At 50.3% G+C, this 262981-nt stretch overlaps 5 protein-coding genes, 1 long non-coding RNA gene, 72 other non-coding genes and 2 pseudogenes across 100 annotated transcripts in view; 50 read left to right on the top strand and 30 right to left on the bottom strand.

Moving 5' to 3' along the window:
- Positions 1-4245: 4245 nt before the first annotated feature.
- On the bottom strand, positions 4246-4316 carry Trnag-gcc (transfer RNA glycine (anticodon GCC)). The gene has a single exon. It is a non-coding gene; the product is annotated as a tRNA-Gly (tRNA).
- An 864-nt stretch (positions 4317-5180) lies between these two features.
- Trnal-cag (transfer RNA leucine (anticodon CAG)) lies at positions 5181-5263 on the bottom strand. Its single transcript has one exon. It is a non-coding gene; the product is annotated as a tRNA-Leu (tRNA).
- Positions 5264-5839: 576 nt separating this feature from the next.
- On the top strand, positions 5840-5911 carry Trnad-guc (transfer RNA aspartic acid (anticodon GUC)). Its single transcript has one exon. It is a non-coding gene; the product is annotated as a tRNA-Asp (tRNA).
- Positions 5912-6377: 466 nt separating this feature from the next.
- On the top strand, positions 6378-6449 carry Trnag-ucc (transfer RNA glycine (anticodon UCC)). The gene has a single exon. It is a non-coding gene; the product is annotated as a tRNA-Gly (tRNA).
- A 431-nt stretch (positions 6450-6880) lies between these two features.
- On the top strand, positions 6881-6952 carry Trnae-cuc (transfer RNA glutamic acid (anticodon CUC)). The gene has a single exon. It is a non-coding gene; the product is annotated as a tRNA-Glu (tRNA).
- A 6207-nt stretch (positions 6953-13159) lies between these two features.
- Positions 13160-13230, bottom strand: Trnag-gcc (transfer RNA glycine (anticodon GCC)). Its single transcript has one exon. It is a non-coding gene; the product is annotated as a tRNA-Gly (tRNA).
- Positions 13231-14110: 880 nt separating this feature from the next.
- Trnal-cag (transfer RNA leucine (anticodon CAG)) lies at positions 14111-14193 on the bottom strand. The gene has a single exon. It is a non-coding gene; the product is annotated as a tRNA-Leu (tRNA).
- Positions 14194-14769: 576 nt separating this feature from the next.
- Positions 14770-14841, top strand: Trnad-guc (transfer RNA aspartic acid (anticodon GUC)). Its single transcript has one exon. It is a non-coding gene; the product is annotated as a tRNA-Asp (tRNA).
- Positions 14842-15307: 466 nt separating this feature from the next.
- Trnag-ucc (transfer RNA glycine (anticodon UCC)) lies at positions 15308-15379 on the top strand. Its single transcript has one exon. It is a non-coding gene; the product is annotated as a tRNA-Gly (tRNA).
- A 431-nt stretch (positions 15380-15810) lies between these two features.
- On the top strand, positions 15811-15882 carry Trnae-cuc (transfer RNA glutamic acid (anticodon CUC)). Its single transcript has one exon. It is a non-coding gene; the product is annotated as a tRNA-Glu (tRNA).
- Positions 15883-22169: 6287 nt separating this feature from the next.
- Trnag-gcc (transfer RNA glycine (anticodon GCC)) lies at positions 22170-22240 on the bottom strand. Its single transcript has one exon. It is a non-coding gene; the product is annotated as a tRNA-Gly (tRNA).
- An 880-nt stretch (positions 22241-23120) lies between these two features.
- Trnal-cag (transfer RNA leucine (anticodon CAG)) lies at positions 23121-23203 on the bottom strand. The gene has a single exon. It is a non-coding gene; the product is annotated as a tRNA-Leu (tRNA).
- Positions 23204-23779: 576 nt separating this feature from the next.
- Positions 23780-23851, top strand: Trnad-guc (transfer RNA aspartic acid (anticodon GUC)). The gene has a single exon. It is a non-coding gene; the product is annotated as a tRNA-Asp (tRNA).
- Positions 23852-24317: 466 nt separating this feature from the next.
- Positions 24318-24389, top strand: Trnag-ucc (transfer RNA glycine (anticodon UCC)). Its single transcript has one exon. It is a non-coding gene; the product is annotated as a tRNA-Gly (tRNA).
- A 431-nt stretch (positions 24390-24820) lies between these two features.
- On the top strand, positions 24821-24892 carry Trnae-cuc (transfer RNA glutamic acid (anticodon CUC)). The gene has a single exon. It is a non-coding gene; the product is annotated as a tRNA-Glu (tRNA).
- A 6374-nt stretch (positions 24893-31266) lies between these two features.
- Positions 31267-31337, bottom strand: Trnag-gcc (transfer RNA glycine (anticodon GCC)). Its single transcript has one exon. It is a non-coding gene; the product is annotated as a tRNA-Gly (tRNA).
- An 864-nt stretch (positions 31338-32201) lies between these two features.
- Trnal-cag (transfer RNA leucine (anticodon CAG)) lies at positions 32202-32284 on the bottom strand. The gene has a single exon. It is a non-coding gene; the product is annotated as a tRNA-Leu (tRNA).
- Positions 32285-32862: 578 nt separating this feature from the next.
- Trnad-guc (transfer RNA aspartic acid (anticodon GUC)) lies at positions 32863-32934 on the top strand. Its single transcript has one exon. It is a non-coding gene; the product is annotated as a tRNA-Asp (tRNA).
- A 466-nt stretch (positions 32935-33400) lies between these two features.
- Positions 33401-33472, top strand: Trnag-ucc (transfer RNA glycine (anticodon UCC)). Its single transcript has one exon. It is a non-coding gene; the product is annotated as a tRNA-Gly (tRNA).
- A 431-nt stretch (positions 33473-33903) lies between these two features.
- Trnae-cuc (transfer RNA glutamic acid (anticodon CUC)) lies at positions 33904-33975 on the top strand. The gene has a single exon. It is a non-coding gene; the product is annotated as a tRNA-Glu (tRNA).
- A 6291-nt stretch (positions 33976-40266) lies between these two features.
- Positions 40267-40337, bottom strand: Trnag-gcc (transfer RNA glycine (anticodon GCC)). Its single transcript has one exon. It is a non-coding gene; the product is annotated as a tRNA-Gly (tRNA).
- An 868-nt stretch (positions 40338-41205) lies between these two features.
- On the bottom strand, positions 41206-41288 carry Trnal-cag15 (transfer RNA leucine (anticodon CAG) 15). The gene has a single exon. It is a non-coding gene; the product is annotated as a tRNA-Leu (tRNA).
- A 576-nt stretch (positions 41289-41864) lies between these two features.
- Trnad-guc (transfer RNA aspartic acid (anticodon GUC)) lies at positions 41865-41936 on the top strand. The gene has a single exon. It is a non-coding gene; the product is annotated as a tRNA-Asp (tRNA).
- A 466-nt stretch (positions 41937-42402) lies between these two features.
- Trnag-ucc (transfer RNA glycine (anticodon UCC)) lies at positions 42403-42474 on the top strand. Its single transcript has one exon. It is a non-coding gene; the product is annotated as a tRNA-Gly (tRNA).
- Positions 42475-42905: 431 nt separating this feature from the next.
- Positions 42906-42977, top strand: Trnae-cuc7 (transfer RNA glutamic acid (anticodon CUC) 7). The gene has a single exon. It is a non-coding gene; the product is annotated as a tRNA-Glu (tRNA).
- A 6302-nt stretch (positions 42978-49279) lies between these two features.
- Trnag-gcc (transfer RNA glycine (anticodon GCC)) lies at positions 49280-49350 on the bottom strand. The gene has a single exon. It is a non-coding gene; the product is annotated as a tRNA-Gly (tRNA).
- Positions 49351-50230: 880 nt separating this feature from the next.
- Positions 50231-50313, bottom strand: Trnal-cag10 (transfer RNA leucine (anticodon CAG) 10). The gene has a single exon. It is a non-coding gene; the product is annotated as a tRNA-Leu (tRNA).
- Positions 50314-50889: 576 nt separating this feature from the next.
- Trnad-guc (transfer RNA aspartic acid (anticodon GUC)) lies at positions 50890-50961 on the top strand. Its single transcript has one exon. It is a non-coding gene; the product is annotated as a tRNA-Asp (tRNA).
- Positions 50962-51427: 466 nt separating this feature from the next.
- Positions 51428-51499, top strand: Trnag-ucc (transfer RNA glycine (anticodon UCC)). Its single transcript has one exon. It is a non-coding gene; the product is annotated as a tRNA-Gly (tRNA).
- Positions 51500-51930: 431 nt separating this feature from the next.
- On the top strand, positions 51931-52002 carry Trnae-cuc (transfer RNA glutamic acid (anticodon CUC)). Its single transcript has one exon. It is a non-coding gene; the product is annotated as a tRNA-Glu (tRNA).
- Positions 52003-58434: 6432 nt separating this feature from the next.
- Positions 58435-58505, bottom strand: Trnag-gcc (transfer RNA glycine (anticodon GCC)). Its single transcript has one exon. It is a non-coding gene; the product is annotated as a tRNA-Gly (tRNA).
- An 880-nt stretch (positions 58506-59385) lies between these two features.
- Trnal-cag11 (transfer RNA leucine (anticodon CAG) 11) lies at positions 59386-59468 on the bottom strand. Its single transcript has one exon. It is a non-coding gene; the product is annotated as a tRNA-Leu (tRNA).
- A 578-nt stretch (positions 59469-60046) lies between these two features.
- Positions 60047-60118, top strand: Trnad-guc14 (transfer RNA aspartic acid (anticodon GUC) 14). Its single transcript has one exon. It is a non-coding gene; the product is annotated as a tRNA-Asp (tRNA).
- Positions 60119-60584: 466 nt separating this feature from the next.
- Positions 60585-60656, top strand: Trnag-ucc10 (transfer RNA glycine (anticodon UCC) 10). The gene has a single exon. It is a non-coding gene; the product is annotated as a tRNA-Gly (tRNA).
- A 431-nt stretch (positions 60657-61087) lies between these two features.
- Trnae-cuc (transfer RNA glutamic acid (anticodon CUC)) lies at positions 61088-61159 on the top strand. The gene has a single exon. It is a non-coding gene; the product is annotated as a tRNA-Glu (tRNA).
- Positions 61160-66734: 5575 nt separating this feature from the next.
- LOC134481532 (low affinity immunoglobulin gamma Fc region receptor III) lies at positions 66735-75997 on the top strand. 6 transcript variants are annotated; one of them, XR_010057103.1, is made up of 5 exons: positions 66735-66926; positions 67719-67739; positions 68372-68629; positions 71526-71660; positions 73213-73399. XR_010057103.1 is itself a non-coding variant. In XM_063272715.1 (5 exons), exons 1-5 carry the CDS (start codon positions 66842-66844, stop codon positions 75494-75496), a joined length of 804 nt encoding a protein of 267 aa, XP_063128785.1. In that variant the 5' UTR covers positions 66749-66841; the 3' UTR covers positions 75497-75997. The 6 variants fall into 6 exon arrangements, 5 of the variants coding, with proteins under 5 accessions (XP_063128786.1, XP_063128789.1, XP_063128785.1 ...); XM_063272715.1 differs by lacking the exon at positions 71526-71660 and adding an exon at positions 75312-75997 and having other exon boundaries at positions 66749-66926; positions 73213-73467; XM_063272717.1 differs by lacking the exon at positions 71526-71660 and adding an exon at positions 74878-75997 and having other exon boundaries at positions 66788-66926; positions 73213-73467.
- A 5796-nt stretch (positions 75998-81793) lies between these two features.
- Positions 81794-81876, bottom strand: Trnal-cag (transfer RNA leucine (anticodon CAG)). The gene has a single exon. It is a non-coding gene; the product is annotated as a tRNA-Leu (tRNA).
- Positions 81877-82459: 583 nt separating this feature from the next.
- Positions 82460-82531, top strand: Trnad-guc (transfer RNA aspartic acid (anticodon GUC)). Its single transcript has one exon. It is a non-coding gene; the product is annotated as a tRNA-Asp (tRNA).
- Positions 82532-83481: 950 nt separating this feature from the next.
- On the top strand, positions 83482-83553 carry Trnae-cuc11 (transfer RNA glutamic acid (anticodon CUC) 11). The gene has a single exon. It is a non-coding gene; the product is annotated as a tRNA-Glu (tRNA).
- A 6170-nt stretch (positions 83554-89723) lies between these two features.
- On the bottom strand, positions 89724-89794 carry Trnag-gcc (transfer RNA glycine (anticodon GCC)). The gene has a single exon. It is a non-coding gene; the product is annotated as a tRNA-Gly (tRNA).
- An 877-nt stretch (positions 89795-90671) lies between these two features.
- Trnal-cag (transfer RNA leucine (anticodon CAG)) lies at positions 90672-90754 on the bottom strand. The gene has a single exon. It is a non-coding gene; the product is annotated as a tRNA-Leu (tRNA).
- Positions 90755-91329: 575 nt separating this feature from the next.
- Positions 91330-91401, top strand: Trnad-guc18 (transfer RNA aspartic acid (anticodon GUC) 18). The gene has a single exon. It is a non-coding gene; the product is annotated as a tRNA-Asp (tRNA).
- Positions 91402-91867: 466 nt separating this feature from the next.
- Trnag-ucc (transfer RNA glycine (anticodon UCC)) lies at positions 91868-91939 on the top strand. The gene has a single exon. It is a non-coding gene; the product is annotated as a tRNA-Gly (tRNA).
- Positions 91940-92378: 439 nt separating this feature from the next.
- On the top strand, positions 92379-92450 carry Trnae-cuc (transfer RNA glutamic acid (anticodon CUC)). The gene has a single exon. It is a non-coding gene; the product is annotated as a tRNA-Glu (tRNA).
- A 6218-nt stretch (positions 92451-98668) lies between these two features.
- Trnag-gcc12 (transfer RNA glycine (anticodon GCC) 12) lies at positions 98669-98739 on the bottom strand. Its single transcript has one exon. It is a non-coding gene; the product is annotated as a tRNA-Gly (tRNA).
- An 873-nt stretch (positions 98740-99612) lies between these two features.
- On the bottom strand, positions 99613-99695 carry Trnal-cag (transfer RNA leucine (anticodon CAG)). The gene has a single exon. It is a non-coding gene; the product is annotated as a tRNA-Leu (tRNA).
- A 575-nt stretch (positions 99696-100270) lies between these two features.
- Trnad-guc16 (transfer RNA aspartic acid (anticodon GUC) 16) lies at positions 100271-100342 on the top strand. The gene has a single exon. It is a non-coding gene; the product is annotated as a tRNA-Asp (tRNA).
- A 466-nt stretch (positions 100343-100808) lies between these two features.
- Trnag-ucc9 (transfer RNA glycine (anticodon UCC) 9) lies at positions 100809-100880 on the top strand. The gene has a single exon. It is a non-coding gene; the product is annotated as a tRNA-Gly (tRNA).
- Positions 100881-101319: 439 nt separating this feature from the next.
- On the top strand, positions 101320-101391 carry Trnae-cuc (transfer RNA glutamic acid (anticodon CUC)). Its single transcript has one exon. It is a non-coding gene; the product is annotated as a tRNA-Glu (tRNA).
- A 6222-nt stretch (positions 101392-107613) lies between these two features.
- Positions 107614-107684, bottom strand: Trnag-gcc (transfer RNA glycine (anticodon GCC)). The gene has a single exon. It is a non-coding gene; the product is annotated as a tRNA-Gly (tRNA).
- An 877-nt stretch (positions 107685-108561) lies between these two features.
- On the bottom strand, positions 108562-108644 carry Trnal-cag14 (transfer RNA leucine (anticodon CAG) 14). The gene has a single exon. It is a non-coding gene; the product is annotated as a tRNA-Leu (tRNA).
- A 575-nt stretch (positions 108645-109219) lies between these two features.
- Trnad-guc (transfer RNA aspartic acid (anticodon GUC)) lies at positions 109220-109291 on the top strand. The gene has a single exon. It is a non-coding gene; the product is annotated as a tRNA-Asp (tRNA).
- Positions 109292-109757: 466 nt separating this feature from the next.
- Trnag-ucc (transfer RNA glycine (anticodon UCC)) lies at positions 109758-109829 on the top strand. Its single transcript has one exon. It is a non-coding gene; the product is annotated as a tRNA-Gly (tRNA).
- Positions 109830-110268: 439 nt separating this feature from the next.
- On the top strand, positions 110269-110340 carry Trnae-cuc13 (transfer RNA glutamic acid (anticodon CUC) 13). The gene has a single exon. It is a non-coding gene; the product is annotated as a tRNA-Glu (tRNA).
- A 6247-nt stretch (positions 110341-116587) lies between these two features.
- Trnag-gcc6 (transfer RNA glycine (anticodon GCC) 6) lies at positions 116588-116658 on the bottom strand. Its single transcript has one exon. It is a non-coding gene; the product is annotated as a tRNA-Gly (tRNA).
- An 868-nt stretch (positions 116659-117526) lies between these two features.
- Positions 117527-117609, bottom strand: Trnal-cag12 (transfer RNA leucine (anticodon CAG) 12). Its single transcript has one exon. It is a non-coding gene; the product is annotated as a tRNA-Leu (tRNA).
- Positions 117610-118184: 575 nt separating this feature from the next.
- Positions 118185-118256, top strand: Trnad-guc15 (transfer RNA aspartic acid (anticodon GUC) 15). The gene has a single exon. It is a non-coding gene; the product is annotated as a tRNA-Asp (tRNA).
- Positions 118257-118722: 466 nt separating this feature from the next.
- Trnag-ucc8 (transfer RNA glycine (anticodon UCC) 8) lies at positions 118723-118794 on the top strand. The gene has a single exon. It is a non-coding gene; the product is annotated as a tRNA-Gly (tRNA).
- A 439-nt stretch (positions 118795-119233) lies between these two features.
- Positions 119234-119305, top strand: Trnae-cuc12 (transfer RNA glutamic acid (anticodon CUC) 12). The gene has a single exon. It is a non-coding gene; the product is annotated as a tRNA-Glu (tRNA).
- A 6227-nt stretch (positions 119306-125532) lies between these two features.
- Trnag-gcc14 (transfer RNA glycine (anticodon GCC) 14) lies at positions 125533-125603 on the bottom strand. Its single transcript has one exon. It is a non-coding gene; the product is annotated as a tRNA-Gly (tRNA).
- A 917-nt stretch (positions 125604-126520) lies between these two features.
- Trnal-cag2 (transfer RNA leucine (anticodon CAG) 2) lies at positions 126521-126603 on the bottom strand. Its single transcript has one exon. It is a non-coding gene; the product is annotated as a tRNA-Leu (tRNA).
- Positions 126604-127178: 575 nt separating this feature from the next.
- Positions 127179-127250, top strand: Trnad-guc (transfer RNA aspartic acid (anticodon GUC)). Its single transcript has one exon. It is a non-coding gene; the product is annotated as a tRNA-Asp (tRNA).
- Positions 127251-127716: 466 nt separating this feature from the next.
- Trnag-ucc (transfer RNA glycine (anticodon UCC)) lies at positions 127717-127788 on the top strand. The gene has a single exon. It is a non-coding gene; the product is annotated as a tRNA-Gly (tRNA).
- Positions 127789-128221: 433 nt separating this feature from the next.
- On the top strand, positions 128222-128293 carry Trnae-cuc (transfer RNA glutamic acid (anticodon CUC)). The gene has a single exon. It is a non-coding gene; the product is annotated as a tRNA-Glu (tRNA).
- A 1277-nt stretch (positions 128294-129570) lies between these two features.
- On the top strand, positions 129571-142961 carry Fcgr2a-ps1 (Fc gamma receptor 2A, pseudogene 1; annotated as a pseudogene). Its single transcript, XR_005492633.2, has 6 exons — positions 129571-129830; positions 134004-134129; positions 134911-134931; positions 135560-135817; positions 140388-140642; positions 142504-142961. The product of XR_005492633.2 is annotated as an Fc gamma receptor 2A, pseudogene 1 (transcript).
- A 5791-nt stretch (positions 142962-148752) lies between these two features.
- On the bottom strand, positions 148753-148835 carry Trnal-cag5 (transfer RNA leucine (anticodon CAG) 5). The gene has a single exon. It is a non-coding gene; the product is annotated as a tRNA-Leu (tRNA).
- Positions 148836-149417: 582 nt separating this feature from the next.
- On the top strand, positions 149418-149489 carry Trnad-guc11 (transfer RNA aspartic acid (anticodon GUC) 11). Its single transcript has one exon. It is a non-coding gene; the product is annotated as a tRNA-Asp (tRNA).
- Positions 149490-152386: 2897 nt separating this feature from the next.
- Positions 152387-162782, top strand: Fcgr2al1 (Fc gamma receptor 2A like 1). Of its 5 annotated transcripts, NM_001135992.1 has the most exons (6): positions 152387-152441; positions 153693-153818; positions 154613-154633; positions 155257-155514; positions 160017-160271; positions 162097-162782. In NM_001135992.1, the coding sequence occupies exons 2-6, from the start codon at positions 153734-153736 to the stop codon at positions 162279-162281; spliced, it is 804 nt and encodes a 267-aa protein (NP_001129464.1). In that variant the 5' UTR covers positions 152387-152441; positions 153693-153733; the 3' UTR covers positions 162282-162782. The 5 variants fall into 5 exon arrangements, with proteins under 5 accessions (NP_001129464.1, XP_038946905.1, XP_038946907.1 ...); XM_039090979.2 differs by lacking the exons at positions 152387-152441; positions 162097-162782 and adding an exon at positions 161682-162073 and having other exon boundaries at positions 153650-153818; XM_063272543.1 differs by lacking the exon at positions 152387-152441 and having other exon boundaries at positions 153662-153818.
- A 5346-nt stretch (positions 162783-168128) lies between these two features.
- Fcgr2a (Fc gamma receptor 2A) lies at positions 168129-184882 on the top strand. 9 transcript variants are annotated; one of them, XM_006250305.5, is made up of 6 exons: positions 168129-168407; positions 175665-175790; positions 176581-176601; positions 177228-177485; positions 182086-182340; positions 184190-184874. In XM_006250305.5, exons 2-6 carry the CDS (start codon positions 175706-175708, stop codon positions 184372-184374), a joined length of 804 nt encoding a protein of 267 aa, XP_006250367.1. In that variant the 5' UTR covers positions 168129-168407; positions 175665-175705; the 3' UTR covers positions 184375-184874. The 9 variants fall into 9 exon arrangements, with proteins under 9 accessions (XP_006250367.1, XP_038946198.1, XP_038946201.1 ...); XM_039090270.2 differs by lacking the exon at positions 168129-168407 and adding an exon at positions 169712-169963 and having other exon boundaries at positions 183740-184874; NM_001419015.1 differs by lacking the exon at positions 168129-168407 and adding an exon at positions 169713-169963 and having other exon boundaries at positions 184190-184882.
- On the bottom strand, positions 168571-168653 carry Trnal-cag4 (transfer RNA leucine (anticodon CAG) 4). Its single transcript has one exon. It is a non-coding gene; the product is annotated as a tRNA-Leu (tRNA).
- On the top strand, positions 169237-169308 carry Trnad-guc10 (transfer RNA aspartic acid (anticodon GUC) 10). Its single transcript has one exon. It is a non-coding gene; the product is annotated as a tRNA-Asp (tRNA).
- Positions 184883-190309: 5427 nt separating the features above from the next.
- On the bottom strand, positions 190310-190380 carry Trnag-gcc3 (transfer RNA glycine (anticodon GCC) 3). The gene has a single exon. It is a non-coding gene; the product is annotated as a tRNA-Gly (tRNA).
- Hspa6l-ps1 (heat shock protein family A (Hsp70) member 6 like, pseudogene 1) lies at positions 191346-192487 on the top strand (annotated as a pseudogene).
- Trnal-cag1 (transfer RNA leucine (anticodon CAG) 1) lies at positions 196594-196676 on the bottom strand. Its single transcript has one exon. It is a non-coding gene; the product is annotated as a tRNA-Leu (tRNA).
- Positions 196677-197200: 524 nt separating this feature from the next.
- Trnag-ucc4 (transfer RNA glycine (anticodon UCC) 4) lies at positions 197201-197272 on the top strand. The gene has a single exon. It is a non-coding gene; the product is annotated as a tRNA-Gly (tRNA).
- Positions 197273-198137: 865 nt separating this feature from the next.
- On the top strand, positions 198138-198209 carry Trnad-guc6 (transfer RNA aspartic acid (anticodon GUC) 6). The gene has a single exon. It is a non-coding gene; the product is annotated as a tRNA-Asp (tRNA).
- A 3179-nt stretch (positions 198210-201388) lies between these two features.
- Positions 201389-203009, top strand: LOC134481591 (uncharacterized). Its single transcript, XR_010057287.1, has 3 exons — positions 201389-201454; positions 202469-202577; positions 202875-203009. It is a non-coding gene; the product is annotated as an uncharacterized LOC134481591 (long non-coding RNA).
- On the top strand, positions 201594-201667 carry Trnan-guu12 (transfer RNA asparagine (anticodon GUU) 12). The gene has a single exon. It is a non-coding gene; the product is annotated as a tRNA-Asn (tRNA).
- A 2732-nt stretch (positions 203010-205741) lies between the features above and the next one.
- Fcgr3a (Fc gamma receptor 3A) lies at positions 205742-215762 on the bottom strand. The gene is made up of 5 exons (NM_207603.2): positions 215699-215762; positions 215169-215189; positions 214567-214821; positions 209402-209656; positions 205742-206320 (listed from the first exon to the last, which is right to left on the bottom strand). The coding sequence occupies exons 1-5, from the start codon at positions 215736-215738 to the stop codon at positions 206142-206144; spliced, it is 750 nt and encodes a 249-aa protein (NP_997486.2). The 5' UTR covers positions 215739-215762; the 3' UTR covers positions 205742-206141.
- A 42118-nt stretch (positions 215763-257880) lies between these two features.
- Positions 257881-262981, top strand: part of Fcgr2b (Fc gamma receptor 2B) — a 14621-nt gene continuing 9520 nt past the window's right edge. For 4 of the 5 annotated variants that reach the window (XM_006250235.3, XM_017598710.3, XM_039090504.2 and 1 more), the window contains exon 1: positions 257883-258065. In XM_006250235.3, the coding sequence (XP_006250297.1) occupies positions 257960-258065 (106 nt within the window). In that variant the 5' untranslated portion in view covers positions 257883-257959. Of the gene's footprint in view, positions 258066-262981 lie in introns of all 5 variants that reach the window. The other variant, NM_175756.3, reaches the window with a different exon arrangement.

The following is a 262981-nucleotide window of genomic DNA, read 5'->3' as shown; positions in this document are numbered from 1 at the left end:
ACAGGGCTGGGGGCTTTGGGATGCGGGGAACCTGTTTTAGCCTCCTCGGCAGAGGAAAAAGAAGAGATCCAACAAGTTTTGTGTGACGATGAATAAGTATGATGTTCTGGGGCTGGCAGTTGGAGGGAGGTTCAGTTCAGTTCGTTGAGGCGGGACATCTGTGCTGTCTGCAAAGCATATCCACATTCCTCTTGGAGCTGTGAAGAAAGCAGGAGCAGCAAGCCAGCCTGGAGGGAAAAGCCCACCACGGACAACTTCTGCATGGCTTCCTGCTTCTGGGCTCCTACTGGGGCTTCCCTCTGGGAGGGACTTAGGTGGCAGCCTTAAGGCGAGATCAACTCTTCTCTGTCCAAGTTGCTTTTAGCCACAGCGTCTGATCACAAGCTTACAAAGTCTAGCTCGGACTGAAATCGGTACCAGGAGTGGGGCATTACTGGGACAGACCTGATGAGCTACCTCTTTGGGGATCGTGGAGGGACTTTGACCTCTGGGCTGGAAAGGCTCCAAGTTGGAGGTCCCGAGCTCTCTGTGCTCTCCTGAGGGAGCTTGGAAGGGAGTCTTGAGAGCCATGCAGATGACCAGACTGAGGTGGTGCTCATGAGGTTGTTTTCATTTTCATCCCATCCCACACCCACTCAGAGGGCAGCTTGGGAGTCCCTGATAGACTCTGCTGGGGCCATTCGGTGTTCTGAGTTAAGAATCTGTGTTCCAGGTCAGCCCGGGCTGGAGAATCATCTGTGACTAATGAGCAGGAGACTGGATCCACCAAGGTGAGACCTCGCCTCAGCGTGGACAATCATTGATGTTGTTCAACTGGAGCTGAGAAAGTAGCCATGATTAACGAGACAGCAGCATGACCCGGGTGAAACCCTCTGGGAGTATTTCCTGAAGGTCAACATACAGATGCTGTGTTGCATAGGTGCCTAGACTGCATCTCACGCTAGTCAGGCATTTGAGAATGTGCAGGAGCCAGCCAGGCTGGGATGGATGGAACGCATGAAGGGAGGGATCACTGGGAGCAGGTGAGGAGCTGGGATGCTCGGCAGGACTGGAGTCCAGGAAGGGGAAGCTGATAGAGGACATTAGTGAAGGTGCAGGACCAGTTGGACTGGGAGCCCCAGTGACACAGAAAGGTGTAGTGACCATTTTGGAATCATGGATCTAAAACAACAACAACAAGAACCAAAAAATAAAAATAAAACAAACAAACCCAAAACAACAACAACAACAACAAAAAACAAAAACCCACCAGAGAGATCCCTTTCATGCCAGGTGTGGGGCTAAGGGGCTGCTGTCCATGATGTGCTCTTGCACCGGCAGGATTTGGCAGCTGCTGAAATATTGGGCGACTGTTAGGGCCCAAAGAGGCAGGGTGTGTTGTTGTTTGTTTGTTTCTGGAATCAAGGTTTATGAAATATTTTTGCACAATGGATTTGTCCAAGGAGGAGGGGGATGAGGATGAGGAGGAGGAGGAGGAAGAGGAGGAGGAGGAGGAGGAGGAGGAGGAAAAAGTGGAGGAAGGGGAGCAGCAATCCCAGCAGCAGGAGGAGGAAGAGGAGAGGGAGGAGGAGGAAGAGGAGAAGGGGGAGGAGGAGGAGAAGGAGGAGGAGGAGAAAGTGGAGGAAGGGGAGTAGCAGCAGCGGCAGGAGGAGGAGCAGAAAAAGGAGGAGGCGGAGGAGGAGGAAGAGGGGGAGAAGGAAGAGGAGGAGGAGGAAAATGAGGAAGCGGAGGAGGAGGAGTAGGTGGAGGAGGAGGAGCAGCAGGAAAACAAAGAGGAGGGAGAGGAGGTGGAGGAAGAGGGGGAGAAGGAAGAGGAGGAGGAAGAAGTGGAGGAGGCGGAGGAGGAGGAAGAGGAGGAAGAGCTGGAGGCAGAGGAGGAAGAGGACGAGGAGGAGGAGGACAATAGTGTCAGTCGTAGCAGAAGCAGTAGAAGTAGCAGTAACAACATGGAAATCCTGACAACCAATATTGAACTCTCCCAGAGAAATTGGCTCCCTCAATCAGCGGGAAGTAGTGTAAGTAGAACGTTGCCCTCCTGGCCAGGGTCTCATTCTGGGAACCTGTCCTTATCTCTTTAACCCCTTTTCTCTCTTCTCTAGTATGAGGGTGTTGAAAGGGTGGAAGAAAAACAGGGCAGAAGAAAGAAGAAGCCACAAAACAGGAGGGGGGCCGTGTCCCTGGGAGCAGCCCAGTCTTGGCTCCCCCCGTGTCAGGGGCAGAGGCACTAAAGAGAGCACAGCCTAGGCTGTGTCACCTTTGGAGGTGAGAGTCTTGGAGACATCCCTACCGAGGGACAACCGCTAAGGAGAGAAGCAGCCTGGCTTGGAGCCCACGGAGCCAAAGGATCCACAGCAGACAGACACACTGCCTATGCTCCAAGGGACCCTTGGAGCCTTTTGCAGCTCACAACAGAGCAAGCGAAAACAAGACGTGAGACTATGGGATTTGAGAATTAGACGTCGGTTTTGATTTGCTTTTAGTTTTGTGCCTGTACCCTGATTCTTCTTTGCTCCCCTCGTGTTTATCTCGAAAGGAAAAAAAAATGTTATTCAAGGAGCCAACAGTCTACACAGTTAAACTACTAGGGGTTTGAGGAGGCATTGGGGCTTTGACCTCGATAAGAGTCTCTGGGTGTTTTAAGGAGACGATCTTGAAGGTTTGAATGGTTATAGACTGTTGGACAAAGGTCGCGCATATTCATATGGTGAGGATCGCATTCAGATGAGCTCCTGGGGCAGAGCAGGAAAGAAAAGGTTCTGGCACAATGAGGGAACCGTTTGTGTGCCAGGTTGGAAGGGGCTCAACTGTGCTGGTCTGTTCTGGTCAAGTTGGCATAAACCAGCGCACATCTGGGAAGAGGGACTTTGAATCGGGGAGATTCCCTCCTCAGGTGCTGGGTATAGCCAAGTGTGGGGGATATGGTTGTCTGGATCCCCAAGTGACCAGCAGGAGAGTGGGGGTGGGGATGGGCTGGGATGGCTGAATGGTGCCAATCGCCAGGCAGGTGGTCCTGGGGTGGATAAGAGAATGAAGAGGCTGAACTCATGCACAGCTTCTGCATAAGTTCCTGCCTCTGGGTCCACCAACCACGAAGCCCTCAGATCCTTTACACCACACCACCCATACCAACACACCCCCTCCCGCCTCCAGTCCTCCCCACTTCTCCCAGGGTGGTACTCATGAGCTATAAGAAGAAATAAGCCATTCTCGCCCCAATTTACCTTCGGTCACAGAGGTTGATCACAACAAGAGCCAGCACAATTAAGTTTTGGTCCTGGTCTTTACTCAAAAATGGGTATAGGACCCTGGAGATGGGTCAAGCAGCCTGTTCCACCAAGCCCATCATCATCATCACCATTCCCACTGGCGGTGGCGGCGGCGGCGGCGGCGGCAGCAGCAGCAGCAGCAGCAGCAGGAGCTGCAGCAGCAGCAGCAGCAGCAGGAGCTGCAGCAGCAGCAGCAGCAGCAGCAGCAGCAGCAGCAGCAGCAGCAGCAGCAGCAGCAGCAGCATAACAACCATGGGTACACATCAGTATTGGTCACTGAGGGACCGTTCAGTGAGGGAGGGCTTAGCATGGAGGAACATGGAATCAACTGTGTGCCCTTGTGCCTCTGGAGTCCGTGTTATGCGTGCGTGCGCAGGCGAGTGTGTGTTTGTCCCTCTTTCTTTCGTTTCTCTCTGTGTGTGCTCTTTGTGTGTGCCTCTCTTCCTCTATGTCTCTCTCTTACTCTTCTCTCTGAATGAGGGAATCTAAGGGCATGGGCGCGCATGGGAGGGAGTATTCTGTGTCTGTCTTCCCTTCTTCCATATCTGTGTGTGTGTGTGTGTGTGTGTGAGAGAGAGAGAGAGAGAGAGAGAGAGAGAGAGAGAGAGAGAGAGAGAGAGAGAAAAGAGAGAGAGAACAGTTTCTCTGGGAAGAGACAGTCTCTCTCTCTCTCTCCCTCTCTGTGTTTCTGTGCACACGCACGGAGGCGCTTAGGCGCTTAGGCGCGGAGTGCATCGACTGAGCAGAGAGGGAGGAGTGTATGGGATGGCAAAGTGAGAGATGTGCACAGGTGAGTGTGTAGGTTGGAGGGCGCGGACAGTGGTGCTGTGGCACACTGAAGACACAGATAGGAGAAGTGAAGCGGTGTTTGGCAGCACTGTAGAGTTGACACACTGGAGTGTCCTGTGATTGATTGTCCCTGTGCGGCCCAGGGTGGGCGAAGGGAAGGTGCGCGTGAGGACCAAAAGGGACTGGACTCTGCATGGGCCGGGAATCGAACCCGGGCCTCCCGTGTGGCAGGCGAGAATTCTACCACTGAACCACCCATGCCCTGAACACACTTACTACCTGATGCTCTCACAGCCTGCCCTTGCTGCCACTCCAGGAACCCTAGCTCCGAATGCTGGCTGCCCGCCTGGATGGATGGATGGATGGATGGATGGATGGATGGATGGATGGAAGGATGGATGGATGGATGGATGGATCGATGCATGGATCGATGCATGGATCGATAGATCGATGGATAGATAGATGGATGGACCTTTGTTTGCGTGGATGCACGCAGGGACGGACAGACGGACGGACGGTCGGTCGGACGGTTCCATTGTTGTATATCTGGTTGTTCGGAAGGACTCATGGATGGAATGATGCATGGGTGGAAAGATGGATGGATCAGCGGTCAGGAGAGGCCAATTGGGTCAGACAGAGGGGACGAGGAGTGTCCAGGCCTCTAGCTGAGGTCGTGGGGTGTGTACCTCGCCTCGCCTGGAAGCCACTGACTGGCACGTATCTGGCGCGCTCCTACGCGCGCTCCTGGCGCGTGTCTGGTGTGTGCACACTCGTGGGAAGCGAGCGAGAGAGGAGAGCTTGTTGTAGTGCGGGCACAGGGTCCTTCGAGGAGGCCAGGGCTTCGGTGTGCTGGATTGAAACTCGGGGCCCCCAGAGGTTTGCTGTGGACAGAAGGCGCTGGCACCCGGCTGGCTGGTCACCCGGGTGCTCAGGTCCTATCTCCTACTCACTCGACCTTCTCCCACCCGACGCAACACGACCACCCCCCGCCCCCGCTCCCCAACGGCAGAGGTTGGTTGGTGTTGAGGGGAGGGCTCTCCTGCAGATGCAGGTCTGTGAGGGAAGGCTTCGGAGTCGGGTCTTTCGCGGTGGGATGGAGTGCGGTGGAGTGTCAAAAGGCAAGCTTGTCAGGAGTGGGATTCGAACCCACGCCTCCAGGGGAGACTGCGACCTGAACGCAGCGCCTTAGACCGCTCGGCCATCCTGACAGCAGGTCTGGGGCGTAGACCGCTCGCCTCGCAGGCGACCGGCGACTGGCGCCCAGGCGCGCGCAAGCGGGCTTCAGCGGACGGCGCGCCGGGGCAGGCGCCCGTCTGGCCTCGTCTGGCCGCGTCTGGGTGCTCGAGCTGCGGGCCTCGCCCGCCGAACTTTACCTTGCCAGAAGAGCACCGACGACGGGACGCTGCTAGGCGCCAGAGTACCTCCAGGTCCCGGGCCGGATCCCCGGCCTGCAGGCCCCCTGTCTGTCCCCACAGCACGCAGGGCGGCCCGGGTGTGTGGCACCAGCCTCTCGTCCTGACACGGCGAGTGTTGCCCGCAACCACTCGCACTCGGCACCGGTGGCTTAGAGGCCGGGTCTCCAGCCCGGCGGGGACAGGGGTCCGGCGACACGGTGGTCTGGCGGGGCTGCGGGTCGGGGTCCTGGTGTTGACGCCGGGTTTCGGGGTCTTTTGGGTTGCGGTGCAGTGCAGAGCAAGAGGTGGTCGTTGGGGGAGACGGACGCCTGTGGTTCTTCCCTGGCGTGGTAGACGGGCACGGAGTGCGTGTGTTTGTGGCTGTCGTCGTCCTCGTTAGTATAGTGGTGAGTATCCCCGCCTGTCACGCGGGAGACCGGGGTTCGATTCCCCGACGGGGAGACATGATGTCCTTTTTGGACACCTAGGTGGCCCGCGGGCGCTAGCCCTTCCACCCACGCCCCACGCGCAGACCCAGACCCACGTCAGCCCGCCGAGCCCCATAATCTCCAGCAAAGCCTCTCCGGAGCCCTCAAACCCCTTTTCTGCCGACTGCACCGGCGCCCAGGCCGCTCAGGGTGGCGGCCTGCCGGGAGCGGTCCCTGGCGCACTGGCCTGGGCTAGCGCGCCGTCTTGCAGCAGCCAGGAGACGGGAGCGCCCCATTGGAAAGGCGTGAACATGTGAGAGGCGCGCGTGGGAGGCCGAGGAAGAGCGCGGAGAGGAGGAGCCGTGGGTGTGTTCGTGGTTGGGGCGTCCCCCGTGCGTGCGTGCGGTGCGCAGGCAAGTAAGAGGTAGGCGGCGTCGAGGGCGCTGGGCGCCGTGTGGTGGCAGTCGGCGGCGACGTGGGGGTGTGGGTCCGGCTGTGCGGCGTTGGTGGTATAGTGGTGAGCATAGCTGCCTTCCAAGCAGTTGACCCGGGTTCGATTCCCGGCCAACGCAGCGTGCCCAACTTTTGCCAAGGTCCTCACCCAGGACGCGCCCACCCGGGCCCTGCCTGGCTCCGCCGAGCTGGGGCCCAGGCTCTACTGTAGGCAGGGAAGATCGGAAAGCGCCAGACCTTTTCAGGTAGTGGGCACCGGGAGGAGAAGCGGCAGGGGCAAGTTTCTAGTCCCCGAAGTCGCACCGTGATGGCTGTGGAAGCGGCAGAGGCCAGGGGGCAAGTGGCAGCCCAGCGCCAGGGCCAGGGCCAGGGCCAAGAGAGAATCGAGAACGCCAGCCTCCTAAGGCCTTAGCATGCATCAGGCGGCCGGGTATGAGGAGACGGGCAGGCGGGCAGGCCGGCAGGCAGGCAGCATGTCTGCCCTGGTGGCCGAGAGGGTGTGTGTCTGTCTGTTTCCAGGAGTTGATAGCCGTGAGCATGGGACCCACGCTCCCTGGTGGTCTAGTGGTTAGGATTCGGCGCTCTCACCGCCGCGGCCCGGGTTCGATTCCCGGTCAGGGAAGCCTCTCTTCTTAGTCCCTCCACTTCCCACCTCACCACCCTGACCCCTTTTGAGTGACCCTTTTGTTTGTACATGAGCTACACAGACCAAGACCACAACTCCACATCTCCCCTCCATATTTCTCTCTCTCTCTCTCTCTCTCTCTCTCTCTCTCTCTCTCTCTCTCTCTCTCTCCACCCCCTTTCCCTTTTCCTCTTTCTTTCCAGAAACCCATCACCCAGTACCACAGAACCGTCTTCTGCCTAAGAGTCTCCCTGGCTGCACCATGCCTACCTTAACATCCCGGACCAGCCTCTCTGACACCACACGCCAACTTTGCACTTCCCCAGCTCAGACTCCTTGCTTGCCCTGGAGCCCAGACCTCTCACCTGCCACCATCACAAGCCGAGCTTTCTCACACACCGCCCGGATCACAAACACTCGTCCACCGAGGGAATCTCAACACCACTCCATCTCCTGATCGCCTGCTCTTACCTCTCCAACAAACCCTCTGGCTAGCCCGCTCCTCCTGTCGCACCTACCTCGAATGCATAACCTGTATCACCTGATTGACACGCCTAGCGTGCATCGCGTGCATGACAGGGTGGTCCCAGTGAGCTTTCCGAAATAGTCACAAAGGAGCGTCCAGTTCAAACATCGGTAGCGAATTCTTTCATTTCACACACACACACACACACGCACACACACACACACACACGCACGCACGCACATTAGACTTATTTATATATGATGTATGTATAGATACAAACATGTATAAATATGTGTGATAGTATATACTGAAGAACACACATACACACATTTTTTTTTTGTTTGTTTTATGTTCTTGTAAAATCTTTAGGAGGTAGAAAATCTATAGGTGAATGGAATACGGTGCTGGTGCTGGGCTTGGCGGTGGTGGTGGCACCGAGAGGGGGATGTTTGCAGGATCGGAAGGGGTTCCTGTGGGCAGGTTTTATTGAGAACCAGATGCTCCCGGCAGAGCCAGAAGCACCTGGCTTGGTTCTCGCACCCAGCTTCCCAGGGACCGACAGTGGGCGTCGCGAGCCAGGATTTCCCAGAAAGCCCCCAAGGGCCGTTTAAGTCGAGCAGAGGCCGTGGCGGGCGGTCGTAATGCCACCGTTTCTCAGGACCCTTGTGTCGCCTGCTGCAGTGGCGGATGTGAATCAGTAAAGTAACGTTGGCACACCGGTAATCACTCCCTGCCCGGATCCCTCCGCCTTGACCCTGCCAGGCAGCGCGGAAACAGTGTCGGATTCTGAGCGCTGAGCTGGGGACTGAGCTCCACCTCAATGGCTAGCAGCCTTGTGAGAGTGCCAGCAGATCCTGGGGGCAGCCCAGACAATGCTTATCCGGACCGGACTCCAGCCCACTTCTGCCACCTGAAGGGCTCCGGTTCGTGGGCACCGGGAGGCACCAGAGTCTAAGGGCATCCGGGAAGGGACTGTTCGGCCGGTCCCCGGGCAGCCGCCGGGCGAGAGGAGGAGGCTGCGCCAAACAGACAGCAGGCAAGCCTTCGCCAGCAGGTGTCCCAACAGGGGCGTGGGGACGGGGTGAGGGTGGGTGTGGGAGTGGGGAGCTTGCGGATCGCAAAGATCCGCATGTGCCTCTGTTCTGCTTGGGCTTCGTCCAGAGGAGGATCACACTAGCATGCGCCTGCTGGCAAAGTCTGCGCGGTAGGGTCCGGACCAGTCAGCGATGGCTGGCTGCGGAGCAGCCCACTGAAGGTAGCGATGGTGTGGGTGTTGGGGTTGGGGTGTTGAAGTCAGGACCTGACACTCCCGCGCAGGTGTTCTGGCGTCCTGGAATTCCGGTGCACTCGTGATACCTAGAGTAAAACAAAAAAACAACAACGAAATCGTTGTTTTTCACTGTCTCTAGGGTAGGCATCGGTTGTTTTCAGCAAGTTCTTTGACGCTGAAGACATCCTTGTAGAAGACGGAGATGCTCTCCTCTCAACTATGTGGTTGTTTGGCCGAGGGGGCTTTGCAGCTTTGGCGCTACTTCTGGGGTCACAAGACGGTCCTGGAGCACCCAGAACCTTTGACATTCTCAAGTAGGTACTGCCAACAGTACACAGTTAGGAGGAAAGTTGCAGGGACCTGATGTTTTCCTTCATGAAATATGTACACAGGGCTGGGGGCTTTGGGATGCGGGGAACCTGTTTTAGCCTCCTCGGCAGAGGAAAAAGAAGAGATCCAACAAGTTTTGTGTGACGATGAATAAGTATGATGTTCTGGGGCTGGCAGTTGGAGGGAGGTTCAGTTCAGTTCGTTGAGGCGGGACATCTGTGCTGTCTGCAAAGCATATCCACATTCCTCTTGGAGCTGTGAAGAAAGCAGGAGCAGCAAGCCAGCCTGGAGTGAAAAGCCCACCACGGACAACTTCTGCATGGCTTCCTGCTTCTGGGCTCCTACTGGGGCTTCCCTCTGGGAGGGACTTAGGTGGCAGCCTTAAGGCGAGATCAACTCTTCTCTGTCCAAGTTGCTTTTAGCCACAGCGTCTGATCACAAGCTTACAAAGTCTAGCTCGGACTGAAATCGGTACCAGGAGTGGGGCATTACTGGGACAGACCTGATGAGCTACCTCTTTGGGGATCGTGGAGGGACTTTGACCTCTGGGCTGGAAAGGCTCCAAGTTGGAGGTCCCGAGCTCTCTGTGCTCTCCTGAGGGAGCTTGGAAGGGAGTCTTGAGAGCCATGCAGATGACCAGACTGAGGTGGTGCTCATGAGGTTGTTTTCATTTTCATCCCATCCCACACCCACTCAGAGGGCAGCTTGGGAGTCCCTGATAGACTCTGCTGGGGCCATTCGGTGTTCTGAGTTAAGAATCTGTGTTCCAGGTCAGCCCGGGCTGGAGAATCATCTGTGACTAATGAGCAGGAGACTGGATCCACCAAGGTGAGACCTCGCCTCAGCGTGGACAATCATTGATGTTGTTCAACTGGAGCTGAGAAAGTAGCCATGATTAACGAGACAGCAGCATGACCCGGGTGAAACCCTCTGGGAGTATTTCCTGAAGGTCAACATACAGATGCTGTGTTGCATAGGTGCCTAGACTGCATCTCACGCTAGTCAGGCATTTGAGAATGTGCAGGAGCCAGCCAGGCTGGGATGGATGGAACGCATGAAGGGAGGGATCACTGGGAGCAGGTGAGGAGCTGGGATGCTCGGCAGGACTGGAGTCCAGGAAGGGGAAGCTGATAGAGGACATTAGTGAAGGTGCAGGACCAGTTGGACTGGGAGCCCCAGTGACACAGAAAGGTGTAGTGACCATTTTGGAATTATGGATCTAAAACAACAACAACAAGAACCAAAAAAAAAAAATAAAACAAACAAACCCAAAACAACAACAACAACAACAACAACAAAAAACAAAAACCCACCAGAGAGATCCCTTTCATGCCAGGTGTGGGGCTAAGGGGCTGCTGTCCATGATGTGCTCTTGCACCGGCAGGATTTTGGCAGCTGCTGAAATATTGGGCGACTGCTAGGGCCCAAAGAGGCAGGGTGTGTTGTTGTTTGTTTGTTTCTGGAATCAAGGTTTATGAAATATTTTTGCACAATGGATTTGTCCAAGGAGGAGGGGGATGAGGATGAGGATGAGGTGGGGGAGGAGGAGGAGGAGGAGAAGGAGGAGGAGGAGGAAGAGGAGAAAGTGGAGGAAGGGGAGCAGCAGCAGCAGCAGCAGGAGGAGGAGAAAAAGGAGGAGGAGGAGGACCAGCAGTAAAAGCAAGAGAGGGAGAGGAGGAGGAGAAAGAGGGGGAGAAGGAAGAGGAGGAGGAAAATGAGGAAGCGGAGGAGGAGTAGGTGGAGGAGGAGGAGCAGCAGGAAAACAAAGAGGAGGGAGAGGAGGTGGAGGAAGAGGGGGAGAAGGAAGAGGAGGAGGAGGAAGTGGACGAGGCGGAGGAGGAGGAAGAGGAGGAAGAGCTGGAGGCAGAGGAGGAGGAGGACAATAGTGTCAGTCGTAGCAGAAGCAGTAGAAGTAGCAGTAACAACATGGAAATCCTGACAACCAATATAGAACTCTCCCAGAGAAATTGGCTCCCTCAATCAGCGGGAAGTAGTGTAAGTAGAACGTTGCCCTCCTGGCCAGGGTCTCATTCTGGGAACCTGTCCTTATCTCTTTAACCCCTTTTCTCTCTTCTCTAGTATGAGGGTGTTGAAAGGGTGGAAGAAAAACAGGGCAGAAGAAAGAAGAAGCCACAAAACAGGAGGGGGGCCGTGTCCCTGGGAGCAGCCCAGGCTTGGCTCCCCCCGTGTCAGGGGCAGAGGCCCTAAAGAGAGCACAGCCTAGGCTGTGTCACCTTTGGAGGTGAGAGTCTTGGAGACGTCCCTACCGAGGGACAACCGCTAAGGAGAGAAGCAGCCTGGCTTGGAGCCCACGGAGCCAAAGGATCCACAGCAGACAGACACACTGCCTATGCTCCAAGGGACCCTTGGAGCCTTTTGCAGCTCACAACAGAGCAAGCGAAAACAAGACGTGAGACTATGGGATTTGAGAATTAGACGTCGGTTTTGATTTGCTTTTAGTTTTGTGCCTGTACCCTGATTCTTCTTTGCTCCCCTCGTGTTTATCTCGAAAGGAAAAAAAAATGTTATTCAAGGAGCCAACAGTCTACACAGTTAAACTACTAGGGGTTTGAGGAGGCATTGGGGCTTTGACCTCGATAAGAGTCTCTGGGTGTTTTAAGGAGACGATCTTGAAGGTTTGAATGGTTATAGACTGTTGGACAAAGGTCGCGCATATTCATATGGTGAGGATCGCATTCAGATGAGCTCCTGGGGCAGAGCAGGAAAGAAAAGGTTCTGGCTCAATGAGGGAACCGTTTGTGTGCCAGGTTGGAAGGGGCTCAACTGTGCTGGTCTGTTCTGGTCAAGTTGGCATAAACCAGCGCACATCTGGGAAGAGGGACTTTGAATCGGGGAGATTCCCTCCTCAGGTGCTGGGTATAGCCAAGTGTGGGGGATATGGTTGTCTGGATCCCCAAGTGACCAGCAGGAGAGTGGGGGTGGGGATGGGCTGGGATGGCTGAATGGTGCCAATCGCCAGGCAGGTGGTCCTGGGGTGGATAAGAGAATGAAGAGGCTGAACTCATGCACAGCTTCTGCATAAGTTCCTGCCTCTGGGTCCACCAACCACGAAGCCCTCAGATCCTTTACACCACACCACCCATACCAACAAACCCCCTCCCGCCTCCAGTCCTCCCCACTTCTCCCAGGGTGCTACTCATGAGCTATAAGAAGAAATAAGCCATTCTCGCCCCAATTTACCTTCGGTCACAGAGGTTGATCACAACAAGAGCCAGCACAATTAAGTTTTGGTCCTGGTCTTTACTCAAAAATGGGTATAGGACCCTGGAGATGGGTCAAGCAGCCTGTTCCACCAAGCCCATCATCATCATCACCATTCCCACTGGCGGTGGCGGCGGCGGCGGCAGCAGCAGCAGCAGCAGCAGCAGCAGCAGCAGCAGCATAACAACCATGGGTACACATCAGTATTGGTCACTGAGGGACCGTTCAGTGAGGGAGGGCTTAGCATGGAGGAACATGGAATCAACTGTGTGGCCTTGTGCCTCTGGAGTCCGTGTTATGCGTGCGTGCGCAGGCGAGTGTGTGTTTGTCCCTCTTTCTTTCGTTTCTCTCTGTGTGTGCTCTTTGTGTGTGCCTCTCTTCCTCTATGTCTCTCTCTTACTCTTCTCTCTGAATGAGGGAATCTAAGGGCATGGGCGCGCATGGGAGGGAGTATTCTGTGTCTGTCTTCCCTTCTTCCATATCTGTGTGTGTGTGTGTGTTTGTGTGTGTGTGTGGGTGAGAGAGAGAGAGAGAGAGAGAGAGAGAGAGAGAGAGAGAGAGAAGAGAGAGAGAACAGTTTCTCTGGGAAGAGACAGTCTCTCTCTCTCTCTCCCTCTCTGTGTTTCTGTGCACACGCACGGAGGCGCTTAGGCGCTTAGGCGCGGAGTGCATCGACTGAGCAGAGAGGGAGGAGTGTATGGGATGGCAAAGTGAGAGATGTGCACAGGTGAGTGTGTAGGTTGGAGGGCGCGGACAGTGGTGCTGTGGCACACTGAAGACACAGATAGGAGAAGTGAAGCGGTGTTTGGCAGCACTGTAGAGTTGACACACTGGAGTGTCCTGTGATTGATTGTCCCTGTGCGGCCCAGGGTGGGCGAAGGGAAGGTGCGCGTGAGGACCAAAAGGGACTGGACTCTGCATGGGCCGGGAATCGAACCCGGGCCTCCCGCGTGGCAGGCGAGAATTCTACCACTGAACCACCCATGCCCTGAACACACTTACTACCTGATGCTCTCACAGCCTGCCCTTGCTGCCACTCCAGGAACCCTAGCTCCGAATGCTGGCTGCCCGCCTGGATGGATGGATGGATGGATGGATGGATGGATGGATGGATGGATGGAAGGATGGATGGATGGATGGATGGATCGATGCATGGATCGATGCATGGATCGATAGATCGATGGATAGATAGATGGATGGACCTTTGTTTGCGTGGATGCACGCAGGGACGGACAGACGGACGGACGGTCGGTCGGACGGTTCCATTGTTGTATATCTGGTTGTTCGGAAGGACTCATGGATGGAATGATGCATGGGTGGAAAGATGGATGGATCAGCGGTCAGGAGAGGCCAATTGGGTCAGACAGAGGGGACGAGGAGTGTCCAGGCCTCTAGCTGAGGTCGTGGGGTGTGTACCTCGCCTCGCCTGGAAGCCACTGACTGGCACGTATCTGGCGCGCTCCTACGCGCGCTCCTGGCGCGTGTCTGGTGTGTGCACACTCGTGGGAAGCGAGCGAGCGAGCGAGCGAGCGAGGAGAGCTTGTTGTAGTGCGGGCACATGGTCCTTCGAGGAGGCCAGGGCTTCGGTGTGCTGGATTGAAACTCGGGGCCCCCAGAGGTTTGCTGTGGACAGAAGGCGCTGGCACCCGGCTGGCTGGTCACCCGGGTGCTCAGGTCCTATCTCCTACTCACTCGACCTTCTCCCACCCGACGCAACACGACCACCCCCCGCCCCCGCTCCCCAACGGCAGAGGTTGGTTGGTGTTGAGGGGAGGGCTCTCCTGCAGATGCAGGTCTGTGAGGGAAGGCTTCGGAGTCGGGTCTTTCGCGGTGGGATGGAGTGCGGTGGAGTGTCAAAAGGCAAGCTTGTCAGGAGTGGGATTCGAACCCACGCCTCCAGGGGAGACTGCGACCTGAACGCAGCGCCTTAGACCGCTCGGCCATCCTGACAGCAGGTCTGGGGCGTAGACCGCTCGCCTCGCAGGCGACCGGCGACCGGCGCCCAGGCGCGCGCAAGCGGGCTTCAGCGGACGGCGCGCCGGGGCAGGCGCCCGTCTGGCCTCGTCTGGCCGCGTCTGGGTGCTCGAGCTGCGGGCCTCGCCCGCCGAACTTTACCTTGCCAGAAGAGCACCGACGACGGGACGCTGCTAGGCGCCAGAGTACCTCCAGGTCCCGGGCCGGATCCCCGGCCTGCAGGCCCCCTGTCTGTCCCCACAGCACGCAGGGCGGCCCGGGTGTGTGGCACCAGCCTCTCGTCCTGACACGGCGAGTGTTGCCCGCAACCACTCGCACTCGGCACCGGTGGCTTAGAGGCCGGGTCTCCAGCCCGGCGGGGACAGGGGTCCGGCGACACGGTGGTCTGGCGGGGCTGCGGGTCGGGGTCCTGGTGTTGACGCCGGGTTTCGGGGTCTTTTGGGTTGCGGTGCAGTGCAGAGCAAGAGGTGGTCGTTGGGGGAGACGGACGCCTGTGGTTCTTCCCTGGCGTGGTAGACGGGCACGGAGTGCGTGTGTTTGTGGCTGTCGTCGTCCTCGTTAGTATAGTGGTGAGTATCCCCGCCTGTCACGCGGGAGACCGGGGTTCGATTCCCCGACGGGGAGACATGATGTCCTTTTTGGACACCTAGGTGGCCCGCGGGCGCTAGCCCTTCCACCCACGCCCCACGCGCAGACCCAGACCCACGTCAGCCCGCCGAGCCCCATAATCTCCAGCAAAGCCTCTCCGGAGCCCTCAAACCCCTTTTCTGCCGACTGCACCGGCGCCCAGGCCGCTCAGGGTGGCGGCCTGCCGGGAGCGGTCCCTGGCGCACTGGCCTGGGCTAGCGCGCCGTCTTGCAGCAGCCAGGAGACGGGAGCGCCCCATTGGAAAGGCGTGAACATGTGAGAGGCGCGCGTGGGAGGCCGAGGAAGAGCGCGGAGAGGAGGAGCCGTGGGTGTGTTCGTGGTTGGGGCGTCCCCCGTGCGTGCGTGCGGTGCGCAGGCAAGTAAGAGGTAGGCGGCGTCGAGGGCGCTGGGCGCCGTGTGGTGGCAGTCGGCGGCGACGTGGGGGTGTGGGTCCGGCTGTGCGGCGTTGGTGGTATAGTGGTGAGCATAGCTGCCTTCCAAGCAGTTGACCCGGGTTCGATTCCCGGCCAACGCAGCGTGCCCAACTTTTGCCAAGGTCCTCACCCAGGACGCGCCCACCCGGGCCCTGCCTGGCTCCGCCGAGCTGGGGCCCAGGCTCTACTGTAGGCAGGGAAGATCGGAAAGCGCCAGACCTTTTCAGGTAGTGGGCACCGGGAGGAGAAGCGGCAGGGGCAAGTTTCTAGTCCCCGAAGTCGCACCGTGATGGCTGTGGAAGCGGCAGAGGCCAGGGGGCAAGTGGCAGCCCAGCGCCAGGGCCAGGGCCAGGGCCAAGAGAGAATCGAGAACGCCAGCCTCCTAAGGCCTTAGCATGCATCAGGCGGCCGGGTATGAGGAGACGGGCAGGCGGGCAGGCCGGCAGGCAGGCAGCATGTCTGCCCTGGTGGCCGAGAGGGTGTGTGTCTGTCTGTTTCCAGGAGTTGATAGCCGTGAGCATGGGACCCACGCTCCCTGGTGGTCTAGTGGTTAGGATTCGGCGCTCTCACCGCCGCGGCCCGGGTTCGATTCCCGGTCAGGGAAGCCTCTCTTCTTAGTCCCTCCACTTCCCACCTCACCACCCTGACCCCTTTTGAGTGACCCTTTTGTTTGTACATGAGCTACACAGACCAAGACCACAACTCCACATCTCCCCTCCATATTTCTCTCTCTCTCTCTCTCTCTCTCTCTCTCTCTCTCTCTCTCTCTCTCTCTCTCCACCCCCTTTCCCTTTTCCTCTTTCTTTCCAGAAACCCATCACCCAGTACCACAGAACCGTCTTCTGCCTAAGAGTCTCCCTGGCTGCACCATGCCTACCTTAACATCCCGGACCAGCCTCTCTGACACCACACGCCAACTTTGCACTTCCCCAGCTCAGACTCCTTGCTTGCCCTGGAGCCCAGACCTCTCACCTGCCACCATCACAAGCCGAGCTTTCTCACACACCGCCCGGATCACAAACACTCGTCCACCGAGGGAATCTCAACACCACTCCATCTCCTGATCGCCTGCTCTTACCTCTCCAACAAACCCTCTGGCTAGCCCGCTCCTCCTGTCGCACCTACCTCGAATGCATAACCTGTATCACCTGATTGACACGCCTAGCGTGCATCGCGTGCATGACAGGGTGGTCCCAGTGAGCTTTCCGAAATAGTCACAAAGGAGCGTCCAGTTCAAACATCGGTAGCGAATTCTTTCATTTCACACACACACACACACACGCACACACACACACACACACGCACGCACGCACATTAGACTTATTTATATATGATGTATGTATAGATACAAACATGTATAAATATGTGTGATAGTATATACTGAAGAACACACATACACACATTTTTTTTTTGTTTGTTTTATGTTCTTGTAAAATCTTTAGGAGGTAGAAAATCTATAGGTGAATGGAATACGGTGCTGGTGCTGGGCTTGGCGGTGGTGGTGGCACCGAGAGGGGGATGTTTGCAGGATCGGAAGGGGTTCCTGTGGGCAGGTTTTATTGAGAACCAGATGCTCCCGGCAGAGCCAGAAGCACCTGGCTTGGTTCTCGCACCCAGCTTCCCAGGGACCGACAGTGGGCGTCGCGAGCCAGGATTTCCCAGAAAGCCCCCAAGGGCCGTTTAAGTCGAGCAGAGGCCGTGGCGGGCGGTCGTAATGCCACCGTTTCTCAGGACCCTTGTGTCGCCTGCTGCAGTGGCGGATGTGAATCAGTAAAGTAACGTTGGCACACCGGTAATCACTCCCTGCCCGGATCCCTCCGCCTTGACCCTGCCAGGCAGCGCGGAAACAGTGTCGGATTCTGAGCGCTGAGCTGGGGACTGAGCTCCACCTCAATGGCTAGCAGCCTTGTGAGAGTGCCAGCAGATCCTGGGGGCAGCCCAGACAATGCTTATCCGGACCGGACTCCAGCCCACTTCTGCCACCTGAAGGGCTCCGGTTCGTGGGCACCGGGAGGCACCAGAGTCTAAGGGCATCCGGGAAGGGACTGTTCGGCCGGTCCCCGGGCAGCCGCCGGGCGAGAGGAGGAGGCTGCGCCAAACAGACAGCAGGCAAGCCTTCGCCAGCAGGTGTCCCAACAGGGGCGTGGGGACGGGGTGAGGGTGGGTGTGGGAGTGGGGAGCTTGCGGATCGCAAAGATCCGCATGTGCCTCTGTTCTGCTTGGGCTTCGTCCAGAGGAGGATCACACTAGCATGCGCCTGCTGGCAAAGTCTGCGCGGTAGGGTCCGGACCAGTCAGCGATGGCTGGCTGCGGAGCAGCCCACTGAAGGTAGCGATGGTGTGGGTGTTGGGGTTGGGGTGTTGAAGTCAGGACCTGACACTCCCGCGCAGGTGTTCTGGCGTCCTGGAATTCCGGTGCACTCGTGATACCTAGAGTAAAACAAAAAAACAACAACGAAATCGTTGTTTTTCACTGTCTCTAGGGTAGGCATCGGTTGTTTTCAGCAAGTTCTTTGACGCTGAAGACATCCTTGTAGAAGACGGAGATGCTCTCCTCTCAACTATGTGGTTGTTTGGCCGAGGGGGCTTTGCAGCTTTGGCGCTACTTCTGGGGTCACAAGACGGTCCTGGAGCACCCAGAACCTTTGGCATTCTCAAGTAGGTACTGCCAACAGTACACAGTTAGGAGGAAAGTTGCAGGGACCTGATGTTTTCCTTCATGAAATATGTACACAGGGCTGGGGGCTTTGGGATGCGGGGAACCTGTTTTAGCCTCCTCGGCAGAGGAAAAAGAAGAGATCCAACAAGTTTTGTGTGACGATGAATAAGTATGATGTTCTGGGGCTGGCAGTTGGAGGGAGGTTCAGTTCAGTTCGTTGAGGCGGGACATCTGTGCTGTCTGCAAAGCATATCCACATTCCTCTTGGAGCTGTGAAGAAAGCAGGAGCAGCAAGCCAGCCTGGAGGGAAAAGCCCACCACGGACAACTTCTGCATGGCTTCCTGCTTCTGGGCTCCTACTGGGGCTTCCCTCTGGGAGGGACTTAGGTGGCAGCCTTAAGGCGAGATCAACTCTTCTCTGTCCAAGTTGCTTTTAGCCACAGCGTCTGATCACAAGCTTACAAAGTCTAGCTCGGACTGAAATCGGTACCAGGAGTGGGGCATTACTGGGACAGACCTGATGAGCTACCTCTTTGGGGATCGTGGAGGGACTTTGACCTCTGGGCTGGAAAGGCTCCAAGTTGGAGGTCCCGAGCTCTCTGTGCTCTCCTGAGGGAGCTTGGAAGGGAGTCTTGAGAGCCATGCAGATGACCAGACTGAGGTGGTGCTCATGAGGTTGTTTTCATTTTCATCCCATCCCACACCCACTCAGAGGGCAGCTTGGGAGTCCCTGATAGACTCTGCTGGGGCCATTCGGTGTTCTGAGTTAAGAATCTGTGTTCCAGGTCAGCCCGGGCTGGAGAATCATCTGTGACTAATGAGCAGGAGACTGGATCCACCAAGGTGAGACCTCGCCTCAGCGTGGACAATCATTGATGTTGTTCAACTGGAGCTGAGAAAGTAGCCATGATTAACGAGACAGCAGCATGACCCGGGTGAAACCCTCTGGGAGTATTTCCTGAAGGTCAACATACAGATGCTGTGTTGCATAGGTGCCTAGACTGCATCTCACGCTAGTCAGGCATTTGAGAATGTGCAGGAGCCAGCCAGGCTGGGATGGATGGAACGCATGAAGGGAGGGATCACTGGGAGCAGGTGAGGAGCTGGGATGCTCGGCAGGACTGGAGTCCAGGAAGGGGAAGCTGATAGAGGACATTAGTGAAGGTGCAGGACCAGTTGGACTGGGAGCCCCAGTGACACAGAAAGGTGTAGTGACCATTTTGGAATCATGGATCTAAAACAACAACAACAAGAACCAAAAAATAAAAATAAAACAAACAAACCCAAAACAACAACAACAACAACAAAAAACAAAAACCCACCAGAGAGATCCCTTTCATGCCAGGTGTGGGGCTAAGGGGCTGCTGTCCATGATGTGCTCTTGCACCGGCAGGATTTGGCAGCTGCTGAAATATTGGGCGACTGTTAGGGCCCAAAGAGGCAGGGTGTGTTGTTGTTTGTTTGTTTCTGGAATCAAGGTTTATGAAATATTTTTGCACAATGGATTTGTCCAAGGAGGAGGGGGATGAGGATGAGGAGGAGGAGGAGGAAGAGGAGGAGGAGGAGGAGGAGGAGGAGGAGGAAAAAGTGGAGGAAGGGGAGCAGCAATCCCAGCAGCAGGAGGAGGAAGAGGAGAGGGAGGAGGAGGAAGAGGAGAAGGGGGAGGAGGAGGAGAAGGAGGAGGAGGAGAAAGTGGAGGAAGGGGAGTAGCAGCAGCGGCAGGAGGAGGAGCAGAAAAAGGAGGAGGCGGAGGAGGAGGAAGAGGGGGAGAAGGAAGAGGAGGAGGAGGAAAATGAGGAAGAGGAGGAGGAGGAGTAGGTGGAGGAGGAGGAGCAGCAGGAAAACAAAGAGGAGGGAGAGGAGGTGGAGGAAGAGGGGGAGAAGGAAGAGGAGGAGGAAGAAGTGGAGGAGGCGGAGGAGGAGGAAGAGGAGGAAGAGCTGGAGGCAGAGGAGGAAGAGGACGAGGAGGAGGAGGACAATAGTGTCAGTCGTAGCAGAAGCAGTAGAAGTAGCAGTAACAACATGGAAATCCTGACAACCAATATTGAACTCTCCCAGAGAAATTGGCTCCCTCAATCAGCGGGAAGTAGTGTAAGTAGAACGTTGCCCTCCTGGCCAGGGTCTCATTCTGGGAACCTGTCCTTATCTCTTTAACCCCTTTTCTCTCTTCTCTAGTATGAGGGTGTTGAAAGGGTGGAAGAAAAACAGGGCAGAAGAAAGAAGAAGCCACAAAACAGGAGGGGGGCCGTGTCCCTGGGAGCAGCCCAGGCTTGGCTCCCCCCGTGTCAGGGGCAGAGGCCCTAAAGAGAGCACAGCCTAGGCTGTGTCACCTTTGGAGGTGAGAGTCTTGGAGACGTCCCTACCGAGGGACAACCGCTAAGGAGAGAAGCAGCCTGGCTTGGAGCCCACGGAGCCAAAGGATCCACAGCAGACAGACACACTGCCTATGCTCCAAGGGACCCTTGGAGCCTTTTGCAGCTCACAACAGAGCAAGCGAAAACAAGACGTGAGACTATGGGATTTGAGAATTAGACGTCGGTTTTGATTTGCTTTTAGTTTTGTGCCTGTACCCTGATTCTTCTTTGCTCCCCTCGTGTTTATCTCGAAAGGAAAAAAAAATGTTATTCAAGGAGCCAACAGTCTACACAGTTAAACTACTAGGGGTTTGAGGAGGCATTGGGGCTTTGACCTCGATAAGAGTCTCTGGGTGTTTTAAGGAGACGATCTTGAAGGTTTGAATGGTTATAGACTGTTGGACAAAGGTCGCGCATATTCATATGGTGAGGATCGCATTCAGATGAGCTCCTGGGGCAGAGCAGGAAAGAAAAGGTTCTGGCTCAATGAGGGAACCGTTTGTGTGCCAGGTTGGAAGGGGCTCAACTGTGCTGGTCTGTTCTGGTCAAGTTGGCATAAACCAGCGCACATCTGGGAAGAGGGACTTTGAATCGGGGAGATTCCCTCCTCAGGTGCTGGGTATAGCCAAGTGTGGGGGATATGGTTGTCTGGATCCCCAAGTGACCAGCAGGAGAGTGGGGGTGGGGATGGGCTGGGATGGCTGAATGGTGCCAATCGCCAGGCAGGTGGTCCTGGGGTGGATAAGAGAATGAAGAGGCTGAACTCATGCACAGCTTCTGCATAAGTTCCTGCCTCTGGTCCACCAACCACGAAGCCCTCAGATCCTTTACACCACACCACCCATACCAACAAACCCCCTCCCGCCTCCAGTCCTCCCCACTTCTCCCAGGGTGCTACTCATGAGCTATAAGAAGAAATAAGCCATTCTCGCCCCAATTTACCTTCGGTCACAGAGGTTGATCACAACAAGAGCCAGCACAATTAAGTTTTGGTCCTGGTCTTTACTCAAAAATGGGTATAGGACCCTGGAGATGGGTCAAGCAGCCTGTTCCACCAAGCCCATCATCATCATCACCATTCCCACTGGCGGTGGCGGCGGCGGCGGCAGCAGCAGCAGCAGCAGCAGCAGCAGCAGCAGCAGCATAACAACCATGGGTACACATCAGTATTGGTCACTGAGGGACCGTTCAGTGAGGGAGGGCTTAGCATGGAGGAACATGGAATCAACTGTGTGCCCTTGTGCCTCTGGAGTCCGTGTTATGCGTGCGTGCGCAGGCGAGTGTGTGTTTGTCCCTCTTTCTTTCGTTTCTCTCTGTGTGTGCTCTTTGTGTGTGCCTCTCTTCCTCTATGTCTCTCTCTTACTCTTCTCTCTGAATGAGGGAATCTAAGGGCATGGGCGCGCATGGGAGGGAGTATTCTGTGTCTGTCTTCCCTTCTTCCATATCTGTGTGTGTGTGTGTGTGTGTGTGAGAGAGAGAGAGAGAGAGAGAGAGAGAGAGAGAGAGAGAGAGAGAGAGAGAGAAAAGAGAGAGAGAACAGTTTCTCTGGGAAGAGACAGTCTCTCTCTCTCTCTCCCTCTCTGTGTTTCTGTGCACACGCACGGAGGCGCTTAGGCGCTTAGGCGCGGAGTGCATCGACTGAGCAGAGAGGGAGGAGTGTATGGGATGGCAAAGTGAGAGATGTGCACAGGTGAGTGTGTAGGTTGGAGGGCGCGGACAGTGGTGCTGTGGCACACTGAAGACACAGATAGGAGAAGTGAAGCGGTGTTTGGCAGCACTGTAGAGTTGACACACTGGAGTGTCCTGTGATTGATTGTCCCTGTGCGGCCCAGGGTGGGCGAAGGGAAGGTGCGCGTGAGGACCAAAAGGGACTGGACTCTGCATGGGCCGGGAATCGAACCCGGGCCTCCCGCGTGGCAGGCGAGAATTCTACCACTGAACCACCCATGCCCTGAACACACTTACTACCTGATGCTCTCACAGCCTGCCCTTGCTGCCACTCCAGGAACCCTAGCTCCGAATGCTGGCTGCCCGCCTGGATGGATGGATGGATGGATGGATGGATGGATGGATGGATGGATGGAAGGATGGATGGATGGATGGATGGATCGATGCATGGATCGATGCATGGATCGATAGATCGATGGATAGATAGATGGATGGACCTTTGTTTGCGTGGATGCACGCAGGGACGGACAGACGGACGGACGGTCGGTCGGACGGTTCCATTGTTGTATATCTGGTTGTTCGGAAGGACTCATGGATGGAATGATGCATGGGTGGAAAGATGGATGGATCAGCGGTCAGGAGAGGCCAATTGGGTCAGACAGAGGGGACGAGGAGTGTCCAGGCCTCTAGCTGAGGTCGTGGGGTGTGTACCTCGCCTCGCCTGGAAGCCACTGACTGGCACGTATCTGGCGCGCTCCTACGCGCGCTCCTGGCGCGTGTCTGGTGTGTGCACACTCGTGGGAAGCGAGCGAGCGAGCGAGCGAGCGAGGAGAGCTTGTTGTAGTGCGGGCACATGGTCCTTCGAGGAGGCCAGGGCTTCGGTGTGCTGGATTGAAACTCGGGGCCCCCAGAGGTTTGCTGTGGACAGAAGGCGCTGGCACCCGGCTGGCTGGTCACCCGGGTGCTCAGGTCCTATCTCCTACTCACTCGACCTTCTCCCACCCGACGCAACACGACCACCCCCCGCCCCCGCTCCCCAACGGCAGAGGTTGGTTGGTGTTGAGGGGAGGGCTCTCCTGCAGATGCAGGTCTGTGAGGGAAGGCTTCGGAGTCGGGTCTTTCGCGGTGGGATGGAGTGCGGTGGAGTGTCAAAAGGCAAGCTTGTCAGGAGTGGGATTCGAACCCACGCCTCCAGGGGAGACTGCGACCTGAACGCAGCGCCTTAGACCGCTCGGCCATCCTGACAGCAGGTCTGGGGCGTAGACCGCTCGCCTCGCAGGCGACCGGCGACCGGCGCCCAGGCGCGCGCAAGCGGGCTTCAGCGGACGGCGCGCCGGGGCAGGCGCCCGTCTGGCCTCGTCTGGCCGCGTCTGGGTGCTCGAGCTGCGGGCCTCGCCCGCCGAACTTTACCTTGCCAGAAGAGCACCGACGACGGGACGCTGCTAGGCGCCAGAGTACCTCCAGGTCCCGGGCCGGATCCCCGGCCTGCAGGCCCCCTGTCTGTCCCCACAGCACGCAGGGCGGCCCGGGTGTGTGGCACCAGCCTCTCGTCCTGACACGGCGAGTGTTGCCCGCAACCACTCGCACTCGGCACCGGTGGCTTAGAGGCCGGGTCTCCAGCCCGGCGGGGACAGGGGTCCGGCGACACGGTGGTCTGGCGGGGCTGCGGGTCGGGGTCCTGGTGTTGACGCCGGGTTTCGGGGTCTTTTGGGTTGCGGTGCAGTGCAGAGCAAGAGGTGGTCGTTGGGGGAGACGGACGCCTGTGGTTCTTCCCTGGCGTGGTAGACGGGCACGGAGTGCGTGTGTTTGTGGCTGTCGTCGTCCTCGTTAGTATAGTGGTGAGTATCCCCGCCTGTCACGCGGGAGACCGGGGTTCGATTCCCCGACGGGGAGACATGATGTCCTTTTTGGACACCTAGGTGGCCCGCGGGCGCTAGCCCTTCCACCCACGCCCCACGCGCAGACCCAGACCCACGTCAGCCCGCCGAGCCCCATAATCTCCAGCAAAGCCTCTCCGGAGCCCTCAAACCCCTTTTCTGCCGACTGCACCGGCGCCCAGGCCGCTCAGGGTGGCGGCCTGCCGGGAGCGGTCCCTGGCGCACTGGCCTGGGCTAGCGCGCCGTCTTGCAGCAGCCAGGAGACGGGAGCGCCCCATTGGAAAGGCGTGAACATGTGAGAGGCGCGCGTGGGAGGCCGAGGAAGAGCGCGGAGAGGAGGAGCCGTGGGTGTGTTCGTGGTTGGGGCGTCCCCCGTGCGTGCGTGCGGTGCGCAGGCAAGTAAGAGGTAGGCGGCGTCGAGGGCGCTGGGCGCCGTGTGGTGGCAGTCGGCGGCGACGTGGGGGTGTGGGTCCGGCTGTGCGGCGTTGGTGGTATAGTGGTGAGCATAGCTGCCTTCCAAGCAGTTGACCCGGGTTCGATTCCCGGCCAACGCAGCGTGCCCAACTTTTGCCAAGGTCCTCACCCAGGACGCGCCCACCCGGGCCCTGCCTGGCTCCGCCGAGCTGGGGCCCAGGCTCTACTGTAGGCAGGGAAGATCGGAAAGCGCCAGACCTTTTCAGGTAGTGGGCACCGGGAGGAGAAGCGGCAGGGGCAAGTTTCTAGTCCCCGAAGTCGCACCGTGATGGCTGTGGAAGCGGCAGAGGCCAGGGGGCAAGTGGCAGCCCAGCGCCAGGGCCAGGGCCAGGGCCAAGAGAGAATCGAGAACGCCAGCCTCCTAAGGCCTTAGCATGCATCAGGCGGCCGGGTATGAGGAGACGGGCAGGCGGGCAGGCCGGCAGGCAGGCAGCATGTCTGCCCTGGTGGCCGAGAGGGTGTGTGTCTGTCTGTTTCCAGGAGTTGATAGCCTTGAGCATGGGACCCACGCTCCCTGGTGGTCTAGTGGTTAGGATTCGGCGCTCTCACCGCCGCGGCCCGGGTTCGATTCCCGGTCAGGGAAGCCTCTCTTCTTAGTCCCTCCACTTCCCACCTCACCACCCTGACCCCTTTTGAGTGACCCTTTTGTTTGTACATGAGCTAAACAGACCAAGACCACAACTCCACATCTCCCCTCCATATTTCTCTCTCTCTCTCTCTCTCTCTCTCTCTCTCTCTCTCTCTCTCTCTCTCTCTCTCCACCCCCTTTCCCTTTTCCTCTTTCTTTCCAGAAACCCATCACCCAGTACCACAGAACCGTCTTCTGCCTAAGAGTCTCCCTGGCTGCACCATGCCTACCTTAACATCCCGGACCAGCCTCTCTGACACCACACGCCAACTTTGCACTTCCCCAGCTCAGACTCCTTGCTTGCCCTGGAGCCCAGACCTCTCACCTGCCACCATCACAAGCCGAGCTTTCTCACACACCGCCCGGATCACAAACACTCGTCCACCGAGGGAATCTCAACACCACTCCATCTCCTGATCGCCTGCTCTTACCTCTCCAACAAACCCTCTGGCTAGCCCGCTCCTCCTGTCGCACCTACCTCGAATGCATAACCTGTATCACCTGATTGACACGCCTAGCGTGCATCGCGTGCATGACAGGGTGGTCCCAGTGAGCTTTCCGAAATAGTCACAAAGGAGCGTCCAGTTCAAACATCGGTAGCGAATTCTTTCATTTCACACACACACACACACACGCACACACACACACACACACGCACGCACGCACATTAGACTTATTTATATATGATGTATGTATAGATACAAACATGTATAAATATGTGTGATAGTATATACTGAAGAACACACATACACACATTTTTTTTTTGTTTGTTTTATGTTCTTGTAAAATCTTTAGGAGGTAGAAAATCTATAGGTGAATGGAATACGGTGCTGGTGCTGGGCTTGGCGGTGGTGGTGGCACCGAGAGGGGGATGTTTGCAGGATCGGAAGGGGTTCCTGTGGGCAGGTTTTATTGAGAACCAGATGCTCCCGGCAGAGCCAGAAGCACCTGGCTTGGTTCTCGCACCCAGCTTCCCAGGGACCGACAGTGGGCGTCGCGAGCCAGGATTTCCCAGAAAGCCCCCAAGGGCCGTTTAAGTCGAGCAGAGGCCGTGGCGGGCGGTCGTAATGCCACCGTTTCTCAGGACCCTTGTGTCGCCTGCTGCAGTGGCGGATGTGAATCAGTAAAGTAACGTTGGCACACCGGTAATCACTCCCTGCCCGGATCCCTCCGCCTTGACCCTGCCAGGCAGCGCGGAAACAGTGTCGGATTCTGAGCGCTGAGCTGGGGACTGAGCTCCACCTCAATGGCTAGCAGCCTTGTGAGAGTGCCAGCAGATCCTGGGGGCAGCCCAGACAATGCTTATCCGGACCGGACTCCAGCCCACTTCTGCCACCTGAAGGGCTCCGGTTCGTGGGCACCGGGAGGCACCAGAGTCTAAGGGCATCCGGGAAGGGACTGTTCGGCCGGTCCCCGGGCAGCCGCCGGGCGAGAGGAGGAGGCTGCGCCAAACAGACAGCAGGCAAGCCTTCGCCAGCAGGTGTCCCAACAGGGGCGTGGGGACGGGGTGAGGGTGGGTGTGGGAGTGGGGAGCTTGCGGATCGCAAAGATCCGCATGTGCCTCTGTTCTGCTTGGGCTTCGTCCAGAGGAGGATCACACTAGCATGCGCCTGCTGGCAAAGTCTGCGCGGTAGGGTCCGGACCAGTCAGCGATGGCTGGCTGCGGAGCAGCCCACTGAAGGTAGCGATGGTGTGGGTGTTGGGGTTGGGGTGTTGAAGTCAGGACCTGACACTCCCGCGCAGGTGTTCTGGCGTCCTGGAATTCCGGTGCACTCGTGATACCTAGAGTAAAACAAAAAAACAACAACGAAATCGTTGTTTTTCACTGTCTCTAGGGTAGGCATCGGTTGTTTTCAGCAAGTTCTTTGACGCTGAAGACATCCTTGTAGAAGACGGAGATGCTCTCCTCTCAACTATGTGGTTGTTTGGCCGAGGGGGCTTTGCAGCTTTGGCGCTACTTCTGGGGTCACAAGACGGTCCTGGAGCACCCAGAACCTTTGGCATTCTCAAGTAGGTACTGCCAACAGTACACAGTTAGGAGGAAAGTTGCAGGGACCTGATGTTTTCCTTCATGAAATATGTACACAGGGCTGGGGGCTTTGGGATGCGGGGAACCTGTTTTAGCCTCCTCGGCAGAGGAAAAAGAAGAGATCCAACAAGTTTTGTGTGACGATGAATAAGTATGATGTTCTGGGGCTGGCAGTTGGAGGGAGGTTCAGTTCAGTTCGTTGAGGCGGGACATCTGTGCTGTCTGCAAAGCATATCCACATTCCTCTTGGAGCTGTGAAGAAAGCAGGAGCAGCAAGCCAGCCTGGAGGGAAAAGCCCACCACGGACAACTTCTGCATGGCTTCCTGCTTCTGGGCTCCTACTGGGGCTTCCCTCTGGGAGGGACTTAGGTGGCAGCCTTAAGGCGAGATCAACTCTTCTCTGTCCAAGTTGCTTTTAGCCACAGCGTCTGATCACAAGCTTACAAAGTCTAGCTCGGACTGAAATCGGTACCAGGAGTGGGGCATTACTGGGACAGACCTGATGAGCTACCTCTTTGGGGATCGTGGAGGGACTTTGACCTCTGGGCTGGAAAGGCTCCAAGTTGGAGGTCCCGAGCTCTCTGTGCTCTCCTGAGGGAGCTTGGAAGGGAGTCTTGAGAGCCATGCAGATGACCAGACTGAGGTGGTGCTCATGAGGTTGTTTTCATTTTCATCCCATCCCACACCCACTCAGAGGGCAGCTTGGGAGTCCCTGATAGACTCTGCTGGGGCCATTCGGTGTTCTGAGTTAAGAATCTGTGTTCCAGGTCAGCCCGGGCTGGAGAATCATCTGTGACTAATGAGCAGGAGACTGGATCCACCAAGGTGAGACCTCGCCTCAGCGTGGACAATCATTGATGTTGTTCAACTGGAGCTGAGAAAGTAGCCATGATTAACGAGACAGCAGCATGACCCGGGTGAAACCCTCTGGGAGTATTTCCTGAAGGTCAACATACAGATGCTGTGTTGCATAGGTGCCTAGACTGCATCTCACGCTAGTCAGGCATTTGAGAATGTGCAGGAGCCAGCCAGGCTGGGATGGATGGAACGCATGAAGGGAGGGATCACTGGGAGCAGGTGAGGAGCTGGGATGCTCGGCAGGACTGGAGTCCAGGAAGGGGAAGCTGATAGAGGACATTAGTGAAGGTGCAGGACCAGTTGGACTGGGAGCCCCAGTGACACAGAAAGGTGTAGTGACCATTTTGGAATCATGGATCTAAAACAACAACAACAAGAACCAAAAAATAAAAATAAAACAAACAAACCCAAAACAACAACAACAACAACAAAAAACAAAAACCCACCAGAGAGATCCCTTTCATGCCAGGTGTGGGGCTAAGGGGCTGCTGTCCATGATGTGCTCTTGCACCGGCAGGATTTGGCAGCTGCTGAAATATTGGGCGACTGTTAGGGCCCAAAGAGGCAGGGTGTGTTGTTGTTTGTTTGTTTCTGGAATCAAGGTTTATGAAATATTTTTGCACAATGGATTTGTCCAAGGAGGAGGGGGATGAGGATGAGGAGGAGGAGGAGGAAGAGGAGGAGGAGGAGGAGGAGGAGGAGGAGGAAAAAGTGGAGGAAGGGGAGCAGCAATCCCAGCAGCAGGAGGAGGAAGAGGAGAGGGAGGAGGAGGAAGAGGAGAAGGGGGAGGAGGAGGAGAAGGAGGAGGAGGAGAAAGTGGAGGAAGGGGAGTAGCAGCAGCGGCAGGAGGAGGAGCAGAAAAAGGAGGAGGCGGAGGAGGAGGAAGAGGGGGAGAAGGAAGAGGAGGAGGAGGAAAATGAGGAAGAGGAGGAGGAGGAGTAGGTGGAGGAGGAGGAGCAGCAGGAAAACAAAGAGGAGGGAGAGGAGGTGGAGGAAGAGGGGGAGAAGGAAGAGGAGGAGGAAGAAGTGGAGGAGGCGGAGGAGGAGGAAGAGGAGGAAGAGCTGGAGGCAGAGGAGGAAGAGGACGAGGAGGAGGAGGACAATAGTGTCAGTCGTAGCAGAAGCAGTAGAAGTAGCAGTAACAACATGGAAATCCTGACAACCAATATTGAACTCTCCCAGAGAAATTGGCTCCCTCAATCAGCGGGAAGTAGTGTAAGTAGAACGTTGCCCTCCTGGCCAGGGTCTCATTCTGGGAACCTGTCCTTATCTCTTTAACCCCTTTTCTCTCTTCTCTAGTATGAGGGTGTTGAAAGGGTGGAAGAAAAACAGGGCAGAAGAAAGAAGAAGCCACAAAACAGGAGGGGGGCCGTGTCCCTGGGAGCAGCCCAGTCTTGGCTCCCCCCGTGTCAGGGGCAGAGGCACTAAAGAGAGCACAGCCTAGGCTGTGTCACCTTTGGAGGTGAGAGTCTTGGAGACATCCCTACCGAGGGACAACCGCTAAGGAGAGAAGCAGCCTGGCTTGGAGCCCACGGAGCCAAAGGATCCACAGCAGACAGACACACTGCCTATGCTCCAAGGGACCCTTGGAGCCTTTTGCAGCTCACAACAGAGCAAGCGAAAACAAGACGTGAGACTATGGGATTTGAGAATTAGACGTCGGTTTTGATTTGCTTTTAGTTTTGTGCCTGTACCCTGATTCTTCTTTGCTCCCCTCGTGTTTATCTCGAAAGGAAAAAAAAATGTTATTCAAGGAGCCAACAGTCTACACAGTTAAACTACTAGGGGTTTGAGGAGGCATTGGGGCTTTGACCTCGATAAGAGTCTCTGGGTGTTTTAAGGAGACGATCTTGAAGGTTTGAATGGTTATAGACTGTTGGACAAAGGTCGCGCATATTCATATGGTGAGGATCGCATTCAGATGAGCTCCTGGGGCAGAGCAGGAAAGAAAAGGTTCTGGCACAATGAGGGAACCGTTTGTGTGCCAGGTTGGAAGGGGCTCAACTGTGCTGGTCTGTTCTGGTCAAGTTGGCATAAACCAGCGCACATCTGGGAAGAGGGACTTTGAATCGGGGAGATTCCCTCCTCAGGTGCTGGGTATAGCCAAGTGTGGGGGATATGGTTGTCTGGATCCCCAAGTGACCAGCAGGAGAGTGGGGGTGGGGATGGGCTGGGATGGCTGAATGGTGCCAATCGCCAGGCAGGTGGTCCTGGGGTGGATAAGAGAATGAAGAGGCTGAACTCATGCACAGCTTCTGCATAAGTTCCTGCCTCTGGGTCCACCAACCACGAAGCCCTCAGATCCTTTACACCACACCACCCATACCAACACACCCCCTCCCGCCTCCAGTCCTCCCCACTTCTCCCAGGGTGGTACTCATGAGCTATAAGAAGAAATAAGCCATTCTCGCCCCAATTTACCTTCGGTCACAGAGGTTGATCACAACAAGAGCCAGCACAATTAAGTTTTGGTCCTGGTCTTTACTCAAAAATGGGTATAGGACCCTGGAGATGGGTCAAGCAGCCTGTTCCACCAAGCCCATCATCATCATCACCATTCCCACTGGCGGTGGCGGCGGCGGCGGCGGCGGCGGCGGCGGCGGCGGCAGCAGCAGCAGCAGCAGCAGGAGCTGCAGCAGCAGCAGCAGCAGCAGCAGGAGCTGCAGCAGCAGCAGCAGCAGCAGCAGCAGCAGCAGCAGCAGCAGCAGCAGCATAACAACCATGGGTACACATCAGTATTGGTCACTGAGGGACCGTTCAGTGAGGGAGGGCTTAGCATGGAGGAACATGGAATCAACTGTGTGCCCTTGTGCCTCTGGAGTCCGTGTTATGCGTGCGTGCGCAGGCGAGTGTGTGTTTGTCCCTCTTTCTTTCGTTTCTCTCTGTGTGTGCTCTTTGTGTGTGCCTCTCTTCCTCTATGTCTCTCTCTTACTCTTCTCTCTGAATGAGGGAATCTAAGGGCATGGGCGCGCATGGGAGGGAGTATTCTGTGTCTGTCTTCCCTTCTTCCATATCTGTGTGTGTGTGTGTGTGTGTGTGTGTGTGTGAGAGAGAGAGAGAGAGAGAGAGAGAGAGAGAGAGAGAGAGAAGAGAGAGAGAACAGTTTCTCTGGGAAGAGACAGTCTCTCTCTCTCTCTCCCTCTCTGTGTTTCTGTGCACACGCACGGAGGCGCTTAGGCGCTTAGGCGCGGAGTGCATCGACTGAGCAGAGAGGGAGGAGTGTATGGGATGGCAAAGTGAGAGATGTGCACAGGTGAGTGTGTAGGTTGGAGGGCGCGGACAGTGGTGCTGTGGCACACTGAAGACACAGATAGGAGAAGTGAAGCGGTGTTTGGCAGCACTGTAGAGTTGACACACTGGAGTGTCCTGTGATTGATTGTCCCTGTGCGGCCCAGGGTGGGCGAAGGGAAGGTGCGCGTGAGGACCAAAAGGGACTGGACTCTGCATGGGCCGGGAATCGAACCCGGGCCTCCCGCGTGGCAGGCGAGAATTCTACCACTGAACCACCCATGCCCTGAACACACTTACTACCTGATGCTCTCACAGCCTGCCCTTGCTGCCACTCCAGGAACCCTAGCTCCGAATGCTGGCTGCCCGCCTGGATGGATGGATGGATGGATGGATGGATGGATGGATGGATGGAAGGATGGATGGATGGATGGATGGATCGATGCATGGATCGATGCATGGATCGATAGATCGATGGATAGATAGATGGATGGACCTTTGTTTGCGTGGATGCACGCAGGGACGGACAGACGGACGGACGGTCGGTCGGACGGTTCCATTGTTGTATATCTGGTTGTTCGGAAGGACTCATGGATGGAATGATGCATGGGTGGAAAGATGGATGGATCAGCGGTCAGGAGAGGCCAATTGGGTCAGACAGAGGGGACGAGGAGTGTCCAGGCCTCTAGCTGAGGTCGTGGGGTGTGTACCTCGCCTCGCCTGGAAGCCACTGACTGGCACGTATCTGGCGCGCTCCTACGCGCGCTCCTGGCGCGTGTCTGGTGTGTGCACACTCGTGGGAAGCGAGCGAGCGAGGAGAGCTTGTTGTAGTGCGGGCACAGGGTCCTTCGAGGAGGCCAGGGCTTCGGTGTGCTGGATTGAAACTCGGGGCCCCCAGAGGTTTGCTGTGGACAGAAGGCGCTGGCACCCGGCTGGCTGGTCACCCGGGTGCTCAGGTCCTATCTCCTACTCACTCGACCTTCTCCCACCCGACGCAACACGACCACCCCCCGCCCCCGCTCCCCAACGGCAGAGGTTGGTTGGTGTTGAGGGGAGGGCTCTCCTGCAGATGCAGGTCTGTGAGGGAAGGCTTCGGAGTCGGGTCTTTCGCGGTGGGATGGAGTGCGGTGGAGTGTCAAAAGGCAAGCTTGTCAGGAGTGGGATTCGAACCCACGCCTCCAGGGGAGACTGCGACCTGAACGCAGCGCCTTAGACCGCTCGGCCATCCTGACAGCAGGTCTGGGGCGTAGACCGCTCGCCTCGCAGGCGACCGGCGACCGGCGCCCAGGCGCGCGCAAGCGGGCTTCAGCGGACGGCGCGCCGGGGCAGGCGCCCGTCTGGCCTCGTCTGGCCGCGTCTGGGTGCTCGAGCTGCGGGCCTCGCCCGCCGAACTTTATACCTTGCCAGAAGAGCACCGACGACGGGACGCTGCTAGGCGCCAGAGTACCTCCAGGTCCCGGGCCGGATCCCCGGCCTGCAGGCCCCCTGTCTGTCCCCACAGCACGCAGGGCGGCCCGGGTGTGTGGCACCAGCCTCTCGTCCTGACACGGCGAGTGTTGCCCGCAACCACTCGCACTCGGCACCGGTGGCTTAGAGGCCGGGTCTCCAGCCCGGCGGGGACAGGGGTCCGGCGACACGGTGGTCTGGCGGGGCTGCGGGTCGGGGTCCTGGTGTTGACGCCGGGTTTCGGGGTCTTTTGGGTTGCGGTGCAGTGCAGAGCAAGAGGTGGTCGTTGGGGGAGACGGACGCCTGTGGTTCTTCCCTGGCGTGGTAGACGGGCACGGAGTGCGTGTGTTTGTGGCTGTCGTCGTCCTCGTTAGTATAGTGGTGAGTATCCCCGCCTGTCACGCGGGAGACCGGGGTTCGATTCCCCGACGGGGAGACATGATGTCCTTTTTGGACACCTAGGTGGCCCGCGGGCGCTAGCCCTTCCACCCACGCCCCACGCGCAGACCCAGACCCACGTCAGCCCGCCGAGCCCCATAATCTCCAGCAAAGCCTCTCCGGAGCCCTCAAACCCCTTTTCTGCCGACTGCACCGGCGCCCAGGCCGCTCAGGGTGGCGGCCTGCCGGGAGCGGTCCCTGGCGCACTGGCCTGGGCTAGCGCGCCGTCTTGCAGCAGCCAGGAGACGGGAGCGCCCCATTGGAAAGGCGTGAACATGTGAGAGGCGCGCGTGGGAGGCCGAGGAAGAGCGCGGAGAGGAGGAGCCGTGGGTGTGTTCGTGGTTGGGGCGTCCCCCGTGCGTGCGTGCGGTGCGCAGGCAAGTAAGAGGTAGGCGGCGTCGAGGGCGCTGGGCGCCGTGTGGTGGCAGTCGGCGGCGACGTGGGGGTGTGGGTCCGGCTGTGCGGCGTTGGTGGTATAGAGGTGAGCATAGCTGCCTTCCAAGCAGTTGACCCGGGTTCGATTCCCGGCCAACGCAGCGTCCCCAACTTTTGCCAAGGTCCTCACCCAGGACGCGCCCACCCGGGCCCTGCCTGGCTCCGCCGAGCTGGGGCCCAGGCTCTACTGTAGGCAGGGAAGATCGGAAAGCGCCAGACCTTTTCAGGTAGTGGGCACCGGGAGGAGAAGCGGCAGGGGCAAGTTTCTAGTCCCCGAAGTCGCACCGTGATGGCTGTGGAAGCGGCAGAGGCCAGGGGGCAAGTGGCAGCCCAGCGCCAGGGCCAGGGCCAGGGCCAAGAGAGAATCGAGAACGCCAGCCTCCTAAGGCCTTAGCATGCATCAGGCGGCCGGGTATGAGGAGACGGGCAGGCGGGCAGGCCGGCAGGCAGGCAGCATGTCTGCCCTGGTGGCCGAGAGGGTGTGTGTCTGTCTGTTTCCAGGAGTTGATAGCCGTGAGCATGGGACCCACGCTCCCTGGTGGTCTAGTGGTTAGGATTCGGCGCTCTCACCGCCGCGGCCCGGGTTCGATTCCCGGTCAGGGAAGCCTCTCTTCTTAGTCCCTCCACTTCCCACCTCACCACCCTGACCCCTTTTGAGTGACCCTTTTGTTTGTACATGAGCTACACAGACCAAGACCACAACTCCACATCTCCCCTCCATATTTCTCTCTCTCTCTCTCTCTCTCTCTCTCTCTCTCTCTCTCTCTCTCTCACTCTCCCTCCACCCCCTTTCCCTTTTCCTCTTTCTTTCCAGAAACCCATCACCCAGTACCACAGAACCGTCTTCTGCCTAAGAGTCTCCCTGGCTGCACCATGCCTACCTTAACATCCCGGACCAGCCTCTCTGACACCACACGCCAACTTTGCACTTCCCCAGCTCAGACTCCTTGCTTGCCCTGGAGCCCAGACCTCTCACCTGCCACCATCACAAGCCGAGTTTTCTCACACACCGCCCGGATCACAAACACTCGTCCACCGAGGGAATCTCAACACCACTCCATCTCCTGATCGCCTGCTCTTACCTCTCCAACAAACCCTCTGGCTAGCCCGCTCCTCCTGTCGCACCTACCTCGAATGCATAACCTGTATCACCTGATTGACACGCCTAGCGTGCATCGCGTGCATGACAGGGTGGTCCCAGTGAGCTTTCCGAAATAGTCACAAAGGAGCGTCCAGTTCAAACATCGGTAGCGAATTCTTTCATTTCACACACACACACACACACGCACACACACACACACGCACACACACGCACGCACATTAGACTTGTTTATATATGATGTATGTATAGATACAAACATGTATAAATATGTGTGATAGTATATACTGAAGAACACACATACACACATTTTTTTTTGTTTGTTTTATGTTCTTGTAAAATCTTTAGGAGGTAGAAAATCTATAGGTGAATGGAATACGGTGCTGGTGCTGGGCTTGGCGGTGGTGGTGGCACCGAGAGGGGGATGTTTGCAGGATCGGAAGGGGTTCCTGTGGGCAGGTTTTATTGAGAACCAGATGCTCCCGGCAGAGCCAGAAGCACCTGGCTTGGTTCTCGCACCCAGCTTCCCAGGGACCGACAGTGGGCGTCGCGAGCCAGGGTTTCCCAGAAAGCCCCCAAGGGCGGTTTAAGTCGAGCAGAGGCCGTGGCGGGCGGTCGTAATGCCACCGTTTCTCAGGACCCTTGTGTCGCCTGCTGCAGTGGCGGATGTGAATCAGTAAAGTAACGTTGGCACACCGGTAATCACTCCCTGCCCGGATCCCTCCGCCTTGACCCTGCCAGGCAGCGCGGAAACAGTGTCGGATTCTGAGCGCTGAGCTGGGGACTGAGCTCCACCTCAATGGCTAGCAGCCTTGTGAGAGTGCCAGCAGATCCTGGGGGCAGCCCAGACAATGCTTATCCGGACCGGACTCCAGCCCACTTCTGCCACCTGAAGGGCTCCGGTTCGTGGGCACCGGGAGGCACCAGAGTCTAAGGGCATCCGGGAAGGGACTGTTCGGCCGGTCCCCGGGCAGCCGCCGGGCGAGAGGAGGAGGCTGCGCCAAACAGACAGCAGGCAAGCCTTCGCCAGCAGGTGTCCCAACAGGGGCGTGGGGACGGGGTGAGGGTGGGTGTGGGAGTGGGGAGCTTGCGGATCGCAAAGATCCGCATGTGCCTCTGTTCTGCTTGGGCTTCGTCCAGAGGAGGATCACACTAGCATGCGCCTGCTGGCAAAGTCTGCGCGGTAGGGTCCGGACCAGTCAGCGATGGCTGGCTGCGGAGCAGCCCACTGAAGGTAGCGATGGTGTGGGTGTTGGGGTTGGGGTGTTGAATTCAGGACCTGACACTCCCGCGCAGGTGTTCTGGCGTCCTGGAATTCCGGTGCACTCGTGATACCTAGAGTAAAACAAAAAAACAACAACGAAATCGTTGTTTTTCACTGTCTCTAGGGTAGGCATCGGTTGTTTTCAGCAAGTTCTTTGACGCTGAAGACATCCTTGTAGAAGACGGAGATGCTCTCCTCTCAACTATGTGGTTGTTTGGCCGAGGGGGCTTTGCAGCTTTGGCGCTACTTCTGGGGTCACAAGACGGTCCTGGAGCACCCAGAACCTTTGGCATTCTCAAGTAGGTACTGCCAACAGTACACAGTTAGGAGGAAAGTTGCAGGGACCTGATGTTTTCCTTCATGAAATATGTACACAGGGCTGGGGGCTTTGGGATGCGGGGAACCTGTTTTAGCCTCCTCGGCAGAGGAAAAAGAAGAGATCCAACAAGTTTTGTGTGACGATGAATAAGTATGATGTTCTGGGGCTGGCAGTTGGAGGGAGGTTCAGTTCAGTTCGTTGAGGCGGGACATCTGTGCTGTCTGCAAAGCATATCCACATTCCTCTTGGAGCTGTGAAGAAAGCAGGAGCAGCAAGCCAGCCTGGAGGGAAAAGCCCACCACGGACAACTTCTGCATGGCTTCCTGCTTCTGGGCTCCTACTGGGGCTTCCCTCTGGGAGGGACTTAGGTGGCAGCCTTAAGGCGAGATCAACTCTTCTCTGTCCAAGTTGCTTTTAGCCACAGCGTCTGATCACAAGCTTACAAAGTCTAGCTCGGACTGAAATCGGTACCAGGAGTGGGGCATTACTGGGACAGACCTGATGAGCTACCTCTTTGGGGATCGTGGAGGGACTTTGACCTCTGGGCTGGAAAGGCTCCAAGTTGGAGGTCCCGAGCTCTCTGTGCTCTCCTGAGGGAGCTTGGAAGGGAGTCTTGAGAGCCATGCAGATGACCAGACTGAGGTGGTGCTCATGAGGTTGTTTTCATTTTCATCCCATCCCACACCCACTCAGAGGGCAGCTTGGGAGTCCCTGATAGACTCTGCTGGGGCCATTCGGTGTTCTGAGTTAAGAATCTGTGTTCCAGGTCAGCCCGGGCTGGAGAATCATCTGTGACTAATGAGCAGGAGACTGGATCCACCAAGGTGAGACCTCGCCTCAGCGTGGACAATCATTGATGTTGTTCAACTGGAGCTGAGAAAGTAGCCATGATTAACGAGACAGCAGCATGACCCGGGTGAAACCCTCTGGGAGTATTTCCTGAAGGTCAACATACAGATGCTGTGTTGCATAGGTGCCTAGACTGCATCTCACGCTAGTCAGGCATTTGAGAATGTGCAGGAGCCAGCCAGGCTGGGATGGATGGAACGCATGAAGGGAGGGATCACTGGGAGCAGGTGAGGAGCTGGGATGCTCGGCAGGACTGGAGTCCAGGAAGGGGAAGCTGATAGAGGACATTAGTGAAGGTGCAGGACCAGTTGGACTGGGAGCCCCAGTGACACAGAAAGGTGTAGTGACCATTTTGGAATCATGGATCTAAAACAACAACAACAAGAACCAAAAAATAAAAATAAAACAAACAAACCCAAAACAACAACAACAACAACAAAAAACAAAAACCCACCAGAGAGATCCCTTTCATGCCAGGTGTGGGGCTAAGGGGCTGCTGTCCATGATGTGCTCTTGCACCGGCAGGATTTGGCAGCTGCTGAAATATTGGGCGACTGTTAGGGCCCAAAGAGGCAGGGTGTGTTGTTGTTTGTTTGTTTCTGGAATCAAGGTTTATGAAATATTTTTGCACAATGGATTTGTCCAAGGAGGAGGGGGATGAGGAGGAAGAGGAGGAGGAGGAAGAGGAGGAGGAGGAGGAGGAGGAAAAAGTGGAGGAAGGGGAGCAGCAATCCCAGCAGCAGGAGGAGGAAGAGGAGAGGGAGGAGGAGGAAGAGGAGAAGGGGGAGGAGGAGGAGAAGGAGGAGGAGGAGAAAGTGGAGGAAGGGGAGTAGCAGCAGCGGCAGGAGGAGGAGCAGAAAAAGGAGGAGGCGGAGGAGGAGGAAGAGGGGGAGAAGGAAGAGGAGGAGGAGGAAAATGAGGAAGAGGAGGAGGAGGAGTAGGTGGAGGAGGAGGAGCAGCAGGAAAACAAAGAGGAGGGAGAGGAGGTGGAGGAAGAGGGGGAGAAGGAAGAGGAGGAGGAAGAAGTGGAGGAGGCGGAGGAGGAGGAAGAGGAGGAAGAGCTGGAGGCAGAGGAGGAAGAGGACGAGGAGGAGGAGGACAATAGTGTCAGTCGTAGCAGAAGCAGTAGAAGTAGCAGTAACAACATGGAAATCCTGACAACCAATATTGAACTCTCCCAGAGAAATTGGCTCCCTCAATCAGCGGGAAGTAGTGTAAGTAGAACGTTGCCCTCCTGGCCAGGGTCTCATTCTGGGAACCTGTCCTTATCTCTTTAACCCCTTTTCTCTCTTCTCTAGTATGAGGGTGTTGAAAGGGTGGAAGAAAAACAGGGCAGAAGAAAGAAGAAGCCACAAAACAGGAGGGGGGCCGTGTCCCTGGGAGCAGCCCAGTCTTGGCTCCCCCCGTGTCAGGGGCAGAGGCACTAAAGAGAGCACAGCCTAGGCTGTGTCACCTTTGGAGGTGAGAGTCTTGGAGACATCCCTACCGAGGGACAACCGCTAAGGAGAGAAGCAGCCTGGCTTGGAGCCCACGGAGCCAAAGGATCCACAGCAGACAGACACACTGCCTATGCTCCAAGGGACCCTTGGAGCCTTTTGCAGTTCACAACAGAGCAAGCGAAAACAAGACGTGAGACTATGGGATTTGAGAATTAGACGTCGGTTTTGATTTGCTTTTAGTTTTGTGCCTGTACCCTGATTCTTCTTTGCTCCCCTCGTGTTTATCTCGAAAGGAAAAAAAAATGTTATTCAAGGAGCCAACAGTCTACACAGTTAAACTACTAGGGGTTTGAGGAGGGATTGGGGCTTTGACCTCGATAAGAGTCTCTGGGTGTTTTAAGGAGACGATCTTGAAGGTTTGAATGGTTATAGACTGTTGGACAAAGGTCGCGCATATTCATATGGTGAGGATCGCATTCAGATGAGCTCCTGGGGCAGAGCAGGAAAGAAAAGGTTCTGGCACAATGAGGGAACCGTTTGTGTGCCAGGTTGGAAGGGGCTCAACTGTGCTGGTCTGTTCTGGTCAAGTTGGCATAAACCAGCGCACATCTGGGAAGAGGGACTTTGAATCGGGGAGATTCCCTCCTCAGGTGCTGGGTATAGCCAAGTGTGGGGGATATGGTTGTCTGGATCCCCAAGTGACCAGCAGGAGAGTGGGGGTGGGGATGGGCTGGGATGGCTGAATGGTGCCAATCACCAGGCAGGTGGTCCTGGGGTGGATAAGAGAATGAAGAGGCTGAACTCATGCACAGCTTCTGCATAAGTTCCTGCCTCTGGGTCCACCAACCACGAAGCCCTCAGATCCTTTACACCACACCACCCATACCAACACACCCCCTCCCGCCTCCAGTCCTCCCCACTTCTCCCAGTGTGGTACTCATGAGCTATAAGAAGAAATAAGCCATTCTCGCCCCAATTTACCATCGGTCACAGAGGTTGATCACAACAAGAGCCAGCACAATTAAGTTTTGGTCCTGGTCTTTACTCAAAAATGGGTATAGGACCCTGGAGATGGGTCAAGCAGCCTGTTCCACCAAGCCCATCATCATCATCACCATTCCCACTGGTGGTGGCGGCGGCGGCGGCGGCGGCAGCAGCAGCAGCAGCAGCAGCAGCAGCAGCAGCAGCAGCATAACAACCATGGGTACACATCAGTATTGGTCACTGAGGGACCGTTCAGTGAGGGAGGGCTTAGCATGGAGGAACATGGAATCAACTGTGTGCCCTTGTGCCTCTGGAGTCCGTGTTATGCGTGCGTGCGCAGGCGAGTGTGTGTTTGTCCCTCTTTCTTTCGTTTCTCTCTGTGTGTGCTCTTTGTGTGTGCCTCTCTTCCTCTATGTCTCTCTCTTACTCTTCTCTCTGAATGAGGGAATCTAAGGGCATGGGCGCGCATGGGAGGGAGTATTCTGTGTCTGTCTTCCCTTCTTCCATATCTGTGTGTGTGTGTGTGTGTGTGTGAGAGAGAGAGAGAGAGAGAGAGAGAGAGAGAGAGAGAGAGAGAGAGAGAGAAAAGAGAGAGAGAACAGTTTCTCTGGGAAGAGACAGTCTCTCTCTCTCTCTCCCTCTCTGTGTTTCTGTGCACACGCACGGAGGCGCTTAGGCGCTTAGGCGCGGAGTGCATCGACTGAGCAGAGAGGGAGGAGTGTATGGGATGGCAAAGTGAGAGATGTGCACAGGTGAGTGTGTAGGTTGGAGGGCGCGGACAGTGGTGCTGTGGCACACTGAAGACACAGATAGGAGAAGTGAAGCGGTGTTTGGCAGCACTGTAGAGTTGACACACTGGAGTGTCCTGTGATTGATTGTCCCTGTGCGGCCCAGGGTGGGCGAAGGGAAGGTGCGCGTGAGGACCAAAAGGGACTGGACTCTGCATGGGCCGGGAATCGAACCCGGGCCTCCCGCGTGGCAGGCGAGAATTCTACCACTGAACCACCCATGCCCTGAACACACTTACTACCTGATGCTCTCACAGCCTGCCCTTGCTGCCACTCCAGGAACCCTAGCTCCGAATGCTGGCTGCCCGCCTGGATGGATGGATGGATGGATGGATGGATGGATGGATGGATGGATGGAAGGATGGATGGATGGATGGATGGATCGATGCATGGATCGATGCATGGATCGATAGATCGATGGATAGATAGATGGATGGACCTTTGTTTGCGTGGATGCACGCAGGGACGGACAGACGGACGGACGGTCGGTCGGACGGTTCCATTGTTGTATATCTGGTTGTTCGGAAGGACTCATGGATGGAATGATGCATGGGTGGAAAGATGGATGGATCAGCGGTCAGGAGAGGCCAATTGGGTCAGACAGAGGGGACGAGGAGTGTCCAGGCCTCTAGCTGAGGTCGTGGGGTGTGTACCTCGCCTCGCCTGGAAGCCACTGACTGGCACGTATCTGGCGCGCTCCTACGCGCGCTCCTGGCGCGTGTCTGGTGTGTGCACACTCGTGGGAAGCGAGCGAGCGAGGAGAGCTTGTTGTAGTGCGGGCACAGGGTCCTTCGAGGAGGCCAGGGCTTCGGTGTGCTGGATTGAAACTCGGGGCCCCCAGAGGTTTGCTGTGGACAGAAGGCGCTGGCACCCGGCTGGCTGGTCACCCGGGTGCTCAGGTCCTATCTCCTACTCACTCGACCTTCTCCCACCCGACGCAACACGACCACCCCCCGCCCCCGCTCCCCAACGGCAGAGGTTGGTTGGTGTTGAGGGGAGGGCTCTCCTGCAGATGCAGGTCTGTGAGGGAAGGCTTCGGAGTCGGGTCTTTCGCGGTGGGATGGAGTGCGGTGGAGTGTCAAAAGGCAAGCTTGTCAGGAGTGGGATTCGAACCCACGCCTCCAGGGGAGACTGCGACCTGAACGCAGCGCCTTAGACCGCTCGGCCATCCTGACAGCAGGTCTGGGGCGTAGACCGCTCGCCTCGCAGGCGACCGGCGACCGGCGCCCAGGCGCGCGCAAGCGGGCTTCAGCGGACGGCGCGCCGGGGCAGGCGCCCGTCTGGCCTCGTCTGGCCGCGTCTGGGTGCTCGAGCTGCGGGCCTCGCCCGCCGAACTTTACCTTGCCAGAAGAGCACCGACGACGGGACGCTGCTAGGCGCCAGAGTACCTCCAGGTCCCGGGCCGGATCCCCGGCCTGCAGGCCCCCTGTCTGTCCCCACAGCACGCAGGGCGGCCCGGGTGTGTGGCACCAGCCTCTCGTCCTGACACGGCGAGTGTTGCCCGCAACCACTCGCACTCGGCACCGGTGGCTTAGAGGCCGGGTCTCCAGCCCGGCGGGGACAGGGGTCCGGCGACACGGTGGTCTGGCGGGGCTGCGGGTCGGGGTCCTGGTGTTGACGCCGGGTTTCGGGGTCTTTTGGGTTGCGGTGCAGTGCAGAGCAAGAGGTGGTCGTTGGGGGAGACGGACGCCTGTGGTTCTTCCCTGGCGTGGTAGACGGGCACGGAGTGCGTGTGTTTGTGGCTGTCGTCGTCCTCGTTAGTATAGTGGTGAGTATCCCCGCCTGTCACGCGGGAGACCGGGGTTCGATTCCCCGACGGGGAGACATGATGTCCTTTTTGGACACCTAGGTGGCCCGCGGGCGCTAGCCCTTCCACCCACGCCCCACGCGCAGACCCAGACCCACGTCAGCCCGCCGAGCCCCATAATCTCCAGCAAAGCCTCTCCGGAGCCCTCAAACCCCTTTTCTGCCGACTGCACCGGCGCCCAGGCCGCTCAGGGTGGCGGCCTGCCGGGAGCGGTCCCTGGCGCACTGGCCTGGGCTAGCGCGCCGTCTTGCAGCAGCCAGGAGACGGGAGCGCCCCATTGGAAAGGCGTGAACATGTGAGAGGCGCGCGTGGGAGGCCGAGGAAGAGCGCGGAGAGGAGGAGCCGTGGGTGTGTTCGTGGTTGGGGCGTCCCCCGTGCGTGCGTGCGGTGCGCAGGCAAGTAAGAGGTAGGCGGCGTCGAGGGCGCTGGGCGCCGTGTGGTGGCAGTCGGCGGCGACGTGGGGGTGTGGGTCCGGCTGTGCGGCGTTGGTGGTATAGTGGTGAGCATAGCTGCCTTCCAAGCAGTTGACCCGGGTTCGATTCCCGGCCAACGCAGCGTGCCCAACTTTTGCCAAGGTCCTCACCCAGGACGCGCCCACCCGGGCCCTGCCTGGCTCCGCCGAGCTGGGGCCCAGGCTCTACTGTAGGCAGGGAAGATCGGAAAGCGCCAGACCTTTTCAGGTAGTGGGCACCGGGAGGAGAAGCGGCAGGGGCAAGTTTCTAGTCCCCGAAGTCGCACCGTGATGGCTGTGGAAGCGGCAGAGGCCAGGGGGCAAGTGGCAGCCCAGCGCCAGGGCCAGGGCCAGGGCCAAGAGAGAATCGAGAACGCCAGCCTCCTAAGGCCTTAGCATGCATCAGGCGGCCGGGTATGAGGAGACGGGCAGGCGGGCAGGCCGGCAGGCAGGCAGCATGTCTGCCCTGGTGGCCGAGAGGGTGTGTGTCTGTCTGTTTCCAGGAGTTGATAGCCGTGAGCATGGGACCCACGCTCCCTGGTGGTCTAGTGGTTAGGATTCGGCGCTCTCACCGCCGCGGCCCGGGTTCGATTCCCGGTCAGGGAAGCCTCTCTTCTTAGTCCCTCCACTTCCCACCTCACCACCCTGACCCCTTTTGAGTGACCCTTTTGTTTGTACATGAGCTACACAGACCAAGACCACAACTCCACATCTCCCCTCCATATTTCTCTCTCTCTCTCTCTCTCTCTCTCTCTCTCTCTCTCTCTCTCTCTCTCTCTCTCTCACTCTCCCTCCACCCCCTTTCCCTTTTCCTCTTTCTTTCCAGAAACCCATCACCCAGTACCACAGAACCGTCTTCTGCCTAAGAGTCTCCCTGGCTGCACCATGCCTACCTTAACATCCCGGACCAGCCTCTCTGACACCACACGCCAACTTTGCACTTCCCCAGCTCAGACTCCTTGCTTGCCCTGGAGCCCAGACCTCTCACCTGCCACCATCACAAGCCGAGTTTTCTCACACACCGCCCGGATCACAAACACTCGTCCACCGAGGGAATCTCAACACCACTCCATCTCCTGATCGCCTGCTCTTACCTCTCCAACAAACCCTCTGGCTAGCCCGCTCCTCCTGTCGCACCTACCTCGAATGCATAACCTGTATCACCTGATTGACACGCCTAGCGTGCATCGCCTGCATGACAGGGTGGTCCCAGTGAGCTTTCCGAAATAGTCACAAAGGAGCGTCCAGTTCAAACATCGGTAGCGAATTCTTTCATTTCACACACACACACACACACGCACACACACACACACGCACACACACGCACGCACATTAGACTTGTTTATATATGATGTATGTATAGATACAAACATGTATAAATATGTGTGATAGTATATACTGAAGAACACACATACACACATTTTTTTTTGTTTGTTTTATGTTCTTGTAAAATCTTTAGGAGGTAGAAAATCTATAGGTGAATGGAATACGGTGCTGGTGCTGGGCTTGGCGGTGGTGGTGGCACCGAGAGGGGGATGTTTGCAGGATCGGAAGGGGTTCCTGTGGGCAGGTTTTATTGAGAACCAGATGCTCCCGGCAGAGCCAGAAGCACCTGGCTTGGTTCTCGCACCCAGCTTCCCAGGGACCGACAGTGGGCGTCGCGAGCCAGGGTTTCCCAGAAAGCCCCCAAGGGCGGTTTAAGTCGAGCAGAGGCCGTGGCGGGCGGTCGTAATGCCACCGTTTCTCAGGACCCTTGTGTCGCCTGCTGCAGTGGCGGATGTGAATCAGTAAAGTAACGTTGGCACACCGGTAATCACTCCCTGCCCGGATCCCTCCGCCTTGACCCTGCCAGGCAGCGCGGAAACAGTGTCGGATTCTGAGCGCTGAGCTGGGGACTGAGCTCCACCTCAATGGCTAGCAGCCTTGTGAGAGTGCCAGCAGATCCTGGGGGCAGCCCAGACAATGCTTATCCGGACCGGACTCCAGCCCACTTCTGCCACCTGAAGGGCTCCGGTTCGTGGGCACCGGGAGGCACCAGAGTCTAAGGGCATCCGGGAAGGGACTGTTCGGCCGGTCCCCGGGCAGCCGCCGGGCGAGAGGAGGAGGCTGCGCCAAACAGACAGCAGGCAAGCCTTCGCCAGCAGGTGTCCCAACAGGGGCGTGGGGACGGGGTGAGGGTGGGTGTGGGAGTGGGGAGCTTGCGGATCGCAAAGATCCGCATGTGCCTCTGTTCTGCTTGGGCTTCGTCCAGAGGAGGATCACACTAGCATGCGCCTGCTGGCAAAGTCTGCGCGGTAGGGTCCGGACCAGTCAGCGATGGCTGGCTGCGGAGCAGCCCACTGAAGGTAGCGATGGTGTGGGTGTTGGGGTTGGGGTGTTGAAGTCAGGACCTGACACTCCCGCGCAGGTGTTCTGGCGTCCTGGAATTCCGGTGCACTCGTGATACCTAGAGTAAAACAAAAAAACAACAACGAAATCGTTGTTTTTCACTGTCTCTAGGGTAGGCATCGGTTGTTTTCAGCAAGTTCTTTGACGCTGAAGACATCCTTGTAGAAGACGGAGATGCTCTCCTCTCAACTATGTGGTTGTTTGGCCGAGGGGGCTTTGCAGCTTTGGCGCTACTTCTGGGGTCACAAGACGGTCCTGGAGCACCCAGAACCTTTGGCATTCTCAAGTAGGTACTGCCAACAGTACACAGTTAGGAGGAAAGTTGCAGGGACCTGATGTTTTCCTTCATGAAATATGTACACAGGGCTGGGGGCTTTGGGATGCGGGGGAACCTGTTTTAGCCTCCTCGGCAGAGGAAAAAGAAGAGATCCAACAAGTTTTGTGTGACGATGAATAAGTATGATGTTCTGGGGCTGGCAGTTGGAGGGAGGTTCAGTTCAGTTCGTTGAGGCGGGACATCTGTGCTGTCTGCAAAGCATATCCACATTCCTCTTGGAGCTGTGAAGAAAGCAGGAGCAGCAAGCCAGCCTGGAGGGAAAAGCCCACCACGGACAACTTCTGCATGGCTTCCTGCTTCTGGGCTCCTACTGGGGCTTCCCTCTGGGAGGGACTTAGGTGGCAGCCTTAAGGCGAGATCAACTCTTCTCTGTCCAAGTTGCTTTTAGCCACAGCGTCTGATCACAAGCTTACAAAGTCTAGCTCGGACTGAAATCGGTACCAGGAGTGGGGCATTACTGGGACAGACCTGATGAGCTACCTCTTTGGGGATCGTGGAGGGACTTTGACCTCTGGGCTGGAAAGGCTCCAAGTTGGAGGTCCCGAGCTCTCTGTGCTCTCCTGAGGGAGCTTGGAAGGGAGTCTTGAGAGCCATGCAGATGACCAGACTGAGGTGGTGCTCATGAGGTTGTTTTCATTTTCATCCCATCCCACACCCACTCAGAGGGCAGCTTGGGAGTCCCTGATAGACTCTGCTGGGGCCATTCGGTGTTCTGAGTTAAGAATCTGTGTTCCAGGTCAGCCCGGGCTGGAGAATCATCTGTGACTAATGAGCAGGAGACTGGATCCACCAAGGTGAGACCTCGCCTCAGCGTGGACAATCATTGATGTTGTTCAACTGGAGCTGAGAAAGTAGCCATGATTAACGAGACAGCAGCATGACCCGGGTGAAACCCTCTGGGAGTATTTCCTGAAGGTCAACATATAGATGCTGTGTTGCATAGGTGCCTAGACTGCATCTCACCCTAGTCAGGCATTTGAGAATGTGCAGGAGCCAGCCAGGCTGGGATGGATGGAACGCATGAAGGGAGGGATCACTGGGAGCAGGTGAGGAGCTGGGATGCTCGGCAGGACTGGAGTCCAGGAAGGGGAAGCTGATAGAGGACATTAGTGAAGGTGCAGGACCAGTTGGACTGGGAGCCCCAGTGACACAGAAAGGTGTAGTGACCATTTTGGAATCATGGATCTAAAACAACAACAACAAGAACCAAAAAATAAAAATAAAACAAACAAACCCAAAACAACAACAACAACAACAAAAAACAAAAACCCACCAGAGAGATCCCTTTCATGCCAGGTGTGGGGCTAAGGGGCTGCTGTCCATGATGTGCTCTTGCACCGGCAAGATTTTGGCAGCTGCTGAAATATTGGGCGACTGTTAGGGCCCAAAGAGCAGGGTGTGTTGTTGTTTGTTTGTTTCTGGAATCAAGGTTTATGAAATATTTTTGCACAATGGATTTGTCCAAGGAGGAGGGGGATGAGGATGAGGAGGAGGAGGAGGAAGAGGAGGAGGAGGAGGAAGAGGAGGAGGAGGAGGAGGAGGAGGAGGAGGAAAAAGTGGAGGAAGGGGAGCAGCAATCCCAGCAGCAGGAGGAGGAAGAGGAGAGGGAGGAGGAGGAAGAGGAGAAGGGGGAGGAGGAGGAGAAGGAGGAGGAGGAGAAAGTGGAGGAAGGGGAGCAGCAGCAGCGGCAGGAGGAGGAGGAGAAAAAGGAGGAGGAGGAGGAGGAAGAGGGGGAGAAGGAAGAGGAGGAGGAGGAAAATGAGGAAGAGGAGGAGGAGGAGTAGGTGGAGGAGGAGGAGCAGCAGGAAAACAAAGAGGAGGGAGAGGAGGTGGAGGAAGAGGGGGAGAAGGAAGAGGAGGAGGAGGAAGTGGACGAGGCGGAGGAGGAGGAAGAGGAGGAAGAGCTGGAGGCAGAGGAGGAGGAGGACAATAGTGTCAGTCGTAGCAGAAGCAGTAGAAGTAGCAGTAACAACATGGAAATCCTGACAACCAATATTGAACTCTCCCAGAGAAATTGGCTCCCTCAATCAGCGGGAAGTAGTGTAAGTAGAACGTTGCCCTCCTGGCCAGGGTCTCATTCTGGGAACCTGTCCTTATCTCTTTAACCCCTTTTCTCTCTTCTCTAGTATGAGGGTGTTGAAAGGGTGGAAGAAAAACAGGGCAGAAGAAAGAAGAAGCCACAAAACAGGAGGGGGGCCGTGTCCCTGGGAGCAGCCCAGGCTTGGCTCCCCCCGTGTCAGGGGCAGAGGCCCTAAAGAGAGCACAGCCTAGGCTGTGTCACCTTTGGAGGTGAGAGTCTTTTAGACGTCCCTACCGAGGGACAACCGCTAAGGAGAGAAGCAGCCTGGCTTGGAGCCCACGGAGCCAAAGGATCCACAGCAGACAGACACACTGCCTATGCTCCAAGGGACCCTTGGAGCCTTTTGCAGCTCACAACAGAGCAAGCGAAAACAAGACGTGAGACTATGGGATTTGAGAATTAGACGTCGGTTTTGATTTGCTTTTAGTTTTGTGCCTGTACCCTGATTCTTCTTTGCTCCCCTCGTGTTTATCTCGAAAGGAAAAACAAATGTTATTCAAGGAGCCAACAGTCTACACAGTTAAACTACTAGGGGTTTGAGGAGGCATTGGGGCTTTGACCTCGATAAGAGTCTCTGGGTGTTTTAAGGAGACGATCTTGAAGGTTTGAATGGTTATAGACTGTTGGACAAAGGTCGCGCATATTCATATGGTGAGGATCGCATTCAGATGAGCTCCTGGGGCAGAGCAGGAAAGAAAAGGTTCTGGCTCAATGAGGGAACCGTTTGTGTGCCAGGTTGGAAGAGGCTCAACTGTGCTGGTCTGTTCTGGTCAAGTTGGCATAAACCAGCGCACATCTGGGAAGAGGGACTTTGAATCGGGGAGATTCCCTCCTCAGGTGCTGGGTATAGCCAAGTGTGGGGGATATGGTTGTCTGGATCCCCAAGTGACCAGCAGGAGAGTGGGGGTGGGGATGGGCTGGGATGGCTGAATGGTGCCAATCGCCAGGCAGGTGGTCCTGGGGTGGATAAGAGAATGAAGAGGCTGAACTCATGCACAGCTTCTGCATAAGTTCCTGCCTCTGGGTCCACCAACCACGAAGCCCTCAGATCCTTTACACCACACCACCCATACCAACACACCCCCTCCCGCCTCCAGTCCTCCCCACTTCTCCCAGGGTGGTACTCATGAGCTATAAGAAGAAATAAGCCATTCTCGCCCCAATTTACCTTCGGTCACAGAGGTTGATCACAACAAGAGCCAGCACAATTAAGTTTTGGTCCTGGTCTTTACTCAAAAATGGGTATAGGACCCTGGAGATGGGTCAAGCAGCCTGTTCCACCAAGCCCATCATCATCATCACCATTCCCACTGGCGGTGGCGGCAGCGGCAGCAGCAGCAGCAGCAGCAGCAGCAGCATAACAACCATGGGTACACATCAGTATTGGTCACTGAGGGACCGTTCAGTGAGGGAGGGCTTAGCATGGAGGAACATGGAATCAACTGTGTGGCCTTGTGCCTCTGGAGTCCGTGTTATGCGTGCGTGCGCAGGCGAGTGTGTGTTTGTCCCTCTTTCTTTCGTTTCTCTCTGTGTGTGCTCTTTGTGTGTGCCTCTCTTCCTCTATGTCTCTCTCTTACTCTTCTCTCTGAATGAGGGAATCTAAGGGCATGGGCGCGCATGGGAGGGAGTATTCTGTGTCTGTCTTCCCTTCTTCCATATCTGTGTGTGTGTGTGTGTTTGTGTGTGTGTGTGGGTGAGAGAGAGAGAGAGAGAGAGAGAGAGAGAGAGAGAGAGAGAGAGAGAGAAAAGAGAGAGAGAACAGTTTCTCTGGGAAGAGACAGTCTCTCTCTCTCTCTCTCCCTCTCTGTGTTTCTGTGCACATGCTCGGAGGCGCTTAGGCGCTTAGGCGCGGAGTGCATCGACTGAGCAGAGAGGGAGGAGTGTATGGGATGGCAAAGTGAGAGATGTGCACAGGTGAGTGTGTAGGTTGGAGGGCGCGGACAGTGGTGCTGTGGCACACTGAAGACACAGATAGGAGAAGTGAAGCGGTGTTTGGCAGCACTGTAGAGTTGACACACTGGAGTGTCCTGTGATTGATTGTCCCTGTGCGGCCCAGGGTGGGCGAAGGGAAGGTGCGCGTGAGGACCAAAAGGGACTGGACTCTGCATGGGCCGGGAATCGAACCCGGGCCTCCCGCGTGGCAGGCGAGAATTCTACCACTGAACCACCCATGCCCTGAACACACTTACTACCTGATGCTCTCACAGCCTGCCCTTGCTGCCACTCCAGGAACCCTAGCTCCGAATGCTGGCTGCCCGCCTGGATGGATGGATGGATGGATGGATGGATGGATGGATGGATGGATGGAAGGATGGATGGATGGATGGATGGATCGATGCATGGATCGATGCATGGATCGATAGATCGATGGATAGATAGATGGATGGACCTTTGTTTGCGTGGATGCACGCAGGGACGGACAGACGGACGGACGGTCGGTCGGACGGTTCCATTGTTGTATATCTGGTTGTTCGGAAGGACTCATGGATGGAATGATGCATGGGTGGAAAGATGGATGGATCAGCGGTCAGGAGAGGCCAATTGGGTCAGACAGAGGGGACGAGGAGTGTCCAGGCCTCTAGCTGAGGTCGTGGGGTGTGTACCTCGCCTCGCCTGGAAGCCACTGACTGGCACGTATCTGGCGCGCTCCTACGCGCGCTCCTGGCGCGTGTCTGGTGTGTGCACACTCGTGGGAAGCGAGCGAGCGAGCGAGCGAGCGAGGAGAGCTTGTTGTAGTGCGGGCACATGGTCCTTCGAGGAGGCCAGGGCTTCGGTGTGCTGGATTGAAACTCGGGGCCCCCAGAGGTTTGCTGTGGACAGAAGGCGCTGGCACCCGGCTGGCTGGTCACCCGGGTGCTCAGGTCCTATCTCCTACTCACTCGACCTTCTCCCACCCGACGCAACACGACCACCCCCCGCCCCCGCTCCCCAACGGCAGAGGTTGGTTGGTGTTGAGGGGAGGGCTCTCCTGCAGATGCAGGTCTGTGAGGGAAGGCTTCGGAGTCGGGTCTTTCGCGGTGGGATGGAGTGCGGTGGAGTGTCAAAAGGCAAGCTTGTCAGGAGTGGGATTCGAACCCACGCCTCCAGGGGAGACTGCGACCTGAACGCAGCGCCTTAGACCGCTCGGCCATCCTGACAGCAGGTCTGGGGCGTAGACCGCTCGCCTCGCAGGCGACCGGCGACCGGCGCCCAGGCGCGCGCAAGCGGGCTTCAGCGGACGGCGCGCCGGGGCAGGCGCCCGTCTGGCCTCGTCTGGCCGCGTCTGGGTGCTCGAGCTGCGGGCCTCGCCCGCCGAACTTTACCTTGCCAGAAGAGCACCGACGACGGGACGCTGCTAGGCGCCAGAGTACCTCCAGGTCCCGGGCCGGATCCCCGGCCTGCAGGCCCCCTGTCTGTCCCCACAGCACGCAGGGCGGCCCGGGTGTGTGGCACCAGCCTCTCGTCCTGACACGGCGAGTGTTGCCCGCAACCACTCGCACTCGGCACCGGTGGCTTAGAGGCCGGGTCTCCAGCCCGGCGGGGACAGGGGTCCGGCGACACGGTGGTCTGGCGGGGCTGCGGGTCGGGGTCCTGGTGTTGACGCCGGGTTTCGGGGTCTTTTGGGTTGCGGTGCAGTGCAGAGCAAGAGGTGGTCGTTGGGGGAGACGGACGCCTGTGGTTCTTCCCTGGCGTGGTAGACGGGCACGGAGTGCGTGTGTTTGTGGCTGTCGTCGTCCTCGTTAGTATAGTGGTGAGTATCCCCGCCTGTCACGCGGGAGACCGGGGTTCGATTCCCCGACGGGGAGACATGATGTCCTTTTTGGACACCTAGGTGGCCCGCGGGCGCTAGCCCTTCCACCCACGCCCCACGCGCAGACCCAGACCCACGTCAGCCCGCCGAGCCCCATAATCTCCAGCAAAGCCTCTCCGGAGCCCTCAAACCCCTTTTCTGCCGACTGCACCGGCGCCCAGGCCGCTCAGGGTGGCGGCCTGCCGGGAGCGGTCCCTGGCGCACTGGCCTGGGCTAGCGCGCCGTCTTGCAGCAGCCAGGAGACGGGAGCGCCCCATTGGAAAGGCGTGAACATGTGAGAGGCGCGCGTGGGAGGCCGAGGAAGAGCGCGGAGAGGAGGAGCCGTGGGTGTGTTCGTGGTTGGGGCGTCCCCCGTGCGTGCGTGCGGTGCGCAGGCAAGTAAGAGGTAGGCGGCGTCGAGGGCGCTGGGCGCCGTGTGGTGGCAGTCGGCGGCGACGTGGGGGTGTGGGTCCGGCTGTGCGGCGTTGGTGGTATAGTGGTGAGCATAGCTGCCTTCCAAGCAGTTGACCCGGGTTCGATTCCCGGCCAACGCAGCGTGCCCAACTTTTGCCAAGGTCCTCACCCAGGACGCGCCCACCCGGGCCCTGCCTGGCTCCGCCGAGCTGGGGCCCAGGCTCTACTGTAGGCAGGGAAGATCGGAAAGCGCCAGACCTTTTCAGGTAGTGGGCACCGGGAGGAGAAGCGGCAGGGGCAAGTTTCTAGTCCCCGAAGTCGCACCGTGATGGCTGTGGAAGCGGCAGAGGCCAGGGGGCAAGTGGCAGCCCAGCGCCAGGGCCAGGGCCAGGGCCAAGAGAGAATCGAGAACGCCAGCCTCCTAAGGCCTTAGCATGCATCAGGCGGCCGGGTATGAGGAGACGGGCAGGCGGGCAGGCCGGCAGGCAGGCAGCATGTCTGCCCTGGTGGCCGAGAGGGTGTGTGTCTGTCTGTTTCCAGGAGTTGATAGCCGTGAGCATGGGACCCACGCTCCCTGGTGGTCTAGTGGTTAGGATTCGGCGCTCTCACCGCCGCGGCCCGGGTTCGATTCCCGGTCAGGGAAGCCTCTCTTCTTAGTCCCTCCACTTCCCACCTCACCACCCTGACCCCTTTTGAGTGACCCTTTTGTTTGTACATGAGCTACACAGACCAAGACCACAACTCCACATCTCCCCTCCATATTTCTCTCTCTCTCTCTCTCTCTCTCTCTCTCTCTCTCTCTCTCTCTCTCTCTCTCACTCTCCCTCCACCCCCTTTCCCTTTTCCTCTTTCTTTCCAGAAACCCATCACCCAGTACCACAGAACCGTCTTCTGCCTAAGAGTCTCCCTGGCTGCACCATGCCTACCTTAACATCCCGGACCAGCCTCTCTGACACCACACGCCAACTTTGCACTTCCCCAGCTCAGACTCCTTGCTTGCCCTGGAGCCCAGACCTCTCACCTGCCACCATCACAAGCCGAGTTTTCTCACACACCGCCCGGATCACAAACACTCGTCCACCGAGGGAATCTCAACACCACTCCATCTCCTGATCGCCTGCTCTTACCTCTCCAACAAACCCTCTGGCTAGCCCGCTCCTCCTGTCGCACCTACCTCGAATGCATAACCTGTATCACCTGATTGACACGCCTAGCGTGCATCGCGTGCATGACAGGGTGGTCCCAGTGAGCTTTCCGAAATAGTCACAAAGGAGCGTCCAGTTCAAACATCGGTAGCGAATTCTTTCATTTCACACACACACACACACACGCACACACACACACACGCACACACACGCACGCACATTAGACTTGTTTATATATGATGTATGTATAGATACAAACATGTATAAATATGTGTGATAGTATATACTGAAGAACACACATACACACATTTTTTTTGTTTGTTTTATGTTCTTGTAAAATCTTTAGGAGGTAGAAAATCTATAGGTGAATGGAATACGGTGCTGGTGCTGGGCTTGGCGGTGGTGGTGGCACCGAGAGGGGGATGTTTGCAGGATCGGAAGGGGTTCCTGTGGGCAGGTTTTATTGAGAACCAGATGCTCCCGGCAGAGCCAGAAGCACCTGGCTTGGTTCTCGCACCCAGCTTCCCAGGGACCGACAGTGGGCGTCGCGAGCCAGGATTTCCCAGAAAGCCCCCAAGGGCCGTTTAAGTCGAGCAGAGGCCGTGGCGGGCGGTCGTAATGCCACCGTTTCTCAGGACCCTTGTGTCGCCTGCTGCAGTGGCGGATGTGAATCAGTAAAGTAACCTTGGCACACCGGTAATCACTCCCTGCCCGGATCCCTCCGCCTTGACCCTGCCAGGCAGCGCGGAAACAGTGTCGGATTCTGAGCGCTGAGCTGGGGACTGAGCTCCACCTCAATGGCTAGCAGCCTTGTGAGAGTGCCAGCAGATCCTGGGGACAGCCCAGACAATGCTTATCCGGACCGGACTCCAGCCCACTTCTGCCACCTGAAGGGCTCCGGTTCGTGGGCACCTGGAGGCACCAGAGTCTAAGGGCATCCGGGAAGGGACTGTTCGGCCGGTCCCCTGGCAGCCGCCGGGCGAGAGGAGGAGGCTGCGCCAAACAGACAGCAGGCAAGCCTTCGCCAGCAGGTGTCCCAACAGGGGCGTGGGGACGGGGTGAGGGTGGGTGTGGGAGTGGGGAGCTTGCGGATCGCAAAGATCCGCATGTGCCTCTGTTCTGCTTGGGCTTCGTCCAGAGGAGGATCACACTAGCATGCGCCTGCTGGCAAAGTCTGCGCGGTAGGGTCCGGACCAGTCAGCGATGGCTGGCTGCGGAGCAGCCCACTGAAGGTAGCGATGGTGTGGGTGTTGGGGTTGGGGTGTTGAAGTCAGGACCTGACACTCCCGCGCAGGTGTTCTGGCGTCCTGGAATTCCGGTGCACTCGTGATACCTAGAGTAAAACAAAAAAAAAAAAAAAAAAAAAAAACAACAACAACGAAATCGTTGTTTTTCACTGTCTCTAGGGTAGGCATCGGTTGTTTTCAGCAAGTTCTTTGACACTGAAGACATCCTTGTAGAAGATGGAGATGCTCTCCTCTCAACTATGTGGTTGTTTGGCCGAGGGGGCTTTGCAGCTTTGGCGCTACTTCTGGGGTCACAAGACGGTCCTGGAGCACCCAGAACCTTTGGCATTCTCAAGTAGGTACTGCCAACAGTACACAGTTAGGAGGAAAGTTGGAGGGACCTGATGTTTTCCTTCATGAAATATGTACACAGCGCTGGGGGCTTTGGGATGCGGGGAACCTGTTTTAGCCTCCTCGGCAGAGGAAAAAGAAGAGATCCAACAAGTTTTGTGTGACGATGAATAAGTATGATGTTCTGGGGCTGGCAGTTGGAGGGAGGTTCAGTTCAGTTCGTTGAGGCGGGACATCTGTGCTGTCTGCAAAGCATATCCACATTCCTCTTGGAACTGTGAAGAAAGCAGGAGCAGCAAGCCAGCCTGGAGGGAAAAGCCCACCACGGACAACTTCTGCATGGCTTCCTGCTTCTGGGCTCCTACTGGGGCTTCCCTCTGGGAGGGACTTAGGTGGCAGCCTTAAGGCGAGATCAACTCTTCTCTGTCCAAGTTGCTTTTAGCCACAGCGTCTGATCACAAGCTTACAAAGTCTAGCTCGGACTGAAATCGGTACCAGGAGTGGGGTATTACTGGGACAGACCTGATGAGCTACCTCTTTGGGGATCGTGGAGGGACTTTGACCTCTGGGCTGGAAAGGCTCCAAGTTGGAGGTCCCGAGCTCTCTGTGCTCTCCTGAGGGAGCTTGGAAGGGAGTCTTGAGAGCCATGCAGATGACCAGACTGAGGTGGTGCTCATGAGGTTGTTTTCATTTTCATCCCATCCCACACCCACTCAGAGGGCAGCTTGGGAGTCCCTGATAGACTCTGCTGGGGCCATTCGGTGTTCTGAGTTAAGAATCTGTGTTCCAGGTCAGCCCGGGCTGGAGAATCATCTGTGACTAATGAGCAGGAGACTGGATCCACCAAGGTGAGACCTCGCCTCAGCGTGGACAATCATTGATGTTGTTCAACTGGAGCTGAGAAAGTAGCCATGATTAACGAGACAGCAGCATGACCCGGGTGAAACCCTCTGGGAGTATTTCCTGAAGGTCAACATACAGATGCTGTGTTGCATAGGTGCCTAGACTGCATCTCACGCTAGTCAGGCATTTGAGAATGTGCAGGAGCCAGCCAGGCTGGGATGGATGGAACGCATGAAGGGAGGGATCACTGGGAGCAGGTGAGGAGCTGGGATGCTCGGCAGGACTGGAGTCCAGGAAGGGGAAGCTGATAGAGGACATTAGTGAAGGTGCAGGACCAGTTGGACTGGGAGCCCCAGTGACACAGAAAGGTGTAGTGACCATTTTGGAATCATGGATCTAAAACAACAACAACAAGAACCAAAAAAAAAATAAAACAAACAAACCCAAAACAACAACAACAACAACAACAAAAAACAAAAACCCTCCAGAGAGATCCCTTTCATGCCAGGTGTGGGGCTAAGGGGCTGCTGTCCATGATGTGCTCTTGCACCGGCAGGATTTTGGCAGCTGCTGAAATATTGGGCGACTGTTAGGGCCCAAAGAGCAGGGTGTGTTGTTGTTTGTTTGTTTCTGGAATCAAGGTTTATGAAATATTTTTGCACAATGGATTTGTCCAAGGAGGAGGGGGATGAGGATGAGGATGAGGAGGAGGAGGAGGAGGAGGAGGAGGAGGAGGAAAAAGTGGAGGAAGGGGAGCAGCAATCCCAGCAGCAGGAGGAGGAAGAGGAGAGGGAGGAGGAGGAAGAGGAGAAGGGGGAGGAGGAGGAGAAGGAGGAGGAGGAGAAAGTGGAGGAAGGGGAGCAGCAGCAGCGGCAGGAGGAGGAGGAGAAAAAGGAGGAGGAGGAGGAGGAGGAAGAGGGGGAGAAGGAAGAGGAGGAGGAGGAAAATGAGGAAGAGGAGGAGGAGGAGTAGGTGGAGGAGGAGGAGCAGCAGGAAAACAAAGAGGAGGGAGAGGAGGTGGAGGAAGAGGGGGAGAAGGAAGAGGAGGAGGAAGAAGTGGAGGAGGCGGAGGAGGAGGAAGAGGAGGAAGAGCTGGAGGCAGAGGAGGAAGAGGACGAGGAGGAGGAGGACAATAGTGTCAGTCGTAGCAGAAGCAGTAGAAGTAGCAGTAACAACATGGAAATCCTGACAACCAATATTGAACTGTCCCAGAGAAATTGGCTCCCTCAATCAGCGGGAAGTAGTGTAAGTAGAACGTTGCCCTCCTGGCCAGGGTCTCATTCTGGGAACCTGTCCTTATCTCTTTAACCCCTTTTCTCTCTTCTCTAGTATGAGGGTGTTGAAAGGGTGGAAGAAAAACAGGGCAGAAGAAAGAAGAAGCCACAAAACAGGAGGGGGGCCGTGTCCCTGGGAGCAGCCCAGGCTTGGCTCCCCCCGTGTCAGGGGCAGAGGCCCTAAAGAGAGCACAGCCTAGGCTGGGTCACCTTTGGAGGTGAGAGTCTTGGAGACATCCCTACCGAGGGACAACCGCTAAGGAGAGAAGCAGCCTGGCTTGGAGCCCACGGAGCCAAAGGATCCACAGCAGACAGACACACTGCCTATGCTCCAAGGGACCCTTGGAGCCTTTTGCAGCTCACAACAGAGCAAGCGAAAACAAGACGTGAGACTATGGGATTTGAGAATTAGACGTCGGTTTTGATTTGCTTTTAGTTTTGTGCCTGTACCCTGATTCTTCTTTGCTCCCCTCGTGTTTATCTCGAAAGGAAAAAAAATGTTATTCAAGGAGCCAACAGTCTACACAGTTAAACTACTAGGGGTTTGAGGAGGGATTGGGGCTTTGACCTCGATAAGAGTCTCTGGGTGTTTTAAGGAGACGATCTTGAAGGTTTGAATGGTTATAGACTGTTGGACAAAGGTCGCGCATATTCATATGGTGAGGATCGCATTCAGATGAGCTCCTGGGGCAGAGCAGGAAAGAAAAGGTTCTGGCACAATGAGGGAACCGTTTGTGTGCCAGGTTGGAAGGGGCTCAACTGTGCTGGTCTGTTCTGGTCAAGTTGGCATAAACCAGCGCACATCTGGGAAGAGGGACTTTGAATCGGGGAGATTCCCTCCTCAGGTGCTGGGTATAGCCAAGTGTGGGGGATATGGTTGTCTGGATCCCCAAGTGACCAGCAGGAGAGTGGGGGTGGGGATGGGCTGGGATGGCTGAATGGTGCCAATCGCCAGGCAGGTGGTCCTGGGGTGGATAAGAGAATGAAGAGGCTGAACTCATGCACAGCTTCTGCATAAGTTCCTGCCTCTGGGTCCACCAACCACGAAGCCCTCAGATCCTTTACACCACACCACCCATACCAACACACCCCCTCCCGCCTCCAGTCCTCCCCACTTCTCCCAGGGTGGTACTCATGAGCTATAAGAAGAAATAAGCCATTCTCGCCCCAATTTACCTTCGGTCACAGAGGTTGATCACAACAAGAGCCAGCACAATTAAGTTTTGGTCCTGGTCTTTACTCAAAAATGGGTATAGGACCCTGGAGATGGGTCAAGCAGCCTGTTCCACCAAGCCCATCATCATCATCACCATTCCCACTGGCGGTGGTGGCGGCGGCGGCGGCGGCAGCAGCAGCAGCAGCAGCAGGAGCTGCAGCAGGAGCAGCAGCAGCAGCAGCAGGAGCTGCAGCAGCAGCAGCAGCAGCAGCAGGAGCTGCAGCAGCAGCAGCAGCAGCAGCAGCAGCAGCAGCAGCAGCAGCAGCAGCAGCATAACAACCATGGGTACACATCAGTATTGGTCACTGAGGGACCGTTCAGTGAGGGAGGGCTTAGCATGGAGGAACATGGAATCAACTGTGTGCCCTTGTGCCTCTGGAGTCCGTGTTATGCGTGCGTGCGCAGGCGAGTGTGTGTTTGTCCCTCTTTCTTTCGTTTCTCTCTGTGTGTGCTCTTTGTGTGTGCCTCTCTTCCTCTATGTCTCTCTCTTACTCTTCTCTCTGAATGAGGGAATCTAAGGGCATGGGCGCGCATGGGAGGGAGTATTCTGTGTCTGTCTTCCCTTCTTCCATATCTGTGTGTGTGTGTGTGTGTGTGTGTGTGTGTGTGTGTGTGAGAGAGAGAGAGAGAGAGAGAGAGAGAGAGAGAGAGAGAGAGAGAGAGAAAAGAGAGAGAGAACAGTTTCTCTGGGAAGAGACAGTCTCTCTCTCTCTCTCCCTCTCTGTGTTTCTGTGCACACGCACGGAGGCGCTTAGGCGCTTAGGCGCGGAGTGCATCGACTGAGCAGAGAGGGAGGAGTGTATGGGATGGCAAAGTGAGAGATGTGCACAGGTGAGTGTGTAGGTTGGAGGGCGCGGACAGTGGTGCTGTGGCACACTGAAGACACAGATAGGAGAAGTGAAGCGGTGTTTGGCAGCACTGTAGAGTTGACACACTGGAGTGTCCTGTGATTGATTGTCCCTGTGCGGCCCAGGGTGGGCGAAGGGAAGGTGCGCGTGAGGACCAAAAGGGACTGGACTCTGCATGGGCCGGGAATCGAACCCGGGCCTCCCGCGTGGCAGGCGAGAATTCTACCACTGAACCACCCATGCCCTGAACACACTTACTACCTGATGCTCTCACAGCCTGCCCTTGCTGCCACTCCAGGAACCCTAGCTCCGAATGCTGGCTGCCCGCCTGGATGGATGGATGGATGGATGGATGGATGGATGGATGGATGGATGGATGGAAGGATGGATGGATGGATGGATCGATGCATGGATCGATAGATCGATGGATAGATAGATGGATGGACCTTTGTTTGCGTGGATGCACGCAGGGACGGACAGACGGACGGACGGTCGGTCGGACGGTTCCATTGTTGTATATCTGGTTGTTCGGAAGGACTCATGGATGGAATGATGCATGGGTGGAAAGATGGATGGATCAGCGGTCAGGAGAGGCCAATTGGGTCAGACAGAGGGGACGAGGAGTGTCCAGGCCTCTAGCTGAGGTCGTGGGGTGTGTACCTCGCCTCGCCTGGAAGCCACTGACTGGCACGTATCTGGCGCGCTCCTACGCGCGCTCCTGGCGCGTGTCTGGTGTGTGCACACTCGTGGGAAGCGAGCGAGCGAGCGAGCGAGCGAGCGAGCGAGCGAGGAGAGCTTGTTGTAGTGCGGGCACAGGGTCCTTCGAGGAGGCCAGGGCTTCGGTGTGCTGGATTGAAACTCGGGGCCCCCAGAGGTTTGCTGTGGACAGAAGGCGCTGGCACCCGGCTGGCTGGTCACCCGGGTGCTCAGGTCCTATCTCCTACTCACTCGACCTTCTCCCACCCGACGCAACACGACCACCCCCCGCCCCCGCTCCCCAACGGCAGAGGTTGGTTGGTGTTGAGGGGAGGGCTCTCCTGCAGATGCAGGTCTGTGAGGGAAGGCTTCGGAGTCGGGTCTTTCGCGGTGGGATGGAGTGCGGTGGAGTGTCAAAAGGCAAGCTTGTCAGGAGTGGGATTCGAACCCACGCCTCCAGGGGAGACTGCGACCTGAACGCAGCGCCTTAGACCGCTCGGCCATCCTGACAGCAGGTCTGGGGCGTAGACCGCTCGCCTCGCAGGCGACCGGCGACCGGCGCCCAGGCGCGCGCAAGCGGGCTTCAGCGGACGGCGCGCCGGGGCAGGCGCCCGTCTGGCCTCGTCTGGCCGCGTCTGGGTGCTCGAGCTGCGGGCCTCGCCCGCCGAACTTTATACCTTGCCAGAAGAGCACCGACGACGGGACGCTGCTAGGCGCCAGAGTACCTCCAGGTCCCGGGCCGGATCCCCGGCCTGCAGGCCCCCTGTCTGTCCCCACAGCACGCAGGGCGGCCCGGGTGTGTGGCACCAGCCTCTCGTCCTGACACGGCGAGTGTTGCCCGCAACCACTCGCACTCGGCACCGGTGGCTTAGAGGCCGGGTCTCCAGCCCGGCGGGGACAGGGGTCCGGCGACACGGTGGTCTGGCGGGGCTGCGGGTCGGGGTCCTGGTGTTGACGCCGGGTTTCGGGGTCTTTTGGGTTGCGGTGCAGTGCAGAGCAAGAGGTGGTCGTTGGGGGAGACGGACGCCTGTGGTTCTTCCCTGGCGTGGTAGACGGGCACGGAGTGCGTGTGTTTGTGGCTGTCGTCGTCCTCGTTAGTATAGTGGTGAGTATCCCCGCCTGTCACGCGGGAGACCGGGGTTCGATTCCCCGACGGGGAGACATGATGTCCTTTTTGGACACCTAGGTGGCCCGCGGGCGCTAGCCCTTCCACCCACGCCCCACGCGCAGACCCAGACCCACGTCAGCCCGCCGAGCCCCATAATCTCCAGCAAAGCCTCTCCGGAGCCCTCAAACCCCTTTTCTGCCGACTGCACCGGCGCCCAGGCCGCTCAGGGTGGCGGCCTGCCGGGAGCGGTCCCTGGCGCACTGGCCTGGGCTAGCGCGCCGTCTTGCAGCAGCCAGGAGACGGGAGCGCCCCATTGGAAAGGCGTGAACATGTGAGAGGCGCGCGTGGGAGGCCGAGGAAGAGCGCGGAGAGGAGGAGCCGTGGGTGTGTTCGTGGTTGGGGCGTCCCCCGTGCGTGCGTGCGGTGCGCAGGCAAGTAAGAGGTAGGCGGCGTCGAGGGCGCTGGGCGCCGTGTGGTGGCAGTCGGCGGCGACGTGGGGGTGTGGGTCCGGCTGTGCGGCGTTGGTGGTATAGTGGTGAGCATAGCTGCCTTCCAAGCAGTTGACCCGGGTTCGATTCCCGGCCAACGCAGCGTGCCCAACTTTTGCCAAGGTCCTCACCCAGGACGCGCCCACCCGGGCCCTGCCTGGCTCCGCCGAGCTGGGGCCCAGGCTCTACTGTAGGCAGGGAAGATCGGAAAGCGCCAGACCTTTTCAGGTAGTGGGCACCGGGAGGAGAAGCGGCAGGGGCAAGTTTCTAGTCCCCGAAGTCGCACCGTGATGGCTGTGGAAGCGGCAGAGGCCAGGGGGCAAGTGGCAGCCCAGCGCCAGGGCCAGGGCCAGGGCCAAGAGAGAATCGAGAACGCCAGCCTCCTAAGGCCTTAGCATGCATCAGGCGGCCGGGTATGAGGAGACGGGCAGGCGGGCAGGCCGGCAGGCAGGCAGCATGTCTGCCCTGGTGGCCGAGAGGGTGTGTGTCTGTCTGTTTCCAGGAGTTGATAGCCGTGAGCATGGGACCCACGCTCCCTGGTGGTCTAGTGGTTAGGATTCGGCGCTCTCACCGCCGCGGCCCGGGTTCGATTCCCGGTCAGGGAAGCCTCTCTTCTTAGTCCCTCCACTTCCCACCTCACCACCCTGACCCCTTTTGAGTGACCCTTTTGTTTGTACATGAGCTACACAGACCAAGACCACAACTCCACATCTCCCCTCCATATTTCTCTCTCTCTCTCTCTCTCTCTCTCTCTCTCTCTCTCTCTCTCTCTCTCTCACTCTCCCTCCACCCCCTTTCCCTTTTCCTCTTTCTTTCCAGAAACCCATCACCCAGTACCACAGAACCGTCTTCTGCCTAAGAGTCTCCCTGGCTGCACCATGCCTACCTTAACATCCCGGACCAGCCTCTCTGACACCACACGCCAACTTTGCACTTCCCCAGCTCAGACTCCTTGCTTGCCCTGGAGCCCAGACCTCTCACCTGCCACCATCACAAGCCGAGCTTTCTCACACACCGCCCGGATCACAAACACTCGTCCACCGAGGGAATCTCAACACCACTCCATCTCCTGATCGCCTGCTCTTACCTCTCCAACAAACCCTCTGGCTAGCCCGCTCCTCCTGTCGCACCTACCTCGAATGCATAACCTGTATCACCTGATTGACACGCCTAGCGTGCATCGCGTGCATGACAGGGTGGTCCCAGTGAGCTTTCCGAAATAGTCACAAAGGAGCGTCCAGTTCAAACATCGGTAGCGAATTCTTTCATTTCACACACACACACACACACACACACACACACACACACACACACACACACACACGCACGCACATTAGACTTGTTTATATATGATGTATGTATAGATACAAACATGTATAAATATGTGTGATAGTATATACTGAAGAACACACATACACACATTTTTTTTGTTTGTTTTATGTTCTTGTAAAATCTTTAGGAGGTAGAAAATCTATAGGTGAATGGAATACGGTGCTGGTGCTGGGCTTGGCGGTGGTGGTGGCACCGAGAGGGGGATGTTTGCAGGATCGGAAGGGGTTCCTGTGGGCAGGTTTTATTGAGAACCAGATGCTCCCGGCAGAGCCAGAAGCACCTGGCTTGGTTCTCGCACCCAGCTTCCCAGGGACCGACAGTGGGCGTCGCGAGCCAGGATTTCCCAGAAAGCCCCCAAGGGCCGTTTAAGTCGAGCAGAGGCCGTGGCGGGCGGTCGTAATGCCACCGTTTCTCAGGACCCTTGTGTCGCCTGCTGCACTGGCGGATGTGAGTCAGTAAAGTAATCTTGGCACACCGGTAATCACTCCCTGCCCGGATCCCTCCGCCTTGACCCTGCCAGGCAGCGCGAAACAGTGTCGGATTCTGAGCGCTGAGCTGGGGACTGAGCTCCACCTCAATGGCTAGCAGCCTTGTGAGAGTGCCAGCAGATCCTGGGGGCAGCCCAGACAATGCTTATCCGGACCGGACTCCAGCCCACTTCTGCCACCTGAAGGGCTCCGGTTCGTGGGCACCGGGAGGCACCAGAGTCTAAGGGCATCCGGGAAGGGACTGTTCGGCCGGTCCCCGGGCAGCCGCCGGGCGAGAGGGGGAGGCTGCGCCAAACAGACAGCAGGCAAGCCTTCGCCAGCAGGTGTCCCAACAGGGGCGTGGAGACCGGGTGAGGGTGGGTGTGGGAGTCGGGAGCTTGCGGATCGCAAAGATCGGCCTGTGCCTCTGTTCTGCTTGGGCTTCGTCCAGAGGAGGATCACACTAGCATGCGCCTGTTGGCGGAGTCTGTGCGGTAGGGTCCGGACCAGTCAGCGATGGCCACTGAATGTAGTGATGGTGTGGGTGTTGGGGTTGGGGTGTTGAAGTCAGGACCTGACACTCCTGCGCAGGTGTTCTGGCGTCCTGGAATTCCGGTGCACTCATGATACCTAGAGGAAACGTCACAACGAAATCGTTGTTTTTCACTGTTTCTAGGGTAGGCATCGGTTGTTTTCATCAAGTTCTTTGACTCTGAAGACATCCTTGTAGAAGACGGAGATGCTCTCCTCTCAACTATGTGGTTGTTCTGGCCGAGTAGCTGGCTGGCATGCTGGCAGTGTGCGTGCCTGGGTGGTGTAGAGGCAGTGTGTCTGTGTCCAGGAATCTGAAGCTGGGTCTGTTCTGTCCATGCTCCCTGGTGGTCTAGTTCTTAGGATTGGACATGGTTACTAGTCAAGCCAGTGTTCAGTTCCCGTTTATTTTAGCCATTCTTCCTTACTTTCATCTCCCACCTCTCTCCTCTCCCCTGTTCCCTTTTTTCCAAGCTCCACACACCAAGATCACAACTGGACTCTCTGCTCTGGGCGCTCTCTCTCTCTCTCTCTCTCTCTCTCTCTCTCTCTCTCTCTCTCTCCTTCTCTCTCTCTCCTTCTCTCTCTCTCCTCTCTCTCTCTCTCACACAGACGATATGTATACATATGTATACACCATATACATTTATACACTATATATATGAACCATTAAATCAAAGGTCAATATGAACTGGTGTGTTTAAAACAGCTTGAGTCAGAGCTCACCAACATTCAGCCCCTCCGGCACCTCATATGAACTCACTGTGGTTTTTGTGGCTGACACTGAAGAATGCTCCTAATACGCTAAAAGTTAACAACACTCATGCTCTGTTATCTCAATGTTCTGAATCTTCTCTGTTCACCACCCAGCTTCCTTACTCAATCCTTTACCTAGGAAGCCAACTCCTCTCTTCCTTGCCCTTTAAACTTTTTTTTTTTAAAGATTTATTTATTTATTATGAGTACACTGTAGCTGTCTTCAGACACACCAGAAGAGGGCATCAGATCTCATTACAGATGGTTGTGAGCCACCATGTGGTTGCTGGGATTTGAACTCAGGACCTCTGGAAGAGCAGTCAGTGCTCTTAACCGCTGAGCCATCTCTCCAGCACCCCCTTTAAACTTTTGAACCTGTTTTTCTTTCCTGTAAGAAGTTAACTTTGATAGCAGACTAGTGCCACAATTAGGTTTTTCCTTCTTGTGGACCTGGACATCTAGCATCATGATATGCGTTCAATAAACTATTCTTGCTTAACTAAGATGGTGTACTATGGTTGTGTGGCAAATTACTGAACCCCAACACTCTAGTTCCTAGGGATCTAACACTCTCTTGTGGACCTCCAGGTAACTGTAGTCACATGCATATACCCCCACACAGACACCTACATATAAATAATTTTAAAGTAAGTATTATGAAAACACCCAGTTTCTTAAGTTTCTACTCAGAGTTGCTTAGGCATAAATTGAACTTTTTAGCTTGGTTTTTCCTGCTTGTTCAGTTAGAGAATGGTATGTGGAGCCTATGGAAATTTGGTTTTCAGAGGAATAAAAGTGCGAGTAAGGGACTGATGCTTCTCATGTTGACTGACATAAAATGAGGAAAGATATAGCACTATACAGAGATGGAGAAATTCCAGAGAAGAAATGAGCACTGTTCTACAGAACACAGTAGTCATCAAGGGTTCCCTGTTGGTCGCTGTAAACTGGGATCAGGCATAAGCTATCAGTCCTGAGTTTGTTAACCTCAATTGACAAAGTTAAGGAGGTCCAGAAATCACCCCTGTTACTCCATACAAGCCATCTACTTTAATGCCTTAAGTCAGTTGCCATAGAAGTGCTGCGTGCTTTGAGGTTTTAGCCCAGGGCACAGGGATGAGCTTGCTTATTTCTTTGTGAGATTAGGAATTTTCTAAATCATTTTTTCCTCTACACATTTGATATATATGCAGTGGCCACCACCCTTGAAGTACTTAAAATTGAGTCTACATTGAAATATGTTCAAGGCAAAACAGTATGTCAGCTTTTGGAAATGAAATAGTGTGAAACACTGAAACGTTGTAAGAAAGGTTGTAAAGAAGTAATAATTCTGCAGTGGAGACTAGCTGAAACAGGACAAGAGGGATGTACAGTTCCAGGAAAGATTGCCAAACAACAGACCATAACCTACAGAAGGATTCTGTTACGTGACAACTATACATGCATGCTCAAGTTTCCTGACTTTTGTTATGTCTGTTCTATGAAACAGTCATGTAGATAGAGTGTCAGAACTGGGTCAAAATTATATATATATATATATATATATATATACACATATATATATATACACATATATATATATGTATAGTGTGTGTGTCTGTGTGTGTGTCTGTGTGTGAGTGTGTGTGTTGGGAATTGGTTCTAATGCTTTGTCTTAATTCAGCTCCCAAAAGCCTTGCTTTTAGACCTGAGGGTCCCTGCCTCCAGCTGACTTTGATTGGAAAAAAGAATTGCTGTATAATCAATGACTGGGCAGGGAGATGGAGGTGGGACTTTTAGATTGCATGGGTAAGGGACAGAGAGAGGGGAGGAAGAATAGAATGGCCATGACTCAGAGGAAGAGGGATCAGATTTAAGAGCTGCAGGAGAGAAATCATCCAGCAATGTAGGTGGAAAGGGAATGGGGGAGGGGGATGGAAGGGGGCTGCCCAGAATGTAACAGGGCAGCAAAGATTAAATATAGATTTAGAAGGTGTTAAGCCAGGGATACTAGAAGAGAATGTGTGCTAGCCACAGGGAGGTTTAGAAATGCCCATCCATTGAGCTAGTTAAAGCATATCAAAATCATGCTGGTGTGTGTGTGTGTGTGTGTGTGTGTGTGTGTGTGTGTTTGTGTGTGTGTGTGTGTGAGGCTGGCCATCAAATGTCAGTTCATGCCTTTACCTACTGAGCCATCTTGCCAGCTCTCATTCTCCTCGTTTGAATAGCATTTATGATATTATAATTTTCCTTTTTAAGATTTATTTATTTTAGTTATCAGACACTCCAGAAGAGGGCATCAGATCCAATTACAGAGAGTTGTGAGCCACCATGTGGTTGCTGGGATTTGAACTCAGGACCTCTGGAAAAGCAGTCAGTGCTCTTAACCACTGAGCCATCTCTCCAGCCCTACAATTTCTTTTTTAACAAATTTATTTCTTCTATTTAAAAACGTTGTTTTTGCTCTAGGCCTTACCAGAGGATTAAAGGCACATGCTTTTAATCCCAGTACTCAGTTGTCAGAGGCAGGCTGTGTGAGCTCAAGGGCAACCTGATCTGTATAGTGATTTCTCAGGACAGTCTGGGCTGCATAGAGAGACAATGTCTCAAATACCAAAACAACTCCCCCCCACCCCACGACTTCTTATGTATGTGGAGGGCAAGGTCAGACACTTGCATATAGGGTAGAGACCTTTTTGGACTTACTTCTTCAGATAATAATAATAATAATAATAATAATAATAATAGTAGTAGTCGTAGTAGTAGTAGTAGTGGTAGTAGTAGTAGCAGCAGCAGTAGTAGTCGTAGTAGTCAAATATTGTTTCTTTCAATTACCTGTTTAGAAGATCTGTTTATCTCACCTAGGTCAAAGTTCTTTAGCCGAAGTTGCCCTGAGGCTTTCTGCATTGGCCTGTGAGGCAGCCCAGGAATTTATGAAAGAGCATCAGATCAAGGCAGTAAATAGAGGCTTCCTCTGGTTTCTAGTGTTCTCCCCAGTTTCCTCACAACAACAGTAACTTGGGGTTTCCCCGAAGTATACAAGAAGGGGCTACGTGTAGAAGCTATGACTATCAAGCAGAGACCACATCTTGTTTAACTTGCTATTGTTAAGTTAGCAGAAACAGAGTCTGCTGACCCATGTGGTTAAGCAAGAGAGTCCATTTCCTTCCTCTTTTTGCAGTTCATCTCCTAGACCTCATCAGACTCTGACCCAGTTCTTGAATGACTTTGGAGACCCAGATGTTTCAGAATGCACATTCTGGAAGCCAATGGCTACTCCCACCACTGACAATGTTGCTGCTGTTTGGTGAGTAAGGATCATCCTGAAATACAATCCTTTCAGCCTCTCCTACTGTCTGGATTCTAGAGACCAGGGTAGTAAAGAGTGGGTCTGGTTTAGAAACCAGGGAGAGAGTTAAAAGGCAAGAGCCACAATGTCCGGCGGTACCTGATTGTAATCCTAGCACTTGTGTGTGGTGTCGACAGAAGAATCAGGAGTTCAAGGTCAGCTTCAACTGCAGTAAGTTCCAATTCCAGGCCAACCTAGCTTTGTGAGACCCTGTCAAAAAGAGGTTTTTAGAGCTGGGTGTGGTGATACATGTTTTAGTCTCAGCCCTTAGGAGACAGGCAAGTGGTTAGTCTGGTTGACATGGTGATACTGTAACTACAACAACAACATCAAAAGAGGATTCTAGGGGCTGGGGATTTAGCTCAGTGGTAGAGCGCTTACCTAGGAAGCGCAAGGCCCTGGGTTCGGTCCCCAGCTCTGAAAAAAAAGAACCAAAAAAAAAAAAAAAAAAAAAAGAGGATTCTAACTTCTTCTTCCTCTAGCGTTACTTAAAGGTCAGAATCTGGAGGTCCTTTTACGGTCTCTCAAAAGGCCATCTTGAGCCAAATATTCATACTTTGCAGCTGTGCCAAGCACTTGGCACTAAGTGAGAAAAATATTCGAGCTACATAAACTAAAAACAGATAAACTGGAAAGACTCATGAGGAGGCTCATGGGGAAGGGGCTGTAAGCTTATGAGGACTCCTAACACACAACTTTCATCTGCTGCTGTTCTACACTGACCCCCACCCTCTCTCTTCCTCTTTACAGCTTTTGCAGACAGGCAGACGGGTAAGTTTGTGTTTCCCTTGTTTACAAGGCGTTGCTATCTTACAACAGAACACTGTGTTTAATTTGTAAGGAAATGTCTGCTTTACCAAGCATCAGGCTTGGGTTCAGATTGAGCAGTTTTCTCACAATGGGCCCTGAAGTTTAATCCTTGGTAAGATTCCAACTGGATTCTCCAAACACCGAAGGGAAAGAGACCAGGGCAAGTATATGATTTTTAAAAATGGTTTAGAGATTGAACCTAGGACCTGAAGTGTGCTACACAAGTTTCTACCACTGAGTTACAAGCCTTTAACAATTTATTTTGAGGGGTTGGGGATAGCTCAGTGGTAGAGTGCTTGCCTAGCAAGTGCAAGGCCCTGGGTTCCGTCCCCAGCTCCGAAAAAAATAAAAGAGAAAAAAAAAAAAAAAACAGTTTACTTTGAATAGACTTGCTAAGTTGCCCGCAGTGGTCTTGAATTAATTATGTATCTCAGATCTTAAAAGCTCCGCCCTTCCCGTTGCTAGGTTATAGCTCTGAGTCATTATCCTCAGACCTTTATCTGGTCTATGATGTGGACTCTCTGGCCCCTTGTTCCCCTTTGGAATACACAGTCCCTCAAAATTGAGTTGTTCATATCTTCTCTCACTCACAGCAAATCTTCCGAAGGCTGTGGTGAAACGTGATCCCCCATGGATCCAGGTGCTCAAGGAAGACACTGTGACGCTGACGTGCGAAGGGACCCACAATCCTGGAAACTCTTCTACCCAGTGGTTCCACAACCAGAGCTCCACCTGGGGCCAGGTCCAAGCCAGCTACACGTTTAAGGCCACAGTCAATGACAGTGGAGAATACCGGTGCCGAATGGCGCACACCAGCCTCAGCGACCCCGTACATCTGGAAGTGATTTCTGGTTAGTAAAAGTTGGTCCGGGGAGCAGCTGTGATACCAGGTCTGGAGACTGCGTACAGAGCAAACATTTACAAGAAAAAGGATAGTGTGGTTTCTGGGAAACATCACGGAGAGCTTTTCTGAAAGACACATTTCCCTTTTCACTTACTCCGTATAGTCTTTCGTGGAAGAGGACGCCTGTGTTGGTCTCAATCTCAATTGAGCAAGAGGTTCGAGGCCACAGAAGGGCTGTTGTGAGAGAAGCTGAAGGAAGCCCCTGCTTCGTAAACATCAGCTCTGCCAGGGCATTGTGGGGGAAGCACAGAGACTCTAGGAAGGAAAGTCTCAAAGACTATAGGACAGGGGCAGACTCAACAAGCTAGAGGAGCAAGGAGTCGAGATCCCCAAGGGTGGAACTGAAATCTGGCAAGTGAGGCCAGAGATAAGTGAAAGGGAATTGAGTGAAACACGTGGAGCAGATAGGCTGTGTGACGACTTTTATCCCTAGACGAGATGAAAGCCTATAGTACTTCAAGGTTTCAAAACTTGAAATTAGTCTTACTTGATACATGGGATATATTTATGGAGGACAGCATGCAACCTTTTATTAAGTGTGCATATTGTTTAGTTCTTAAATTGGTTTAAGTTGGGCATACTCACCACCTCAAATATTTACTACTGCATCATAACATAAACACTGATGATTCTTATTATTATTATTTCTTATTATTTCTATTTTTTTTCTTTTTTTCTGAGCTGGGGACCGAACCCAGGGCCTTCCCTTTGCTAGGCAAGCGCTCTACCACTGAGCTAAATCCCCAACCCCTATTTCTATTTTTGTGTACATAGTCCAATGTCATTGTTCATAGATCCTCTACTACACAAAGCATTTCGAAATGTCTTGCTCCTATCTGACTGTAAATCAGCCTTCCCTACCCCACCCTTCCCTCTTCTCTTTCCAACCTCCGCTAACTTCCATTGTGGTCTCAACCTCTGTAAGATTGAGTATTTCCAATACTATAATATGTGTGATGTTGCACCCGTGTCTTTCTATAGCTGGCTTAGCTCACTTTAACAGAACGATTTTCAGTTCAATCCACATTTTTTTTTGCAAACGGGCTTCATTCTTTTTTTTTTTTTTTCCCTCATCCACCCTCCGGGGTTCAGTCTTGTGGCGAGGCAGCATTCCATTGTGGGGTAGTCTTAACTGACTGAGTCACATGATCTGATTCAGGTTTGTGTAAATAAGTGATGGTGTTCAGTTTAACAGCGTCTATGAAAATGACCTTGAACACTATTCCTATCCCACTCTAATATCTGAAAATAGGAGTTTAATAGTTTACCTCAGATATATCTTGGTACACAAGCCCTGAGGCTAATACATGTAAGTATGTAGTGTTTTAGATTCTCCCATTTAATACCAAAACAGATTAAAAAACAACAACAACAACAACAGCAACAACAGTATTTTAAGGATGGGTATGGTTACACATTCATTTAATCCCAGCATTCTGGAGGCATAAGGCAGGTGTGTCTCTGTAAGTTCTAGATCAACCAGGGCTACATAGTGAGAGTGTCTCGAAATAAAGCAAGATAAAATAAAATGGTTTTTTAAGGTTCCAGTGCTGGAGAGAGCTTGGAAGTATAGGCAGTTTCCATAGACAGCACTCTGAGAAATAAATATTGGATTAACTTCAAAAATCTGCCCAGTGAACACCATAGCTACTCATTTTCTTTCTTTACATCTTATTTGTCCTGAAACAGCCCATGGTTCTTGCTTGTCCTATGAAAATATAAAATTACAAATTACCCTTAGAGGCTGTAGGTAGCTGTCTCTTAGTTAGGGTTTTACTGCTGTGAACAGACACCATGACCAAGGCAAGTCCTATAAAGGACATTTAATTGGGGCTGGCTTACAGGTTCAGAGGTTCAGTCCCTTAACATCAAGGTGGGAGCATGGCAGTGTCCAGGCAGGCATGGTGCAGGAGGAGCTAAGAGTTCTACATCTTCATCTGAAGGCTGCTAGCAGAATGCTGACTTCCAGGCAGCTAGGACGAGGGTCTTAAAGCCCACACCTGCAGTGACACACTTACTCCACCAAGACCACACCTACTCCAACAGGGTAACACCCTCCAATAGTGACACTCCCTGGGCTGGGCATAAGCAAACCATCACAGTAGCCCTCGAGTTACTGCTCAGCCAGATGCCCACTTGCGGTGTAGCAGATAAACTAGTCTTCCTTTAAAAAAAAAAAAGACAGATGTGGTGGGGCATAGTGACAAATGCCTATAAGCCCAGCACTCAGAAGGCAGAGGCAAGTGGTGAGATCTCAGTGAATTCCAGGCCAGCCAAGGCTGCACAGTGAAACACTGTCCCCAAAACCAACAAGGTGCACACTCCCAAAGAACAAAACAAACACAAAACCAAGTAACCAAACAGAAGAGTGTAGAGCTGGCAAGATGGCTCTCTAGATAAAAGTGCTTTCCACACGGCCATGTAGACCTGAGTTCAATCTCTGGAACCTAGAGGTGGAAGGAGAGAACCAACTGACTTATACATTGACCTCTACATGCGTACTGTGGGGTGTGTGTGTGCATGATATGCATGTACCATACATGTGACTCCTACCATGTGACTCCTACCATCGATGAAGTATTGGAGATGGTTGTAGTATTTTTTGGTTTATTATGTATATAGCATTCTGCCTGCATGGACGCTTGAAGGCCAGAAGAGGGCACTAGAATCTTATTCTAGATGGTTATAAATCACCATGTGGTTGCTAGGAACTGAACTCAGGACCTCTGGAAGACCAGACAGTGCTCTTAACCTGTGAGTCATCTCTCCTGCCTCCCAGGATGTTCTGAATGAAGACAGGAAAATGATTGTAAGTTTTAAAACGTTCTGCCCTTTTTGTTCAGATTCAGAGGAGAACAGAGAATTTAAAAAGATCTTATTGAAAAAACCAGGTATGGTGACATGAACCTTTAATCCCAGCATTTGGGAGGCAGAAGCAGGTGGAGCTCTGGGAGTTGGAGTCCAGCCTGGCCTGCAGGGTGAGTAGGATACCAGGGCTACTATAACAAGACCTGACACATCTCAACCAAACCAAACCAAACCAAACCAGACCAAACCAAACCAAACCAAACCAAACCACCAAACAAAGAGCTCTTACCAGGCTTACAGGACATGATAGCTCACACCTGTATGTAATATTGACTGAGACAGGAAGCATGCTGGCAGCCATGGTTATGTAATGACTTCTTGGTCAGCCTGTGCTTCAATGTCACAAACTTCTACACTCCCCAAAAAGGTCAGACACTTCCGTTTTTTTTGTTGGTGGAAGATTCCACTCAGGGTGTGCTGTGCTCTCAAATGCTTATGTTCCAAGGTTGAGATATTGCAATCTTACCACCAAGGCATGGTATTAGGGGGTGGTCCTGGGAGGAGGTAACTAGGTTAGGAGAGTGGAGTCCGTAAGAGGAAGACCTACAAAAGTTCTGTAGGAATGACAATAAAACTCTCTTCTATAAACTAGGAAGTGAGCTCTCATTAGAGGTAACATTTCTGGCCTCTGGCTTTGGATTTATTTGAGAAGTGTGCATTGTTTATAATGCCACCGAGGTCCTGTTTTGAACATTTGTTTATTAGTATGAGAGTACCATGGAGCCCAGGTTCGAGGATAACCTAGAACTCTGCTCCTTCTGCTCTACCTGCCACATCCTGGGATTACAGACAGGCTCTACCACATCTGGCTTGGGTGCTTTGTCAAGGAAGCTGGAGCAGACTAGGACAGAGAACCTGGCCTGATTCAGGCTCTACTCAATCAAATACAGTTAAGGACTACTTACCTCACTTTCTAAGAGTTATTTGAAAAAAATCATATCATTAAACTAGTAATCCCAGACCATAAACACTTATTCTAATAATAAACCAAAAGTTCTATTCTATAACACCTATAGTTACTGAAGTTAATGCATGTCCTATATTAAGTATAGTGTTTTAAATCCATAAAACTGTTTTGAAATTGCTTTTAAGACCTCATAAATGTAATGGAATGTTTTTTCTGTGTGAGTCACGTGGACGTGTGGGATAGGCTGCTGCACAGGCCCTGGGTTTTTGTTGTTGTTGTTGCTGCTGCTGCTGTTGTTGTTGTTTTCTTTCGGAGATAGGGTTCATATGGGCCAGGCTTGCTATATACCTGAGGATGACCTTGCATTTCTGATTGTTCTGCCTCCACCTCTGAGGTGTTGTGATTTTACAACATTCCCTGTCCCTACGGATTAAACTCAGGCCCTCATGTTTGCATTCTGCTGAGAGAATGTGTGTTGGGTTTTTTTTTCTTTTTTTTTTTTCGAAGCTGGGGACCGAACCCAGGGCCTTGTGCTTCCTAGGCAAGCACTCTACCACTGAGCTAAATCCCCAACCCCTGCTTCTTCTTCTTTTTTTTTTTTTTTTTTTTTTTGAGACAGTTTCTCTGTGTAGCCCTGACCAGGGTGGCCTGGAACTCACAGAGTCTCTAGAGTTTGGGTAATAAAGTCGTGTGACACCATCGCCCAGCTACCCCTTTGTATCTTACTCTTGGTAAAGTGTCTTTCCATCTTTCAGACTGGCTGCTGCTCCAGACCCCTCAACTGGTGTTTGAGGAAGGGGAAACCATCACATTAAGGTGCCATAGCTGGAAGAACAAACAGCTGACTAAGGTCTTGTTGTTCCAGAATGGAAAACCTGTGAGGTATTATTATCAAAGCAGCAATTTTTCAATCCCCAAAGCCAACCACAGTCACAGTGGGAACTACTACTGCAAAGCATATCTAGGAAGGACAATGCATGTGTCCAAGCCTGTCACCATCACTGTCCAAGGTGAGCCACAATCCCTGGCTTTAAAATATGCTACTCTGTTTCAAAACACTCTGCTCCGTCTTGTGTCCTAACACTAGGATTCTGAGATGTATGGCCGTCTACTGACACCTTAGGTTCTAGTTTAGGGCAGCCACGTTGGCCTGAGAATCTTTCTCTACTCACAAGAAAAACATGACTCTGTTCTTGAGAAATTTTGCATTGTGAAATCCTAATTCTGCCTTTCAGAATTGCAACCTCTGTTGACTGGCTGGTATTGGTTAGTGAACACGTCTCAGTCACAGGACCAGAGGAGGTGGTGGGTAAAGAGCTACTGAAGTGGTTTATGGACTGCTAGTTCAAGGTTGCCCAAGGGATATTTTCCAGCCATGAGACTTGTCTGCAGGCATCTCGGAGTGAAAGGTTCTGAGCTCAAGCTGAGGTAGAATGCCATCTGCGTTCTGCTCCTCTCCTTTTGTACTCACAGTGCATTTTAAGGATTCCTGTTAATGCAGCCCTGTAACTCCAGTACTTGCAACGTTGAGGCAGGAGGATGATAATTAAGAGGTCAGTCTGGAGAGGAAGAGATGGCTTCCGTCAAAACTCTGACTGAAAATCCCTGTCTCAAATGGGATGTTTCACGTGGCAGTTGCCAAATCTCACTGTTGGGGTCCAGGAATCACCTCACAAACCACCCGAACACCGATCTCAATCAGATGGAGAGAGTTTATTGAGCATTTGCCCCAGGATTGATTGGCCACGGCTATGGTCCAGATTCAGGAACTGAACCATGACCCAGGTTAAGATGCCATAGGGATTTTAAGCCCCAACTCCACAAACATCTGCATCGGGGGATTTCCTTAGGAACATGTGCTTGTTTGTACATTTATCCTGTTTCTATCCGACTGTGGCGGGGGACTTGTCTTCTCTAATATTTATATTCTAACATGTCTACCAGGATGTCAGCCACCTACATACACGTCTCTTTCTGACAAAGAACGTCAATTCCCAGGAGTTCTTGGGAATTTAAACGTTACTTGACTACTACTCAACGTAGAAGTCTTAGTCCAAATAGTTTTTTGGTGCAGGTGTCTCTCTTACGTTGGGGTCCATCCCAAGAGCAGCTTATGAAAGCAAACACCATAAAAGCTTATACTCAGGTCCAGGTCCTTGCTTACTGTGTGTAACTACAGAAAGCAGTTCTACTGACTTCCATTGTGATTGGTTTCCAAGGGCACAGAACATGACAGTAGGTAATCAGTTCCGGCATTAGAAGTTTCCTAGTGACAGCAGAGACATATGAGAAAGTTTTCTTATAATGGAAGGCTAGACAGGTAACAGTTACCTAGGCCCTAACATTCAATCTAGGCCTTAATATTATACCTAGGCCCTAACACCCAGTGACCACAAAGTCTTTGTCTCCTATAATTTCAGACAGATATGGCCATGCCCTTTAGGAAATGCAGACTTAGCAACACATTGGAGAAGGCTGAGAGATGAAAAGTCCACTGAAAGCCAGGCCTGGTGGTGCACACCTTGAATCTCAGCACTCAGGAAGCAGATGCTGGCAGATCTCTGTGCGTTTGAGGTCAGCCTAGTCTACAAAGTGAGTCCAGGACAGCTCCAGAGCTCTGTTACATAGAGAAACTATGTCTCAAAAAACCAACCAACCAACCAACCAACCAACCAACCAACCAACCAACCAACGTCCTTTGGAGGCTTCCTGATTCATCTGCTCCTGTCCTTACTTTAAGTACTTGGTGTGAATCACGTTACAGAAGCTCTGCACTAGGGACCTCACTGTCCCTAATTTCTGAATTTCTGTCTTAATGGTTCATTCGTTCCAATTCTTCCTGCTTCCCTCCCAGGTTCAGCAACGGCATCCACCAGCTCTCTAGTGTGGTTCCATGCCGCTTTCTGCCTAGTGATGTGCCTCCTGTTTGCAGTGGACACCGGCCTGTATTTCTGTGTACGGAGAAATCTTCAAACCTCGGGGGAGGACTGGAGGAAATCCCTGTCAGTCGGAAAGTACAAGGCTCCACAGGACAAATGACATCCCATCGTATGGCTAAACAGCGGCAGCTTCTTTTCAGCCACACCGCCGCTTCATCTACAGCCTTCCTTTGAAAGCAACTTACCACCAGGCTGGATATTTGGTCCTGCAATCACAACTGCTAGGAGGCTGAGGCAGGAGGATCACCAAAGGCTGCCCGGGTTTTAGAGAAGAGAGAGTGCAAGTCTATCCTGGATAACCCAATAAGACCCTGGGTTTAGATGGCTTATCAGGAAAGAGCACCCATTGCTAAGCTCACAGACAAGACCACAGATTGATCCCTAAGGACACAGGGCAAAGGGAGAGAACAAATTCCTGAAAGTTGTCCTCTGACCTCCACACGTCCACCATGGCAGATGCACACAATAAACAAATTAAAATGTAATATATATATTTTAAACAAGAGGTGGGGAAAGGCTGGGGGTTGGTGGCACAGTTTTTATCCAGGACACATGATGCTCTGGATTTTGACCTCCTATAATAAAACAGAAATCAATCTGGGCCAAGGATCTCCTTTCTGTGACTTCTTTGTTCAAAATAGTGTAAAAGCTTTCCCTTGTACTTAGATGGAAATCTAGCAGCTTTGCAGTGTTCTGTAAGATGTTACCACATGATCTTACCTCTCTGATCTCATTTCCTTCTGCTTTTTTTGGCTCATTCTTTCTCACGTTTGCTCTTCCCAGAACACAGCAGCTCTACTTCTATAGACTGCATTTTCTGTCTCAGGCATGTTCTTGCCTGTAGGGACCCACATCCTGTTTCACTTGGCCTTTGTTTAAATATGACTTATTCCAACCAAAAAAACAAACAAACAAACAAACAAACAACCCCCCCCCATACTAAGGTTTGAGCCTCAGGGGCAGTGCTGCCAGGTGTCAGAGACCAATGGGGGCCGTTCAGACCACAAGGGTGAGCCCATGCCTCCACAGATGCAGGGCTGATGCTTTTCAGGACAATAGCTTAGCCATCTTGCAGCTCAGCTGCCTTCTCTCTCACAAGGGCCCGCACTTACTCTCCTTTTCTGCCCCTCGTAGAGCAACACAAAGTCCTCATCAGAAGCCAAGCAAATGTGGCCACGTGACCTCGGTATCTATAACTGTGAACTAAAGAACCCTCCCCACTCCTTTACTAAAGTACCTAGTCTCGTATGCTTTACAATAGCAACAGAAAACAGACTCCGACAACACCCTTCGGTTTTTACCCACGTGTTATCAGTAAGGGCTCTTTGATTATTCAGTAGTGTAAGCTTATTCCTCTACCACACTCCTAAATCTCCCAAGGTGGAAATTTCTGGTTTCTCTGGGGACTCAGTTGTATCATGTGATTTTTTTTTTTTTTTCTGGAGGCTGTCTTATGAGAGGATGTTTTGCTGAGAACAGACATGTGGTGTTTTCCTGGAAGCTGTCTGTGAAAGAGCATATGACCTTCCCTTGGAGTGGACTCTTGAGGGAGCTTGTGATGTCTAGAAAGACTATAAAGATAACACCACAGACAGTGAGAGGAGGCCTAGATTCGCCTTGCAACGCTTGACTGGTCTTCACTGGTCTTTGCTAGCGTGACTTACTGTGACTTAGCGTAGAGAGGAACAGACTTCCAATGTTCTGTAGACTACTGCGAACCTGGTGGAGATTTGTGGTTTCTTCTGGATTGAGTTGCTGCGACTGATGTGTGTTTGGTGTTTTTGATTGGACTGAGATTGCCGCTACTGACTCATTTTCGGGATCGCTCCAAAGAACTACTTCTAAACAGGTCCACATCTCCCACTTCCTACTAACCTTCTACCCTACCTTTGGTTGCTGTGGGGTAGAAGGAGGTTGAAGCATTTAAGAACCCTTATTAAAGTAGGTTTTGAAAAATGTAAGCCTACATTCCCCTAATTTATGTTTCTCTTTTTTTATGATTTTTAATTGCATTTTCTATTTACATTTTTAAATGTTATCCCATTTCCTGGTTTCCCCTTCTGAAACCCTCTATCCCACCCCCCCTCTTTTGTTTTTAATTGTCAATGTACTGTATGCATGATTGTTTAGTGTATGACTCCCCTCCCCCATCCATTAGGTTATGAGCCACAGGAGGGACTTTTTTGTTTGCCACCACATACTCAGACCCTTTAAGTATCATGACACGTGACGAAACACTTAATAAACATGTGTGCATTAAGTGCATTCCTTAATGTTTGAAATCAGAGATTATTAAGCTGCAAAGTCTTTATTAAAGGTGGTCCAGTTCAGTACCAGTGGCCCAAGCCTTTAATTCCAGCCCTCAGAAGGCAGAGGCAGGTGAATCTCTGAGAGTTCAAGGCCAGCCTGGTCTATATAGTGAATGTCAGGGCTACACAGAGAAACCCTATCTCAAAAAACAAAACAAAAACAAAGAAAACCAAAAAGCAAACCAAGCCAAAGAGCACCCCTCTCCCCCACCAAACAAACAAGCAAACGAACAAAAAAGGGTGGTCCAATCTCATTTTAAGACAAGTGTGCCTCAGATGAAATCACTTGATCAAGAACATATGTCTAGTTGGTGTGACAGACTTTTATAGTTTGGAGTCATGCTATAAAACATGGCTATAGGGGTTGGGGATTTAGCTCAGTGGTAGAGCGCTTGCCTAGCAAGCACAAGGCCCTAGGTTCGGTCCCCAGCTCCGGAAAACAAAACAAAACAAAACAAAACAAAACATGGCTATATTTTGTACTTAGTGTTGGATCATAGGTGTCCCTTCAGTTCACAGTGGTGGAGGACTTTAAGATACCCCATGGGTTATTATCTTTCTAGGAAGAAAACAGCTGATTATGGAGCAGGGGTTCTAGCATCTGTTTTTGCAAATTAGAAGTTTCAGCTGGTGCTGGAGGCACAGCCAGTAATGACTGCATTAGGCAGCTAGCCAGGCATTAACAGAACTGGAGGCCATGGGGAATGGACCCCTCTCCTAATCAATTTTGGACTTCACCCCTGGTTTACCCCATGAAGAGATGGAGGCATTAGAGCTTGGGTGAAGCCCATTAAGGGAAAGTAATTTCCTCCAGGTTAAAAAAAAAAAAAAAAGAGGCATTCAATTTCAAAAGCAATATTTTTCCTCTTCCTCCTCCTTTCTTTTGTTTTGTTTTGAGGTGGGTCTCTCTACATAGCCCTGACTGTCCTAGAATTCACTATGAAGACCAGGCTGGCCTAGTAACTCACAGAGATCCACCTGCCTCCGTCTCTCAAGTGCTGGGATTAAAGGCTGCACCACCATGCCAGGCCCTATCCCCCTTTCTATCTTCTCTTTAGATGTTGACCAGAGTCCCAAGTGTGCTTGCCCTTGATGCTTGTGTTGTTTCTTACTATTTTCTTGAGCACCCCCCCCCTCTCTCTCCTGCTTGTAGACTTCCGTTGCTGACCTCAAAAGGCATGCCTTTCTCTTCTCCCTCCTGGCAGCTTCTGGGATTTGCACTGGGCCCACTCTGTGATTTCCTCTCACATTCTAATAAAATGGTTCTGTGTCTCCTTATGAGTTTGTCTTTGGGTTCTTTTATTGACAAGACTGAGAACTTGCAAAAGGGAACTCCGATTCCCTGGTAATATGCTGAGAGCCCAGAAGTTAGTTAGACTCCCTTGTAGACAGACAGAAAGGCCCTGGCTAGGTAATAAAGGGGGCGAATTTCTCGAAGATGGCCAGCTTCTGCCTCACCCTCCTGTCTTGAGACAAAAGCCTGGCTGCTTAAAACAATGGCTTTGACTCTTGCCTTCTTGCTCTCTCTCCTCTCCTACTCCCCTATCTCCCTGTCACCTGCTCCCCTCCCGTGCCCTGAATAAACTCTATTCTATACTAAAAACAAACAACCAAACCAACTAAAACCAAACAAACAAACCCAATGTAGGCCTTTGTTTCACTCAGCAGCCCCCTGCTGATGGACTGGCTCAGCAAGTCCAAGGCCTATTTAGGACACATCACACAGTCTGACCAACCCTATGCAGGGAAGGAAAAACTCTTCAGGGGCTTAAAGCCCCTGCCCCAAGACTTGAGAAAAGACTGGACTTTCTGACTTCTGTAACATCCTCCCCCCACTCCTTAACACACACACACACACACACACACACACACACACACACACACACCCCACACAATACCACTAACATACACACACACACACACACATACCTGTGCTTTGCAGAGGCTCTCTCTCTCTATGTTCTCTGAAATAGGTCCGTGTCCTCACCTCCAGTAAATTCCTTTCCTAACTGGGGATCCTGCCTATGGTACTTGAGGTTTCTCCACTGTCACCTGCTGAGCTTCAGAATTTTATTGCCTTTTAATTCTTTAACTGGTTGAGAAAACTGCTTGATCAAGCCCCCTAGACTGTTTTAATTGGGGACACCCAAATTTGCATACCCTAGGGAGGAGGGGGTGTGGGGACGTGGGGGGAGACAGAGAGACAGAGAGAGACAGAGACAGAGAGACAGAGAGACAGAGAGACAGAGACAGAGAGACAGAGACAGAGACAGAGAGAGCTGGCCTGTATCCCAAGAGGATTGGGAGTTTTAAAAAAATAATCTTTTGGATTTTGATATAAGTTCAACATCAGGAAGTCAAAATGGGATGTTCTATATTAAAGAAAATGGAGCATGATAAAAAGACTCAATTTTCAAAACCTCAGACAGTGGGAAGTAATGCAGTCTCACTGCTTTATGAACCCACCTCAGCCTTAAGGACAAAGGTCATGACCCCTTTGTGGGGGTCAAAGGACCCTTTTACAGGGGTCGCATATCAGATATCCTGCATATCAGAGATTTAAGCTACGATTAATAAACGGTAGCAAAAGTACAGTTATGAAGTAGCAAAAAATAATTTTATGGTTGGGGGTCTCTGGGACCTGAGGAACTCTATTAAAGGGTCGCAGCATTGGAAGGTTGAGAACTACTGCTATGGGACCTATAATGGGCTGGTGCTACAGTAATTAATTCAGATAATACTATATCTGAATCACGGGGTCATTTGCACCCAAGAAAAAACAGGGTTACAGGAAAAACAAACAAACAAAAACAAAGACAAAGAAACAAAAAAACCCTCCACGAAGTCTTTCCAAAACGTTCTGGGGACGATGCTTCTTTGGGAGAGGAACTTTATAGGATTAGTCTCAAAAAACGGGCGTGAAAAGCGGGATCTTTCATGTGCCGCGCTTTCTTACGGGTTGGTCCCCCAGATTGTTGCCGAATTCTACACACCATTGTTTGACGTTCTTAGAGGTTAGCCGGTTAAAGAATAAAAATAAAATCGAAAGAACCCTGAGTTTTAGAGGAAGACTAGAAAAGAACAAGTACAAAAAAAACCCAAAAATCAAAAACCAAAACCAACCAACCAAACAAAAGATATACAGGACACACAATTTGAAAAAAGATACAGCGTGCATTGGCCGGGAATCCAAGCCGAGCCTCCAGCGTGGCAGGCGAGAATTCTACCACGGAACCACCCATGCCCTGAACACACTTACTACCTGATGCTCTCACAGCCTGCCCTTGCTGCCACTCCAGGAACCCTAGCTCCGAATGCTGGCTGCCCGCCTGGATGGATAGATGGATAGATGGATGGATGGATGGATGGATGGATGGATGGATGGACCGACCTTTGTTTGCGTGGATGCACGCAGGGACGGACGGACGGTCGGTCGGACAGTTCCATTGTTCGATATCTGGTTGTTCGGAAGGACTCATGGATGGAATGATGCATGGGTGGAAAGATGGATGGATCAGCGGTCAGGAGAGGCCAATTGGGTCACGCAGAGGGGAGGAGGAGTGTCCAGGCTTCTAGCTGAGGTCGTGGGGTGTGTACCTCGCCTCGCCTGGAAGCCACTGACTGGCACGTATCTGGCGCGCTCCTACGTGTGCGTGTCTGGTGTGTGAACACTCGTGGGAAGCGAGCGAGCGAGCGAGCGAGCGAGGAGAGCTTGTTGTAGTGCGGGCACAGGGTCCTTCGAGGAGGCGAGGGCTTCGGTGTGCTGGATTGAAACTCGGGGCCCCCAGAGGTTTGCTGTGGACAGAAGGCGCTGACACCCGGCTGGCTGGTCACCCGCGTGCTCAGGTCCTATCTCCTACTCACTCGACCTTCTCCCACCCGACGCAACACGACCACCCCCCGCCCCCGATCCCCAACGGCAGAGGTAGGTTGGTGTTGAGGGGAGGGCTCTCCTGCAGATCCAGGTCTGTGAGGGAAGGCTTCCGGGTCGAGGGGAGCGGAGGCTCTGGACAGATTGAGGAAGGATGAAGGAGATGCGGGGTCTTTCGCGGTGGGATGGAGTGCAGTGGAGTGTCAAAAGGCAAGCTTGTCAGGAGTGGGATTCGAACCCACGCCTCCAGGGGAGACTGCGACCTGAACGCAGCGCCTTAGACCGCTCGGCCATCCTGACAGCAGGTCTGGGGCGTAGACCGCTCGCCTCGCAGGCGACCGGCGACCGGCGACCGGCGCCCAGGCGCCCGCAAGCGGGCTTCAGCGGACGGCGCGCCGGGGTAGGCGCCCGTCTGGCCTGGTCTGGCCGCGTCTGCGTGCTCGAGCTGCGGGCCTCGCCCGCCGAACTTTACCTTGCCAGAAGAGCACCGACGACGGGACGCTGCTAGGCGCCAGAGTACCTCCAGGTCCCGGGCCGGATCCCCGGCCTGCAGGCCCCCTGTCTGTCCCCACAGCACGCAGGGCGGCCCGGGTGTGTGGCACCAGCCTCTCGTCCTGACACGGCGAGTGTTGCCCGCAACCACTCGCACTCGGCACCGGTGGCTTAGAGGCCGGGTCTCCAGCCCGGCGGGGACAGGGGTCCGGCGACACGGTGGTCTGGCGGGGCTGCGGGTCGGGGTCCTGGTGTTGACGCCGGGTTTCGGGGTCTTTTGGGTTGCGGTGCAGTGCAGAGCAAGAGGTGGTCGTTGGGGGAGACGGACGCCTGTGGTTCTTCCCTGGCGTGGTAGACGGGCACGGAGTGCGTGTGTTTGTGGCTGTCGTCGTCCTCGTTAGTATAGTGGTGAGTATCCCCGCCTGTCACGCGGGAGACCGGGGTTCGATTCCCCGACGGGGAGACATGATGTCCTTTTTGGACACCTAGGTGGCCCGCGGGCGCTAGCCCTTCCACCCACGCCCCACGCGCAGACCCAGACCCACGTCAGCCTGCCGAGCCCCATAGTCTACAGCAAAGCCTCTCCGGAGCACTCAAACCCCTTTTCTGCCGACTGCACCGGCGCCCAGGCCGCTCAGGGTGGCGGCCTGCCGGGAGCGGTCCCTGGCGCACTGGCCTGGGCTAGCGCGCCGTCTTGCAGCAGCCAGGAGACCGGAACGCCCCAGAGGAAAGGCCTGAACAGGTGAGAGGCGCGCGTGGGAGGCCGAGGAAGAGCGCGGAGAGGAGGAGCCGTGGGTGTGTTCGGGGTTGGGCGGTCCCCGGTGGGTGCGGGCGGTGCGCAGGCAAGTAAGTGGTAGGCGGCGTCGAGGGCGCTGGGCGCCGTGTGGTGGCAGTCGGCGGCGACGTGGGGGTGTGGGTCCGGCTGTGCGGCGTTGGTGGTATAGTGGTGCTGCCTTCCAAGCAGTTGACCCGGGTTCGATTCCCGGCCAACGCAGCGTGCCCAACTTTTGCCAAGGTCCTCACCCAGGACGCGCCGACCGGGACCCTGCGTGGCGCCGCGGAGCTTGGGCCCAGGCTCTACTGTAGGCAGGGAAGATCGGAAAGCGCCAGACCTTTTCAGGTAGTGGGCACCGGGTGGAGAAGCGGCAGGGGCAAGTTTCTAGTCCCCGAAGTCGCACGGTGCTGGCTGTGGAAGCGGCAGAGGCCAGGGGGCAAGTGGCAGCCCAGGGCCAGGGCCAGGAGAGAAGCGAGAACGCCAGCCTCCTAAGGCCTTAGCGTGCATCCGGCGGCCGGGTATGAGGAGACGGGCAGGCGGGCAGGCCGGCAGGCGGGCAGCCTGTCGGCCCTGGTGGCCGAGAGGGTGTGTGTCTGTCTGTTTCCAGGAGTTGATAGCCGTGAGCATGGGACCTACGCTCCCTGGTGGTCTAGTGGTTAGGATTCGGCGCTCTCACCGCCGCGGCCCGGGTTCGATTCCCGGTCAGGGAAGCCTCTCTTCTTAGTCCCTCCACTTCCCTCCTCACCCTGACCCCTTTTGAGTGACCCTTTTGTTTGTACATGAGCTACACAGACCAAGACCACAACTCCACATCTCCCCTCCATATTTCTCTCTCTCTCTCTCTCTCTCTCTCTCTCTCTCTCACTCTCCCTCCACCCCCTTTCCCTTTTCCTCTTTCTTTCCCGAACACATCACCCAGTACCACAGAACCGGCTTCTGCCTAAGAGTCTCCCTGGCTGCACCATGCCTACCTTAACATCCCGGACCAGCCTCTCTGACACCACACGCCAACTCTGCACTTCCCCAGCTCAGACTCCTTGCTTGCCCTGGAGCCCAGACCTCTCACCTGCCACCATCACAAGCCGAGCTTTCTCACACACCGCCCGGATCACAAACACTCGTCCACCGAGGGAATCTCAACACCACTCCATCTCCTGATCGCCTGCTCTTACCTCTCCAACAAACCCTCTGGCTAGCCCGCTCCTCCTGTCGCACCTACCTCGAATGCATAACCTGTATCACCTGATTGACACGCCTAGCGTGCATCGCGTGCATGACAGGGTGGTCCCAGTGAGCTTTCCGAAATAGTCACAAAGGAGCGTCCAGTTCAAACATCGGTAGCGAATTCTTTCATTTCACACACACACACACACACACACACACACACACACACACACACACGCACATTAGACTTGTTTATATATGATGTATGTATAGATACAAACATGTATAAATATGTGTGATAGTATATACTGAAGAACACACATACACACATTTTTTTTGTTTGTTTTATGTTCTTGTAAAATCTTTAGGAGGTAGAAAATCTATAGGTGAATGGAATACGGTGCTGGTGCTGGGCTTGGCGGTGGTGGTGGCAGGGAGAGGGGGATGTTTGCAGGATCGGAAGGGGTTCCCGTGGGCAGGTTTTATTGAGAACCAGATGCTCCCGGCAGAGCCAGAAGCACCTGGCTTGGTTCTCGCACCCAGCTTCCCAGGGACCGACAGTGGGCGTCGCGAGCCAGGATTTCCCAGAAAGCCCCCAAGGGCGGTTTAAGTCGAGCAGAGGCCGTGGCGGGCGGTCGTAATGCCACGGTTTCTCAGGACCCTTGTGTCGCCTGCTGCAGTGGCGGATGTGAGTCAGTAAAGTAACCTTGGCACACCGGTAATCACTCCCTGCCCGGATCCCTCCGCCTTGACCCTGCCAGGCAGCGCGGAAACAGTGTCGGATTCTGAGCGCTGAGCTGGGGACTGAGCTCCACCTCAATGGCTAGCAGCCTTGTGAGAGTGCCAGCAGATCCTGGGGACAGCCCAGACAATGCTTATCCGGACCGGACTCCAGCCCACTTCTGCCACCTGAAGGGTTCCGGTTCGTGGGCACCGGGAGGCACCAGAGTCTAAGGGCATCCGGGAAGGGACTGTTCGGCCGGTCCCCGGGCAGCCGCCGGGCGAGAGGAGGAGGCTGCGCCAAACAGACAGCAGGCAAGCCTTCGCCAGCAGGTGTCCCAACAGGGGCGGGGGGACGGGGTGAGGGTGGGTGTGGGAGTGGGGAGCTTGCGGATCGCAAAGATCGGCCTGTGCCTCTGTTCTGCTTGGGCTTCGTCCAGAGGAGGATCACACTAGCATGCGCCTGCTGGCAAAGTCTGCGCGGTAGGGTCCGGACCAGTCAGCGATGGCTGGCTGCGGAGCAGCCCACTGAAGGTAGCGATGGTGTGGGTGTTGGGGTTGGGGTGTTGAAGTCAGGACCTGACACTCCCGCGCAGGTCTTCTGGCGTCCTGGAATTCCGGTGCACTCGTGATACCTAGAGTAAAACAAAAAACAAAAAACAAAAAACAAAAAACAAAAAACAACAAAAAAAAAAAAACAACGAAATCGTTGTTTTTCACTGTCTCTAGGGTAGGCATCGGTTGTTTTCAGCAAGTTCTTTGACGCTGAAGACATCCTTGTAGAAGACGGAGATGCTCTCCTCTCAACTATGTGGTTGTTTGGCCGAGGGGGCTTTGCAGCTTTGGCGCTACTTCTGGGGTCACAAGACGGTCCTGGAGCACCCAGAACCTTTGGCATTCTCAAGTAGGTACTGCCAACAGTACACAGTTAGGAGGAAAGTTGCAGGGACCTGATGTTTTCCTTCATGAAATATGTACACAGGGCTGGGGGCTTTGGGATGCGGGGAACCTGTTTTAGCCTCCTCGGCAGAGGAAAAAGAAGTGATCCAACAAGTTTTGTGTGACGATGAATAAGTATGATGTTCTGGGGCTCGCAGTTGGAGGGAGGTTCAGTTCAGTTCGTTGAGGCGGGACGTCTGTGCTGTCTGCAAAGCATATCCACATTCCTCTTGGAGCTGTGAAGAAAGCAGGAGCAGCAAGCCAGCCTGGAGGGAAAAGCCCACCACGGACAACTTCTGCATGGCTTCCTGCTTCTGGGCTCCTACTGGGGCTTCCCTCTGGGAGGGACTTAGGTGGCAGCCTTAAGGCGAGATCAACTCTTCTCTGTCCAAGTTGCTTTTAGCCACAGCGTCTGATCACAAGCTTACAAAGTCTAGCTCGGACTGAAATCGGTACCAGGAGTGGGGTATTACTGGGACAGACCTGATGAGCTATCTCTTTGGGGATCGTGGAGGGACTTTGACCTCTGGGCTGGAAAGGCTCCAAGTTGGAGGTCCCGAGCTCTCTGTGCTCTCCTGAGGGAGCTTGGAAGGGAGTCTTGAGAGCCATGCAGATGACCAGACTGAGGTGGTGCTCATGAGGTTGTTTTCATTTTCATCCCATCCCACACCCACTCAGAGGGCAGCTTGGGAGTCCCTGATAGACTCTGCTGGGGCCATTCGGTGTTCTGAGTTAAGAATCTGTGTTCCAGGTCAGCCCGGGCTGGAGAATCATCTGTGACTAATGAGCAGGAGACTGGATCCACCAAGGTGAGACCTCGCCTCAGCGTGGACAATCATTGATGTTGTTCAACTGGAGCTGAGAAAGTAGCCATGATTAACGAGACAGCAGCATGACCCGGGTGAAACCCTCTGGGAGTATTTCCTGAAGGTCAACATACAGATGCTGTGTTGCATAGGTGCCTAGACTGCATCTCACGCTAGTCAGGCATTTGAGAATGTGCAGGAGCCAGCCAGGCTGGGATGGATGGAACGCATGAAGGGAGGGATCACTGGGAGCAGGTGAGGAGCTGGGATGCTCGGCAGGACTGGAGTCCAGGAAGGGGAAGCTGATAGAGGACATTAGTGAAGGTGCAGGACCAGTTGGACTGGGAGCCCCAGTGACACAGAAAGGTGTAGTGACCATTTTGGAATCATGGATCTAAAACAACAACAACAAGAACCAAAAAAAAAAAAACCAAACAAACAAACAAACCGAAAACAACAACAACAACAACAACAAGAAAAAACAAAAACCCACCAGAGAGATCCCTTTCATGCCAGGTGTGGGGCTAAGGGGCTGCTGTCCATGATGTGCTCTTGCACCGGCAGGATTTTGGCAGCTGCTGAAATATTGGGCGACTGTTAGGGCCCAAAGAGGCAGGGTGTGTTGTTGTTTGTTTGTTTCTGGAATCAAGGTTTATGAAATATTTTTGCACAATGGATTTGTCCAAGGAGGAGGGGGATGAGGATGAGGATGAGGATGAGGTGGAGGAGGAGGAGGAGGAGGACAAGGAGGAGGAAGAAGAGGAGAAAGTGGAGGAAGGGGAGCAGCAACCGCAGCAGCAGGAGGAGGAAGAGGAGAGGGAGGAGGAGGAGTAGGTGGAGGAGGAGGAGCAGCAGGAAAACAAAGAGGAGGAAGAGGAGGTGGAGGAAGAGGGGGAGAAGGAAGAGGAGGAGGAAGAAGTGGACGAGGAGGAGGAGGAGAAAGAGGAGGAAGAGCTGGAGGCAGAGGAGGAAGAGGACGAGGAGGAGGAGGACAATAGTGTCAGTCGTAGCAGAAGCAGTAGAAGTAGCAGTAACAACATGGAAATCCTGACAACCAATATTGAACTGTCCCAGAGAAATTGGCTCCCTCAATCAGCGGGAAGTAGTGTAAGTAGAACGTTGCCCTCCTGGCCAGGGTCTCATTCTGGGAACCTGTCCTTATCTCTTTAACCCCTTTTCTCTCTTCTCTAGTATGAGGGTGTTGAAAGGGTGGAAGAAAAACAGGGCAGAAGAAAGAAGAAGCCACAAAACAGGAGGGGGGCCGTGTCCCTGGGAGCAGCCCAGGCTTGGCTCCCCTCCCCCCCCCCCGTGTCAGGGGCAGAGGCCCTAAAGAGAGCACAGCCTAGGCTGTGTCACCTTTGGAGGTGAGAGTCTTGGAGACGTCCATACCGAGGGACAACCGCTAAGGAGAGAAGCAGCCTGGCTTGGAGCCCACGGAGCCAAAGGATCCACAGCAGACAGACACACTGCCTATGCTCCAAGGGACCCTTGGAGCCTTTTGCAGCTCACAACAGAGCAAGCGAAAACAAGACGTGAGACTATGGGATTTGAGAATTAGACGTCGGTTTTGATTTGCTTTTAGTTTTGTGCCTGTACCCTGATTCTTCTTTGCTCCCTCCGTGTTTATCTCGAAAGGAAAAAAAATGTTATTCAAGGAGCCAACAGTCTACACAGTTAAACTACTAGGGGTTTGAGGAGGGATTGGGGCTTTGACCTCGATAAGAGTCTCTGGGTGTTTTAAGGAGACGATCTTGAAGGTTTGAATGGTTATAGACTGTTGGACAAAGGTCGCGCATATTCATATGGTGAGGATCGCATTCAGATGAGCTCCTGGGGCAGAGCAGGAAAGAAAAGGTTCTGGCTCAATGAGGGAACCGTTTGTGTGCCAGGTTGGAAGGGGGTCAACTGTGCTGGTCTGTTCTGGTCAAGTTGGCATAAACCAGCGCACATCTGGGAAGAGGGACTTTGAATCGGGGAGATTCCCTCCTCAGGTGCTGGGTATAGTCAAGTTTGGGGGATATGGCTGTCTGGATCCCCAAGTGACCAGCAGGAGAGAGGGGGTGGGGATGGGCTGGGATGGCTGAATGGTGCCAATCGCCAGGCAGGTGGTCCTGGGGTGGATAAGAGAATGAAGAGGCTGAACTCATGCACAGCTTCTGCATAAGTTCCTCCAACCACGAAGCCCTCAGATCCTTCACACCACACCACCCATACCAACAAACCCCCTCCCGCCTCCAGTCCTCCCCACTTCTCCCAGGGTGGTACTCATGAGCTATAAGAAGAAATAAGCCATTCTCGCCCCAATTTACCTTCGGTCACAGAGGTTGATCACAACAAGAGCCAGCACAATTAAGTTTTGGTTCTGATCTTTACTCAAAAATGGGTATAGGACCCTGGAGATGGGTCAAGCAGCCTGTTCCACCAAGCCCATCATCATCATCACCATTCCCACTGGCGGTGGCGGCGGCAGCAGCAGCAGCAGCAGCAGCAGCAGCAGCAGCAGCAGCAGCATAACAACCATGGGTACACATCAGTATTGGTCACTGAGGGACCGTTCAGTGAGGGAGGGCTTAGCATGGAGGAACATGGAATCAACTGTGTGCCCTTGTGCCTCTGGAGTCCGTGTTATGCGTGCGTGCGCAGGCGAGTGTGTGTTTGTCCCTCTTTCTTTCGTTTCTCTCTGTGTGTGCTCTTTGTGTGTGCCTCTCTTCCTCTATGTCTCTCTCTTACTCTTCTCTCTGAATGAGGGAATCTAAGGGCATGGGCGCGCATGGGAGGGAGTATTCTGTGTCTGTCTTCCCTTCTTCCATATCTGTGTGTGTGTGTGTGTGTGTGTGTGTGTGTGTGTGTGAGAGAGAGAGAGAGAGAGAGAGAGAGAGAGAGAGAGAGAGAGAGAGAAAAGAGAGAGAGAACAGTTTCTCTGGGAAGAGACAGTCTCTCTCTCTCCCTCTCTGTGTTTCTGTGCACAGGCACGAAGGCGCTTAGGCGCTTAGGCGCGGAGTGCATCGACTGAGCAGAGAGGGAGGAGTGTATGGGATGGCAAAGTGAGAGATGTGCACAGGTGAGTGTGTAGGTTGGAGGGCGCGGGACAGTGGTGCTGTGGCACACTGAAGACACAGATAGGAGAAGTGAAGCGGTGTTTGGCAGCACTGTAGAGTTGACCCACTGGAGTGTCCTGTGATTGATTGTCCCTGTGCGGCCCAGGGTGGGCGAAGGGAAGGTGCGCGTGAGGACCAAAAGGGACTGGACTCTGCATGGGCCGGGAATCGAACCCGGACCTCCCGCGTGGCAGGCGAGAATTCTACCACTGAACCACCCATGCCCTGAACACACTTACTACCTGATGCTCTCACAGCCTGCCCTTGCTGCCACTCCAGGAACCCCAGCTCCAGAGTGCTGGCTGCCCGCCTGGATGGATGGATGGATGGATGGATGGAAGGATGGATGGATGGATGGATGGATGGATGCATGGATCGATGCATGGATCGATGCATGGATCGATGGATCGATGGATAGATACATGGATGGACCTTTGTTTGCGTGGATGCACGCAGGGACGGACAGACGGACGGACGGTCGGTCGGACGGTTCCATTGTTGGATATCTGGTTGTTCGGAAGGACTCATGGATGGAATGATGCATGGGTGGAAAGATGGATGGATCAGCGGTCAGGAGAGGCCAATTGGGTCAGACAGAGGGGACGAGGAGTGTCCAGGCCTCTAGCTGAGGTCGTGGGGTGTGTACCTCGCCTCGCCTGGAAGCCACTGACTGGCACGTATCTGGCGCGCTCCTACGCGCGCTCCTGGCGCGAGTCTGGTGTGTGCACACTCGTGGGAAGCGAGCGAGCGAGCGAGCGAGAGAGGAGAGCTTGTTGTAGTGCGGGCACAGGGTCCTTCGAGGAGGCCAGGGCTTCGGTGTGCTGGATTGAAACTCGGGGCCCCCAGAGGTTTGCTGTGGACAGAAGGCGCTGGCACCCGGCTGGCTGGTCACCCGGGTGCTCAGGTCCTATCTCCTACTCACTCGATCTTCTCCCACCCGACGCAACACGACCACCCCCCGCCCCCGCTCCCCAACGGCAGAGGTTGGTTGGTTGGTGTTGAGGGGAGGGCTCTCGTGCAGATCCAGGTCTGTGAGGGAAGGCTTCGGAGTCGGGTCTTTCGCGGTGGGATGGAGTGCGGTGGAGTGTCAAAAGGCAAGCTTGTCAGGAGTGGGATTCGAACCCACGCCTCCAGGGGAGACTGCGACCTGAACGCAGCGCCTTAGACCGCTCGGCCATCCTGACAGCAGGTCTGGGGCGTAGACCGCTCGCCTCGCAGGCGACCGGCGACCGGCGCCCAGGCGCGCGCAAGCGGGCTTCAGCGGACGGCGCGCCGGGGCAGGCGCCCGTCTGGCCTCGTCTGGCCGCGTCTGGGTGCTCGAGCTGCGGGCCTCGCCCGCCGAACTTTACCTTGCCAGAAGAGCACCGACGACGGGACGCTGCTAGGCGCCAGAGTACCTCCAGGTCCCGGGCCGGATCCCCGGCCTGCAGGCCCCCTGTCTGTCCCCACAGCACGCAGGGCGGCCCGGGTGTGTGGCACCAGCCTCTCGTCCTGACACGGCGAGTGTTGCCCGCAACCACTCGCACTCGGCACCGGTGGCTTAGAGGCCGGGTCTCCAGCCCGGCGGGGACAGGGGTCCGGCGACACGGTGGTCTGGCGGGGCTGCGGGTCGGGGTCCTGGTGTTGACGCCGGGTTTCGGGGTCTTTTGGGTTGCGGTGCAGTGCAGAGCAAGAGGTGGTCGTTGGGGGAGACGGACGCCTGTGGTTCTTCCCTGGCGTGGTAGACGGGCCGGAGTGCGTGTGTTTGTGGCTGTCGTCGTCCTCGTTAGTATAGTGGTGAGTATCCCCGCCTGTCACGCGGGAGACCGGGGTTCGATTCCCCGACGGGGAGACATGATGTCCTTTTTGGACATCTAGGTGGCCCGCGGGCGCTAGCCCTTCCACCCACGCCCCACGCGCAGACCCAGACCCACGTCAGCCCGCCGAGCCCCATAATCTCCAGCAAAGCCTCTCCGGAGCCCTCAAACCCCTTTTCTGCCGACTGCACCGGCGCCCAGGCCGCTCAGGGTGGCGGCCTGCCGGGAGCGGTCCCTGGCGCACTGGCCTGGGCTAGCGCGCCGTCTTGCAGCAGCCAGGAGACGGGAGCGCCCCATTGGAAAGGCGTGAACATGTGAGAGGCGCGCGTGGGAGGCCGAGGAAGAGCGCGGAGAGGAGGAGCCGTGGGTGTGTTCGTGGTTGGGGCGTCCCCCGTGCGTGCGTGCGGTGCGCAGGCAAGTAAGAGGTAGGCGGCGTCGAGGGCGCTGGGCGCCGTGTGGTGGCAGTCGGCGGCGACGTGGGGGTGTGGGTCCGGCTGTGCGGCGTTGGTGGTATAGTGGTGAGCATAGCTGCCTTCCAAGCAGTTGACCCGGGTTCGATTCCCGGCCAACGCAGCGTGCCCAACTTTTGCCAAGGTCCTCACCCAGGACGCGCCCACCCGGGCCCTGCCTGGCTGCGCCGAGCTTGGGCCCAGGCTCTACTGTAGGCAGGGAAGATCGGAAAGCGCCAGACCTTTTCAGGTAGTGGGCACCGGGAGGAGAAGCGGCAGGGGCAAGTTTCTAGTCCCCGAAGTCGCACCGTGATGGCTGTGGAAGCGGCAGAGGCCAGGGGGCAAGTGGCAGCCCAGCGCCAGGGCCAGGGCCAGGGCCAAGAGAGAATCGAGAACGCCAGCCTCCTAAGGCCTTAGCATGCATCAGGCGGCCGGGTATGAGGAGACGGGCAGGCGGGCAGGCGGGCAGGCCGGCAGGCAGGCAGCATGTCTGCCCTGGTGGCCGAAAGGGTGTGTGTCTGTCTGTTTCCAGGAGTTGATAGCCGTGAGCATGGGACCCACGCTCCCTGGTGGTCTAGTGGTTAGGATTCGGCGCTCTCACCGCCGCGGCCCGGGTTCGATTCCCGGTCAGGGAAGCCTCTCTTCTTAGTCCCTCCACTTCCCACCTCACCCTGACCCCTTTTGAGTGACCCTTTTGTTTGTACATGAGCTACACAGACCAAGACCACAACTCCACATCTCCCCTCCATATTTCTCTTTCTCTCTCTCTCTCTCTCTCTCTCTCTCTCTCTCTCTCTCTCTCTCTCTCTCTGTCTCACTCTCCCTCCACCCCCTTTCCCTTTTCCTCTTTCTTTCCAGAAACCCATCACCCAGTACCACAGAACTGGTACTTCTGCCTAAGAGTCTTGCCAGAAATGGTCTTCTGCCTAAGAGTCTCCCTGGCTGCACCATGCCTACCTTAACATCCCGGACCAGCCTCTCTGACACCACACGCCAACTTTGCACTTCCCCAGCTCAGACTCCTTGCTTGCCCTGGAGCCCAGACCTCTCACCTGCCACCATCACAAGCCGAGCTTTCTCACACACCGCCCGGATCACAAACACTCGTCCACCGAGGGAATCTCAACACCACTCCATCTCCTGATCGCCTGCTCTTACCTCTCCAACAAACCCTCTGGCTAGCCCGCTCCTCCTGTCGCACCTACCTCGAATGCATAACCTGTATCACCTGATTGACACGCCTAGCGTGCATCGCGTGCATGACAGGGTGGTCCCAGTGAGCTTTCCGAAATAGTCACAAAGGAGCGTCCAGTTCAAACATCGGTAGCGAATTCTTTCATTTCACACACACACACACACACACACACACACACACACACACGCACATTAGACTTGTTTATATATGATGTATGTATAGATACAAACATGTATACATATGTGTGATAGTATATACTGAAGAACACACATACACACATTTTTTTTGTTTGTTTTATGTTCTTGTAAACTCTTTAGGAGGTAGAAAATCTATAGGTGAATGGAATACGGTGCTGGTGCTGGGCTTGGCGGTGGTGGTGGCACGGAGAGGGGGATGTTTGCAGGATCGGAAGGGGTTCCTGTGGGCAGGTTTTATTGAGAACCAGATGCTCCCAGCAGAGCCAGAAGCACCTGGCTTGGTTCTCGCACCCAGCTTCCCAGGGACCGACAGTGGGCGTCGCGAGCCAGGATTTCCCAGAAAGCCCCCAAGGGCGGTTTAAGTCGAGCAGAGGCCGTGGCGGGCGGTCGTAATGCCACGGTTTCTCAGGACCCTTGTGTCGCCTGCTGCAGTGGCGGATGTGAGTCAGTAAAGTAACCTTGGCACACCGGTAATCACTCCCTGCCCGGATCCCTCCGCCTTGACCCTGCCAGGCAGCGCGGAAACAGTGTCGGATTCTGAGCGCTGAGCTGGGGACTGAGCTCCACCTCAATGGCTAGCAGCCTTGTGAGAGTGCCAGCAGATCCTGGGGACAGCCCAGACAATGCTTATCCGGACCGGACTCCAGCCCACTTCTGCCACCTGAAGGGTTCCGGTTCGTGGGCACCGGGAGGCACCAGAGTCTAAGGGCATCCGGGAAGGGACTGTTCGGCCGGTCCCCGGGCAGCCGCCGGGCGAGAGGAGGAGGCTGCGCCAAACAGACAGCAGGCAAGCCTTCGCCAGCAGGTGTCCCAACAGGGGCGGGGGGACGGGGTGAGGGTGGGTGTGGGAGTGGGGAGCTTGCGGATCGCAAAGATCGGCCTGTGCCTCTGTTCTGCTTGGGCTTCGTCCAGAGGAGGATCACACTAGCATGCGCCTGCTGGCAAAGTCTGCGCGGTAGGGTCCGGACCAGTCAGCGATGGCTGGCTGCGGAGCAGCCCACTGAAGGTAGCGATGGTGTGGGTGTTGGGGTTGGGGTGTTGAAGTCAGGACCTGACACTCCCGCGCAGGTCTTCTGGCGTCCTGGAATTCCGGTGCACTCGTGATACCTAGAGTAAAACAAAAAACAAAAAACAAAAAACAAAAAACAACAACAAAAAACAACAAAAAAAAAAAACAACGAAATCGTTGTTTTTCACTGTCTCTAGGGTAGGCATCGGTTGTTTTCAGCAAGTTCTTTGACGCTGAAGACATCCTTGTAGAAGACGGAGATGCTCTCCTCTCAACTATGTGGTTGTTTGGCCGAGGGGGCTTTGCAGCTTTGGCGCTACTTCTGGGGTCACAAGACGGTCCTGGAGCACCCAGAACCTTTGGCATTCTCAAGTAGGTACTGCCAACAGTACACAGTTAGGAGGAAAGTTGCAGGGACCTGATGTTTTCCTTCATGAAATATGTACACAGGGCTGGGGGCTTTGGGATGCGGGGAACCTGTTTTAGCCTCCTCGGCAGAGGAAAAAGAAGTGATCCAACAAGTTTTGTGTGACGATGAATAAGTATGATGTTCTGGGGCTCGCAGTTGGAGGGAGGTTCAGTTCAGTTCGTTGAGGCGGGACGTCTGTGCTGTCTGCAAAGCATATCCACATTCCTCTTGGAGCTGTGAAGAAAGCAGGAGCAGCAAGCCAGCCTGGAGGGAAAAGCCCACCACGGACAACTTCTGCATGGCTTCCTGCTTCTGGGCTCCTACTGGGGCTTCCCTCTGGGAGGGACTTAGGTGGCAGCCTTAAGGCGAGATCAACTCTTCTCTGTCCAAGTTGCTTTTAGCCACAGCGTCTGATCACAAGCTTACAAAGTCTAGCTCGGACTGAAATCGGTACCAGGAGTGGGGTATTACTGGGACAGACCTGATGAGCTATCTCTTTGGGGATCGTGGAGGGACTTTGACCTCTGGGCTGGAAAGGCTCCAAGTTGGAGGTCCCGAGCTCTTTGTGCTCTCCTGAGGGAGCTTGGAAGGGAGTCTTGAGAGCCATGCAGATGACCAGACTGAGGTGGTGCTCATGAGGTTGTTTTCATTTTCATCCCATCCCACACCCACTCAGAGGGCAGCTTGGGAGTCCCTGATAGACTCTGCTGGGGCCATTCGGTGTTCTGAGTTAAGAATCTGTGTTCCAGGTCAGCCCGGGCTGGAGAATCATCTGTGACTAATGAGCAGGAGACTGGATCCACCAAGGTGAGACCTCGCCTCAGCGTGGACAATCATTGATGTTGTTCAACTGGAGCTGAGAAAGTAGCCATGATTAACGAGACAGCAGCATGACCCGGGTGAAACCCTCTGGGAGTATTTCCTGAAGGTCAACATACAGATGCTGTGTTGCATAGGTGCCTAGACTGCATCTCACGCTAGTCAGGCATTTGAGAATGTGCAGGAGCCAGCCAGGCTGGGATGGATGGAACGCATGAAGGGAGGGATCACTGGGAGCAGGTGAGGAGCTGGGATGCTCGGCAGGACTGGAGTCCAGGAAGGGGAAGCTGATAGAGGACATTAGTGAAGGTGCAGGACCAGTTGGACTGGGAGCCCCAGTGACACAGAAAGGTGTAGTGACCACTTTGGAATCATGGATCTAAAACAACAACAACAAGAACCAAAAAAAAAAAACCAAACAAACAAACAAACCGAAAACAACAACAACAACAACAACAAGAAAAAACAAAAACCCACCAGAGAGATCCCTTTCATGCCAGGTGTGGGGCTAAGGGGCTGCTGTCCATGATGTGCTCTTGCACCGGCAGGATTTTGGCAGCTGCTGAAATATTGGGCGACTGTTAGGGCCCAAAGAGGCAGGGTGTGTTGTTGTTTGTTTGTTTCTGGAATCAAGGTTTATGAAATATTTTTGCACAATGGATTTGTCCAAGGAGGAGGGGGATGAGGATGAGGATGAGGATGAGGTGGAGGAGGAGGAGGAGGAGGACAAGGAGGAGGAGGAAGAGGAGAAAGTGGAGGAAGGGGAGCAGCAACCGCAGCAGCAGGAGGAGGAAGAGGAGAGGGAGGAGGAGGAGTAGGTGGAGGAGGAGGAGCAGCAGGAAAACAAAGAGGAGGAAGAGGAGGTGGAGGAAGAGGGGGAGAAGGAAGAGGAGGAGGAAGAAGTGGACGAGGCGGAGGAGGAGGAAGAGGAGGAAGAGCTGGAGTCAGAGGAGGAAGAGGACGAGGAGGAGGAGGACAATAGTGTCAGTCGTAGCAGAAGCAGTAGAAGTAGCAGTAACAACATGGAAATCCTGACAACCAATATTGAACTGTCCCAGAGAAATTGGCTCCCTCAATCAGCGGGAAGTAGTGTAAGTAGAACGTTGCCCTCCTGGCCAGGGTCTCATTCTGGGAACCTGTCCTTATCTCTTTAACCCCTTTTCTCTCTTCTCTAGTATGAGGGTGTTGAAAGGGTGGAAGAAAAACAGGGCAGAAGAAAGAAGAAGCCACAAAACAGGAGGGGGGCCGTGTCCCTGGGAGCAGCCCAGGCTTGGCTCCCCTCCCCCCCCCCCCGTGTCAGGGGCAGAGGCCCTAAAGAGAGCACAGCCTAGGCTGTGTCACCTTTGGAGGTGAGAGTCTTGGAGACGTCCATACCGAGGGACAGCCGCTAAGGAGAGAAGCAGCCTGGCTTGGAGCCCACGGAGCCAAAGGATCCACAGCAGACAGACACACTGCCTATGCTCCAAGGGACCCTTGGAGCCTTTTGCAGCTCACAACAGAGCAAGCGAAAACAAGACGTGAGACTATGGGATTTGAGAATTAGACGTCGGTTTTGATTTGCTTTTAGTTTTGTGCCTGTACCCTGATTCTTCTTTGCTCCCTCCGTGTTTATCTCGAAAGGAAAAAAAATGTTATTCAAGGAGCCAACAGTCTACACAGTTAAACTACTAGGGGTTTGAGGAGGGATTGGGGCTTTGACCTCGATAAGAGTCTCTGGGTGTTTTAAGGAGACGATCTTGAAGGTTTGAATGGTTATAGACTGTTGGACAAAGGTCGCGCATATTCATATGGTGAGGATCGCATTCAGATGAGCTCCTGGGGCAGAGCAGGAAAGAAAAGGTTCTGGCTCAATGAGGGAACCGTTTGTGTGCCAGGTTGGAAGGGGGTCAACTGTGCTGGTCTGTTCTGGTCAAGTTGGCATAAACCAGCGCACATCTGGGAAGAGGGACTTTGAATCGGGGAGATTCCCTCCTCAGGTGCTGGGTATAGTCAAGTTTGGGGGATATGGCTGTCTGGATACCCAAGTGACCAGCAGGAGAGAGGGGGTGGGGATGGGCTGGGATGGCTGAATGGTGCCAATCGCCAGGCAGGTGGTCCTGGGGTGGATAAGAGAATGAAGAGGCTGAACTCATGCACAGCTTCTGCATAAGTTCCTCCAACCACGAAGCCCTCAGATCCTTCACACCACACCACCCATACCAACAAACCCCCTCCCGCCTCCAGTCCTCCCCACTTCTCCCAGGGTGGTACTCATGAGCTATAAGAAGAAATAAGCCATTCTCGCCCCAATTTACCTTCGGTCACAGAGGTTGATCACAACAAGAGCCAGCACAATTAAGTTTTGGTTCTGATCTTTACTCAAAAATGGGTATAGGACCCTGGAGATGGGTCAAGCAGCCTGTTCCACCAAGCCCATCATCATCATCACCATTCCCACTGGCGGTGGCGGCGGCAGCAGCAGCAGCAGCAGCAGCAGCAGCAGCATAACAACCATGGGTACACATCAGTATTGGTCACTGAGGGACCGTTCAGTGAGGGAGGGCTTAGCATGGAGGAACATGGAATCAACTGTGTGCCCTTGTGCCTCTGGAGTCCGTGTTATGCGTGCGTGCGCAGGCGAGTGTGTGTTTGTCCCTCTTTCTTTCGTTTCTCTCTGTGTGTGCTCTTTGTGTGTGCCTCTCTTCCTCTATGTCTCTCTCTTACTCTTCTCTCTGAATGAGGGAATCTAAGGGCATGGGCGCGCATGGGAGGGAGTATTCTGTGTCTGTCTTCCCTTCTTCCATATCTGTGTGTGTGTGTGTGTGTGTGTGTGTGTGTGTGAGAGAGAGAGAGAGAGAGAGAGAGAGAGAGAGAGAGAGAGAGAGAGAGAGAAAAGAGAGAGAGAACAGTTTCTCTGGGAAGAGACAGTCTCTCTCTCTCCCTCTCTGTGTTTCTGTGCACAGGCACGAAGGCGCTTAGGCGCTTAGGCGCGGAGTGCATCGACTGAGCAGAGAGGGAGGAGTGTATGGGATGGCAAAGTGAGAGATGTGCACAGGTGAGTGTGTAGGTTGGAGGGCGCGGGACAGTGGTGCTGTGGCACACTGAAGACACAGATAGGAGAAGTGAAGCGGTGTTTGGCAGCACTGTAGAGTTGACACACTGGAGTGTCCTGTGATTGATTGTCCCTGTGCGGCCCAGGGTGGGCGAAGGGAAGGTGCGCGTGAGGACCAAAAGGGACTGGACTCTGCATGGGCCGGGAATCGAACCCGGGCCTCCCGCGTGGCAGGCGAGAATTCTACCACTGAACCACCCATGCCCTGAACACACTTACTACCTGATGCTCTCACAGCCTGCCCTTGCTGCCACTCCAGGAACCCCAGCTCCAGAGTGCTGGCTGCCCGCCTGGATGGATGGATGGATGGATGGATGGAAGGATGGATGGATGGATGGATGGATGGATGGATGGATGCATGGATCGATGCATGGATCGATGGATCGATGGATAGATACATGGATGGACCTTTGTTTGCGTGGATGCACGCAGGGACGGACAGACGGACGGACGGTCGGTCGGACGGTTCCATTGTTGGATATCTGGTTGTTCGGAAGGACTCATGGATGGAATGATGCATGGGTGGAAAGATGGATGGATCAGCGGTCAGGAGAGGCCAATTGGGTCAGACAGAGGGGACGAGGAGTGTCCAGGCCTCTAGCTGAGGTCGTGGGGTGTGTACCTCGCCTCGCCTGGAAGCCACTGACTGGCACGTATCTGGCGCGCTCCTACGCGCGCTCCTGGCGCGTGTCTGGTGTGTGCACACTCGTGGGAAGCGAGCGAGCGAGCGAGCGAGCGAGGAGAGCTTGTTGTAGTGCGGGCACAGGGTCCTTCGAGGAGGCCAGGGCTTCGGTGTGCTGGATTGAAACTCGGGGCCCCCAGAGGTTTGCTGTGGACAGAAGGCGCTGGCACCCGGCTGGCTGGTCACCCGGGTGCTCAGGTCCTATCTCCTACTCACTCGACCTTCTCCCACCCGACGCAGCACGACCACCCCCCGCCCCCGCTCCCCAACGGCAGAGGTTGGTTGGTTGGTGTTGAGGGGAGGGCTCTCGTGCAGATCCAGGTCTGTGAGGGAAGGCTTCGGAGTCGGGTCTTTCGCGGTGGGATGGAGTGCGGTGGAGTGTCAAAAGGCAAGCTTGTCAGGAGTGGGATTCGAACCCACGCCTCCAGGGGAGACTGCGACCTGAACGCAGCGCCTTAGACCGCTCGGCCATCCTGACAGCAGGTCTGGGGCGTAGACCGCTCGCCTCGCAGGCGACCGGCGACCGGCGCCCAGGCGCGCGCAAGCGGGCTTCAGCGGACGGCGCGCCGGGGCAGGCGCCCGTCTGGCCTCGTCTGGCCGCGTCTGGGTGCTCGAGCTGCGGGCCTCGCCCGCCGAACTTTACCTTGCCAGAAGAGCACCGACGACGGGACGCTGCTAGGCGCCAGAGTACCTCCAGGTCCCGGGCCGGATCCCCGGCCTGCAGGCCCCCTGTCTGTCCCCACAGCACGCAGGGCGGCCCGGGTGTGTGGCACCAGCCTCTCGTCCTGACACGGCGAGTGTTGCCCGCAACCACTCGCACTCGGCACCGGTGGCTTAGAGGCCGGGTCTCCAGCCCGGCGGGGACAGGGGTCCGGCGACACGGTGGTCTGGCGGGGCTGCGGGTCGGGGTCCTGGTGTTGACGCCGGGTTTCGGGGTCTTTTGGGTTGCGGTGCAGTGCAGAGCAAGAGGTGGTCGTTGGGGGAGACGGACGCCTGTGGTTCTTCCCTGGCGTGGTAGACGGGCCGGAGTGCGTGTGTTTGTGGCTGTCGTCGTCCTCGTTAGTATAGTGGTGAGTATCCCCGCCTGTCACGCGGGAGACCGGGGTTCGATTCCCCGACGGGGAGACATGATGTCCTTTTTGGACATCTAGGTGGCCCGCGGGCGCTAGCCCTTCCACCCACGCCCCACGCGCAGACCCAGACCCACGTCAGCCCGCCGAGCCCCATAATCTCCAGCAAAGCCTCTCCGGAGCCCTCAAACCCCTTTTCTGCCGACTGCACCGGCGCCCAGGCCGCTCAGGGTGGCGGCCTGCCGGGAGCGGTCCCTGGCGCACTGGCCTGGGCTAGCGCGCCGTCTTGCAGCAGCCAGGAGACGGGAGCGCCCCATTGGAAAGGCGTGAACATGTGAGAGGCGCGCGTGGGAGGCCGAGGAAGAGCGCGGAGAGGAGGAGCCGTGGGTGTGTTCGTGGTTGGGGCGTCCCCCGTGCGTGCGTGCGGTGCGCAGGCAAGTAAGAGGTAGGCGGCGTCGAGGGCGCTGGGCGCCGTGTGGTGGCAGTCGGCGGCGACGTGGGGGTGTGGGTCCGGCTGTGCGGCGTTGGTGGTATAGTGGTGAGCATAGCTGCCTTCCAAGCAGTTGACCCGGGTTCGATTCCCGGCCAACGCAGCGTGCCCAACTTTTGCCAAGGTCCTCACCCAGGACGCGCCCACCCGGGCCCTGCCTGGCTGCGCCGAGCTTGGGCCCAGGCTCTACTGTAGGCAGGGAAGATCGGAAAGCGCCAGACCTTTTCAGGTAGTGGGCACCGGGAGGAGAAGCGGCAGGGGCAAGTTTCTAGTCCCCGAAGTCGCACCGTGATGGCTGTGGAAGCGGCAGAGGCCAGGGGGCAAGTGGCAGCCCAGCGCCAGGGCCAGGGCCAGGGCCAAGAGAGAATCGAGAACGCCAGCCTCCTAAGGCCTTAGCATGCATCAGGCGGCCGGGTATGAGGAGACGGGCAGGCGGGCAGGCGGGCAGGCCGGCAGGCAGGCAGCATGTCTGCCCTGGTGGCCGAAAGGGTGTGTGTCTGTCTGTTTCCAGGAGTTGATAGCCGTGAGCATGGGACCCACGCTCCCTGGTGGTCTAGTGGTTAGGATTCGGCGCTCTCACCGCCGCGGCCCGGGTTCGATTCCCGGTCAGGGAAGCCTCTCTCCTTAGTCCCTCCACTTCCCACCTCACCCTGACCCCTTTTGAGTGACCCTTTTGTTTGTACATGAGCTACACAGACCAAGACCACAACTCCACATCTCCCCTCCATATTTCTCTCTCTCTCTCTCTCTCTCTCTCTCTCTCTCTCTCTCTCTCTCTCTCTCTCTCTCTGTCTCACTCTCCCTCCACCCCCTTTCCCTTTTCCTCTTTCTTTCCAGAAACCCATCACCCAGTACCACAGAACTGCTACTTCTGCCTAAGAGTCTTGCCAGAAATGGTCTTCTGCCTAAGAGTCTCCCTGGCTGCACCATGCCTACCTTAACATCCCGGACCAGCCTCTCTGACACCACACGCCAACTTTGCACTTCCCCAGCTCAGACTCCTTGCTTGCCCTGGAGCCCAGACCTCTCACCTGCCACCATCACAAGCCGAGCTTTCTCACACACCGCCCGGATCACAAACACTCGTCCACCGAGGGAATCTCAACACCACTCCATCTCCTGATCGCCTGCTCTTACCTCTCCAACAAACCCTCTGGCTAGCCCGCTCCTCCTGTCGCACCTACCTCGAATGCATAACCTGTATCACCTGATTGACACGCCTAGCGTGCATCGCGTGCATGACAGGGTGGTCCCAGTGAGCTTTCCGAAATAGTCACAAAGGAGCGTCCAGTTCAAACATCGGTAGCGAATTCTTTCATTTCACACACACACACACACACACACACACACACACACACACACGCACATTAGACTTGTTTATATATGATGTATGTATAGATACAAACATGTATACATATGTGTGATAGTATATACTGAAGAACACACATACACACATTTTTTTTGTTTGTTTTATGTTCTTGTAAACTCTTTAGGAGGTAGAAAATCTATAGGTGAATGGAATACGGTGCTGGTGCTGGGCTTGGCGGTGGTGGTGGCACGGAGAGGGGGATGTTTGCAGGATCGGAAGGGGTTCCTGTGGGCAGGTTTTATTGAGAACCAGATGCTCCCAGCAGAGCCAGAAGCACCTGGCTTGGTTCTCGCACCCAGCTTCCCAGGGACCGACAGTGGGCGTCGCGAGCCAGGATTTCCCAGAAAGCCCCCAAGGGCGGTTTAAGTCGAGCAGAGGCCGTGGCGGGCGGTCGTAATGCCACGGTTTCTCAGGACCCTTGTGTCGCCTGCTGCAGTGGCGGATGTGAGTCAGTAAAGTAACCTTGGCACACCGGTAATCACTCCCTGCCCGGATCCCTCCGCCTTGACCCTGCCAGGCAGCGCGGAAACAGTGTCGGATTCTGAGCGCTGAGCTGGGGACTGAGCTCCACCTCAATGGCTAGCAGCCTTGTGAGAGTGCCAGCAGATCCTGGGGACAGCCCAGACAATGCTTATCCGGACCGGACTCCAGCCCACTTCTGCCACCTGAAGGGTTCCGGTTCGTGGGCACCGGGAGGCACCAGAGTCTAAGGGCATCCGGGAAGGGACTGTTCGGCCGGTCCCCGGGCAGCCGCCGGGCGAGAGGAGGAGGCTGCGCCAAACAGACAGCAGGCAAGCCTTCGCCAGCAGGTGTCCCAACAGGGGCGGGGGGACGGGGTGAGGGTGGGTGTGGGAGTGGGGAGCTTGCGGATCGCAAAGATCGGCCTGTGCCTCTGTTCTGCTTGGGCTTCGTCCAGAGGAGGATCACACTAGCATGCGCCTGCTGGCAAAGTCTGCGCGGTAGGGTCCGGACCAGTCAGCGATGGCTGGCTGCGGAGCAGCCCACTGAAGGTAGCGATGGTGTGGGTGTTGGGGTTGGGGTGTTGAAGTCAGGACCTGACACTCCCGCGCAGGTCTTCTGGCGTCCTGGAATTCCGGTGCACTCGTGATACCTAGAGTAAAACAAAAAACAAAAAACAAAAAACAAAAAACAACAACAAAAAAAAAAACAACGAAATCGTTGTTTTTCACTGTCTCTAGGGTAGGCATCGGTTGTTTTCAGCAAGTTCTTTGACGCTGAAGACATCCTTGTAGAAGACGGAGATGCTCTCCTCTCAACTATGTGGTTGTTTGGCCGAGGGGGCTTTGCAGCTTTGGCGCTACTTCTGGGGTCACAAGACGGTCCTGGAGCACCCAGAACCTTTGGCATTCTCAAGTAGGTACTGCCAACAGTACACAGTTAGGAGGAAAGTTGCAGGGACCTGATGTTTTCCTTCATGAAATATGTACACAGGGCTGGGGGCTTTGGGATGCGGGGAACCTGTTTTAGCCTCCTCGGCAGAGGAAAAAGAAGTGATCCAACAAGTTTTGTGTGACGATGAATAAGTATGATGTTCTGGGGCTCGCAGTTGGAGGGAGGTTCAGTTCAGTTCGTTGAGGCGGGACGTCTGTGCTGTCTGCAAAGCATATCCACATTCCTCTTGGAGCTGTGAAGAAAGCAGGAGCAGCAAGCCAGCCTGGAGGGAAAAGCCCACCACGGACAACTTCTGCATGGCTTCCTGCTTCTGGGCTCCTACTGGGGCTTCCCTCTGGGAGGGACTTAGGTGGCAGCCTTAAGGCGAGATCAACTCTTCTCTGTCCAAGTTGCTTTTAGCCACAGCGTCTGATCACAAGCTTACAAAGTCTAGCTCGGACTGAAATCGGTACCAGGAGTGGGGTATTACTGGGACAGACCTGATGAGCTATCTCTTTGGGGATCGTGGAGGGACTTTGACCTCTGGGCTGGAAAGGCTCCAAGTTGGAGGTCCCGAGCTCTCTGTGCTCTCCTGAGGGAGCTTGGAAGGGAGTCTTGAGAGCCATGCAGATGACCAGACTGAGGTGGTGCTCATGAGGTTGTTTTCATTTTCATCCCATCCCACACCCACTCAGAGGGCAGCTTGGGAGTCCCTGATAGACTCTGCTGGGGCCATTCGGTGTTCTGAGTTAAGAATCTGTGTTCCAGGTCAGCCCGGGCTGGAGAATCATCTGTGACTAATGAGCAGGAGACTGGATCCACCAAGGTGAGACCTCGCCTCAGCGTGGACAATCATTGATGTTGTTCAACTGGAGCTGAGAAAGTAGCCATGATTAACGAGACAGCAGCATGACCCGGGTGAAACCCTCTGGGAGTATTTCCTGAAGGTCAACATACAGATGCTGTGTTGCATAGGTGCCTAGACTGCATCTCACGCTAGTCAGGCATTTGAGAATGTGCAGGAGCCAGCCAGGCTGGGATGGATGGAACGCATGAAGGGAGGGATCACTGGGAGCAGGTGAGGAGCTGGGATGCTCGGCAGGACTGGAGTCCAGGAAGGGGAAGCTGATAGAGGACATTAGTGAAGGTGCAGGACCAGTTGGACTGGGAGCCCCAGTGACACAGAAAGGTGTAGTGACCATTTTGGAATCATGGATCTAAAACAACAACAACAAGAACCAAAAAAAAAAAAAACCAAACAAACAAACAAACCGAAAACAACAACAACAACAACAACAAGAAAAAACAAAAACCCACCAGAGAGATCCCTTTCATGCCAGGTGTGGGGCTAAGGGGCTGCTGTCCATGATGTGCTCTTGCACCGGCAGGATTTTGGCAGCTGCTGAAATATTGGGCGACTGTTAGGGCCCAAAGAGGCAGGGTGTGTTGTTGTTTGTTTGTTTCTGGAATCAAGGTTTATGAAATATTTTTGCACAATGGATTTGTCCAAGGAGGAGGGGGATGAGGATGAGGATGAGGATGAGGTGGAGGAGGAGGAGGAGGAGGACAAGGAGGAGGAGGAAGAGGAGAAAGTGGAGGAAGGGGAGCAGCAACCGCAGCAGCAGGAGGAGGAAGAGGAGAGGGAGGAGGAGGAGTAGGTGGAGGAGGAGGAGCAGCAGGAAAACAAAGAGGAGGAAGAGGAGGTGGAGGAAGAGGGGGAGAAGGAAGAGGAGGAGGAAGAAGTGGACGAGGCGGAGGAGGAGGAAGAGGAGGAAGAGCTGGAGGCAGAGGAGGAAGAGGACGAGGAGGAGGAGGACAATAGTGTCAGTCGTAGCAGAAGCAGTAGAAGTAGCAGTAACAACATGGAAATCCTGACAACCAATATTGAACTGTCCCAGAGAAATTGGCTCCCTCAATCAGCGGGAAGTAGTGTAAGTAGAACGTTGCCCTCCTGGCCAGGGTCTCATTCTGGGAACCTGTCCTTATCTCTTTAACCCCTTTTCTCTCTTCTCTAGTATGAGGGTGTTGAAAGGGTGGAAGAAAAACAGGGCAGAAGAAAGAAGAAGCCACAAAACAGGAGGGGGGCCGTGTCCCTGGGAGCAGCCCAGGCTTGGCTCCCCTCCCCCCCCCCGTGTCAGGGGCAGAGGCCCTAAAGAGAGCACAGCCTAGGCTGTGTCACCTTTGGAGGTGAGAGTCTTGGAGACGTCCATACCGAGGGACAACCGCTAAGGAGAGAAGCAGCCTGGCTTGGAGCCCACGGAGCCAAAGGATCCACAGCAGACAGACACACTGCCTATGCTCCAAGGGACCCTTGGAGCCTTTTGCAGCTCACAACAGAGCAAGCGAAAACAAGACGTGAGACTATGGGATTTGAGAATTAGACGTCGGTTTTGATTTGCTTTTAGTTTTGTGCCTGTACCCTGATTCTTCTTTGCTCCCTCCGTGTTTATCTCGAAAGGAAAAAAAATGTTATTCAAGGAGCCAACAGTCTACACAGTTAAACTACTAGGGGTTTGAGGAGGGATTGGGGCTTTGACCTCGATAAGAGTCTCTGGGTGTTTTAAGGAGACGATCTTGAAGGTTTGAATGGTTATAGACTGTTGGACAAAGGTCGCGCATATTCATATGGTGAGGATCGCATTCAGATGAGCTCCTGGGGCAGAGCAGGAAAGAAAAGGTTCTGGCTCAATGAGGGAACCGTTTGTGTGCCAGGTTGGAAGGGGGTCAACTGTGCTGGTCTGTTCTGGTCAAGTTGGCATAAACCAGCGCACATCTGGGAAGAGGGACTTTGAATCGGGGAGATTCCCTCCTCAGGTGCTGGGTATAGTCAAGTTTGGGGGATATGGCTGTCTGGATCCCCAAGTGACCAGCAGGAGAGAGGGGGTGGGGATGGGCTGGGATGGCTGAATGGTGCCAATCGCCAGGCAGGTGGTCCTGGGGTGGATAAGAGAATGAAGAGGCTGAACTCATGCACAGCTTCTGCATAAGTTCCTCCAACCACGAAGCCCTCAGATCCTTCACACCACACCACCCATACCAACAAACCCCCTCCCGCCTCCAGTCCTCCCCACTTCTCCCAGGGTGGTACTCATGAGCTATAAGAAGAAATAAGCCATTCTCGCCCCAATTTACCTTCGGTCACAGAGGTTGATCACAACAAGAGCCAGCACAATTAAGTTTTGGTTCTGGTCTTTACTCAAAAATGGGTATAGGACCCTGGAGATGGGTCAAGCAGCCTGTTCCACCAAGCCCATCATCATCATCATCATTCCCACTGGCGGTGGCGGCGGCAGCAGCAGCAGCAGCAGCAGCAGCAGCAGCAGCAGCAGCAGCAGCAGCAGCAGCAGCATAACAACCATGGGTACACATCAGTATTGGTCACTGAGGGACCGTTCAGTGAGGGAGGGCTTAGCATGGAGGAACATGGAATCAACTGTGTGCCCTTGTGCCTCTGGAGTCCGTGTTATGCGTGCGTGCGCAGGCGAGTGTGTGTTTGTCCCTCTTTCTTTCGTTTCTCTCTGTGTGTGCTCTTTGTGTGTGCCTCTCTTCCTCTATGTCTCTCTCTTACTCTTCTCTCTGAATGAGGGAATCTAAGGGCATGGGCGCGCATGGGAGGGAGTATTCTGTGTCTGTCTTCCCTTCTTCCATATCTGTGTGTGTGTGTGTGTGTGTGTGTGTGTGTGTGTGTGAGAGAGAGAGAGAGAGAGAGAGAGAGAGAGAGAAAAGAGAGAGAGAACAGTTTCTCTGGGAAGAGACAGTCTCTCTCTCTCCCTCTCTGTGTTTCTGTGCACAGGCACGAAGGCGCTTAGGCGCTTAGGCGCGGAGTGCATCGACTGAGCAGAGAGGGAGGAGTGTATGGGATGGCAAAGTGAGAGATGTGCACAGGTGAGTGTGTAGGTTGGAGGGCGCGGGACAGTGGTGCTGTGGCACACTGAAGACACAGATAGGAGAAGTGAAGCGGTGTTTGGCAGCACTGTAGAGTTGACCCACTGGAGTGTCCTGTGATTGATTGTCCCTGTGCGGCCCAGGGTGGGCGAAGGGAAGGTGCGCGTGAGGACCAAAAGGGACTGGACTCTGCATGGGCCGGGAATCGAACCCGGGCCTCCCGCGTGGCAGGCGAGAATTCTACCACTGAACCACCCATGCCCTGAACACACTTACTACCTGATGCTCTCACAGCCTGCCCTTGCTGCCACTCCAGGAACCCCAGCTCCAGAGTGCTGGCTGCCCGCCTGGATGGATGGATGGATGGATGGATGGAAGGATGGATGGATGGATGGATGGATGGATGCATGGATCGATGCATGGATCGATGCATGGATCGATGGATCGATGGATAGATACATGGATGGACCTTTGTTTGCGTGGATGCACGCAGGGACGGACAGACGGACGGACGGTCGGTCGGACGGTTCCATTGTTGGATATCTGGTTGTTCGGAAGGACTCATGGATGGAATGATGCATGGGTGGAAAGATGGATGGATCAGCGGTCAGGAGAGGCCAATTGGGTCAGACAGAGGGGACGAGGAGTGTCCAGGCCTCTAGCTGAGGTCGTGGGGTGTGTACCTCGCCTCGCCTGGAAGCCACTGACTGGCACGTATCTGGCGCGCTCCTACGCGCGCTCCTGGCGCGAGTCTGGTGTGTGCACACTCGTGGGAAGCGAGCGAGCGAGCGAGCGAGCGAGGAGAGCTTGTTGTAGTGCGGGCACAGGGTCCTTCGAGGAGGCCAGGGCTTCGGTGTGCTGGATTGAAACTCGGGGCCCCCAGAGGTTTGCTGTGGACAGAAGGCGCTGGCACCCGGCTGGCTGGTCACCCGGGTGCTCAGGTCCTATCTCCTACTCACTCGACCTTCTCCCACCCGACGCAACACGACCACCCCCCGCCCCCGCTCCCCAACGGCAGAGGTTGGTTGGTTGGTGTTGAGGGGAGGGCTCTCGTGCAGATCCAGGTCTGTGAGGGAAGGCTTCGGAGTCGGGTCTTTCGCGGTGGGATGGAGTGCGGTGGAGTGTCAAAAGGCAAGCTTGTCAGGAGTGGGATTCGAACCCACGCCTCCAGGGGAGACTGCGACCTGAACGCAGCGCCTTAGACCGCTCGGCCATCCTGACAGCAGGTCTGGGGCGTAGACCGCTCGCCTCGCAGGCGACCGGCGACCGGCGCCCAGGCGCGCGCAAGCGGGCTTCAGCGGACGGCGCGCCGGGGCAGGCGCCCGTCTGGCCTCGTCTGGCCGCGTCTGGGTGCTCGAGCTGCGGGCCTCGCCCGCCGAACTTTACCTTGCCAGAAGAGCACCGACGACGGGACGCTGCTAGGCGCCAGAGTACCTCCAGGTCCCGGGCCGGATCCCCGGCCTGCAGGCCCCCTGTCTGTCCCCACAGCACGCAGGGCGGCCCGGGTGTGTGGCACCAGCCTCTCGTCCTGACACGGCGAGTGTTGCCCGCAACCACTCGCACTCGGCACCGGTGGCTTAGAGGCCGGGTCTCCAGCCCGGCGGGGACAGGGGTCCGGCGACACGGTGGTCTGGCGGGGCTGCGGGTCGGGGTCCTGGTGTTGACGCCGGGTTTCGGGGTCTTTTGGGTTGCGGTGCAGTGCAGAGCAAGAGGTGGTCGTTGGGGGAGACGGACGCCTGTGGTTCTTCCCTGGCGTGGTAGACGGGCCGGAGTGCGTGTGTTTGTGGCTGTCGTCGTCCTCGTTAGTATAGTGGTGAGTATCCCCGCCTGTCACGCGGGAGACCGGGGTTCGATTCCCCGACGGGGAGACATGATGTCCTTTTTGGACATCTAGGTGGCCCGCGGGCGCTAGCCCTTCCACCCACGCCCCACGCGCAGACCCAGACCCACGTCAGCCCGCCGAGCCCCATAATCTCCAGCAAAGCCTCTCCGGAGCCCTCAAACCCCTTTTCTGCCGACTGCACCGGCGCCCAGGCCGCTCAGGGTGGCGGCCTGCCGGGAGCGGTCCCTGGCGCACTGGCCTGGGCTAGCGCGCCGTCTTGCAGCAGCCAGGAGACGGGAGCGCCCCATTGGAAAGGCGTGAACATGTGAGAGGCGCGCGTGGGAGGCCGAGGAAGAGCGCGGAGAGGAGGAGCCGTGGGTGTGTTCGTGGTTGGGGCGTCCCCCGTGCGTGCGTGCGGTGCGCAGGCAAGTAAGAGGTAGGCGGCGTCGAGGGCGCTGGGCGCCGTGTGGTGGCAGTCGGCGGCGACGTGGGGGTGTGGGTCCGGCTGTGCGGCGTTGGTGGTATAGTGGTGAGCATAGCTGCCTTCCAAGCAGTTGACCCGGGTTCGATTCCCGGCCAACGCAGCGTGCCCAACTTTTGCCAAGGTCCTCACCCAGGACGCGCCCACCCGGGCCCTGCCTGGCTGCGCCGAGCTTGGGCCCAGGCTCTACTGTAGGCAGGGAAGATCGGAAAGCGCCAGACCTTTTCAGGTAGTGGGCACCGGGAGGAGAAGCGGCAGGGGCAAGTTTCTAGTCCCCGAAGTCGCACCGTGATGGCTGTGGAAGCGGCAGAGGCCAGGGGGCAAGTGGCAGCCCAGCGCCAGGGCCAGGGCCAGGGCCAAGAGAGAATCGAGAACGCCAGCCTCCTAAGGCCTTAGCATGCATCAGGCGGCCGGGTATGAGGAGACGGGCAGGCGGGCAGGCGGGCAGGCCGGCAGGCAGGCAGCATGTCTGCCCTGGTGGCCGAAAGGGTGTGTGTCTGTCTGTTTCCAGGAGTTGATAGCCGTGAGCATGGGACCCACGCTCCCTGGTGGTCTAGTGGTTAGGATTCGGCGCTCTCACCGCCGCGGCCCGGGTTCGATTCCCGGTCAGGGAAGCCTCTCTTCTTAGTCCCTCCACTTCCCACCTCACCCTGACCCCTTTTGAGTGACCCTTTTGTTTGTACATGAGCTACACAGACCAAGACCACAACTCCACATCTCCCCTCCATATTTCTCTCTCTCTCTCTCTCTCTCTCTCTCTCTCTCTCTCTCTCTCTCTCTCTCTCTCTCTCTCTCTCTCTCTCTGTCTCACTCTCCCTCCACCCCCTTTCCCTTTTCCTCTTTCTTTCCAGAAACCCATCACCCAGTACCACAGAACTGGTACTTCTGCCTAAGAGTCTTGCCAGAAATGGTCTTCTGCCTAAGAGTCTCCCTGGCTGCACCATGCCTACCTTAACATCCCGGACCAGCCTCTCTGACACCACACGCCAACTTTGCACTTCCCCAGCTCAGACTCCTTGCTTGCCCTGGAGCCCAGACCTCTCACCTGCCACCATCACAAGCCGAGCTTTCTCACACACCGCCCGGATCACAAACACTCGTCCACCGAGGGAATCTCAACACCACTCCATCTCCTGATCGCCTGCTCTTACCTCTCCAACAAACCCTCTGGCTAGCCCGCTCCTCCTGTCGCACCTACCTCGAATGCATAACCTGTATCACCTGATTGACACGCCTAGCGTGCATCGCGTGCATGACAGGGTGGTCCCAGTGAGCTTTCCGAAATAGTCACAAAGGAGCGTCCAGTTCAAACATCGGTAGCGAATTCTTTCATTTCACACACACACACACACACACACACACACACACACACACACACGCACATTAGACTTGTTTATATATGATGTATGTATAGATACAAACATGTATACATATGTGTGATAGTATATACTGAAGAACACACATACACACATTTTTTTTGTTTGTTTTATGTTCTTGTAAACTCTTTAGGAGGTAGAAAATCTATAGGTGAATGGAATACGGTGCTGGTGCTGGGCTTGGCGGTGGTGGTGGCACGGAGAGGGGGATGTTTGCAGGATCGGAAGGGGTTCCTGTGGGCAGGTTTTATTGAGAACCAGATGCTCCCGGCAGAGCCAGAAGCACCTGGCTTGGTTCTCGCACCCAGCTTCCCAGGGACCGACAGTGGGCGTCGCGAGCCAGGATTTCCCAGAAAGCCCCCAAGGGCGGTTTAAGTCGAGCAGAGGCCGTGGCGGGCGGTCGTAATGCCACGGTTTCTCAGGACCCTTGTGTCGCCTGCTGCAGTGGCGGATGTGAGTCAGTAAAGTAACCTTGGCACACCGGTAATCACTCCCTGCCCGGATCCCTCCGCCTTGACCCTGCCAGGCAGCGCGGAAACAGTGTCGGATTCTGAGCGCTGAGCTGGGGACTGAGCTCCACCTCAATGGCTAGCAGCCTTGTGAGAGTGCCAGCAGATCCTGGGGACAGCCCAGACAATGCTTATCCGGACCGGACTCCAGCCCACTTCTGCCACCTGAAGGGTTCCGGTTCGTGGGCACCGGGAGGCACCAGAGTCTAAGGGCATCCGGGAAGGGACTGTTCGGCCGGTCCCCGGGCAGCCGCCGGGCGAGAGGAGGAGGCTGCGCCAAACAGACAGCAGGCAAGCCTTCGCCAGCAGGTGTCCCAACAGGGGCGGGGGGACGGGGTGAGGGTGGGTGTGGGAGTGGGGAGCTTGCGGATCGCAAAGATCGGCCTGTGCCTCTGTTCTGCTTGGGCTTCGTCCAGAGGAGGATCACACTAGCATGCGCCTGCTGGCAAAGTCTGCGCGGTAGGGTCCGGACCAGTCAGCGATGGCTGGCTGCGGAGCAGCCCACTGAAGGTAGCGATGGTGTGGGTGTTGGGGTTGGGGTGTTGAAGTCAGGACCTGACACTCCCGCGCAGGTCTTCTGGCGTCCTGGAATTCCGGTGCACTCGTGATACCTAGAGTAAAACAAAAAACAAAAAACAAAAAACAAAAAACAACAAAAAAAAAACAACGAAATCGTTGTTTTTCACTGTCTCTAGGGTAGGCATCGGTTGTTTTCAGCAAGTTCTTTGACGCTGAAGACATCCTTGTAGAAGACGGAGATGCTCTCCTCTCAACTATGTGGTTGTTTGGCCGAGGGGGCTTTGCAGCTTTGGCGCTACTTCTGGGGTCACAAGACGGTCCTGGAGCACCCAGAACCTTTGGCATTCTCAAGTAGGTACTGCCAACAGTACACAGTTAGGAGGAAAGTTGCAGGGACCTGATGTTTTCCTTCATGAAATATGTACACAGGGCTGGGGGCTTTGGGATGCGGGGAACCTGTTTTAGCCTCCTCGGCAGAGGAAAAAGAAGTGATCCAACAAGTTTTGTGTGACGATGAATAAGTATGATGTTCTGGGGCTCGCAGTTGGAGGGAGGTTCAGTTCAGTTCGTTGAGGCGGGACGTCTGTGCTGTCTGCAAAGCATATCCACATTCCTCTTGGAGCTGTGAAGAAAGCAGGAGCAGCAAGCCAGCCTGGAGGGAAAAGCCCACCACGGACAACTTCTGCATGGCTTCCTGCTTCTGGGCTCCTACTGGGGCTTCCCTCTGGGAGGGACTTAGGTGGCAGCCTTAAGGCGAGATCAACTCTTCTCTGTCCAAGTTGCTTTTAGCCACAGCGTCTGATCACAAGCTTACAAAGTCTAGCTCGGACTGAAATCGGTACCAGGAGTGGGGTATTACTGGGACAGACCTGATGAGCTATCTCTTTGGGGATCGTGGAGGGACTTTGACCTCTGGGCTGGAAAGGCTCCAAGTTGGAGGTCCCGAGCTCTCTGTGCTCTCCTGAGGGAGCTTGGAAGGGAGTCTTGAGAGCCATGCAGATGACCAGACTGAGGTGGTGCTCATGAGGTTGTTTTCATTTTCATCCCATCCCACACCCACTCAGAGGGCAGCTTGGGAGTCCCTGATAGACTCTGCTGGGGCCATTCGGTGTTCTGAGTTAAGAATCTGTGTTCCAGGTCAGCCCGGGCTGGAGAATCATCTGTGACTAATGAGCAGGAGACTGGATCCACCAAGGTGAGACCTCGCCTCAGCGTGGACAATCATTGATGTTGTTCAACTGGAGCTGAGAAAGTAGCCATGATTAACGAGACAGCAGCATGACCCGGGTGAAACCCTCTGGGAGTATTTCCTGAAGGTCAACATACAGATGCTGTGTTGCATAGGTGCCTAGACTGCATCTCACGCTAGTCAGGCATTTGAGAATGTGCAGGAGCCAGCCAGGCTGGGATGGATGGAACGCATGAAGGGAGGGATCACTGGGAGCAGGTGAGGAGCTGGGATGCTCGGCAGGACTGGAGTCCAGGAAGGGGAAGCTGATAGAGGACATTAGTGAAGGTGCAGGACCAGTTGGACTGGGAGCCCCAGTGACACAGAAAGGTGTAGTGACCATTTTGGAATCATGGATCTAAAACAACAACAACAAGAACCAAAAAAAAAAAAAACCAAACAAACAAACAAACCGAAAACAACAACAACAACAACAACAAGAAAAAACAAAAACCCACCAGAGAGATCCCTTTCATGCCAGGTGTGGGGCTAAGGGGCTGCTGTCCATGATGTGCTCTTGCACCGGCAGGATTTTGGCAGCTGGTGAAATATTGGGCGACTGTTAGGGCCCAAAGAGGCAGGGTGTGTTGTTGTTTGTTTGTTTCTGGAATCAAGGTTTATGAAATATTTTTGCACAATGGATTTGTCCAAGGAGGAGGGGCATGAGGATGAGGATGAGGATGAGGTGGAGGAGGAGGAGGAGGAGGACAAGGAGGAGGAGGAAGAGGAGAAAGTGGAGGAAGGGGAGCAGCAACCGCAGCAGCAGGAGGAGGAAGAGGAGAGGGAGGAGGAGGAGTAGGTGGAGGAGGAGGAGCAGCAGGAAAACAAAGAGGAGGAAGAGGAGGTGGAGGAAGAGGGGGAGAAGGAAGAGGAGGAGGAAGAAGTGGACGAGGCGGAGGAGGAGGAAGAGGAGGAAGAGCTGGAGGCAGAGGAGGAAGAGGACGAGGAGGAGGAGGACAATAGTGTCAGTCGTAGCAGAAGCAGTAGAAGTAGCAGTAACAACATGGAAATCCTGACAACCAATATTGAACTGTCCCAGAGAAATTGGCTCCCTCAATCAGCGGGAAGTAGTGTAAGTAGAACGTTGCCCTCCTGGCCAGGGTCTCATTCTGGGAACCTGTCCTTATCTCTTTAACCCCTTTTCTCTCTTCTCTAGTATGAGGGTGTTGAAAGGGTGGAAGAAAAACAGGGCAGAAGAAAGAAGAAGCCACAAAACAGGAGGGGGGCCGTGTCCCTGGGAGCAGCCCAGGCTTGGCTCCCCTCCCCCCCCCCCCGTGTCAGGGGCAGAGGCCCTAAAGAGAGCACAGCCTAGGCTGTGTCACCTTTGGAGGTGAGAGTCTTGGAGACGTCCATACCGAGGGACAACCGCTAAGGAGAGAAGCAGCCTGGCTTGGAGCCCACGGAGCCAAAGGATCCACAGCAGACAGACACACTGCCTATGCTCCAAGGGACCCTTGGAGCCTTTTGCAGCTCACAACAGAGCAAGCGAAAACAAGACGTGAGACTATGGGATTTGAGAATTAGACGTCGGTTTTGATTTGCTTTTAGTTTTGTGCCTGTACCCTGATTCTTCTTTGCTCCCTCCGTGTTTATCTCGAAAGGAAAAAAAATGTTATTCAAGGAGCCAACAGTCTACACAGTTAAACTACTAGGGGTTTGAGGAGGGATTGGGGCTTTGACCTCGATAAGAGTCTCTGGGTGTTTTAAGGAGACGATCTTGAAGGTTTGAATGGTTATAGACTGTTGGACAAAGGTCGCGCATATTCATATGGTGAGGATCGCATTCAGATGAGCTCCTGGGGCAGAGCAGGAAAGAAAAGGTTCTGGCTCAATGAGGGAACCGTTTGTGTGCCAGGTTGGAAGGGGGTCAACTGTGCTGGTCTGTTCTGGTCAAGTTGGCATAAACCAGCGCACATCTGGGAAGAGGGACTTTGAATCGGGGAGATTCCCTCCTCAGGTGCTGGGTATAGTCAAGTTTGGGGGATATGGCTGTCTGGATACCCAAGTGACCAGCAGGAGAGAGGGGGTGGGGATGGGCTGGGATGGCTGAATGGTGCCAATCGCCAGGCAGGTGGTCCTGGGGTGGATAAGAGAATGAAGAGGCTGAACTCATGCACAGCTTCTGCATAAGTTCCTCCAACCACGAAGCCCTCAGATCCTTCACACCACACCACCCATACCAACAAACCCCCTCCCGCCTCCAGTCCTCCCCACTTCTCCCAGGGTGGTACTCATGAGCTATAAGAAGAAATAAGCCATTCTCGCCCCAATTTACCTTCGGTCACAGAGGTTGATCACAACAAGAGCCAGCACAATTAAGTTTTGGTTCTGATCTTTACTCAAAAATGGGTATAGGACCCTGGAGATGGGTCAAGCAGCCTGTTCCACCAAGCCCATCATCATCATCACCATTCCCACTGGCGGTGGCGGCGGCAGCAGCAGCAGCAGCAGCAGCAGCAGCAGCAGCAGCAGCAGCAGCAGCAGCAGCATAACAACCATGGGTACACATCAGTATTGGTCACTGAGGGACCGTTCAGTGAGGGAGGGCTTAGCATGGAGGAACATGGAATCAACTGTGTGCCCTTGTGCCTCTGGAGTCCGTGTTATGCGTGCGTGCGCAGGCGAGTGTGTGTTTGTCCCTCTTTCTTTCGTTTCTCTCTGTGTGTGCTCTTTGTGTGTGCCTCTCTTCCTCTATGTCTCTCTCTTACTCTTCTCTCTGAATGAGGGAATCTAAGGGCATGGGCGCGCATGGGAGGGAGTATTCTGTGTCTGTCTTCCCTTCTTCCATATCTGTGTGTGTGTGTGTGTGTGTGTGTGTGTGTGTGTGAGAGAGAGAGAGAGAGAGAGAGAGAGAGAGAGAGAGAGAGAGAGAGAGAAAAGAGAGAGAGAACAGTTTCTCTGGGAAGAGACAGTCTCTCTCTCTCCCTCTCTGTGTTTCTGTGCACAGGCACGAAGGCGCTTAGGCGCTTAGGCGCGGAGTGCATCGACTGAGCAGAGAGGGAGGAGTGTATGGGATGGCAAAGTGAGAGATGTGCACAGGTGAGTGTGTAGGTTGGAGGGCGCGGGACAGTGGTGCTGTGGCACACTGAAGACACAGATAGGAGAAGTGAAGCGGTGTTTGGCAGCACTGTAGAGTTGACCCACTGGAGTGTCCTGTGATTGATTGTCCCTGTGCGGCCCAGGGTGGGCGAAGGGAAGGTGCGCGTGAGGACCAAAAGGGACTGGACTCTGCATGGGCCGGGAATCGAACCCGGGCCTCCCGCGTGGCAGGCGAGAATTCTACCACTGAACCACCCATGCCCTGAACACACTTACTACCTGATGCTCTCACAGCCTGCCCTTGCTGCCACTCCAGGAACCCCAGCTCCGAATGCTGGCTGCCCGCCTGGATGGATGGATGGATGGATGGATGGATGGATGGATGGATGGATGGATGCATGGATCGATGCATGGATCGATGCATGGATCGATGGATCGATGGATAGATACATGGATGGACCTTTGTTTGCGTGGATGCACGCAGGGACGGACAGACGGACGGACGGTCGGTCGGACGGTTCCATTGTTGGATATCTGGTTGTTCGGAAGGACTCATGGATGGAATGATGCATGGGTGGAAAGATGGATGGATCAGCGGTCAGGAGAGGCCAATTGGGTCAGACAGAGGGGACGAGGAGTGTCCAGGCCTCTAGCTGAGGTCGTGGGGTGTGTACCTCGCCTCGCCTGGAAGCCACTGACTGGCACGTATCTGGCGCGCTCCTACGCGCGCTCCTGGCGCGAGTCTGGTGTGTGCACACTCGTGGGAAGCGAGCGAGCGAGCGAGCGAGCGAGGAGAGCTTGTTGTAGTGCGGGCACAGGGTCCTTCGAGGAGGCCAGGGCTTCGGTGTGCTGGATTGAAACTCGGGGCCCCCAGAGGTTTGCTGTGGACAGAAGGCGCTGGCACCCGGCTGGCTGGTCACCCGGGTGCTCAGGTCCTATCTCCTACTCACTCGACCTTCTCCCACCCGACGCAACACGACCACCCCCCGCCCCCGCTCCCCAACGGCAGAGGTTGGTTGGTTGGTGTTGAGGGGAGGGCTCTCGTGCAGATCCAGGTCTGTGAGGGAAGGCTTCGGAGTCGGGTCTTTCGCGGTGGGATGGAGTGCGGTGGAGTGTCAAAAGGCAAGCTTGTCAGGAGTGGGATTCGAACCCACGCCTCCAGGGGAGACTGCGACCTGAACGCAGCGCCTTAGACCGCTCGGCCATCCTGACAGCAGGTCTGGGGCGTAGACCGCTCGCCTCGCAGGCGACCGGCGACCGGCGCCCAGGCGCGCGCAAGCGGGCTTCAGCGGACGGCGCGCCGGGGCAGGCGCCCGTCTGGCCTCGTCTGGCCGCGTCTGGGTGCTCGAGCTGCGGGCCTCGCCCGCCGAACTTTACCTTGCCAGAAGAGCACCGACGACGGGACGCTGCTAGGCGCCAGAGTACCTCCAGGTCCCGGGCCGGATCCCCGGCCTGCAGGCCCCCTGTCTGTCCCCACAGCACGCAGGGCGGCCCGGGTGTGTGGCACCAGCCTCTCGTCCTGACACGGCGAGTGTTGCCCGCAACCACTCGCACTCGGCACCGGTGGCTTAGAGGCCGGGTCTCCAGCCCGGCGGGGACAGGGGTCCGGCGACACGGTGGTCTGGCGGGGCTGCGGGTCGGGGTCCTGGTGTTGACGCCGGGTTTCGGGGTCTTTTGGGTTGCGGTGCAGTGCAGAGCAAGAGGTGGTCGTTGGGGGAGACGGACGCCTGTGGTTCTTCCCTGGCGTGGTAGACGGGCCGGAGTGCGTGTGTTTGTGGCTGTCGTCGTCCTCGTTAGTATAGTGGTGAGTATCCCCGCCTGTCACGCGGGAGACCGGGGTTCGATTCCCCGACGGGGAGACATGATGTCCTTTTTGGACATCTAGGTGGCCCGCGGGCGCTAGCCCTTCCACCCACGCCCCACGCGCAGACCCAGACCCACGTCAGCCCGCCGAGCCCCATAATCTCCAGCAAAGCCTCTCCGGAGCCCTCAAACCCCTTTTCTGCCGACTGCACCGGCGCCCAGGCCGCTCAGGGTGGCGGCCTGCCGGGAGCGGTCCCTGGCGCACTGGCCTGGGCTAGCGCGCCGTCTTGCAGCAGCCAGGAGACGGGAGCGCCCCATTGGAAAGGCGTGAACATGTGAGAGGCGCGCGTGGGAGGCCGAGGAAGAGCGCGGAGAGGAGGAGCCGTGGGTGTGTTCGTGGTTGGGGCGTCCCCCGTGCGTGCGTGCGGTGCGCAGGCAAGTAAGAGGTAGGCGGCGTCGAGGGCGCTGGGCGCCGTGTGGTGGCAGTCGGCGGCGACGTGGGGGTGTGGGTCCGGCTGTGCGGCGTTGGTGGTATAGTGGTGAGCATAGCTGCCTTCCAAGCAGTTGACCCGGGTTCGATTCCCGGCCAACGCAGCGTGCCCAACTTTTGCCAAGGTCCTCACCCAGGACGCGCCCACCCGGGCCCTGCCTGGCTGCGCCGAGCTTGGGCCCAGGCTCTACTGTAGGCAGGGAAGATCGGAAAGCGCCAGACCTTTTCAGGTAGTGGGCACCGGGAGGAGAAGCGGCAGGGGCAAGTTTCTAGTCCCCGAAGTCGCACCGTGATGGCTGTGGAAGCGGCAGAGGCCAGGGGGCAAGTGGCAGCCCAGCGCCAGGGCCAGGGCCAGGGCCAAGAGAGAATCGAGAACGCCAGCCTCCTAAGGCCTTAGCATGCATCAGGCGGCCGGGTATGAGGAGACGGGCAGGCGGGCAGGCGGGCAGGCCGGCAGGCAGGCAGCATGTCTGCCCTGGTGGCCGAAAGGGTGTGTGTCTGTCTGTTTCCAGGAGTTGATAGCCGTGAGCATGGGACCCACGCTCCCTGGTGGTCTAGTGGTTAGGATTCGGCGCTCTCACCGCCGCGGCCCGGGTTCGATTCCCGGTCAGGGAAGCCTCTCTTCTTAGTCCCTCCACTTCCCACCTCACCCTGACCCCTTTTGAGTGACCCTTTTGTTTGTACATGAGCTACACAGACCAAGACCACAACTCCACATCTCCCCTCCATATTTCTCTCTCTCTCTCTCTCTCTCTCTCTCTCTCTCTCTCTCTCTCTCTCTCTCTCTGTCTCACTCTCCCTCCACCCCCTTTCCCTTTTCCTCTTTCTTTCCAGAAACCCATCACCCAGTACCACAGAACTGGTACTTCTGCCTAAGAGTCTTGCCAGAAATGGTCTTCTGCCTAAGAGTCTCCCTGGCTGCACCATGCCTACCTTAACATCCCGGACCAGCCTCTCTGACACCACACGCCAACTTTGCACTTCCCCAGCTCAGACTCCTTGCTTGCCCTGGAGCCCAGACCTCTCACCTGCCACCATCACAAGCCGAGCTTTCTCACACACCGCCCGGATCACAAACACTCGTCCACCGAGGGAATCTCAACACCACTCCATCTCCTGATCGCCTGCTCTTACCTCTCCAACAAACCCTCTGGCTAGCCCGCTCCTCCTGTCGCACCTACCTCGAATGCATAACCTGTATCACCTGATTGACACGCCTAGCGTGCATCGCGTGCATGACAGGGTGGTCCCAGTGAGCTTTCCGAAATAGTCACAAAGGAGCGTCCAGTTCAAACATCGGTAGCGAATTCTTTCATTTCACACACACACACACACACACACACACACACACACACACACACACACACGCACATTAGACTTGTTTATATATGATGTATGTATAGATACAAACATGTATACATATGTGTGATAGTATATACTGAAGAACACACATACACACATTTTTTTTGTTTGTTTTATGTTCTTGTAAACTCTTTAGGAGGTAGAAAATCTATAGGTGAATGGAATACGGTGCTGGTGCTGGGCTTGGCGGTGGTGGTGGCACGGAGAGGGGGATGTTTGCAGGATCGGAAGGGGTTCCTGTGGGCAGGTTTTATTGAGAACCAGATGCTCCCGGCAGAGCCAGAAGCACCTGGCTTGGTTCTCGCACCCAGCTTCCCAGGGACCGACAGTGGGCGTCGCGAGCCAGGATTTCCCAGAAAGCCCCCAAGGGCGGTTTAAGTCGAGCAGAGGCCGTGGCGGGCGGTCGTAATGCCACGGTTTCTCAGGACCCTTGTGTCGCCTGCTGCAGTGGCGGATGTGAGTCAGTAAAGTAACCTTGGCACACCGGTAATCACTCCCTGCCCGGATCCCTCCGCCTTGACCCTGCCAGGCAGCGCGGAAACAGTGTCGGATTCTGAGCGCTGAGCTGGGGACTGAGCTCCACCTCAATGGCTAGCAGCCTTGTGAGAGTGCCAGCAGATCCTGGGGACAGCCCAGACAATGCTTATCCGGACCGGACTCCAGCCCACTTCTGCCACCTGAAGGGTTCCGGTTCGTGGGCACCGGGAGGCACCAGAGTCTAAGGGCATCCGGGAAGGGACTGTTCGGCCGGTCCCCGGGCAGCCGCCGGGCGAGAGGAGGAGGCTGCGCCAAACAGACAGCAGGCAAGCCTTCGCCAGCAGGTGTCCCAACAGGGGCGGGGGGACGGGGTGAGGGTGGGTGTGGGAGTGGGGAGCTTGCGGATCGCAAAGATCGGCCTGTGCCTCTGTTCTGCTTGGGCTTCGTCCAGAGGAGGATCACACTAGCATGCGCCTGCTGGCAAAGTCTGCGCGGTAGGGTCCGGACCAGTCAGCGATGGCTGGCTGCGGAGCAGCCCACTGAAGGTAGCGATGGTGTGGGTGTTGGGGTTGGGGTGTTGAAGTCAGGACCTGACACTCCCGCGCAGGTCTTCTGGCGTCCTGGAATTCCGGTGCACTCGTGATACCTAGAGTAAAACAAAAAACAAAAAACAAAAAACAAAAAACAACAAAAAAAAAACAACGAAATCGTTGTTTTTCACTGTCTCTAGGGTAGGCATCGGTTGTTTTCAGCAAGTTCTTTGACGCTGAAGACATCCTTGTAGAAGACGGAGATGCTCTCCTCTCAACTATGTGGTTGTTTGGCCGAGGGGGCTTTGCAGCTTTGGCGCTACTTCTGGGGTCACAAGACGGTCCTGGAGCACCCAGAACCTTTGGCATTCTCAAGTAGGTACTGCCAACAGTACACAGTTAGGAGGAAAGTTGCAGGGACCTGATGTTTTCCTTCATGAAATATGTACACAGGGCTGGGGGCTTTGGGATGCGGGGAACCTGTTTTAGCCTCCTCGGCAGAGGAAAAAGAAGTGATCCAACAAGTTTTGTGTGACGATGAATAAGTATGATGTTCTGGGGCTCGCAGTTGGAGGGAGGTTCAGTTCAGTTCGTTGAGGCGGGACGTCTGTGCTGTCTGCAAAGCATATCCACATTCCTCTTGGAGCTGTGAAGAAAGCAGGAGCAGCAAGCCAGCCTGGAGGGAAAAGCCCACCACGGACAACTTCTGCATGGCTTCCTGCTTCTGGGCTCCTACTGGGGCTTCCCTCTGGGAGGGACTTAGGTGGCAGCCTTAAGGCGAGATCAACTCTTCTCTGTCCAAGTTGCTTTTAGCCACAGCGTCTGATCACAAGCTTACAAAGTCTAGCTCGGACTGAAATCGGTACCAGGAGTGGGGTATTACTGGGACAGACCTGATGAGCTATCTCTTTGGGGATCGTGGAGGGACTTTGACCTCTGGGCTGGAAAGGCTCCAAGTTGGAGGTCCCGAGCTCTCTGTGCTCTCCTGAGGGAGCTTGGAAGGGAGTCTTGAGAGCCATGCAGATGACCAGACTGAGGTGGTGCTCATGAGGTTGTTTTCATTTTCATCCCATCCCACACCCACTCAGAGGGCAGCTTGGGAGTCCCTGATAGACTCTGCTGGGGCCATTCGGTGTTCTGAGTTAAGAATCTGTGTTCCAGGTCAGCCCGGGCTGGAGAATCATCTGTGACTAATGAGCAGGAGACTGGATCCACCAAGGTGAGACCTCGCCTCAGCGTGGACAATCATTGATGTTGTTCAACTGGAGCTGAGAAAGTAGCCATGATTAACGAGACAGCAGCATGACCCGGGTGAAACCCTCTGGGAGTATTTCCTGAAGGTCAACATACAGATGCTGTGTTGCATAGGTGCCTAGACTGCATCTCACGCTAGTCAGGCATTTGAGAATGTGCAGGAGCCAGCCAGGCTGGGATGGATGGAACGCATGAAGGGAGGGATCACTGGGAGCAGGTGAGGAGCTGGGATGCTCGGCAGGACTGGAGTCCAGGAAGGGGAAGCTGATAGAGGACATTAGTGAAGGTGCAGGACCAGTTGGACTGGGAGCCCCAGTGACACAGAAAGGTGTAGTGACCATTTTGGAATCATGGATCTAAAACAACAACAACAAGAACCAAAAAAAAAAACCAAACAAACAAACAAACCGAAAACAACAACAACAACAACAACAAGAAAAAACAAAAACCCACCAGAGAGATCCCTTTCATGCCAGGTGTGGGGCTAAGGGGCTGCTGTCCATGATGTGCTCTTGCACCGGCAGGATTTTGGCAGCTGCTGAAATATTGGGCGACTGTTAGGGCCCAAAGAGGCAGGGTGTGTTGTTGTTTGTTTGTTTCTGGAATCAAGGTTTATGAAATATTTTTGCACAATGGATTTGTCCAAGGAGGAGGGGGATGAGGATGAGGAGGAGGATGAGGTGGAGGAGGAGGAGGAGGAGGACAAGGAGGAGAAGGAAGAGGAGAAAGTGGAGGAAGGGGAGCAGCAACCGCAGCAGCAGGAGGAGGAAGAGGAGAGGGAGGAGGAGGAGTAGGTGGAGGAGGAGGAGCAGCAGGAAAACAAAGAGGAGGAAGAGGAGGTGGAGGAAGAGGGGGAGAAGGAAGAGGAGGAGGAAGAAGTGGACGAGGCGGAGGAGGAGGAAGAGGAGGAAGAGCTGGAGGCAGAGGAGGAAGAGGACGAGGAGGAGGAGGACAATAGTGTCAGTCGTAGCAGAAGCAGTAGAAGTAGCAGTAACAACATGGAAATCCTGACAACCAATATTGAACTGTCCCAGAAAAATTGGCTCCCTCAATCAGCGGGAAGTAGTGTAAGTAGAACGTTGCCCTCCTGGCCAGGGTCTCATTCTGGGAACCTGTCCTTATCTCTTTAACCCCTTTTCTCTCTTCTCTAGTATGAGGGTGTTGAAAGGGTGGAAGAAAAACAGGGCAGAAGAAAGAAGAAGCCACAAAACAGGAGGGGGGCCGTGTCCCTGGGAGCAGCCCAGGCTTGGCTCCCCTCCCCCCCCCCGTGTCAGGGGCAGAGGCCCTAAAGAGAGCACAGCCTAGGCTGTGTCACCTTTGGAGGTGAGAGTCTTGGAGACGTCCATACCGAGGGACAACCGCTAAGGAGAGAAGCAGCCTGGCTTGGAGCCCACGGAGCCAAAGGATCCACAGCAGACAGACACACTGCCTATGCTCCAAGGGACCCTTGGAGCCTTTTGCAGCTCACAACAGAGCAAGCGAAAACAAGACGTGAGACTATGGGATTTGAGAATTAGACGTCGGTTTTGATTTGCTTTTAGTTTTGTGCCTGTACCCTGATTCTTCTTTGCTCCCTCCGTGTTTATCTCGAAAGGAAAAAAAATGTTATTCAAGGAGCCAACAGTCTACACAGTTAAACTACTAGGGGTTTGAGGAGGGATTGGGGCTTTGACCTCGATAAGAGTCTCTGGGTGTTTTAAGGAGACGATCTTGAAGGTTTGAATGGTTATAGACTGTTGGACAAAGGTCGCGCATATTCATATGGTGAGGATCGCATTCAGATGAGCTCCTGGGGCAGAGCAGGAAAGAAAAGGTTCTGGCTCAATGAGGGAACCGTTTGTGTGCCAGGTTGGAAGGGGGTCAACTGTGCTGGTCTGTTCTGGTCAAGTTGGCATAAACCAGCGCACATCTGGGAAGAGGGACTTTGAATCGGGGAGATTCCCTCCTCAGGTGCTGGGTATAGTCAAGTTTGGGGGATATGGCTGTCTGGATCCCCAAGTGACCAGCAGGAGAGAGGGGGTGGGGATGGGCTGGGATGGCTGAATGGTGCCAATCGCCAGGCAGGTGGTCCTGGGGTGGATAAGAGAATGAAGAGGCTGAACTCATGCACAGCTTCTGCATAAGTTCCTCCAACCACGAAGCCCTCAGATCCTTCACACCACACCACCCATACCAACAAACCCCCTCCCGCCTCCAGTCCTCCCCACTTCTCCCAGGGTGGTACTCATGAGCTATAAGAAGAAATAAGCCATTCTCGCCCCAATTTACCTTCGGTCACAGAGGTTGATCACAACAAGAGCCAGCACAATTAAGTTTTGGTTCTGATCTTTACTCAAAAATGGGTATAGGACCCTGGAGATGGGTCAAGCAGCCTGTTCCACCAAGCCCATCATCATCATCACCATTCCCACTGGCGGTGGCGGCGGCAGCAGCAGCAGCAGCAGCAGCAGCAGCAGCAGCAGCAGCAGCAGCATAACAACCATGGGTACACATCAGTATTGGTCACTGAGGGACCGTTCAGTGAGGGAGGGCTTAGCATGGAGGAACATGGAATCAACTGTGTGCCCTTGTGCCTCTGGAGTCCGTGTTATGCGTGCGTGCGCAGGCGAGTGTGTGTTTGTCCCTCTTTCTTTCGTTTCTCTCTGTGTGTGCTCTTTGTGTGTGCCTCTCTTCCTCTATGTCTCTCTCTTACTCTTCTCTCTGAATGAGGGAATCTAAGGGCATGGGCGCGCATGGGAGGGAGTATTCTGTGTCTGTCTTCCCTTCTTCCATATCTGTGTGTGTGTGTGTGTGTGTGTGTGTGTGTGTGTGTGTGTGTGAGAGAGAGAGAGAGAGAGAGAGAGAGAGAGAGAGAGAGAGAGAGAGAAAAGAGAGAGAGAACAGTTTCTCTGGGAAGAGACAGTCTCTCTCTCTCCCTCTCTGTGTTTCTGTGCACAGGCACGAAGGCGCTTAGGCGCTTAGGCGCGGAGTGCATCGACTGAGCAGAGAGGGAGGAGTGTATGGGATGGCAAAGTGAGAGATGTGCACAGGTGAGTGTGTAGGTTGGAGGGCGCGGGACAGTGGTGCTGTGGCACACTGAAGACACAGATAGGAGAAGTGAAGCGGTGTTTGGCAGCACTGTAGAGTTGACCCACTGGAGTGTCCTGTGATTGATTGTCCCTGTGCGGCCCAGGGTGGGCGAAGGGAAGGTGCGCGTGAGGACCAAAAGGGACTGGACTCTGCATGGGCCGGGAATCGAACCCGGGCCTCCCGCGTGGCAGGCGAGAATTCTACCACTGAACCACCCATGCCCTGAACACACTTACTACCTGATGCTCTCACAGCCTGCCCTTGCTGCCACTCCAGGAACCCCAGCTCCAGAGTGCTGGCTGCCCGCCTGGATGGATGGATGGATGGATGGATGGATGGATGGATGGATGGATGGATGGATGGATGGATGGATGGATGGAAGGATGGATGGATGGATGGATCGATGCATGGATCGATGCATGGATCGATGCATGGATCGATGGATCGATGGATAGATACATGGATGGACCTTTGTTTGCGTGGATGCACGCAGGGACGGACAGACGGACGGACGGTCGGTCGGACGGTTCCATTGTTGGATATCTGGTTGTTCGGAAGGACTCATGGATGGAATGATGCATGGGTGGAAAGATGGATGGATCAGCGGTCAGGAGAGGCCAATTGGGTCAGACAGAGGGGACGAGGAGTGTCCAGGCCTCTAGCTGAGGTCGTGGGGTGTGTACCTCGCCTCGCCTGGAAGCCACTGACTGGCACGTATCTGGCGCGCTCCTACGCGCGCTCCTGGCGCGAGTCTGGTGTGTGCACACTCGTGGGAAGCGAGCGAGCGAGCGAGCGAGCGAGGAGAGCTTGTTGTAGTGCGGGCACAGGGTCCTTCGAGGAGGCCAGGGCTTCGGTGTGCTGGATTGAAACTCGGGGCCCCCAGAGGTTTGCTGTGGACAGAAGGCGCTGGCACCCGGCTGGCTGGTCACCCGGGTGCTCAGGTCCTATCTCCTACTCACTCGACCTTCTCCCACCCGACGCAACACGACCACCCCCCGCCCCCGCTCCCCAACGGCAGAGGTTGGTTGGTTGGTGTTGAGGGGAGGGCTCTCGTGCAGATCCAGGTCTGTGAGGGAAGGCTTCGGAGTCGGGTCTTTCGCGGTGGGATGGAGTGCGGTGGAGTGTCAAAAGGCAAGCTTGTCAGGAGTGGGATTCGAACCCACGCCTCCAGGGGAGACTGCGACCTGAACGCAGCGCCTTAGACCGCTCGGCCATCCTGACAGCAGGTCTGGGGCGTAGACCGCTCGCCTCGCAGGCGACCGGCGACCGGCGCCCAGGCGCGCGCAAGCGGGCTTCAGCGGACGGCGCGCCGGGGCAGGCGCCCGTCTGGCCTCGTCTGGCCGCGTCTGGGTGCTCGAGCTGCGGGCCTCGCCCGCCGAACTTTACCTTGCCAGAAGAGCACCGACGACGGGACGCTGCTAGGCGCCAGAGTACCTCCAGGTCCCGGGCCGGATCCCCGGCCTGCAGGCCCCCTGTCTGTCCCCACAGCACGCAGGGCGGCCCGGGTGTGTGGCACCAGCCTCTCGTCCTGACACGGCGAGTGTTGCTCGCAACCACTCGCACTCGGCACCGGTGGCTTAGAGGCCGGGTCTCCAGCCCGGCGGGGACAGGGGTCCGGCGACACGGTGGTCTGGCGGGGCTGCGGGTCGGGGTCCTGGTGTTGACGCCGGGTTTCGGGGTCTTTTGGGTTGCGGTGCAGTGCAGAGCAAGAGGTGGTCGTTGGGGGAGACGGACGCCTGTGGTTCTTCCCTGGCGTGGTAGACGGGCCGGAGTGCGTGTGTTTGTGGCTGTCGTCGTCCTCGTTAGTATAGTGGTGAGTATCCCCGCCTGTCACGCGGGAGACCGGGGTTCGATTCCCCGACGGGGAGACATGATGTCCTTTTTGGACATCTAGGTGGCCCGCGGGCGCTAGCCCTTCCACCCACGCCCCACGCGCAGACCCAGACCCACGTCAGCCCGCCGAGCCCCATAATCTCCAGCAAAGCCTCTCCGGAGCCCTCAAACCCCTTTTCTGCCGACTGCACCGGCGCCCGGGCCGCTCAGGGTGGCGGCCTGCCGGGAGCGGTCCCTGGCGCACTGGCCTGGGCTAGCGCGCCGTCTTGCAGCAGCCAGGAGACGGGATCGCCCCATTGGAAAGGCGTGAACATGTGAGAGGCGCGCGTGGGAGGCCGAGGAAGAGCGCGGAGAGGAGGAGCCGTGGGTGTGTTCGGGGTTGGGCGGTCCCCGGTGCGTGCGTGCGGTGCGCAGGCAAGTAAGTGGTAAGCGGGGTCGAGGGCGCTGGGCGCCGTGTGGTGGCAGTCGGCGGCGACGTGGGGGTGTGGGTCCGGCTGTGCGGCGTTGGTGGTATAGTGGTGAGCATAGCTGCCTTCCAAGCAGTTGACCCGGGTTCGATTCCCGGCCAACGCAGCGTGCCCAACTTTTGCCAAGGTCCTCACCCAGGACGCGCCCACCCGGGCCCTGCCTGGCTGCGCCGAGCTTGGGCCCAGGCTCTACTGTAGGCAGGGAAGATCGGAAAGCGCCAGACCTTTTCAGGTAGTGGGCACCGGGTGGAGAAGCGGCAGGGGCAAGTTTCTAGTCCCCGAAGTCGCACCGTGATGGCTGTGGAAGCGGCAGAGGCCAGGGGGCAAGTGGCAGCCCAGGGCCAGGGCCAGGGCCAGGAGAGAATCGAGAACGCCAGCCTCCTAAGGCCTTAGCGTGCATCCGGCGGCCGGGTATGAGGAGACGGGCAGGCGGGCAGGCGGGCAGGCCGGCAGGCAGGCAGCATGTCTGCCCTGGTGGCCGAGAGGGTGTGTGTCTGTCTGTTTCCAGGAGTTGATAGCCGTGAGCATGGGACCCACGCTCCCTGGTGGTCTAGTGGTTAGGATTCGGCGCTCTCACCGCCGCGGCCCGGGTTCGATTCCCGGTCAGGGAAGCCTCTCTTCTTAGTCCCTCCACTTCCCACCTCACCCTGACCCCTTTTGAGTGACCCTTTTGTTTGTACATGAGCTACACAGACCAAGACCACAACTCCACATCTCCCCTCCATATCTCTCTCTCTCTCTCTCTCTCTCTCTCTCTCTCTCTCTCTCTCTCTCTCTCTCTCTCTGTCTCACTCTCCCTCCACCCCCTTTCCCTTTTCCTCTTTCTTTCCAGAAACCCATCACCCAGTACCACAGAACTGGTACTTCTGCCTAAGAGTCTTGCCAGAAATGGTCTTCTGCCTAAGAGTCTCCCTGGCTGCACCATGCCTACCTTAACATCCCGGACCAGCCTCTCTGACACCACACGCCAACTTTGCACTTCCCCAGCTCAGACTCCTTGCTTGCCCTGGAGCCCAGACCTCTCACCTGCCACCATCACAAGCCGAGCTTTCTCACACACCGCCCGGATCACAAACACTCGTCCACCGAGGGAATCTCAACACCACTCCATCTCCTGATCGCCTGCTCTTACCTCTCCAACAAACCCTCTGGCTAGCTCGCTCCTCCTGTCGCACCTACCTCGAATGCATAACCTGTATCACCTGATTGACACGCCTAGCGTGCATCGCGTGCATGACAGGGTGGTCCCAGTGAGCTTTCCGAAATAGTCACAAAGGAGCGTCCAGTTCAAACATCGGTAGCGAATTCTTTCATTTCACACACACACACACACACACACACACACACACACGCACATTAGACTTGTTTATATATGATGTATGTATAGATACAAACATGTATACATATGTGTGATAGTATATACTGAAGAACACACATACACACATTTTTTTGTTTGTTTTATGTTCTTGTAAAATCTTTAGGAGGTAGAAAATCTATAGGTGAATGGAATACGGTGCTGGTGCTGGGCTTGGCGGTGGTGGTGGCAGGGAGAGGGGGATGTTTGCAGGATCGGAAGGGGTTCCTGTGGGCAGGTTTTATTGAGAACCAGATGCTCCCAGCAGAGCCAGAAGCACCTGGCTTGGTTCTCGCACCCAGCTTCCCAGGGACCGACAGTGGGCGTCGCGAGCCAGGATTTCCCAGAAAGCCCCCAAGGGCGGTTTAAGTCGAGCAGAGGCCGTGGCAGGCGGTCGTAATGCCACGGTTTCTCAGGACCCTTGTGTCGCCTGCTGCAGTGGCGGATGTGAGTCAGTAAAGTAACCTTGGCACACCGGTAATCACTCCCTGCCCGGATCCCTCCGCCTTGACCCTGCCAGGCAGCGCGGAAACAGTGTCGGATTCTGAGCGCTGAGCTGGGGACTGAGCACCACCTCAATGGCTAGCAGCCTTGTGAGAGTGCCAGCAGATCCTGGGGGCAGCCCAGACAATGCTTATCCGGACCGGACTCCAGCCCACTTCTGCCACCTGAAGGGTTCCGGTTCGTGGGCACCGGGAGGCACCAGAGTCTAAGGGCATCCGGGAAGGGACTGTTCGGCCGGTCCCCGGGCAGCCGCCGGGCGAGAGGAGGAGGCTGCGCCAAACAGACAGCAGGCAAGCCTTCGCCAGCAGGTGTCCCAACAGGGGCGTGGGGACGGGTTGAGGGTGGGTGTGGGAGTGGGGAGCTTGCGGATCGCAAAGATCGGCCTGTGCCTCTGTTCTGCTTGGGCTTCGTCCAGAGGATCACACTAGCATGCGCCTGCTGGCAAAGTCTGCGCGGTAGGGTCCGGACCAGTCAGGGATTGCCACTAAATGTAGTGATGGTGTGGGTGTTGGGGTTGGGGTGTTGAAGTCAGGACCTGACACTCCTGCGCAGGCGTCCTGGAATTCCGGTGCACTCGTGATACCTAGAGTAAACGTCACAACGAAATCGTTGTTTTTCACTGTCTCTAGGGTAGGCATCGGTTGTTTTCATCAAGTTCTTTGACTCTGAAGACATCCTTGTAGAAGACGGAGATGCTCTCCTCTCAACCATGTGGTTGTTTGGCCGAAGGGGCTTTGCAGCTTTGGCGCTACTTCTGGGGTCACCAGGCGGTCTTGGCGCACCGAGAACCCAAGTTCCCCAGCCTTCTACCTCTGGCTTTGCCTTTGGCAGGCCTGTTTCAGAATCCTGGTAGGCCTCTGGCTTGGAGGCTGGCTGGCGCGCTGGCAGTTGCGTCCCTGGGTGGTGTAGAGGCAGTGTGTCTGTGTCCAGGAATCTGAAGCTGGGTCTGTTCTGTCCATGCTCCCTGGTGGTCTAGTTCTTAGGATTGGACATGGTTACTAGTCAAGCCAGTGTTCAGTTCCCGTTTATTTAGCTATTCTTCTGTACTTTCATCTCCCACCTCTCTCCTCTCCCCTGTTCCCTTTTTTCCAAGCTCCACACACCAAGATCACAACTGGACTCTGCTCTGGGCGCTCTCTCTCTCTCTCTCTCTCTCTCTCTCTCTCTCTCTCTCCTTCTCTCTCTCTCCTTCTCTCTCTCTCCTCTCTCTCTATCTATCTCACACACACACGATATGTATACATATGTATACACCATATACATTTATACACTATATATATGAACCATTAAATCAAAGGTCAATATGAACTGGTGTGTTTAAAACAGCTTGAGTCAGAGCTCACCAACATTCAGCCCCTCCGGCACCTCATATGAACTCACTGTGGTTTTTGTGGCTGACACTGAAGAATGCTCCTAATACGCTAAAAGTTAACAACACTCATGCTCTGTTATCTCAATGTTCTGAATCTTCTCTGTTCACCACCCAGCCTCCTTACTCAATCCTTTACCTAGGAAGCCAACTCCTCTCTTCCTTGCCCTTTAAACTTTTTTTTTTTAAAGATTTATTTATTTATTATGAGTACACTGTAGCTGTCTTCAGACACACCAGAAGAGGGCATCAGATCTCATTACAGATGGTTGTGAGCCACCATGTGGTTGCTGGGATTTGAACTCAGGACCTCTGGAAGAGCAGTCAGTGCTCTTAACCGCTGAGCCATCTCTCCAGCCCCCCCTTTAAACTTTTGAACCTGTTTTTCTTTCCTGTAAGAAGTTAACTTTGATAGCAGACTAGTGCCACAATTAGGTTTTTCCTTCTTGTGGACCTGGACATCTAGCATCATGATATGCGTTCAATAAACTATTCTTGCTTAACTAAGATGGTGTACTATGGTTGTGTGGCAAATTACTGAACCCCAACACTCTAGTTCCTAGGGATCTAACACTCTCTTGTGGACCTCCAGGTAACTGTAGTCACATGCATATACCCCCACACAGACACCTACATATAAATAATTTTAAAGTAAGTATTATGAAAACACCCAGTTTCTTAATTTTCTACTCAGAGTTGCTTAGGCATAAATTGAACTTTTTAGCTTGGTTTTTCCTGCTTGTTCAGTTAGAGAATGGTATGTGGAGCCTATGGAAATTTGGTTTTCAGAGGAATAAAAGTGCGAGTAAGGGACTGATGCTTCTCATGTTGACTGACATAAAATGAGGAAAGATATAGCACTATACAGAGATGGAGAAATTCCAGAGAAGAAATGAGCACTGTTCTACAGAACACAGTAGTCATCAAGGGTTCCCTGTTGGTCACTGTAAACTGGGATCAGGCATAAGCTATCAGTCCTGAGTTTGTTAACCTCAATTGACAAAGTTAAGGAGGTCCAGAAATCACCCCTGTTACTCCATACAAGCCATCTACTTTAATGCCTTAAGTCAGTTGCCATAGAAGTGCTGCGTGCTTTGGGGTTTTAGCCCAGGGCACAGGGATGAGCTTGCTTATTTCTTTGTGAGATTAGGAATTTTCTAAATCAGTTTTTCCTCTACACATTTGATATATATGCAGTGGCCACCACCCTTGAAGTACTTAAAATTGAGTCTACATTGAAATATGTTCAAGGCAAAACAGTATGTCAGCTTTTGGAAATGAAATAGTGTGAAACACTGAAACGTTGTAAGAAAGGTTGTAAAGAAGTAATAATTCTGCAGAGGAGACTAGCTGAAACAGGACAAGACGGATGTACAGTTTCAGGAAAGATTGCCAAATACAGACCATAACCTACAGAAGGATTCTGTTACGTGACAACTATACATGCATGCTCAAGTTTCCTGACTTTTGTTATGTCTGTTCTATGAAACAGTCATGTAGATAGAGTGTCAGAACTGGGTCAAAATTATATACATACATATATATATATATATATATATATATATATAGTGTGTGTGTGTGTGTGTGTGTGTGTGTCTGTGTGTGAGTGTGTGTGTTGGGAATTGGTTCTAATGCTTTGTCTTAATCAGCTCCCAAAAGCCTTGCTTTTAGACCTGAGGGTCCCTGTCTCCAGCTGACTTTGATTGGTAATAAAGAATTGCTGTATAGTCAATGACTGGGCAGGGAGATGGAGGTGGGACTTTTAGATTGCATGGGTAAGGGACAGAGAGAGGGGAGGAAGAATAGAATGGCCATGACTCAGAGGAAGAGGGATCAGATTTAAGAGCTGCAGGAGAGAAATCATCCAGCAATGTAGGTGGAAAGGGAATGGGGGAGGGGGATGGAAGGGGGCTGCCCAGAATGTAACAGGGCAGCAAAGATTAAATATAGATTTAGAAGGTGTTAAGCCAGGGATACTAGAAGAGAATGTGTGCTAGCCACAGGGAGGTTTAGAAATGCCCATCCATTGAGCTAGTTAAAGCATATCAAAATCATGCTGGTGTGTGTGTGTGTGTGTGTGTGTGTGTGTGTGTGTGTGTGTGTGTTTGTGTGTGTGTGTGTGTGAGGCTGGCCATCAAATGTCAGTCCATGCCTTTACCTACTGAGCCATCTTGCCAGCTCTCATTCTCCTCGTTTGAATAGCATTTATGATATTATAATTTTCCTTTTTAAGATTTATTTATTTTAGTTATCAGACACTCCAGAAGAGGGCATCAGATCCAATTACAGAGAGTTGTGAGCCACCATGTGGTTGCTGGGATTTGAACTCAGGACCTCTGGAAAAGCAGTCAGTGCTCTTAACCACTGAGCCATCTCTCCAGCCCTACAATTTCTTTTTTAACAAATTTATTTCTTCTATTTAAAAACGTTGTTTTTGCTCTAGGCCTTACCAGAGGATTAAAGGCACATGCTTTTAATCCCAGTACTCAGTTGTCAGAGGCAGGCTGTGTGAGCTCAAGGGCAACTTGATCTGTATAGTGATTTTTCAGGACAGTCTGGGCTGCATAGAGAGACAATGTCTCAAATACCAAAACAACTGTCCACCCCCCCCCACGACTTCTTATGTATATGGAGGGCAAGGTCAGACACTTGCATATAGGGTAGAGACCTTTTTGGACTTACTTCTTCAGATAATAATAATAATAATAATAATAATAATAATAGTCAAATGTTGTTTCTTTCAATTACTTGTTTAGAAGATCTGTTTATCTCACCTAGGTCAAAGTTCTTTAGCCGAAATTGCCCTGAGGCTTTCTGCATTGGCCTGTGAGGCAGCCCAGGAATTTATGAAAGAGCATCAGATCAAGGCAGTAAATAGAGGCTTCCTCTGGTTTCTAGTGTTCTCCCCAGTTTCCTCACAACAACAGTAACTTGGGGTTTCCCCAAAGTATACAAGAAGGGGCTACGTGTAGAAGCTATGACTATCAAGCAGAGACCACATCTTGTTTAACTTGCTATTGTTAAGTTAGCAGAAACAGAGTCTGCTGACCCATGTGGTTAAGCAAGAGAGTCCATTTCCTTCCTCTTTTTGCAGTTCATCTCCTAGACCTCATCAGACTCTGACCCAGTTCTTGAATGACTTTGGAGACCCAGATGTTTCAGAATGCACATTCTGGAAGCCAATGGCTACTCCCACCACTGACAATGTTGCTGCTGTTTGGTGAGTAAGGATCATCCTGAAATACAATCCTTTCAGCCTCTCCTACTGTCTGGATTCTAGAGATCAGGGTAGTAAAGAGTGGGTCTGGTTTAGAAACCAGGGAGAGAGTTAAAAGGCAAGAGCCACAATGTCCGGCGGTACCTGATTGTAATCCTAGCACTTGTGTGTGGTGTCGACAGAAGAATCAGGAGTTCAAGGTCAGCTTCAACTGCAGTAAGTTCCAATTCCAGGCCAACCTAGCTTTGTGAGACCCTGTCAACAAGAGGTTTTTAGAGCTGGGTGTGGTGATACATGTTTTAGTCTCAGCCCTTAGGAGACAGGCAAGTGGTTAGTCTGGTTGACATGGTGATACTGTAACTACAACAACAACATCAAAAGAGGATTCTAGGGGCTGGGGATTTAGCTCAGTGGTAGAGCCCTTACCTAGGAAGCGCAAGGCCCTGGGTTCGGTCCCCAGCTCCGAAAAAAAAAAAAAAAAAAAAAAAGAGGATTCTAACTTCTTCTTACTCTAAGCCTTACTTAAAGGTCAGAATCTGGAGGTCCTTTTACGGTCTCTCAAAAGGCCATCTTGAGCCAAATATTCATACTTTGCAGCTGTGCCAAGCACTTGGCACTAAGTGAGAAAGATATTCGAGCTACATAAACTAAAAACAGATAAACTGGAAAGACTCATGAGGAGGCTCATGGGGAAGGGGCTGTAAGCTTATGAGGACTCCTAACACACAACTTTCATCTGCTGCTGTTCTACACTGACCCCCACCCTCTCTCTTCCTCTTTACAGCTTTTGCAGACAGGCAGACGGGTAAGTTTGTGTTTCCCTTGTTTACAAGGCGTTGCCATCTTACAACAGAACACTGTGTTTAATTTGTAAGGAAATGTCTGCTTTACCAAGCATCAGGCTTGGGTTCAGATTGAGCAGTTTTCTCACAATGGGCCCTGAAGTTTAATCCTTGGTAAGATTCCAACTGGATTCTCCAAACACCGAAGGGAAAGAGACCAGGGCAAGTATATGATTTTTAAAAATGGTTTAGAGATTGAACCGAGGACCTGAAGTGTGCTACACAAGTTTCTACCACTGAGTTACAAGCCTTTAACAATTTATTTTGAGGGGTTGGGGATAGCTCAGTGGTAGAGTGCTTGCCTAGCAAGTGCAAGGCCCTGGGTTCCGTCCCCAGCTCCGAAAAAAATAAAATAAAAAAAAAAAAAACAGTTTACTTTGAATAGACTTGCTAAGTTGCCAGCAGTGGTCTTGAATTAATTATGTATCTCAGATCTTAAAAGCTCCGCCCTTCCCGTTGCTAGGTTATAGCTCTGAGTCATTATCCTCAGACCTTTATCTGGTCTATGATGTGGACTCTCTGGCCCCTTGTTCCCCTTTGGAATGCACAGTCCCTCAAAATTGAGTTGTTCATATCTTCTCTCATTCACAGCAAATCTTCCGAAGGCTGTGGTGAAACGTGATCCCCCATGGATCCAGGTGCTCAAGGAAGACACTGTGACGCTGACGTGCGAAGGGACCCACAATCCTGGAAACTCTTCTACCCAGTGGTTCCACAACCAGAGCTCCACCTGGGGCCAGGTCCAAGCCAGCTACACGTTTAAGGCCACAGTCAATGACAGTGGAGAATACCGGTGCCGAATGGCGCACACCAGCCTCAGCGACCCCGTACATCTGGAAGTGATTTCTGGTTAGTAAAAGTTGGTCCGGGGAGCAGCTGTGATACCAGGTCTGGAGACTGCGTACAGAGCAAACATTTACAAGAAAAAGGATAGTGTGGTTTCTGGGAAACATCACGGAGAGCTTTTCTGAAAGACACGTTTCCCTTTTCACTTACTCCGTATAGTCTTTCGTGGAAGAGGACGCCTGTGTTGGTCTCAATCTCAATTGAGCAAGAGGTTCGAGGCCACAGAAGGGCTGTTGTGAGAGAAGCTGAAGGAAGCCCCTGCTTCGTAAACATCAGCTCTGCCAGGGCATTGTGGGGGAAGCACAGAGACTCTAGGAAGGAAAGTCTTAAAGACTATAGGACAGGGGCAGACTCAACAAGCTAGAGGAGCAAGGAGTCGAGATCCCCAGGGGTGGAACTGAAATCTGGCTAGTGAGGCCAGAGATGAGGGGAAGGGAATCGAGTGAAACACGTGGAGCAGATAGGCTGTGTGACGACTTTTATCCCTAGTCGAGATGAAAGCCTATAGTACTTCAAGGTTTCAAAACTTGAAATTAGTCTTACTTGATACATGGGATATATTTATGGAGGACAGCATGCAACCTTTTATTAAGTGTGCATATTGTTTAGTTCTTAAATTGGTTTAAGTTGGGCATACTCACCACCTCAAATATTTACTACTGCATCATAACATAAACACTGATGATTCTTATTATTATTATTTCTTATTATTTCTATTTTTTTTCTTTTTTTCGGAGCTGGGGACCGAACCCAGGGCCTTCCCTTTGCTAGGCAAGCGCTCTACCACTGAGCTAAATCCCCAACCCCTATTTCTATTTTTGTGTACATAGTCCAATGTCATTGTTCATAGATCCTCTACTACACAAAGCATTTCGAAATGTCTTGCTCCTATCTGACTGTAAATCAGCCTTCCCTACCCCACCCTTCCCTCTTCTCTTTCCAACCTCCGCTAACTTCCATTGTGGTCTCAACCTCTGTAAGATTGAGTATTTCCAATACTATAATATGTGTGATGTTGCACCCGTGTCTTTCTATAGCTGGCTTAGCTCACTTTAACAGAACGATTTTCAGTTCAATCCACTTTTTTTTTGCAAACGGGCTTCATTCTTTTTTTTTTTTTTTCCCTCATCCACCCTCCAGGGTTCATTCTTGTGGTGAGGCAGCATTCCATTGTGGGGTAGTCTTAACTGACTGAGTCACATGATCTGATTCAGGTTTGTGTAAATAAGTGATGGTGTTCAGTTTAACAGCGTCTATGAAAATGACCTTGAACACTATTCCTATCCCACTCTAATATCTGAAAATAGGAGTTTAATAGTTTACCTCAGATATATCTTGGTACACAAGCCCTGAGGCTAATACATGTAAGTATCTAGTGTTTTAGATTCTCCCATTTAATACCAAAACAGATTAAAAAACAACAACAACAACAACAGCAACAACAGTACTTTAAGGATGGGTATGGTTACACATTCATTTAATCCCAGCATTCTGGAGGCATAAGGCAGGTGTGTCTCTGTAAGTTCTAGATCAACCAGGGCTACATAGTGAGAGTGTCTCGAAATAAAGTAAGATAAAATAAAATGGTTTTTTAAGGTTCCAGTGCTGGAGAGATCTTGGAAGTATAGGCAGTTTCCATAGACAGCACTCTGAGAAATAAATATTGGATTAACTTCAAAAATCTGCCCAGTGAACACCATAGCTACTCATTTTCTCTCTTTACATCTTATTTGTCCCGAAACAGCCCATGGTTCTTGCTTGTCCTATGAAAATATAAAATTACAAATTACCCTTAGAGGCTGTAGGTAGCTGTCTCTTAGTTAGGGTTTTACTGCTGTGAACAGACACCATGACCAAGGCAAGTCCTATAAAGGACATTTAATTGGGGCTGGCTTACAGGTTCAGAGGTTCAGTCCCTTAACATCAAGGTGGGAGCATGGCAGTGTCCAGGCAGGCATGGTGCAGGAGGAGCTAAGAGTTCTACATCTTCATCTGAAGGCTGCTAGCAGAATGCTGACTTCCAGGCAGCTAGGACGAGGGTCTTAAAGCCCACACCTGCAGTGCCACACTTACTCCACCAAGACCACACCTACCCCAACAGGGTAACACCCTCCAATAGTGACACTCCCTGGGCTGAGCATAAGCAAACCATCACAGTAGCCCTGGAGTTACTGCTCAGCCAGATGCTAAACTAGTCTTCCTTTAAAAAAAATAGACAGATGTGGTGGGGCATAGTGACAAATGCCTATAAGTCCAGCACTCAGAAGGCAGAGGCAAGTGGATCTCAGTGAATTCCAGGCCAGCCAAGGCTGCACAGTGAAACACTGTCCCCAAAACCAACAAGGTGCACACTCCCAAAGAACAAAACAAACACAAAACCAAGTAACCAAACAGAAAAGTGTAGAGCTGGCAAGATGGCTCTCTAGATAAAAGTGCTTTCCACACGGCCATGTAGACCTGAGTTCAATCTCTGGAACCTAGAGGTGGAAGGAGAGAACCAACTGACTTATACATTGACCTCTACATGCGTACTGTGGGGTGTGTGTGTGCATGATATGCATGTACCATACATGTGACTCCTACCATGTGACTCCTACCATCGATGAAGTATTGGAGACGGTTGTAGTATTTTTTTGGTTTATTACGTATATAGCATTCTGCCTGCATGGACGCTTGAAGGCCAGAAGAGGGCACTAGAATCTTATTCTAGATGGTTATAAATCACCATGTGGTTGCTAGGAACTGAACTCAGGACCTCTGGAAGACCAGACAGTGCTCTTAACCTGTGAGCCATCTCTCCTGCCTCCCAGGATGTTCTGAATGAAGACAGGAAAATGATTGTAAGTTTTAAAACGTTCTGCCCTTTTTGTTCAGATTCAGAGGAGAACAGGGAATTTAAAAAGATCTTATTGAAAAAACCAGGTATGGTGACATGAATCTTTAATCCCAGCTTTCGGGGAGGCAGAAGCAGGTGGAGCTCTGGGAGTTGGAGTCCAGCCTGGCCTGCAGGGTGAGTAGGATACCAGGGCTACTATAACAAGACCTGACACATCTCAACCAAACCAAACCAAACCAAACCAAACCAGACCAAACCAAACCAAACCAAACCAAACCACCAAACAAAGAGCTCTTACCAGGCTTACAGGACATGATAGCTCACACCTGTATGTAATATTGACTGAGACAGGAAGCATGCTGGCAGCCATGGTTATGTAATGACTTCTTGGTCAGCCTGTGCTTCAATGTCACAAACTTCTACACTCCCCGAAAAGGTCAGTTTTTTTTGTTGGTGGAAGATTCCACTCAGGGTGTGCTGTGCTCTCAAATGCTTATGTTCCAAGGTTGAGATATTGCAATCTTACCACCAAGGCATGGTATTAGGGGGTGGTCCTGGGAGGAGGTAACTAGGTTAGGAGAGTGGAGTCCGTAAGAGGAAGACCTACAAAAGTTCTGTAGGAATGACAATAAAACTCTCTTCTATAAACTAGGAAGTGAGCTCTCATTAGAGGTAACATTTCTGGCCTCTGGCTTTGGATTTATTTGAGAAGTGTGCATTGTTTATAATGCCACCGAGGTCCTGTTTTGAACATTTGTTTATTAGTATGAGAGTACCATGGAGCCCAGGTTCGAGGATAACCTAGAACTCTGCTCCTTCTGCTCTACCTGCCACATCCTGGGATTACAGACAGGCTCTACCACATCTGGCTTGGGTGCTTAGTTTATGGTACTTTGTCAAGGAAGCTGGAGCAGACTAGGACAGAGAACCTGGCCTGATTCAGGCTCTACTCAATCAAATACAGTTAAGGACTACTTACCTCACTTTCTAAGAGTTGTTAAAAAAAATCATATCATTAAACTAGTAATCCCAGACCATAAACACTTATTCTAATAATAAACCAAAAGTTCTATTCTATAACACCTATAGTTACTGAAGTTAATCCATGTCCTATATTAAGTATAGTGTTTTAAATCCATAAAACTGTTTTGAAATTGCTTTTAAGACCTCATAAATGTAATGGAATGTTTTTTCTGTGTGAGTCACGTGGACCTGTGGGATAGGCTGCTGCACAGGCCCTGGGTTTTTGTTGTTGTTGTTGTTGTTGTACTGCTGTTGTTGTTGTTTTCTTTCGGAGATAGGGTTCATATGGGCCAGGCTTGCTATATACCTGAGGATGACCTTGCATTTCTGATTGTTCTGCCTCCACCTCTGAGGTGTTGTGATTTTACAACATTCCCTGTCCCTACGGATTAAACTCAGGCCCTCATGTTTGCATTCTGCTGAGAGAATGTGTGTTGGGTTTTTTTTTCTTTTTTTTTTTTTTTTTTTCGAAGCTGGGGACCGAACCCAGGGCCTTGTGCTTCCTAGGCAAGCACTCTACCACTGAGCTAAATCCCCAACCCCTTCTTCTTCTTCTTCTTTTTTTTTTTTTGAGACAGTTTCTCTGTGTAGCCCTGACCAGGGTGGCCTGGAACTCACAGAGTCTCTAGAGTTTGGGTAATAAAGTCGTGTGACACCATCGCCCAGCTACCCCTTTGTATCTTACTCTTGGTAAAGTGTCTTTCCATCTTTCAGACTGGCTGCTGCTCCAGACCCCTCAACTGGTGTTTGAGGAAGGGGAAACCATCACATTAAGGTGCCATAGCTGGAAGAACAAACAGCTGACTAAGGTCTTGTTGTTCCAGAATGGAAAACCTGTGAGGTATTATTATCAAAGCAGCAATTTTTCAATCCCCAAAGCCAACCACAGTCACAGTGGGAACTACTACTGCAAAGCATATCTAGGAAGGACAATGCATGTGTCCAAGCCTGTCACCATCACTGTCCAAGGTGAGCCACAATCCCTGGCTTTAAAATATGCTACTCTGTTTCAAAACACTCTGCTCCGTCTTGTGTCCTAACACTAGGATTCTGAGATGTATGGCCGTCTACTGACACCTTAGGTTCTAGTTTAGGGCAGCCACGTTGGCCTGAGAATCTTTCTCTACTCACAAGAAAAACATGACTCTGTTCTTGAGAAATTTCGCATTGTGAAATCCTAATTCTGCCTTTCAGAATTGCAACCTCTGTTGACTGGCTGGTATTGGTTAGTGAACACGTCTCAGTCACAGGACCAGAGGAGGTGGTGGGTAAAGAGCTACTGAAGTGGTTTATGGACTGCTAGTTCAAGGTTGCCCAAGGGATGTTTTCCAGCCATGAGACTTGTCTGCAGGCATCTCGGAGTGAAAGGTTCTGAGCTCAAGCTGAGGTAGAATGCTATCTGCGTTCTGCTCCTCTCCTTTTGTACTCACAGTGCATTTTAAGGATTCCTGTTAATGCAGCCCTGTAACTCCAGTACTTGCAACGTTGAGGCAGGAGGATGATAATTAAGAGGTCAGTCTGGAGAGGAAGAGATGGCTTCCGTCAAAACTCTGACTGAAAATCCCTGTCTCAAATGGGATGTTTCACGTGGCAGTCAAATCTCACTGTTGGGGTCCAGAAATCACCTCACAAACCACCCGAACACCGATCTCAATCAGATGGAGAGAGTTTATTGAGCATATGCCCCAGGATTGATTGGCCACGGCTATGGTCCAGATTCAGGAACTGAACCATGACCCAGGTTAAGATCCCATAGGGATTTTTAAGCCCCAACTCCACAAACATCTGCATCGGGGGATTTCCTTAGGAACATGTGCTTGTTGTACATTTATCCTGTTTCTATCCGACTGTGGCGGGGGACTTGTCTTCTCTAATATTTATATTCTAACATGTCTACCAGGATGTCAGCCACCTACATACACGTCTCTTTCTGACAAAGAACGTCAATTTCCAGAGAGTTCTTGGGAATTTAAACGTTACTTGACTACTACTCAACGTAGAAGTCTTAGTCCAAATAGTTTTTGGTGCAGGTGTCTCTCTTACGTTGGGGTCCATCCCAAGAGCAGCTTATGAAAGCAAACACCATAAAAGCTTATACTCAGGTCCAGGTCCTTGCTTACTGTGTGTAACTACAGAAAGCAGTTCTACTGACTTCCATTGTGATTGGTTTCCAAGGGCACAGAACATGACAATAGGTAATCAGTTCCGGCATTAGAAGTTTCCTAGTGACAGCAGAGACATATGAGAAAGTTTTCTTATAATGGAAGGCTAGACAGGTAACAGTCACCTAGGCCCTAACATTCAATCTAGGCCTTAATATTATACCTAGGCCCTAACACCCAGTGACCACAAAGTCTTCGTCTCCTATAATTTCAGACAGATATGGCCATGCCCTTTAGAAAATGCAGACTTGGCAACACATTGGAGAAGGCTGAGAGATGAAAAGTCCACTGAAAGCCAGGCCTGGTGGTGCACACCTTGAATCTCAGCACTCAGGAAGCAGATGCTGGCAGATCTCTGTGAGTTTGAGGTCAGCCTAGTCTACAAAGTGATTCCAGGACAGCTCCAGAGCTCTGTTACATAGAGAAACTATGTCTCAAAAAACCAACAAACCAACCAACCAACCAACCACCCAACCAACCACCCACCCAACCAACCAACCAACCAATGTCCTTTGAAGGCTTCCTGATTCATCTGCTCCTGTCCTTACTTTAAGTACTTGGTGTGAATCACGTTACAGAAACTCTGCACTAGGGACCTCACTGTCCCTAAATTCTGAATTTCTGTCTTAATGGTTCATTCCTTCCAATTCTTCCTGCTTTCCTCCCAGGTTCAGCAACGGCATCCACCAGCTCTCTAGTGTGGTTCCATGCTACTTTCTGCCTAGTGATGTGCCTCCTGTTTGCAGTGGACACCGGCCTGTATTTCTGTGTACGGAGAAATCTTCAAACCTCGGGGAGGACTGGAGGAATTCCCTGTCAGTTGGAAAGTACAAGGCTCCACAGGACAAATGACATCCCATCGTATGGCTAAACAGCGGCAGCTTCTTTTCAGCCACACCGCCGCTTCATCTACAGCCTTCCTTTGAAAGCAACTTACCACCAGGCTGGATATTTGGTCCTGCAATCACAACTGCTAGGAGGCTGAGGCAGGAGGATCACCAAAAAATGTAATATATATATTTTAAACAAGAGGTGGGGGAAGGCTGGGGGTTGGTGGCACAGTTTTTATCCAGGACACATGATGCTCTGGGTTTGACCTCCTATAATAAAACAGAAATCAATCTGGGCCAAGGATCTCCTTTCTGTGACTTCTTTGTTCAAAATAGTGTAAAAGCTTTCCCTTGTACTTAGAAGGAAATCTAGAGACTTTGCAGTGTTCTGTAAGATGTTACCACATGATCTTACCTCTCTGATCTCATTTCCTTCTGCTTTTTTTGGCTCGTTCTTTCTCACGTTTGCTCTTCCCAGAACACAGCAGCTCTACTTCTATAGACTGCATTTTCTGTCTCAGGCATGTTCTTGCCTGTAGGGACCCACATCCTGTTTCACTTAGCCTTTGTTTAAATATGACTTATTCCAACCAAAAAAAAACAAAAAACAAAAAACAAAACAAAACAAAAAACCCCCTGCATACTAAGGTTTGAGCCTCAGGGGCAGTGCTGCCAGGTGTCAGAGACCAATGGGAGCTGTTCAGACCACAAGGGTGAGCCCATGCCTCCACAGATGCAGGGCTGATGCTTTTCAGGACAATAGCTTAGCCATCTTGCAGCTCAGCTGCCTTCTCTCTCACAAGGGCCCACACTTACTCTCCTTTTCTGCCCCGCGTAGAGCAACACAAAGTCCTCATCAGAAGCCAAGCAAATGTGGCCACGTGACCTTGGTATCTATAACTGTGAACTAAAGAACCCTCCCCACTCCTTTACTAAAGTACCTAGTCTCGTATGCTTTACAATAGCAACAGAAAACAGACTCCGACAACGTCCTTCGGTTTTTACTCACGTGTTATCAGTAAGAGCTCTTTGATTATTCAGTAGTGTAAGCTTATTCCTCTACCACACTCCTAAATCTCCCGAGGTGGAAATTTCTGGTTTCTCTGGGGACTCAGTTGTATCATGTGATTTTTTTTCTGGAGGCTGTCTTATGGGAGGATGTTTTGCTGAGAACAGACATGTGGTGTTTTCCTGGAAGCTGTCTGTGAAAGAGCATATGACCTTCCCTTGGAGTGGACTCTTGAGGGAGCTTGTGATGTCTAGAAAGACTATAAAGATAACACCACAGACAGCGAGAGGAGGCCTAGATTCGCCTTGCAACGCTTGACTGGTCTTCACTGATCTTTGCTAGCGTGACTTACTGTGACTTAGCGTAGAGAGGAACGGACTTCCGGTGTTCTGTAGACTACTGCGAACCTGGTGGAGATTTGTGGTTTCTTCTGGATTGAGTTGCTGCGACTGATGTATGTTTGGTGTTTTTGATTGGACTGAGATTGCCGCTACTGACTCATTTTCGGGATCGCTCCAAAGAACTACTTCTAAACAGGTCCACATCTCCCACTTCCTACTAACCTTCTACCCTACCTTTGGTTGCTGTGGAGTAGAAGGAGGTTGAAGCATTTAAGAACCCTTATTAAAGTAGGTTTTGAAAAATGTAAGCCTACATTCCCCTAATTTATGTTTCTCTTTTTTTATGATTTTTAATTGCATTTTCTATTTACATTTTTCAATGTTATCCCATTTCCTGGTTTCCCCTTCTGAAACCCTCTATCCCACCCCCCCTCTTTTGTTTTTAATTGTCAATGTACTGTATGCTTGCTTGTTTAGTGTATGACTCCCCTCCCCCATCCATTAGGTTATGAGCCACAGGAGGGACTGTTTTGTTTGCCACCACATACTCAGACCCTTTAAGTATCATGACACGTGACGAAACACTTAATAAACATGTGTGCATTAAGTGCATTCCTTAATGTTTGAAATCAGAGATTATTAGGATGCAAAGTCTTTATTAAAGGTGGTCCAGTTCAGTACCAGTGGCCCAAGCCTTTAATTCCAGCACTCAGAAGGCAGAGGCAGGTGTATCTCTGAGAGTTCAAGGCCAGCCTGGTCTATATAGTGAATGTCAGGGCTACACAGAGAAACCCTATCTCGAAAAACAAAACAAAAACAAAGAAAACCAAAAAGCAAACCAAGCCAAAGAGCACCCCTCTCCCCCACCAAACAAACAAGCAAACGAACAAAAAAGGGTGGTCCAATCTCATTTTAAGACAAGTGTGCCTCAGATGAAATCACTTGATCAAGAACATATGGCTAGTTGGTGTGACAGACTTTTATAGTTTTATAGTTTGGAGTCATGCTATAAAACATGGCTATAGGGGTTGGGGATTTAGCTCAGTGTTAGAGCGCTTGCCTAGCAAGCGCAAGGCCCTGGGTTCGGTCCCAGCTGCGGAAAACAAAACAAAACAAAACAAAACATGGCTATATTTTGTACTTAGTGTTGGATCATAGGTGTCCCTTCAGTTCACAGTGGTGGAGGACTTTAAGATACCCCATTGGGTTAATATCTTTCTAGGAAGAAAACAGCTGATTATGGAGCAGGGGTTCTAGCATCTGTTTTTGCAAATTAGAAGTTTCAGCTGCTGCTGGAGGCACAGCCAGTAATGACTGCATTAGGCAGCTAGCCAGGCATTAACAGAACTGGAGGCCATGGGGAATGGACCCCTCTCCTAATCAATTTTGGACTTCACCCCTGGTTTACCCCATGAAGAGATGGAGGCATTAGAGCTCGGGTGAAGCCCATTAAGGGAAAGTAATTTCCTCCAGGTTAAAAAAGAGGCATTCAATTTCAAAAGCAATATTTTTCCTCTTCCTCCTCCTTTCTTTTGTTTTGTTTTGAGGTGGGGTCTCTCTACATAGCCCTGACTGTCCTAGAATTCACTATGAAGACCAGGCTGGCCTAGTAACTCACAGAGATCCACCTGCCTCCGTCTCTCAAGTGCTGGGATTAAACCACCACCATGCCAGGCCCTATCCCCCTTTCTATCTTCTCTTTAGATGTTGACCAGAGTCCCAAGTGTGCTTGCCTTTGATGCTTGTGTTGTTTCTTACTATTTTCTTGAGCACCCCCCCTCTCTCCTGCTTGCAGACTTCTGTTGCTGACCTCAAAAGGCATGCCTTTCTCTTCTCCCTCCTGGCAGCTTCTGGGATTTGCACTGGGCCCACTCTGTGATTTCCTCTCACATTCTAATAAAATGGTTCTGTGTCTCCTTATGAGTTTGTCTTTGGGTTCTTTTATTGACGAGACTGAGAACTTGCAAAAGGGAACTCCGATTCCCTGGTAATATGCTGAGAGCCCAGAAGTTAGTTAGACTCCCTTGTAGACAGCAAAAGGCCCTGGCTCGGTAATAAAGGGGGCGAAGTTCTCGAAGATGGCCAGCTTCTGCCTCACCCTCCTGTCTTGAGACAAAAGCCTGGCTGCTTAAAACAATGGCTTTGACTCTTGCCTTCTTGCTCTCTCTCCTCTCCTACTCCCCTATCTCCCTGTCACCCGCTCCTGTGCCCTGAATAAACTCTATTCTATACTAAAAACAAACAACCAAACCAACTAAAACCAAACAAACAAACCCAATGTAGGCCTTTGTTTCACTCAGCAGCCCCCTGCTGATGGACTGGCTCAGCAAGTCCAAGGCCTATTTAGGACACATCACACAGTCTGACCAACCCTAAGCAGGGAAGGAAAAACTCTTCAGGGGCTTAAAGCCCCTGCCCCAAGACTTGAGAAAAGACTGGACTTTCTGACTTCTGTAACATCCTCCCCCCACTCCTTAACACACACACACACACACACACCACAATACCACTAACACACACACACACACACACACCTGTGCTTTGCAGAGGCTCTCTCTCTCTATGTTCTCTGAAATAGGTCCGTGTCCTCACCTCCAGTAAATTCCTTTCCTAACTGGGGATCCTGCCTGTGGTACTTGAGGTTTCTCCACAGTCACCTGCTGAGCTTCAGAATTTTATTGCCTTTTAATTCTTTAACTGGCTGAGAAAACTGCTTGATCAAGCCCCCTAGACTGTTTTAATTGGGGACACCCAAATTTGCATACCCTAGGGAGGAGGGGGTGTGGGGACGTGGGGGGAGACAGAGAGACAGAGAGACAGAGACAGAGACAGAGAGACAGAGAGACAGAGAGACAGAGACAGAGACAGAGAGACAGAGACAGAGACAGAGAGACAGAGACAGAGAGAGCTGGCCTGTATCCAAAGAGGATTGGGGAGTTTTAAAAAAATAATCTTTTGGATTTTGATATAAGTTCAACATCAGGAAGTCAAAATGGGATGTTCTATATTAAAGAAAATGGAGCATGATAAAAAGACTCAATTTTCAAAACCTCAGACAGTGGGAAGTAATGCAGTCTCACTGCTTTATGAACCCACCTCAGCCTTAAGGACAAAGGTCATGACCCCTTTGTGGGGGTCAAAGGACCCTTTCACAGGGGTGGCATATCAGATATCCTGCATATCAGAGATTTAAACTACGATTAATAAACGGTAGCAAAAGTACAGTTATGAAGTAGCAAAAAAAAAATTTATGGTTGGGGGTCTCTGGAACCTGAGGAACTCTATTAAAGGGTCGCAGCATTGGAAGGTTGAGAACTACTGCTATGGGACCTATAATGGGCTGGTGCTACAGTAATTAATTCAGATAATACTATATCTGAATCACGGGGTCATTTGCACCCAAGAAAAAACAGGGTTACAGGAAAAACAAAAAAACAAAACAAAAACAAAGAAACAAAAAAACCCTCCATGAAGTCTTTTCAAAACCTTCTGGGGACGATGCTTCTTTGGGAGAGGAACTTTATAGAATTAGTCTCAAAAAACGGGCGTGAAAAGCGGGATCTTTCATATGCCGCGCTTTCTTACGGGTTGGTCCCCCAGATTGTTGCCGAATTCTACACACCATTGTTTGAGGTTCTTAGAGGTTAGCCGGTAAAAGAATAAAAATAAAATCGAAAGAACCCTGAGTTTTAGAGGAAGACTAGAAAAGAACAAGTACAAAAAAACCCAAAAATCAAAAACCAAAACCAACCAAACAAACAAAAGATATACAGGACACACAATTTGAAAAAAGATACAGCGTGCATTGGCCGGGAATCCAAGCCGAGCCTCCAACGTGGCAGGCGAGAATTATACCACGGAACCACCCATGCCCTGAACACACTTACTACCTGATGCTCTCACAGCCTGCCCTTGCTGCCACTCCAGGAACCTAGCTCCGAATGCTGGCTGCCCGCCTGGATGGATAGATGGATGGATGGATGGATGAATGGATAGATGGATGGATGGATGGATGGATGGATGGATGGATGGATGGATGGACCGACCTTTGTTTGCGTGGATGCACGCAGGGACGGACGGTCGGTCGGACAGTTCCATTGTTGGATATCTGGTTGTTCGGAAGGACTCATGGATGGAATGATGCATGGGTGGAAAGATGCGGGTATGGATGGATCAGCGGTCAGGAGAGGCCAATTGGGTCACGCAGAGGGGAGGAGGAGTGTCCAGGCTTCTAGCTGAGGTCGTGGGGTGTACCTCGCCTCGCCTGGAAGCCACTGACTGGCACGTATCTGGCGCGCTCCTACGTGTGCGTGTCTGGTGTGTGAACACTCGTGGGAAGCGAGCGAGCGAGCGAGGAGAGCTTGTTGTAGTGCGAGCACAGGGTCCTTCGAGGAGGCCAGGGCTTCGGTGTGCTGGATTGAAACTCGGGGCCCCCAGAGGTTTGCTGTGGACAGAAGGCGCTGACACCCGGCTGGCTGGTCACCCGCGTGCTCAGGTCCTATCTCCTACTCACTCGACCTTCTCCCACCCGACGCAACACGACCACCCCCCGCCCCCGATCCCCAACGGCAGAGGTAGGTTGGTGTTGAGGGGAGGGCTCTCCTGCAGATCCAGGTCTGTGAGGGAAGGCTTCCGGGTCGAGGGGAGCGGAGGCTCTGGACAGATTGAGGAAGGATGAAGGAGATGCGGGGTCTTTCGCGGTGGGATGGAGTGCAGTGGAGTGTCAAAAGGCAAGCTTGTCAGGTGTGGGATTCGAACCCACGCCTCCAGGGTAGACTGCGACCTGAACGCAGCGCCTTAGACCGCTCGGCCATCCTGACAGCAGGTCTGGGGTGTAGACCGCTCGCCTCGCAGGCGACCGGCGACCGGCGCCCGGCGCCCAGGCGCGCGCAAGCGGGCTTCAGCGGACGGCGCGCCGGGGCAGGCGCCCGTCTGGCCTCGTCTGGCCGCGTCTGCGTGCTCGAGCTGCGGGCCTCGCCCGCCGAACTTTACCTTGCCAGAAGAGCACCGACGACGGGACGCTGCTAGGCGCCTGAGTACCTCCAGGTCCCGGGCCGGATCCCCGGCCTGCAGGCCCCCTGTCTGTCCCCACAGCACGCAGGGCGGCCCGGGTGTGTGGCACCAGCCTCTCGTCCTGACACGGCGAGTGTTGCCCGCAACCACTCGCACTCGGCACCGGTGGCTTAGAGGCCGGGTCTCCAGCCCGGCGGGGACAGGGGTCCGGCGACACGGTGGTCCGGCGGGGCTGCGGGTCGGGGTCCTGGTGTTGACGCCGGGTTTCGGGGTCTTTTGGGTTGCGGTGCAGTGCAGAGCACGAGGTGGTCGTTGGGGGAGACGGACGCCTGTGGTTCTTCCCTGGCGTGGTAGACGGGCCGGAGTGCGTGTGTTTGTGGCTGTCGTCGTCCTCGTTAGTATAGTGGTGAGTATCCCCGCCTGTCACGCGGGAGACCGGGGTTCGATTCCCCGACGGGGAGACATGATGTCCTTTTTGGACACCTAGGTGGCCCGCGGGCGCTAGCCCTTCCACCCACGCCCCACGCGCAGACCCAGACCCACGTCAGCCCGCCGAGCCCCATAATCTCATAATCCCCATAATCGTAGCCTTGTGAGAGTGCCAGCAGATCCTGGGGGCAGCCCAGACAATGCTTATCCGGACCGGACTCCAGCCCACTTCTGCCACCTGAAGGGCTCCGGTTCGTGGGCACCGGGAGGCACCAGAGTCTAAGGGCATCCGGGAAGGGACTGTTGGGCCGGTCCCCGGGCAGCCGCTGGGCGAGAGGAGGAGGCTGCGCCAAACAGACAGCAGGCAAGCCTTCGCCAGCAGGTGTCCCAACAGGGGCGTGGGGACGGGTTGAGGGTGGGTGTGGGAGTGGGGAGCTTGCGGATCGCAAAGATTCGCATGTGCCTCTGTTCTGCTTGGGCTTCGTCCAGAGGAGGATCACACTAGCATGCGCATGCTGGCAAAGTCTGCGCGGTAGGGTCCAGACCAGTCAGCGATGGCTGGCTGCGGAGCAGCCCACTGAAGGTAGCGATGGTGTGGATGTTGGGGTTGGGGTGTTGAAGTCAGGACCTGACACTCCTGCGCAGGTGTTCTGGCGTCCTGGAATTCCGGTGCACTCGTGATACCTAGAGGAAACGTCCAACGAAATCGTTGTTTTTCACTGTCTCTAGGGTAGGCATCGGTTGTTTTCAGCAAGTTCTTTGACTCTGAAGACATCCTTGTAGAAGACGGAGATGCTCTCCTCTCAACTATGTGGTTGTTCTGGCCGAGAAGCTGGCTGGCATGCTGGCAGTGTGCGTGCCTGGGTGGTGTAGAGGCAGTGTGTCTGTGTCCAGGAATCTGAAGCTGCGTCTGTTCTGTCCATGCTCCCTGGTGGTCCAGTTCTTAGGATTGGACATGGTCACTTGTCAAGCCAGTGTTCAATTCCTGTTTATGTTAGGCATTCATCTGTACTTTCACTTCCCACCTCCCTCCTCTCCCCTGTTCCCTTTTTTCAAGCTCCACACACCAAGATCACAACTGGACTCTGCTCTCTCTCTCTCCCTCCTTTCTCTCTCTCTCTCTCTCTCTCTCTCTCTCTCTCTCTCTCTCACACACACACACACACACACACACGATATGTATACATATGTATACACCGTATACATTTATACACTATATATATGACCCATTAATTAAAAAATCAATATGAACTGGTGTGTTTAAAACAGCTTGAGTCAGAGCTCACCAACATTCAGCCCCTCCGGCACCTCATATGAACTCACTGTGGTTTTTGTGGCTGACACTGAAGAATGCTCCTAATACGCTACAAGTTAACAACACTCATGCTCTGTTATCTCAATGTTCTGAATCTTCTCTGTTCACCACCCAGCCTCCTTACTCAATCCTTTACCTAGTAAGCCAACTCCTCCCTTCCTTGCCCTTTAAACTTTTGAACCTGTTTTTTTTTTTTCCTGTAAGAAGTTAACTTTGATAGCAGACTAGTGCCACAATTAGGTTTTTCCTTCTTGTGGACCTGGACATCTAGCATCATGATATGCGTTCAATAAACTATTCTTGCTTAACTAAGATGGTGTACTATGGTTGTGTGGCAAATTACTGAACCCCAACACTCTAGTTCCTAGGGATCTAACACTCTCTTGTGGACCTCCAGGTAACTGTAGTCACATGCATATACCCCCACACAGACACCTATATATAATAAATAATTTTAAAGTAAGTATTATGAAAACACCCAGTTTCTTAATTTTCTACTCAGAGTTGCTTAGGCATAAATTGAACTTTTTAGCTTGGTTTTTCCTGCTTGTTCAGTTAGAGAATGGTATGTGGAGCCTATGGAAATTTGGTTTTCAGAGGAATAAAAGTGCGAGTAAGGGACTGATGCTTCTCATGTTGACTGACATAAAATGAGGAAAGATATAGCACTATACAGAGATGGAGAAATTCCAGAGAAGAAATGAGCACTGTTCTACAGAACACAGTAGTCATCAAGGGTTCCCTGTTGGTCGCTGTAAACTGGGATCAGGCATAAGCTATCAGTCCTGAGTTTGTTAACCTCAATTGACAAAGTTAAGGAGGTCCAGAAATCACCCCTGTTACTCCATACAAGCCATCTACTTTAATGCCTTAAGTCAGTTGCCATAGAAGTGCTGCGTGCTTTGGGGTTTTAGCCCAGGGCACAGGGATGAGCTTGCTTATTTCTTTGTGAGATTAGGAATTTTCTAAATCAGTTTTTCCTCTACACATTTGATATATATGCAGTGGCCACCACCCTTGAAGTACTTAAAATTGAGTCTACATTGAAATATGTTCAAGGCAAAACAGTATGTCAGCTTTTGGAAATGAAATAGTGTGAAACACTGAAACGTTGTAACGAAGGTTGTAAAGAAGTAATAATTCTGCAGTGGAGACTAGCTGAAACAGGACAAGAGGGATGTACAGTTCCAGGAAAGATTGCCAAACAACAGACCATAACATACAGAAGGATTCTGTTACGTGACAACTATACATGCATGCTCAAGTTTCCTGACTTTTGTTATGTCTGTTCTATGAAACAGTCATGTAGATAGAGTGTCAGAACTGGGTCAAAATTATATACATATATATACATATATATGTAGTGTGTGTGTGTGTGTGTGTGTCTGTGTGTCTGTGTGTGAGTGTGTGTATTGGGAATTGGTTCTAATGCTTTGTCTTAATCAGCTCCCAAAAGCCTTGCTTTTAGACCTGAGGGTCCCTGCCCCCAGCTGACTTTGATTGGTAATAAAGAATTGCTGTATAGCCAATGACTGGGCAGGGAGATAGAGGTGGAACTTTTAGATTGCATGGGTAAGGGACAGAGAGAGGGGAGGAAGAATAGAATGGCCATGACTCAGAGGAAGAGGGATCAGATTTAAGAGCTGCAGGAGAGAAATCATCCAGCAATGTAGGTGGAAAGGGAATGGGGGAGGGGGATGGAAGGGGGCTGCCCAGAATGTAACAGGGCAGCAAAGATTAAATATAGATTTAGAAGGTGTTAAGCCAGGGATCCTGGAAGGGAATGTGTGCTAGCCACAGGGAGGTTTAGAAATGCCCATCCATTAAGCTAGTTAAAGCATATCAAAATTATGCTGGTGTGTGTGTGTGTGTGTGTGTGTGTGTGTGTGTGTGTGTGAGGCTGGCCATCAAATGTCAGTCCATGCCTTTACCTACTGAGCCATCTTGCCAGCTCTCATTCTCCTCATTTGAATAGCATTTATGATATTATAATTTCTTTCCTTTTTAAGATTTATTTATTTTAGTTATCAGACATGCCAGAAGAGGGCATCAGATCCAATTACAGAGATTTGTGAGCCACCATGTGGTTGCTGGGATTTGAACTCAGGACCTCTGGAAAAGCAGTCAGTGCTCTTAACCACTGAGCCATCTCTCCAGCCCTATAATTTCTTTTTTAACAAATTTATTTCTTCTATTTAAAAACGTTGTTTTTGCTCTAGGCCTTACCAGAGGATTAAAGGCACATGCTTTTAATCCCAGTACTCAGTTGTCAGAGGCAGGCTGTGTGAGCTCAAGGGCAACCTGATCTGTATAGTGATTTCTCAGGACAGTCTGGGCTGCATAGAGAGAAAATGTCTCAAATACCAAAACAACTGCCCCCCCCCACGACTTCTTATGTATGTGGAGGGCAAGGTCAGACACTTGCATATAGGGTAGAGACCTTTTTGGACTTACTTCTTCAGATAATAATAATAATAATAATAATAATAATAATAATAGTAGTAGTAGTAGTAGTAGTAGTAGTAGCAGCAGCAGTAGTAGTTGTAGTAGTCAAATATTGTTTCTTTCAATTACTTGTTTAGAAGATCTGTTTATCTCACCTAGGTCAAAGTTCTTTAGCCGAAGTTGCCCTGAGGCTTTCTGCATTGGCCTGTGAGGCAGCCCAGGAATTTATGAAAGAGCATCAGATCAAGGCAGTAAATAGAGGCTTCCTCTGGTTTCTAGTGTTCTCCCCAGTTTCCTCACAACAACAGTAACTTGGGGTTTCCCCAAAGTATACAAGAAGGGGCTACGTGTAGAAGCTATGACTATCAAGCAGAGACCACATCTTGTTTAACTTGCTATTGTTAAGTTAGCAGAAACAGAGTCTGCTGACCCATGTGGTTAAGCAAGAGAGTCCATTTCCTTCCTCTTTTTGCAGTTCATCTCCTAGACCTCATCAGACTCTGACCCAGTTCTTGAATGACTTTGGAGACCCAGATGTTTCAGAATGCACATTCTGGAAGCCAATGGCTACTCCCACCACTGACAATGTTGCTGCTGTTTGGTGAGTAAGGATCATCCTGAAATACAATCCTTTCAGCCTCTCCTACTGTCTGGATTCTAGAGATCAGGGTAGTAAAGAGTGGGTCTGGTTTAGAAACCAGGGAGAGAGTTAAAAGGCAAGAGCCACAATGTCCGGCGGTACCTGATTGTAATCCTAGCACTTGTGTGTGGTGTCGACAGAAGAATCAGGAGTTCAAGGTCAGCTTCAACTGCAGTAAGTTCCAATTCCAGGCCAACCTAGCTTTGTGAGACCCTGTCAAAAAGAGGTTTTTAGAGCTGGGTGTGGTGATACATGTTTTAGTCTCAGCCCTTAGGAGACAGGCAAGTGGTTAGTCTGACATGGTGATACTGTAACTACAACAACAACATCAAAAGAGGATTCTAGGGGCTGGGGATTTAGCTCAGTGGTAGAGCGCTTGCCTAGGAAGCCTAGGAAGCGCAAGGCCCTGGGTTCGGTCCCCAGCCCCGGAAAAAAAGAACCAAAAAAAAAAAAAAAGAGGATTCTAACTTCTTCTTACTCTAAGCCTTACTTAAAGGTCAGAATCCGGAGGTCCTTTACGGTCTCTCAAAAGGCCATCTTGAGCCAAATATTCATACTTGCTTTGCAGCTGTGCCAAGCACTTGGCACTAAGTGAGAAAGATATTCGAGCTACATAAACTAAAAACAGATAAACTGGAAAGACTCATGAGGAGGCTCATGGGGAAGGGGCTGTAAGCTTATGAGGACTCCTAACACACAACTTTCATCTGCTGCTGTTCTACACTGACCCCCACCCTCTCTCTTCCTCTTTACAGCTTTTGCAGACAGGCAGACGGGTAAGTTTGTGTTTCCCTTGTTTACAAGGCGTTGCCATCTTACAACAGAACACTGTGTTTAATTTGTAAGGAAATGTCTGCTTTACCAAGCATCAGGCTTGGGTTCAGATTGAGCAGTTTTCTCACAATGGGCCCTGACGTTTAATCCTTGGTAAGATTCCAACTGGATTCTCCAAACACCGAAGGGAAAGAGACCAGGGCAAGTATATGATTTTTGAAAATGGTTTAGAGATAGAGATTGAACCTAGGACTTGAAGTGTGCTACACAAGCTTCTACCACAGAGTTACAAGCCTTTAACAAATTATTTTGAAGGGTTGGGGATTTAGCTCAGTGGTAGAGCGCTTTAGCAAGAGCAAGGCCCTGGGTTTGGTCCCCAGCTCCAAAAAAAGAAAAAAAAACAATTTATTTTGAATAGACTTGCTAAGTTCCCCCACAGTGGTCTTGAATTAATTATGTATCTCAGATCTTAAAAGCTCCGCCCTTCCCGTTGCTAGGTTATAGCTCTGAGTCATTATCCTCAGACCTTTCGCTGGTCTGCGATGGGGACTCTCTGGCCCCTTGTTCCCCTTTGGAATGCACAGTCCCTCAAAATTGAGTTGTTCATATCTTCTCTCACTCACAGGAGATCTTCTGAAGGCTGTGGTGAAACGTGATCCCCCATGGATCCAGGTGCTCAAGGACGACACTGTGACGCTGACGTGCGAAGGGACCCACAATCCTGGAAACTCTTCTACCCAGTGGTTCCACAACCAGAGCTCCACCTGGGGCCAGGTCCAAGCCAGCTACACGTTTAAGGCCACAGTCAATGACAGTGGAGAATACCGGTGCCGAATGGCGCACACCAGCCTCAGCGACCCCATACATCTGGAAGTGATTTCTGGTTAGTAAAAGTTGGTCCGGGGAGCAGCTGTGATACCAGGTCTGGAGACTGCGTACAGAGCAAACATTTACAAGAAAAAGGATAGTGTGGTTTCTGGGAAACATCACGGAGAGCTTTTCTGAAAGACACGTTTCCCTTTTCACTTACTCCGTATAGTCTTTCGTGGAAGAGGACGCCTGTGTTGGTCTCAATCTCAATTGAGCAAGAGGTTCGAGGCCACAGAAGGGCTGTTGTGAGAGAAGCTAAAGAAAGCCCCTGCTTCGTAAACATCAGCTCTGCCAGGGCATTGTGGGGGAAGCACAGAGACTCTAGGAAGGAAAGTCTCAAAGACTATAGGACAGGGGCAGACTCAACAAGCTAGAGGAGCAAGGAGTCGAGATCCCCAGGGGTGGAACTGAAATCTGGCAAGTGAGGCCAGAGATGAGTGAAAGGGAATTGAGTGAAACACGTGGAGCAGATAGGCTGTGTGACGACTTTTATCCCTAGACGAGATGAAAGCCTATAGTACTTCAAGGTTTCAAAACTTGAAATTAGTCTTACTTGATACATGGGATATATTTATGGAGGACAGCATGCAACCTTTTATTAAGTGTGCATATTGTTTAGTTCTTAAATTGGTTTAAGTTGGGCATACTCACCACCTCAAATATTTACTACTGCTTCATAACATAAACACTGACAATTCTTATTATTATTATTTCTTATTATTTCTATTTTTTTTCTTTTTTTCGGAGCTGGGGACCGAACCCAGGGCCTTGCGTTTGCTAGGCAAGTGCTCTACCACTGAGCTAAATCCCCAACCCCTATTTCTATTTTTGTATACACAGTCCAATGTCATTGTTCATAGATGCTCTACTACACAAAGCATTTCGAAATGTCTTGCTCCTATCTGACTGTAAATCATCCTTCCCACTCCTCTTTCCAACCTCCGCTAACTTCCATTGTGGTCTCAATCTCTGTAAGATTGAGTATTTCCAATACTATAATATGTGTGATGTTGCACCCGAGTCTTTCTATAGCTGGCTTAGCTCACTTTAACAGAACGATTTTCAGTTCAATTCACATTTTTTTGGCAAACGGGGTTCATTCTTGTGGCAAGGCAGCATTCCATTGTGGGGTGGTCCTAACTGACTGAGTCACATGATCTGATTCAGGTTTGTGTAAATAAGTGATGGTGTTCAGTTTAACAGTGTCTATAATGAAAATGACCTTGAACACTATTCCTATCCCACTCTAATATCTGAAAATAGGAGTTTAATAGTTTACCTCAGATATATCTTGGTACACAAGCCCTGAGGCTAATACATGTAAGTATCTAGTGTTTTAGATTCTCCCATTTAATACCAAAACAGATTAAAAAACAACAACAACAGCAACAACAGTACTTTAAGGATGGGTATGGTTACACATTCATTTAATCCCAGCATTCATAAGGCAGGTGTGTCTCTGTAAGTTCTAGATCAACCAGGGCTACATAGTGAGAGTGTCTCGAAATAAAGTAAGATAAAATAAAATGGTTTTTTAAGGTTCCAGTGCTTGGAAGTATAGGCAGTTTCCATAGACAGCACTCTGAGAAATAAATATTGGATTAACTTCAAAAATCTGCCCAGTGAACACCATAGCTACTCATTTTCTTTCTTTACATCTTATTTGTCCCGAAACAGCCCATGGTTCTTGCTTGTCCTATGAAAATATAAAATTACAAATTACCCTTAGAGGCTGTAGGTAGCTGTCTCTTAGTTAGGGTTTTACTGCTGTGAACAGACACCATGACCAAGGCAAGTCCTATAAAGGACATTTAATTGGGGCTGGCTTACAGGTTCAGAGGTTCAGTCCCTTAACATCAAGGTGGGAGCATGGCAGTGTCCAGGCAGGCATGGTGCAGGAGGAGCTAAGAGTTCTACATCTTCATCTGAAGGCTGCTAGCAGAATGCTGACTTCCAGGCAGCTAGGACGAGGGTCTTAAAGCCCACACCTGCAGTGAGGCACTTACTCCAGCAAGACCACACCTACTCCAACAGGGTAACACCCTCCAATAGTGACACTCCCTGGGCTGAGCATAAGCAAACCATCACAGTAGCCCTGGAGTTACTGCTCAGCCAGATGCTAAACTAGTCTTCCTTTAAAAAAAATAGACAGATGTGGTGGGGCATAGTGACAAATGCCTATAAGTCCAGCACTCAGAAGGCAGAGGCAAGTGGATCTCAGTGAATTCCAGGCCAGCCAAGGCTGCACAGTGAAACACTGTCCCCAAAACCAACAAGGTGCACACTCCCAAAGAACAAAACAAACACAAAACCAAGTAACCAAACAGAAAAGTGTAGAGCTGGCAAGATGGCTCTCTAGATAAAAGTGCTTTCCACATGGCCATGTAGACCTGAGTTCAATCTCTGGAACCTAGAGGTGGAAGGAGAGAACCAACTGACTTATACATTGACCTCTACATGCATACTGTGGGGTGTGTGTGTGCATGATATGCATGTACCATACATGTGACTCCTACCATGTGACTCCTACCATCGATGAAGTATTGGAGACGGTTGTAGTATTTTTTTGGTTTATTATGTATATAGCATTCTGCCTGCATGGACGCTTGAAGGCCAGAAGAGGGCACTAGAATCTTATTCTAGATGGTTATAAATCACCATGTGGTTGCTAGGAACTGAACTCAGGACCTCTGGAAGACCAGACAGTGCTCTTAACCTGTGAGTCATCTCTCCTGCCTCCCAGGATGTTCTGAATGAAGACAGGAAAATGATTGTAAGTTTTAAAACGTTCTGCCCTTTTTGTTCAGATTCAGAGGAGAACAGGGAATTTAAAAAGATCTTATTGAAAAAACCAGGTATGGTGACATGAACCTTTAATCCCAGCATTTGGGAGGCAGAAGCAGGTGGAGCTCTGGGAGTTGGAGTCCAGCCTGGCCTGCAGGGTGAGTAGGATACCAGGGCTACTATAACAAGACCTGACACATCTCAACTAAACCAAACCAAACCAAACCAGACCAAACCAAACCAAACCAAACCAAACCACCAAACAAAGAGCTCTTACCAGGCTTACAGGACATGATAGCTCACACCTGTATGTAATATTGACTGAGACAGGAAGCATGCTGGCAGCCATGGTTATGTAATGACTTCTTGGTCAGCCTGTGCTTCAATGTCACAAACTTCTACACTCCCCAAAAAGGTCAGACACTTCCGTTTTTTTTGTTGGTGGAAGATTCCACTCAGGGTGTGCTGTGCTCTCAAATGCTTATGTTCCAAGGTTGAGATATTGCAATCTTACCACCAAGGCATGGTATTAGGGGGTGGTCCTGGGAGGAGGTAACTAGGTTAGGAGAGTGGAGTCCGTAAGAGGAAGACCTACAAAAGTTCTGTAGGAATGACAATAAAACTCTCTTCTATAAACTAGGAAGTGAGCTCTCATTAGAGGTAACATTTCTGGCCTCTGGCTTTGGATTTATTTGAGAAGTGTGCATTGTTTATAATGCCACCGAGGTCCTGTTTTGAACATTTGTTTATTAGTATGAGAGTACCATGGAGCCCAGGTTCGAGGATAACCTAGAACTCTGCTCCTTCTGCTCTACCTGCCACATCCTGGGATTACAGACAGGCTCTACCACATCTGGCTTGGGTGCTTAGTTTATGGTACTTTGTCAAGGAAGCTGGAGCAGACTAGGACAGAGAACCTGGCCTGATTCAGGCTCTACTCAATCAAATACAGTTAAGGACTACTTACCTCACTTTCTAAGAGTTATTTGAAAAAAATCATATCATTAAACTAGTAATCCCAGACCATAAACACTTATTCTAATAATAAACCAAAAGTTCTATTCTATAACACCTATAGTTACTGAAGTTAATGCATGTCCTATATTAAGTATAGTGTTTTAAATCCATAAAACTGTTTTGAAATTGCTTTTAAGACCTCATAAATGTAATGGAATGTTTTTTCTGTGTGAGTCATGTGGACGTGTGGGATAGGCTGCTGCACAGGCCCTGGGTTTTTGTTGTTGTTGTTGCTGCTGCTGCTGTTGTTGTTGTTTTCTTTCGGAGATAGGGTTCATATGGGCCAGGCTTGCTATATACCTGAGGATGACCTTGCATTTCTGATTGTTCTGCCTCCACCTCTGAGGTGTTGTGATTTTACAACATTCCCTGTCCCTACGGATTAAACTCAGGCCCTCATGTTTGCATTCTGCTGAGAGAATGTGTGTTGGGTTTTTTTTTCTTTTTTTTTTTTCGAAGCTGGGGACCGAACCCAGGGCCTTGTGCTTCCTAGGCAAGCACTCTACCACTGAGCTAAATCCCCAACCCCTGCTTCTTCTTCTTCTTTTTTTTTTTTTTTTTTTTTTTTTTTGAGACAGTTTCTCTGTGTAGCCCTGACCAGGGTGGCCTGGAACTCACAGAGTCTCTAGAGTTTGGGTAATAAAGTCGTGTGACACCATCGCCCAGCTACCCCTTTGTATCTTACTCTTGGTAAAGTGTCTTTCCATCTTTCAGACTGGCTGCTGCTCCAGACCCCTCAACTGGTGTTTGAGGAAGGGGAAACCATCACATTAAGGTGCCATAGCTGGAAGAACAAACAGCTGACTAAGGTCTTGTTGTTCCAGAATGGAAAACCTGTGAGGTATTATTATCAAAGCAGCAATTTTTCAATCCCCAAAGCCAACCACAGTCACAGTGGGAACTACTACTGCAAAGCATATCTAGGAAGGACAATGCATGTGTCCAAGCCTGTCACCATCACTGTCCAAGGTGAGCCACAATCCCTGGCTTTAAAATATGCTACTCTGTTTCAAAACACTCTGCTCCGTCTTGTGTCCTAACACTAGGATTCTGAGATGTATGGCCGTCTACTGACACCTTAGGTTCTAGTTTAGGGCAGCCACGTTGGCCTGAGAATCTTTCTCTACTCACAAGAAAAACATGACTCTGTTCTTGAGAAATTTTGCATTGTGAAATCCTAATTCTGCCTTTCAGAATTGCAACCTCTGTTGACTGGCTGGTATTGGTTAGTGAACACGTCTCAGTCACAGGACCAGAGGAGGTGGTGGGTAAAGAGCTACTGAAGTGGTTTATGGACTGCTAGTTCAAGGTTGCCCAAGGGATATTTTCCAGCCATGAGACTTGTCTGCAGGCATCTCGGAGTGAAAGGTTCTGAGCTCAAGCTGAGGTAGAATGCCATCTGCGTTCTGCTCCTCTCCTTTTGTACTCACAGTGCATTTTAAGGATTCCTGTTAATGCAGCCCTGTAACTCCAGTACTTGCAACGTTGAGGCAGGAGGATGATAATTAAGAGGTCAGTCTGGAGAGGAAGAGATGGCTTCCGTCAAAACTCTGACTGAAAATCCCTGTCTCAAATGGGATGTTTCACGTGGCAGTTGCCAAATCTCACTGTTGGGGTCCAGGAATCACCTCACAAACCACCCGAACACCGATCTCAATCAGATGGAGAGAGTTTATTGAGCATATGCCCCAGGATTGATTGGCCACGGCTATGGTCCAGATTCAGGAACTGAACCATGACCCAGGTTAAGATGCCATAGGGATTTTAAGCCCCAACTCCACAAACATCTGCATCGGAGGATTTCCTTAGGAACATGTGCTTGTTTGTACATTTATCCTGTTTCTATCCGACTGTGGCGGGGGACTTGTCTTCTCTAATATTTATATTCTAACATGTCTACCAGGATGTCAGCCACCTACATACACGTCTCTTTCTGACAAAGAACGTCAATTCCCAGGAGTTCTTGGGAATTTAAACGTTACTTGACTACTACTCAACGTAGAAGTCTTAGTCCAAATAGTTTTTTGGTGCAGGTGTCTCTCTTACGTTGGGGTCCATCCCAAGAGCAGCTTATGAAAGCAAACACCATAAAAGCTTATACTCAGGTCCAGGTCCTTGCTTACTGTGTGTAACTACAGAAAGCAGTTCTACTGACTTCCATTGTGATTGGTTTCCAAGGGCACAGAACATGACAGTAGGTAATCAGTTCCGGCATTAGAAGTTTCCTAGTGACAGCAGAGACATATGAGAAAGTTTTCTTATAATGGAAGGCTAGACAGGTAACAGTCACCTAGGCCCTAACATTCAATCTAGGCCTTAATATTATACCTAGGCCCTAACACCCAGTGACCACAAAGTCTTTGTCTCCTATAATTTCAGACAGATATGGCCATGCCCTTTAGGAAATGCAGACTTAGCAACACATTGGAGAAGGCTGAGAGATGAAAAGTCCACTGAAAGCCAGGCCTGGTGGTGCACACCTTGAATCTCAGCACTCAGGAAGCAGATGCTGGCAGATCTCTGTGCGTTTGAGGTCAGCCTAGTCTGCAAAGTGAGTCCAGGACAGCTCCAGAGCTCTGTTACATAGAGAAACTATGTCTCAAAAAAACCAACCAACCAACTAACCAACCAATGTCCTTTGAAGGCTTCCTGATTCATCTGCTCCTGTCCTTACTTTAAGTACTTGGTGTGAATCACTTTACAGAAGCTCTGCACTAGGGACCTCACTGTCCCTAATTTCTGAATTTCTGTCTTAATGGTTCATTCCTTCCAATTCTTCCTGCTTCCCTCCCAGGTTCAGCAACCGCGTCCACCAGCTCTCTAGTGTGGTTCCATGCCGCTTTCTGCCTAGTGATGTGCCTCCTGTTTGCAGTGGACACCGGCCTGTATTTCTGTGTACGGAGAAATCTTCAAACCTCGGGGGAGGACTGGAGGAAATCCCTGTCAGTCGGAAAGTACAAGGCTCCACAGGACAAATGACATCCCATCGTATGGCTAAACAGCGGCAGCTTCTTTTCAGCCACACCGCCGCTTCATCTACAGCCTTCCTTTGAAAGCAACTTACCACCAGGCTGGATATTTGGTCCTGCAATCACAACTGCTAGGAGGCTGAGGCAGGAGGATCACCAAAGGCTGCCCGGGTTTTAGAGAAGAGAGAGTGCAAGTCTATCCTGGATAACCCAATAAGACCCTGGGTTTAGATGGCTTATCAGGAAAGAGCACCCATTGCTAAGCTCACAGACAAGACCACAGATTGATCCCTAAGGACACAGGGCAAAGGGAGAGAACAAATTCCTGAAAGTTGTCCTCTGACCTCCACACGTCCACCATGGCAGATGCACACAATAAACAAATTAAAATGTAATATATATATTTTAAACAAGAGGTGGGGAAAGGCTGGGGGTTGGTGGCACAGTTTTTATCCAGGACACATGATGCTCTGGATTTTGACCTCCTATAATAAAACAGAAATCAATCTGGGCCAAGGATCTCCTTTCTGTGACTTCTTTGTTCAAAATAGTGTAAAAGCTTTCCCTTGTACTTAGATGGAAATCTAGCAGCTTTGCAGTGTTCTGTAAGATGTTACCACATGATCTTACCTCTCTGATCTCATTTCCTTCTGCTTTTTTTGGCTCATTCTTTCTCACGTTTGCTCTTCCCAGAACACAGCAGCTCTACTTCTATAGACTGCATTTTCTGTCTCAGGCATGTTCTTGCCTGTAGGGACCCACATCCTGTTTCACTTGGCCTTTGTTTAAATATGACTTATTCCAACCAAAAAAACAAACAAACAAACAAACAAACAACCCCCCCCCCATACTAAGGTTTGAGCCTCAGGGGCAGTGCTGCCAGGTGTCAGAGACCAATGGGGGCCGTTCAGACCACAAGGGTGAGCCCATGCCTCCACAGATGCAGGACTGATGCTTTTCAGGACAATAGCTTAGCCATCTTGCAGCTCAGCTGCCTTCTCTCTCACAAGGGCCCGCACTTACTCTCCTTTTCTGCCCCTCGTAGAGCAACACAAAGTCCTCATCAGAAGCCAAGCAAATGTGGCCACGTGACCTCGGTATCTATAACTGTGAACTAAAGAACCCTCCCCACTCCTTTACTAAAGTACCTAGTCTCGTATGCTTTACAATAGCAACAGAAAACAGACTCCGACAACACCCTTCGTTTTTACTCACGTGTTATCAGTAAGGGCTCTTTGATTATTCAGTAGTGTAAGCTTATTCCTCTACCACACTCCTAAATCTCCCAAGGTGGAAATTTCTGGTTTCTCTGGGGACTCAGTTGTATCATGTGATTTTTTTTTTTTCTGGAGGCTGTCTTATGAGAGGATGTTTTGCTGAGAACAGACATGTGGTGTTTTCCTGGAAGCTGTCTGTGAAAGAGCATATGACCTTCCCTTGGAGTGGACTCTTGAGGGAGCTTGTGATGTCTAGAAAGACTATAAAGATAACACCACAGACAGTGAGAGGAGGCCTAGATTCGCCTTGCAACGCTTGACTGGTCTTCACTGATCTTTGCTAGCGTGACTTACTGTGACTTAGCGTAGAGAGGAACAGACTTCCAATGTTCTGTAGACTACTGCGAACCTGGTGGAGATTTGTGGTTTCTTCTGGATTGAGTTGCTGCGACTGATGTGTGTTTGGTGTTTTTGATTGGACTGAGATTGCCGCTACTGACTCATTTTCGGGATCGCTCCAAAGAACTACTTCTAAACAGGTCCACATCTCCCACTTCCTACTAACCTTCTACCCTACCTTTGGTTGCTGTGGGCTAGAAGGAGGTTGAAGCATTTAAGAACCCTTATTAAAGTAGGTTTTGAAAAATGTAAGCCTACATTCCCCTAATTTATGTTTCTCTTTTTTTATGATTTTTAATTGCATTTTCTATTTACATTTTTAAATGTTATCCCATTTCCTGGTTTCCCCTTCTGAAACCCTCTATCCCACCCCCCCTCTTTTGTTTTTAATTGTCAATGTACTGTATGCATGATTGTTTAGTGTATGACTCCCCTCCCCCATCCATTAGGTTATGAGCCACAGGAGGGACTTTTTTGTTTGCCACCACATACTCAGACCCTTTAAGTATCATGACACGTGACGAAACACTTAATAAACATGTGTGCACTAAGTGCATTCCTTAATGTTTGAAATCAGAGATTATTAAGCTGCAAAGTCTTTATTAAAGGTGGTCCAGTTCAGTACCAGTGGCCCAAGCCTTTAATTCCAGCCCTCAGAAGGCAGAGGCAGGTGAATCTCTGAGAGTTCAAGGCCAGCCTGGTCTATATAGTGAATGTCAGGGCTACACAGAAAAACCCTATCTCAAAAAACAAAACAAAAACAAAGAAAACCAAAAAGCAAACCAAGCCAAAGAGCACCCCTCTCCCCCACCAAACAAACAAGCAAACGAACAAAAAAGGGTGGGCCAATCTCATTTTAAGACAAGTGTGCCTCAGATGAAATCACTTGATCAAGAACATATGGCTAGTTGGTGTGACAGACTTTTATAGTTTGGAGTCATGCTATAAAACATGGCTATAGGGGTTGGGGATTTAGCTCAGTGGTAGAGCGCTTGCCTAGCAAGCACAAGGCCCTAGGTTCGGTCCCCAGCTCCGGAAAACAAAACAAAACAAAACAAAACATGGCTATATTTTGTACTTAGTGTTGGATCATAGGTGTCCCTTCAGTTCACAGTGGTGGAGGACTTTAAGATACCCCATGGGTTATTATCTTTCTAGGAAGAAAACAGCTGATTATGGAGCAGGGGTTCTAGCATCTGTTTTTGCAAATTAGAAGTTTCAGCTGGTGCTGGAGGCACAGCCAGTAATGACTGCATTAGGCAGCTAGCCAGGCATTAACAGAACTGGAGGCCATGGGGAATGGACCCCTCTCCTAATCAATTTTGGACTTCACCCCTGGTTTACCCCATGAAGAGATGGAGGCATTAGAGCTCGGGTGAAGCCCATTAAGGGAAAGTAATTTCCTCCAGGTTAAAAAAAAAAAAAAAAGAGGCATTCAATTTCAAAAGCAATATTTTTCCTCTTCCTCCTCCTTTCTTTTGTTTTGTTTTGAGGTGGGGTCTCTCTACATAGCCCTGACTGTCCTAGAATTCACTATGAAGACCAGGCTGGCCTAGTAACTCACAGAGATCCACCTGCCTCTGTCTCTCAAGTGCTGGGATTAAAGGCTGCACCACCATGCCAGGCCCTATCCCCCTTTCTATCTTCTCTTTAGATGTTGACCAGAGTCCCAAGTGTGCTTGCCCTTGATGCTTGTGTTGTTTCTTACTATTTTCTTGAGCACCCCCCCCCTCTCTCTCCTGCTTGTAGACTTCCGTTGCTGACCTCAAAAGGCATGCCTTTCTCTTCTCCCTCCTGGCAGCTTCTGGGATTTGCACTGGGCCCACTCTGTGATTTCCTCTCACATTCTAATAAAATGGTTCTGTGTCTCCTTATGAGTTTGTCTTTGGGTTCTTTTATTGACAAGACTGAGAACTTGCAAAAGGGAACTCCGATTCCCTGGTAATATGCTGAGAGACCAGAAGTTAGTTAGACTCCCTTGTAGACAGACAGAAAGGCCCTGGCTAGGTAATAAAGGGGGCGAATTTCTCGAAGATGGCCAGCTTCTGCCTCACCCTCCTGTCTTGAGACAAAAGCCTGGCTGCTTAAAACAATGGCTTTGACTCTTGCCTTCTTGCTCTCTCTCCTCTCCTACTCCCCTATCTCCCTGTCACCTGCTCCCCTCCCGTGCCCTGAATAAACTCTATTCTATACTAAAAACAAACAACCAAACCAACTAAAACCAAACAAACAAACCCAATGTAGGCCTTTGTTTCACTCAGCAGCCCCCTGCTGATGGACTGGCTCAGCAAGTCCAAGGCCTATTTAGGACACATCACACAGTCTGACCAACCCTATGCAGGGAAGGAAAAACTCTTCAGGGGCTTAAAGCCCCTGCCCCAAGACTTGAGAAAAGACTGGACTTTCTGACTTCTGTAACATCCTCCCCCAACTCCTTAACACACACACACACACACACACACACACACACACACACACACACCACACAATACCACTAACATACACACACACACACATACCTGTGCTTTGCAGATGCTCTCTCTCTCTATGTTCTCTGAAATAGGTCCGTGTCCTCACCTCCAGTAAATTCCTTTCCTAACTGGGGATCCTGCCTATGGTACTTGAGGTTTCTCCACTGTCACCTGCTGAGCTTCAGAATTTTATTGCCTTTTAATTCTTTAACTGGTTGAGAAAACTGCTTGATCAAGCCCCCTAGACTGTTTTAATTGGGGACACCCAAATTTGCATACCCTAGGGAGGAGGGGGTGTGGGGACGTGGGGGGAGACAGAGAGACAGAGAGAGACAGAGACAGAGAGACAGAGAGACAGAGAGACAGAGACAGAGAGACAGAGACAGAGACAGAGAGAGCTGGCCTGTATCCCAAGAGGATTGGGGAGTTTTAAAAAAATAATCTTTTGGATTTTGATATAAGTTCAACATCAGGAAGTCAAAATGGGATGTTCTATATTAAAGAAAATGGAGCATGATAAAAAGACTCAATTTTCAAAACCTCAGACAGTGGGAAGTAATGCAGTCTCACTGCTTTATGAACCCACCTCAGCCTTAAGGACAAAGGTCATGACCCCTTTGTGGGGGTCAAAGGACCCTTTCACAGGGGTGGCATATCAGATATCCTGCATATCAGAGATTTAAACTACGATTAATAAACGGTAGCAAAAGTACAGTTATGAAGTAGCAAAAAATAATTTTATGGTTGGGGGTCTCTGGAACCTGAGGAACTCTATTAAAGGGTCGCAGCATTGGAAGGTTGAGAACTACTGCTATGGGACCTATAATGGGCTGGTGCTACAGTAATTAATTCATTTAATACTATATCTGAATCACGGGGTCATTTGCACCCAAGAAAAAACAGGGTTACAGGAAAAACAAACAAACAAAAACAAAGACAAAGAAACAAAAAAACCCTCCACGAAGTCTTTCCAAAACGTTCTGGGGACGATGCTTCTTTGGGAGAGGAACTTTATAGGATTAGTCTCAAAAAACGGGCGTGAAAAGCGGGATCTTTCATGTGACGCGCTTTCTTACGGGTTGGTCCCCCAGATTGTTGCCGAATTCTACACACCATTGTTTGACGTTCTTAGAGGTTAGCCGGTTAAAGAATAAAAATAAAATCGAAAGAACCCTGAGTTTTAGAGGAAGACTAGAAAAGAACAAGTACAAAAAAAACCCAAAAATCAAAAACCAAAACCAACCAACCAAACAAAAGATATACAGGACACACAATTTGAAAAAAGATACAGCGTGCATTGGCCGGGAATCCAAGCCGAGCCTCCAGCGTGGCAGGCGAGAATTCTACCACGGAACCACCCATGCCCTGAACACACTTACTACCTGATGCTCTCACAGCCTGCCCTTGCTGCCACTCCAGGAACCCTAGCTCCGAATGCTGGGTGCCCGCCTGGATGGATAGATGGATAGATGGATGGATGGATGGATGGATGGATGGATGGATGGATGGATGGATGGACCGACCTTTGTTTGCGTGGATGCACGCAGGGACGGACGGACGGTCGGTCGGACAGTTCCATTGTTCGATATCTGGTTGTTCGGAAGGACTCATGGATGGAATGATGCATGGGTGGAAAGATGGATGGATCAGCGGTGAGGAGAGGCCAATTGGGTCACGCAGAGGGGAGGAGGAGTGTCCAGGCTTCTAGCTGAGGTCGTGGGGTGTGTACCTCGCCTCGCCTGGAAGCCACTGACTGGCACGTATCTGGCGCGCTCCTACGTGTGCGTGTCTGGTGTGTGAACACTCGTGGGAAGCGAGCGAGCGAGCGAGGAGAGCTTGTTGTAGTCCGAGCACAGGGTCCTTCGAGGAGGCGAGGGCTTCGGTGTGCTGGATTGAAACTCGGGGCCCCCAGAGGTTTGCTGTGGACAGAAGGCGCTGACACCCGGCTGGCTGGTCACCCGCGTGCTCAGGTCCTATCTCCTACTCACTCGACCTTCTCCCACCCGACGCAACACGACCACCCCCCGCCCCCGATCCCCAACGGCAGAGGTAGGTTGGTGTTGAAGGGAGGGCTCTCCTGCAGATCCAGGTCTGTGAGGGAAGGCTTCCGGGTCGAGGGGAGCGGAGGCTCTGGACAGATTGAGGAAGGATGAAGGAGATGCGGGGTCTTTCGCGGTGGGATGGAGTGCAGTGGAGTGTCAAAAGGCAAGCTTGTCAGGAGTGGGATTCGAACCCACGCCTCCAGGGGAGACTGCGACCTGAACGCAGCGCCTTAGACCGCTCGGCCATCCTGACAGCAGGTCTGGGGCGTAGACCGCTCGCCTCGCAGGCGACCGGCGACCGGCGACCGGCGCCCAGGCGCCCGCAAGCGGGCTTCAGCGGACGGCGCGCCGGGGTAGGCGCCCGTCTGGCCTGGTCTGGCCGCGTCTGCGTGCTCGAGCTGCGGGCCTCGCCCGCCGAACTTTACCTTGCCAGAAGAGCACCGACGACGGGACGCTGCTAGGCGCCAGAGTACCTCCAGGTCCCGGGCCGGATCCCCGGCCTGCAGGCCCCCTGTCTGTCCCCACAGCACGCAGGGCGGCCCGGGTGTGTGGCACCAGCCTCTCGTCCTGACACGGCGAGTGTTGCCCGCAACCACTCGCACTCGGCACCGGTGGCTTAGAGGCCGGGTCTCCAGCCCGGCGGGGACAGGGGTCCGGCGACACGGTGGTCTGGCGGGGCTGCGGGTCGGGGTCCTGGTGTTGACGCCGGGTTTCGGGGTCTTTTGGGTTGCGGTGCAGTGCAGAGCAAGAGGTGGTCGTTGGGGGAGACGGACGCCTGTGGTTCTTCCCTGGCGTGGTAGACGGGCACGGAGTGCGTGTGTTTGTGGCTGTCGTCGTCCTCGTTAGTATAGTGGTGAGTATCCCCGCCTGTCACGCGGGAGACCGGGGTTCGATTCCCCGACGGGGAGACATGATGTCCTTTTTGGACACCTAGGTGGCCCGCGGGCGCTAGCCCTTCCACCCACGCCCCACGCGCAGACCCAGACCCACGTCAGCCCGCCGAGCCCCATAGTCTCCAGCAAAGCCTCTCCGGAGCCCTCAAACCCCTTTTCTGCCGACTGCACCGGCGCCCAGGCCGCTCAGGGTGGCGGCCTGCCGGGAGCGGTCCCTGGCGCACTGGCCTGGGCTAGCGCGCCGTCTTGCAGCAGCCAGGAGACCGGAACGCCCCAGAGGAAAGGCCTGAACAGGTGAGAGGCGCGCCTGGGAGGCCGAGGAAGAGCGCGGAGAGGAGGAGCCGTGGTTGTGTTCGGGGTTGGGCGGTCCCCGGTGGGTGCGGGCGGTGCGCAGGCAAGTAAGTGGTAGGCGGCGTCGAGGGCGCTGGGCGCCGTGTGGTGGCAGTCGGCGGCGACGTGGGGGTGTGGGTCCGGCTGTGCGGCGTTGGTGGTATAGTGGTGCTGCCTTCCAAGCAGTTGACCCGGGTTCGATTCCTGGCCAACGTAGCGTGCCCAACTTTTGCCAAGGTCCTCACCCAGGACGCGCCGACCGGGACCCTGCGTGGAGCCGCGGAGCTTGGGCCCAGGCTCTACTAGGCGGGGAAGATCGGAAAGCGCCAGACCTTTTCAGGTAGTGGGCACCGGGTGGAGAAGCGGCAGGGGCAAGTTTCTAGTCCCCGAAGTCGCACGGTGCTGGCTGTGGAAGCGGCAGAGGCCAGGGGGCAAGTGGCAGCCCAGGGCCAGGGCCAGGAGAGAAGCGAGAACGCCAGCCTCCTAAGGCCTTAGCGTGCATCCGGCGGCCGGGTACCAGGACACGGGCAGGCGGGCAGGCCGGCAGGCGGGCAGCATGTCGGCCCTGGTGGCCGAGAGGGTGTGTGTCCGTCTGTTTCCAGGAGTTGATAGCCGTGAGCATGGGACCCACGCTCCCTGGTGGTCTAGTGGTTAGGATTCGGCGCTCTCACCGCCGCGGCCCGGGTTCGATTCCTCTCTTTTTAGTCCCTCCACTTCCCACCTCACCCTGACCCCTTTTGAGTGACCCTTTTGTTTGTACATGAGCTACACAGACCAAGACCACAACTCCACATCTCCCCTCCATATTTCTTTCTCTCTCTCTCTCTCTCTCTCTCTCTCTCTCTCTCTCTCTCTTTCTCTCACTCTCTCTCTCTCACTCTCCCTCCACCCCCTTTCCCTTTTCCTCTTTCTTTCCCGAACACATCACCCAGTACCACAGAACCGTCTTCTGCCTAAGAGTCTCCCTGGCTGCACCATGCCTACCTTAACATCCCGGACCAGCCTCTCTGACACCACACGCCAACTCTGCACTTCCCCAGCTCAGACTCCTTGCTTGCCCTGGAGCCCAGACCTCTCACCTGCCACCATCACAAGCCGAGCTTTCTCACACACCGCCCGGATCACAAACACTCGTCCACCGAGGGAATCTCAACACCACTCCATCTCCTGATCGCCTGCTCTTACCTCTCCAACAAACCCTCTGGCTAGCCCGCTCCTCCTGTCGCACCTACCTCGAATGCATAACCTGTATCACCTGATTGACACGCCTAGCGTGCATCGCGTGCATGACAGGGTGGTCCCAGTGAGCTTTCCGAAATAGTCACAAAGGAGCGTCCAGTTCAAACATCGGTAGCGAATTCTTTCATTTCACCCACCCACCCACCCACACACACACACACACACACACACACACACACACACACATTAGACTTGTTTATATATGATGTATGTATAGATATAAACATGTATACATATGTGTGATAGTATATACTGAAGAACACACATACACACATTTTTTTTTGTTTGTTTTATGTTCTTGTAAAATCTTTAGGAGGTAGAAAATCTATAGGTGAATGGAATACGGTGCTGGTGCTGGGCTTGGCGGTGGTGGTGGCACGGAGAGGGGGATGTTTGCAGGATCGGAAGGGGTTCCTGTGGGCAGGTTTTATTGAGAACCAGATGCTCCCGGCAGAGCCAGAAGCACCTGGCTTGGTTCTCGCATCCAGCTTCCCAGGGACCGACAGTGGGCGTCGCGAGCCAGGATTTCCCAGAAATTCCCAAGGGCGGCATTCCTCGAGCAGAGGCCGTGGCAGGCGGTCGTAATGCCACCGTTTCTCAGGACCCTTGTGTCGCCTGCTGCAGTGGCGGATGTGAATCAGTAAAGTAACCTTGGCACACCGGTAATCACTCCCTGCCCGGATCCCTCCGCCTTGATCCTGCCAGCCAGCGCTGGAACAGTGTCGGATTCTGAGCGCTGAGCTGGGGACTGAGCTCCACCTCAATGGCTAGCAGCCTTGTGAGAGTGCCAGCAGATCCTGGGGGCAGCCCAGACAATGCTTATCCGGACCGGACTCCAGCCCACTTCTGCCACCTGAAGGGCTCCGGTTCGTGTGCACCGGGAGGCACCAGAGTCTAAGGGCATCCGGGAAGGGACTGTTCGGCCGGTCCCCGGGCAGCCGCTGGGCGAGAGGAGGAGGCTGCGCCAAACAGACAGCAAGCAAGCCTTCGCCAGCAGGTGTCCCAACAGGGGCGTGGGGACGGGTTGAGGGTGGGTGTGGGAGTGGGGAGCTTGCGGATCGCAAAGATCCGCATGTGCCTCTGTTCTGCTTGGGCTTCGTCCAGAGGAGGATCACACTAGCATGCGCATGCTGGCAAAGTCTGCGCGGTAGGGTCCGGACCAGTCAGCGATGGCTGGCTGCGGAGCAGCCCACTGAAGGTAGCGATGGTGTGGATGTTGGGGTTGGGGTGTTGAAGTCAGGACCTGACACTCCTGCCCAGGTGTTCTGGCGTCCTGGAATTCCGGTGCACTCGTGATACCTAGAGGAAACGTCACAACGAAATCGTTGTTTTTCACTGTCTCTAGGGTAGGCATCGGTTGTTTTCAGCAAGTTCTTTGACTCTGAAGACATCCTTGTAGAAGACGGAGATGCTCTCCTCTCAACTATGTGGTTGTTCTGGCCGAGAAGCTGGCTGGCATGCTGGCAGTGTGCGTGCCTGGGTGGTGTAGAGGCAGTGTGTCTGTGTCCAGGAATCTGAAGCTGCGTCTGTTCTGTCCATGCTCCCTGGTGGTCCGGTTCTTAGGATTGGACATGGTCACTTGTCAAGCCAGTGTTCAATTCCTGTTTATGTTAGGCATTCTTCTGTACTTTCACTTCCCACCTCCCTCCTCTCCCCTGTTCCCTTTTTCCAAGCTCCACACACCAAGATCACAACTGGACTCTGCTCTCTCTCTCCCCCTCCTTTCTCTCTCTCTCTCACACACACGATATGTATACATATGTATACACCATATACATTTATACACTATATATATGACCCATTAATTAAAAAATCAATATGAACTGGTGTGTTTAAAACAGCTTGAGTCAGAGCTCACCAACATTCAGCCCTTCCGGCACCTCATATGAACTCACTGTGGTTTTTGTGGCTGACACTGAAAAATGCTCCTAATACGCTAAAAGTTAACAACACTCATGCTCTATTATCTCAATGTTCTGAATCTTCTCTGTTCACCACCCAGCCTCCTTACTCAATCCTTTACCTAGTAAGCCAACTCCTCCCTTCCTTGCCCTTTAAACTTTTGAACCTGTTTTTTTTTTTTTTTCCTGTAAGAAGTTAACTTTGATAGCAGACTAGTGCCACAATTAGGTTTTTCCTTCTTGTGGACCTGGACATCTAGCATCATGATATGCGTTCAATAAACTATTCTTGCTTAACTAAGATGGTGTACTATGGTTGTGTGGCAAATTACTGAACCCCAACACTCTAGTTCCTAGGGATCTAACACTCTCTTGTGGACCTCCAGGTAACTGTAGTCATATGCATATAACCCCACACAGACACCTACATATAAATAATTTTAAAGTAAGTATTATGAAAACACCCAGTTTCTTAAGTTTCTACTCAGAGTTGCTTAGGCATAAATTGAACTTTTTAGCTTGGTTTTTCCTGCTTGTTCAGTTAGAGAATGGTATGTGGAGCCTATGGAAATTTGGTTTTCAGAGGAATAAAAGTGCGAGTAAGGGACTGATGCTTCTCATGTTGACTGACATAAAATGAGGAAAGATATAGCACTATACAGAGATGGAGAAATTCCAGAGAAGAAATGAGCACTGTTCTACAGAACACAGTAGTCATCAAGGGTTCCCTGTTGGTCGCTGTAAACTGGGATCAGGCATAAGCTATCAGTCCTGAGTTTGTTAACCTCAATTGACAAAGTTAAGGAGGTCCAGAAATCACCCCTGTTACTCCATACAAGCCATCTACTTTAATGCCTTAAGTCAGTTGCCATAGAAGTGCTGCGTGCTTTGAGGTTTTAGCCCAGGGCACAGGGATGAGCTTGCTTATTTCTTTGTGAGATTAGGAATTTTCTAAATCATTTTTTCCTCTACACATTTGATATATATGCAGTGGCCACCACCCTTGAAGTACTTAAAATTGAGTCTACATTGAAATATGTTCAAGGCAAAACAGTATGTCAGCTTTTGGAAATGAAATAGTGTGAAACACTGAAACGTTGTAAGAAAGGTTGTAAAGAAGTAATAATTCTGCAGTGGAGACTAGCTGAAACAGGACAAGAGGGATGTACAGTTCCAGGAAAGATTGCCAAACAACAGACCATAACCTACAGAAGGATTCTGTTACGTGACAACTATACATGCATGCTCAAGTTTCCTGACTTTTGTTATGTCTGTTCTATGAAACAGTCATGTAGATAGAGTGTCAGAACTGGGTCAAAATTATATATATATATATATATATATATATATATACATATATATATATACACATATATATATATATATGTATAGTGTGTGTGTCTGTGTGTGTGTCTGTGTGTGAGTGTGTGTGTTGGGAATTGGTTCTAATGCTTTGTCTTAATTCAGCTCCCAAAAGCCTTGCTTTTAGACCTGAGGGTCCCTGCCTCCAGCTGACTTTGATTGGAAAAAAGAATTGCTGTATAATCAATGACTGGGCAGGGAGATGGAGGTGGGACTTTTAGATTGCATGGGTAAGGGACAGAGAGAGGGGAGGAAGAATAGAATGGCCATGACTCAGAGGAAGAGGGATCAGATTTAAGAGCTGCAGGAGAGAAATCATCCAGCAATGTAGGTGGAAAGGGAATGGGGGAGGGGGATGGAAGGGGGCTGCCCAGAATGTAACAGGGCAGCAAAGATTAAATATAGATTTAGAAGGTGTTAAGCCAGGGATACTAGAAGAGAATGTGTGCTAGCCACAGGGAGGTTTAGAAATGCCCATCCATTGAGCTAGTTAAAGCATATCAAAATCATGCTGGTGTGTGTGTGTGTGTGTGTGTGTGTGTGTGTGTTTGTGTGTGTGTGTGTGTGTGAGGCTGGCCATCAAATGTCAGTTCATGCCTTTACCTACTGAGCCATCTTGCCAGCTCTCATTCTCCTCGTTTGAATAGCATTTATGATATTATAATTTTCCTTTTTAAGATTTATTTATTTTAGTTATCAGACACTCCAGAAGAGGGCATCAGATCCAATTACAGAGAGTTGTGAGCCACCATGTGGTTGCTGGGATTTGAACTCAGGACCTCTGGAAAAGCAGTCAGTGCTCTTAACCACTGAGCCATCTCTCCAGCCCTACAATTTCTTTTTTAACAAATTTATTTCTTCTATTTAAAAACGTTGTTTTTGCTCTAGGCCTTACCAGAGGATTAAAGGCACATGCTTTTAATCCCAGTACTCAGTTGTCAGAGGCAGGCTGTGTGAGCTCAAGGGCAACTTGATCTGTATAGTGATTTTTCAGGACAGTCTGGGCTGCATAGAGAGACAATGTCTCAAATACCAAAACAACTGTCCACCCCCCCCCACGACTTCTTATGTATATGGAGGGCAAGGTCAGACACTTGCATATAGGGTAGAGACCTTTTTGGACTTACTTCTTCAGATAATAATAATAATAATAATAATAATAATAATAGTCAAATGTTGTTTCTTTCAATTACTTGTTTAGAAGATCTGTTTATCTCACCTAGGTCAAAGTTCTTTAGCCGAAGTTGCCCTGAGGCTTTCTGCATTGGCCTGTGAGGCAGCCCAGGAATTTATGAAAGAGCATCAGATCAAGGCAGTAAATAGAGGCTTCCTCTGGTTTCTAGTGTTCTCCCCAGTTTCCTCACAACAACAGTAACTTGGGGTTTCCCCGAAGTATACAAGAAGGGGCTACGTGTAGAAGCTATGACTATCAAGCAGAGACCACATCTTGTTTAACTTGCTATTGTTAAGTTAGCAGAAACAGAGTCTGCTGACCCATGTGGTTAAGCAAGAGAGTCCATTTCCTTCCTCTTTTTGCAGTTCATCTCCTAGACCTCATCAGACTCTGACCCAGTTCTTGAATGACTTTGGAGACCCAGATGTTTCAGAATGCACATTCTGGAAGCCAATGGCTACTCCCACCACTGACAATGTTGCTGCTGTTTGGTGAGTAAGGATCATCCTGAAATACAATCCTTTCAGCCTCTCCTACTGTCTGGATTCTAGAGACCAGGGTAGTAAAGAGTGGGTCTGGTTTAGAAACCAGGGAGAGAGTTAAAAGGCAAGAGCCACAATGTCCGGCGGTACCTGATTGTAATCCTAGCACTTGTGTGTGGTGTCGACAGAAGAATCAGGAGTTCAAGGTCAGCTTCAACTGCAGTAAGTTCCAATTCCAGGCCAACCTAGCTTTGTGAGACCCTGTCAAAAAGAGGTTTTTAGAGCTGGGTGTGGTGATACATGTTTTAGTCTCAGCCCTTAGGAGACAGGCAAGTGGTTAGTCTGACATGGTGATACTGTAACTACAACAACAACATCAAAAGATGATTCTAGGGGCTGGGGATTTAGCTCAGTGGTAGAGCGCTTACCTAGGAAGCGCAAGGCCCTGGGTTCGGTCCCCAGCTCTGAAAAAAAAGAACCAAAAAAAAAAAAAAACAAAAAAAAAAACTAACTTCTTCTTACTCTAAGCGTTACTTAAAGGTCAGAATCCGGAGGTCCTTTACGGTCTCTCAAAAGGCCATCTTGAGCCAAATATTCATACTTGCTTTGCAGCTGTGCCAAGCACTTGGCATTAAGTGAGAAAGATATTCGAGCTACATAAACTAAAAACAGATAAACTGGAAAGACTCATGAGGAGGCTCATGGGGAAGGGGCTGTAAGCTTATGAGGACTCCTAACACACAACTTTCATCTGCTGCTGTTCTACACTGACCCCCACCCTCTCTCTTCCTCTTTACAGCTTTTGCAGACAGGCAGACGGGTAAGTTTGTGTTTCCCTTGTTTACAAGGCGTTGCTATCTTACAACAGAACACTGTGTTTAATTTGTAAGGAAATGTCTGCTTTACCAAGCATCAGGCTTGGGTTCAGATTGAGCAGTTTTCTCACAATGGGCCCTGAAGTTTAATCCTTGGTAAGATTCCAACTGGATTCTCCAAACACCCAAGGGAAAGAGACCAGGGCAAGTATATGATTTTTGAAAATGGTTTAGAGATAGAGATTGAACCTAGGACTTGAAGTGTGCTACACAAGCTTCTACCACAGAGTTACAAGCCTTTAACAAATTATTTTGAAGGGTTGGGGATTTAGCTCAGTGGTAGAGCGCTTTAGCAAGAGCAAGGCCCTGGGTTTGGTCCCCAGCTCCAAAAAAAGAAAAAAAAAAAACAATTTATTTTGAATAGACTTGCTAAGTTCCCCCACAGTGGTCTTGAATTAATTATGTATCTCAGATCTTAAAAGCTCCGCCCTTCCCGTTGCTAGGTTATAGCTCTGAGTCATTATCCTCAGACCTTTCGCTGGTCTGCGATGGGGACTCTCTGGCCCCTTGTTCCCCTTTGGAATGCACAGTCCCTCAAAATTGAGTTGTTCATATCTTCTCTCACTCACAGGAGATCTTCTGAAGGCTGTGGTGAAACGTGATCCCCCATGGATCCAGGTGCTCAAGGACGACACTGTGACGCTGACGTGCGAAGGGACCCACAATCCTGGAAACTCTTCTACCCAGTGGTTCCACAACCAGAGCTCCACCTGGGGCCAGGTCCAAGCCAGCTACACGTTTAAGGCCACAGTCAATGACAGTGGAGAATACCGGTGCCGAATGGCGCACACCAGCCTCAGCGACCCCGTACATCTGGAAGTGATTTCTGGTTAGTAAAAGTTGGTCCGGGGAGCAGCTGTGATACCAGGTCTGGAGACTGCGTACAGAGCAAACATTTACAAGAAAAAGGATAGTGTGGTTTCTGGGAAACATCACGGAGAGCTTTTCTGAAAGACACGTTTCCCTTTTCACTTACTCCGTATAGTCTTTCGTGGAAGAGGACGCCTGTGTTGGTCTCAATCTCAATTGAGCAAGAGGTTCGAGGCCACAGAAGGGCTGTTGTGAGAGAAGCTAAAGGAAGCCCCTGCTTCGTAAACATCAGCTCTGCCAGGGCATTGTGGGGGAAGCACAGAGACTCTAGGAAGGAAAGTCTCAAAGACTATAGGACAGGGGCAGACTCAACAAGCTAGAGGAGCAAGGAGTCGAGATCCCCAAGGGTGGAACTGAAATCTGGCTAGTGAGGCCAGAGATGAGTGAAAGGGAATTGAGTGAAACACGTGGAGCAGATAGGCTGTGTGACGACTTTTATCCCTAGACGAGATGAAAGCCTATAGTACTTCAAGGTTTCAAAACTTGAAATTAGTCTTACTTGATACATGGGATATATTTATGGAGGACAGCATGCAACCTTTTATTAAGTGTGCATATTGTTTAGTTCTTAAATTGGTTTAAGTTGGGCATACTCACCACCTCAAATATTTACTACTGCTTCATAACATAAACACTGACAATTCTTCTTCTTATTATTTCTTATTATTTCTATTTTTTTTCTTTTTTTCGGAGCTGGGGACTGAACCCAGGGCCTTGCGTTTGCTAGGCAAGTGCTCTACCACTGAGCTAAATCCCCAACCCCTATTTCTATTTTTGTATACACAGTCCAATGTCATTGTTCATAGATGCTCTACTACACAAAGCATTTCGAAATGTCTTGCTCCTATCTGACTGTAAATCACCCTTCCCACTCCTCTTTCCAACCTCCGCTAACTTCCATTGTGGTCTCAATCTCTTTAAGATTGAGTATTTCCAATACTATAATATGTGTGATGTTGCACCCGTGTCTTTCTATAGCTGGCTTAGCTCACTTTAACAGAACGATTTTCAGTTCAATTCACATTTTTTTTGCAAACGGGGTTCATTCTTGTGGTGAGGCAGCATTCCATTGTGGGGTGGTCCTAACTGACTGAGTCACATGATCTGATTCAGGTTTGTGTAAATAAGTGATGGTGTTCAGTTTAACAGCGTCTATAATGAAAATGACCTTGAACACTATTCCTATCCCACTCTAATATCTGAAAATAGGAGTTTAATAGTTTACCTCAGATATATCTTGGTACACAAGCCCTGAGGCTAATACATGTAAGTATCTAGTGTTTTAGATTCTCCCATTTAATACCAAAACAGATTAAAAAACAACAACAACAACAGCAACAACAGTACTTTAAGGATGGGTATGGTTACACATTCATTTAATCCCAGCATTCTGGAGGCATAAGGCAGGTGTGTCTGTGTAAGTTCTAGATCAACCAGGGCTACATAGTGAGAGTGTCTTGAAATAAAGTAAGATAAAATAAAATGGTTTTTTAAGGTTCCAGTGCTGGAGAGAGCTTGGAAGTATAGGCAGTTTCCATAGACAGCACTCTGAGAAATAAATATTGGATTAACTTCAAAAATCTGCCCAGTGAACACCATAGCTACTCATTTTCTTTCTTTACATCTTATTTGTCCCGAAACAGCCCATGGTTCTTGCTTGTCCTATGAAAATATAAAATTACAAATTACCCTTAGAGGCTGTAGGTAGCTGTCTCTTAGTTAGGGTTTTACTGCTGTGAACAGACACCATGACCAAGGCAAGTCCTATAAAGGACATTTAATTGGGGCTGGCTTACAGGTTCAGAGGTTCAGTCCCTTAACATCAAGGTGGGAGCATGGCAGTGTCCAGGCAGGCATGGTGCAGGAGGAGCTGAGAGTTCTACATCTTCATCTGAAGGCTGCTAGCAGAATGCTGACTTCCAGGCAGCTAGGACGAGGGTCTTAAAGCCCACACCTGCAGTGACACACTTACTCCAGCAAGACCACACCTACTCCAACAGGGTAACACCCTCCAATAGTGACACTCCCTGGGCTGAGCATAAGCAAACCATCACAGTAGCCCTCGAGTTACTGCTCAGCCAGATGCTAAACTAGTCTTCCTTTAAAAAAAATAGACAGATGTGGTGGGGCATAGTGACAAATGCCTATAAGCCCAGCACTCAGAAGGCAGAGGCAAGTGGATCTCAGTGAATTCCAGGCCAGTCAAGGCTGCACAGTGAAACACTGTCCCCAAAACCAACAAGGTGCACACTCCCAAAGAACAAAACAAACACAAAACCAAGTAACCAAACAGAAAAGTGTAGAGCTGGCAAGATGGCTCTCTAGATAAAAGTGCTTTCCACACGGCCATGTAGACCTGAGTTCAATCTCTGGAACCTAGAGGTGGAAGGAGAGAACCAACTGACTTATACATTGACCTCTACATGCGTACTGTGGGGTGTGTGTGTGCATGATATGCATGTACCATATATGTGACTCCTACCATGTCACTCCTACCATCGATGAAGTATTGGAGACGGTTGTAGTATTTTTTTGGTTTATTACGTATATAGCATTCTGCCTGCATGGACGCTTGAAGGCCAGAAGAGGGCACTAGAATCTTATTCTAGATGGTTATAAATCACCATGTGGTTGCTAGGAACTGAACTCAGGACCTCTGGAAGACCAGACAGTGCTCTTAACCTGTGAGCCATCTCTCCTGCCTCCCAGGATGTTCTGAATGAAGACAGGAAAATGATTGTAAGTTTTAAAACGTTCTGCCCTTTTTGTTCAGATTCAGAGGAGAACAGAGAATTTAAAAAGATCTTATTGAAAAAACCAGGTATGGTGACATGAACCTTTAATCCCAGCATTTGGGAGGCAGAAGCAGGTGGAGCTCTGGGAGTTGGAGTCCAGCCTGGCCTGCAGGGTGAGTAGGATACCAGGGCTACTATAACAAGACCTGACACATCTCAACCAAACCAAGCCAAACCAAACCAGACCAAACCAAACCAGACCAGACCAAACCAGACCAGACCAAACCAGACCAGACCAAACCAAACCAAACCACCAAACAAAGAGCTCTTACCAGGCTTACAGGACATGATAGCTCACACCTGTATGTAATATTGACTGAGACAGGAAGCATGCTGGCAGCCATGGTTATGTAATGACTTCTTGGTCAGCCTGTGCTTCAATGTCACAAACTTCTACACTCCCCAAAAAGGTCAGACACTTCCGTTTTTTTTGTTGGTGGAAGATTCCACTCAGGGTGTGCTGTGCTCTCAAATGCTTATGTTCCAAGGTTGAGATGTTGCAATCTTACCACCAAGGCATGGTATTAGGGGGTGGTCCTGGGAGGAGGTAACTAGGTTAGGAGAGTGGAGTCTGTATGAGGAAGACCTACAAAAGTTCTGTAGGAATGACAATAAAGCTCACTTCTATAAACTAGGAAGTGAGCTCTCATTAGAGGTAACATTTCTGGCCTCTGGCTTTGGATTTATTTGAGAAGTGTGCATTGTTTATAATGTCACCGAGGTCCTGTTTTGAACATTTGTTTATTAGGTTGAGAGTACCATGGAGCCCAGGTTCGAGGATAACCTTGAACTCTGCTCCTTCTGCTCTACCTGCCACATCCTGGGATTACAGACAGGCTCTACCACATCTGGCTTAGGTGCTTAGTTTATGGTACTTTGTCAAGGAAGCCGGAGCAGACTAGGATAGAGAACCTGGCCTGATTCAGGCTCTACTCAATCAAATACAGTTAAGGACTACTTACCTCACTTTCTAAGAGTTGTTAAAAAAAATCATATCATTAAACTAGTAATCCCAGACCATAAACACTTATTCTAATAATAAACCAAAAGTTCTATTCTACAACACCTATAGTTACTGAAATTAATGTATGTCCTACATTAAGTATAGTGTTTTAAATCCATAAAACTGTTTTGAAATTGTTTTTAAGACCTCATAAATGTAATGGAATGTTTTTTCTGTGTGAGTCACGTGGACCTGTGGGATAGGCTGCTGCACAGGCTCTGGGTTTTTGTCGTTGTTGTTGTTGCTGCTGCTGTTGTTGTTGTTCATATGGGCCAGGCTTGCTATATAGCTGAGGATGACCTTGCATTTCTGATTGTTCTGCCTCCACCTCTGAGGTGTTGTGATTTTACAACATTACCTGTCCCTACCGATTAAACTCAGGCCCTCATGTCTGCATTCTGCTGAGAGACGTTCTGATGAGAGATTCTCCAGCACTTTGGTGTCTTTTTGTTTGTGTGTTGGATTTTTTTTTTTCCGGAGTTGGGGACCGAACCCAGGGCCTTGCGCTTGCTGGGCAAGCACTCTACCACTGAGCTAAATCCCCAACCCCATTTGTCTTTTTTATTTCTTTCTTTCTTTCTTTCTTTCTTTCTTTCTTTCTTTCTTTTTTTTTTTGGGGGGACAGTTTCTCTATGTAGCCCCAACCAGGGTGGCCTCGAACTCGAAGAGTCTCTAGAGTTTGGGTAATAAAGTCGTGTGACACCATCGCCCAGCTACCCCTTTGTATCTTACTCTTGGTAAAGTGTCTTTCCATCTTTCAGACTGGCTGCTGCTCCAGACCCCTCAACTGGTGTTTCTGGAAGGAGAAAGAATCACATTGAGGTGTCACGGCTGGAAGAGCATACAGCTGGCCAGGATTTCATTCCTCCAGAATGGAGAATTTGTGTCATTTCATCCTTATAATGTTAGCTACTCCATCTCAAACGCCAACCACAGTCACAGTGGGGACTACTACTGCAAAGCATATCTAGGAAGGACAGAACACGTGTCCAAGCCTGTCACCATCACTGTCCAAGGTGAGCCACAATGCCTGCTACTCTGTTTCAAAACACTCTGCTCCGTCTTGTGTCCTAACACTAGGATTCTGAGATGTATGGCCGTCTACTGACACCTTAGGTTCTAGTTTAGGGCAGCCACGTTGGCCTGAGAATCTTTCTCTACTCACAAGAAAAACATGACTCTGTTCTTGAGAAATTTCGCATTGTGAAATCCTAATTCTACCTTTCAGAATTGCAACCTCTGTTGACTGGCTGGTATTGGTTAGTGAACACGTCTCAGTCACAGGACCAGAGGAGGTGGTGGGTAAAGAGCTACTGAAGTGGTTTATGGACTGCTAGTTCAAGGTTGCCCAAGGGATGTTTTCCAGTCATGAGACTTGTCTTGCAGGCATCTCGGAGTGAAAGGTTCTGAGCTCAAGCTGAGGTAGAATGCCATCTGCGTTCTGCTCCTCTCCTTTTGTACTCACAGTGCATTTTAAGGATTCCTGTTAATGCAGCCCTGTAACTCCAGTACTTGCAACGTTGAGGCAGGAGGATGATAATTAAGAGGTCAGTCTGGAGAGGAAGAGATGGCTTCCGTCAAAACTCTGACTGAAAATCCCTGTCTCAAATGGGATGTTTCACGTGGCAGTTGCCAAATCTCACTGTTGGGGTCCAGGAATCACCTCACAAACCACCCGAACACCGATCTCAATCAGATGGAGAGAGTTTATTGAGCATATGCCCCAGGATTGATTGGCCACGGCTATGGTCCAGATTCAGGAACTGAACCATGACCCAGGTTAAGATCCCATAGGGATTTTTAAGCCCCAACTCCACAAACATCTGCATCGGGGGATTTCCTTAGGAACATGTGCTTGTTGTACATTTATCCTGTTTCTATCCGACTGTGGCGGGGGACTTGTCTTCTCTAATATTTATATTCTAACATGTCTACCAGGATGTCAGCCACCTACATACACGTCTCTTTCTGACAAAGAACGTCAATTCCCAGAGAGTTCTTGGGAATTTAAACGTTACTTGACTACTACTCAATGTAGAAGTCTTAGTCCAAATAGTTTTTTGGTGCAGGTGTCTCTCTTACGTTGGGGTCCATCCCAAGAGCAGCTTATGAAAGCAAACACCATAAAAGCTTATACTCAGGTCCAGGTCCTTGCTTACTGTGTGTAACTACAGAAAGCAGTTCTACTGACTTCCATTGTGATTGGTTTCCAAGGGCACAGAACATGACAATAGGTAATCAGTTCCGGCATTAGAAGTTTCCTAGTGACAGCAGAGACATATGAGAAAGTTTTCTTATAATGGAAGGCTAGACAGGTAACAGTTACCTAGGCCCTAACATTCAATCTAGGCCTTAATATTATACCTAGGCCCTAACACCCAGTGACCACAAAGTCTTTGTCTCCTATAATTTCAGACAGATATGGCCATGCCCTTTAGGAAATGCAGACTTAGCAACACATTAAAGAAGGCTGAGAGATGAAAAGTCCACTGAAAGCCAGGCCTGGTGGTGCACACCTTGAATCTCAGCACTCAGGAAGCAGATGCTGGCAGATCTCTGTGCGTTTGAGGTCAGCCTAGTCTACAAAGTGATTCCAGGACAGCTCCAGAGCTCTGTTACATAGAGAAACTATGTCTCAAAAAACCAACAAACCAACAAACCAACCAACCAACCAACCAACCAACCAACCAACCAACCAACCAACGTCCTTTGAAGGCTTCCTGATTCATCTGCTCCTGTCCTTACTTTAAGTACTTGGTGTGAATCACGTTACAGAAGCTCTGCACTAGGGACCTCACTGTCCCTAATTTCTGAATTTCTGTCTTAATGGTTCATTCGTTCCAATTCTTCCTGCCTTCCTCCCAGGTTCAGCAACGGCGTCCACCAGCTCTCTAGTGTGGTTCCATGCCGCTTTCTGCCTAGTGATGTGCCTCCTGTTTGCAGTGGACACCGGCCTGTATTTCTGTGTACGGAGAAATCTTCAAACCTCGGGGGAGGACTGGAGGAGATCCCTGTCAGTCGGAAAGTACAAGGCTCCACAGGACAAATGACATCCCATCGTATGGCTAAACAGCGGCAGCTTCTTTTCAGCCACACCGCCACTTCATCTACAGCCTTCCTTTGAAAGCAACTTACCACCAGGCTGGATATTTGGTCCTGCAATCACAACTGCTAGGAGGCTGAGGCAGGAGGATCACCAAAGGCTGCCCGGGTTTTAGAGAAGAGAGAGTGCAAGTCTATCCTGGATAACCCAATAAGACCCTGGGTTTAGATGGCTTATCAGGAAAGAGCACCCATTGCTAAGCTCACAGACAAGACCACAGATTGATCCCTAAGGACACAGGGCAAAGGGAGAGAACAAATTCCTGAAAGTTGTCCTCTGACCTCCACAGGTCCACCATGGCAGATGCACACAATAAACAAATTAAAATGTAATATATATATTTTAAACAAGAGGTGGGGGAAGGCTGGGGGTTGGTGGCACAGTTTTTATCCAGGACACATGATGCTCTGGGTTTGACCTCCTATAATAAAACAGAAATCAATCTGGGCCAAGGATCTCCTTTCTGTGACTTCTTTGTTCAAAATAGTGTAAAAGCTTTCCCTTGTACTTAGAAGGAAATCTAGCGACTTTGCAGTGTTCTGTAAGATGTTACCACATGATCTTACCTCTCTGATCTCATTTCCTTCTGCTTTTTTTGGCTCGTTCTTTCTCACGTTTGTTCTTCCCAGAACACAGCAGCTCTACTTCTATAGACTGCATTTTCTGTCTCAGGCATGTTCTTGCCTGTAGGGACCCACATCCTGTTTCACTTAGCCTTTGTTTAAATATGACTTATTCCAACCAAAAAAAAAAAAAACAAAAAACAAAAAACAAAACAAAACAAAAAAAAACCCCTGCATACTAAGGTTTGAGCCTCAGGGGCAGTGCTGCCAGGTGTCAGAGACCAATGGGAGCTGTTCAGACCACAAGGGTGAGCCCATGCCTCCATAGATGCAGGGCTGATGCTTTTCAGGACAATAGCTTAGCCATCTTGCAGCTCAGCTGCCTTCTCTCTCACAAGGGCCCGCACTTACTCTCCTTTTCTGCCCCGCGTAGAGCAACACAAAGTCCTCATCAGAAGCCAAGCAAATGTGGCCACGTGACCTCGGTATCTATAACTGTGAACTAAAGAACCCTCCCCACTCCTTTACTAAAGTACCTAGTCTCGTATGCTTTACAATAGCAACAGAAAACAGACTCCGACAACGTCCTTCGGTTTTTACTCACGTGTTATCAGTAAGGGCTCTTTGATTATTCAGTAGTGTAAGCTTATTCCTCTACCACACTCCTAAATCTCCCGAGGTGGAAATTTCTGGTTTCTCTGGGGACTCAGTTGTATCATGTGATTTTTTTTTTTTTTTCTGGAGGCTGTCTTATGGGAGGATGTTTTGCTGAGAACAGACATGTGGTGTTTTCCTGGAAGCTGTCTGTGAAAGAGCATATGACCTTCCCTTGGAGTGGACTCTTGAGGGAGCTTGTGATGTCTAGAAAGACTATAAAGATAACACCACAGACAGCGAGAGGAGGCCTAGATTCGCCTTGCAACGCTTGACTGGTCTTCACTGATCTTTGCTAGCGTGACTTACTGTGACTTAGCGTAGAGAGGAACGGACTTCCGGTGTTCTGTAGACTACTGCGAACCTGGTGGAGATTTGTGGTTTCTTCTGGATTGAGTTGCTGCGACTGATGTGTGTTTGGTGTTTTTGATTGGACTGAGATTGCCGCTACTGACTCATTTTCGGGATCGCTCCAAAGAACTACTTCTAAACAGGTCCACATCTCCCATTTCCTACTAACCTTCTCCCCTACCTTTGGTTGCTGTGGGCTAGAAGGAGGTTGAAGCATTTAAGAACCCTTATTAAAGTAGGTTTTGAAAAATGTAAGCCTACATTCCCCTAATTTGTGTTTCTCTTTTTTTATGATTTTTTTTTCTTTTTTTTGGAGCTGGGGACAGAACCCAGGGCCTTGCGCTTGCTAGGCAAGCGCTCTACCACTGGGCTGAATCCCCAACCCCGTTTTTTATGATTTTTAATTGCATTTTCTATTTACATTTTTAAATGTTATCCCATTTCCTGGTTTCCCCTTCTGAAACGCTCTATCCCACCCCCCCTCTTTTGTTTTTAATTGTCAATGTACTGTATGCTTGCTTGTTTAGTGTATGACTCCCCTCCCCCATCCATTAGGTTATGAGCCACAGGAGGGACTGTTTTGTTTGCCACCACATACTAAGACCCTTTCAGTATTATGACATGTGACGAAACACTTAATAAACATGTGTGCATTAAGTGCATTCCTTAATGTTTGAAATCAGAGATTATTAGGATGCAAAGTCTTTATTAAAGGTGGTCCAGTTCAGTACCAGTGGCCCATGCCTTCAATTCCAGCACTCAGAAGGCAGAGGCAGGTAAATCTCTGAGAGTTCAAGGCCAGCCTGGTCTATATAGTGAATGTCAGGGCTACACAGAGAAACCCTATCTTGAAAAACAAAACAAAAACAAAGAAAACCAAAAAGCAAACCAAGCCAAAGAGCACCCACCCCCCCACACCAAACAAACAAGCAAACGAACAAAAAAGGGTGGTCCGATCTCATTTTAAGACAAATGTGCCTCAGATGAAATCACTTGATCAAGAACATATGGCTAGTTGGTGTGACTTTTATAGTTTGGAGTCATGCTATAAAAAAATATGGGTATAGAGGTTGGGGATTTAGCTCAGTGGTAGAGCGCTTGCCTAGCAAGCGCAAGGCCCTGGGTTCGGTCCCCAGCTCCAGAAAAACAAAACAAAACAAAAAACATGGCTATATTTTGTACTTAATGTTGGATCATAGGTGTCTCTTCAGTTCACAGTGGTGGAGGACTTTAAGATACCCCATTGGGTTATTATCTTTCTAGGAAGAAAACAGCTGATTATGGAGCAGGGGTTCTAGCATCTGTTTTTGCAAATTAGAAGTTTCAGCTGCTGCTGGAGGCACGGCCAGTAATGACTGCATTAGGCAGCTAGCCAGGCATTAACAGAACTGGAGGCCATGGGGAATGGACCCCTCTCCTAATCAATTTTGGACTTCACCCCTGGTTTACCCCATGAAGAGATGGAGGCATTAGAGCTCGGGTGAAGCCCATTAAGGGAAAGTAATTTCCTCCAGGTTAAAAAAAAAAAAAAAAAGGCGTTCAATTTCAAAAGCAATATTTTTCCTCTTCCTCCTCCTTTCTTTTGTTTTGTTTTGAGGTGGGGTCTCTCTACATAGCCCTGACTGTCCTAGAATTCACTATGTAGACCAGGCTGGCCTAGTAACTCACAGAGATCCACCTGCCTCTGTCTCTCAAGTGCTGGGATTAAACCACCACCATGCCAGGCCCTATCCCCCTTTCTATCTTCTCTTTAGATGTTGACCAGAGTCCCAAGTGTGCTTGCCCTTGATGCTTGTGTTGTTTCTTACTATTTTCTTGAGCACCCCCCCCCCCTCCTGCTTGCAGACTTCTGTTGCTGACCTCAAAAGGCATGCCTTTCTCTTCTCCCTCCTGGCAGCTTCTGGGATTTGCACTGGGCCCACTCTGTGATTTCCTCTCAAATTCTAATAAAATGGTTCTGTGTCTCCTTATGAGTTTGTCTTTGGGTTCTTTTATTGACAAGACTGAGAACTTGCAAAAGGGAACTCCGATTCCCTGGTAATATGCTGAGAGACCAGAAGTTAGTTAGACTCCCTTGTAGACAGACAGAAAGGCCCTGGCTAGGTAATAAAGGGGGTGAATTTCTCGAAGATGGCCAGCTTCTGCCTCACCCTCCTGTCTTGAGACAAAAGCCTGGCTGCTTAAAACAATGGCTTTGACTCTTGCCTTCTTGCTCTCTCTCCTCTCCTACTCCCCTATCTCCCTGTCACCTGCTCCCCTCCCGTGCCCTGAATAAACTCTATTCTATACTAAAAACAAACAACCAAACCAACTAAAACCAAACAAACAAACCCAATGTAGGCCTTTGTTTCACTCAGCAGCCCCCTGCTGATGGACTGGCTCAGCAAGTCCAAGGCCTATTTAGGACACATCACACAGTCTGACCAACCCTAAGCAGGGAAGGAAAAACTCTTCAGGGGCTTAAAGCCCCTGCCCCAAGATTTGAGAAAAGACTAGACTTTCTGACTTCTGTAACATCCTCCCCCCACTCCCTAACACACACACACACACACACACACACACACACACACACACCACACCACACAAACATATATCGCACATACCTGACATATACACACACATACACACACACACATCACACATACATCCCACATATCTGACTACACACACACACACAGACACACACACACACCACACACACATACATCCCACATACCTGACATACACATACAAACACACACGCACACACCACACCATACCACACACACACAGACACACACACACACACACCACACACACATACATCCCACATACCTGACATACACATACAAACACACACACACACCCCACATATCCCACATACCCAACATACACCACACACACACACATACCACATACACACACACACACACACACACACACACACACACACACACACACACACCTGTGCTTTGCAGAGGCTCTCTCTCTCTATGTTCTCTGAAATAGGTCCGTGTCCTCACCTCCAGTAAATTCCTTTCCTAACTGGGGATCCTGCCTGTGGTACTTGAGGTTTCTCCACTGTCACCTGCTGAGCTTCAGAATTTTATTGCCTTTTAATTCTTTAACTGGCTGAGAAAACTGCTTGATCAAGCCGCCTAGACTGTTTTAATTGGGGACACCCAAATTTGCATACCCTAGGGAGGAGGGGTGTGGGGACGTGGGGGGAGACAGAGAGACAGAGAGACAGAGACAGAGACAGAGAGACAGAGAGACAGAGAGACAGAGACAGAGACAGAGACAGAGAGACAGAGACAGAGACAGAGAGACAGAGAGACAGAGACAGAGACAGAGAGACAGAGACAGAGACAGAGAGACAGAGACAGAGACAGAGAGAGCTGGCCTGTATCCCAAGAGGATTGGGGAGTTTTAAAAAAATAATCTTTTGGATTTTGATATAAGTTCAACATCAGGAAGTCAAAATGGGATGTTCTATATTAAAGAAAATGGAGCATGATAAAAAGACTCAATTTTCAAAACCTCAGACAGTGGGAAGTAATGCAGTCTCACTGCTTTATGAACCCACCTCAGCCTTAAGGACAAAGGTCATGACCCCTTTGTGGGGGTCAAAGGACCCTTTCACAGGGGTGGCATATCAGATATCCTGCATATCAGAGATTTAAACTACGATTAATAAACGGTAGCAAAATTACAGTTATGAAGTAGCAAAAAAATAATTTTATGGTTGGGGGTCTCTGGAACCTGAGGAACTCTATTAAAGAGTCGCAGCATTGGAAGGTCGAGAACTACTGCTTTGGGACCTATAATGGGCTGGTGCTACAGTAATTAATTCAGATAATACTATATCTGAATCACGGGGTCATTTGCACCCAAGAAAAAACAGGGTTACAGGAAAAACAAACAAACAAACAAAAAAAAAAAAAAAGAAAGAAAGAAAGAAAGAAAAAGAAAGAAGCAAACAAACAAACAAAAAACCCCACGAAGTCTTTCCAAAACCTTCTGGGGACGATGCTTCTTTGGGAGAGGAACTTTATAGGATTAGTCTCAAAAAACAGGCGTGAAATGCGGGATCTTTCATGTGCAGCGCTTTCTTACGGGTTGGTCTGCTAGATTGTTCCCGAATTCTACACACCATTGTTTGATGTTCTTAGCGGTTAGCCGATAAAAGAGTAAAAGTAAAATCGAAAGAACCATGAGTTTCAGAGGAAGGCTGGAGAAAGAAAAAGAACAAAAAAAACCCCAAAAATCAAAAACCAAAAACCAAAAAAAGAAAAAAAGATATACAGGACACACAATTTGAAAAAAAGGACAGCGTGCATTGGCCGGGAATCGAACCCGGGCCTCCCGCGTGGCAGGCGAGAATTCTACCACTGAACCACCAATGCCTGGCGGAAGGTGAGGTTGCAACAGTCTTATTTCAGTTTATCTATGTTACTGGTTATACTCCATATGTAACTGTTCTCTTTGCATCAGTTTCGAAAAGCCGATCCTCGTGTTTCAAAGACTCATTCTTTCAAAACAAGTCCCCCTCCCCAACTATTTCCACTTGTAGCTTAGAAACTATGGTTTGCTTGACAGCACGCGCCAGGCTTCCTGCGGTAGCTGTGCATGGCCTCGGGTTGCGCGTGCGCAGGACTGCCCTCCGAACAGTAACTGGAAGAACTGGTCCCCGGTGTTGATACCTTGACTTGAGTCTGTCGCCACTCTGCTCCTATACAATCATCCAGGAGGAGCTGGCACTTTCTGTGTGACTCTCTGCAGCAGCTCTTAGTTTAAGTGGGGGACAGGCGCAGCCACTCTGCACTCTGCACTCTGCCTCTCTGGGTCGCTGGGTCCGAATCTTCTGCCAGAGTCAGCGCAGAGTTAGAGGGTTCGGGTGGGCGAGGAAAGCTCGGAATGTTCTCGTGGGCGAGGGCAGATGGAAGCGGGACCCTCACGATCGAATAAAAAAAAATCCCTATGGTCCCGAACCAGGACAGCAGGGCTGAGCAGCTCCAGCTCCCGCCACCTCGAGCTCCGAATCCTCTTTCAACGTGGGAGCGAGAAGCCAAAGCCACGTCTGCCCCTAGGGAAGTGGCTTTCCGCCTCGATCTGGGCACCAAGTCCTCATACCTGGGCGTGCAAAGCCGGGTGGAGACCCTTGCCAATGACCGGGGCAAATGCACCATGACAGTTACATGGCCTTCACCGACGTCCTGAACGCGCTCCACGCGGTGTTCGACGCCAAAAGGCTGATAAGCTCCAAGTTCACAGAAGCGACTGTGCAGCCAGAGAAGGAACACTAGTTTCTTCCGGGTGGTGAGCGATGGCGGTAAGTCCAAAGCGCAAGTGTACGGCAGGAGAGGTAGTGGTGGCTGCCTACTTCAGCGACTTGCAGTGCCAGGCGACCAAGGACAGGGTGAGGAGCCACGAAACTCAACGTGCTTAGGATCATTAAAGAGACTACTACAGCCACCATCGCCTATGAGCTGAACTAACGGTGTACTGGAGAGAGCAACGCGTTCAGATTTGTTTGTTTGTTTGTTCTTTTGTTTTTTGATCTGAGTAGAAGCACTTTCAATGTCTGCCAGTCCTAACTATTCTCGCTGGCGTCATCGAGGTGAAGGCCACATCTGGAGACACTCATCTAGGTGGAGGGGGCTTATCCAACCAGATGCTGAACAATTTTATGAAAGATTTCCGGCGTAAGCGTTGGAAAGATGGGAACGGAAACAAGATGACACTTCACAGATTATGCACTGTCTGTGAGCGAGCCAAACGCATGCTGTCCTCCAGGACCCAGTCTACGTTGGAGGTTGACTCTTTTTTCCAAGGTGTGGGCGTCTACACATCCATTATTAGTGCCCACTTTGAGGAACTGTGCTCAGACCTTTTCTGCAGCCCTCTGGAGCCTGTGGAGAAGGCCCTTAGTGCTGTCAAACTGGCCAAGGCTCAAATCCATGAGGTTATCCTGGTGGATGGTTCTTCCTGTATCTGTAAGGTGCAGAATCATCTCTAAGACTTCTTCAGCGGCAAGGAGCTGAACAAGAACATGGACCCTGAGTGTGTAGGTGGCTGTGTTGATAGAAGACAAGTAAGGGAGGTGCAGGGTCTCCTCCTGTCGGATGTGGCTGGAGACGGTGATAGCCACATGGATCCGTTGGAATGTCACCATCCCTATCAAACAGACCCAAGCTTTTCCTACATACTCAGACAACCAGCCTGGGTTCCAGGTGTATGAGCATGAGAGGGCCGTGACAAGGACAACAACCTGCTGGGCAGCTTTGACTCAGTGACATTCTCTCTGCCCCACATGCAGTCCCCCGGATGGAAGTAATTTTTGACATAGATGCCAGTGTCAGAGCTGAAACTGACTGGAGTACAGGCAAGGCCAACAAGAATACCATCACCAATGACAAAGGCCAGCTCAGCACTGACCGAATGGAGAGGATGATTCAAGAGGCTGAACAGTACAAGGCCAGGGGTGAGGTCCAGGCGGACCGAGTGGCTGCCGAAAACTCCTTGAAAGCCCATGTTTTCCTCACAGGGAGATCACCTTAGGGAAAAGATGTCAGGAAATCCTGGCCTGGTTAGAACACAGCCAGTTAGCAGACCAGAAGTGTGAACATTAGAGGAGCGGGCTGACACAAATCTCCTGCCCCATTTTCTCTGAGTTTTAGCCCAGGTTGTGAGGGTGGTGGGGTTGGGGGTGGGGCGCAGTGTTCCTAGGCAGCAGTTGTGGGGCACAAGCTTGTCAGGAGAGGCCTGGCCAGTCATGATGAGTCATCTATGTCACAAGGGCTGGATTTATGGGCCTCCTAGACTCTTTTGTAATCCCACCTTATAACTTCAGAGGTGAGTGGGGGGTATCTTGCTCTAGAAGCTGGGGTATTTTTTTCTCATTATGCTTTATAATTGACGTCTGTGTTATTTAATTTTTTTTAAGTCCACTTCTTGCTGATGGTGGATTCCTTTAATTCATGTTCTCAGGAGGCTAAGGTAGGAGGATCTCTGAGACTGAGGACAGCCTAGTTTACAGAGCCAGTTCCAGGACATCCGGGACTATGCAGAGGGCCCCTGTCTTGACAAGCAAGCAGGCAGGCAGGCAGGCAGGCAGGCAGGCAGGCAGGCAGGCAGGCAGGCAGGCAAGCAAACAAACAAATCCACTTCTCACATTCAGAAAGAAAAGCAAAAGCTGTCTGTCACGAGCATTTGCACAGCACCCTGACACTGCCTTCGTCTGTATCTCTTGTATTTTGTAGTTGCTGTGTTACCTGTAACACAATTGTAGATCTAGGTAAACTTTAAAAAAGTCCCCATCTTGTTCTTACTCCAACAAGTCCACATACAACACATCTTTCTTTTTAATTAATCGGTTTTCTTAATTATTTATTTTATTTTGCATCGGTGTTTTATCTGCGTGTGTGTCTGTGTGAGGGTGTCGGATATTGTCACAGACAGTTGCGGGCTGCTATGTGGGTGCTGGGAACTGAACCTGGGTCCTCTGGAAGAGCAGTCCTTGCTCTCAACCACTGAGTCCCTAGTTTGTATTTTTCAAAGATTCGCTTGTATTATTTTTAATTGTGTGTGGAGGAGACAGGGGTATGTGCATGAGTGTCAGTACCCTTGGAGGCCAGAGGAATGGGATCCCCTTGGAAGTGGGGTTACAGGCTCCCGGAATTGTGAGTCACCTGATGTGGGTGCTGAGACCCAAATTCGGGTCCTCTACAACACCAGAGCATTCACTCTTAACTGCACAATCTTTCCAGCCCCTAAAAGTAATTTTTTAAAAGTTTTTTTTATATTAAGTAATGGGCTGGAGAGATGGCTCAGTGGTTAAGAGCACTTGCTGTTCATGCATAGGACCCAGGTTTGGATCCCAGCACCCACATGACAACTTTAACAGCTGTCTCTCACTCCAAGTCCAGGAGATCTGAGGCCTTTCTCTGGCCTCTACAGGGACCACACACATGTGGTTCACATGCATACATGAAGGCAAAATAACTCATGCACAACATTAAAAAGCAAGCCAAGCAACGGCCTTCATTAGAGCATCTCCATACATGTGTACCACACTAGGCCAGCCTAGTCTACCTAACAAGTTCTAGGCCAGCCAGAGCTATAGAGTGAGATTCTGTTTATGAATGAATGAATGAATAAGTGAGCGAGTGAATGGATAAAATTCTTGGACAATTTCACATTCATATAGAGTACGTTTTGATTATTGCCACCCACATGGTCTCTCTCTCTCTCTCTCTCTCTCTCTCTCTCTCTCTCTCTTTCCATCTTCATTAACTTGAGTATTTCTTATTTACATTTCGATTGTTATTCCCCTTCCTGGTTTCCGGGCCAACATCCCCCTAACTCCTCCCCCTCCCCTTCTATATGGGTGTTCCCCTCCCCATCCTCCCCCCATTAAAACCCTTCCCCCAACAATCAAGTTCACTGGGGGTTCACTCCAGCCCCTCTTATTTTTTTAAGACATCTTTTATTTATCTTTTGAGAACTTTTGTGCACGGACAACCTGTACCTTTATTCTATTCCTTCCAAAGACTTCCCTCCTGCTACCTTTAACAGCCCTCGACACACATCCTCCTCCAATCTTCATGTCCTCTTTTTTCCTTTTTCCCTTAGTCAGGTTAGTACAGTCTTCTGGAATGGTGACTGATCTTGTTGGCTTGATCTTGTTCAGGCAACCGTTGGGAGGTCACGTCCAACGTCATATTCAGAAGACAGCGCTTTGCAGCACTGCTCCCTATTCTCCTCCCTATTCTCCAGCCCTTACATTCTGTCTTCTCCCTCTTTCTCAGTGCTCCCTGAATCTTGGGAGGCTGGTATAGATGTTCCATTTAGGCCTGAACATTCTACAGTCCCATATTTTCAGCATTTTGATCATTTTTGGGTTTCTGCATTGACATTGGGTTTCTGTTGCCCTTTACAGAAAGAAACTTCTCTGGCCAAAGCCGATAGCTCTCATCTATGTTCATAAACATAAATATTTAGAAGGCAGTTTGACACATCCATTTAATAAACAACAGGTCCTCCTAAGGTTTCTGACCCCTAAGTCCATGGGCTTTAACCGGCTTTACAGTACCATGAATAAATTTTCTATAGATGGGCTGGAGAGATGGCTCAGTGGTTAAGAGCACTAACTGCCCTTTTGGTGGTCCTGAGTTCAATTCCCAGCAACCACATGGTGGCTCACAACCATCTGTAGTGGGATCTGGTGCCCTCTTCTGGTGAGTCTGAAGACAGCTACAGTGTACTTATGTATGTAAAGTAAATAAATATTTGAAAAAAAAACCATTTCCTGTGGAGCAGTCCTCACATCTAATCTAAAAGTGATTGGTCACACACTTTTGTTCATGCTGTACAGTGGGCACACCATTTTTTTTTAACAAAATCTGTTTTAATTGTATCCGCATGTGCATCTGTGTGTCCCTGTGGCCTTAATAACACCTCCTAGCAATCTGAAAGCTAGCCACCAAGGAGGAAATTTCTGGTCACTTCGAGATTGATTTTTCTATGTCCTGAAGCTATAGCACTTTGTGTCTTCAGCAACGGAATCCTACCATATAGCATGGTGGGCAATCAGGAGGGATGGTAATAGCCTCTGGGACCTCTCTGACTAATAACTCACACAGAGAGAGTCTACCCCCGACACCGAGGTTTTCATTTAAGAACACATGTCCTCTCGAGCCATCACATTACAGCACTGGGTGCATCTGTCAGAGGCAATGCTACTTTGAATGCTTGCCTTACGTCCCTTTTAAGAATTTTCTGGCACGTCTCATATCTTTTCCCTTACCTGTCTCTCCTAAGAATGCACCATGGTTTTGTATCCTTCTTCTTAAGTGTAGTGCCTGGCGTGTTTTAAATGCTTAAACGACACAGAGTAAAAGGTGGCCTCTGGAGAAGCCAGAGAAAGAGCACATCAGAATCATCCTGTGAAGAGGATAGGATAGTATTAAAATGAAATTTTAATACACACTCCACATACCTGGGTATCCGGTAAGAGGTAAGGAAGCAGGCCTGAGACAGAACCCTAATTCTGAGTTTCTATTGAGCAGGATACTCCATCACTTCTTGTATACATTTTACTGGGAAGATATTAAGACTCAGAAAGAGCAAATGCTTTCCAAGAGTCTGGTTGGTCAATGACAGGAAATAGGGCTGAGTCTGGCAAACTTTAATTAACCGATCGATCTAAAGCCCTTTCCATCCTCACAGTCACGGTCAACTTAACAGCTTTCCCTCTTGTCAAAAAGACAATTTCTCCCTCCACCAAGCTTCTCTTAAAACAGAAAGTGTTTCTTTTGTGTTCTTCTAGAAAAAGGATGTCATGAAGAGTTTACTTTCTTGGTTCTGGTATAGGAAATAGCACATTCACGTAAATAGCAAATCCACTTAATTAGAATTCATGGTGGGATTAGACAAGGTGGTAGAGAACTTCATGCTTACAAAAGTTTGCTAGACTTGCTTGAGCATTGTTAGGAAAATTGTAAGAAATTAAGGGATCCTGAGTTGAGATTTTTTAAAAAAAAAAAAAAAATTTCTTTTTTCCAAAAGATAGCATAAATACCAGTGTTCAGTAATGGTGGGAAAACAGAAAAGGAATTTGTCAGAAGTGGGATTCGAACCCACGCCTCCAGGGGAGACTGCGACCTGAACGCAGCGCCTTAGACCGCTCGGCCATCCTGACACACAGGAGACGTGGTTTTCATATTCCTCTATAAGGGCTTTAATACCGACGACGCCACCATCTGAGATTTCTCCAAATAAAAAGAAAAGTGAATTCGCCAAGAACGCTTTGCAAAGCAATAGAAGTGAAAGTAGCCGACAAATTTTTGTTATCTTTTACTTCCGCATCCCTTAAACTTTTCATCATTCATTTATTCTGGGACCCTTTCGGTTTCCTTTCCGAGGGTCCGTGTCAGGCCGCAGAGGATCTATTAACGACCAATTCTCTTCCCCACCGGTCGTCCTAAGTCGTCTTACCGAACTGGGGACCGGTGGACTTTGGGAGCTGCCTGCAGGCGCTGTGCGTTTGCGGATCCTGGATTTGAGAACGTCAGGGAGTGAACAGGGTGAAAGCGGAGGAAATGTTTCCTCCCGGGCTGACGCCGGATTCTCACGGGGCCCACTTTTAGATGTACAGAAAACAAATGCAAAACAGTAAATTTCTTCCCTCTATTAAAGAAGTGAAAGGAAAACCAGTGTTGTGCTGCGTTGGTGGTATAGTGGTGAGCATAGCTGCCTTCCAAGCAGTTGACCCGGGTTCGATTCCCGGCCAACGCAGACTATACTTTTTGGACGAAACCAACCCGAAGTTTTCCTCGTATTAGATTCTAAAGGTATTTTCATTTCATCTCTTCTGTTTTGGGATGCTCTGTCAGAATCTCAGCCATGCACAAACAATACTCCGTATCTAAGACGTTCATACTATAACCACCAGTTATTAAACGCCTGAAACTGACCGGCACGTGTAAAAATTGCATTTTCAAATTTTATTTTATTGAATTAATTGAAATCAATATGAATGGAGTCATTAACTAAGTGTAAAAATGTAAATGGCTACCTATTTCAGCTACTGAAGAATTTTAAGCAGGAAAGAATCATATGTGTATTTTTATGAAATCTACAACTTGTTCTTCCTATTAAATTTTGAATGTAAAATACATTATAGACTTTGAAGACTAAGATAAATAATCTAGTTAATAATTTTTTATATTAATTACATGTTATGTAATATTTTGGCTGTATTAAGCTAAATAGGAGTTATAAAACTTATCATATCTCTTTGTTATTGATTAAATTTGTTCTTTGATAATTTCACACCTATATATAAAGGATTTATTTATGTACACCTCGAGCGCTCTTTATTTCCTTCCCACTCCCGTGATTCCTCCCTTCTGTCTTCAATCTTTTCCACTTTTGTGTTTTCTTGGTTTGCTTTGTGACCCACTGATTTTAACCAGAAACCTGTTTCTTCATACTTCTTAAACCGTTAGAAAATTGACAGATAGATACAATTTTCCATTACCTTTATCTTTAGTGTGTCGATCTAAATGATGAAGACAAAAATTTTGCTAACCTGTGAGGGAAAGGAATAGCTTACACATATCTTTCTTGGGCAGCTATTTCAGGCCAACCATTACGGTTGTCCTCGTTAGTATAGTGGTGAGTATCCCCGCCTGTCACGCGGGAGACCGGGGTTCGATTCCCCGACGGGGAGACGCGTAACTTTTTGCTCACATTCTCATCTATGTGATTGTTCTTCCTATAAAGGAGAGATAATCACTTTTAAAAACAAAACTCGGGTTTTATATTTCAAGAACCTCTCTGTCTAGCCAAATTAGTGCAAAAGGTGCAGCAGCACATTCAGTAAGCGTAGGTTCTTAACCCCACCTTTATCGAGCTTTCTAACACTTTCATGCGTCCTAAAACACTGGGCATCACGATGATCTCCTTTGCTGCACAATAGGAAGGTGGTAGCAGTGGCTGGACCAAGTTTTCAAGTCCGAATTCTTTTCCACTGCCACACTGCAAGTGTGTAGATTTGGGAGACAGCCATCCCTGCTGGCGGGGACACAGAATAACAAAAATGTCCTATCTGAACCTAGCACGGAAGAAGCACTGGTCCGAAGTTCAGGACGTTTGACTTTTGCTTACTTTTTGGTTGTTCTAAATTACTGAGGAAGAATTTGCTTTGATTCCTCTGGAGTTTGTTTTCTACATTCGTAAACTGGATCCATGATCTCTGAGACCCTGTGCAGTACCAAAGTCCTGGGAAGCCAGTTCTGCACAAGGAAGGATGCGTACTGTTTTTGACCTCAAACTGTTCAATCTTTCAAAGCTCCAATTTCAGCATTTCTTTTAATCACTTCATTGTGTTAAGCTATATAACTACAGCATAATTATCTTAACAAATTTATTGCTGACCATTTATTTATTTCCAATGGGGGATTTTTCCTATTTTCTATGGTAGCCCCCCCCCATCTCTCTCTCTGTGTTTTATCTGTTTTGAATGATTCTTTTGACTGTAAATGATTATATGTGTGAAAGAACCTCACGCATAGTGTATGTTCATTTTGGAGAAAAAAAAGATACTTTTCCTGTACTACATTTTCCTTGCAGAAAAAAATAGAGAAAGAATGAATGAATGAATGAATGAATGAATGAGGCACCCCACCCTCATTGTGCAGGAAACACCTGCTCACATTTTGCTCAATATTTCTCTGGCATTTATTCCAGGGTCTCCTGCATGCTAGGTGAATGCTCTGTGCTGAGCTACATCTCCAGCTCCTTTGTTTTTGTTTTTGTTTTTTTTTGGGGGGGGTGGGGGTAGGGGGAGGATGAGTGGGGCACATTTTGAACATAAAGTTGGGATAAAACTGTACACATTGCTTGCTATTGTTAAGGCTACTTTTTAGAGCTGCCTCTGGTTCATAGCGAAGTTAAGCGAAGATGACAGAGACTCTTGTTTCCTCCCTGTGCTCACACACTCGCATGGCCTCCCCCCTAGAACCACCTAGCACCAGACTGCTATATTTGTTACAGTGGTGAACTATACTGACGTCACAAGCACCCAAGGACACCACAGTGTCCTCAGTTCACTTGGTGCTGTACATTTCACGAGTTCCAGTGTTAAAACCAAAAAAAAAAACAAAAACAAAAACAAAAACAAAACAAAACAAAAAAAAACCAACAACAACAAAAAAAAAACCCAAAACCAAAAACCCTGTTTGACTTTTTACTTAGAATTGTTCTATTTCCACTGTTACTGAATATTAGCTTAAAATATTCCTTCAATCATTATTCCTTCAATCATTTATTCCATTGTTATTCTATATGGCTACATCATAGTTTCTTGATTTAGCCTCTCAGTTTCCAGCATTTACATTGTTGCCAGTGTTTTTCTGTCCTCTCTGGTGAGAACACTTTTCAATCTCTGTTCATTGTTCTTAGTCTTTCCTGCATAGTCTTCACCTGCTATCCTAGAATCCTCCTTAGCCCGTGCCCAGTTGAGAAGAGAAGCAAGGATTGGAGAAGAGATACTCTCTCTTTTTTGTTATGATATTTACCAATATTTTGTGAATCATACAGGAAATCTCTGAGACAGTTCTTTGTATCTCAGAAGTCATTTCTGGGACTGGCAGTTAAAACAACCCCTCTACACAAATTCTGCTTGTTTATATTCTCAAGATGAACAATCTCGAGTCCTGGGCAGGAGGTGAGGCTGGTTATAAAACTTAGCCTAGCCCTAGAAACCCACCTCTTCTTCAGATGCTCTGCCTCTTAAAGAAACATTCAGACCAGTGCCATCAATTGGGGATCAAGTGTTCAATCAAATATGCTTCCAAGGATACGTGAAGTCTGACACACATGCCTCTGTCACAGGAGCCCTGCTAGCCTTATGTGGCATTGCAGAATATACTTGTTCAGAGCATAAGCCAAAATAAAGCCCTCCTTCTCTCTCTCTTTCAGGATTGTCTTTCCCTCATACGACTCTCCTTTCCGGGGGTTTGCACCTTTAACTCTCAGCCTTTAAAATATTGTGGAAAGACTTAGTGTTTATTTGCTCTACTATATAAAAGCCTCTTACTAGAACCTATAATTAGGTGGTGATAAATCGTGGTGTGTGCGGTGTGTCCTGCTCTGTTGGCTTTCTTCATCAGTTTCTTTGTTGTTGTTCTTGTTCTCTTTAAATGCCCCCCCACCCCCCACCCCGTCTTCTCTTGAATGGTGCAGCGCTGGAGCAATGGCTGAGAGCTTAGATCCAGATTCCTGTTGGAAATTATATGCACACAAATTATATATTTATTTGTTTTATATATAAAAGTATATAATGCAAAAATATAAAATAAATGCACATATCATTTCTGCACATAAGTATCTTTGTATGAAATCTTTTAAAATGTTGACCTGTACTTAAACTTAAATCTGTGTATTATTGGTAGAAACAGACACATGGAGGCACTAGTATGTGGAAGCTCCAGAAAACTCCCAGGGGCAATACAGAAAATGGCTCATTAGTCCCCAGCCCTGATGAGGATCCTGAAATTGAAGGCAGTAGACTAAGGCGAATGTGCCTTTTGACATTTATTCGCAGACTCGCCATTGTTAACATCGTTAAGTTACAAGAATTGAAAAACTACCTGTTTTGCCTGGGTGATTCATGTCCCAGTATACCTCAAGACAGCTGGTAGGACTAGTTTTGTTATAAGAACCCTTAGTATTTTTTGCCAGACACGCCTGGAAACGTAGTTGTTACGTTAAAAATAATAAGCTTATGACTCAGTACTTACGCAGGCACATGTGCAGACGTAAATTAACTTAGACCCGCCTGCAACGTTTCTAAGCAAAACCAATTTAATTCCCAAACTCTCAGAATGCATTAATTTTGGATTTCCCAAGGAAATAAAAAATCATCCTCGTCTCAGACTCAGAGGGTAGAATCGGGACCTGTTCCTTATCAAAGTAGGAGATGGTACCCTTTTTTACTATATTTATTTATGGTTAGGTTAATTTCTTCAATTCCAACTGAAATCCTTGGCCAATGTAGATGACCAATGTATTCTTTAGTAAGGTGACTTGACAGCACCACTGAGCATCACCTGTCTCTGTGGCGCAATCGGTTAGCGCGTTCGGCTGTTAACCGAAAGGTTGGTGGTTCGAGCCCACCCAGGGACGGTGGGAGCATTTTGTGTTGCGAACCTCGCATTCCTGAAATTTGTTCGAGGAATTCAGGCTATCGCCCTCAGCTGACCGCCAGGAGCCCAGTGTCATTCCTAATATTGTAGTTAGAACTCCTCAACCCTCTGCCTAAGCATTTTGCTAGCCGGGTTTTCCGAAGCTAACTTGTTTTCTTACTGTTGCAAGTTTACTGCTGAAACGACATAGAAAGCTGATACTCTAGGAGTCTGGGCACTCAGTGATAATGATCCGAAGACAACTTCTTTTCTTTGCCTGGCTTTCCTTCGTATATCAGGAATCCTGAATCCCTCCCTGGCTGCGTCCATATTGGACGAGGTGCCTCCACTTCCTTCTTAATCTCATCATCCCCTGCTGGTACCGAAAGAGGTTCCCTTTCTCAGGTATTTAATTCTCCGCCCCAGTAGCTGCTCCAGAATCCGTAAACTCCGAACCCAACCAGCGTCTACTCCTTCAATACCTGGCGTTATCTGATGCCATCTCGTTAGCTTGGACAGCAATGTCTTTTAATAAATGTCCCCGAAACTGTCCCTTCTCTCTCACTGGTTCTTTTAGACTCAATAGGCAGAACTGCACCTCCTAAACTCATGGTTTGTCTTTTGAATCTTTGGCTTTCTTTCTTTCTTTCTTTCCTTCTTTCCTTCTTTCCTTCTTTCTCTCTCTCTCTCTCTCTCTCTCTCTCTCTCTCTCTCTCTCTCTCTTTCTTTTTTTCTTTCTTTCTTTTTGCCTGGGAAACTCCCCCTTTCCCGCCCTCACCCCAAATAAACCTCCTTTCTCCAGCCTCCCACTACCTGCCTGTTTTGCTCACGGAGAATGAAAGGACCAGAACAACTTGGGATGAGACTGGGTTGTTCACGCGACCTTCTCGGCACCTACTAGCACACCATAGGTGAGAAAGGCAAGCACAGGAGACATTTTACTACCCTGGGACCCCAACTTGGTCTTGGGTTATGTATGCCCAGGCTTCTGCTGTGTTGGTATAATGCACTAGACAGCCTGGTTCTTACACGTAAGTACTATGGCGCACTTACCCCTCTCCAATCAAGGCTTGGAGTAACCCCAGAACCCTCCCTCCCCCAAACCACACTGGGCTATACATAATCAATCTATGAATAATAATGTAAGTCTCCCCACCCCTGGCAACAATCAATTTTAAATCGTTTCTATTATTCACTTGTATTTTCAGTGTATCTGGGTATGAGGAGCAGAAGAACTGGACCCAGCTTGAATTGGTTTTGGGTGCATGCCAATGTCCTCAGGAACCTTTCACGGAGACTCTGCGATTTACCATCTTATGCCTAGGCACAATAGAGAGGGCCTATGACTAAAATCAGATGTATTATGGGAAGGGATATAGAAACAGAAAAGCTGATTTTTATAGTCCCAGTGCCTCTTCTAATTCTTAATACGATGGCTTTCGTCAACCAGTGTCTTCACCTTCTGGCCATTCCTTTCTGTGCACTTGTTGTGGACTCTAAACCCATTTCCCCAACTCAGATCCTGAGCTAGGGGTATCCCTTCACTTAGCCCAGCATGAGTTATTCGCTTCTATCTTTTCAAACCCCCACCCCCACTCCAGTGGCCCAGAATCGACCAATGCCCGAGGCTGACACATTAAGGCATCCCAGCTCTGCTGTGGAGACTTCCTTGAACAGGTCAAGCTGATGTCACGGATGCAGCCTCTCTTAGTTGTAGCTTCTGGTCTAGGAAGATATTCTTATCTCTGGTCTCAGATGGTGATGCCTCCCTGGTCTGCCCTAGACTCCTCTGGTCTTTCTTTCTTAGATTTATTGTATTTTATTCATATGAGTATTCTGTCTGTATACACATCCTTAGGGCCTTGGTAACAGTTACCTATCTAAGCTTGCCATTTTGGACTGTTACTGTGTTGCTTCTGCTGTTACTAGGAAACTTTTTAATGCCAAAATTGACTACATATTCTGTTATGTTCTGTGCCCTCGGAAGCCAATCAAGATAGAAGTCAGTAGAACTGCTTTGCTATCATTACCCACAATAAGTTTGGACCCAAACCAACCACCCAGCAGCACTTTCTGCTATGTATACGTTTTTATGGTATTTGGGTTTATAAGCTATCTGTGAGATGGATCGAAACACAAAGAGACACCTGCACCAATATAAGAAACTATTTGGAGTAAGACTTCCATTTTGAGTAGTGGTCTAGTAAAGTTTAAGTTCCCAAGACCTCCCTGGACACTGACATCTGGTTTGGCAGAATGAGACATGTATGTGGGTAACTGACATCCTGGTTGGCAAGTTAAGACATGAATGTTAGACAAGGCAAGTCCCGTGCCACAGCTGAGTACCCTGCTTAACCAATGGGAGCAGGATAAGTGTACAACAAAGATATGTTCCTAAGGAAGATCACTGTTGGGCTGGAGAGATGGCTCAGTGGTTAAGAGCACTGACTGCTCTTCCAGAGGACCTGAGTTCAATTCCCGGCAACCACATGGTGGTTCACGACCATCTTTAATGAGATCTCACGCCCTCTTCTGGTGTGTCTGAAGACAGCTACAATGTACTTATATATAAGTAAATAAATCTTTAAAAAAAAAAAAAAAAAGAAAGAAAGACCACTGTCCCTAAATCCTAATTGGTGTAATAACTTGGCACAGATTTTTGTAGATTTTGGGCTTAAAAATCCTGTAGAATCTTAACTCAGGGTCATGAACTTGGACCATGGCCTTGGTCAACCAGCCCTGGGGCGTATGCTCAATAAACTATCCCTGTCTGACTGAGATGAGCATCTGTGTGGTTTGTGAGGAGATTCCTGGACTCCAACAATATATATACTGCATTTGTGCTTGGAGCCTGGCGCCAGTGGAGGTCAGAAGTGGGTATCATAACCCTTAGAACTGGAGCTTTAGATGGTTGTAAACGCATGTGGGATCTGGGAATTGAAACCAGAGCCTTCACAAAACAGCCAATGTTCTTTACCGACGAGTCACCCCTCTAGCTCACTCCCCTACTCTTTACAATAAAAAAGTATTTGACATGGAGTTGAAGAGATGGCTCAGTGCTTAAGAACAATTTTTTGCAAAGGCTTTAGGTTCAGTTCCCAGCAACCACATGGTGGCTAACAACCATCTGTAACAACCATCTGTTCAAGGGGATCTGACTTCCTCTTCTGGCCTCTGAAAACACCAGGGCCACATGTGATGTGCATACATACGTGAAGGCTAAATACCCATACACATAAAAGTAAATCTAAAAACTTTTTACAGTTTCATATATGTATACAGTATATTTTGGTCATTCTCTGTAGGAGAAGACGCAGGCATGACTGACAGCCAGACTACTTGGTGTTCTGTGCTTTTAAATAAGAAGCACCGTGCACCATGCCCCAAAGGTCAAAATGCTGAATTATGAGTAGCATGAGTAGCTAGCCGCTGGCCTGCTGTATCGTTTGCACTCTTCAGGGTTTCTTTAATGTGCTTTTCCTGCATAGAGATCCTGGCTGTATGCACCCTCGCTGTCCAATTCGAGGTAAGGTGCTAACCAATCGCGCCCAATAGGCTTCCGCTATTCAAGTGGTTGCTCACGTGCAAGCAGATGCTGTTCTCTGAGACCAGCTCCAATGTGGATTATCTCTGCACCCTTTACCTATCCATTGGCACTGCTGTCTTGTCAGGAGAAGCCCGGTAATGACAGCAACCCTCACCCCCTCATTACCCTCTTTCACAGCTTCCTACTCCCACTGAGGCCCCTCTTCTGAACAAGTCCCTCTCCTGCTTTCTTTAGAGTCTTGTTTGTTTCCCACAGAGTTTAGTTAAGGTTACTTGCATGTGAACAGTGGTAGATCAGGACAATTTACCAGAGGCTATTCAACTGAAGAAAGGGACTTCCCTCCCCCAGATTATCAACTGGCTCTGCTCCTCCCCTTCCCCAGCTCTTGACTGTCTACTTCAGGAGTTCAGCTGCACTGCCTAGGTCCCCAGGACTTCCCACACTCTGAAAGAAATCTGGGGGTTCCCAGAAGGCAACCAGGCCCGAGGAAGATCGGAAAGCTGGCCCACTGGCTCAAGCAGCCGTTCACTTTTCTCCAGAAGTTTATTTAGGAACAATTGTTAAGCACAGAAAGGGGTCATCACCCAACGCCGGTGCTGCTGCTTTGCTCTGACAACAAAATGTTTGGGGCAGAGAAAGAGTAAAACTCTGAAGCATCGCTTCTTGGGAGGGCAGCTGTGTGCTCATCGCTGCTTTGCTGTTGGTCCTGGAAGACCCCAGGCTTTCTCTTTCCCCTGAGATTGTCCATTGGAGAGAGACAAACAAACAACAAACATACAACACCAAAAAAAAAAAAAAGTTAGGGGAGGGGCCTCTGTATTATTCCTGCCACTCAAACTTGGTGCCGATGCAGATGGTGAGGTCGCAAGTCCACAGGGAAGCTAATAGATTCTACGCTATTGCTCTCCTCATCCCATGAGACGAGGGCTCACTTGTCCTGAGGTTCCTTGCTCCAGTGAAGTTTGGGTTCCTCATAGACTGCCACGGAACTTTGAAGACTCCTCTGCACCGAGAAATACAGCACTGTGTCTATTGCAAACAAGAGTCCTATCAGCAGGCAGAAAGTGATTTGATGCCACGGTAGAAAGCTGGAGGGAGACGTCGGATCTAGGAGAATAGAGAGACGAGAAAGATGGCTGTCATTAAGGCCGGGGTTTTGGAAGAAACAGTGAGGTCTACACCACCAGACTGCTCCTGACACCCGCTGGGAACCAGGTCTGAGAGGATAGATGGGAGAGCCTGGGCGAGTTCTTTGTTCCTTCTCTCACTGACTTTTCCATCTCAGTGCAACCTGAGAGGACCTCAGCAGCTCAGTCACAGCTTCTGCTTGTTTGGAGGGAATGCCACAGACAGCGTCTGGCAAGGTAAGTTGTCCACAGGAGTCACATGACAATTGTGAGGTTGTTATTACTGTCCAGAAAGTGGACAAATTTGTACATTTTAGTTTCTCTCTCTCTCTCTCTCTCTCTCTCTCTCTCTCTCTCTCTCTCTCTCTCTCTCTCTCTCTCCCCCACCCTCTCTCTCATTTTTTTTTTTAAAACAGGGTCTCATTATGTAGTCCTAGCTGGTCTGGAACTCCCTATGTAAACCAGGCTGTCCTCAAACTCAGAGATACACCGGCCTCTCTCTGCCTCCTGATTGATGCTATTAAAGACGTAGACTATCTCAGGGGAAAGGGGAAGCCTGGGGTCTTCCAGGACCAACTGTGAAGCAGCAGTAAGCATCAGCTGCCCTCCTAAGAAGCAATGCTTCAGCCCAGCTTAATTTTTTAAACCATTTTTTATTTTAATTTTATGCATATGGGCATTTTACCGGCATTATGTTGGTGTGCTAGGTTCATATCTGGTGCCCACAGAGGCCAGAAAAGGGTGCCAGATTCCCAGGAACTGGAGTTAAAATTGTGAGCCACTACGTGGGTACTGGGAACCAAACCCAGGTCCTCTGGAAGAGCACCTAGTTCTGTTAACCACTGAGCCATCTCTCCAGTCCTGGGCTTAATACTTTTCAATTAAAAATTGTATATATGTGGTATATATGTGTGTGTGCTTGTGTGCTTGTGCACATGTGTGTATGAGTGCATTTGTGTATCTATGTATGGGTATAAGTGAGTGAGTGAGTGTGTGTGTGTGTGTGTGTGTGTGTTTATATGTGTGTGTGTTTGTGTGTGCTTGCATATGGAGATCAGAGGACAACCTTGGGTGTCATCCTCAGAAATGCCATTCACTTCCTCTAGACAATGTTTTGGTTAGATTTCACTGTCAATATAACACAACCTAGGGTCACCAGGGAAGAGGCAACCTCAGTTGAGTCATTGCCCAAGTCAGCGTGTCTGTGGGGAACTGGGACGGTTGCTATGAGATGGCCAGCCCACTGTGGGCAACACCATTCCTAGGCAGGTAAGCTACATAGCTGAGCATAGTAAACTAGCTGAGCATGAACCAGACAGCAAGGCAGGGAGCAGTGTCCTCCCACAGTTCCTGCTTCAGTTCCTGCTTGCCTTTTCTCAGTGGTGGACTATATGCCCTCGAAGGATAAGCTGAGATAAACCCTTTCCTCCTGTTTTTGGTCATGGCATTGAACACAACAGAAAACATACTAATACAGACAGGGTCTCTCATTGGCCTGCAGTTCATCACTTAGGTTAAATAGGAGTGCCCCAGGTTCCCTTGTCTCTACATTCCCAGTCCTGGAATTATTAATATGCCACCGAAAGTGGCATGCTATGTGGCTCTGGGGCTTTGGCTCAGGTCCTCATTCTTGTGAGGCAAGCACTTGAAGATTTACTGAGCTGACTTCCCAGCCCTAGTCACATTTGTTTGTTTGTTTGTTTGTTTGTTTGTTTGTTTGAGACAGGGTCTTATATGTGTCCCTGGCTGGTCTGAAACTCACTTATATAGACCTGTCAGGCCTTCAGCTTACAGAGATCCACCTGCCTCTGCCTCAGAGTACTGGGATTAAAGGCATGTGCCACCAAGCTTAGCCCAGCTTTAATTTTTACTTTAAAATATGTATGTATGTATGTATGTATGTATGTATGTATGTATGTATGTATGTATGTATTTAGTCTATGCCTGGGCATGTGTATGTGCACCACATTCATGTAGTTCCCTGGCCGGTGAGAAGAGGCATCAGATTCCATGGGACTGGAGTTATGGATGGCTATGAGTCACCATATGGGTGCTTGGAATTGAACTCAGGTCCTCTACAAGAGCAGCTAGTGCTCTTAATGGCCGAATCATCTCTCCAGCCCCCTAACTTTTAATTTTGATATAGTTTTAAACTATGACTAAATGTACCTGAATACCATAAAGAACTCTCATGTGTCTTTTATTTAGATTCTCTAATTGTTTACAATTGACTTGTTTACTTCATCAACTTGTCTTTTTTTTTTTTTTTGGTTCTTTTTTTCGGAGCTGGGGACCGAACCCAGGGCCTTGCGCTTCCTAGGTAAGCGCTCTACCACTGAGCTAAATCCCCAGCCCCATCAACTTGTCTTTTCTCCTAAGTTTTTGTGGTGGTTTGAATGGGAATGGCCCCCGAGGCTCATATATTTGAATGAGCCTAGTTGTTCTTCCCTAGTTGGAACTGTTCGGGATTAGTGGGTGTGGTCTTGTTGGAGGAGGTATATCGCTGGGGTGAGCTTCAAAAGCCCAAACTAGGCCCAGTCTTTCATTCTCTCTTCCTGCTACATGAAACAGAGCTTGTGGAGAAGGTGTAAGCTCTCACCCTCAGCACTAGTGCCATGCCTGCCTGCTGCCACGTTCCCCCACCATGATGGTCATGGACTCACTCTCTGAAACTACAAGCAAACCTCCAATTAAATGCTTTCTTTCTATAAGTTGCTTTAGGTCTGGTGTCTCTTCATAGCAATATAAAAAGTAATGAAAACACCCTTTGAGGGTCCACATCTGTGCCAGATTAAGATTTAAAAAAATTGAAAAAGACCAGCAAAGGTTCTTGCTGCCAATCCCAACCACCTCAGTTAGTTCAATCCCCAGGATTCAGATGCTGGAAGGAGAGAACTGACTTCTCAAAGTCTTCTGACCTCCACGAGCTCACGGTGGCACATGCACATGGATACACAAACACATGCACATGCACACAATAAAAAAAGTAATAATGATGATGATGATGATAACAGTAATATAAAACCCTAGCACATTGTAAAAGGACCTGAAGACCTCTCACCTCCTATGCTTATCTGCAAGGATGCTGAAGATATGTTGTTGCGTCCAATGATCCCTCTGCAGAAGTAGGAACCACTGTCGGCGTGCGTAGCTTTTGAAATACTGAGTTCAGAATTCCTATGGAAATACTTCTTGCCTTTGCCATTCTGTAAATAGGTAACCTTAAATACAGGCGTGTTTCGCCAGCTATGGCATCTCAGACGAATGGGGTCCCCCTCCTGGAACAGCCGCTTAGTGGTCTGAAGCAATAGCCAGTCTAAAAGACAGAGAGGTCACAGTCAGGAGGGTGAATTCTGAATGTGGGTCTCTACTGCAGGGTAAGGCTATCACTCCATCCTAGATGCAACGGGAATCCAGACGGAGAACTTTCCTACACAGCTCCTCAGATCACACCAAGAAGAGGGATACACACACACACACACACACACACACACACACACACAGAAAGAGAGAGAGAGAGAGACAGAGACAGAGAGAGATAGAGACAGAGAGAGATAGATAGAGACAGAGAGTCAGAAACAGAGAGAAACAGATAAAGACAGAGCCACAGAGCCACAGAGACAGTCAGGGATGGAAAGACAGAGAGAGAGAGAGAGAGAGAGAGAGAGAGAGAGAGAGAGAGAGAGAGAGAGAGAGAAGAGTCACAAATGAGGGAGAAGAGAAGCAAAGTTGAGGATATCTTCAGAATCCCTATGTGCTGGGCTTACATTTGGCAGGTAACAAGGACTAAGAGTATTTCTAAACCAATTACATTTAAAAATGGTTTTCTAAGTCAAGTTGTGTAGTGTATGCCTTTAATCCCCTTGCTTGGGAGACAGAAGCAGGCAGAAAACTCTGCGTTTGAGGCCAGCCTGGTCGACAGAGTGAAATCCAGGACAGTCAGGGCTATACAGAGAAACCCTGTCTCTAAAAAACTAAACCAAAATCCAAACCAAAAAAAGACTTTCTACATTAAAAAAAATTAGATTTGAAGAGACACAGGGATATTGAGAGTCCCTACAGGAGACCGAGCGTTCCTTGGAGGGGTTGCAGCAGCAAAGGCGGCCTCAGTAGGGAAGTGGAGGAAGCAGGAAGTGGGGGGGAGAGAATGTCAGCTGTCAAGCGATCTCTGGTTCTGAAATGTTGTTAGGCCTCAGTTAGACCATGACTAAGCAAGGCTTTCAAGAGAGAAAGATGGCCAGGTACCAGTCTCACTATGATCTCAGGTGATCAGATTTCACACAGGGTGAAGTCAAGGTGGGACGGAACTGGGGAAATACACGTCAGATAAATATTGATAGCAGGTGACAATATGAATGGGATCATGTTAAAAGCACGGAAAAAAGGAAGGTGTGTGTGTGTGTGTGTGTGTGTGTGTGTGTGTGTGTGAAGATTAATGGGAGTTTTCCCAGTCAGGAGCAGAGGTTATTAAAATATTCTTTTCTTGTTCATTTTTGAACTATAACCCAAGTAACATCCATAGTAAGAACAAAGAAAAATATACTGTGGGTTTTAAATTTTAGTGCTCAGAGCTAAACAAAGTTGGTAGAACATTTTGGTGGAGATTCTCAACCAGGAAAAAAAAAATCTCCAAATAGAGGGCAATTTCCGTTATTTAATGAGTGAGATCATTTATCAACCAAGTTGGTATACAAGAAGCTGAGGCAAGAAAATCAGGAATTTAAGGTTAACTTGAACTACATAGTGAGTTCCAGGCAACTCCGAACTACATAGTACCTATTATTAAAAAAACAAAAACAAAAACAAAAACCAACCCCCCCAAAAAAAAACCAGAAAGCAATGCCCCAAACAAAAACTATAAGCACACAAGCTATATCGGTTATCAAAAATGCCACCTATTTAGTCACTTACTTTTTCAGCTAAGGAGTACATTGTGTTAGCATAAGATTGCAATTGGTATGGATAGAGCATGGTTTGGGGGATAATAGTCTTTTATTAAAACAGTACGATTTATTTGTTTCTTAAGCCATGGTCCCATGATGTCGAGGTTATCTTGGGCTTGCTTCCCACAGCCAAGGATGGCCTCATGGCCCTTGATCCTCCTTCAAGACCTGGGGTCCCAGGTGTGCTCCACAGCCAGGGCTGGGGGAATGTCCTTTGCTCTGTTTGACTTGCTAAGAACATAACTAGTATACAGACATTCATTCAACAAGCACACGACAGACATTTTACACTGGTGATACTCAGATTTCTACCATGTATGGTCTCTAACCTTACAGAACCTATAGTCTAGAACACAGGAATATACTCTGAATATTATATTGCGGTGTGGTTAAGTTCTACAGTGAGCTAGGACAGAAGGACTATAGAGCCAATGAGACTAGAATAATAGTAAAAAAAATTCTACCCAAAGTCAATACAGAGCATAAGCAAAAGTGAATCTGACCCTAAAGGAAAATCTGGGGCATTCTTGATTAATTTACTGCTCACGGTAGCAGCCTTGCTCAGTCCTTGTTAACAAGACACCCAACGCCCATTTATAGAGCAAAGTCAGCCCTTAGAGTTGAGTTTTCTTTTTAACTTATTATTATTATTTTTTTTTTTGAGACAGAGTCTCACTATGTAGTTCTGGCTGTTCTGAAATTTACTGTGTAGACCAGAGTAGCCTCAAACTCACAGAGATCCCCCTGCCACTGCCTCATGAGTGGTAGGTTTAAAGACACAATCCACCATGCCTGTCCCTTGATTTCTGTTTTTTAAAAATGTGCATGTGTTGGGCTGGAGCGATCACTCAGTGGTTAAGAGGTCCAGAGTTCAAGTCCCAGCAACCACATGGTGACTCACAGCCATCTGTCATGAGATCTGATGCCCTCTTCTGGTGGGTCTGAAGACAGCTGCACTGCCGTGTACTCACACACGTAAAGTAAATACAAATCTTAAAAATAAGGTGTGCACATTCTCACATGCTATGTCATGTTTGTAGAGATGAAAGGACGACTTACATGTGTGGCTTCCTTGCTTCTTAGTTCTGGGGACCAAACCCAGGTTTATCAAGGCTCGGTGGTAAGCATCTTTATCCACAGAGCCACCTCCCCAGCCCTAAGACTTGATTTTTCTATTGCTTTTGTTCAGTAATCCCCCTCCCCCGCTTTATTCACTCTTAGATAGCTTCCTTTCGTCCAACAAGATAATGGATACTGTAGCTGTGCACAGTGAGATCTGTGCTGTCTAGGTGGAGAGTTAGAGGCAAAGGAGCAAGGAGAAGCAGCTTGACAAGCCCAATTCACTGGGACCCTGATGTAGAATCCCTTGAGTTTCACCTTCTTCCCCTCCAGCCCTATCCCACCCACTCATGCTGTACGAACGAGACAGTTGTGTAAATAGAGGCAGGCTGACAGCATGTGATATGATTCCAAGGACGCTAGAAAAGAGCTATGCCTGAAAAGGTAATTAATTCTCTTACCCGATGTCACACTAGGATGCCGTTGATCGACATACACATGTCCATTCTATGATAAATGTGATTCTCAACCTGTGTGTGGCTCAAGTGCCTATTTGGGTAGGTATGGGATATTCTGCATATCAGTTCTGCACTATGAATCGTTACAATTCATAACAGAAGCAAAATTACAGTTATGAAGTGGCAATGAAATAATTTTATGGTTGGGGGTCACCACAACATGGGGACCTGTATTAAAGGGTCGCAGCGTTAGGAAGGTTGAGAGCCACTGATGTAAAGCGTGAGTGTGTAGACCTCCACACTGCCACGTCAAGTACTCAGACCCATGGGAAATGGCAAAGCCTTCTTTGGAGTGAGTTTTAGAGGGATGGTCCAAGTGTGGATGCTGATCATATGTGCGGAATATACATCCACCGTATCTCTCTACCCCTGGATGTTTATGGCCTGAAGACTGTCCCCTATAGAGATTGCTCTTACCAAGATTAGCTAAACCTGCCTAGATAGTCTATATATAATAATATACATAAATACATACATGCATGCATACATACATACACACACATACATACATAGACACATACATACATACATACAGATATAGATATCTCCGTGTTTAGCTGTTTGTAATGACTCCAATTCCTTGTTCAGCTACGTGCAATAATTTCACTCCCTGTTCAACTGTGTGTAACAAACGTGCCTCACTTCCTGGGGTCAGCGGCTTTGCCAATGAACTGTGCTCTCTGATCCAAGATTTTCTGTGTGTCCATGTTTATTTATCTTTTCCTTATCCCCTTGCCTCCTTAGACAGGTCTGTCCCTCATGCTAGACGTGGCACCGTTGGAAGGGGCCAAGTGTATGCTAACAAGTAAGTTCCAGCACGGCACTGATGGGAAGATAGTGCAGACAGACACTGAGTAATGTGGTACCAGGTTATTAAAGATCTGAAACTGAGTATTGCCAGGCTGCTTGGGCCTGCTGGCTCCCGAATAAGGACACAGCGAGTTATTAATATTTATGAAAGTCTAGGCAATTTTGCTTGCCTGGTTCTTGGTTAGTTCATATAAATTTACCCCAACTATTTGTGGCCTACGCCCAGCCACGTGACCAGTTACTTCTCAGTCCCAGCACCAGTTCCTTCTACCCAACTGCCCACCACCTGTCAGGCTGGCAAATCTCGGTCGCCTGAATCTTCCCACGGTTCCTATCTCTGCCCGGAAGTCCCGCCTCTCCTCTCCTGCTTAGCTATTGTCCATTGGCTCTTTATTAAGCCAATCAAAGGTGAGTGAGGTGTAAGTTTATGAATAACAGTATCAAATTCCAGGCAGCACTCAGCTCTCTGCCCTTACAGAAATCAACATTTGAATAATACAAAGAAAACCTTAGACGGAACACAAAAAGATACCCCAGCAGAGGAAGACTGCTGTTTGGCCTTTTAGATGAGCCTGAGTGAAATATCTGAGGGATAACATATAGAGGGAAACTGAGATCCTAAGAACACAGTGTAAAAGAATGAATCATACGGAGCATGTCGCTGACCTCAGAGCGCGTATCTGTGTTGTACGTGATCAGTGAAAAATGCCAGTCCCGGGAATTGTTAAATTTCATCATCTTTTACACGCTGCAGGAGTTTCGATGCTGTGCATACTTACAGCCAAAACTACAGTTCTACTCCCTTCCGATGGACGGCATACCACCCTACCACTATTAACCCAAACCATACTGGGTTTTCCCAAGTAATTCAGGCCCCCTCTTTCCCTTCAACTCACCTGCATGGACGTCTAGCTGCACCGGGTCACTGAGCGCGGAGAAGGCTGTCTGGCATCTGTACATTCCACTGTCCTTAACTCTGGCACTTTGGATGACATAGTTGGCGTCCTGGTGCGAGATGAGGCTTTTGTTATGGAACCATTTGGTAGAATTGTCCTCGGGGGAGAAGGTGCCCTGGCACCTGAGGATCACACAGTCTTCCTCGAGAACCCTGACCCATTCAGGGTCTAGGATCACCACAGCCTTTTGGAGACCTGATGAGGAGTCAAGAGAATTTGGAGTGAAGACACAGGAGTGGGCCCTACCCTGGCACTCCCTGGGTAATACAGGCAGAGGGAATAAACCCACAGCCCTCCCAGTCCATCTATGACTCTTTCTTAGGGTATCTAGGCAGGGATGCTTGGCCCCAATTTTGACCTTCTCTGTAGCTGGAGAAAAATTAACCAGAGGTACTAGGGCTGATCCCGACTGTGATAGGGTATTGCTCTTAGCTTGCAGACCCCACCTCCCCACCAGATCCCATACAATAGTCCTTTCCCAACTTCCTGGGGCCTTTGTGTGTATCTCCCTCTATCATTCGAAAACTCTGGGGCAAACTCACCAGCTCCAACGCCAGAGGAAACTGCAAGAAAAAGAAAGGCATGACTCAGATGCTGGGCAGCGAGATTCCCTCCCATCATTCCTCTTGCTGGTTCCTTCTCTTCTCTAAGGCCTGCACCTATGCTGCAGGAAACTCAGATCCTAGTTTGTGACATTGTTTCCTTTCTCCTTGTTCCCTGTTCAGACTGTCAGGTTAAAAGTAACGATTGCATTTCCCTAAATCAAGCCGCAGGAACCACCTTTCCTGGAAAGAGATGCCAGGATGTCGACACAAACCTTAGGACCACCTAGTTCTTGCCTCTTCAAGTTACACGTAGGGAAATGGACACCCACCCAGACGGGTTAACGCACAGGCCCCTCCTAACGAAGCACAAATCAGAGCCAACCTGCTGCTGATCTCTAAGAGTCTGTCTTAGGAGTTAAATCCAGGCCCATTTCGGGGGTTCTATGCCTGACCTGAAACTCAGGTGGTCTCTGCTGAACGTAGGTCCTCATAAGTTTTTGCCTTCCTCTCCACTGAGCCCCACTTACCCGTAAGTAGCAGTGCCGTTGGTAGTAGTAGGTACCACATGCTGCTGCAGCAGCAGACAGAAAATGTCACCACAGATATCCGAAACTCTTAAGGGCCTACTTGGCTAGAAGAGAGGAAGTAAATAGCTTTTTCCCCAACCCCCCAGTCCACCTCACTAGTTTCCTTTTCCAGAAACACCATCTGACTCCTGACTGTGGACTCTGATGGGTGAGCCCTGTGACAGGGCAGGGACAGGAGGGAGAGCGACTGGAGAGCTTACCAAGGGGGATGGAACCAACCACTTGCTTTATGTAGATCAGAGCTGAGCACCATGGGGACACACAGAGAGTCTATCAGAGGGTACTGTCAGTAGACTCAAGGCTCCCAGGGCCAAGAATGGGGCAACATGACCTTTTGATGGCCTTCACAGCAAGAGCCATGCCCCAGGGGCTCCCTTGGTTCTATCTCAGAATTTATCACCTGGCCCAGACCCATCCGCATGCAGGCAAGGGTCTGACCACATATATAAAATAGTAACTTAAACTTTACTTTTTAAAAATAATTATTTATTTCTTTTATGTATGTGAAAACACTGCTGCTATCTTCACACACACCAGAAGAGGGCATCGGTTCCATTACAGATGATTGAGAGCCACCATGTAGTTGCTGGGAATTGAACTCAGGACCTCTGGGAGAGCGGTTGGTGCTCTTAACCACTGAGTCATCTCTCCAGCCCAATTTAAACTTTTCAATCTACTCATAGCTCTTTTCAATACTGTATCAACCTATATTTTCTTTCAAAATGTCTTGAAAAAAATCTTAAAAAAAAATCTTAAAAAAAATCTGGGATACATAAGAAGTTACCAACTTCTTAGTGACATTTGATAGCTAAATTCCCCTAAATTTGTTTGTTAAGAGAAGCCCACACAGGAGTTGAGAAATGCTCTGGAAAGAGAAGACACTAAAGGGAGGCAGAGAGAATCACAGAGAAATGGGAGTGCCAGGTGAAAACAAGAACTCCTTAAACATTTTTTCCTCTTCTGTATGAGTCTACTGATTATATAAAGGACTCAACCACCATGCCAAATACATTAAGTTCTTTTATGGGAAAAAAAACCTAATTCAAGCTGTGGGAACTTGGTAGCTGGTTTCTACATGAAACAGCAGCTCTGGGTGCTAAGCCCCAAATACCACTGCTGTTGTCACGGCTCGAGGTCCAGAGGGGCACCGGAAGGAGGTAGAGGTATTTGATGTCACCATCTTTTTGACACCATTTTTAATGGATTTCCTTTCTCTGTTGAGCTTCAAACAGAGAGGCTCGATTTCATAGCCATTGGGCTCCCTGTGTCAGATCTGTGACAAGGCAGGACATCCTGGTGGCAGGATAGCATAGCAGAGGAGGCCGCTCACCCCAAGGCAACCGACAAACAGAAAGCTGGGATAGGAGCTCTACCCCAGTGTGGCTGGCTCTGTGCTCACCACAGCAGATCAGGGTAGCCCTAGCTCTAATGATTCTCTGGGCCGGGGCTGGTCTATGAGTTGAACGGCCCGAGTACAGGGCTCCTCAACAGAAAACATGGAGGGCGGTGTAACAGGATGTGGTAAGATCGGTTAACATCTTATTCCCACCTCTTCCCTAGCATGTTCACACAGTGTTCAACCTCCCCCTTAACAAAGCTAAGTGTTTAGCAGTCATATCAGCTCAACCCCTAGACAGAAGAAATCAGATGACTCTGTTTGGTAGAGCTGATTTGGGAAGGGAGAAATATAAAGAAGGAAAAAAATGAAGCTTTGCAAGGGTTGAGTGGAAACGGAGAGGCTGAAGGGCCCTGCTGACCACTGCCCTGGGCTGATGTCCTCTCTACTCCAGAATCCCACGAAAACCATCTCTCAGGTTTTGCTCTTGCTTTGCTTGTCTATAGAGCTAGTTGACTGTTGCCCCTTGCCATCCCACCCTCCTGGAGTTCTTACAGCAGCCCCTCCCTAACTGGCCTCTGGTTTAGATGTCTGATGAAGGTGAACAATGGGCAGGATCCAGACAGCCATTCTAATGTTGCTCAATAGAGTCACATTGTGTTAAATACGGCTGAGAATCCGGAGCCTGTCACATTGTGTCAAATACAGCTGAGAACCCCAACCTTAAAGCTCGTTGCAACAGTGCTTTGAGGCTTATCTAGAAAACCTAAAGCAGAAAATAAGGGGCCTATAGGCTGGTGAGCAGCTTCTAAAGTAAAGGCTGTGTGTTCCCAGGCACTTTCTGTATTTAGATTTCCTGGTGGCTTTCTGCTGATTAACTTGCAGCACAAGGATTCACTTCAGCTTTCCTCCTTCCAAGTTTCACTTTTGCCTCTGACTCATCTTTTCTCCATGTCCTCAATGGAGGAAAATGCTGTTGGTAGCATGAGTATAGGCTAGATAGGAAAGAGAGAAGGAAGTGCATAGTAAAAGAGAAAGGGATCTCATAGCTGGGAGTAGAGCAGTGTAATGGTATATCTTCCCAATCTAGGCATGCAGCTTATAAATATTTTTTTCTTTTTTTCGGAGCTGGGGACTGAACCCAGGGCTTGCGCTTGCTAGGCAAGCGCTCTACCGCTGAGCTAAATCCCCAACTTGCAGCTTATAAATATTATAACTGAGTTGTGTGACCTTTGTACGGGCTTGTAGGGGTTGGAGAGTCACTGCAATACCTTTTGTTTTCTCTCTTTCTTCTTCCCGCTCATTCTTTCCCCCTTCTTCCTTTTCCCCTATTCCTTCTCTTCCTTCAGAAATAAAATGCAAAAATTATTGAGATTACACTAGTCAATCAGTTGCCATTCCATAACACTTACAGATTCCTAGAGAAAGACCACCAGGTAAGACTCTGAAGTGCTCTGGGGACTATGAGAGCGCTTTGGAAATACTACCTGTGCGCAGATAGGGCAATGGCCGGTCCACTTAGGTGAAAGGTCTACACAGAAGAGCATGTGCTAGTTGGACCACAGAAGATGAAGATGATGATGATGATGATGATGATGATGATGATGATGATGATGATGATGATGGAGGAGGAGGAGAAGGAGAAGGAGAAGGAGAAGGAGAAGGAGAAGGAGAAGGAGAAGAAGAAGAAGAAGAAGAAGAAGAAGAAGAAGAAGAAGAAGAAGAAGAAGAAGAAGAAGAAGAAGAAGGAGAACAGATGCTTCGTTCATGTGGCATCTGATCTCAAATGAGCCTGGGATTAAATCTCAATTTCACCACTTATTTAACCTTTATAGACCCGAGTTTCCTTTTCTGTAGAAGTGGGGCTAGTTTACATCAGTAAACTCCGATGAGCTGTGAAGTTTAAATGAAACAGTTCAGTCAGAGATGTGGGTTTGGTATGTGGCACCAGGCCTGTTGATTAGCAGGAGAGGTAGAAGAAGGGAGGTTGAGACTTTCCTTCATTCAGTTGTTGTATTAATCATTTTTTTTCTCTTCACTATGACAAGGGCTTGTTTTGACTTACGGTTTCATAGGACACAGTCCACCATGGTAGAGAAGGCACACGCGCAGACAGCACCATGGCAGTGGCAGTGTGCAGCTGGGATTCTTTACCTACCCATGGCTTGGTAGAGAACAGAAATTAGAGGGCCTGGGAGCAGGGAGATGCTACAAATCTCAAGGGCTGCAGCCCTGGCGAGCCACTTTGATCAGCTAGACTTCGCCTCCTAAAGGTTTCACAATCTCCAAAAGGAGTATCACCAGCTAGGGGCCAAGGGTTGTGGGTGACATTTCACATTGAAACTGTAACAGTTGTGACACAGCTGACCTCTGAAACCCTGTTAGGCCTCATCACAGAATGAACCTTGAACAGAGTGGCCTTGGAAGGCATGGAGTCTTCTTATTCTGTTTAATGATTCTATTCCCAATATTCACCCTAGCGTCTGGCACCTAGCGGGGACTCAGCTAACCCTGGCCAGGTGATCACAAAGGTTTCTGTATGGGAAACAGTGCTGCGTACTCTTCCCTACTCTGAGAGCTCCCAGGAATTAATGAAAGAGCCTCAGTTGCAAAGTAGAGTTAAGCTGTTAGTACATGGTCTTCTGTACATTTTCAGATTTCTTTTGTGTGTGTGCCACATGCTTGTAGGTGCCTTCAGAGGTGTGTGTGTGTGTGTGTGTGTGTGTGTGTGTGTGTGTGTTTGATGCCAGGAACTGACATTCCATGCAGTTGCGAGCTGCCTGGTGAGGGTTCTAGGAACTGAACTTGGGTCCTTTGCCAGGGCAGTAAGTGCTTTCAACCACTGTGTTGTCTTTGCTGCCTCACTGTAAACAAAATATCCTTAATATATGTGTAAACAGTGAAATATCTGGCCACTGAAATTCTTTACCTTATGTCACTCTCCAATGATCACACGGAGAAACCAAGATTTATTTAAGACTGCACCTTAATGGCTGAGCGGTTAAATGAGCTACCTTGACTTTTTATGCTAACCTGGCTGCCTCCCGGCCCTATCCCATGATACTTGCATATTATTATTGATCTGACCCTTTGGGCTTCAAGTGTGTATCCATGATCTCTCTCTGGACCCTTTCCTCATAGCTCCAAGTCCTCCACCCTCCTCTGTGATCTGACTTGTTTTTACTAAAATAATTAAAACATAAAAGACTTGGAGAGGGGCTGGAGAGATGGCTTAGTGGTTAAGAGCACTGACTGCTCTTCCAGAGGTCCTGAGTTTAATTCTCAGCAACCACATGGTGGCTCACAACCATCTGGGATTGGATCTGATGCCTCTTCTGGTGTGTCTGAAGACAGTGACAGTGTACTCATATAGAATAAATAAATGAATCTTTTTAAAAAATTAAAAAAAAAGACTTGGAGAGCTGAGTATGGTGGTCCTTGCCGGTGATCCCGCCCATGGGAGGTAGAAGCAGGAGGATCAGGAATTCAAGGGCAGCAAAGCTCTCTGAAACCCTGCCTCAAAAAGTAGAATTCTAAAAGGCTGATGGTAAGAGTTGGTGGCTAACACTTTACTCACTTGTTTCGTAAGCCTGATAACCTTTGTTTGGTTCCTAGACCCCATAGTAAAGTAGAGGGAGAGGATTGGCTCCACAAAGCCGTTCTCTGACCTCTGCATGCATACCGTGGCACACTCACTCCTTAATAAATAAATGCATGATTGATTAGAAAATTGCATTATTTTTATTTCGTGTGTGTGGGCATTTTCTTTGCAGGTTTACCTATGTGCCTCCTATGTGCCATGCCAGTAGAGATCAAGGGCAGGGGTTGGGATCCCTTGGAACTACAGCTAGAGACGGTTGTGAGCTGCCACGTGGGTGCTGGGAACTGAACCCAGGGTTTCTGCAAGAGCAGCCAGTACTCTGAACCATTGAGCCATCTCTCCAGCTCCCAAACTAAATACATTTTAAAAATAAAAACAGTATTATCATATTTAAAAACCATAAAAACACCCTTCTAGCCTGAAAAGTGAGCTGCAGGGCAGGAAGATTGAAAACAGCCAGAGTCTGAGTATCTCAACTATTTAGTTGAAACCCGGGCCTCCTCTGTTTTATAGTTTAAAGGTCCCCTGCTTTGCCAAGCATGGGAACACATACCTTTAGTCCCAGCACTTGGGAGTCAGAGGCAGGTGGATCTATGTGAGTTCGAGACTAGCTTGGTCTTCTGCATAGTGAGTTTCAGGACAGCCAGGGCTACGTAAAGAGACTGTCTCAACAAGTAAGCAAACAGTCAAGCGAGCAAGCAGGCAGCAGGCAAGCAGGCAAGCAGGCAAGCAGGCAGGCAGCAGGCAGCAGGCAAGCAGGCAGGCAGCAGGCAGGCAGCAGGCAGGCAGGCAGGTAGGCAGGTAGGCAGGCAGGCAGGCAGGTAGGCAGGCAGGCAGGCAGCAGGCAGGCAGGCAGGCAGCAGGCAGGCAGGCAGGCAGGCAGGCAGCAGGCAGGCAGGCAGGCAGGCAGGCAGCAGGCAGGCAGGCAGGCAGCAGGCAAGCAGGCAGGCAGGCAGGTAACAGGCAGGCAGGCAAACAGCAGGCAAGCAGGCAGGCAGGCAATAGGCAAGCAAGCAGGCAGGCAGGCAGCAGGCAGCAGGCAGCAGGCAGCAGGCAGCAGGCAGCAGGCAGCAGGCAGCAGGCAGCAGGCAGCAGGCAAGCAGGCTAGCAGGCAGGCAGCAGGCAGGCAGTAGGCAAGCAGGCAGGCAGCAGGCAGGCAGGCAGGCAGGTGGGCAAACAAGCAAGCAAGGTCCTCTATTTTAAAAGTGAAAATGCATTTGTATAACTTAAGAGAGGTACTAAGAATGTAGAACCGACAGACTCGAGTGCATGGCTGTCCATAGAGGTGGCAGAGGTGGTAGAGAATAGTCTGGGTGAGGCTCAACCCTCCCTTCTTTCTGATTAGGAGGGTGGTAGCATTTTTTTCATGAACATGAGATATACAAGAGGGGTAGAAAGTTGGGAGAAAGGTGTGTTGTGTGTGTGTGTGTGTGTGTGTGTGTGTGTGTGTGTGTGTGTTCTCAGCTCTTGTTGCTGAGGGAGAGGCCATTGTGGAGATTTCAGGTGAAGAGTCCAAGAAATCAGCTAGACACAAAGCCCTGAGCCTTGAAAGGTCAATTAGGATGAAGACATGATTGAGGGGGCATATGCAGTTGATGTTTTACACTTTACATAAGGGAATACACAGTCCTCCTCCTCCTCTCATTTAAGAAGCCTCATGCTGACCCCTGCAGACATCCTAGGAAGGTAACACACAGGTTACTTGCAGAGTGCTTTCTAGCTGGCATCGTAGCAGAAAGAGGGACTTAGAATAGAATATGGATACGGTAAGCTCTAGAGACAGCTCACCCTACATCCAACTGTCAAGAGCATCCAGGGAGAAAGGGAGTCAGTGAGGGAAAAGGAGGCAGAGTTAAGAAGGAGAGGGGGCCAAAGAGAGAAATGTGGGCCAAATTTTCACATGCTGTGAAAGGGAAGAGCGTCTAACAAAAGAGTTTGGGTAGCAGAGGTTCAAAAGGAGCAGGCAGGAAGAACATGAAGGAGGGAGTGGTCAATAGAACTGGAAAGGGCACATGGGGTTCCATCAGTGTTGCAACCAGAAAAATGGCATTAGCCCAATTTCAGAGATCAGTTTCGATTGAAAATTAGGAGGGGGAACATCTTTTAGCAGTAGATTTCCACTTCTTTTACGAATCTCCATCCGGAAGGAATCATGAATATGTTTCCTGGCTGTCCAGTTTTCTTCTTTTCTTTTTCTGTGAACATCTCATTTTCTTTGGGGCCTACTCTGCAACCCTGAGGAGTGGCTACAGTTTTCTACCACAGAAACTAAAGGGATCCTCCTTTGCTCCACTTTGGGGCAATGTTATGGGCTTAATTGTATCTACCCCAAACCCATATGTCAAAGTTGATGTGTTGAGCCTTTTGTACCAAGAACAGGGCTTTAAAGTGGCCTGACAGTAAATTAAACAAAGTCACTAATGTGGGTTCTAATATAATGACCAGCATAAGGAGAGATTCAGTGGGGCTGGAGGATGCCTCTGTGGTTAGGAGCACTGACTTCTCTTGCAGACGACCGGAGTTCAATTCCCAGAGTGGTGTCTCACAGCCTCTGACTGCCTTGAGTGGCAGTGGAAATGAGTTCTATGACTTGGGGCATTTTCAAAGCTGTTCAGTTGAGTGGGAAATGATCAGTGGAAGTATGTAGGACTTCAGTGGCAATATCCACACCGGGAAGCTTAACGGGACTAAGAGAAAGGTAGCTCAACTATCTTGGCTGTCTTTGGAATAGGCCAGGTATAGAATTCCAAAAGTTTAATATTTTGAAGACTTAAAAAATTATGAGTGTGTGTGTGTGTGTGTGTGTGTGTGTGTGTGTGTGTGTGAGAGAGAGAGAGAGAGAGAGAGAGAGAGAGAGAGAGAGAGAGAGAGAGAGAGTGTGTTGTATGTGTGCCCTGCCTATGGAGGCCAGAAAATTTCATTGGGTCCCCAGAGCTGGAGTTACAGGTAGTTGTAAGATACCCAATGTGGATGATGGGAACTGAACCATGATCCTCTGGAAGGGCAACAACGTTTCATTAACTACTGAGCTGTTTCTCCAGCCCATGATGATCTATCTATTCTATAATTCACTGTTGTGAGAGGTGAAGATCCTTCACAGCTTGGGCACTGGGGAATGGGCAGTGAGAGCCGTCATTATGAGGAATCAGAGAGTAAGTTTTACAAGTCGTCCAGGTCTAAGCTCTCCCTCTTTTATTTATACGTCTTTTTCTCAACCAAAACCTTGCCTAGGTTCACCTCTACATTTTAGATGCTGTCACTTGTAAAGCTTATCAAGTGCATGACCTTGTCAGAAACCTTGGCTTTTGGCCGCTTGAGGAGGGTGGACATCGTTTCAGTGAGGGGTGCAGGGGCTGTGCTGAGTCAGAGTCTGGTGTTTTCCATTCGCCTGTAGTTGGACCTAAGCTGGCTTGAGGCACCTTGAAAACAAATCAGCAACTTTTGCTTCGTTTTGTCTTTGTTCTATAATTGAGCTCCGGGATTCTGTTGGTCAGTTATTCAGACTGACTCGGTTCCTCAGTGCCTGGGGCATCCTTTCAGAAGATTCAGACAGTTGGAGGCTTGGATCCCTCGGAGGGTTCTTCACAAATATCTCTGGTATCGGAGCAGGAGGACTTCAAGCGTGAGCTCAGCTGTGAACATCAACTGGAGAAGCTACATGTGGCATCTCCCCGTGGTGGTTGGACGTCTTACAGGGTAGCTCAGAGTTCTATAAGTAAACGTTCCAGAAAAATAAGTCTAACTTTCTAGTACATCACGTGGCCTTTGTGATGGCGGATTGGAAGTTACACATCTTCACTTTCCGCTGCCTTGTGGTCATCAGAACAGCTAAAAGTCCAGCAGGAGCTGGCAAGACGGCTCGGTGCTTAGGAGCATTTGCTGCTCTTTCAGAGGACCCAGGCTTAATTCCCAACACCCACAGGGAAGCCTACCGCCATCTAAAACGCCAGTGCCAGCGGGATCCAGTGCCCTCTTCTGGCTTCTGAGGGACCTCTCTGCGTGTGTGTGCTGCACAAGTATACATTCAGGCAAACACTCATATACACATCGAACAAAACAAAAGTAAAAAAACCTCGAAAAACAAAAGGAAACAAAAGCCAGGGGCCGATGGTGGTGTACGCCTTTAATCTCAGCACTTGGGAGGCAAAAGCAGGGGGATCTCTGACTTCTAGGCTACCCTGGTCTACAGGGTGAGTTTCTGGACAGCCGGAGCTGCATAGAGTAAACCTATCTGAAAACAACAACAACCAGAGAGAGAGAGAGAGAGAGAGAGAGAGAGAGAGAGAGAGAGAGAGAGAGAGAGAGAGAGAGAGAGAGAGAGAGAGAGAGAGAGAGAGAGAGAGAGAGAGAGAGAGAGAGAGAGAGAGAGAGAGATTCCACTTTTCCACCTCTTCCACCTCTTGATATGGAAAGTATATAAAATAACTTGCAGTTTTGTTTCTCCTTCCTTCCCCTCCTCCTCCTCCTTCTCCTCCTTCCCCTTCTCCTTCTCCTCCTCCTCCTCTTCCTCCTCCTCACTATTGTCCTCCTCCTCCTCTTCCTCCTCCTCACTATTGTCCTCCTCCTCTTCCTCCTCCTCCTCACTGTTGTCCTCCTCCTCCTCTTCCTCCTCCTCACTATTGTCCTCCTCCTCCTCCTCCTCACTATTGTCCTCCTCCTCCTCCTCCTCCTCACTATTGTCCTCCTCCTCCTTCTTCTTTGAGACAGGGTCTCACTGTGTAGCCCTGATGTGGAAGTCCCAGAGATATTCATATGACACCTGTAGCCATTTAGAATTGTGGTGGTTAATATGAAATCTTTTAGAGTAAGAAAAGGCCTAAAATCATGTGTGGGAGACTGGATTATAAACAGAAGAAAAGAACTTTCATTCCGATCTAAGAAGTTATAAGAAGAAGGCAGTAGAAAGTTGAAACTCAGATGTTACCCATGTGCTCCCTTCCCCCTCCAGAAGTTTGCCCGAGATTAGAATTGTAAGGAAACAGTTACAGAACAATGCTAATGTATATATTAAACGTGGATTTGTTGAATTTGAATCTATAATAATTTCAGAGTTCTTTCCAATTCAATAATTTTGTAACTCAATTCGACAGAAGTTGATTAATTTCCTTATCTTTCTTCCTTCTACTACAAACCTGATTTTATCCTGTAGTCAACTTTATCCCCCTCTGGAATGGTGGCTCCTCACTGACCTAGGACCCTCGGAGAATGTCAGATTGCCAGTCCCATGGAAAAAGAAGAGCACTGTCCTGACCAGATCAGCTAGGTAGAAGGGAGTGCAGTTTTGGTGAGCATCTCTTTCTTCTACTGGACATGAAGAAGGGTTAATTTTGTTTCAAACTCTGCTGGCAGCTACAGTTAAGACTTTGACTCTGGGTGTGATGGCACATGCCTATAATCCAGGCACTTTGGAGAATCATGAGTTCAAGGCTAGCAGGGACTACTTAGTGAGAATATGCTTCCCAAATCTAAGGTCTCGAGGTGAAGTTTAGCTGTAGAATATTTGCTTGCACTTTGAGGACTTGGAGGACAAGACCAAGCTCATAGAAAAATGGAGGGGAAAATGTGATTTTGGTGACACCAGGAGCTTCCGAGGCATCCAACTCAGTTGCCTTTAAAGTACATCCGATTGCTTAATCAGATCTAAGTCCGGGCTGCTGCCTTCAGCTAAAGGAACCCATAGAATATATAGGCGTTTCTGAATAACTCAAAGGATAAGAAACTTGTTTCTTTTTTCCCCCATCTTTATTAACTTGAGTATTTCTTATTTACATTTCGATTGTTATTCCACTTCCTGGTTTCCGGGCCAACATCCCCCTAACCCCTCCCCTTCCCCTTCTGTATGGGTGTTCTCCTCCCCATCCTCCCCCCAACAATCACATTCACTGGGGGTTCAGTCTTGGCAGGACCAAGGGCTTCCCCTTCCATTGGTGCTCTTACTAGGCTATTCATTGCCAGCTATGAGATTGGAGCCCAGGGTCAGTCCTTGTATAGTCTTTGGATAGTGGCTTAGTCCTGGAAGCTCTGGTTGGAAGAAACTTGTTTCTTAAAAAAAAAAAAAAAAAAAAAAAAAAACAACAACAAACAAAAAACCAGGATCTTGCTCTATAGCCCAGGTTGACCTTGAACTCAAAGGATCCTCCGATTTTAGCCTGTCGCATGCTGTAAGCTCAAGCATGAGCCATGATCCCTTGGCCAAACTCTCTGGAAGGAACTACTGATGACTGGGGGGGGGGGGGGGGGGGAGGGGCAGTCAGTAAAGAAGAGAGAATACTGACCTGGAGGCCAGGAACTCTAGACCTGGCTAGCTAACCCAGGTGAGAAATGTGACCAGATCTCAGTCTGTGAAATGGGAGACCACACCATGTTTGCTAAGATGCCCCTCAGGTTACATGCTCTTTACATACTGCCCAAGACGACCTTGAATTCACTGTGGGTTTTTCTCCTTAGCCTCCCAAGTACAGGGCACTACAAGGTACACTCCACTCCATCCAGCTAATTTTATGTCTCAACACATATCAGCTAGAGGAAAGATGTCTCTTCCACCAGCTCACGAAGAAATTAACAATTAATGTTTACAGAAAGACAAAAAAATAATTGCCATGGTTTTTGAGCTATAAATTTATAGCAGAGTTATAAATCTAGTAGGTAGCAGCATCACTTAATAAAAAATCGAGGAAAAGAAATAGGAGACTGGAAGTATAGGAGGAAGAAGAGGGTAGTTAGGGACAGGAAGGTGTTATTATTTTTATATTAGATGCCTACGGGTGCTTTGCATCCATGTATGGGTGTGTACCAGGTGCATGCAGTACCATTCAGAGCCATCACATCCCAAGGAACTAAAGTTACAGACAGTTTTTAGCAGCAATGTGGATGCTGGGAATCGAACCCTGATCCTCCCTGGAAGAGCAGCCAGTGCTCTTAACTACTGGGCTATCATCTTTCCAGCCCCAGAGATGTGGAGGTATTAAATGGGGCAAAAGTTAGAGAGAACCCCTGGAGTGGAGAATTAAAAAGACAGATGTTACAGGATATGGTGGTGCATGCCTTTAATCCCAACACTTAGGGGACAGAGTAGGGGGGACCTCTGTGAGGTTGAGCCAGCCTGGTTCCTGTCATGAATGCCTGCCCAGCTAGGGTGACATAGCAAGACTCTGTCTCAAAGGTGTGTGTATGGGGGAAGACAGATGCTGGAAAAGCGAAAAGAATACACTCACGGCCATTAACACGGACTCTGAGAAACAGAAGAAAATGCAGGTGAAGTCAGGCACACACAGAAATGTCCAGAAATAGTGACACCTAGAGATAGAAAAGTAGTCATGGGAACCAGCTGAGAACAAATCCCGAAACCAAGAGGAGAGAAGGTGGTAAGAAATTTAAATACACACTGTGGTATGGTCGTAAGCCATGGCTTGTTTACTTTGCTTGTGGGTTTTCAAATAATGCAGCCTGTTGTCATGTGAGAACTTTCCAAGCCATGACACTATCGCTTAGACTGACTTATAACCAGCCTATCCCTCATTAGGGCATGGTTACACTCTGTTCAAGTCTGTCATTTTTAAAAATTTTTAAATCCATATTCTTATCGTTTTAAATTGTGTGTGTGCTTTTAAGTGTATGCATAAATGAGTGTGTGTGTGTGTGTGTGTGTGTGTGTGTGTGTGTCTGAACACATGAGTGCAGGTGTCCTTAGGAGCCAGAGAGGTATCAAATATCTTGGAGATGGACTTATAGGCAGTTGTGAGCCACCAGATGTGGGCCTTAGGACTAAGACTTGGGATTCTACAAGAGTAGTACATGCTGGATCCTATAAAATATTTTTTATGTTAGTTTTAAGGGGTAGGAGAGATGGCTCAGCCATTAAGAGCACTGGCTGATATTCCAGAGGACCTGGGTTTGGTGGCCAGCACCTATGTGGTGGTTTATAACCATCTGTAATTCCAGTTCTGGGGGAATCTGGTGCCCTATTCTGGCCTCCACAGGCAGTGCATGCACATGGTACACACACACACACACACACACACACACACACACACACACACTCACGCAGGCACAGAAGAAACACCCATGCCCATAAACTAAAAAAAATGAGGTTTAAAATTTTTGTTTTAGGGCTGGAGAGATGATGGCTCAATGGTTAAGAACTGGCTGCTCTTCCAGAGGGTCTAAGTTCAATTCCCAGCAACCACATGTGGGGATCCAAAGCCTTCTTCTGGTGTGTCTGAAGACAGCTACGGTGTACTCATATATTAAATAAATAAATCTTTTAAAAAATTTTTTGTTTTAAGTAATGTTTTAACATGCATTTTTTAAAAAGCTGTATGTGTTAGTATTCAGGCATTCCACTGGCCTGCCTTCGGGGACCTAGTAATTGCTTCTGACATGACACCCACCACCCCCACCCCACCCCTGTCTCTCTCTGTCTCTCTGTTCTCAGAGTCCCTCTATCTGTTTTCTGTGGGTGCCCCCTTCTGTCTGTGCCCCCTCTCTCTGCCCTCACAGCTCTGCTCCTATCTGTCTGTCTGTCTGTCTACATGTCTATTTGTCTGCCATGTCTCTTCCCAGGTCCTCACCCATCTCCCTTTCGCCAATAAACTTCTTTACACCAGGTCTGTCACATGGCGTAATTTCCCAGGGGCCTACCTTGACATGGGCCTGCCAAAGGTACCTCCCTTGACCCATTCTATTTCATGACAGCACGTACTTAGAGTGCCCCGTGATACGTCCATGCTGGTCTATAACTATATAGCCTTTAAATCAAGCGAAGCATACTAGGTCACCATTTCTCTGAAACAGCAAACATTTCAAGTTTCGGAACAGAAGCCTCTTGCTGTAGTGTTTTGTTAGGAGAGGACTTTTGGCCTAGAAGGAAGGAAATCCAAGTTTTGGTTTCAGTCTCATGGGGCGTCAAAACACTTCCCGTCCCTGAGTCTGTTTCCTCATTCATAAAGCTAGGTAATTAGGTTAGATGTATCTTTCCCCATCTATTCTGCCGTTCCGGATTTGGCTTCCGGTTGATGTCGGTTAGAGAGACAGACAAATTAAAGGGATGTATAATGGGAAGGTTTCCTCACTTGGGAGTCTGATTGAAGCCTTGGAATTCTAGTTCAGTGGACACTTTATTCCAAAACAGCAGGGAACGAGGACTAACAACTGTATGCATAGGCTCTTGGGTCCTGGGACCTCATTCCTTTCCCTAGACATTTCCTGAGAATCTCAACCAAGACTGTGAGCCTTGTTTACGTAAAGAAGGCTTCCTATCATGTATTCAGGTGAGCTAGACTTTGTTTATCACGTGAAATTCTGTTGTTACGGTCTAGGTAAACTATTAGGCCGAGATGGAATGTTGAGGCCTAGGTAAATGTTAAGGACTAAGTACCTGTTACTTGGTTAGCCTGCATTTGGGCTATTACTAATATAAGGACACTTTCTCGTATGTTGTTTCTGCTGCTGCTAGGAAGCCCTCTCATGCCAAGTTGATTGCATGTTCTGTTCTGTTCTGTTCTGTTCTGTTCTGTTCTGTGCCCTTGAAACCACATCATAACGGAAGTCAGTAGAACTATTTTGTATAGTTCCACACCATAAGCTTGGACCCAAACCTACTACCCAGCAGCACTTCCTGCACCTGTGTATAAGCTTTTACGGTATTCGCTTTTATAAGCTGCCCTTGGGATGGATCTCAACATAAGAGAGACACCTACATCAATATAAGAAACTGTTTGAAACAAGACTTCCATTTTGTTAGGAGTCAAGAAAAATTTAAGTTCCCAAGACCTCCCTGGGAACTGACATCCTACTGGGCAGAAAGAGACATATATGTGGGTAACTGGCATCCTGTTTGGCAAGTTAAGACATGAATGTTAGACAAGGCAAGTTCCCTGCCACATTTGAATACCCCAACCATTGGGAGTAGGATGAGTGTACCACAAAGACATGTTTCTAACGAACTCTCCTGTCCCTAAATCTTGATTGGTGGAATAACTTGGCACAGATGTTTGTAGATTTTAGGCTTAAAAACCCTGTAGGATCATAGCTCCTGAGCCTGAATCCTAGCCCTGGGCAATCAGTCCTAGGGTGTATGCTCAATAGTAAACTATCCCTGTCTGATTGAGATCAGTGTTTGTGTGGTTTGTTAGGTGACTTCTGGACCCCCAACACTGTCAGCCCCTGCCCCCACCTCCACTTCCGTGAGATCTGGTTTACACTCCTTAGCAGACCTTTCAGATGGCAGCTTCAATATCCACCAGATTGGTATATTTGAATATTGTGGAAGCAAGGAAGGACTCTCAGACAACCCCACTTTTAGGTTTCGTCTTGTTGCTTCTGTGTCTTGTCCCTTCCTCTGAACTCTCATGCTCTGGATTCTCATGAACTCTATGTTAAAATATGGATGAGATAGTAGGAGCTGGGTCTCCTGTCTCTACCCCAGGACACTGTAGAAACTGCTATTTTTTCTTTCCTGAAAATCCAAATGAAGGTCTTTAGGGGACGTTGGACAGGCAACGCCTTTGACATGTAAAAATTAGTTATAAAAATGGAATCCTTGCTTTTACTATGACACAAAATACTCAGAGACCCTGATAAGGAAATGAAGGTGTAGTTCTTGAAAAGGAATGGAAACCAGGAGTGGTGGCAGCCCTGGAAAACAGAGGCAGGTGGTTCCCTGTGAGTTCGAGGCCAGCCTGGACTACAGAAGGAGTTCTATCATAGCCAGAGCTAACCATGTCCTGAAGAAGAAGAAAAAAGGAAATACTGCTTTACCTTAATTTTTAATCAGTGCCTCCTGAGGCAGATGGAAAGGCCGAGGAAAGGCTGAGAGTCTTTAGGGAGGGTGAGAAGGAGAAGCGGCCTCACGAAGACTTACCAGCAGAGAATTTCAGCACAGCTGACAACTGCTGAAGGTCTTCCTTCCCTCCAGCCACAAGACTATGATTCTCTAAACATCTCACCAGAAACCCCACTTATGGGAAAGGACACATCCAAAGACTTGTATAAGCCTAACAGTTTTTGGTTTTATCTTTCCAGGTTATAACTATCTCCACAACGACCCAAGGACCTCACTTAGCAAAAGAGGACGTGGGTGGGTGGAATTTCAGCCACCTCTTGAGACATAACCTGAGAGCCACCAAACTGGTGTATAGGATTAATCCTAAAACATTCAATTGTGATTCTCCTTTGAGGAGCACAAACTCATATTAGGACATGTCTTAGCTGTATTTTATTTTCTTTCACTAAGTAGCCTCCTTTCTCCTAGCCATAATACTTAAATCCTTTATTAAAATGTTTTGAGCCAGGTACATATTTGATCCCAACACTAGGGAGGCAGAAGCAGGTGGGTTTTTGAGTTCCAGGCCAGACAGGGCTACATAGAGAAGACCCAGCCTCAAAAAACAAACAAACAAACAAACAAACAAACAAACAAACAAAAACAACAAAAAAAAAAAACCCAAAACAAAACAAAAACCAAAACCCAACCAGAGAATTGTGATGACTCAGCTAGTAGGCACTTGTGGCCAGGCCTGTAGATGCAAACGTTGCAGAAGGAGAGAATCAGTTCCAGCAAGCTGTCCTCCAACCTCCACAAGTGCATGGACACACACTAATAAAGTAATCCAATAAAGTCAGGCATGGTAGCACACACCTTCAATCCCAACACGCCAGAGGCAGAGGTGGTGGATCTCTCTGGTCCACATAGTGAGTTCCAGGACAGTCAGGACTACACATTCTATGTAGACTACAAATACTACTACATATTGTTATTTGGGAAAAAAACAATCAATCATCAATCGATCAATATATTTTAATAAAACCTCCAACTCTTGATACTAGGTAGCTCTGAAATTCTTTTCTGTGATGAAGCCAAGGGCCCTAGTCTGGTCTGAATTGAGGTCACTGAAAGAGTAGAATTCTGCTCAGGCTGTGGAGGGAGACAGCACAGGGCAGTGCTTTTCTCTCCCCACTGCAGACTGACTGCAGAATCCTCAGCACTGACTTTCCTTTCTCAGGGAATTTTAGCTCATACTGAATGGACGTTACTGATACTCCTTTGAGTGTCTTTTATTGATAAATGATTTGGGTAATTTTTTCCTCTCTTTTTTGGGAGGATGGGGTAAGCTGAGCCAGTGTCTATCTACATAGGTCCTGTTGTCCTAGAATTCATTATGTAGACCAGGCTGGCCTCAGACTCAGAGATCTCCTGTCTCTGCTGGAGATTAAAGGTACATGCTACCACACCCGGCAACTTGGATAATTCTGAATAGTCAAAGATGCAATTTTCTCTGTACAGAGGCTATCTACTCCCCAGCTATTTCTGCTCTTTTCTTTTTAATTTACTAACTGTTAATCTTGGTTGTCAAGTTAAATGGGATCAACTGAGAGACAAGCCTGTGGTACATCCATGAGGGACTTTCTTAATTAAGCTAATTGGTGTGGGAAGATCCACTGTAAATGTGGGTAGCAGCTGCTGGTGACAATGGTGACAACCCAGGTATCCTGAGATCTGAGGGGACAGCTTTTGCTTGTCAAGTGCTTGGCATTCCATTCCACAAGTATGTTGGTTTGCATAGTGTGATTTATCCTGAATCCTTAGCTGTTAGAACTGCTTGACCCTAGGACCTTCAGTGCTGGTTACTATAGTTAATATAGTTACCTACCTGGCTGTTGCCAGGTAACTGCTGGGCGGAGCCTAGAAGGAATGCTAACAGATAGACATTCACACGTTCACACAGAAAATGGTTAGAGCAAAGCTCCAGCAAGTAGGGTCCAAGAATTCCACACATACATACATACATACATACATACATACATACATACATACACACCATTGGTGCACAGAGTGAACTCCAAGCCATACCCAGTCAAGTGTTACAGGTATACGTACATGCACACAGTTGATGGATGGAAGGAACAATGTTCCAGCTCAACACATACACAAAGCTTACATGTACACATAGTTGATGGGTGTTCCAACCCCCATTCACACACACTGTGCTCATATACACATAGTTGATGGATGGAAGAAACAATGTTCCGGCCACACATTCATTCTTCTTTCTTCCATAGCTTACATATCCCAGCAAAATCTTTCAAGCAGCATAAAAACTATGATGTGATTACGTTCTAGTTTTCTCCTAGTAAATGATTATGGAAAAATGGTGTGTTCCCCAATACCCTTATAAGAAATAACATTACGCAGTACAGGTAGAGAAAATGAACTATTCCCCAAAATTCACCTACATCCGTAACCAAGCAACTTGTCACAGATGAACAAAGTGTAGGCAAGCAAGGTAGTTTTCTCAGCCAGTTCCTCTTACTGGCAGGCAGCAATCTGAGGTTACAAAGAAAGAAAAGAACAATTGTTATTTTTCTTTAAAAGTAATCTTGTAAAAATGTTAAAGGAATCACAAATATAAACTGTTATATAAAAAAAATCAGCCATATCCTCAGAACGTATATCTACCCATCAGCAATTCTTAATAAATCCTATCAGGAAGCTGAGGGCAAAAGTGGGTGTAAGAAATCAATCATCACCAGTCCAGCCTCAGTGAGAGTCACGTCAGCCAGTGCTGCCATTGTTCTTGTTCCCTGATCATACGGGTCCCTATTAAGTAATAAGCGTGTGCCTTTCCAAGCTTCAAATTTTCAAATTGTTCCGTGTGTGTGTGTGTGTGTGTGTGTGTGTGTGTGTGTGTGTGTATCAGAGTCAGTAGTGAAAACACCTCAACCTAGCTTCACTAACAAGTTTATTTTCCGAATGTTTTCTAAGGGCGGCAGTTGCTGCTGACAATCTACCTCTCTAAGTTCTTCTCTAGGGTGGTGGTGGAGTCCTCAATCTGTTCCAGCAGTGATGTCTGAACGAGATCAAGCATTAATATTGATCTCAGCGTTTTCATAATTCTTAGATTAAAAGGGATGTGAGGGCAGCAAACAGAACAGAACTCCATAACAGCATGGCGTTCTCAGGACACGTAGTCCTCGGGCCTAGTCCTTGGGGCCATGCCACACAGAGGCTCACCCGTGTGGTTGTATGCTCACCCACGGACTGCGTTCCATGAGTTCTAAAGCCATTTGTTGTTCTTCCTGCATGGCCCTTGGCAGGAGAGGATATGAAAAAGCCATCAGAGGCTGAGAGAGAGGATTGGGCTAGCAGAGGAGGAAGAGAAAGACCGTTGGGGCAGAAGATATGTTAGGAGACAGTTGAGGTGGGAGAGGCTGAGCAGAGAAGATAGGTTACAGCAGTAGGGAGAAGGAACTGTTTAAGTAGACTGCTGGGGAACTGAGGGAAGAAGAGTTGAAGGGGCTGGACCAGAAACTGGGAGGAGAGCAGGCAGGGAGTTAAGAGAACTGGTTACTTTTGTAAGAAAAGGAGACATCAAGAGAAAAAGTTATAACAAAACCACATTTTACAATACGCCTTGCTTTCAAATTCACCTACCCTGTAGCTGCCATTGCTAACACCCACCTCCATCATGAGAATCCAGCTTCTTCTGCCTTCCACTGTAGATTGAAGACCAGTGGCTCGCTAGCAAGATTCCTGGCCTTTGGTACCAGGCTGAGGTTCCCAGTTTCGAGTCCTGGACTGCCAGCTCTCAGACTTTCCACTGGGAAAACAGCCATTGTTGGACTCAGACTAAACCGTGTAAGCCAATCTAATAACAGCCCCTTCAATCAGCTCTAGTTCCCTGACTTAATACAATAGCAAACCATGATCTTCTTAGTATATGAGAATCATGAGATTTACGGGAGGCTAGAGCTTTCTTGGCACCAGGAAACCATTTTCAGTTAGCTTAAGCCAGAAGTTCTCAAAGTTGAGCTATAGCCGAGGGATCTGGAGAGCTGGGTCTCTCTCTCTCTCTCTCTCTCTCTCTCTCTCTCTCTCTCTCTCTCTCTCTCTCTCTCAAAGTTTCTAAGTTTGGTAGGGCCTGAGAATTTGCATCTCCAGCAAGTTTCTAAGTAATGCTGAGGCTGACTTTGAGGACAACTGCTCTAAGGCCGTCATAGGATTCCATTCTCCTGTCAGTCGTTGGGCTGATCATGTAACATGGCTGTGGGCAGCAAATCCCAATCTGCTGGATTCTGAGATACAAGGATTGGGGAGTCAGTCTTTGGACATGGTGCTATTTAACCACACGCTGCCGGGAGTGACTGCGGTCAGCTCCGGCATCCTTTCACGAAAAAAGTGGCTGACATGTAGAAGAGAGCAAGGCAAAGAGAAGGAAGTGTCTGTGCTGTGGGCATTGTGGTAGGCTAGAGACTGCTGCAACAGCAGATTACAATGATGGAGAGGTGTGTTGAGCCTGCTTAAACAGGAGAAGGCAAGACCGCCCAAAACTGACTGGGACCCAGCAGAGATGGCAATTGTCATTTGCTTCGTCAGAACGACAGCCTTGAATAGCCTTGCAAAATGCCCTTTTCCCTTCATGTATGTGTTACTGTGACATATCTGAAATCTCCATATAAGGACAAAAATGGATAGTAGCCCTGTTGGGGCAAAGAAATAGACCCCAACCTGTTCCTGTGGTTCCCTGATTTTCCCCTGCTTTATTTAACTCATGAATACTCTTTCCCTCCATTAAACATTGCCCTAGACAAGCTGCCCAAAATTCTGTGCAGTGTGACCATTTCTAGGGGCCCTCACCACTGCCTGAGTGTGCACTTTCGTTCTGAAATGAACTTCCTCCTAATTCCTTTTTCCTGGTGATGATGAGAGACTGGAAACACTGGGTAGAGGTTTTGGTGTTCTCTCTCTCTCTCTCTCTCTCTCTCTCTCTCTCTCTCTCTCTCTCTCTCTCTCTCTCTCTCGTGTCTCTGTCTCTTTCTCTGTCTGTCTCTGTCTCTCTGTCTCTGTCTGTCTGTCTGTCTGTCTCTCATCCCCACCGGCAACAACATTATTATATCTATAATTTTAAGAAACTTGGTATGGCACATGGTAAACCCATTTTACTTAAGCTGTTTTCTGTTTTCTGGCATTTGCTGTGGGAAGCCACCTAATGGTGCTCTCTTCCGGCATTCAAAGATTGCAGTTAATGCAGCAGAGTCTAGAGGGTCTGGCTCTCCAGACCGTAGGCTGAGGGCTATAATGCTGGCTAGTACTAAGCTCTAAGGAATCCCTACTTCTAGATCACCATAAAGGCTGTAACTCTGGCTTCTGCATGACTGAAGGATAGAAAAATGTAGAACTAGCTAAAAACTCCACGTAGCCATCTTTCTTTTTCTAGCACAAAAGAATCATGCTGTGTTACGGTACCAATTTCAGAGGCCGCACAAGGACTATAACACTAGAGGGCGCTGCCTGCTCACTGCTGCCACGCTCTGGAGGAAATGAAGCCCGCCAGAGCCCAGCCCTTGGAAAGCAGACCAGCTCACTCCTATATCTCAACCTTGAAAAGTCTTGTTAATCCCTAGACGCTGAGCATGGGTGGAAACCTTTGCCTGGGGGCCTACTCTTGCTATACATGAGCTCTGCTTGCCTCCGATCTCTTGAACTTATAATAAACGTTATAAACACACCCGCCTGTTGTTGCCTGTGAAATTCATACTTTGAGTTTACAGAGACAAAGACCTGAGATGGGAAAGCCTCCATTTCTCTCAAGGACTTCCCATGTTCCCGTGAAGCAATGCAAATGGCTAAACTTTCTCGAACCTTTTAGCTTTAGGAAGGCAGAGCAGGCATCTTGTAGGCAGAATGTCAAAATGAGATGAAAGACCTCTGTCCACTGAATGCATTGCCTTTCTGAGAGTGAGGAGTGTGGCATAGTGAGATGCGAGTAGAATGTAAAAGGGTATTTGCACATCACCACTGCGTGCTTTATAGGCCGTGGTGAGTTTGGGCTTTATCCCAAGGTCACAGGGTATTACGCGTCATTTTAAACAGCCAGGTGTCTGTAGCGTGTAGTTTTAAAAAGAACCCGTGCTAAACTCGGCTAAGCGCTAGCATCGGTGGTTTCACCCACCATCTGTGGCTAGCTGGCTAGCTCGATGCGGCCATCTTGCCCTAGTTCCCGAGGCTAGCTGGCTAAGCTAACCAAACCAGTTTAACCTGAAACGCCTGGAGCTTCTGCTCCAGTGAATTTCTTAGGCCACCCAACCCCTGTGGCTGTAAGCCGGCTACCGCTCACTCAGCTCCCCTTAGCCCTGTGAAATGAAAACACCTAGAGGCTTATACCAGCCAGATTTACAATGGTAAATCTCCAACCCGTGCAAAGAACATACAACTCAGTAATATAATTACAAGCTGCACACTCAGCTTGGACGAATAGACCACTACACTACCCTATTGCCCATCTATGAAATCCTTTGCTACTCGCGGTTCTTCCAGGTCACGTGGGTCTGCTCCGTCTTCCACCTCTTCTACCTCCCATCTTCTTCTTACCCACATCCTCCGTCTCTCTTCTCCTCTTCTCTCCTTTCTCTAAAACTTTCAGCCCCGCCTTTTCCTTCTGCTGCCCAACCATAGGTTCTAGCCTTATCTGACCGATTGAGATTTCACCGGACCTCGCCTGAGAAAACACAAACAGCAATCCACGACAAGTGTCGAGATAGACTTGGGATTTAAGAGGACTCTTCTGGGCCAGTCTGAGAAGTAAGACGGAGGGAAAGACGAGTTAGGTTGTTGTCATGGCTCCGGTGGCAGATGGAGGTGATATAAGTCCCAGGAGGAAGTGGTGTAGTAAGATTCGGATGTTTAGCAAGGAGAACTGTCAAAAATTGGATGTGAGTTTTGAAAGAGAGAGGTGTGCGTATTTTGAATCTGGTGTGTGTGTGTGTGTGTGTGTGTGTGTGTGTGTGTGTGTGTGTGTGTGTGTTGGGGTGGGGGTGGGGAGCTAACTATAAGTCATGTTAGTGGTTAGGACTCACTGGCTATCTCCAGCACAGGTCTTTGCTAGAATAAATACATGGGTTTGAGGTGAATTGTGCTTTAAGAAAATGAACTGGAAGCTGGACAAGATGATTCCATACCAGGTACTTAGAACTGATTTGCTAAAAAGAGTTGACCCTTTTGGCCCCGGGAGGCAATGGAAAACAGGACAAAAAGTCTGGCACGTGTACCTTTACCCTGCATTCTCCTATTTCACTCGTCATAGCCAGGGTAATCAGAGTGTCCACCTAAAACCAGGTGGTGCCTATCTACCCCATCCTTCTTCAAGGCTGGAAACACAAAAGTGAGAGTAAAGGAAACTTACCTTTTAAAATGTGCTGTTCCAGGAACCCAAAAGGAACCATAAGGTATTCCAGTCCTTGTCCTAAACTTATGACTGTCCTGGATAAGGAATAGTAAATCTCCTTGGAAAGACTGCCCTCTCTACAGAGGAAGGGGAGTTATCTCTAATGACAAAGAATCGCCAAGAAGAAGCCATCATACTGTAGGAATTAGATTTATCCTTTGCATAATGTTGGTAACCACATATGTGGTCTTTGGGCCACTATGCAGAGTCAGACTGAGAGAATGGTCACCCAGATCACACCTTGACCATGACGGCTTAACCATCTGTTCCTCCTGCTCTCTGCCTCAGATCCTCTTCTCGTCAGACCAAAGCTCGTGTTAGTACCCTGGAGTCAGAGTCTGGTACTGGACCCTTTGCTCTTTCCCCTTCTCTCTCTGCTTTTACCAATACTTGTCTCTAAACTCCTTGCTAGGACCCCCAAAATTGCTCTGACGGGTCACCAAACTTGTTTTTCTTCCTAACATGGCTGCACTGAATAAATCTACATTTTCATGATATTAATTTGTCTCTTTAATTGGCCGAGCGAAGGTGAGTGACTGATCATGGTTTTGTGGGGATGCTCGGACCCTGGATGACCCCAAAGACTCTGGTAACGGATCTATTTTCAGGTTTTTGAGAACTTTCACACTGACTTCATATAGAGGCTAGACTAATTTACATTCCCACCAGCAGCGTGTGAGTTTTACCTTCTCTCTGTATCTTCCTGCCTCTGCTCCCTCAGTACTGGGGTTACTGGCATGTACAACCACACCTAGCTTCTGTGCAGTTTTAATTTGCATATCTCTGATGGTTAGTGATGTGGAACATTTCTTTTCATATGTTTTGTGGGCATTGGAACATCATCTTTTGAGAACTGTCTGTTTGCTTTCCTAGTTTATTTGCTGATTATGTTGTTTGATTTCTTGGTATGTAGTTCCTTGAGTTCTTTGTATACTCTAGGCATTAATCCTGTTAGATATGTACTGGCTACAGGTTACCCCTCCCATCCTATACCCTTGTCTCTTTACTTGTCTCCTTTGCTTTGTAGAAACTTGAAAATTTCATGCTATTCTGTCTGTGGATGGCTAACATTGCACCCTGTGCACTTAGAATCCTTTTTTTATTAAGTCCTTGCCTATGTCCATATCTTAAAGTTTTCCCCCTATTTTCCATTTCAGAGTTCAAAGTCTGACACTAAGGTCTTTGATCCATTTGGAGGTTTTTTTAATTAATTAATTTATTTTTATGTATATGAGTATACTGTAGCTCATCTTCAGACTGTTGCTGTCCTCAGACACACCAGAAGAGGGCATCAGCTCCCATCACAGATGGTTGTGAGCCACCAAGTGGTTGCTGGGAATTGAACTCACGACCTCTGGAAGAGCAGTCAGTGCTCTTAACCGCTGAGCCACCTCTCCAGCCCCTGGATTTTATTTTTGTACTGGTTGAGAGGATTCAGCTTTACTCTTCTGCATGTTGACATCCAGGTTTCCCAGCACCATTCATTGAAGAGGCTCTCTTTTCTCCAATGCATGCTTTTGAAAAATTTGTCACAAATCAGGTGGCTATCGTGTGGGTTCACACCATCTTGGACTTCAGATGAACGAAAGCAAGCAAGAGTTTCTGAATAGCACAGTTCACCGCTGAGATCATTGGTCGCTAGATCAATAAGGGGCTGGAGAGATGGCTCAGTGATTAAGAACAACTGCTGTTCCAGCCGAGGACAAGGGTTCAGTTCCTAGTGTAGTGTGTAGTTTTACAATACTACCCTTGCTATGGGAAGTGACTGCACTATCAGCCCCCTCACTGGTTCCCTCGAATCCTCAGATAAAAGACACACACAGTGTTTCCCTTACAACTCCCTTCTGGCACAACTGCTGGGTCCTACTATCTCCCACCAAGAAAAGTGTGGCCTTACCAATTTCTTGCCCTATTCTTCAGTTGCTAAACTCCCCTGACCACCTCCCTGTAGGAGTAGTCCCATGTGGCCACTTCATTTTGAGATCTCACATGGTTGCCCAGTTCTCCTCTCTACAAATCATGGTAAATTTCTTCCTCTTCCCTTGCCTCTCTCTCCTGCCTCCAGGGACCCAGAAGTCTCGCCTCCACCCCCAGTCCCAGCCCCCAACAATTGGCCCATGGCTTTCTTTACTGACAGACCAAGAACCAATTAGGGAACAGTATCTAAGATCCTTCAGTAAAATGGAGTAGCCATTGGGAAGGAACTCCCCTGTTTTAAACTCAGGGTGGACCTTGTTACCAGCCCTGCCCAGGTTCTCTTGGATTCACGGATGAAATACACGCGCGCGCGCGCGCGCACACACACACACACACACACACACACGCACACACACACTAGTTTATCTTTGATATGCTTTAGCTCAGTGGTCCGACTCTTCCAAGCCTTTCTTGGCTATCATGCCCTTCTTTTCACTCCCAGCTCTGCACCTTAAATCTGCCCTCAACTTTAGTTGCCAGATACCTTCTCCTTGTTCAGCCCCTTAATCTGCCCTCAGCTTAATTATGTTTCTAATATCCAAAACCTGCTATCCCAGGCCCAGTTGGGAAAGCAGCCAATGGTCACTCCACCCTAGATCTCACAGGGCTGGGGGCTCCTTCTCCCTCTGAAGCATGATGAAAACATTCTTTCCTCCCCTGTGTCTGCTAGCCTGCCTGCAGGAAAATTGGAAGCCCAGCTCATTAGCTGCTAGCATCTTTATTGATCAATCAATCAAGAACCAACTGGGGAACAGGACCACACACACAGGGTTCGCACACAGATTCTCGATCAAAACATCAGAACCAACCCCTACAAATAGCTGTCTGTTTCTTATGTTAAACCACCTGATCTTTCTTCAGCAGCCTAGAACTCTAGTGACTTGTCACACAGGAGCGATATTCACTTTGTGTCAGCAGAGGGCAGTAGACAGTGACAAACAGTTGTCCTGGGGTTTCTGTTGTTGTGAAGAGACACGATCACGGCAACACGTACAAAGAAAACCATGGCTTACAATTTCAGAGACTTAGTCCATTATCATCATGGTGGGAAGCCTGGTGGTGTGCAGGCCGACAGAAAGGAGCTGCAGGAAGAAAAAAATGCCACACCGGCCTGGCTTGAACACCTGAGATCTCCAAGCCCGCTCCAGTGACTCACTTCCTCCAACAACACCATACTTACTTCAACAAGGCCACACCTTCTAATAGTGCCATTTTCTATAGACCTCTGGGGACCAGTCATTTTTATTCAAACCACCACTTTAGTCTATTTTTTAAAGATTTATTTATTTTATGTATATGAGTACACTGTCACTGTCTTCAGAAGAGGGTATCAGATCCCATTACAGATGGTTGTAAGCCACCATGTGGTTGCTGGGAATTGAACTCAGGACCTCTGGGAGAGCAGTCAGTGCTCTTAACCACTGAGCCATCTCTCCAGCCCCAGTCTATTTTTTTTTTTCTTTTCTTTTTTTTTCGGAGCTGGGGACCGAACCCAGGGCCTTGCGCTCGCTAGGCAAGCGCTCTACCACTGAGCTAAATCTCCAACCCCTATTTTTTTTTAAATTCAGATAAAACCCCCCAAGCCCCATGATCATCTTCAGTGTTACACAAGCTCCATGTGTTCTTCAGTGGGGAAGATCTTTGTGTAGACAGACTAGACCTCAGAGAGTCAGCCACTCTTAGATGACCTTTCCCCTTATAAGTGACAGGTTAGCATTGTGTGCCTTGTGGAAGGCTTCTGAAGAGGGAGTGTGCATGTGCAGAATGAGGGTGAGTTTGCAAGGTAGCTTTGCTCACATAAAACAACACCACAGAGCCAGAGACATGATAATGGCACGGAAGGTTTGGGGACAGCGAGACACCTGTTATAAGATCGAGTTGGGGGCTGGGTGTGGTGGCAAATGCCTTTAATCATGGCAAAGGCAGGGGGATTTCTGAGAGCTGGAAGTCAATCTGGCCAACATAGTGATTTCCAGGCTAGCCAGGACTGCACAGTGAGACCCTATCTCAAACAACTGAGGTGAGGTCATAGGTGACAGCTCGACTCTCAAATGCCATGTGTCATCCTGCAGTGTGTGACCACTACCTTTAAGGGATGGACATTCTCCTGAGGGTGATGGGGTGCCACTGAAAGACTGGGCAAAGCAGCGATCTGATCATCAGATAATTCTCTTTTGTTTTTCTTTTAGGTAAGTCTCAGTAGTTAAGAGTACCTGCAGCTCTCCCAGAGGACAGGAGTTTGATTCTCAGCACTAAGATCTGATGTTCCTCTTTTTTAGAAAAGCTGTGTTCCAGGGCCTTGGTTTAGACAGGTCTAGCTGAAATTCAGGTATTTGTGTGTTAGCAGTAAAATTTGGGGGGTTGGGGATTTATCTCAGTGGTAGAGCGCTTGCCTAGCAAGTGCAAGGCCCTGGGTTCGGTCCCCAGCTCTGAAAAAAAGAAAACAAACAAACAAAAAAATTTGGGCAGGAAGAAAGGCAGTCCATCATTCAAGGACTTCATCTCCATCAAGCCTAAGGAAAATGTAGATATGGAAATGTCGACCTCGAACTTCGAACTTCGTGGTGGAATGCTGGTGGAATGCTTTGCATCTGGTGTTTTCAAAGGTTAACTCTCCAAACTTGAGGCTGGAAAATGGGGTGGGGGAAGCAAACTTGCTGTAGTTGTGTAAGGAAGAAAGAGCGATTTACATCAAGGATGATTTTAGTTTGTCATAAAAACAGGCTAAATTTAACTGCGGGACCCAGACACCTGATAAATTTGTGCTGCCTTATAAAATCAGGTACTTGTAACTTTTTGAAACCTATTAAAATGGTATTTTGGGTTCTATTTAATGGTCCTTAAAACATGAAGATCTTTGAATACAGTATTAGCATTAGGTTGTGGCTCAGCTCATGGAATGCTTACCTGGCATTCATGAAGCCCTGGGTTTGAGCAGCTCTGTATGAACCAGGTGTGGTGATGTTTGCTGTAATCCCAGCACTGGGGAGATGGAGGCAGGAGGTGATAGCACAAAGTAAGGCCAGACTGAGGAGGATATGATCAAGAGGTAGAAACTGCTCCTGCATTTGGGGTACAGGGGCCTGATTTCTTGTCCATGGTTGAAAATGTTCTTAGCTCTGTTGTGGTCTGAGGTCAGGAATGCTAAAGGAGCTGTGGTTGGGTCTGGTTTCTTGTTGTCTTCTCCTTTTACAAAATTCTCTGGTCATTTGTGAGAATGTGACCAAAACTGAAGCACATGGACATCTCATGGGGTCAATTGTACTGACCTGCTCGTCCTCCGGGCTTCAGCCCAGAAAAGCCTCACTAACCCGTGGATGAGGCCATCGATGAGAACTTACCTCTTGGCACTTGGCTCTTGGTACGCAGGAGCTCTTTCTCATAAGTTCTCACCCATAAACCTATAATGAAGTCCTTTCTAAAAACTTGTTTTTAAATAACTCCCCTAAATAAATTCTTTTAATTTACTAAAGGGGTATTTTATTCTTAAACACTGATAATCAATAATCTTATTAAATTAACTTATAATATATAAAAATCAATTATTGAATAAAATAATTGATAAATAATGTATTAAGTATTTTATTTATTAAGTATTTTATTTATTAAGTATTTTATTTATTAAAGGAATTTATTTTATTTTATTTTTTTAAAAACTTGTTTTAGAAACAAAACACCTCCACCCATTGTCTGCAAAATCCATTCTTCAAATTCTTGAGACAAAGTATGGAGAACCTTTAGTCTTAGGTGACTTTAGTAGCTGTTCATTTTCTGGAACCCCAGTTTCTCAGGCTACTTCCCATCTGTGATGAGAAAACTTCTTCTGGCCTTCTAAAGGATCCTCTGTTTCTCCTATGTCACTGGGGTTATGAAACACTCTTTCAGACAGAGGTGGGGGAGAAAGAGGGGGAGGGGGGAGATAGGAGAGAGAAGGGGGAGGATTTACCCACGGAGTCATCTCACCAGCTGTATTAGGCAGAATTCTCTAGAACAATAAAACTAGAATATAGAAAGGAGATTTACTGGACTGCCTTACAGGCCACACTCCAGCTAACCCACAATGGCCAGCCCCGAATGGAAAGTCCAAGAAGGCAGTGGTTGCTCTGTCCATGAGGCTGATGTCTCTCTCACCTTGTTTTCAGGATACACTGGAATCCTGAAGGAGTCGGCTCAATGCTGGCGAAGGAATGGATTTGCTAGTAAGGTTAGGGCAAGCAGACAAAGAACAAAAGCTTCTTTTTTCCTCTCCTTCTGGATTTCCAGAAGAAGGTGGGGCCCAGATTAAAGATATCTCTTCTCACCTCGAAATAAACAAAAATTTCTGCATAGGTGTGGCCTCCATTCTTGGATTTTAGTTAATTCCTAAGGTAGTTAAGTTGACAACCACGAATAGTCATCTCACCAGCCCTAGAGCAAGTATTTGGAGAGACAGCATACATCTAAGCAAGCATCTAGTTGGCTGAAAGTTCATTTACTTATTTAAAGCAACACTCACCAAATCAAACTATATAATGCTGAAGTAGCCTTGATGGGCAGGGAAGATGGATATCAGGGGACTACTGAGACTCATGGAGGGGAAGCGATTTCCTCCTGGTTAAAGGAATGGAATTAAGGGGTTGGGGATTTAGCTCAGTGGTAGAGCGCTTGCCTAGCAGGCGTAAGGCCCTGGGTTCGGTCCCCAGCTCCGGGGGGGGGGGGGTGAAGAAAAAGAAAAAGAAAAAGAAAAAAAGAAAAAGAAGAAAGGAATGGAATTAACTTCTGGCTGAGGGTGGAGACGCTGCATTTTGATCTGTTCCAAATATTAGAACTCTCTACTCTCTTAAAAGCTAATCCAGGGGGTCTGGAGAGATGGCTCTGCAGGCAAAGGCACTTCCTTCCAAACCCAACAACCTGAGTTTGATCCCTTGTTCCTACATGGTAGAGAGGCGTGCTGTACGGGAGAGAAATAACTCTCACAAGCTGCGCTCTGAACTTCACACTTGTGCCATGGCACATTCTTCCAGATGTGAAAATAAATAGATAAATGTAAAAACATATTAGAAGAAGAAGAAGAAGAAGAAGGAGAAGAAGAAGAAGAAGAAGAAGAAGAAGAAGAAGAAGAAGAAGAAGAAGAAGATGATGATGACGACGACAACAAGAAGAACAAGAACAAAACAACAACAACAAAAAACAAAAACAAGATCAAGAACAAAAGGAGGAGGAGGAGGAAGAGGAAGAAGAGGAGGAGGAAAGCTAATCCAGCTAGGCTTGTCAATTACTTAGCCAAGACACCATCTCTCGGGAATGGAGATTCACCTAAAGACACCCTGGAAAGATGGGAGGAACAATTATCCCTTCAACAGGACAATGTACTTACCTTTCCCAGATACTTCTCTCCCACATAGCTCTGCTATTTTGCTGATTTTTCTGAGTTACTGCAGACTTACGACCCCTCTTCTTCTCTCTTCCCAAAGCGTATACACACATATCTCCTGTTACTCTGGCCTTTTTCACTTTGTCTTTGAGGCTACCACATCCTTCCGCCACAAGGATGCTTGCAAACATCAAGGCTGTTTCTCTTCCTCTTCTCTGCCTCCTTCCTCCAGGGAGCTGCCACAGCTTACCTATCTTGTTTATCTCAGGAGCTCTAAAGACAGTCATCAAGCTTCCTTTCAAACCCACGAATGAACTAACTAATGGAGCCAAGAACCCAGGGAAGGGAACCCCAGTTTTCTCAGAAACAAGATTAAAGTTTGGTTAAGCTACAAAGTGTGCACTGATCACGGAGATGTTGATGATGATGTCCTTTCAGAACAGGTTCTAGGAATAAAGTTTATCCACTTAAAATCAAGGATTAAAAGGAAATGAGAGGACGTAAAAGTCTTTACCTTAATCAAACACTTACAAATAATGTACAATAAAATACCCTTGTTAGATTGATGCAATACATTTCTTTCCCAAGAATGTTACTAGAGTTTTTAAGGTTCAACACTATGGCTTAACACAGCCACCCATTCCAAAGAAACCAATTAAAGACACAAGTAATATCAAAAGGCAGAGAGAGAAGTGGCCATGTTGGGGAGATGAATAAATGGGCTATGAACTCCAAATCCACCGTCAGGCTATTAACATGAAGTTTATATTTAAATAAACGCCAAGGAGTGTGCATAATTAGTTCTGGTTAAGGAGTAGTCCCACCCATCCCCTATCTCTACTCCTGTCTGTCCAGCGAGATGGTCTGATGACTCTCGGGATGATGTGAGCTCTCTTCTTGGGAAACAAGTTCCTCTCAGGCTGCTATGAGGGTATCCTTTCCCTCAGCATGGGATTCCTGGGGAAATTTTAAGCTCTGAGGCCCATTGTTTCAAGAGAGACAAAGAGAGGAGTGTAAATGTCCTCTTTTGGGGACATGAGGGTGACTTCATGATTCCTGATTCTTAAGAATCACTATTTGAGGCTGGAGTGATGGCTCGGCAGTTTAGCCTATTTCTTGCTTCACTAAGAGAGCTGGAGTTTACATCCCAGCACCCACAACCATGAGTAAGTCCACCTCTAGGGAATCTGACCCTCTTCTGTTCCCATAAGTGCACCCACATATGACAGATACTCACAGAGACAAGGCACATCGTAAAAATTCAAGGTAAATACTATAGAGCTGACATCATTTTACCAGGAAACCCAGAATTAACATTTTAATATCTATATTCTAGTTCGCTGACTAAGATAAAGTTTTTGACTAAACAGGGTTTTTTTTCCCTTCAGTCTCAAATTCTACTGTTAATTCTTTCTTTCTTTCTTTCTTTCTTTCTTTCTTTCTTTCTTTCTTTCTTTCTTTCTTTTGGGAATTGAGCACAGGACCTGTGTATATTAGACAATCGCACTACCACTGGATTTCCAGCCCCCGTTAATTCTGAAATGTTTACACTTTAGCTAACCACTTTTTCAAAAGGAAGAGGTATGTAAAGAAAGAAAAGAGTGTAAAAACAGAATAGTCAGGCAACAGTATCTGCATATTAATATAATCCAAAAATAATCTTCAAGATACTCAGACACACACACACACACACACACACACACACACACACACACAAAGATGATCCACCAAGAATAGTAATTTTGTTACATAGTAAGTTGGAAAACTGCAAGTCAGTTATCTTATGAGCTCTAGGGGCAGGTTAACTTTTGCCCCATGCTGTTTTAGACACAACATGACACCCACAAGAAAAATTAAACTAATTCAGGCACATTCTTAGATAATTCATCATTTGCAATTGGTCAGCTGGAATTCTCCTAGGAGCACCAGGACAGTACAGGGAAAACACAGTCAGTTTCCTTAACACTCTTGTTTGGCACCTTATATCCCTTCCTTACTAGTTACCAGAATGATTTAAATTTTGCTGCCATGCTGGCAGATGCCTAAGTCTCAAAAAGACTCAGACTCACCAAACTGCTGAAGAGAAGGCAGGGTAAGGCCCCAGTGATGCCTACCAGTTTTTTTTTTTTTTAAACAAAGGATTAGACTTCAGGGTGTGTCATGGTAAAAATAAAGAACGGTGGAACCGGTTCCTGTGAGTACCCTGGCAGTCGCTAGTTCTGGCTCCAACAGCCATTGGAACTAGCAATAATTCATCTCCATGATTAGTATTTCTCCCGGCGGCTCTCTGCTACCTGCACATTCTCTCTTTCCAGCTACCCAGCAAAATCATGGTTCTAGAAGTCCAGCAGCGGTTGGCCTATTGCGGCTCCCTGCCACGGACTCTGCCCACACTCCCAGCAACTGCCCCTGGTAGTTAAAATCTAAATTTCCAACTACCAGGTAAAATCAAGACTCAACAAACAGTAACCCGACGATCAGATTTACGTGTTAAATTCTCAATCCTCAATACATCCACACAATAAACTTACAACCAATTGAAAAGGGTATAAACCGCCAGCCTAGACAAGGTAAATTTATCTACAGAAAATCCACGTCAGCTACCTTGGCAATTTAAGACCATCCAGATCTGGGTCATCCTTCATGGCCTTGACCTAACTTGTCTGCCTTCACCTGCATAGTGACATCAACCTACGAGGGTATACAGAATCCACACACTCATTTTCTCTGCCTCGCTGAATAGTGGTGGAGAGAGGGTGGTGCTGGCCAGAAAAAGGCTGTGGGCAAGGCGATTCGCATATCTGTGTGGGACCCTTCAATCTTTCCTCTGCATCCGAGGCCTGTTTTCTGAGAACGATATCTAAAAAAAAAAAAAAAAAAAAAAAAAAGAGTGGCTGTTTTCTGCTGACTCAGCAAATAGTGTCGCCAGCAGTTATAACGTAAAAAACCGCCCAACAAGGTAAGCTCAGCCACCCATCTCCTCTTAGGGAAACACTCTCCACCAGATGGTTGCCAGCGTGGGCATGAGTTGCAGGCAGCCTGTTAAGCTGACCAGGGTAGTCAAAGTGCTGGACTGGACTGGTTCATAGGGACAGTGAACACACCTGTGCTTAGAATTCACAGACGATACCAGTCGTTCAATTCTCCGTAACTCTAAATGTTCCCTGTGATGGAGGAGGGTGAGGTGCTCAGTCTACTGGAGTTGGAAATCGAGTCTCAAGTTGCACTGAACTTGCCACAGGGTGCCGGACAATCCACTGCTTGGCCCATGGGGTGATCTGCCAACCGTTAGGTAAAGCTTTTGGAGAGAGGAGAGGAGGGGGAGGAGAAGAGAGAAAGAGAAAGGGAGTGGAAAGCAGAGAAAAAAGATTTATCCAGTCTGGGCACACTGGGAAGAGGAACATACTAGCCAGGGCTTCTATTCCAGTGCTAACTCCAAACGACTAGAAGCAACTTCAGGAGAAAAGGGTTTCTCTCTTCTTACAGCTTGTAGTCCTCCATCCAGGGAAGCCAGGGTAAGAACTCAAGGTAAGAACTCAGGAAACTGGGAGGTAGGAGCTGATGCAGAGGCCATGGAGGAGTGCTGCTTACTGGCCTACTCCCCCTGGCTTGCCCAGCCTGCTTTCTTATAGCACCCAGGACCACCAGTCCTGGGGTGACACTGCCCATAACCAGTTAAGTCCTCTCACATCAATTACCAGTCCAGAAAATGTACCCTTCTGTGGAGGTAAGGTCCTCTTCTGGTTGGCACTGAAGCGTTCTCCCCCAGCCTAGGATTCTGTGGAAAGTTTTAATTCTTTGGGGTCCATTTTTTCAATAGTATGATAGATGCACAAGCGTCATTGTAGACTGTCTCCTTTCCTAACAGGATGGTTACAGTTAGAGTGAGCCGATAAGCCTTAGTTGCAGCAGACACTCCTATCTGACAAAGAATATGAGGCCATCAATTCCCAAAGTCCAGAGAAATGTTACTTTACTCAAGGTTATGTGAATCCATTGTTGGGCCAAAAATCAAATTTCCTCCTTTCCCTCCACTGCTCCACTTAGGCACTTAGAGATAAACGTTTCCTTGTAGTTTAAGCCCTTCACTATGTCAAAAGTCTTGGCTTCCTTAGAAATAGCTGTCTCAGGCTGGAGAGAGGGCTCAGTGGTTAAGAGCACTGACTGCTCTCCCAGAGGCCCTGAGTTCAATTCCCAGCAACCACATGGTGGCTCACAACCATCTGTAATGGGATCCGATGCCCCCTTCTGGTGTGGCTGAAGACAGCTACGGTGTACTCAAAAAAAAAATCTTTAAAAAGAAAGAAAAGAAATAGCTGTCTCTTACTCCCCTCTCTTTTCTCATTAGACCTCTTCAGCCTACTGCTGCTCCGAGGAAAAGTGACCTGTGAAGAAATTTACATTCCAGAGTTGTGGGAGCCATATTGGATTTGGGCCTGGTTGCTTTGTCACTGTGTGGCACAAGAAGTTTACATTCACAGAATGTTGTCAGCCTGAACCAGACCCTTCTGGGTCTCCAGCAAGGTTTGACCCTTGCTGAGCCCTGCCCTTGCATGTGGAAGCCTTTGTCCCCAACTGGGAACAGTCTGGCCAGGTACTTCTCACCTGAGTCAGAATTAGGCTGGCCTTCCTGGTTATTTCCCTAATTTATTCAGGCCACATAGTCGGTCCTTTGTTACCGAAGTCTCAGCCAGGGTTCCCCACTGTGCTTGACAGATACCTGCTAAGTGGTGTTCTTTGGATATATAGTTTGGTCAATAAAGAAACCAGAAGCTCTCTTCCTCTTCTGGCTTGACACGAATAACCTGTGTGTGTGTGCTTCTTTCATCCCGCAGGCTTTCGCCCGATTCTCGGTACCGTGTCGGTGCTGGCGCCGACACAGAGTTAACGATCCACAAAACCTAGAGCATTTGCATTTCTAAAAGGTTACTGGAAATGACGGTGTTTCAACACGAGACCTGGTTTTCTTGGCGACATTTTTAGGCTAGATAGGTGCCACTGCTGTCTGGATCTAGCTGAGATCTCTCCAACCAGAGCTTCTCTAACTCAGCCACGATCCGCTCTGTGATTCCCTTCTCGCGGTTGCTCTCCCTCGCAGGTCGGCCCTCCCCGGGAGTCGGCATCTGCTTGGAGTGTTTGGGGAGACTCAGTTCATGGGGAAGTGGTGGTAACCAGGAAATCCTAGAGGGGACTGATAAAGTAATATCACAGCGGTGCCCTGAAACGGTGGTCAGGATGTTAAGAGGAAGAGAAAGAAAACTCAACCAAGAGGAAAGAACACGCAAAGAAGATGTAAGATCTGAGAACCACCTTGGTGTACAACACTCATCTGCCCTGCTCAATTCCAGGCTATAAACATGGTTGCTACTGGGAGCATCAAACTAGACCGTTCTGGTCTTTAATGACAGGACGTCTTCTTTTTTCCTTTTAAAAAATTATTATTTATTTTATTTATATGTTGCAGTAAAAATATAAAATAGGTATGACCCGTTCCTGTGTGTCCTGGCTCCTGTGGCCTGCTCCACGCTGGCCCCTGGTACTCTCGGACCTGGGTGGTCACTCCCTGGCATTAGTATTAGTTCTGGCACCGTAGGGCCATATAGAACTGACATTAATTTATCTCTGATTAGTATCTTTCCTGGCTGCCTTTCTCCCACACTAGTTCCAGCACCGGCGTGCTATATAGAATTAACATTAATTTATCTCAGTGTCTGCTGACTTCAGTGTGGCACCACGCCACATTAACCTAGCTATCTTCTAGCCCCAGCGGTCTCTCTACTCCCACTGCTAGTCGCCTTGGCCAGCTCTGGCCAGCCAGGAACTCTCTGGTCCCAGCTACCCGGTAAAATTATGACTCAACAAACTGAAACCCAACAATCAGATTTATATGTTAAATTCTCAATCCACAATACACCCACACAATAAGCTTACAACCAATTGGTAAAGATATAAACTGCCCACCTAGATAAGATAAATTTGCCTACAGAAATCATCCCGACTACCTTGGTAATTCAAGCCCACCCAGATCTGAGTCATATCGACATTTATATAAGTACACTGTAGCTGTTTTCAGACACACAAGAGGAGGATATCATATCCCATATAGTTGCTGGGATTTGAACTCAGGACCTCAGGACCTCTGGAAAAGCAGTCATTGCTCTTAACCGATGAGCCAGCCTCCAATGACAGTACTAAAGAGAATTTATGCTAATGTCTTAGTTGGGGTTTTGTTGCCATGAAGAGAAATCATGACCATGGCAACTCTTATAAAGGAAACATTTAATTGGGGCTGGCTTACATTTCCAGAGGTTTAGTCCATTATCATCATGGCGGTGCTGGAGAAGAAGCTGGGAGTTCTACATCTTGATCCACAGGCAGCAGAAGGAAATGGTGTGCCTGCCGTACTGGGCATCGCTTGAGCATAGGAGACCTCAAAGCCCACTCTAACAGTGACACATTTCCTTTAGCAAAGACACACGTACTACAACAAGGCCATACCTTGTAATAGCCACTCCCTATGGACCAAGAATGCAAATACATGAGTCTATGGGACCATACCTATTCAAATCACCACAGCCAACTTTTAACTGAACCTTTATTCATGAATTTACTTATTAACCTTCACAACATAAATACAGTTAAAAAAAAGAAAAAAGAAAACAAGGGCTGGAGAGATGGCTCAGCGGTTAAGAGCACTGACTGCTCTTCCAGAGGTCCTGAGTTCAATTCCCAACAACCACATGGTGGTTCACAACCATCTGTAATGGGATCTGATGCCCTCTTCTGGTGTGTTTGAAGAGAGTGACAGTGTATTCATATAACAAAAATAAATAAATCCTTAGGAAGAAAGAAAGACAGAAAGAAAGACAGAAAGAGAAAGAGAGAGAGAGAGAGAGAGAGAGAGAGAGAGAGAGAGAGCGAGCGAGCGCGAGAGCAAAGTTTACATCAGAAGCTTCTTTGGAAGGAATCAGCTTTCATTCACCTCTGGACCAAATCTCCATAAGGAGTCTTGAACTGATCCCCAGAACTTTATGTAAGTTTTGGAGAGGGTGGGAAACTTATGACATGATTTAGTTCTCCATAGAGCTTGCGGCAAAACATGAGGAACCCAGGTACTGTAAATTGAAAGCTGTGAAATCACAGCGCAGAACTCTACTTACCTCTGTTCCAGAGAGAGCAGCAGAGAGGCCTAGCCTGACTCAGGCCTAAAGGCGCAGGCTTGCGTTTTAACACTAAGAAAGTCTCCATTTCATGGAGCTTGAAAACAATGGAAAATATGTCCAGGACTGCATGTCTGTTAAAGGGTCAGGCTTCTGATCTCAGGCCTTGGTTGTTATTCTTGTTTGTTTGATTTCATTTCTGAGGTAGGTTCTGAGGTAGGGTTTTTCTGTGTGGTCCAGAGGAACCTTATGTCATCCATGTCTTTACTGAGGCCACCATAATCCTGCCTTGGTCTCCCGAGTGCTGAGATTACAGGTGTATGTTGTCACCATAGTCATCTGTTCTTTATCATGGGACTTTTTTTTTTTTTCTGACAGATCTTTTCCAGGACTAGAAATACATACTTTCTACCACATGTTCCCTTTGAAGGATTTTCCTTTCTGGTGGGCATACTTCAGTTTTCAGTGTGTGTCCCTGTGTTTGTTTCCTTTTACAAGTCTCGCCTATGTTGTTGTCCTTTCCAGGAGCAATGGGAAAGAGACTCTCCAGGCGTGGTTTCAGCTTAGTGTTCCTGGAAATGCCCTGCGTGGTTTTGGGACTATCTTGCTTGATAGTTTGTCCAAAAGACCTTGTTTTGTTCTTGCATCTCAGTGAAATGGTTGGGTTTGAGAAAATTCAGTGTGCAGACCTTTCTGACCATCCTCACATCTGGTCGCTCGGAGAAAACCACACACGCAGTGTAAACCAATGAGGCTGTTCACAGCTGGCACAGCCGTGCCATTAGGCCAGTCTGGAGCACGAGGGACACTCCAAGGGAGGGACACAAGCTACAGTTACCTGAGAATTATTGAGAAAAAAAATACCTCCACGAGATCCAGCTGTAAGGCATTTTTTTTCGGAGCTGGGGAGGGCCTTGCACTTGCTAGGCAAGCGCTCTACCACTGAGCTAAATCCCCAACCCCTGTAAGGCATTTTCTTAGTGGTTAGTTAGGTGGTGCCACCCCTGGGCTGGGGATCCTGAGTTCTATAACAAAGCAGACGGAGCAAGCCAGTAGGCAGCACCCCTCCCTGACCTCTGCATCAGCTCCTGTCTCCACGTGCCTGCCCTGTTTGAATTCCTGACCTGACTTCCTTCAGTGAGGACCCACAGTGTGGAAGTGTAAGGTAGATAAACCCTTTCCTCCCCAGCTTGCTTGTTGGTCTTGGTGTTTTGTTGCATCGATGGAAACCCTTAATGAAGAGTCAGTGTAAGAGTTCACAAACGCAGACCCAGAGGCAGTCCCTGAAGAGTGTGGGAAGCTGCTTGTGGTGAGCACAGAACTTTAATACTGAACGCTGCTGGCTTGGGTTCTGATTCTGTCCCTTAGGCTCATCTGGCCCGGAACAAATCATCTTAGCTTCTTGGAAGTGAAGTTTCTTCACGCAAATGGAGGATACTCTGGGGCTGTGGCAATCATCAGATAAGTCCAACTGCTGCCTGGCAGTTAGCAAACATTCTTCTGCTTACATAATTATGTTTTGTTTCTTAGTATGTTAACTATATACTGTTCTTATGTTTCCTTTTCTTCTGTTCTTCTAAAAGGCCTATATTTCTCTCAATATCCCAAAGAAGAAAAAGCCAGAGCTTGGGGGTGGGGGTTGGGGGGAAGCATATCACTGGAGTGTGATGTCACTAGTCCACCATGACCAAGAAACTTATTCATCATTTTTTTTTGGATGGATGAACTTTATTTTATTATTATAACTTTTAAACTTTTATTGGTTCTTTGTAAGTTTCACATCATGCACCCCAATCCCGCTCACTTCCCCAACCCCCGGTATCCAGTCTCTAACCTTGTAAGTCCCCCCCCCCATAAAAAAACACACATACAAAAATAAACAAAACAAAACCAAGCCTAGAAGACATCTCACTGTGGAAGCTATGGTGTTGCTACAGTGCATCTGCGCCCTACAATGCACCTCTCTGCCCACACATCTTCATTTGCAAATGTTCACTGCAATTGGGCTGGTCTGAGGTCTCCAGCTTTTGCAACACCATCAATACTGGATCCTCACTGGCACTCTCCCATGTTATCCTGTTGTTGCTCTGTGTCTTGGAGATCCTGCAGCTTTGGACCAGCAGGACCAGCCCTTTCCCACGTACCCTAGCAATTCACAGTTCACAGTGAGGGGAGGGTCAGGTTCTACACATCGCCTGGATATCCACATGGTCCCAGGTGGCTGCCCAGACCCTGGACAACCCCATGGTCTCTTGTGGTAATATGAGCCACAGACATTGACATTGACCCCTGCCACTGTATAGCTACAGATTCAGATATGGTCCTCAGCAACAGCATGGGTGGGGGCTTCATCACAGCCTCAGGCAGTGGGGCTGGCTTTGTCACAAGAGGCTTTTCCTCTCCTCTCTCTAGTCTCCAGTTCCATCTACCATCACAGGGCTCAAAAGATTCTACTTCTCTTTCTCTCCCCTATCTGTCCACTACACGCTTGCACACTGTGTGGCTTCCCCTCTCTGGGCAGGTCATGTAGCTGGCTGGCCTCTGGGTAACCTCTGCCTGCACCACATGGCATAGCTTGGGGACAAACAGGTCTCTAGATGTTTGTAGTCTCCCTTGAAACATGGCAGTTGAGAGTCTATGGCTGTCTTCCCCCTTCTGTACCACGTGTCATGGAGGCAGGCTGTCCTCTGTGTGTCCACAGCCCACAGAGCCGTAGAGCAGCCAGCAGGCAGGTCTCTGGATATCTTCCTTCTCTCACACTGTTCATCATGGTGGTAGGCAGGACTCTGTGTCTGCAGTCTGTTCGTGCTTTGTGGTAGAGGGCAGACCTCTGGGCATCTTTCCCTTGCCTGCGTCAGAACTGCATGGCATGGCGGTCTGCAGGTCTCTGGAGGTTTCCTGGCTTTACTTTTAACCTCTACTGCCATCAGCACAGTCCTAGGATACTGTGAGGACCTCCTTGTCACTGATCTTAGCCCGGCAGTCCACAGTCCCAGCCCTAGGCAAGTCAGGATGCTTTGTATTCTAACAATGAATTTAAAGTACTGGTGTCATCCCATTGCTCTCTTCCCATAGGTTAACATTCAGATAAGAGCTGGCAGGGGTGTGGCTGGGAGGTGAGAAGGCCATAGTAAAATCATATGGTAGATAGGGTGGAACTGTTGAAGGCTTCTGAAGACCACAGAGTGTAAGAGGGTTTTATAATATCATTTCCTTTAGTATTACAGCTTGCTTCCTGAAAGAGTATTTGGGAAAGAGGCCTCAGAAAAGCTCCCCAAGACTGATCCCCAAACATCAGAGGATGCTGACAGGAAGCAAGAACAACAAAAATAGCATCCATTCATGATGCATTCATAGTCCTTTTCATTTTCCAAAACCCCTGAGTGTGTATGGTTGGTTCCTTACCAGTGGCAATTTTAACCACCTTGTTTAGGGGATACGTACTAAAGCCTTAAGTCTCATTTCTTTCACTGCTGAGAAATTTTCTGCTACCTAATGGCTAGCAGCAGGCTGTGTTGCTAAACATCCCACAGTGCACAGGGCAAGCCCTCACCAGAATTATGCCACAGACAGCCATCGTGGTAGCTGTCTCTGTATCCTGGAGGCTGAGGTAAGAGGACCTCAAGCTTGAGGCTACCCTGGGCTACACAGCCAGTTCCAGCCAGCCTGGATTATATAAGAATACACTTCTTAAACAATGTTTTTCTGCTAAAAGATATCGTTGCTGAGGAAGCTGAGAAACTTTGTTTGAATGGGTAGAAATGATGATCTTCATTTTCAGACCGGGTAGCCTGAAATGCTCAGAAGTTCTGACGTTCAAACTTGTTCTTATCGCTTTGAAACAGTGGTCTTTTACCGTGACATAGTGGTGAGAGCAGTGAGTGGGTGGGTGGGGAGATGATCAGGATTAAAAGAACAAACTGATGCTCACTAGGCACTTCAGGGGAGCCAGCGGAGGGGGATGTGAAGGAGTCGTGTTCCACTGCTATTCTAGAATATTTCTAGCTGTTGGTCTACAATCCAACAGTGAGCGGGGTGACAACAGAGAAACCCACAGGGTGGTAGATGGTCTCAGGTACCTTTACTCAGTTTCTGGAGGAGTCCAGATTCCACAGACTGAACCTCCAAAAGATTTTTGTCAACCATCCTCCATCACCTTTCTTGAGGGACACAGATGGAGGCAAATGACTTCTGAGCTGAGTTTGGGTGACCATTTTCCTCTCAGTACCAGAGGGCCAGGTCAGCTATGGCTCTAGGGGAACAAGAAGGGAGTTGCTTCTCAGTTTCTACAAAAATAATTTGTGTGTGTGTGTGTGTTGTGTGTGTGTGTGTGTGTGTGTGATTTGAGCTGAATCCAGTTTATTCTGGTCAGTCCTGTATCTTCTAATAGGGGACGGATGAAAGGAAAGAGGGTGGAAGGGGAGGAGCCCATGATTAAACAGACCGTTTCTTTTCACTTCCCCATTTGGACTTCAGAATTTGTCTGTTCTCTGGGTATAATCTGCCAAACTCGGAGAGAAGCCTGTGCCTGCAGCTGACTCACTCCAGGACTGATGGGAACCCTGCTGTTCCTACCGCTCCCCATGGACAGCAACAGGACTGTCGTCCATGTGCTCTCACGGACTTTGTACCATATGCTACTGTGGACAGCTGTGCTAAGTAAGTCGGGACCTCCAGAATGGGGACAGGGGCAAGGACACCTGGCTTGGGGTTGGATGAACCAACGTGGCCTAGGAAGCTTGTCAACAGAATCAGGAGTAAGTAAGTAGCAGCTAATAATTAGAATGTAACAACCTGGTCGGCCTTTGAAAAATCAGAGCTGTCAGGAGGTTTTGCTGTTTCTCCTTTTACTGTCTCTTCGTACCACCCTCACCTCCTCTAATGGAAATCTAGCGTCATCCTAGACTCGAGTGAGCAATTAAAAGGCCAGTTTCTCTTTGAATTTGTAATTCACACAGGACCAAATCTTAGGCAAGACTTCTAGTGCTGCTTTAGACAAGGGTTGGGAGAAAGCTCAAAGATGCTTTTAAAGAGTGGCAGTGGATATTCCCTGTGTCCATGAAGCCACTCTGTCCATCGGAAGAACACCCCACCTCACTTTATTATGTAAGAAGAGGTGTAGGAAGGTCTGAGTTGTCCCGGGAACTTGGGTTCCAGGTTTCACAAACGTGGGCAAGTCTCTGGAGTTGTCAGTTGTGGGGTCAGAGAGATCTCTCATGCTTCCTTCATTGCATAGCCTATGTATGGGACTTGGCCCTGCTTAGTAAGAAAGTCAGGCTCAGGGTCTTAGGATGAGATGGAGGAAGATTTCCTGGTCCTGGTCTCATCTGTGGCCAGAGGACAGAAACTGATGGTGCCAGGTCATTAGAAGAGTCTGGGTGATGCCTGGTAAGAGAGTCCTATTGCACGAGTACCTTCTAAGCTCTGAGGAGAAGGAATACAGCTACCCGCCCACCCCGAGTTACGTTATGACTTGTAATGAAATCTGATCAATGCTGAGAGACCTCAGCTGTCTAGATACAGACACACACACACACACACACACACACACACACACACACACCTATATATGATACCAAATATATATCTTGGTTTTCACACGGGAAGTTCAGCTTTCTATTTGTGCTGTACAGCTACCAATCACCTGGCGAGAACTCCCAAGAATGACATTTTCCTTAGGTAAATCTCCATTTTTCCCCATTTTTTCTCTGGGCCTCCACAGGTAGGACTTCATCACTTCTTTCAATTTTATAATACCCTCTGACGGGATCTTCTTTGCTCCTGACTCCATTCTGAGTAGCTATAGAATCTTCCCATACAGCTATGGGGAGGCATGGCGCTTCCTAAGGACCGTCAGAGTAGGCCTATTACCCCCTGACTAAGCTCCAGGACCGACTGGTCATCACGTCCCCATTTCTCCCACAGTGGATCATCCACTTGGCCTTTACTACCTGTATTCCTGCTGGTTCTTAAAGTTCTCTGTGCCAGACGCTGTTCTGGATTTGGGGTCATATCAGCAAACAAAACAGTTTTCCTGACCTAAAGTACAAGGTCTTCGTCTTCCTCTCAGGGAGCACATTGGGCAGGAACAAGTTCTCATTACTGTCTCTTGGGTATAGAATGAAGCATAAATGATAGCTTACCTCTTCTGCGTCTCTGATTTTTGTTTGTGTTTGGTTTTTTCTTTTCCACTGCACTGCACTATCCCCCTTGCCAGTCCTACATACTCGGGTTTTAGCAGTTACTTCTATGTCACGAGCTCCTTGACTTATTTGTCCTTCCTTCCTCTGTATACTTTAATTCCCTTGCCTGCCGATCAGACACCTATAGATCTGTCAGCCCAGACAAAAATTTATATTCAAAATGCAACATAGCATCATTTCCTTACACATTTTCTTATCTTTCTAATATTTCTATTTGCATGAGCAAAGCCATCTTTCCCCCAAGTCGTCCATTTTCATCAACTGTATGTCTCGTTAGATGCCAAGTTTCCCCAGCCTGGTCTCTTAGTTTTCTCCCACTCGTGTCTTCTTTGCTTCCCATTGCCTATGCAGACGAGGAAGCAAGGTCGTGAGGGAAGACAGGTATATTTGATGGAGTTGAGGGGCGAACACGTTAAGGGGACCCACCCACAGTATTTGAGAAGTAAAGGTAGGAAGAACTGTAGTTCAAGACCAGCATGGGCAACACGACAAGTTGGTAGCCAGCCTAGGCTAGCAAGGAAAAGATAAAGGGATTTGCAATGAGGTGATGATAATGATGAATGTGGTGTGTGTGTGTGTGCGCGCGTGCGCGTGCGCGCGCGTGTGTGTGTGTGTGTGTGCTTCTCTCTGTGTGTGTGAAGGTAAATGTGGACTCAGAGGTAGACAGTGATGATGAGGGGGTGGTCAGGTGGAGCCTGTACTTGGGCAAATGGACGAAAAGAGGGCTGGAGGAGGATTGTGACTGAAGCCTTGAATATTTCACTTTGTGGCTTTCGAAGTTGGTGTGTTTGGAGCAATGATGATGAGGCTTTGAGGTATCGCATGGGGCTGTGTGGCTAAATTGTATGAGAGAAGATTCACTACAGATGAGGAAGTCAGGGGATGACACAGCCAGATGTTGCACAGGCCATTAACACGTGTCCTAGATCACCGGTAACCATCTTTTTCTTACTAATCTCTGGGACTTCCTGTGTCCTATTTAGTCTGACACAGCACGGTCAGCGCCAAAGCGAACCTCTCATTGTTTACTGAACTAAACAGTGAACTCTGGAAATTTGCCTACGATCATTTAAAAGGTGACCACATGGTGCATTCGAAACCTCACAGCTGCCTCATCTGGACTGTCACTAATCCTCACAGCAATTATTCCATGGGACTGCTGTCACCATCTCATGGGACTGCTGTCACCATCTCCATCCACAAGCCGGGGAATCAAAGCAGAGAGAAGCAATGTTGCCTTTGCAAGGTCATCGTACCCCAGTCCCATTACTTACTTTTCTCTGTCAAAACACCAGGCAAAAGCAACTTAAGAAAGGGTTTATTTTGGCATATCTTCTGAGGGCATTGTGGTTGGAAGTCATGGTGGCACCTTGGCTGGCCACCTCATACCCATAGTCAGGAAACAGAGGTGGATGTTAGTACGCAGCTGGCTTCCTCCTTTTCTCTTGTTTATTCAAGCTAGAACCCCAGTCCAATGGATGGGGACACTCAAATTTGGGGTGGGTCTTGGCACTGGAGTTAAACTTTTCCAGAACAGCCGTAAAGACACAATGAAAGGTGTTTCCATGGTGATTCTAAATCCAGTCAAGCTGATAACGTAGACTAACCGTCACAGTGGTAAAGTCAACTCAAATTCTGTGTGCGTTCTCACTTCCTGCCTTCCGTTTGGCATTGACAATCCTCCAGAAGATGGCCGCCACCTCCATTTCCAGCTGCATTCCTGGGGGGACTGGGAGACCAAAGAAGCAGCCAGGCTGTGACTTGTAGAGGGTATTAACAAGCATTCATCCATCTTTCTTAGGGAATATTCCCTTCCTGTCTCTCACAATGATAGAACACTAGAAGCTGCATGAGGAACATTTTCTCACTTTCTCCCCTAGACTAAACCCAGACACCTACAAAGCCCCAGAATCCATTCCCCTGCTGAAGCTCCTAGCATTCATCCATTCTCTTCCAACAGCACTGAGACTGTCTCTTTTATAAGATGTGGTGGCACAGGACTAGGGATGTAGAGCAGGTTAGACCTGGGGTAGTAGAAGGCCATCCTGGTCTATAAAGTGAGTTCTAGGCCAGTTAGGGTTAGGTAATGAGACAGCGTCAAAACCAAAAGTCTTTACCATTACATGTGCACACATGCATATTCTTATCGTTGGCCTCAGTGGGATCAGAGACATAGCTTTTTTTTTTAGGTATGCTCAGGGTGAATAGCAGGGCACGAGGCAGTCAGTGCAGTTTCTGGGATTACAAGGGGATGAAGTAGCAGGGATTTAAGTGTACAAACTGAGATGTGGGGGTGTGGGGACCAGAATCCAGTTTTCTAGACTTACCAGAAGAACACTTTTTCATGCAGCACCCCTTCTCTTATCCTGAAAGTATCCAGACGTGGAAGGCTCTTGCCTTTTTCAGCTCTGTGTGATTGTAAAGTCCCACCATGGACAGGTGCATAAACACGCATGCACACACATTGGGCTCTCGTTTATCTCAGGGCCAGCCTTACTATTATACCCAACAATGGTGTCACACTTCCATCCTCCTATTCAGCATTCCTGTCTCACGTCCCTTTCCCTCACCATGTGTCATTCCATCTGCCCCCACAGGAAGTCACAGATCCAGTGTACTTTTCTTTTAATTTAATTTTTATTTTCTGTGAATAACTAGTTTCCCTACATATATATCTGTGTACCACATGTGTGCCTGGTGTGTGAGGAGCCCAGAGGAAGGTGTTAGGTTCCTTGGAAATGGAATTAGAGATGGTCATGAGCTGTGTGGGGTGCTGGGAATCAAACCCAAGTCCTCTGGAAGAGCAGCCTATGCCCTTAAATGCTGGGCCATCTGTCTAGCCCCATGGTGTCCTCTTGTAATTTCTCTTTCCTATAAAATTTGCCTATCAGCAAAACCTGGAAGAACTAAATCTTAAGCGATGAGGATGTGAAATAGATCACAAGAAAGTCAATTGTAGGATAGGGCATGAAGCTAAAATGACAATAGAGAACAGACTAGGCTATTAGATCTTGTACGGCTTAGTGAAAAATCAGGCTAGAGAACACACTTTTCTGGTATTGTCGCTTTGCTGCTTGCTTGTACACACACACACACACACACACACATACACACACACATACACACATACACATACACACAGAGTGTATGTTTATGTATGTGTATGTATATGTATGTCCATGGAAAATTCTAAGGACATATATACCCAGGTGATGATGGTGATGATATTTTTTCATGAGCATTTTCTATTTTTTAACACAGGTTATGGATTAACCACATGATCTGTAGCCCCTCCCCATAAAAGAAAAACCTCACTGCCAGGCTGGACCTTGGCAAAGTCTGATGTCCTCAACCACCAATCATACGTAAACT

This window comes from Rattus norvegicus, chromosome 13 (genome assembly GCF_036323735.1).
Source record: "Rattus norvegicus strain BN/NHsdMcwi chromosome 13, GRCr8, whole genome shotgun sequence".
Taxonomy (NCBI): domain Eukaryota; kingdom Metazoa; phylum Chordata; class Mammalia; order Rodentia; family Muridae; genus Rattus; species Rattus norvegicus.
Note: the sequence above shows the minus strand (reverse complement) of the source record. Positions and strands in the feature narration are given on the sequence as shown.

Bases quoted from the DNA above. Each gene is read 5' to 3' on its own strand.
- LOC134481532 (XM_063272715.1), top strand. From the start codon at position 66,842: ATGACTTTGGAGACCCAGATGTTTCAGAATGCACATTCTGGAAGCCAA. The intron at 66,927-67,718 runs GTGAGTAAGGAT...TCCTCTTTACAG, and splicing joins GACAATGTTGCTGCTGTTTG to CTTTTGCAGACAGGCAGACG. The intron at 73,468-75,311 runs GTGAGCCACAAT...CTTCCCTCCCAG, and splicing joins TGTCACCATCACTGTCCAAG to GTTCAGCAACGGCATCCACC.
- Fcgr2al1 (NM_001135992.1), top strand. From the start codon at position 153,734: ATGACTTTGGAGACCCAGATGTTTCAGAATGCACATTCTGGAAGCCAA. The intron at 153,819-154,612 runs GTGAGTAAGGAT...TCCTCTTTACAG, and splicing joins GACAATGTTGCTGCTGTTTG to CTTTTGCAGACAGGCAGACG. The intron at 154,634-155,256 runs GTAAGTTTGTGT...TCTCACTCACAG, and splicing joins TTTTGCAGACAGGCAGACGG to GAGATCTTCTGAAGGCTGTG.
- Fcgr2a (NM_001419015.1), top strand. From the start codon at position 175,706: ATGACTTTGGAGACCCAGATGTTTCAGAATGCACATTCTGGAAGCCAA. The intron at 177,486-182,085 runs GTTAGTAAAAGT...TCCATCTTTCAG, and splicing joins ACATCTGGAAGTGATTTCTG to ACTGGCTGCTGCTCCAGACC. The intron at 182,341-184,189 runs GTGAGCCACAAT...CCTTCCTCCCAG, and splicing joins TGTCACCATCACTGTCCAAG to GTTCAGCAACGGCGTCCACC.
- Fcgr3a (NM_207603.2), bottom strand. From the start codon at position 215,738: ATGTGGTACCTACTACTACCAACGGCACTGCTACTTACGG. The intron at 215,190-215,698 runs GTAAGTGGGGCT...TTTTTCTTGCAG, and splicing joins AACGGCACTGCTACTTACGG to TTTCCTCTGGCGTTGGAGCT. The intron at 209,657-214,566 runs GTGAGTTGAAGG...TCTGTCTTTTAG, and splicing joins GCAGCTAGACGTCCATGCAG to ACTGGCTATTGCTTCAGACC.